This window comes from Peromyscus leucopus, chromosome 1 (genome assembly GCF_004664715.2).
Source record: "Peromyscus leucopus breed LL Stock chromosome 1, UCI_PerLeu_2.1, whole genome shotgun sequence".
Taxonomy (NCBI): domain Eukaryota; kingdom Metazoa; phylum Chordata; class Mammalia; order Rodentia; family Cricetidae; genus Peromyscus; species Peromyscus leucopus.
In genome coordinates, this window is record NC_051063.1 from 111894754 (window position 1) to 112183111 (window position 288358).

The 288358-nt window shown below is 41.3% G+C and overlaps 4 protein-coding genes, 2 long non-coding RNA genes and 2 pseudogenes across 11 annotated transcripts; 3 read left to right on the forward strand and 5 right to left on the reverse strand.

Moving 5' to 3' along the window:
* Positions 1–6781: 6781 nt before the first annotated feature.
* Positions 6782–67926, reverse strand: LOC114695923 (lysosomal Pro-X carboxypeptidase-like). 2 transcript variants are annotated; one of them, XM_028873413.2, is made up of 9 exons: positions 67437–67729; positions 36812–36952; positions 32912–33013; positions 29570–29751; positions 28395–28552; positions 27069–27238; positions 16698–16862; positions 14392–14579; positions 6782–7502 (listed from the first exon to the last, which is right to left on the reverse strand). In XM_028873413.2, exons 1-9 carry the CDS (start codon positions 67602–67604, stop codon positions 7286–7288), a joined length of 1491 nt encoding a protein of 496 aa, XP_028729246.1. In that variant the 5' UTR covers positions 67605–67729; the 3' UTR covers positions 6782–7285. The 2 variants fall into 2 exon arrangements, with proteins under 2 accessions (XP_028729246.1, XP_037053303.1); XM_037197408.1 differs by lacking the exon at positions 16698–16862 and having other exon boundaries at positions 67437–67926.
* Positions 45931–47204, reverse strand: LOC114695913 (annotated as a pseudogene).
* Positions 67927–75939: 8013 nt separating the features above from the next.
* LOC114695946 (lysosomal Pro-X carboxypeptidase) lies at positions 75940–128214 on the reverse strand. The gene is made up of 9 exons (XM_028873470.2): positions 127928–128214; positions 99299–99439; positions 93820–93921; positions 90938–91119; positions 90414–90571; positions 88807–88976; positions 81811–81975; positions 79522–79709; positions 75940–76966 (listed from the first exon to the last, which is right to left on the reverse strand). Exons 1-9 carry the CDS (start codon positions 128087–128089, stop codon positions 76732–76734), a joined length of 1503 nt encoding a protein of 500 aa, XP_028729303.1. The 5' UTR covers positions 128090–128214; the 3' UTR covers positions 75940–76731.
* A 1033-nt stretch (positions 128215–129247) lies between these two features.
* On the forward strand, positions 129248–150571 carry Ddias (DNA damage induced apoptosis suppressor). The gene is made up of 6 exons (XM_028873469.2): positions 129248–129336; positions 130428–130512; positions 137624–137752; positions 144971–145132; positions 146514–146631; positions 147741–150571. The coding sequence occupies exons 3-6, from the start codon at positions 137640–137642 to the stop codon at positions 150060–150062; spliced, it is 2715 nt and encodes a 904-aa protein (XP_028729302.2). The 5' UTR covers positions 129248–129336; positions 130428–130512; positions 137624–137639; the 3' UTR covers positions 150063–150571.
* On the forward strand, positions 141242–141364 carry LOC114695949 (annotated as a pseudogene).
* A 20035-nt stretch (positions 150572–170606) lies between the features above and the next one.
* Positions 170607–262672, reverse strand: Rab30 (RAB30, member RAS oncogene family). 3 transcript variants are annotated; one of them, XM_028873466.2, is made up of 5 exons: positions 262459–262672; positions 188374–188474; positions 184196–184279; positions 178173–178356; positions 170607–173361 (listed from the first exon to the last, which is right to left on the reverse strand). In XM_028873466.2, exons 2-5 carry the CDS (start codon positions 188464–188466, stop codon positions 173111–173113), a joined length of 612 nt encoding a protein of 203 aa, XP_028729299.1. In that variant the 5' UTR covers positions 188467–188474; positions 262459–262672; the 3' UTR covers positions 170607–173110. The 3 variants fall into 3 exon arrangements, with proteins under 3 accessions (XP_028729299.1, XP_028729300.1, XP_037053306.1); XM_028873467.2 differs by lacking the exon at positions 262459–262672 and adding an exon at positions 218993–219362; XM_037197411.1 differs by lacking the exon at positions 262459–262672 and having other exon boundaries at positions 188374–189813.
* A 181-nt stretch (positions 262673–262853) lies between these two features.
* LOC114695941 lies at positions 262854–275347 on the forward strand. Of its 3 annotated transcripts, none has more exons than XR_005089611.1 (3): positions 262854–265525; positions 271114–272149; positions 275113–275347. It is a non-coding gene; the product is annotated as an uncharacterized LOC114695941 (long non-coding RNA). The 3 variants fall into 3 exon arrangements; XR_005089612.1 differs by lacking the exon at positions 275113–275347 and having other exon boundaries at positions 271114–271301; positions 271974–273105; XR_003734937.2 differs by lacking the exon at positions 275113–275347 and having other exon boundaries at positions 271114–271870; positions 271974–273104.
* Positions 267201–268132, reverse strand: LOC114695942. The gene is made up of 2 exons (XR_003734938.2): positions 268023–268132; positions 267201–267831 (listed from the first exon to the last, which is right to left on the reverse strand). It is a non-coding gene; the product is annotated as an uncharacterized LOC114695942 (long non-coding RNA).
* Positions 275348–288358: the final 13011 nt, after the last annotated feature.

A 288358-nucleotide genomic window follows, 5' to 3' on the forward strand; every position in this document is an offset into this window, starting at 1 on the left:
ATAACTGATGGAGAAAGGAAAACATTCCACGATAAACACAAACTAAAGGTATTCATGAAACTAAGAAAGGTTTACAGAAGATACTTGGAGCAAAACCCACTCAAAAGAAAAATAAATATGAAGTCAAAAGAAAATTTTGAATAATTTAATGATTCACCTGAAGATCTTATGAACCAATCTGGAAATGAATAGCAATATATACTTTCTTGAGGATGTTATTAATGTAGAACACACACACACACACATACACACACCTGTCCCAAGCTTGCTTTCCCCCTCACCTTGGTTAGCTTCTCTGCTCAATATTAAAGTTAGTAAAATATATAGTAGTCAACCCCCTTGACCTCTGGTCATGTTCTGAGTCATGTTTCTTAGGTAGCCATAGTGGTACATGCCTATAATTCCAGCATTTGGGGATGCTGAAGCAAAAGGATCTTGACTATGAAGCCAACCCAAGTTACATAGTGAAATATTATCTCAAAAAGATAAAATTACTATCCCCTGACAAAGAATACCAGGCTGCTAGAATGGGAAAAAGGAAGAGCCAGGACACATGAAAGATATACCTGAAAATCCAACTTCCAGGGTCCTGAAAATGTAATTCCCTTTGTACATCCATGGTGATCAAAAGCAAAAGATCACAGAGCTGGGAAATATGTCAGCTATAAAATCTTTTCTTCTCTCACTCTGAAATAGATTACGTCAATGGAAATTTTTGGCAACCCTATGGAGCCGTGTCTGCAAAGCCCATAATAAATGTGGGTGACTAGGACATTATAAGACATGATTCCTGCCCTCAGAGAATTGGAATTTCCCTAAAAGCAACTAATAACACTTAGAAAAATATGACAATGTATGGTGTGTATACTAAATTAGAAGTTATACTGTTCCATTGAAGGTGCTGGCGATGAAGACAGACAGTTCCCACAATGATAGATTCTGCTTCTTGCTGACACACCAATTGTGAACCTGGTTCTGTTAGTCATAAGAATTGACTCTCCTTAGGAAAACTGAGAACGACTTCACTAGAGGAGAAGTCCAACTGAGGTGTGCTTTTAAAGAGGCACAGAAATTTCTGGAGGGAAATGCTGAAGGATAATGTTGGGAAAGGAATTCTAAGTAGAAGAGCAGTAGTATTTGAGAAGGGCGAAAAGTTTGGTATGGCTGAAGTATAGGGCATTTCTCATGAGATGAAAATTAGCAGTAGGAATGGGCACTGAATTCTAAGAAGTAGATCCCAACTTAGACAAAAGGTATACTAGATCTCAAGTAAAGAATTGGATCAGTGCAGTCAAAAGGAATATTTGGTTTGGAAAATGTTCTCGCTTCATCGAGAGAATGGTATAGTGCCAGCTCTGAAGTATGTTCCTCAAACACTTGTTCCTTGAGCCCAGGCTTGGCTGACTTACCATGGTTCCTCAGCCCTGGCTGACTTCTGGTCTATAGTCTTGAAAGCAGGCTCTACTTGTTTATCTCAGTACTGCATACGACTCAACCTGACAATACTGAACTCATGATCATCGCCCTGTCCAATCCAGTCTGCATCTCATGCTCCCTCCCAAGAGTATGGAGACACCTATTCAAGTCTACAAAGGAGACATCATCATCCTTGATACTTACCCAACTCATATCTCAGATTGAACCCACCACTAAACCCCGTGGTCTTAGCTTCTTGTAAGTTGCTGTGATAAAAAATACTCTGAGAAAAGCAACTTAAGGGATAACAGGTTTGTTCAGGTTCACAGTTCAGTTTCTAGTTCATCACATTGGGAGACTTACAGCAGCAGGAGCTTGAAGGAGCTGGTCACATCACAGGTACAGTCAAATAGAGAGCTACTGATGAATGCACGCATGCTAGTGCTTGGCTCAATTTCTCCTCTCCAGGATATCCTATTAAGGGAATAGCCCCCACACTAATATAATCAGATAATACCCCAAAGGCATGGCCAGAGGCCCACCTTCCCGGAGGCAAGTCTTGATATTGCCAACAATATCACACCTATTAACCCATCACATCCAGTAACTTTCCTTATTAAACCTCTCTCAAGTCATCCACATCTAAGATACATGTCACTACTCAAGCCACCATCCATGGACAACTGCAGTAGTGGTCTAGGCCATTGCTTTGCCCCCCTACAATTCATACTCTACAGCTAGAGTGATATTTTTCCAACGGAAATCAGTTCCTGTCATTCCCGCGTGAAGGCTCCTTTGCAGTTTCTCATCTCTTATATCTTTGTCAGGATCTGTTTGTGTGAGTACTCCCCAGGCTCATCTCTGTCTTGATTTAGGTCATGTCCTTCATGGTTGTCCACAGTACCATTGTAGCAGACATCTTTCACTTCATTCAATATGCTATGCTCAGAGCTTTTGCACAAGCCATTCTCTCCACCCACTTTCTGGGGATGGCTCCCATTCTTCATCGAGATGACAGCTAACACACTACATCTCAGAAAGGCATTTTTATCCGCTTGCACATTCAGATTCCTAGCTAAACATCCTGAACAAACAGCCAGTACTCTGCAGCACTAACAAACATACCAATACATTGCACTGCTTACCAATTGTGTCTTTATCCCACTGGAATGTAAAATTAGAACAGATAGTGTGTTTTCTTTGTCACCTCTAATTTTCTAAGCTCTAGAACAATGTTTCATGCCTAGTAGGTGCTCCGTTAGATAGGCACTGCAAAAATTGAAGACACTCAATGGTAGAGCACCGTCTAGCACCACACACGCTCTAGAATGGAGCCTCAGCATGAGGTGGGGAGGGAAATGAAAGAGAAAGAAAACTATTTGGGACCATCATTTTACACAATCACAATGTGTATTTGCATGTGACAAATAACTATTTAAATTTTAATTAAGATATGCTGGCCTATGGATCTTTCTACTATATATGATGCTGGCATCTTGTCAGACATCTGTCTTCCAAGCAGACATCATGAGATTGAGTTGCCTGACCTGTTTCTACAACCATGTTTTCAAGATCCTGCCCTTCCCTAGCTTCCTGAGATATGAGAACTTGTGAGACACTGGGGACTCCACTCTGAGAAGTCATCCTGGGCCTGTTGTGAGCAGAAAGAGGAAGCTGGCTGACGGAAGGACCATTGCAGGACTTGCAGCCTGAAGCAGGGCTCCCACCCTCAGACAGGCCAGATACAGAGACAGGTGAAGATGAACAGAAAGGGCATGCCCTGTCTGAAGAGACTAGAATCCAGGATGCTTTTCAATAGCACTTGTCAAAGCATGATGTTCCCAAATCACTTGGCAACCAGCTAGAGAGTTAATTTCCTGAGATTTACCCCAGAATGATCTATAAGCTCTAGGATGGGGCTCAGCATTGGCACTTACATAAACTCACTTGAAAATTCAGTCTTATGACAAAATTATAAACATTTCAAAAACAAAGCTGCCCTTCTGACTGGCACCTGGTTGTCTTGGTTGGAAGCCAGAGATGTAGAATGAGCCATCTTGACTTAAAGACTTGGCAGGCTCCAGATCTATTCCATCATGATGCTTAGTGACCACAGCCCTGGGAGAGATTTTGGTATGGTTTCAATAAGTTCCCCTTTGTTTCAGATGATGGTTTACTTAGACTTTGGTTCTTAAGTCCAAAGACTAAGCTACAACAGTAACATGAAGCATAATAAATTTGGAATCAACTCCAAGTTGTACCAAAGAATAAGTTATGAGACTGTAGACAAGCCCCTTCCAATGGAGTTGATGGGTTCGGCTGGATCCCTGAGGTATGTTCATTCTCTAGCATGCTGGTCTGGAAACTGGCTGCTCTAGAGACTCCCCTGGCTCTACAGAATGCTAAAGAAGTTTTTAAAATTTCTTTGTGAAGGGTGTGTGTGTGTGTGTGAATGCTTGAGTGGGCACACAGATTCCTATGGAGGCCAGATGAGGGCATTTGATCCCCTGAAGCTGAAGTTATAGGCAGTTGTAAGCTGCCTGATACAACTGATGGAAGGAATCTTGGTCCCGAAAAACATCAAGTACCTTTAATTGCTGGGCTTTCTTTTCAGCACCTAAATTTCTTTAATGCATCCATTGCCTCTAGATTAACAAAAGCAGAAAAGAAAAGGAAAAAAACTTATATTCTGTGTCTCTCTTTCCTGTCTGATGAATTCAGAGATCTAGTGGAAGGACACTTTAAACAAGCTTTCCCCTTTCCCTTACAAGACTCCCAGTATGTTGCCAGGCTGTTCTTGAACCTATAGCTTCAAGCTAGCATCCTGCACCAACCATCCAAGCACCCAGAGCTACAGGTACAACCACTGTGAGTACCAGTAAGCTGCCAGGCAATGTCCATTAGTGTAGTAGTGGTATGACTACTTGGAGAGCAACCAGCAATTTTCTGATTGAAATGGAGACCTGTTCCACAGCAGTGAATTTACAACTGGCACTATAAACTCAGTAAAAGGCCCCTGGCTGGGGAGAACATAGGCCCTAGTGGGAAAGCCGCTACTGTTGCTTTGCTAAATTGACATTATGTGCCCATAAAATTGCCTTCTAGATGTTTCTGTTTATGCCTATGAATTAGTGGTGCTGAGAGCTTTGGTTAGAGGAGTTTCTTTCTGCAGTTGTTGCAGAGACTCATAACTGATCTAAACGCTGAGCATAAACAACTCTTGAAAGGTCAGCCCTAAATAGGACATCTATATCACCCCTCCCAAGGTTCATGGAACATCAATGAAGGACGGGGTAAAGAATGTACGGGCCAGAAGAAGTGGAGTGATGTGCAATGCTGCGTCGCAGGCATGACATGACAGCTACACTCTTGAACCTTCAGTAGCTGTCATTACCTGAACCAATCATGTACAAGACTGGGCCTATCATGGAGGGGGAAGAGGTTCATAAGGCCTCAGCCCTCCTAGTAGATCCGTTGACAATTAATGGTAGCTGGAATTTCTTCCATGATGTAGCCGGTGGTACATTGCTTATGCTCTTGTAAAAAAAAAAAAATCCTCTTACTTATTCACTTATGCTCCTATAAGCGACCCTAGTGAAACACATTGGTTCACAATTTAAAACAAAGGGAAAAAAAGATGTGAAAGTAGAAGGGAGAGGGTCAGCAGTAGAAGGGAGAGGGTCAGCAAGAATGGGAGGGAGAAGACAAGAGAGGGACATTGCAGGAAATGTCACAGTGTCATAACTCAGTATAACCTATGATTAGAATATGCTTTAAAACTTTTTCAAAAAATAAAAAGATTAAAGAAAAACTAAAAATAAATAATAAGATAAATAATAAATAAAAAGAAAATAAAAAGAAACATATTAAGCATTCCAAAAATTAAGTTTTGAGTTTTGGATTTAGTTTTTATTTGTTTTGGGGGGTTGTTTTGTTTTTTTGCTTGGTTGGTTGATTTTTTTGCGTCAACTTTGTTTTTTGGCTGGCCTGAAAGTGACTATGTAGGCAAGGCTTCACTTAAACTTGCAAGTGTCCTCCTGTCTCTGTCTCCTGAATGCTGGGATTGAATGTGTCTGCCTGGCCACTTTGAATAAGATTTGATATTCTCATTTATTTTCAACTTAAATAAAAACTTAGTACAGTATACTCAGGTTAACTTTATACAAAGTATAAATCATACTGGCCAAGAAAAAAAATCTTTCTTTTCAAGTTTTGTTTCTTCAGAAAGATATAATACCTCTGAATAATCAACGTTAAATGAAATCTCAAAGCACTTTATGGATGCTAAATAAGGAAAAATACATCAAGGAGAATGGGCTAACATCCTAAAATAAGAATGCCTGGGATTAAAGTCCCAAGCCTGAGACATACAACTTCTTAGTGGACAAAGAATAAAAACTTGTGTTGTCTTGACTTTGATGGCTACCCCATAGACTGTTTTCTGATGCCAAAACAAAGTGCTAACCAAATTGCTTCGATAGAATGAAATGCCATGACCGCTCATGGGAATGAAAACTGAAAACTTCCAAAGCAAGACCAAGATTTTGCTGTATGCCAGGAAAATAGGGAAACAGCTCAGTCTCCCAATCAAAACTTGGTTCTTGAAATGAACAATCTCAAGTACACTTTAAAAAACCTTAGATGTTCCCAAACACAGGTTTTTAAAAAAAAAGGTTAATGAGAAAATAAAAAGAAGTTGGGAAGAAAAGCTCATTCAGCACAGAGGAGACTGTTAGTCTCTATGTCCCTGAAATGCGTGGATTCAACTGTATTTCCTATTTGAGAAAACCCTTTGGAAGAAAGGTCTCAGTGTGAGAACCGCTTGAAAGTTCCAACCCCTTGGAAATGGGAAGGGTCCGTCCGTCATTTATTAATGTCAAATATGCCGCCTGCATGAATTACTCTGCTTGTCGTCTGGAAGCCATACAGGAAAGTCCCCACGCACCTGCTGCTTGTATCAGTAACAACTATCAGAAGATAAAATATTTAAAAAATAAAAATAAAAAAAAACAGAACTACATTCTGATCTTTGAATAGCTTACTCAGCAAATTTAAAAGTCTTTTTACTTAAGTATCATCAGTGACCACGATGTAGAGCCTGTTCGAATTTCAAGTAAAAGACCAAACAGAGCGATTTTCCAAAGTTGGCATAATTTAACTAAATCACCACAAAACTGACCTTAGAAACAAAGAGAAACCGAGCAGGAGAAGGCCGGATTTCTCCTGGCTGCAGCACGGTGGCAGATATCCCAGAACTAAGGAAGGCTGCCAAGGGGGAAAGAGAAAAAGAAAGGACTTCCCGAAAGCAGCCAGCCCAGGCACACTGCCTTCCCAACAGCTGGACGAGATGGGAGCAACACACAGGTAGGTCTGCCTTGTTCTTTATTGCAGTTCAAAGGCAGTCATGGAGCTCACAGGAAGCGGCCCTTTCCTGGACTGGCATCACACAGCCCACCAGCCGCAGCTGCAGCGTTTTTAATCCAGCTTCTGCTTTTTCTTTTGTGGCAGGAATGGGGGCTTACAATGGGCCAGAGAGACTTCACTCTCAAAACCGAGGAGACATCCCCGCTTGGGAGAAAAGTGGCTCTCCCTCTGGTGAAAGACAGTCAGGAACCATGCCAGTTCTGATGGCATCAGAGCTGCCAGGATGGCGTTCTTCCTGGAGATGGCACAAAGGCAGTGAGGACGGAGCAGTCACCTGGGTGGGATGGCTGCGCCCACTCCTGTCACGGTCTTCTGTCTCGACCTTGGCCCAACAAATACAATGACAAATGAGGGAAAGTAATTACATATAAAAAAATCAAAGTGAATGGATATGTGGGTGGAGCGAACATAAAAGAAGAAAGTAAAAGTGATTTTGAAAAGTTGCTCAAGGCTGCTTTCTGTAATTGCCATAGAAATCTGAGACCCATTGCTTCATGTGTCTGAGTTCCACAGAGCGGGCCAACTGCAAGGATGGTGGGTCCGTCTCAGTGCTGGGTCGCAAGTCTAAATGGTGGGCCCCATCTGGGATGTTGACTGCCACCAGGGTATCAGAGAGATCTTCGGTAACTCCACCTCCTGACCATGGGTCCAGGTCACCATTGCTGAAGTGAGGGAAACAAGAAAAATTAAGGTTGTCAGTTCTCTATGACCGCATTCAAATACAATATGAGAAACATTCTTTGTGCATAAGCCTGAAAATATGAACAAGTTGGGAGGTTTGGTCTGAGGATCTACTTGGTCACATTAAAGAGTTTCTTGGTGCTTGATGCTTCCTATTATTTCAACAAAACACATTTATTTGTTATAAATGCAAAAGAAAAGAGGGCAACATGAGACTAGTGGGATTTTGGACGCCTTTTTTTTTTTAAAGGAATGTGTTAATAGCAGGTTTGATGGAAGTACTTGTGGTACTCATTGGATGTTTTGGTTTTAGTTCTCAGTGTGCTTCATTCTTGTAAACAATTGCTTAAAACATAAGTGCTCACAACAACAAAAAGCAGTAATAGGCATAAGGTGTGATTGTGAGGAACGGACCACAGGACCCTGAAAGTCTCGTAAACACATGCGGTCTTATTTTTCTTTGAGTGCCACAGTCCCACGAACTGTTTGAAAGCTGGCAGGAAACATGTCTATGTGGACTGAATACTGTGTCATAAGTATGCCAAATATGTTTCCTGAAAGCTTGAAATCTGTTTTCAAACTTTTGTGTCAAATTGACATACAAGGCTATATACTTTTTGCTGTTTATGGGATTGTTTTGCCAGAGTACTGAAATGCATAGAAGTGCTTGCTTTCAATTTGAGCTTGCTATAATTTCAGTTTCCATCAGAACACTGTTGTAATTTGGAAACCGTATTGATTGGTAAGTTAGTTTTCACCTTGAAGATGTATGTTTAACTCATTTGAATGAGTGGTTAAATCTGTTAAAAATGTTAAATCTATAAGCCAGTTTCCATCATCAAGTCCTGGTACAAATTTTTTTGATAGCATAAACGATTTGATAATGCCTCATCAGTTATGAAATCTACTCAATATTTGCTCATGACTTAGCTATCTTGCTTCTGAAAAGTAAATGACAGCACCATAGTTAGCATTAACACTTTTAAGGAATTCCTGCAGTTGGCAATTGAATCCTTTGGCCCTTAGGAAATTCAGCATCTTAACAATGACTTGCATGATGCTCTCCATTTTAATGCTTTGTATGTTAATAAACTCACCATCAGAAAATGGTTCGGAAGTGTTGTCGTTAAATATGCTACCACATAAATGCTTTTACTATAGTATCCATTTTAGTTGTAACATCTTTAAATTGTGCTTAGCCCTCCTATATAAATTAGCAATCAGTAATGTGCAGCTCACATATACCTATAGGCCAATCTGATCAAAGTAATTCTTCCGCTGGGGTTCCCTCTTCTTAGGGGAGTAGATTTGTGTCAACTTAGCAGTTGATGTATCCCATCACAGGAGCTATGCTGGGATTCACAAAATAATAATAGCCAAGAGAATGTATTTATTTTTACTAGGAAAATACAAAGCAAAGTTCAGGCCTTTCCCCATCTCAGCTGCTGATTCAGCCCAAAGTAGAAGGCCTATATGAAGCATGACAAAGATACATGAGGTGTGGCTGGAGTGCTCAAATAACCATCACAAACAAGTAAGAGTATTTACCTGCCTCCTAAAAATATTAAACACCTATCTTTGGCAATGGTCCATTCAAATACTATAGATTATCACTGATTTTCTACTGCCAAGATACTGCAAGCATATGTACCACCTGACTGTGCCAATGGCATGTTTAACATGGACATCTATTTACACATCTCAAGTATACCAGGTCCAAAGTGAGTTTATATTCCTCAACTCCTCACCAGCCCCTCCCTTCATTTTCTTAGTCCCCATTAATGGCAACTTTTGTAGTTGCTCAGGTCAAGGGTTTGCTGTCATCCTCTAGTCTTCATGTGACACCCAATCTGTCACCAGACCTGTCAGCTATATCTTAAAATATATCCAGAATCTGACTCCTTCTCACATGACTCCCACACCACAATCCAAGTCTCCATTATCTCTACCATGAACTACTGACAGGACCCAATCCTCCACCTCTATCTACATCATTAACCTCCTTCCTGGCTTACCTTTCTTTCTCTTTAGCAAATTTGCTGAAACTGCCTTGTTTTATCACCTGTCAAACCAGGACTCCACCGGGTTAAGGATTTGGGGTTCTTCTATCGCTCTATCTCTGGTTTTTAGAACCAGGTGTGGTTCACAGTAGGAGCCAAACAAACACTTAAGGAAATTAGGTATCAGATTATCTGTGCTTCATACCGGATGTCCCCCATGGAGATCTGTGAGTAAAGGTTTGAAGGTTCATGAACACATACCCTCTTCAGCACTTTCTGACATAGAAGAACAGAGTCCACATAAATGACCGATACAAACACACATCTGAGCTTTCAACTGTGTGCGGAAGCAGGAAGAACATCAATGTTATATTTCAAATCCTTACTAAGCTACCTAACTTCCAGGAGCCTCAATTCCTAGGCATACTACAGAAAAGAAATGTTTTCAAAACTCTCTCTCACACAGATGTTATGGGGTCAAATTTTAATAATGCATGTGGAAATAAGACACCAACTATAACATACCACACAAATGTCCAGTTCTTGTGAGTATTATCACATACTGTAAGCATAGGAAGTGATAATACCTCCAGGGGGGAAGCAAATCATGAAAATGCATTCAAAAGTGTTTCTCATAAAAAGTTAGTCAGAATACTAAGTCCATCAGCCTTTTATAGATAAAGGCACTGCACAAATTGAATTAGAAAATAAACATTGAGGCATGTTAAATGTAAACATGTTTGAAATACAGCTTTAAATTCCCTTTTCCATTGTTTGAAATACAACTCTAAATTCCCCTTTCCATCATATACTTCTCTTAAAAAAATGCTTTATTGTAACCTACTAATATCATTCTTGGAGGAGAAAAACTTATACCAAAAACACACTTTTTTGGTTTTGTTCAAAATAAAGGTTGGCTTCTCTTGAGAGAACCAACAGCCTTCGTCTTTGCTCCAGTTTGACAGGCTCAACCCAGACAGGAAATGCTCCAGTATTTGCAAAACAAAGAAGTCCCTGCAGCCACATGAGGAACAAACTGCATCTGATTTAAAGGTCATCTGAAGCACCTGGTGACTTAGCAACAGTGTTTGGAGTTGCTGAGAGACCCAGCCTGCACATGGACTTGAATTTCTCAGTTCAGACACATGAAAGCTACACTAGTCATGGGAAATCTAAATCTATATATTGTTTTCCGGGGAGACTCTAGATACCTGGGTAAAATCCCCAACAACCAGCCTCACTTAATCACTGGCAATAGTTAATTTGCCTGGGAAATGATATTAGTTAACCAGTTCTTCATGGGGTCCCTTCTGAAATTATACTTAAATGATTGAGAATCATCATTGGAGAAATAATCTATGAGTTTTAGAAAACACAAATCTGCCCAAGAAAACCACTGTGCACTGAAAAGAATTGCCAAAGCAGGACTGTAACAGCTACTATTTATCAAGTCCTCAGCTGCTCACCAAATGCTTACTGAAAACCTATCTGTGTCGTGCTCATTGACACAGCAGGCTCAGTAGACAATACAGACAAACCTCTGTCGTCATTGTGCTTACTTCTGAAACAATCTATTTCTTCTCTAAATAACGGGGTTAGATAATCATTAGTATTTCTCAATTTCATAAATTAGCAATTTGCCCAAAGCCATGTATTTAATTATAGAAAGAACAAAAAGACACCCAAGCTGAACCTGATTCTATAATTACAAATCTTAGCTGGAAAATCTCCAATCCAACAATTTCATATTGAACCTTCCCGCCAAAGCAGCCCACATACTCGTGTGTGTGTGTGTGTGTGTGTGTGTGTGTGTGTGTGTGTGTGTGTAATTGTATGTGTGTGTCTGTATATCTCTGTGTGTGTCTGTGCTTCTGTGTGTCTATGTGTGTGTGTGTCTGTACGTGTCTATGTTCTGGGCTGGATAGGAATAACATACAGATATAAAGTTCAGGGGAGAAAACAGACTTCATTTCACTTTCTATGTACATGGATTTTCCAGGTTTGAGTCTGAGAGCATAGTATTCTGCTGGGTTAACATTTCTCTGCCGCCTAAGCCTCCTGAGTAGTAGGGACAAAAGGCCACCGGGTCTAGCTTGGGCTAACTCATTTAAACATGACAGCAACTCTGTGAGGTGTCACTGCCTGTCCTCTTCTTCACACGGCAAAACTGAGCATCAGACAGCACGAGTCATCTCACTGGAGACAAGCTCCTTTTGCATCTGTGCAGCTCTCTTAGAAAATTCCTTCCCTACACTGAGCTACTACGACCCGCTGACTTCTGCTCTCATCCGGAAATGTCTCTTACAAACTCTGTCCCCACTTCTAGCAAAAATGAAGACAATGCTCATGACGATTATGAATACTACAAACAGATTACTAAAAGAATTATTTGAGGTGGTTGAATCCAATAAGAAAAGAGACGGTATTTGACCAAAACTCTTATATTAAACATCCAAACAAAGGATAAAGATTACACTTAATCAAATTTGATCTTCAGCTTTATTTGTTATAAGGTCTTTACCTTACAACCTTAAAGTCCTGGATGTTAGAAGAACCATATGGACAGTCCCTGAAGATAATCTCCAAGGGGGAAACAAAGAACTGATGAAGTACTTCCCCCTCTGCTAGAACAGAGATGAGCCTAGAGACTCTGTGCTCCTCATTCATGAGTCAGAACTTAACTTGTGGAGACAAGCACGAAGATTAGTGATAAGGGACAGGTCCTTTGGGGAAGTGATTGACTTACATGGGGATTATCATCAAAAGACTGAAACAAACCAGATGTGGTGACACACTCCTTTAGCCCCAGCACTTGGGGGGCAGAGGCAGGTGTTTATCTATGAGTTCCAGGCCAGCCTGGTCTACATTTCGAGTTCCAGGACAGCCAGGGATACATAGTGAAACGCTGTCTCAAGTAAAAAAAACAAAGCTAGAAAAACTAGTCTAGGTCCCTTTCCACTCTTCTACCTTTTGCTGAACAAGACTACAGCCTTCAAGGTGTCATCTTGGAGACAGACACCATTCCTTCACTAGACACAGAACTTGTCAGAACCTTCATTTTAGATTTCCTGGCTGACACAATCGTGAGAAATAAGTTTATGCTATTTATAAATTGCCAAGTCTTAGATATTTTCTAACAGCAGAACTAATGATAAAGTCAGACCCAAAGACTCATACAGATGCCTTTCTCAGTGTTCATAGTCTTTCCATTCTCCCTAATTTCAAACACTAAATCTGGCAGAATGTAAGTGGATTCATCTGTCCAACCACCACTTTACATTGCTGAACTGAATAATATAGTTATGAAGAGTCCAACTGAGACTAAGGAACACAGTTTAAAGAAATTAAACTAAAAGAAGCTGTCTGTTTTCTGTCAGTGTCTTGGCTTTTATTTGGAAACAGGTATCTGTTGGGTTAGAAAATAGAGTGAGTCTGATAGTTAGAGGCATATATTAATCAAGACTGGCAGCAACCTTCAGCACTTCTCTGTGGTGATATTTTATTTGTGCTGAAATGTGGTGATATTTGTGCTGAAATGTGGTGATATTTTTATTTGTGCTTTAATAAATAAAGCTTGCCTGAAGATCAGAAAAAAAAGTCAGCCACAACACAGAAGTCATGTAATGTTAGCATACACCCTTAATCCTTTACCTGGCAGACAGGGATCTGTCTGGATCTCTGTGAGTTCAAGCGCACACTAGGGAACAGAGCCAAGTGTGGTGACACACATGGTTAATCCTAGTACCAACCATAGAGTTCTGGAGGCCTGTACACACAGGAAGTGACAGAGCTGGCCAGGAAGAGGAAGTGATGTAGCTAGACAGAGAGCAAATCAGATGGCAGAACAGGAAGGTATATAAGCTTGAGTAGACAGGAAGTTGCTCCTTTTTGGAAGCTGCAGAGTTGGTGAGGTGAAGTTAGCTTGTGGTTTGTCCTATTCCTCTGATCTTTCTCTCAGGCCTTAACCCAAATTTCTGGCTCTATGTTTTTTATTTAATAAGACCATTTAGAAATTCGTCTACACTTCTCTTTGCCAGAAACTACTGTGTGTACACAGAGGATCCAATCTGACTCCTTTAAGAGAGAGTATAAGAAAAAAGATGCTTGCAAATTTAACCACAGCTCTAGTGAAGATGTATGTGTTGGTGTCCACAGATTCACACAACTGCTTTTCTTGGTGCTAGCGATGACACATGGCCTCTTGCATAATAGACAAGTACTTTTACTAGTGAGTTATATCCCCAGCCCTTGGTGAATGTTTTAATTAGCCAGCTGCCGGCTAAATAGCAGACAACCTAGCCAGACATGAAACATGTGACATCACAGTCAGGTATGCTTGGAGCCAACTCAGTTCATTCTGGTGTGAACCAGTATCAAATGTGTCACATCTTGAAAGCATTGACAAAGAAGAACAAGTGGGTTTGTAGGCATCCAGGCCAAGGAAGAAATCTTCCTTTACAACTACCTGGTTGGGCTTCTGTAAGTGTCTCAATTCAGTGATTCTGAGTATCTTCCTGACTAAAAGGATGGCTATCACAACTACTTCTCAAAGTAGTTGTGAGGATTCTGGGTAATTTGTTTAAAGTGCCTCATGTCTTACAGTACTTGGAAGGAAAAGAGTGGGCACTTCAAAAGTGTCGGTTGAACCAATATTGAATATTCATGCTATAATTACTAACAATAATGACACAACCTGAGAACAAAAGATAACGTTTTGTTTCATGATGGAGAGATTTTAATAGAAGCCTAATGAGGTCACTGTTGTGTTCTATGTTGTTTTATTACCCCACACTTTCCTAATTCTATTCTCTCAGCCATTCTGCAAGGGTCCCCAACAACCAAACTTCCTCTTGGGACCAACAGAACTCACCTGAAAATGATGTTTGAATGTGAACGGATGTCTTTGCCTCCATATAAGGTAGTGACCCAGGAAGGCCGTGGCCTCACACCCCACTGTTTATAACAATCATCAGAATACTTGTCTAAGTCCCATGAACGGGCTTCAAACATGTCATCAACACCATTCGTGCAAAAAGGCAGGATTATTTCTGTGCAGGTCTAAAAGCAATCCAGGAAAGGAAATGAAGAGATGAATTATTCAAGACCATTCAGCTGCTGAGTAGTAAAATAAGTAGCATCATCATCAGTAAGTAGCAAAGCTAGTGTCTAAACTTGTAATCGAGCTTCAGCCCTCCCCACCCCACCCCCTTTACATCCCTGCCACACAACACTTTTATTTCCCCGTAGAAAGACATGGCTGACAAACACTGGGCAGAGCCAGGGGAACCCTGCAGAAGAGGGAGAGAAAGGATTGTAGGGACCAGAGGGATTGAACCTCAGATGCCATGAGAACATAGCCCATAGAGCCAGGGGGTATATGGGGCTCATAGAGGCTCACAGAAACTGAAGAGATAGACTCTGTATGGGTCAGAGCTAGATCCTCTTCATATACCTTATGGTTGTGGAGCTTGATGGTCCTATGGGACTCTCAACAATGGGAGTAGGTGTTGTCTCTGACTCTTTTGCCTATGCTTGGGACCCTTTTCCTGCTGGGGATGTCTTCCTGTGTGCTGTGAATGTATTGCTCTGATTGATTGATAAATAAAATGCTGATTGGCCAGTAGCCAGGCAGGAAGTATAGTATAGGTGGGATAAGCAGAGAGGAGAATTCTTGGAAGTGGAAGTCTGAGTCAGGAGACACTGCCAGCCACCATTGCCATAAGAAGCAAGATGTAAGGTAAGCCACAAGCCATGTGGCAAGGTATAGATTTATAGAAATGGGTTAATTTAAGATATAAAAACTACAGGAAAGGCGCAAAGCTACACAGAGAAACCCTGTCTCGAAAAACCATAAAAAAAAAAAAAAAAAGATATAAAAACTAGATAGTAAGAAGCCTGCCACGGCCGTACAGTTTATAAGTAATATAAGTCTCTGTGTGTTTACTTGGGTCTGAGCAGCTGCAGGAGCTGGGTGGACACAGGAAAACTCCAGTTACATTTTCCTCCTACTGGATTGCCATGTCCAGCCATGATATGAGAGTTTGTGCCCAGTCTTACTGTACCTTGTTAGGCTATGTTCAGGGATATCTCTGGGAGGCCTGCTCTTTTTGTTGTTGTTGTTGTTGTTGTTGTTGTTGTTGTTATTGTTGTTGTTTTGAAGGAAAATAGAGGAGTTGATTCTGGGGAGAAGAGAAGTGGGGGGAAGGACTAGGAGGAATAAAGAGAGGGGAAACTGGTCCAGATGTAAAGTATGAGAGAAGAATAAAACTTTAAAAAAAAAAAAAGGGAAGAAAGAAAGACATGGCTGAAAGGTCACAGAAGAATCTGTATTCCTTTCTTGGCAAGGGGCATTCTTTCATATCTATGGTCATATTTAACCCTAAAGACAACCTTAGGAGGAAAGTGTCATCACCATTATTTGCTGTTGGATGGCTTTCTGTATACTGTGAATATGTGTTGCTACCATTGGTTATAAAGAAGCTTCTCTGGCCTATGGCAAGACAGGTTAGAGCCAGGCAGGCAATCCAAACAAAGAGACAGGAAGAAAAAAGGCAGAGTCAGGGATACGCTAAGAGCCGCCAGGGGAACAAGATGTAATAGAACACAGGTAAAACCACAAGACATGTGGCGATACATAGATTAATAGAAATAGGTTAGTTTAAGATGAAAGAGCTAGTTAATAATAAGCCTGAGCCATAGACTAAACAGTTTGTAACTAATATAAGTCTGAGTGTATTTATTTGGGACTGAGCGGCTGTGGGACGCAGTAAAGTTTCTGATTGCAATCATTAGTCATACTGTGCAGATAAAAGAATGCAGGTGCAGAGAGAGTGGAGTTAGACTTCACTCTGTCACACGTCCATACGATGCCCCCTTTCCAGGACTTGCCAAGGTCTATTTTAGTGTCAGTGCATCTATCTTTCTCACTATTTGATGGTAAGATCATGTTATTTATGTCTTTATCTTTGAAACTGAAGAGAGCCTGATTAATGATAAGCACTCAGCGTGATTGGTGAGTGAGTGAATGAACAAATGAACTTATTGGTAGTCTTACAGTGTAATGCAACAGCATGTAGACTTGAATGCAGGATAGGTGATAAACTCTTGTCTGATTGCTATTGTAGCACAACTGTATCAGCAAAAAGAAAGACTGCCTCAGGAGCCATACATGCTTACCTGATAGCCCCAAACCCGGGATCCTAAATTGCCAATTGTTGTTTCAGAAATATTATTGCATCTGGTCTGGCCTGAATAATTATAATATACATTCAGAGCTTGGTAAATGTTCTGCACCAGCAGGGAATCCGACATATAGGGATTTGTCAGATACTGGCACACTTCCTATCATTTTGGAGAGATAAACAGAGGAAGAGTCAGATATGAATATAAAATTAAAGTATAATAACACAAAGAAGAAGTACAATTATAATTGATCATAAAGCTCTCTTAAACATCTAACCCAGCTAGGCATGGTTACATATGCCTGTAATACCAGCACACTGGAGGCAGAGACAGGGGTATGGCAAGAATGAAGCCAGCCTAGGCTCCATAGCGACTGCCAGAACAATCAAAAACAAATCTAACTGTGTTGCTTAATTTTTTCTGTCTCTTGAGTATAATTTTCCCTGCACTGCAGAAATAATGTAGGCATTCACATGTTATGCAAAGCCCTATCTACTTCCCACTCCAGCTTAATCTATACAACCATTGCTCCAAGTTCAGGAAAGCCATCCACCATACTCTTTCCTCCCCTACTCATCCTCAAATCTCTTTCCTCACTCTTTAACTCTATGAATACTGGCCAACTCATCCTTTACAATACTCAGTTCGAATGTTTCCCCCTCCCTGAGATTGTCCTTATCTGTGTTTCCAGGTCTGAAAAAGCCAAACTGCTCCCCCTTCTCAGTACTCTGCTCTACTCGGGTTCTATTTTTATCACAACCCTCAAAATGCTGTTTGTACTCATTTGATTCTACAGTGTTTCCCACAGTGCTTAGCAAGTTCTCAGATAACTATTTGCCGAATGAAGCACTGTTTTGTTTCATTTTTAAATTAGCATCCAAAGAATTGGGTTTCATTTTGGCATTTCAAACAAAAATTGTCTCCTCCCCACTCATCCACCCTCTTGTTCTCTCTTTGTCTGTATACTCCCACCAGCCGCCTTTGCATTTTCATAGCGGGGCTATGTTTTTATGAAAAATTTGCAAGCTTTCTTGTGGAAAAAATGTTCCTAGTTCCAATGTCTGTGGTATGACCAGATACCTAACATGCAACCACCCAGCTTACAAATGTCCCTGTAACCAGCCTATAACAAGTGTCTGAATTCTAGCTCTGAAGATCTCAGGAAATACTCTGTGTTAGGAGTCAAAATGAGGACAGCCCAGAAGATGAATGGGAAACTTTCTGAGGCACAGAAATATTTCATATCTTCATAGCAGACTGACTTACATATCAAATACTACACATAAAGTTGTGGTTTCTGCTATATGTAGATCTTTATTCCCCTCAAAAAAGAAGAATCATGATTTAAAACTTGAAGGGGGAACACTGGAAGCAGAAGGATAGAAGCAAGAATGGAAGACAGAGAGATGGAGGGGAAAAGAGGGAGAGAAATCAGCCAAAATTAACCATGTATGAAAATGTCATAATGAAGTCTGTTCCCCTATATGTTAAACTAATTTTTTTTAAAAAAGCATCATAAACCAGGCTCATGCATAATATTGCACACCTCTAATCCTAGCACTTGGGCAGCAGAGGCAATTGAATCTCTATGAGTTAAAGGCCAGCCTGATGTACAAAGTGAGTTCCAGGACAGCCAGAGCTACATAGTGAAAACCTGTCTCCAAAAAATTATTATTATTATTATTATTATTATTATTATTAAATGCATCATAAACTAATATTGAACTCAATAATACAAAACTTTCATTATTTAGGGGAAGATGTCTATAGTTTACCTTGAAATCTATAAAATAAGATGGATAAAAAGATTGATAGATGAAGAATATGCATGTGGTAAGTCAAATATACTTAATTATTATTTATAAAATTAAGAGGTAAGGGCTAGAGATGTAGCTCATTGGTAGAGTACTTCCCTAGCATGTTCAAGGTAAGTTTATGAGTGTTCACTATCAAATGTTTTTCAACTTTTCTGTATATTTGAAATATTTTATAATAAAATGTTAGGGGACATTCACAAGCAATGGAATCATAGCTGAATCATAACAACAGCTACTGCTTATTAAGCCTTGAGTTTATAACCAATACATCATCTCACCTTCGAAATTGCTTACCCTACCAGATAGATTATTGTTCACTACTTTGCCTAGAAGAAACTGACTGTAAAGTCAAATCACTTTATTCCATTTCACCAGCTAGCAAAAGGTAAAGCTGAAATTTATTCCTACAGCTCTCTACTTCTGAAATAGATATGCTTTCCACTGCACTATATTCATAGGAAAATGCTTCCTCATGAAAATAGAAACCGTTTCAATGACAAAGCCACTACTCCCAATCGTACCCTGTCAACACTTTGATGTGACTGCAGTGAACTGTTCTCTTGCCACTTCATATGGAAAAAACATAAAATAGGCAAATCTGACCAAAAGAAGAGATTAGTTCAGAGAAGGAGGCAGGAAAGAAGAAGCCCTGTTCTGCCTCAAAGAGAGGTCCTGGATGGAGGATGAAGCCTGGGCTAGAGACATACCCCTAGTCAAGAAAGAAGGACATGTCCAGCCCCCATCACCATGCTACCTAGGACCAGAGTCCAACATGGCCTTTCTGAAAAGGGGGAATTTGAAAACAGAGTAGAAACAAATTGTAGGGAAAATTTTGTGCCTCTCCTTTGTTCTCCCCCCTACCCCCGTGTGGTGTGTGTGTGTGTGTGTGTGTGTGTGTGTGTGTGTGTGTGTGTGTGCAAGCACATGCTTGTGTGTTCCAGTGTGGAGACCAAAGGTCCATCTCAGTTTTCATACTTAAAAACGCTGTTCACTTTCTTGGAGACAGAGTCCTATTGGTCTGGAGCTCATCAGTTAGGCTAAACTATCCTAGGGATCCTCCTGCCTCTGCTTCCCCAGCCCTGGGATTATAAGCAAAAAGACAAGCCATCATACCCAGCATTTTTACATGGTTTATGGGGATCAAACTCAGGTCTTCATGCTTATAAAACAATTCACTTTGCCAAACAAGCCATTGCCTCAGCCCATTCATAACAATTTTTTTACGGACTATTAACTGGTACTTTGTGTTCTTAAATAACTTCAAGAAGTCATATATTAGCAAATATAAAGAGCTCTCCCTTCTTTCATGGTGTGTGTGTGTGTGTGTGTGCATGTGTGTGTGTATGTGTGTGTATTCACACGTGTAAGTCACACATCTATGTGGGAGTATGTATGTGTGTAGGTACATGAGGAGACTGAAGGTTGAGTTGACATCAAGAGTCTTCCTAAGTCCCTCTTCATCTAATTTTTAAGGCAGAGTTTCTCAGTTGAACCCAGACAGCACAATTTTGGCCAGTCTAGGTAATCAGCCTGCTCCAGAAGTCCCTTGCCTCCTACTCTGAGTGCTGGGATGACTTGCAGGCCATGGCATCCACCCAGCTTTTCGTGTGGGTTCTGGGGATCTGAGCAGCAGTCCTTAAGCTTGGATAGGCAAATGCTTTACTCACTGAGGCATCTCACCAGCCAGTAAGTAGCTTTCTTGACTGTGAGACTTCTCAGCCTTTAACATATTCAATTGAAAAAAAAAAATGGCTTTCCAAAAGGAAGAGGGCATATGCATAAACGCTAAAAACAAGTTTTAGAAATTCTGAAGATGAGAAAAATCCCAAATACGATATCCTTATAAATATACCTTTAAAAAATAACTATGAGAGCTGGGTGTAACAGCACACAGGAGGCAGAGTCAGATAGATCTTTGTGAGTTTGAGACCAGCCTGGTCTACAGAGTGAGTTCCAGCAAAGCCATAGCGACACAGTGAGAACCTGACCCAAAAAAACTATGAGGTCAAGTATGACAGCTTAGTGGGTAAAGCTACTTACTATAAAATGTGAGTTTAATCTGAAGGACCCACATGGTAGAAGGAGAGAACCGACTCCCACGAGTTGACTTCCGGATGCATGACATAGTATTTACATCCACAGACACACCACACACACATACATATGCAGATAGATAGATAGATAGATAGATAGATAGATAGATAGATAGATAGATAGATAGATAGAAATTTTTTATTGGAAAAGGTGACTGTGAGGTCATAAGTATCCACCGTGTCCATGTTCAAGATGTACATAAAGAAACAGAACTGATCTAAACTGGAAGTACAACCTTGTTGTTGCACCTAAAGCCATAGGGAACACCAGCAGCAGCAAAAAGTCAAAACAGTGATTTATTATTCCAAAAACTCTTTAATTATTCATGGTAAACCAACAGTTACCTAACATTTAAAAACATGACTTTTCTCAGAAAGCAGTCTTAAGACCTACAGCAGTTAGAAATGTACAAAACGGCCCGGAAGCCACGAGCCAATCACGGAATGTACTGGACTCTATCCATCACCAACTGCAGAGCCCCACTCCTTTCTGAATCTGACGCCCTCGGCAGACTCAGTTCTTTCCAGGGCCAGCATGGAATTACAGAGTAGATTCAGAGGGAAACACTCTGTTCAAGCAGTGAGCTGGATGAGGCCAGCGGATGATGCAAACGAGGCAAGAGAAAAGAGGGGCTGATGTACAAATACCTAAAACTCTTGGAAGGCACAGTAGCAAGTGGGGATGACTCACATGCTGGCATTAGACACCCCCGCCCCTTAGAGCAGGAACACTGGGCCTCTGTTGAGGAAAGAAAAGGAGTCCCCATGAATAGCATCTCTGCAAAGAGCAGTTCTTGTCTCCTAAAAGACACAAGCGTGGCTGGAGGCTGGCACCAGACAACAATACATGGGTTTCTGCAGCTCCACAACATCACGGGCAGAGACGTGGCCTCTGCTGGTGGAAATTCCACAACCTGATTAGGGGGAGTCCTGGGCCCACTGCTCTTCTGAGGGCAGATCCTTCTGGGAGGACAAGGTCCAGTTCTGACCAACCCTTCAGAAGGACACTCACCAATGTAAAACAATTCATAGAGGAGTGGTGAGGCTGGGGAGCTGAGAAAAGGATAAAGCCTTGAGGTTGCTTATTTCAAACACTGTGACTTTTTTTTTTTTTTTTTTTTTTTGGTTTTTCAAGCCAGGGTTTCTCTGTATAACAGTCTTGGCTGTTCTGGAACTCTCTTTGTAGACCAAGCTAACCTTGAACTCACAGAAACCCACTTGCCTCTGCCTCCTGAGTGCTGGAGTTAAAGGTGTGCATCATCACCACCCAGCACATTGTGACCTTTTATTATTACAAATAAACCTGCATATCTCTATGGCTGAATCTTTACCCTTGATGACTTCAGGATAACTTCTTATGGGAATTACTGGTTCAAAGGAGACAAACATTGTAAGGCCTCTACTAAATCCTGACAAGCTGCGTTTATGTAAAAGAAGTGCAAAGCATAGTCTCCTTGTATACTATTTAGAATACCAAAGCTTCAAAAAGCACTACTGTAATAAGAGACACCCTCTTCACTAATTCACAGCTACTCAAGGGTACGGTGATTCAAAGGAGATAGCCACACACTTTTTAATCAGCTGTGCAATGTGCGTAAAACATATAAATATTGAGTTGAAGGCGAACCATAGGAAACGGTCACCTCTGAGTCAAACATCAGCAACTTTGGCACAACCTCATGTAATACTTCCACTCAAACCTGATAATTTGCAAATATTGGCCACCTGATTAGGGCAAGCACTTTCACCGTTAGTTGTTCACGGAGGGGGCTGTGATTTAATAGATAGCAGGAAGGAAGCCCACGACATCACAACAGACACTTCTTCGTGAAGTCTTAGCATACGAGTATTCCCTGCATCGTGCTACTCATTTTGTGTGTTGTTAGTTTAGTTTGGTGTGTGTGTGTGCCTGTGGGTCTGTCTGTCTCTGTGTGTGCCTGTGTGTGTGTGTGAGAAAGAGTGTGTATATGTCTGGGTTTGAGTGTGTGTGTGTGTGTGTGTGTGTGTGTGTGTGTGTGTGTTTGTATGTGTGTGAGAGACAGACAGACAGAGAATATAGTTCGCCAAGTTGCTCACACTGACTTCAAACTTGCAATCCTCTTGCTTCAGTCTCCCAAGTAGCTAGGATTACAAGCCTGTGTCCCAAGGCCCGGCATTCACATTTATCTCCGTAAACCCATGCCTTTTCATTGTTTGGTTGTCTTTATATGTTCCTAGTTTATTTGGCTTTTATAAAAATTTAGAGTCATTTTGTTGCAGTATAAATGTAAATATATTTGCAATAGTTTAAAAGAAACTAAAATGGTAGATTAACAGGAGACTCAGCCTCAGCCACTCGAATCAAATAGACTTAATTTACTGTCTGTTTCCTAGTGAAAACAAACACTCAAGAAATACTTTTTAAAAAAAAATTAGGAGACTGGAAAGGTGGCTCAACAGTTAAGAGCACATGTTGCTCTTGCAGAGGACCTGGGTTTGGTTCCCAGCACCCATGTGGCTGTTCACAACTGTCTATAACTCCAGTTCCTAAAGATCCGATGCGCTCTCCTGAACTCCATGGGTATCAGGTATGCACACGGGGCACAGGCACACATTCAGGCAAAACACCCACACACATAAAAAATAAATCTAAGAAAGAATTTCTTAAGAACATTGGAAGTCCATTTTAATAATTCTAGTTTTAAAAAATACAGAAATAGTGTGGAAGCCAGGCATGGGGCATAAGCTACAGCCTCGGCACTAGGGAGGCTGGAACCAGGGGATCACAAGTTCCAGGCTTGCCTAGGCTGCAAAGCTAGAGTTTGCTGCGAGAATAAAAGAGATGGGGAAAGCAGAACATTCATGCAACGTTACACTGATCAGAGCTGCACTCCAGTGTGGTCTGCCCTTCTTGCCAACACATGGTTGAGAAAGCGAGGATAATGGTTTGCTCAAAAGTCTTAGGTGCCTGTACCTAGGAGGCTAGGCATCAGAATAAAAGAAAGGGGGATGGGGGGGCTAAGACACAATTCTTAAAAAGGAAGAAGATGGGCGTTAAAAAAAAAAAAAGATCAATCTTCTCTGCAGAGTATGGTCCCTCCATTAGAAGAAGGATTAAACCGATACATTCAGCTTTTAGACCAGATTTTCTTTCTCTGAGGCTTCAACACCCCCCTCACACGGCCTCAGATAATCACATTAGTTTTGTCAGTAAAAGCTCTCTTTTCATAGAATGCATCTAAACCGCTTAAGCCACCCAGAGAGGGTGCATACATTATCAAACACCAAGACAAACGGAAGAGATTTTCCCTTTTATGTCTTACTATTTCACTGTGTAGATCCGCATGCTCAGAAGGCTAGGCTGAAAATGCTAAAAATGTTTGATTGCCTAGCATCTAAAAGAAAGAACACAAAATTTAAGGGACTTCAGCCTTCTTAAAAGTACTTTTAACACTAAGAGGAGGCCTAGAGGTTTTTAATGGGGCCTGAACCGTCAAATGACAGAGGGTTTTCTATTTCCTTTTTCTCTTCCTCCCTGTGTTCTGCCCGCCAAGTCCATGATTATTTCTGCATGACTGTGGCAGCTTCTGTGACCAGTAAACAAAAGCAAAGAGGGACAATGTGCAGAGACAAATTAGAGAGAATGATAGCTGAATTGACGTGGAAAACAGCATTTAGTCACTGCCCAAGGACACTCCAGATATGTCTGTGGTACAGACAGAATTGGAAATAGCCTGCTGTCTTTCACAACCCAACTGGTATCTCGTTCGCTCGGCTAAGCCCGAGATACAGGCTACTCCGAACAGGTCTGCTGTTTGTCACCCCTTTAAAAGAGGAGGAAGTGCATCAGAAAGAGGCGGAGTTCTGGCTAAATGGAGGCGGCCAAGTGAAAGAGCAGTCCCCAGCTGGGTAGTGTTGCGGGGATTAGAGGGTTGAGAGGACAGATAGGGTCAAGAAAGGAGACGCAGAATGAGCAGAGAACAGAAAAGCAATCTGAAGCTCAGTTTAGGAGCGAGGTGCAGTGAAAAAGAATCTGTGAAAATTCAATGGGCGGCTGACGGTGGGAAGGGAAGGAGAAGCAGGCAATGGGAGGCTCTCGAACCAACTGTAAGACAAGTGGGTTTTGGAGTTTTTTGTCTTCTTTTCATTTTTTTTGAAGGGGGTGTGGTCCAGAAAAAAAAAAACTGTAAGTGTATTCTAAGCAATCAAGAATTTCTCAATCTCAAGCTAGAAATGTTGTTCAGTGGTAGCACCCTTGCATACATGTATAAAGCCCTGGGTTCTATTCTTCAAAACCCTCTCACAAAATGAATTTCTTAATATAATAAAAAAATAAAGAAAAAAATAGAATAATTTTGGCAAGAAATTATTAAAGAGGACGTCAAGAATTGATCTCGGGTTTAAAAAAAACAATGACTATGGGCAAAAAAAAAGTTATTTTACAAAATAAAATAAGCTTTAAAATGAACACTAAAAAAGCTATATCCCTATGGTTCTTTCTAGATTATGAGTCAGCCAACTAACCTATAGGCCAAATGCAGCCAGCTACCTGCATTTATAAACAAAGCATTACTGGCCATTCTTACTCATTTACGGATTGCCCATGGCTGCTCTCATGCTTCAGCTGCAAAACTAACTGACAGAAATCCTAAGGCCCATCACACCTAAAACATAGTTCTGTGTAGCTAAGTCTGCCAATCTCTGTTTAGAGTAGGACCTAAACATTCATTTGTTCTTCAAGCGGGAGTGATGATGTATGTGTCGCTTTTACACTGTATACCAATAGAATACAAAGAGGTAAGCCTGACATTTAAATCCAGGTTGAACTATAAGACGTCTTTCTTAAAAGATGTCAGCTCTTTTTAATAACCTTGTGCTTAGGTGTAGGGGTGCATGCCTGTAATCCCAGCACTTAGAAGTTGAGGCAAGAGGTCATGAGTTTGAGGCCAAACTGTGCTACATAGACAGTTCTAGACCACTCTAAGCTACAAAGTGAGCTTTCTGTCAAAATAATAATTTGTCTCAAAATAATAATAATAACTTTGTGTTATCAACACCCAGCTTAATTCAATACATGTTAGTTTCCTGTTATGTATAAGTTTTTACTTTATACATAAAGAGAAATAACTCTGAGAACAAGTGAAATTATTTTATCTTAATTCCAATTTTAAGTAAGGTATAGTTTTAGTATTCCAGTGGGACAATTGAAGAACTTTTGAAACTTGGCTCTTGTATAACTAATTAGATTTTCATTTCCAGCACCCATTCTAGCATAGAGTCAAAAGCATCCTCAAAACATAACCATCTTTTGCTTTTTAAAACTCTTGTTCTTAACAAGGCATTACTTAAAGAACATATACAACAAATGATGTGGACAGCAAAAGAATCTTTAAAATATAAAAAGAACTTAAGTTTATATAAATTGTTTATGGTAGTTTGAATGTAATTGCCCCCCATAAGCTCATAGGGAGTGGCACTATTAGGAGGTGTGACTTTGTTGGAGTAGGTATGGCCTTGGAGGAAGTATGCCACTGTGAAGGCGGGCTTTGAGGTCTCCTATATGCTCGAGCCACACCCAGTGTCTCAGTTCTCTTCCTGTTGCCTTCATATCAAGATGTAGAACTCTCAGCTCCTTCTCTAGCACCCTGTCTGCCTGCACATTGCCATGCCCCACCATGATGATAATGGACTAAACCTCTGAACTGTAAACAAGCCATCCCAATTAAATGTTTTCCTTTATAAGCATTGCTATGGTCATGGTGTCTCTTCACAGCAATGGAACCCCTAACTAAGATGGTGTTCATGCACTTGTAGAACCTATAAATCAATGTCTTTACACTTCTCAGGTCCATATTATTTGGATCTTATCATAAGCATTTGTAACCATTGATATCTTTTTGTTTCCTGAGGCAGACAAGCAAAGGCAGGGCAACTCAAGGAGGAAGAGGACCTTGTCCAGGATGCTGGTGAGTAAGCAGCAGCCTAAGGTCATGTCCTCCCATTGGCACTTAGAAGGTACCCTTCCCACTCTGGTATTCAGCATAGTGATTACTCTTCACAGTGTGTAGCATTTAGAATGTTTAGCAGCTCACTGAATAATCTTAGCACTTCAATAAAGTGGTCATTTATCAAGTTTCCACCATGTGTTGCACATATCCAGACATAATACATAGATCACAAAATTGGATGAGCTACATATACAAAGTACAGCCTGGGATATGGTAATTATTCCATTAACACCAAGCACTGGTCTTACACAGTACTGATGTATCTTTATCTCCAATTCTCAGAAAAGGAAGCTAAGGCTAAGAAAGGTAGTCTAAAATGTCCAAGATAACATAATCAGAAAATGGCTGAACTCAGGATTCCAGCCCCAAATTGCTAGCTCCACGGAGCCCCTGGATCATCAATATGTTTTTCTCCTGATGAAAGCCACAAAGTAGTTTATAAATGAGCACAGGGTATTGTCCTGTTACCTTGACAGGCCAAGAAGGCAAAGGCTTTAAAAAGTTGGCCGGGTACGGGTAGTTCACCATGGCCAGGTTCACCCAGGTCTCAGAGAGCCAGTCTTTTAGGCGCTGGATGTCCTCAGAGTTTAGGTTGCTGCACAGGTGAAAGGCTCTGGTAAGCCACGGTAGACCACTGCCTGTAGACAGAATGACATTAGGTGAAGGGCTCTGGTAAGCTATGATAGACCACTGCCTGTAGACAGAATGACATTAGGTGAAGGGTTCTGGTAAGCCACGGTAGACCACTGCCTGTAGACAGAATGACATTAGGTGAAGGGCTCTGGGGAGCCACGGTAGACCACTGCCTGTAGACGGAATGACATTAGGTAAAGGGCTCTAGGGAGCCATGGTAGACCACTGCCTGTAGACAGAATGACATTGCTAGAAGCTGAAAAATGCTAGTCAACGTAAGTCTTCACAGATCTCTTGTTCTTTACTTTGCATTACAGAAAATACAATTGTCTATGCCATTTCACCAAGAATTTTTGTACCACTCAGCAAAATGCTTTAACACAATCTGATAACTCCATGACAGACAAACTAAACTTCATCATGGGGTTTACCAAAATTAGTATTCTTTATTACTTCTCATTTTAATTAAAAATATTTAATATTTTTATTTAAAATAAATAGGAATACTATAGAACAATTGGATGAATAAACAACCACATAAAACAAATGGATGCTGCTAACGTAGAGCATCGAACAAAAGATACCAGGCCGAAACCCCCCACATATATACGTTGTACAATTCCAATTACTGAAAAATTCAAGAACAAGTAAAATCACCCTAAGATGAAGAAGGCATTAGGATCCTGATGGCCTATGCAAGGATGCTGGTGTAACTAAGAATGCCATCGAATTTCTGAGAGCCTGATAATGTTCTCTATTGATCTAGATGATAATTACATCAAGCAATTCATCAGCCCATGAATTTTGATTTCTCTTATTTTTAAGATTTATAATGTGCTTTAATAAAATGTGTGCATTTTAAAAAGTGGGTTCAGGAGCTGGAAAAAAAATGCCCCAGTAGTTAAGAGCACTAGCTGCTTTTCCAGAGGACCAAGGTTCAAATTCCCAGCACTCACATGGTGTGTTACAACAATTTGTAACTCCAGTACCTTGGTGGACATCAGGCTCACACATAGTACACAGATATACATGCAGGCAGAAAAACCATATACATAAAATACTTTTTAATTAAATGGAAGTATTGAACAAGTGAAGTTCGATTTTTAAAAACACACACACACACATACACAATGTAAATCCATTCTTTTAGGTAAAGCTTACCCGTATTGGAGAGTCGGTTAATGGCACCCCAAGACCTGAGGATGCTCTCTGAACATTTCGTACCACCTTTCTTAAAATCTTCAGTTACGATCTTCATAAACACACCACAGGGCGTCAACTCTTCAAACTGCCAGATAGGGGCAGAAGCTGCAAGAGCTCTGAACGATCAGAGAAATGACAGGAGGGAAGAAGAAAATGGGACTCAGCAAAGTTCTAAAACAACAAGCTCAAGCCAGACATCATCCTAGCGTGGAGAGGGGAGGCGGCCTGGGAGCCCATCCCTAACTGACAATGGACGGTTGCTAGGACAGGGAGCGTCAGTTATCTTTAACGGTGTGGCCAGTGGTAGGTCAGCCACCCTCCAGTAGAAGGCTACATATCCAAAAGTATGTGGGTAGCTCAAGTGGGACTTGATGGGTGTAGAGGAGGAGCAGGGAGGAAGAGGAGGAGGAAGAGGAGAACACAAGTTTTATAAGTCAGGGAAGAAGGGATGAATCAAGAAGGGGTTGGAAGAGGGTTATACAGGAAGGGTTATACAATGATGAAAATACATTGTATAAAAGATTCAAAAACTAATAAAAAACTGCAAAAAAACAAATAAAATATTTTATAATTATTTTATATTTTATTCACAGTTAAAAAATAATTTTAGAAAATAAAATAGAAGGCCGGGCGTTGATGGCGCACGCCTTTAATCCCAGCACTCGGGAGGCAGAGCCAGGCAGATCGCTGTGAGTTCGAGGCCAGCCTGGGCTACCAAGTGAGCTCCAGGAAAAGCGCAAAGCTACACAGAGAAACCCTGTCTCGAAAAACCAAAAAAAAAAAAATAAAATAAAATAGAAACTGAGCCTTAATAAGATGATTAGAGAAATAACACAGCTGTTAATGAGATGGGATCCAGAAACATCTATACAACAGCATGGAACATACTTCACCCAGAATAAATCTCTAAGTTTGTCTTGATCACTAAGAAGTGCTATGGAGCCAGGCGTGGTGGTGCACAACTTTAATCCCAGCACTCAGGAGGCAGAGGCAGGTGGATATCTGTGAGTTCGAGGCCAACCTGATCTACAAACTGAGTTCCAGGACAGTCAGGGCTGTTACATAGAGAAACACTATCTGGGGGGGGGAGGGGCTGGGGGGGAGGTACTCTAGTCCAGCCCAAATGCACTTACCCCACTACTAAATGAGGATATTTCATCCTGAACCAGGCTGCAAGCACACCGCCATAAGAGCCCCCGATGGCAATGACAGGTTGACCATCGGCTCCTGGGACAGTTCTTTTCAAGTGTCTAATTAACTCTGCAAAATCAGCCAGAGCTTGTTCTGATGTCAGAAAATTCAAGTGCTTGGAGTCCTGAGGGTTGGGAGGATGAACACAGATGTAAATGTGGACACAGTTGCAGCACAAGCACAGCTTATGTCCAGAACAGAACTTGAGTCATGGAAGCTTTTCTCCAAACAGAATTTCTAGAAAGTTGAGTCAAAATGCCCAGTCAAATCACAGGGTGTTGTGATTTCAACAACTCATGAAAAGTGAAGTTTGTAGAACATAATACATTTTGCATTAAGTGGACTCTCTCTCTCTCTCTCTCTCTCTCTCTCTCTCTCTCTCTCTCTCTCTCTCTCTCTCTCTGTGTGTGTGTGTGTGTGTGTGTGTGTGTGTGTGTGTAAGTTTACTGAAAAATGCAGTACATAAAGCAAGACCAAACACATCTCCAAACACTACTTTCCAGCGGCAGATGTAACTTGACCTGTTTAACTAAGGATTTTTACCACACAAAATCTGCTGCCATGGTGCTGATTTTGTAGGGAAATTTAAACAACTATTTGATGTGGTTTATAATTTTTATTTACATTCATAAGGTTCCTTCATTTTCTTTCTCACAAACATAAAACAATTGAGGTACATTTACAAAAACAACCAGCCTGTGGCTGAGTGAGATGTGCAGAAATTTCCCGTGAGCACCAAGGGGAACTGTCAAGTCATAGCTCTTGGTCTGCTTGCATACATGGCAGTGGCCCTGCCACCATATGCTCAATGTCCCCTGGAATACACAAGGTTGGCCTGGAGGGAGAACATGGGCACCCAGGGCATTCCTGCAGGTAGCCTTCCCAAGCCAGCAAGCAGCCTGAAGCACAGGTCTTGTTTTGTGGGTGGATGTCAATGATCTTATGAGGCTTGAAGGATAACTTTGTTTCTGAAGTAAAAAATAAGGTTGCTGAAGAACTGTCACTGTGTCTGAGATACTTTTTAAAATTGCTGCCAAGTGTCTGACACTGAGAATATAACTCTCCTTCATGCTGGTGTTCATCAGCTCTACAGGACGGAGTCTGTTTCTCTTCAACACACACACACACACACACACACACACACACACACACACACACACACGGGAAATGAAACAATTGCCAAATTCCAGAATCTGTCAGCAGCCAGTAGAAAGGAGTAAGTGGCCTGAAAGGACCTGAGAGCTCAGTCTACCTGTCAGACAAAGGCAGCAGAGAGGAGATGGGAGCTGGCAGCCCAGCTGAGGAGAGTCCAGGCCCCAGGTTGGAGCTCCTCTGCTATGGAAGCCACCACAGTGATCCAGACAGTGAAGAGTACTCAGGACACTGACAGACATGTCCCCCCCCCTTCTCCACCCTTTACCCCAGAGTTTCTCCTCAGTGGGCCCCATAGCTCCTTCAGCAGGACCGCTGGCCATGGAGAAGTGAACCCACCGTATGTGTTTCCTTGAAGGAGTTTAAGTACTAACTTGCCACCTCCCTGACAAGGCAGCCCTGGCTTGACCCTACCCTGGAAGTGTCACCATTTCAAACACCACAACACAGCCTGGAGGAACACAGTTTGTTCCTCCGACAAGACAACATGCCCTCCACCAGAGCCTGTCACACATTCTGTGTTCTCCTTTCCAAATGTCATTTACACCAGATGCTGTTTACTCAAGGCCTTGTTAAGGCTGTAGAAATAATAGAAACCTTTAGCAATAAATGTGATGGAATACGAGACCAAGTTTAATATGAGGCTGTTGTCTTTGTATTTCAAGTCTTGATACATTTAAGCTGTCCGAGATTTAGTTGAAGATGAACAAAGTCCTGCAGATAACTGAGAAAAGGATTCTGAGTCAAAACAAGCTCTCTCCTCCTTACCAGAAAGATTCTACGTTTGCTACAGCAACAGCTGGAACAAGCTCAGCGGCCAGTCACAGACAGCTGTAAGAACTAGAAGGGAAACAATGCATCTCAGGCACGAGGAGAAAAGCCCATGCAAGACATTCGTCACCAAGAAAAAAAAAAGAAAAGAAAACCCACTCAGCAAATTCCACGACAGTTCTGCTCTCTGTGTGGGTCCATTTCCCTCTGCAATGTGAAATAATACTGAACGCAGAAGGCTAATGGGTATTTTAAAAATACATCTGTAAATTTTTCACACTCCTTCCTTTCAAAGATGCAGCCCAATTTTCCCTTTTTATGCTTGCACTAGACCTACTGACCAGGTTCTAGTCGACAAAAATGTGGAAAACGTGATGCTCCATGACTACCTAGGTCAGGGCATCAGAAATGGCTGCAGCATTGAGAGAAGTCAGCTGCTGTGTCATAAACTCAAGCAGGCACTTGAGCAATGTAGGAGTAGAGAGAGGGACAGAAGCCTCTCACCGGGTATCCACACCAGTTTACCGCTCCTCTGATGAACTCCTGTGAGTAGAGTCCCAAGAGTGGCCAGTGTAAGCAGAAAAGCAGAACTAGATCATGTTGGAGAGTGGAGATCTAATAAAAGGTTGCTTGATAAAAGTCCGGAGAGGGGACCCTGAAGGTCTGGGTCACCAGAAGCATTCTAGACAACTATCAAGTCTCCCAGGCCAAGGGTCTTAAACCCTAGGACAAGAGCTGTTACTCTAACTGCTGCCAAAAGCCAAGGGTCCCAGTACCCAAGGTCTGCATGGCGACTGTAACCCATGGGGCTTAGGGTCCCAAAACCCAAAGCTGGCCAGGGACTGTCACAGTGGAGTTCCCACTTGCCACTGCTCCTGCCTGGATTCTGCCATAACTGGTTGCTCTTGGACATTGAAGGAAAAGAAGATCTGCCAAAAAACCAGAATTCTTTCCCACCCACAAGTACTCTCCAGGTGAGCAAAAGAACCTTCTGGGACTGGTGACAGTTCACATACCTGTAGTCCCTGTACTTGGCAGGCTGACAAAGAAGAGTCACGAATACAAGGCTAACATGAGCTATATATATAATGCCATTCTGTCTCAAAACAGTAAAGAGGAGGAGAAAGAAAAAATGAAAAGCATGGACAGTGCTGGGGATGCAGTTGTGTTGGAAGGATGGCTGCCTATCAAGTATGAAGGCCTAGGCTCAAGCCCAGAACCACATAAAACCAGACATGCTGTCCACTGCGTACCTGCAATCTTAGCACTTGAAGGTGAAGGTAGGACACACTTGGATACATGAGACTCTGTCCTATCCACCTCCTAAAAAGGACAACCTTTAAAAAAAAATGTGTACTTACCTTGAATGAATCCTCACCAAAGGGAAGGGACTCCCCATAGTATCGATGTTCAGCAAACACCAACAAAGCTTTCAGCTTCTCGGCCACATCCCACATGAACCCCTGGAAAGAGTTCACAAATCCAGGAGTCAAGTTAGGGTGTAAAAAGTATCACATTGAACTTTTACAGATCATACAAAATAGATATTAAACCACACCAGAAAGAGTTTTCTGGGGGAGGGGGGGAATGTGCAATTTATGTGTGTTGCACAGATATGTGATCCTTATTGCACTTTTGAACATCACACCACACTATCTTAGAGTGAAACCAATGAAAATGGGTTCCATAGCCAAGTGTGGCAGCACCAGGAGGAGAGAGAGAGAAAGACAGAGGAACCCCCAGCCCCTCGCACAAAGCCAACCTGTACAACATAGTAACTTCCAAATTAGCCTGAGCTCACGAGCATGAGCCTGTCTCAAACGAGAAATAAATGAAGAGCAAAAACTAGGCTTTCATTGTCCATGCACAACAAATGTGACCTTTTTTTCTGATACTCACCCCAAACTCCCTCAGGGTTTTAAACTTATATATTAGGAAATTAGCTAACAGTAGTTGTTATTAATTCCTGCTTACAATGTGTCAGATACTGTTCTAACCACTACATGTAATAATTCACCTAACTAGCACAATAAACAAGAATCAAGCACTGTGGTTTTACAGACAAGGACACTGAGAGCCAAGGCTCAGTGTTCACACAGGTGGCAGAGCCAAGACTGAATACAGGCTGTAATGCAGAGCAGTCACCAAAGGCCACTAGACTCCCTTACTCCCCCCACACTGATGGCTTCTCACTAATCATCTGCCTCTTTCTCTTTGACTGGATGGTGACCTCTGAATCCTTCCTAAGGAAGCATCCCAAACAGACAGGTCAGTGGATTAGACATTTATCATGGATTAAAGCCATGGCATTCCTGATGAATGCTGTTGGTGTTTAACAAGTTACTATTCCCTAACAAGGCATAGGAACCTCAAAATGGCTTTGGCTGTTTGGAGCAGTCTCTAAGGAATTAAAAGAGCTACCTGTGGGGATAATGGACATGTTAGCCTGATACCTGGGCTTTTCAAGACCCCACTTCTCTTTCACAGAGCTGCTCACTCCAGCCACATATCCCAGCAGTCACACCCAGCTCAGCACATCCTCCTCTGCATGCCCTAGCCCAGCAGAGCTGTCCATCTCCCCTCAACACCAGAGTGCTGCAAAGAACTCTTCTACCTGCTGCAACAGGAACTCACATGTATGTCTTACAGCACCAGACTATGAGTGTCTTAAGAGCTGACCTCAGGTTTTGGCAGGAAGCAACTTAACCGAACAGATGCATGGTACAATTAGCAATTATTTGCTTGCATCCATTTCAAGGGTATTTTTACTTTTCAAAAGAGGACTAAGTAACGTGTTAACATGTATTAACACTGTAGGTGGACTTTCTTTTCTGCCACCAGCCCCAAACAGACACAGAGACGTCTTACTCATTGTGAAAGCTGGGCCTTAGCTTAGGCTTTTCCCACTAGCTCTTACAAGTTATATTAACAGACTTTTATTAATCTGTGTTTTACCATGTGGCTTTTTCCTTTCTTTAATTCTGTATGTTTGACTCCTCTGTGTCTGTTGGCATCTCCTCTGCACCTCGACTATCTCCTCCTACTTCCTCTCTCTGCCCGGAAGTCCCTCCTATCCCTCCTGCCTAGCTCTTGCTCATTCAGCTCTTTATTAAACCAATCACAGCAATATATCTTCACGCAGTATACAAACATCTCACAGCATAACACTATATTTCTACAGGTGCCTTAATTTTATTTAATTTTCAAAACAACACTAGGAAATAGATATTTTATTATACCCATTTAACAGATGGGAAGAGTGAACTGTAGAGTTAAAAGCTTACCCAAATTCAAACAACCAACTAACAAAATGAGAATTGAAACCTCTGCATCTGGCTAACATCTTTACTACTATACAGTCTCTCGGGAAATCTGCACACAGAGGTGAACATACAATTGTGATGTTTTAGTTGCAAAGGAAGCTGTCTAGGACCAGGGAGGGTGAGGAGCTGCCCTTTTGAGATCTCTTTCTGGTCACCTCTCCGGAACTGCTCTTACACCGAGTGTCTCTTCATTCCTGCCCTTCTAATGACAGAGTTTGCCCCGTGCGCGCGCGCGCGCCTTAACTCCCACTGCGGAGCCTGCACAGCAGTGGGGTCTGCTGGAGGCAGGACCAGCTCTCTGCCTAGATTAAAGAGCAGGAGAAGTTGCCCTGTGGCTCTGGCACAAAAGGGAAGCCACATCTAAAGAAGAGAAAAGAGATGAGGCAGTCCTGGTTTCTCACAGAGTAACAGCGGGAACCTGAGGGGCCATGAGACTTGATTCCAGCTGTCACTGACTCAGGTCCTGGATCTCCTTTCTTCTGCTTTCTACATATTTAGACTCTTAACACTTGTAAGAGAGGGGGGGGGGTCACAAACGAGGAATTCGGGAGCTATGAGTGAATTCAAAATTCCAACCGAAGGAAGTCAGAAACACACTCGAAAACACACATCTTTATTTCAACTGAGCTCACCGAGCAAGCGTTTTCTGCAGGTTCCTGAATACAGGCACCATGGCAGATACTTCCGTTCTGGATAATATGATATTTTCTACTTTACCACAATTGAGCCTGTATTTTTGATAGAAATTTGACATTTTCCACTCACAGGCTCCTGACATGCCAAGAAGGAGGATGTCATCTTTTCGTGTGCTCTAATTTAAGTTTTATTAATGGATTTAAGTATAATTAAAGGTAACCAGAAACACAGGCATGGAAGCAAGTTAATGGTCCTACTATGTTAATACTTATGAGTATAAAAGAAGTGAACAAACAGGAAGATCTACTAAAATACACCACCAGCTTCACCTCTGCCCTCCCTACATGGTGGTGAAACTTGCATCTTCTTACATTTACTTACACTTTTGCTTTTGTTTTGTTCATTTATAACAAAGATATACTGGGCACCTACTACATGCTTAATATAATACTAAACTCCAAACGCACAATGCCAAATAAGTGTGTGAAAAGTCCAGCCCTTATATTTATCTAGTAAAGGCCTTAATCAAAACACACAATATGTGCTGGGCATGGTGGTGCACACCTTTAATCCCAGCACTCAGGAGACAGAGACAGGTGGGTCTCTATGAGTTCTAGGCCAGCCCGGTCTAAATAATGAGTTCCAGAACAGCCAGGACTGTATAGAGAGACCTGTCTTAAATCCCTACACCAAAAAGAAAGAAAGAAAGAAAGAAAGAAAGAAAGAAAGAAAGAAAGAAAGAAAGAAAGAAAGAAAGAAAGAAATTCAAAAGCCTCTATATACAATAAATTGAGATTTTTTTAATTAAAATTCAGTTTTCTAAAAATAGAATTTTGTTCTTTTCACTTACAATTCCACTAAGCAAAACATGGAGTCCTCTTGAATATCTATATTTATTCTTTGTAGACTTGTTTATTGGCATAAATTTGTTATTTTTTGAATTATTAGTGAGTTTTTCTTTCTTTTTTATAGCTTTATAATTAAGAACAATAATAATAACCAGGACCTGGTAGTACAGGCCTGTAATCCCAGCTACTTGTAAGACTAAGGCAAGAGGATTGCAAATTTATGTAGTGCCTGGATTATAGTGAGTTCAAAGCCAGCCTGGATGGCTTAGTCAGACCATGTCTCAAAATTAAAAATGAAAGAAGCCTTGGGATACAGCTCAGTGGTAGGACGCTTCCTCTGCATGTGCAAGGCCCTGGGTTCAATTCCCAATGATCTCAGAAAACATTCTCCAGCTCATCATAGTAAAAGGCAAATTGTTTAGGTGACCTTCACAAAAGTGCACATACCACGTACCGTATGATTTGAAAACCAGGTAATATCCCCTTCATTGCCAGTGTAGAAAAGTATTACACCATCATATGTCTTCCAGTATTTATCAGATATTAGGTACCGCTGCTTAAAAGTTTTTGTATTATAAAATCCAAAATGATCAATCTACATTAAAAACAAAACAGACAAGACATATCTCAAAGAAAGTAATTAGATTAGCATAAAAATTGATTAAAATCAACCTGGATCATAAAATAACCAAAAGAAACTTTAAACTTCACTTGGTTTTATCAGTAGTTAACTATTATGGTAACTATTTTTACACTTATATAGTGTGCAACATCTTTTAAAATGTGTATACATTGTGGAATAGCAAAATGATCTAATTACATAAGCATTACTTTACATCCTTATTACTTTTTTTGGTGAGAACACTTAGAATCTATTCTCTTAGCAGTATTGAATAAATTCCATTATTGTTCAAAGTAAAGAAAGCCTATACCATCTGAATATTCATTACCTAAATTTTCAGTATCAAAATCAAGACCTAGTAAACGACTGAGAGGGTCTAAAAACATTGCCACTGTCCCCCCAATAGACATCCCAAGTGGCAGGATTTTCATTCCTATTACTATCCCCACCCCCACCCCCCCACACCCCCACCCCCGCTCAAAAAAAGAAGATTCAATAAAAGAAACAAGAGCTTGTTAGTGAAGTGAGTGGTTGACATTTGGGATGAGAAAATTACAAGACCAGTCGACAAATCTTGCTGTCAAAAAAAGAAACCCCACTCAAAAATTAGTAAAGTTACATGAATGGATATAGAAGTAAATTACAAAAAACTATCACTGGCTGATATTTTAATACAATGAACATGAAACAAATAGAGCATAAAGGAAATATAAAATGGAGTTGATTTAAATATTGAACTCATGGAAATCCATTAAAGTATAAGAACATTTTTTTTTTTTTTTGGTTTTTTCGAGACAGGGTTTCTCTGTGTAGCTTTGCGCCTTTCCTGGAACTCGCTTTGGAGACCAGGCTGGCCTCGAACTCACAGAGATCCACCTGGCTCTGCCTCCCAAGTGCTGGGATTAAAGGCGTGTGCCACCACCGCCCGGCTAAGAACATTTTTAAAGAGTGCCTGCTTAAGATGCCTATTAAATCAATCCCTTGCTTAAAGTTGGGAATTAACAGTAAAGAATCGAGACGTGTACTAAAGAGTACCAAACAGTCCTGCTGATAAAGAAAAACTGCCTAACCAAGTATCAGCTGGTGCAAAATGAATTATTAAGTTGGAAAAATCATTGTTCTGCAACGTTACTGATTAGAGCAAGAGCTATTAATTGGCATTGAAAATATTTAAAAATATAGCAGAAAAATTAACTTTTGTATGGTGTCACAATGATATCACAGACATCACTATTTTGTTACAAGAAGAAAGTACAATAAAACATTGGGCCATTATCATCTTAATCTAATGGTCAATATTGAAATCACAAATGGCAGAGCAGGCAAGGGACATGTGACTTCTTGTGTGTGCAATATAAAGCACATATCACCCATGATACGTTGTCAAATTTTACATTTATTTACTGAATCCAGACTTTAGCTCTAATGCCAGGCTCCAGGAAGCACTGGGAGTAGCATGTTGAGTTGAATGCACACTGAAGAGGCAGTTGGGAGTCTAAAGGTGGGGTATCTTACAAAGCACACATGTACACGAAACGTTAGCATCTCTAGTTCTCATCTAACTGCATACTTCGTGACTTCTAAACGATCTCTATGCAATCTGAAAATGACTGGCCACCTCTCAGAAGACTAAGTTTACAGAGACTGAGCATATAATAATGACATCCATCCCTATATAGAGACTCTGTCCGTTGCATATGTCAATTTACTCAACCACTCATCCAACAAGGATGTGCTGAACTATCTAGGCCTAGTGCTGAGCTTTTTTTATTATTTAATTTAAAGTTTTTAAACAAATATAACAAAATAAAACATTAAATAAAGAAATAAGAGAGAGCAAGAGAAACAGAAGAAAACATGCAAGTGACTCCACATGCTACCACTCAGTGCAGGGCTTCTCCTCTTGAGGGCCCAGCAAGCACCATCCGCACCACCTAGGAACCTGAAAGAAGTGTTTTGTCTCCAGCTGAATCCCAGACCTCCTAAATCTGAAATTCTAGGGGCACAGCCCAGTAATCCATGCTCTTCGGGTGATTCTGGTGCAGCTAAAGTTTTAAAAGCCACTGAGCTAGAATAAACACTGACATGAGAGTTGGGTGTGCTACTGCTTCTCTTGAACTTGATCTCAGACATGAGCATCTTGGGCTAAATGAGTGTCTAGTGTTAAATGATTTGAGTTACCATCCAAACAGCTCCTAGAAGCAAAGCAACTGGGCCATTTGAGGTTCACCAACAACCACAATCTATTTCAACAAGGGTGCATAGACAGGCTGTGTCAGGGGTAAAGAAAGGAAACTTGGGACTCTCTGAGACTTCTATAGGATTCTCAAAGATCAATTTGCCATTTTTCACCTCTCCCACTGACTTTCAGACTTAGCCATCGTATGAGCTATTCCTCCTACCTTTTAAAAACAGCTCACAAAGAGTCCCAGTTAAAGACTTCAAATTTGGAAGCATGGGTGTTTATATGCTATGGAAAAAAAAGTGAGGAAAGTTCTTGCCAGAGGAAAATCTCCCATCTAGAATCTCAAAGGCCTCAGGAACTTAGGGAGCAGAGACAGCCTAATTCCCCTCTTAGGCCTCACCCAGGCACTCCAGCCACTCCAGCTCCACACCATCAGCTTCAACTGCTGCGACTTGGAGGGGAAAGAGGAAGGAATGTATGTGCCTTGGTAGAAGGCAAGCAAGTTGGGAGAATTAACAGACGTGAGCTTAAGTCTCTGCTGGCTCTCTCATGGCATATACTCATCCTTGCTTTCAAGAATGAAGCCTTCAGCTGGGTGTTGGAATGGGATTCTTTTGTGAGCTGTTTTTAAAGGGTAAGTGGAATATCTCTTAAGATAGCTAGGTCTGAAAGTCAGTGGGAGAAGTGAAAAATCACTGTGGCAAAATGATTTTTGAGAAGCACTGGTTGAGCTCCAGGAGTCTTGCTAAAGGAAGGGAGGAGGGATCATATGAGTCAGGGGAGGTCATGAAGGGGAAATCCACAGAGACAGCTGACCTGAGCTCATGGGAGCTCATGGACTCTGGACCAACAGTTAGGCTTCCATGCGACCGACCTAGGCCCTCTGCATGTGTGTGACAGTTGTGTAGCTTGATCTCTTTGAAAGGCTCCCAGCAGTAAGATCAGGACCTGTCCCTGGCATTTAGATGGCTTTTGGGAACCTGTTCCTCATGCTGGATTACCTTGTCCAGCCTTGACACAAGGGGAGGAGCTCGGTCCTACCTCAACTTGATGTGCCATGCTTTGCTCAAGCCCATGGGAGGCCTGCCCCTTTCTGAATGGAGACAGAGGAGGAGTGGAAGGGGATGGGAGAAGGGGAAGCAGAAGGAGGGGAATCTGGACGGGGTCGGGGGGTGGAGAACTTCAGTCGGAATGTAAAATAAATGAAAAAAAAATATTTAAATAAAATATTTTTAAAACAATCTTTGAGAAGCCTACAGAAGTCTCAGAGAGCCAGGCATATCACTGAACCCCTAAGCCCAGCACCTTCCTATATAAAATTAGGATAACAGTACATCCTTCAAAGAATTGCTGGAGGGCAGAGAAAGTGCACTGAAAGTACCAAGTTCCTACTGTATAAGTGCCTAGTAAATGTGCCCTCTCTCCATCCCATGTCGCGCTGACTCTAGGAGCCAGTACTCAAGACAGCATGAAGCTCTTCAGAGAATTATGGGACTTACTCTTTCTTTTTTTGGTTTTTCGAGACAGGGTTTCTCTGTGTAGCTTTGCGCCTTTCCTGGAACTCACTTGGTAGCCCAGGCTGGCCTCGAACTCACAGAGATCCGCCTGGCTCTGCCTCCCGAGTGCTGGGATTAAAGGCGTGCGCCACCACCGCCCGGCTGGGACTTACTCTTACAATATCAAAAGTTCCTACTTTGTAATGCACCTGGGTATTGGAGAGCTGGAAACAGGGTATGAAATGTCCTTTGAATTCCCAGCATCCTCCTGGCTCCTTCCCATCATCAGGAACATCAACTGCAGCTACAGAACTGAGTTTTCAGTACCAAGTGGTCACACACACACACACACACACACACACACACACACACACACACACACACACACACACACACACACACACGGGACAGTGCGCCCTCTGCTGTCCAAACTGAGATCCACATGTCACTTTGAGAAACAACACCATGAAAGGACCACAGAAGCAATCTGACCAGCACTGCTCTAAGCAAGCTGAGCTCAAAGGGCTCAAAAGCCTCGGCCAGGGTCACCAGAGATGGAACTTCGAATCACTTCTACAACTTGCCTTAGGGACATAGCAGGTTATATGCCTGAAAGCCTCGCAGGCATGACCTGGAAGAGGAAGCACATTTCGGGTCACTCACAGCAGTTCTTTCTAAAATACAGGAAAAAAGAAAAACTCAGAAGATGCTGCCTGCTTCACCGTGTGGAAAGGTGGCAAGGATCTGAGAACAGGGAGGGCAAGAGGGAACGAGGTCATCCTCTAAATAAAATCTACCATAGCAAAGATATGTTAGGATTTTTAACTGCCGGAGAATAAAGCATACATCCAGAAATAGTATTAATTCTATTAAGCACAGTTGGGTGAGAATTTGGGGGCAGCCAGGATAGGAAAGAATACAGAGCACCTGCCTCATGCTATCAATCACCTGGCCGTCTCCAGTCAGAGTCGGCATTTTGGTGTCCCCAATGCTAGAACAGGACCGGCGAGCAATGCCACATGACTTCTCATTTATTTACACTTTAAGTCTCTTAAGAACTTGCTTCAATGCTTTACCATTGTTCTCCTGCACAAAATGGATGTGGGAGCTTTAGGGATCAAATATTTACAGGGAAAACAATACCCCAGATGATCATGTGATGGGCATCTGGGAATTAACAAGACTGTCCAAAAGGAAAATTACTCCATGCCTTTCCCTTCTCTTCACCAACAACCCCAGAGATCTCATATTCACTGCTTGCTTGGTTGGTTGTATTTGAGTTTTGAGAACTGAACCTGGGGCCTCAGTCATGATGAGCAGAAGCTCTCCAATAAGCTGCATAGCCAAACTGTCTCCATTTTGACAAAGAAAGGGGGGGGGGATTCCTTCCTCCAACTGAAGTCATCTGTCTGCAACCATGCCTTATTTTCCCACACATCCTTTTGCCCTGACTAATCAGGATACAGAATAGTCATCTCTCCCTTCAGTGCTAATCTTGAGGAGACTCACAGAAACACTTGTTGAAAGAGAAATTGACAACATGAGGCAGGAAGAATGTAAGTAATATAGAAGAGTCCATTGTTGAGAAAAGGTGACACTTCATCCTCCTATATCTTAAATAGATAACTTGAAAGGCAAGATGGAGAGAGCTACAATAGTGCCCATCAAAGACAGATATTGTATTAATAAGCATAAGGTGAATACAGTTTCAAATGACTGCTTCCTCCATATTTCTAAGAATGTGATTCTCGTTAATATTGAATTTCTCATACATTCATAAATATGCTATAACTTAGTAACTAGTGACTGAGAAAATAGGAGATGTGATTGTGAATTCAATAGTAGTAGCACATTTGAGGTTGTTTGCTGGTAGAAAAAATGGACTTGAACACTCTCCAATAACTCTCAAGTTATTGAAGTGCACAGAACTTCCCTCTAACCAAAGACTGGGATCTGGAAGAGGAGTCTCACTCTAAACTGACAAAATAATATGAAGGCAAATTGTTCTCTTCTCTGCTAATAAAACAGAGTTTCCTACCCTCAGGGCACCTAAGACATTGCAACAAGCAAAATAGTGTGTTTGGTCACACAACAGTTAACAGTTTCATCAGAAAAGGATTCTGGCTAAATAACTCAGACAATCAATGAATTTCCATGGCTTCAAGAAGCTTTGAACCTCTGAAACTCTGAAGTAAGTGCAGCTGTGAGAGAATACATAAATGGCAGTGACTTTTATACCATCAGAGGGCACCATTGTATAAGCTGTAAAGGGGGAAAGACTACTGAATTTGGTTTGCTTTAATTTTATGATTCATAAAATTTCCACAATATTTTATGAAGTTTTTATTAGCATACATATATAATATAAAGTGATGGTATCCTGGTTATTAGCATACATACACTGTATAAAATGATGATATCCTGGAGAGAGAGAAAAAACTTGACACAACCTAGAGTTACCTGGGAAGAGAAAATTTGATTGAGAAAATGCTTCATCAGATTGCCTGTAGGCAAGTCTGTTGGGCATTTTCTTGATTGATGATTGATGTAGGAGGGCCCAATACACTTGGGCAGTACCATCCCTGGGCAGCTGGTCCCGGATGGTATAAGAAAACAGGCTGAGCAAGCCAGTAACCATCGTTCCTCCAAGGCTTCTGCTCCAGCTCCTGCCTCCAGGCTCCTGCCTCAGCTCCCTTAATGGAATAGTAAGCCAAATAAACCCTTTCCATCGCAAGTTTCCTTTGGTCATGGTCTTTATCACAGAGATGATACTAAACCAAGACAGGTGGATTTCACTCATTTTGACTATATTCACACCTTTCCACCATTCCCTCCTGCTATTCCTGTTCCTTTTCCTAAATAATCCCACTCTCTTTGTATGTATTCTCTATATCTAGACTCCACATATTGGGGGGGGGAATATATAATATTTGTCTTTCTCCATCTGGCTTGTTTCACTTAATGTGGCAATTTCCAGTTCCATCTACTTTCAGCAAATGACATAATTTTGTACTTTTTTTTTACATACAAGGAATAAATATACTTCTTTGTGTACATGGAGCTTTATGAAATAAAAGCTCCATTCTGGATATATAGCACATTTTCTTCATCCAGTTATCTTTAATAGCCAAGTAGGCTGATTGCATAACTTGGCTGTTTTGCACAGGATGTACAGGGATCTGTAGCATGACAGCTTATATTTCTTTGGGTGTGTTCCCAGGAATAGTATGGCTAGATCATACAGTAGCTCCTTATTTAGTTACTTTAGGGGCCATGATGTATTTTCCACAGTAGCTATACTAATTCTCATCCCTCCCAGAATTGTGTAGCCCCACAGTTGTGAACAGTTGCTGTTGGTGGTGGTTTTGTTGATTCCTATTGGGATGAGATGGGATCTCAATGCAGTTTTGACTTGTGTTTCCCTGGTAACTTAGATGTTTGGTTACTTGTTTCTTTATTGCTGTATAAATGTAATATTTCCTCTCAACCATGACTTGTATGCCTGATTCCCTTTCTTATGTTTGACCTGATCTATTGGTGATGCATTCCATTGTGGTTTCTAATTCTTCTGCTTTTTTTTTTCTTTAAACAAATTCCCATAGAGTCAATTTTAATGGAAGAGATACATCTCCATAAAATTTTAACATGATACTTAGAAAACATGGAAATACTTTTAAATCTTCTAAATACATTGTAATACTGTTATTACTAAAAAAGAATTTAGTAATTCTAAATCAGTATTTTCTTCCGTGAAACATGACTGAACTTTCTAGCAAGTAGACATGGAAAAGCAATATTCAGTCTCAAGTGGCCAACATTCCAGTTCTCACTAATAAAATTCTTCTGTTAGAGATGATGTGTGTCTAGTCCAACAATAAAACCTAAAGAGAAAAACAAAACAAATAAACAAAAGACACAAGAACCTCAGAGAAGACTCACTCATTATTTGAAATTTCCTGGATTCATTTTTAAAAACTTAAAAGTTTACTTTAAGTCAGTTAACTTCTTAACTCCTAAGATGGAGTATTTTAGCCAAAAATTTTTACTTTCTACAAAATGCCAGTTTCCATGCACTTTACTGCTGAGAGCGTTGTTGCTCTCTCCTCCCTCCCTGATTGCCTCCCCTCTTTCAAGAAAGTGATTTTTTTTTTTTATCTTTAAAAACGTTTGCTTGAAACACTAATTTGGCCCAGGCCACACTCTCAGCCACCACTGTCAATGTAGAGACCTGGGTCTCCCTCAATGACTTATTCTCCAGGGACTGCCTGATGCTTCTGCCCTTAAAAATCACAAGAGGAAAACAGGCGGGCACACAGGTTCAGCAGTTTTTAATAGCACCTGACAGGGCTCCCTCATTTTAGCCTCATCAGTTCTGCCCAGAGACCCGAGGGCAGCACTTGGTTCCTGGTCCAGTTTTACAGCTGTGCCTACGCTGCCTGAGACCTGACGCTGCCTCACCCATCTCTCGGCTGTTCTGTTTCCCACTCCTCACAAGCATGCGATACTATACTTGTCCCTCAGTGTTTTACAAATTGGTAACTTTTATCTTTGTAAACTGTGCTCTCTTCTCCCTGCAGTGTCCCGTGTACAAGCTGTGAGTGGTACCTCTTACCTATCATAACACTTACATACCTGCCCTTGGGAAACTTCACCTTAGTCTTCTAAGAATCTATCATCAATAGTCAAGAAAGCAGTCACCTTCCTCAGAACCCCGTAGTGGACCACATGGTCTTGTCAATATGGCTTCACATTAATTAGGCTGTAACACAGGACCAATCTCTTCTTTCCTTTATGATCCACATGAGCGGATTACAGTTTTTAGAGCCTAGACTAGTTTTCCACATGTTTACACATTTTATTCTAATATTTTTTAAAAACCAAAAGGATATACACATTTGCATTTATCCCTTTCCTTTAAATACGGTTTCACCTCCATCCTCTAAGCTCTGCTCTCCACACTGTTCTCCATATGATCTCCATACCGATGCTGGGAGAGCATCAGAGTGCTGGCTTCACCTGGGACTCCAGCTGGGCTGACTCTCCAGTTAGCCGTGTAATTTCTTCTAGGACATTTGTAACAGACACGATATATACAGGATGACTTCAGTTTGGTTCCCCCCCCCCACCTTGGCTGGGTTTTTTTTTCCCTTTTTTAAATAAGTATGTTTCCAAGTTCTCATATTTTATTTTCTTTGAATATATTGCACAACATTTTATTATTAGAAAACATTTTATGTTTTAGGCAAAAAGTTTTTCTCCACTCAGAAGGTACTAATGTGTATTATTTTCTAAAAGAGGTAAATGGTTGTCTGTGTGGCCATCTTCAAAGAGGACAGAATGGACAGGCTGGTAGGATCCAAGTCTGAAATGACAGCAAATTATTTCCACTACAAATTTTCCAATTCCATGTAACATGCCTATTGTTGAAAAGATTCCTCCAATAATACCACACAGAGGCTTACAAAAAAAACCCTGCCAGAAAGGCATGTGTTCCTCAGTGACTGTCACCATGAGAGAAGTGAGATCATGTTTCATAAATATTCCAGAGACTCCGTGGCTGCCTGCAGTGTGGTTAATGATTCGTTCCCTTTCTGTCACAGAGAACTGATGGGTGTCTGTTGGAATCTTGTATGTGTGTCGCTGTGTTGGCACAACTGTAATGAAATATTGGAACATCTTGTTGTGATCTACAGCAGTTTTTTAGTTGCATCCAAAGGATTAATAATTCCTGGAACAAGCTCTCCAAAAGACAAATGGTCTACTCTGTGAGAAAAATTGTAAGTTGCCCACAGTTAGGTGAAAATTCCCTGCTACTTTATTGACATATAGATGACTGTGGATTCTGCACGCATCTGGAGTCAGTGATGAATCATCTTCCCCTGGTGGCACTTTTGAATGTCATATCTTGAAGGGAATGCTCTTCTTGCAACCTACTCTGAATCAACTGCAGCATCCTCTGTCACTCTCTCTGCTGTGGTGAAAGGTCAAACACTGCTGGTTCCTAGGCTAGACCATCTACAAATGCAAACATGGTCTCTGCTAAATTCAGTACATCTGCTCCAATATACTGATACTTCATGGCAGCAGTAATGTCTATGTTGATTCTCAACTTGCTATAAAAATCCTTGTCTACTTCATATTCATGCTTTGTCTATGTCTTTTTTTATTTAAAATTTTTGTTATTCATCCTACATACCAACCACAGATCCCCTTTCATCCCTCTTCCCTCTCCCCGAAACCCCACCAACCCACCCCCCACCCCCTCCTCCAAAAGGGCAAGGCCTCCATCCATGTATCTTGATACACTGAGAATTCCATTGTTGTTAATAAAGCCATAGAGGTAAATGCTATCTATTAGAGAAACTCTTCCCACACTGGCTGATGTCTCCACTTAGCTATTGGGAACCTTGGGAAAGGCATCTATCTTTTTCACCAAAACTTAAAGTGGTTTTTTTTCTGATTCAGTCACCTCATTTTCAGAAAAACCTTCCTCTTCCTTCATATAGTCTTGCTTGCTAGTGCTACGGCCCCAGCCAACCTCCATGTTTCACAGAAGCCTCCATCGCTCCATGGTTTCTGTTTCTAATCCCTTGCTTGTTCATCCCTTCATCCCAGAATCCCAGTGCCTTGCAGAATTTTCCTACATGCTTTTTAATTTTTCACTGGTGTTGCTGACCCTCTCATTTATTCTGACTTTCTAATGTTGGTCAGGAATTTCCTTATTGCATTCAATAGGGTAAGTCCTCTGTGACATTGTGGGCCATTTTTAAAACATCTTTTTACATTCTTTGTCGGGTATTTTAACTATTTAACTTTTTGTTTTGAATATTCAGGAACTGTGAGCATTTGGAGATGTCCTATTGGCTTCCTTCTTTACGCTTTTTGTGTTTCCACCTTGTGATTTTTGCAAATGTTAGGATACTGTCATTCGGGGTTTTTCTCTTTTCCCCATCCCTGTTCATCTGTTCCGTCTTGTCTTATGTGAGTCTTCTTAGGAAACAGTCTCCTTCTCTTGGACTTAGTTACAATCATTACCCACCACTTAGAGGACAGAAATAGACAGCAGTAACAAAAACAAAGATTTGATTTGACAGCAAATCAGAGCTGAAGCTGCATAGCTTTTGATGCCTGATAAAGTGAATTTCAAACAAAAACTAGAAGAGATACAGAAGGGTCATGACACCTTTAGGGAATAACTCACCAAGAATATATTTAACAATTGTAAATACATATGCACAAAATATTGAAGTTTCCAACTTCATAAAACAAACACTAATGAGTATATAATAGATAGGTCCTTATAAATAATGGTGACTTGAATAATCCTCTTCATCTCTATATAAGACTTCAAACTAAAACTCAATAGAGATTTCAGAGTTACACAACACCATAGATCAATGGACATAACGGATATCTATAGAAGATTTTACCCAACATATACAGAATGTATATTCTCAGCAGCCCATGGAAACTTCTTTAAAACAGCCAACAATAAAGGCTCCAGAACAAGCCTTAATGACACACACCTTTAATCCCAGCACTCAGAAGGCAGAGGCAGGCGGATCTCTGAGTTCCAGGCCAGCCTGGTCTACAGAGCAAATTCCAGAACAGCCAAGGCTACACAGAGAGATCTTGTCTCAAAAACACAAAACAACCATTATAAAATGAACTAAAATAAATTTTTCTATCCTACCAGATAATAGTGGGACAAAACTGGAAACCAACAGCCAGATAAACCAGCACACAAGTACTTGAAGACTGAACAAAACACTTTTAAAAGGTAGCCTCTCAGATCATGGAGGTTGGCTTTCCACTGGGTGTGCAGCTGAGAATGGCCTTGAATTGCTGATCTTCCTCTCTCCGTCTCTCAAGTGCAGGGATTTTATAAGCATGTGTCATCATACCTGGAAACAACACACTCTCAAACCGGTCCAATAAAGAAATCGGGAGCAAATTAAAAATCCCTAGAATCAACTGAAAATCGGAAGCACAACTTCTCAGAAAGTCTGGGATACACCTAACAGTTCTGTGGGGAACTTTTACAGCTATAAGTCCTTAAAGATCAGATATATAGCAAGTAATTCACCTGACGATGTATCTCAAGGTCTTAGGGGAACGAGAACAAGGCAAATGCAAAATCAATGTGCAGCAAGACATTAAAGATCAGATCTGAAAGTAATGCAATCGGGGGGGGGGTAAAGTATAGAATTAATTAAACGAAAAGTTGGCTACTTGGCAGAGGTCATGTCAGAGGAGCTGCAGTCACAACGGAGCTTATGGAGTATATTAGCACGGCTAGGGTGAGTGTGGCCAGGAGAGGCAAAGCCCCAGGGGTCAGGGGCAGGGGATCCCTCCAGAAGGCCTCTTGCTTCTGCTGGGCCTTCTCCTGCTTGCTCTTATCATGCTCCTAACTGTATTTGGTATGGTGTGATTGTCAGAACCCCACTATATCTGGTATAGGGTGATTGCTTCACGGAAAAATCCCACTCCTCACTGGGCAATTTACTTGCAGATCATAATAAAGATGATTTTTACAAGAGCAAGGATGCGAAGTTGCATCAAGGATTTAGTTGAACTTCCTGAGTCGGCCTAAAAGACACAGGGGGTGAGCGCTCGTAGTGAAGATGATTAGGGAAATGGTTAATGGTTTAGGTTGCTCTGCCAATCGCTCCAATGAGAGCTACAGAAAAGAAATGATTAAAAGACGCCCTCCATTTTACTAGATATGAGACTTGCTGAGGTTGAAAAATGAAAACAAGGAAGTTTCACACATCATAGACCCAGGAATTCTGCCAGTGGAAAAACAGGCTGATGACCAAGGAAGGCAATTATGTCCCTACACTCAAGGTTAGGACTAAGTTCCTTGGTCATATAGTTTACAGAATTAATCACAGGTTTCGGTGTGCACTCTAAAAAAACAAAGTTGTAAAAGGAAATTAAATGACCCTATTGTGCGTAAAGGGAAAAAAATAGGTGGTTAGCTAGACTACGTGAGTAAGGTTTTGTGGAGTAGAATGTAGATAAGAATTTTCTACACTGTAACCACAAACTGCTGCCTGCCGGTATAAAGGAACTGGCTGAAATACACTTGGCTTGCTTAAAGCCTTGTTAATCAATAATAAAAGAATCACTGCTTTGGGGTAAAGATGTTATTGTTGGAGAAATAATACAAAGGAAAATGTTTAACTACAAGTGGGCATCTAAGAAAAATATGTGACTTGTGATCATAGCGTGATTCCTTCTTGTGTAAAGATTTTAATTTGTTTTTGGAAAATACACAACTTGTGGTTGTGATGTGATCTTTTCTTGCGTAGAAATTTCTGCTGAGGTAGTATAAGAAGGATAAGAGGAAAATAAAGACAAGGAATAAGTTTTGCTCCCTCAGATAAGTCCCTTGTGTGTTCAGTCACCAATTCTACATCCTCTCTCCAGTTTCTCTGACCCACTTGAGCTGGACTCCAGCAGCTACTTGAATAAAACCCAACAAACCCTGAACAAACTAACCAAAATGAAAGGCAAAATACCCAAATTAATAATATTCAAACTTAAAAAGTGATGTTATGGGCCGGGTGGTGGTGCCGCACACCTTTAATCCCAGCACTTGGGAGGCAGAGTCAGGCAGATCCCTGTGAGTTCAGATCTCTGTGAGTTCGAGGCCAGCCTGGGCTACAGAGTGAGTTCCAGGAAAGGCACAAAGTTACACAGAGAAACCCTGTCTCAAAAAATATATTTTTTTAAAGAAAACTCTAAAATCCATAAGAAATGAGTAAAGTTAGCCACAAAGACCTACCAAAATGAAATCAGGAATATAAACAACCTAACAGACCCATAACAAGCAATAAAACTGAAAAGTCAATAACAAAAGTCTTCCACAGAGAAGAGACCAGAATATAATGGATTCCCTCCCCAAACTCTATCAAACCTTTGAGAACATACCACAGCATGTTAAAAGCTATATACAACAAACCTATAGCCAGCATTATATTACTTGGAGAAAACTGGGGAACACTTGCTTTGAAACCAAGAATTTGACAAGAGTCCCCCACTCTCCCCTGTTCGATATAATGCTAAGTCTTAACCCAAGAAATAACATGGATATAATAAGAAAAGAAAATAAATCAAATGATCTTTACTTGCAGATGGCAAGATAGATAGATAGATAGATAGATAGATAGATAGATAGATAGATAGATGAATACCTAAAGATTCAAACAGAAAACTCTTCAGTATGACAAATACTTTCAGCAAAGCAGGAGGCTATGAAATCAGCAAGCAAAAATCAGCTGCCTTTTTCTGTAACAGGAGCAAATTTGCCAAGAAGAAACTAAAATAGGGAAGGGGGGTTCTTTATAATGACTTCTAAAAGTATGAAATAAAATATCCAGGAATAAACCTAACCAAGGAGGTGGGAGAACTCAACACTGAAAAGCTTAGAATGCTGAAAGAACTCGAAGATGAGAACCTGAGATGGATCAGAAGGAAAGGGACATGCCACCAAGCCCGATTATCTGATTTAAATTTCCCAACCCCACACAGTGGAAGGCTCCTCAAAAGCTGTCATCTGATCTCCAAGAATGAGTGTGCGCACACACACACACACACACACACACACACACACACACACAAAAGAAAATTTAAATGCAAAACAAACAGAAACTTAAGAAAACACCAAAAGATGCAAAGACATCGCACTGCTCATGAACTGATAGAATATTGTGAAATACCTATGTTACACTATAAAGTGATATACTGATCCAATGAAATTCCCACCAAAATTCCAATTACATTTTTCACAGAACTAGAAAAAAATGGAATCCTAAAATTCATATGGAAGCACAAAACACCCTGGCTAGTCAACCCAAATGCAAAGAGCAATGCTGAAGTTTTCACAATACCTGATCGCAAATTTCACTGCAGCCACACTAAAAACTACATGGTACTGGCACATAGATGAATGAACTATAAAAGAAGACCCCAGAAATTAACTCTGCACAAAAATCAATCAAAATGAATAAAAGATCTTAATGTAAAGCCTGAGACTTTGAAATCACCAGAGGGAAACATTTCAACATGCAAGAGTAGGCAAGAAATTCAGAAACAGACTCCAGCACCATGGGAAATAATCCCCAAAACTGGCAAATTGGATTGTATTAAATTAAAAACCTGTGCAGCAAAAGAAAAAAATCACCAATGAAAAGATAGCCTACATAATGAGGAGAAATATTTGCCAACTGTATAGCGAAGCACTGGTTGATACCTGGAATATATAAGTAACTGCAAAAATTAAACACCAAAACCAAAACACCGAAATCCAATTAACAAATGAGCCAGGTCTCAAGAGAAGAAACACAAAAGGCATGTGTTTGAGTAAGTGTTTGAGTATGTCTCCAACATCATAGCCAGCAGGAAAATGAAACTCTATCTCATCCCAGTCACAATGGCTACCATTAAAAAGGCAAATGCTGGCAAATATGTGGGAAGGTGGAACCCAGCACAGTGCTGGGGACATTATAAACTGGTGCAACCATTGTGGAAATCTTGAGAAATGAGTAAGCAGAAGAAATAACAGGAATATAAATATGGAAATCAGTATGGAGTTCCCTCAAAAACCCAGAATAGAACTATCATATGACCCATCTGTACCACCCCTAGACATATACCTAACAGACTCTAAATCAACATTTGACAGAGATACTTACACATTAGTTTCTATTGTTATACTAGTTACCATAGTTAATAAATGGAACCCTCATAGATAAATATCCATGAACAAGCTAGTGGAGAGGAAATGTATTCTACAGAATAGAATTTTTAGAAAGGTGTATTTAATTTTATTTATGTGGTGTGTGTGTGTGTGTGTGTGTGTGTGTGTGTGTGTGTGTGTGTGTGTGTCTACAGAAGCCAGAAAGAGGACATTGGACCTCCTGGAGCTGGAGTTACAGACAGTTATGAGCCACCTAACGCTAGTGCTGACAACTGAACTCTGATCCTCGGCAAGAATGTCAAGTGCTCTTAACCACTGAACCATCTCTTCAGTGCCCAGAATAGAATTTTTTAGAATAAAATCATGACATTTGCAAGAAAATAGATGGAACTGGAAATCACTAATGTTAAATGAAATAAATTAGAGTCAGACAAATACCAAATATCACACATTTTATCTAATGTGGAATATATACTTCAATGTATATATGTGTGCTTATTTATATATGTATGTGCATTTACATGTGTGTGTATTTATAGCAAGTATATGTCTGTGTTTGTGTATGTGATATGAAAGTAGAAAAGAGACCATAAAAGGGGGTAAAATATATCTTAAGGGTGGGGAGAATTAAAAGAGAGGATAATGGGATATGGAAACATATGTGAAATGAAAGCAGAACGACTATGTGGGAAGAGGATGTGAAACAGAAAAAGAGCACAGCGGAGCAGGGGAGGGCAGTGGGCAGGTGATGAATAAGAAAAGTGAGATGACACAGGTGTGAAGATGCCACAAGACAGTTGATGGCATGCATGCTACTTTAAAACTGTTTTTAAAGAGTAGTAAATACAAGTCAATGATACTACATCCTAACGTTAAAATGCAAGCCTTCCTTACCCAAAGAGGATCTTTTATAAAGCACCATTTGAGAACCACTGAAATAGAAAACCTACAGTTGTCTCAGAAGCTGCTTTAAAACACATTGATTTGGTGCTAAAGAGATGGCTCAGTAGTTAAGAGCACTTAGTGCTCTTGCAGAGAACCCTGGTTCTGTTCCCAGAACCCATATGGCAGCTCACAACCTCCTGTAACTCCAGTTCCAAGGGTGCCAATACCTCTTTCTGGCCTCCATGGGTTCCTGCATGCACGTGTTGCCCTCTGACCTCCATGAATGTGTTCCTGCTCACACAAGCACACATGTATGCACATAAATATTTTTAAATACAAAACCATATATTGGTTTTATCATTGAAGAACAATTTTAAGAACCCCTGTAGAAAGCAAACTTTACAGAGTCCCCACATGACTAGAAACTCAAAAAGGAAGCAACTGAAGAAAGGCTTAAGCTGTCCTCTTGGGAACTCCAACATGAAATTTTCCATACTGATTCACTGTAAAATGGCCCCCAGGGATTCCTTATCATGATCTGAAAAGCTATAGACCATGCATTGTTTGGAGCACTGTACGTAAGCACTTTAGTAAGGGAAAGGACATCCTCAGCTAAAACCAAAAAGCTCAGAATAATAACAGCAAGTTTAAAAATGCAGCCAAGTGGCTTCCTGAGATTGTTTTCAGGTGCTTTTGGGACCACATGGACATCTTGGATAATAACTGCCTGGAGCTAGTAGGATGTACACACAGAAATGACAGTCAGTGGTCATGTGAATTCACTGGACACATGTTTCTTGAGTGGCCACTGTGGAGCCAGTAGAAAAGGTGCAACAATGAGCAAGCTACATACATGTGGTCCTTGCCTTAGCAGGACTTAGGGTAGAGTGACAGAACACGGGCAACAAAGAAACCAACTCAGCGAATTACCACTGTCCATGTTCCATTCTGACGGAGTTACAGGGGCAGGACTCATTTTGACAGAAAAGTTACAGAATGGCTGCAGGCAAATAGATCTTTCTCAAAGGACGCCAAAGAAAATCCGACTGTTCATACCGAAGGCTGTCCATTGGTATGACTATTCAGTGTCACTTTCTGTGTGAAGCATTTGTTCATTCTTTCTGCTCCCATGTCAAGCTTTGCTCCATTTCAGAGCTGTTTGCCTGTAGGCTTGCACTATGATTACTGACATCTTCTATCAGTGAAACTACTATCAAATCTAAAACACAGGAACCCTATTTAAGTTTAAAACCTGTAGATTTTGGTCTTTTCCTGTTTCCACATGAATTCTAAGATTGTTTCTTCAATTTCCAGGAAGAATTATGTTGAAATTTTGATGGAGATTACATTGAATCTATAGATTGCTTTTGGTAGGATGGCCAGTTTGACAGTCCTACCAATCCATGTGTGGGAGAGGTTGCTACAGCTTGTGGGATCTTCTTTAATTTCTTTATTCAGCATTTAAATTTTTTCATTATGTAAGTCTTGATAAGTTCCTTGACTAAGTATTTCTAGGTATTTTTTTAGGCTATTGTGAATGGGATTGTCTCTCTGGTTTTGTTTGTTATTTGTGTTTTTCCTGTCTGTTTGTCTTTAGTATAGAGAAAGGCTACTGACTTTTTTATCCTGCCATTTTGCAGAAAGTATTTACCAGCTCTAGGAATTTCCTGGTGGAGCTTTTGGGTCTCGTGTGTATAGTTGGAGGGAGTACACACTGATGCAGCCAATGTGGTAATCAGTGTGGCAGTTCCTAAAATAACTAGAAACAAATCTACCACTTGACCCAGCTACATCACTCCTGGGCATATATCCAAAGGAGTCTATTTCCTATAACAGAGACAACATGTTCGTCTATGTTTATATCTGCTCTATCCACAGTATCTAGGGCATGGAAACAGCCTAGATGTCCATCACCTGATGAATGGATGATGAAAATGTGGTACTTAGATAACAGGATTGTATTCATCTATAAAGAAAAATGAAATTTTCAGGTAAATAAATAGAGCTGGAAAACACTATACCCAGTGAGGTAACACAAACCCAGAAAGGCAAACTCCACATGTTCTCACTCATATGTGGATCTTGGTGTTGAATCTTTAGATTTGTGTGTTTAATTTGGAGCACCTCTGGAAACCAGTGATCTAGTAAAGAATGATTCATGAAGAGAGAGGGAAGGAAGACCTTAAGGGAGCAGGGATAGTAGAACACAGATGATACAAAGGGGAGAAAGAACATTGGGGAGTGAAGTTTAGGTGGGGAAAGGAATGGAAACATGGGGCAAAGAAGGATGTGGGTAGACAATTAACACTTAAGTTACCTGAAAAAGCCATATGGAAACCTATTTTATAATTGTGTGTGTGTATGTGTGTGTGTGTGTGTGTGTAAGAGGGAAGGGGGAGTTTAATTGGACTTTCCATACAGAGTAGATAATCTTCCTCTTGATTTCTCAAGGAAGCTGTCTTAGCCATGGTTACTACTTCTATGGTGAAACTTCATGACAAAAAGCAACTTTAGGAGAAAAGGATTTACTTGGCTTACATATCCTAAATCATAGCCCATTGAGGGAAGCCACTGGCAGGAACTCAAGCCTGACAAGAACCTGGAGGCAAGAGCTGGTGCAGAGGCAATGGTGGAGTGCTTACCGGCTTGCTCCTTCTGGTTTCCTCAGCTGGCTTTAAAATATATATTAAATATTAAATTTATATTAAATATAAATATATATTAAAATATATATATTTAAAACTAGGTTGTTCCCACCCACAATGGACTGAACCCTCCCCACATCAATTACTAATGAAGAAAATGCCCTACAGGCTTGCCTGCCTACAGCTGGATCTTATGGAGGCATTTTCTCAATTGAGGTTCCTTCCTCTCAGATGACTTTAACTTGTGTCGAGTTGACATAAAACTAGCCAGGACAGAAGCTGTGGCTGGAAGAGGTGATAACAAGGCAACAAAATTAGTTTTGGACAAGGAACACAGGTGATGAATGTGGGTAAGAACAGCAAAAAAGGAGACATGGTCTGCCAGCTGCCAGCTAAGAGGCAGAAATGAGAGCAAGCTCTAAGGACTGGGTGATGCCCATCTGGGACCCTGCCCACTTCTTCTCTTCTCACCTTCTGCAATTTGCCCCTCTCACTTCCTATTTCAGAACACTTCCACAATAACACATCCCCAAGGCTCTGGGCTTCTGCACACAAACTGCCTGGCTGGAATGCCTTCCTCCCTCACTCATGCCAGAAACATGCTACATCTGTGTTCTCCCCTCCACGAAGCTTTGCAGGACACGCCAGGCAATGGAGTGCTCCCTCTCTGATCCTGTCACAGTTCTCAGCAGAGTCCACCACACCGCCCTGCCGCTGTTTCAGTCCAGTACCTTGCAAAGTGCTCAGTGTAGCAGAAAAGCCCCCTGTTGAAATGCGGATGGTGCCAATTTCTTGCTATTAACAACTTCCAGAGAGCTTTGTCATATCTCTGAATCTGAGCTGCCCCACCCATAGAGGAGCACTGAAACTTTCCTACAGGATGACAAAATCTCAAGTAGTGTGCTTAGAAGTCCCTGCCAACAGCAAAGGCTCAAAGTTTATCATGTTGTAAGGAAATGTTTGTGATGATGACAGTAGCTATCAGAAAGTTCATAATGTGGTATTAATAAAACACACAAAAATATATCACAACTGTATGTCTTTGTTTACTTTTGGCATGCAACCCTGGAGAACCTGAAAAGTACTTTGATGATAGATTTTTTCCACAGATACAATTCTGTTCTCGTTACAATAATGAAATGATGCATCGAAGCCTTTAATAAGGGAGCACACACAAGGGAAGAATTGCCCTAAATAATACAAACAAGACCTTTACCATAAAGACTTACTTCATTTACATAATAAGTCAATGGAAAACAAAGTGCACATTCTGAAGTGAACAGACATGGGGACTATAATTGGTCTGCCATTTCTACTTATTCCAGGGCCTCTCCTCCCCTTAAAACTACAGTCCTGGCAACCCACAACAAGAAGATAATTACTACCCTCTGCAAGTGGTAACGTTTGCCTCGCATGGCCTCAGACCTCACAGTTCATCCTTTTGGAATGGTTGCTTCTAGTCACCCACAACATGCACGACATGGACGAAAGCTAAACTTGAGATGTCTGGCTTGTTGCAGCCTGTGTCATTCTTTGTATGGCATTGGGGGATGGGGACAATGTGTCATGTTCCTACCTGTGTATGCAAGTGCATGCGATTGGGCACACGTAAAGGCTAGAGGAGTATTTTGATTGACCTGCTCAATCTCTCACTCTTAGTCCCTTGAGACAGGGTCTCTCACTGAACCTGTGGCTATGATAGAGGCCAGTAAGAGAGCCTCCTGTTTCTGCCACTCCCCTTACAAGCACTAGGGTTACACGAGGCCCGGCCCAGCTTTTCCCGTGAGTGCTGGAACCAGAGCTCACTCAGGTCCTCATGCTTGCAAGCAGGGGTTTCCCCTCACTGAGCCTTCTCTGCAGTCCATTGCTTCACTCTAGGTATCATTTAGAAACACCATGCTCATCAGAAAACCTCAGCAGGCCCTACAGTTATACAAGCACACAACAGGAAAGCAAGATGGGGAATAAATAAGACCCCAGGAAAGCTGGAGGAGAAGTAAATGTATGGGGTTTTTTCCCTCTTGCCCTGATGAAAAACGGTCTTCTGCAAGGGGTAATTTTGTAAGCAAGGGGAAATCTGCAAACCATTGAGAAATAGCCAGGACTCTTCTTCCCTCAGTAGGGAGTTGTTTCCACCATGGAATTTTCCCTCCTGACTCTCAACGCTGTATATGTCCTTTCGGATACTTTATACTCATCCTACTTCTAGGCCTTTCCTGGTTAATGTGAGGAAAACACTCATCTTTGTAAGGCCTGTGTAACTCAGATGTTTGATAAGATGGAGGTTGTTATCCAGTCATGAGTTATAAAGTCGATCCAATGAATCGTAGCACTTTTTCTCCTATTCTGTCTCTCTGTCTCTGTCTGTCTGTCTGTCTCTCTCTCTCTCTCTCTCTCCCCCTCATTTCAGTGATACTGCCTCTATGTATCTCAGGCCCACGCTGGCCTGGAACTCATGAAGAAGCCCAGGTTGCCTTCCAACCAGCCATCCTGCTGCCTGAGCCACCCCAGTATTCTAACTACAGGTCGGCACCACCATGTCCACCTGGACTTCAGCACTTTAATTTCAAACAAAACTACATATGACTGAGCAAACAAGCTAAAGAATCTGAAACTATTTCTACCAAAAAAAAAAAAAAAATCTAAGCGGCTTGAGGAATTCTGCTGCTGCGAGGGTAATAATTCTGCTAGGAGAAAAAGAACCTGGTATGAAGTCATAGTCGGAGACAGCATTACAGCTGAGGCAGTCCCCCAGAGCCGAGCGCCATTCGCAGATCACTGGATGCTACAGACAGTAAGCACTACGGGAGGGAGGGGCAAGACAGCTTTTGTCATTCCATGTCCGTTGACAAAAATCCCCGTCATTAAAGGGACTTCCAAAGTAGGGACCAGGAGGCCTGGGCTGGAAGTGAGCTCAAGAGAAGCCGGGGCTGAACCTAGGGCTGAATCTAGAACAGAGAGACTGAAGAGGCCATTGGAATAATTTGACCTGGAATTGGAATAATTTGACCTGGAATGATATAGTGAACGGTAGCAAAACTGGGAAATGTAAAGGAAGATGTAAAATATGAAGTAACCGTGGTCTAAATGATTGGATTTGTGTGTGTGTGTGTGTGTGTGTGTGTGTGTGTGTGTGTGTGTGTGTGTGTGAAGATGAATCAGATAATTCCAACATTTCCAAAGCAGAGTAAGTTGGAAGTTTGTGCCAATAACTGTAAAGAAGAAAAAAACAAAAACAAACAAACAAACAAACAAAAAACCAGGCGTCTTATCCAGGAGGGTTAGGTGACAGTACTAATATTTGTTATTATTTTAACCTGTTCTGGATATCTACTGTTCTGGTTTCCTTTTCTGTTGCTGTGATAAACACCATGCCCAAAAGCAATTAGCTGAGGAAAGAGTTTTCATCCTACACTTCTAGGTCACAGTCCATTGTTGAAAGAATTAGGGCAAGAGATCACGGCAGAAACATGAAGATAAGACCTTGAAACAGAAACTGTGGAAGAATGCTGCTTCCTGGCTCACAACCAGATTTGTGCTTAGTAAGCTTTCTTAGAGAGCCCAGAACTGTCTGCCTATGGATGGGACCACCCACAGTGGGCTAGAGGTTCCCACATCAGTCAGCAATCAAGACAATTCCTCAAAGACATGGATACAGACCAAACTGATGTAGGCATTCCTTCAATTGAGGTTCACTCTAGGCTGAATCAAATTGACAATAAAAACTAATCAGGACAACAATGTTAGAGGAATATCAAGGAACATAAGCAATATCCTACTTTTTTTTTTTTTTTTTTTTTTTTTTTTTTTTGGTTTTTTTCGAGACAGGGTTTCTCTGTGTAGCTTTGCGCCTTTCCTGGAGCTCACTTGGTAGCCCAGGCTGGCCTCGAACTCACAAAGATCCGCCTGCCTCTGCCTCCCAAGTGCTGGGATTAAAGGCGTGCGCCACCACGCCCGGCTGCAATATCCTACTTTTAAAGTGCTGACTACTTGGGGGAACCAAAACAATTCTTCATTAAGATCTTAAAATATTGAAAGACTTCTGTACCAGTTGGCAAATAACTATGTGAGCACCTTGAATTTTGTACATATACACTACACTTACACACACACACACACACACACACACACACACACACACACATTTTCACTCATGTGCACACACACACAGTCACAGAAAAGTACTCAGTAAACATGAGTTCCTTCCTTTTTAATGAGCAGTCACATTTTAGACATTAGATCATATAAACAGTCAAACAAAAATCCTCCTAGTCTCTATTGTCCATCTACACAGCTTGGTATCATTTAAGGTCAGTTGTCCAAGGGGAAGAAAGGAAGCCCATCAGCATCAAGGACAAGAGAGCTGTCACCCTGCATTTCCGTTTTGTGTCCTATGAGCTGCTCCTTTAGAGGAAGAAGCCATCAATGTCAGGAAGTGGCAGAGGTTTCCGAGTGTTTAAAAGGACAGTGTCTGCAGCGTGACCCTGCTCCAGACTACTTAGAAATAAAAATTGACCAAGAATAACAAGCGCTTCCTTACTTTCCTACCTGATGAGTCAGAGTCATTGTCTGGCTTGTAGTTCCTTGTTTAAACTGGGTTATTAAATCACAGTGTAGCTGACCAAACTTACTGAGTGTAGACAAATATAAAATGTTTTTTTATCATATGTGGACTCCTTTGGAAAATTTCCATAAAGTGGCACTTGTATCATGGCTCAAACACACACACACACACACACACACACACACACACACACACACATACACACACATACACACACACACACACACACACACCACACACATACCACACACACACACACACACACGAGGTTGGGGATCAGTTCCTGTGATACTTAACTAAAACTTAATGCTATTGCCTTTTAAATTTTTTATTTTCAAGACCACAAGTATTCTATGATATAGTGGAAAGAGAAAAGAATTAGAATACCAACCTGATCCTAATTGTCTTCCCACCATGTATTAGCTATTTGAATTTGAACTACTTTCTTTGTGGTTTTGGGCTTGTTTTCCCATATGCATGATAAAAAAATAACTATGTGATGAGTAAGGGGTCTTGTAGTAACTAAACCAGTAATATACATGTGCAGAGGCTTAGCTAGAGTCTATAGGAAGGAGAATCTTGATGGAATACTAACATATTTTGTAAAGTGTCATTGGCATAAACTTTCTAAGTTTGAAATAATTGGCAAACATATGCATAAACACACACAGATTGTTAGTGTCCAATTTGTCACTTAAGAGTAAGAAATTATAATGTAAAACTTTAGCAGTTAGTTCTGAGTGTTCACCGTAAAATCATGAACTTGCAATTCAAATTAAAAACCAAATGCAGCTATTTTGGAAGTGACTTCCATTAATAAGGTAGTATCTTGGTGGCAAATTAGAGCCTCTTACACATTAACTATGATGTAGCCTAGCATGTGATCTGCCTTTTCTTTTGGCTTTTGACCTAGTGATCAGTCATCAGTGCTGACATGTAAAATACACCGTTAGGACATGTTCCTTATTGCATAAATTATGGCTCTTTGAGTAAATTTAATTGCAGGCCTAAGAGAAAGGTCATCAATAGAAATCAATAATGAGAAGAAGGAGAAGGGTAATTATCAGTATCCTCTACTAAGCAGCTCCTTACAAGGTGCATTTTAGTGGACATTGGGCCACTAAGGCAAAAGTTGGAAAAGGGAACCCAAACAGGAACAGAAAGCAGAACTGAAAAATGTACATATCAAAATACCCCAGCCCACTGATGCGCTCACCCCACAACTAAGGAAGGAGATGTGGAAGGCCTGCAGGAGTGACTGCCACACCAACTCCAGTGTCATCGTGTGACATGAACAATTATGTCTATAATAGTGAACGGGAGATACGTGTCCCACGGAACTAAGCTCCTTGGAGGTCCCTGGCATAGTGCCCGTCTTATGCCTCCTTCTCAAAGAAGACGTACTTCACAGATCATGAGCTCCCTGGGCTATGGGTTCTGTATAACTGCTTTTCTGATAATGTTCTAATTAATCTATGAAGCATAGCCAAAATTAATGAATGCTTGGGTTGTGAACTATGGAGGAAAGGGGAAGCTAGACATGGATCTTAATTAAATATAGCAGAATGAGCTATTTTTTAAGACCCCAAGCCGCTAGATAAAGAAAGTATCAGGCAATTCTAGGGAATGAACACTCACCCACTAGGAATCCTTTAGGAATCCCAACTAAAGTGATTTATGGTAGAAAACGTTATCTCATAGGAGGCAGATGGTGGGCCCCTCTGTTGAGGGAGTTCAGCATGGGAAACTTAAGGACTACAGCAAAACCCCTTCCCCTTACAGGCGAAAAAGTACAGGAGTCCATATTCCAGCAGGTAAAAAGGTTTCATATTAGAAGAGATATGTGGTGGAAGAACTGAAGAAAGACTTAGGGAGGATCTGCAGCATCCAAATTGGCTAAGTAGGCCATGAGAACCAGAAAAGCAGAAATGTATAATAAACTAGAAAACTGCTGGGATAAGATAAGGGACACAGCTGCAACCACGAGAAGTCTACACAAGTCTAGGGACTGTACTAAGTTTAGAAACCACAGACTGCTCTTTGGGTCATAAAGTTCTTGTGGGTGAAGGGATATGTCTAGCGCTGATTAATAATTGTGTGCTTGCTGTTTTTTAAAAGATGATATAATTGAATTATTTCGAAGCTCTTGTTGTTCCTTGTATGACTTGATAGTTTTCTTTTCTGTATATAAACTACTGATTTACAAAAGTAAAATTGCAGCAGATTCAAACCACTTCTGAGTGTGTTGTCTGTCTGTCATTCGCTGAATCCTTGCCTTCCTGACTACCCAAGCCCTGGTTCTCCTACAGTCGTGGTACCCCAGGTGGGCCAGTCCATGGCAAGTGGCCATGAGTCCCACACTGGAACAAGACCCAGACTAACAGAAATGCTCACCAGCAGTTAAGAGGAATAGCTGGGTGCAGATGACTGCCCACTAGTTCACAAAAGAGGCCTAATCACTGCAGTCCGGAGTGAGGTCAATATGAAAGGCATAACTATGTGGAGCGTGGTTTTAGGATACTGAGGCAGTGGGGGAAATGAGTCTTCACTGTTAAGTTCCTTTAAATTCCTTCCATATTCCAGGGATAGTGTATGCTTTCAAGTGTTACCACATGAAAACCTGACAATTTTGGTAGGTGTGATTGTTCATTTTATCTGTCAGTGTAGATGAGTTATGGTAAGCAGATATTTGGTCAAACATGATTTTGGATATTTCTCTGATGGTATTATTGTGTTTTGTTTTTGTGTGGATGAGATTAGCATATAAATCAGTGTTCTTTGATTCTTCCCAAAACCCTCCCCAGTTGAGTAGGCCTCATCAGATCCATCTTTAAGGCATGACTGGAAGAAAGACCTCTCCTCAGCCTGCCTGTGAAACTCCCCTGCTAACAGTGAAGTCAGGACTCATTCTAGCCTGAGGACTTGGAGTGGAACTGAAGGCAGCAAGGAGTGAGACATTGTAATCACAAGCCATGCACTGCTGGGAGCCCTTTGTGACTGACATCACAGGAACCCAGAGGTGAAACATGATCTTAATTAGTTTTAACAATAAAAACCCGGAGTCAGATATCAGAGTGAAAGCTGAAAGATCTGAGAAGCAGAGCAGCCAGCCACTAGAGTTCTTACCGCTATGAAATCTCAGACCAAATAGGGCATCTTGTCTCAACGAATCCTCAGAATGAAAAGGGGCAAGATCCTGTCTCTACCCACTTTACATTCTTGTCTCCATCTCCCTAATGCTGGGATTAAAGGTGTAAGCCTCCACCTCTTGGATCTCTGTTTCTCTTTTAGACTGGTTCAATCTCATGTAGCCCAGGATGGCCTTGAACTCCTGATCTTCCTGCTTCCTCCTCCCAAATGCTGGAATTAAAGGTATGTGCCATTACTGCCTGGCCTCTATGGTTAACTAGTGGCTAGCTCTTACCTCTGATCTCCAGGAAAACTTTATTTGTCAGAACACAAACAAAATATCATACAATGTAGAGGACTGATATGCCCAGACAGCCTGTCACATCCTTTCTCAGCTCTCCTGATTCCCTTTCTTCAAGTAGAAGAAATCAAATATTCCTACTAAGTCAACATTTGAAGATTTTGAAAACTGAATAAAAAGAAATAACCCAGAATAGAAGCTGGGCATAGTAGTACATGTTCATGATCTAGCACTCAGCAAGAGGATCAGGAGTTTGAGGTCATCCTCGGCTTACATGTTAAGTTTGAGGCCAGCCTGGAATACATGAGGCCTGGTCTCAAAAGATCAAAAAAAAATTAATAAAAAATACTAAAAGAAATTACATTTTTAATTGGAAAAGTGTTGCATTAGTAGAAAAATAGAGAATTGTTTGTATCAGTTAAATGGTGGTAGCCAGATCTAAACAGAGAATTCTCAACAGAAGAATCTCAAATGGCTGAAAAACATTTAAGGAATTGCTCAGTATCCTTATGCAAATCAAAACGACCCTGAGATACCACCTTAGACCTGTCAGAATGGCTAAGATCAAACTCACTGATGACAGCTTATATTGGAGAGGATGTGGAGAAAGGGGAACACTCCTCTACTGGGAATGCAAACTGGTACAGCCACTTTGGAAATCAGTATGGCTACTTCTCAGAAAATTGGGAATCAATCTATCTCAAGACCTAGCAATACCACTCTTGGGCATATACCCAAGGAATGCTCAATCACACCACAAGGACACTTGCTCAACTACATTCATAGCAGTGTTATTTGTAATAGCCAGAACCTGGAAACAACCTAGATGCCCCTCAACTGAAGAATGGATAAAGAAAATGTGGTACATATACACAATGGAATACTACTCAGCAGAGAAAAACAATGACATCATGAGGTTTGCAGGCAAATGGATGGAACTAGAAAATGTCATCCTGAGTGAGGTAACTCAGACTCGGAAAGACAAACATTGTATGTACCCACTCATAAGTGGATACTAGATGTAAAGCAAAGGATAACCAGACTGCAACCCACAGCTCCAGAGAAGCTAGCTAACAAGGAGGACCCTAAGAGGGACACGTGGATTGCCTTGGGAAGGTGAAATAGATGAGATCTCCAGGAATAAAATGGGGGTGGGGGGCAATAAAGGGAAGGGAGTAGGGGATGAGAACATGAGGGAACAAGATGGTCTAGCTGGGGGAGGGACAGAGTGGGAGAGCAATGAAAGAGATATCTTGATAGAGGGAGACATTATGGGGTTAGGGAGAAACTTGGTGCTAGGGAAATTCCCAGGAATCCAATCTGAAGACAGCCCCAGATTAGACTACTAGCAATAGTGGAGAGGATGCTTGAACTGGTTTACCCTAGTAATCAGATTGGTGAATACCCTAACTGTCATCATAGAGCCTTCATCCAGTAACTGATGGAAGCAGATGCTGAGATCTACAGCCAAACACCGAATAGGTAAAAAGATAACATAAATGTATTTCATGTGCTCTATTTAAAAGATTTACATAGAGTTAATTTTCAACTCCATAGCAGTTCTACTTAAAAATATAAAGACCAGAAATAGACAACTAATATAAGTATGCAGTAAATATATGTATACAAGTTTTTTCTTTAAAAATGTAATAAACCTCAATTATAGTTAGTTTAAGAATATTTACTCTGTGATAATATATAAACAGATTTTGCAAACCACCAAAAATGGAAACTGATATAGTATTAAATTATATTTCTAAAGAATGAAGTTTCTGACAAAGGAAATTATAATGAAGAAATATAAGTAGATATAGATTCTACCTTTTCATTCTCCTCTTATAGTGTCTTTTCATCATTCTCAAAGGGATTTTAGAGATTATCTGTTCCAACAGTCTTCTCTCAGTTTGACCTTTAGTAATAGGATGATGAACAGACAACCCCATGCCCATAAACTGAATAAATGCAGAATGTTCCTGATGAAAAGAGGTCAGAGAGAGAGGGGGTTCTGGGTCTCCTAACATTCACCACTTACCCGCTGTTTTCCCCTGGGGCTGGTTCCCCCAAAGAGTCCTTCATTTACTCAGCGATGTATAAAACACACCAGTGTTTTACAAAGGCAGAAACTATGCCTGCTTAAAGGATTGAAGCAGTTGCTCCAGGAAAGGACTTCCATTTCTTGGTACCATTAGTAAAATTAAAAAATTTCCTCTCCTTCATCAGTCCAAAGTTTTTGATTAAAAAATCATTTCCCACAAATCATTCTAGAAAACCATGGCATGCCTCCATCCCACATTCCAGCTCAAACTTAACACAGGTCTGTAACCATTCATTGGTAAATGCCTATTTAAGCTATCTAAACCTCTCTGGTTAGAAACGCATCAGCTCTTATGTAACCAATATTACCCACCACAACATGGAGGAAATCAAATCAAAAATGATGCTCAGTAGCTAACTGTAAGCTGTACAAGGTTACAGAGTTAGCAGGGTGGATTCTTGATCTGACTCTTCAAGAGCACTCTTTCTTTCTCTTTAATTTATTTATTTGTACTTTATAGATATTTTATGTACATTGGTGTTTTGCCTGCATGTATGTCTGGGTGAGAGTGTAGAATCCCCTGGAACAGGAGTGATAGACAGTTGTGAACTGCCATGTGGGTGCTGGGAATTGAACCTGGGTCCTCTGGAAGAGCAGCCAGTGCTCCTAACCGCTGAGCCATGCTGCCACATGGCACTCTTTCTAATCCCAGTATCTTCCACATGCACGCCTGTCTCTATTCTGACTCCTAGAAATGCAGAATTGTTAGGACTCCTTCTCATAGGACCTGAGGTCCTCTTCCATTCAGACTTGTGGGGTAATATTCCATGCCTGAAGCCAAGCACAAAGCATCCATAAAGCTTTTCATGAAACTCTGAACTCAGGTTATAGGCCAGAGACCTGAACTCATCCACCTCAGATCTAGGCTCAGACCTTTCAAGCCCCACTCTGAGCCCAGGCTGCCCGTGTTCAGCATTAGAAGGAAACAGATACTGTCAAACACTTACTAAATGGCACATGATACAAAGATGACAGGCCGGCACTCAAGATGTGATTAATATTCTGCATTATCTCAAAGGTAAAGGCATTAGAATTCATGTTTGGGGATGCCACAGTGCAAAGGATGATTGGCATGGTAAGCTAGGAGCCAGGGCTAGCACCCAGCAATTTGAATTTGGAGAAAGTAAAGGGAGTTCAGGTTGAGGTCCTTTGCCGGGCGCAGGGTTAGTGGTGGCCAGCCAGCTACAGATGAGCAAAAATCTAAAGTATTAGGGGCCTGTCCTCCAGAACTGGGAAAGAATACATTTCCGTTGGTGGGGGAGGGGCGGTATTAAGTAAGTGGTCATGGGAGGAGAAATTTGAATGCCGGGCTTCTGTAAACCTTGAGCGAAAGACTGAACAGGTCCTAGGCATTAAGAAGTCTGGGTTTCAGGGTGGGCTCTGGTGTCTGGCCTCTGAGAACAGCCGATCCAGTACTTGGATTGTGGGACCTTGAGCTCCCAACCCCTATTACCTTCTGATCGAAGTAATAAATTGAGTAGTTATTGGCCTCCTCAGGTTGGAATGTGGGGAAGATTTGCAAATTTAGGCTGGCGAGGGCCCTTAGGGCTGGATTGACGGCTGTGGTGGCCACAGGTGCCAGGAAAGGCAGGAGCAGAAGCCGGAAAGCCAGGCCGCCCATGGCTCAGGCTGGCCAGCAGGGCGGGTGGCAGGGCGAGAGGGCCACCGGCAGTAGCGCGCGCCTGCCCAGTCCACAGCTACAGGCTGCAGACTCTCTTGAGAAACCCAAAATCAGGCAGCTTGGTTCCCTCTCACACCATCTATCCTCTTCCCAGTCCACCTTCTTTTGGCCATACTCCAAGTCAGCCCTTGTGCTGCCAGGGCTCCGCCCCATCGTTAGCTATGGCTTCCGGTAGCCTACTGCTCCTTCAGGTCAGGCTTTAAGGCTGCTTCATTGTCACCGCCAAGCTGCTAGCGCCGCCTTACCCCCATTGCAGCATCTCTGCTCTCAACAAATCCTACATAATCACACCAATAAAGACTCCAGGGCGCCGGGCGGTGGTGGCGCACGCCTTTAATCCCAGCACTCGGGAGGCAGAGCCAGGCGGATCTCTGTGAGTTCGAGGCCAGCCTGGGCTACCAAGTGAGCTCCAGGAAAGGCGCAAAGCTATGCAGAGAAACCCTGTCTCGAAAAACCAAAAAAAAAAAGACTCCAGGGCAATTTACTGGCAATCATCACCAGGCGTGGTAGCATAATGGGACTTCCCTCACTCAACCACCGCAGCAAGCGTGTGCACCATGTATAATTGTCATTTCTATTCACAAAAGAGGAAGTAAGCTAAGAGAAGTGAAAGAGACTCAGGGTTGCTGCTCTCAGGTAGCAGGAACTGGAGCAAGGCTGAACAGATTGCTCTGCTCTCCTGCAGGCTGTTCCCGCTCTGTGCCTCCCTTATGCCCGCCTAACCTGTTCCATGGTACTCTGCTCTCCAGTCACCCCATCCTCCTCATTGCCCGCACAACTCATCCCTTCTGATGTAGCTGGGTCTTCCATGCAGACCCTGCCAGGCCTCTATCTTCCTTCTTCCGCCAGAGATGGCAGATCCCACCATCAACAGTGCCCCCTCCTTCCTTCCTGATGGCACATGCTTCTACACCAACCCTCAATCCCTCAACCCCTCCTGTCCAAGAGGGTTCTTACCCTTTCTGGCCTCTTCCCTGAGTCCTTCACTCTAGCCTATCACCTGGTCCAGAGTTACATTTCACAGATGGAACAGCCATTCCACCAATCGGGGAAGAGCATCCTCAGATCCTGTGTCTGTGTCAATTTGACAGAAAAAGGTCAAGGCACCCTTCTCTGCTACCCTGTCACCCTCAGCAAGCACCTCATCGTGTTTTTTTTTTTTGAGGGTACACTCAAACCTTCCCTTGTCAAGAATCTGAACCATTTATCATGTTGCCTGAATTGGGCCACTGTGGTTTCCCATTGACCTTAGTCACAGGACATCATGACACCATGAGATACAGTTAAAGATGTCCTATACTACAGACATTCTTACCTCCATCGGTAGAGAAGCAGCCCAATTTCCTCTTTACAGTCTGAACCACCACTCCTAACAATACTGTAACTCCTTTATTAGCGTGTTGATTCAAAAGCACCAGGAGCTCACAGTATCCAAAGGGTGGTGGTCTTAGTTTTCAGGTCAATGAAATCTTGGTTGTGCCTCCTGGTAGAAGCACACACCCTCCCCATCTCTGAAAACAATATTTCTAGGCCATGAGAACATAAGGTAACAGGAATAAGAAACAGAAATTTAGCTAGTTGGTAATTATTTTCACCTCTTCATTCCTATTTTCACTCCTTGGTTTCTAGATGCACACATCCTGGCTATGGGGAAAATAGTACAATATATCAAATTCCAATCCAAAGAATACACTACCTTCTGGAGAACCTTCCCCAGTCCTCTAGATTACTGGCATCCAATTGGCACTGTGATTGTCATTATGAAATCATTCCACTGTTCTATCAAGACAGTTGCTTCAGAGCTGTAAGGAATATGGTAAGATCAGTGGATTCCATGAGCATGAGACCACTGCTACACTTCTTTGGCTATGAAGTCCATTCCTTAGTCAAAATCAATGCTGCACAGAACACCATAATAGAGGTTAAAGCAGTCTGTATACCCCATGGGTAGCAATTTTGACAGAAGCATTATGTGTAGGAAAGGCACGTTTATACCCAGAATAAGTATCTATTCCATTCAAGATAAAGCATTGTTCTTTCCATGATGGAAGCGGTCCTATGCCACCAGGTCATTGACTGGTCACCTTAAGGATTGGTGCCTTCTTTGACAGATCTGGCACTCAGCAGCATTGATAGCCAGACTATCCTTGGTGAATGGAAATCCATGTCGTCAAGCCCATTCATAACTTCTACCTCTGCCACCATGACCATTTTGTTTATGGGCCCATTAAACAATGACAGGGACAACTGGGCAAAGAATTTACTACCTTCTATGCACAGAAAGGGTCATCCGATATACTTGATTATTGGAGTCCTCTCCTGGCTGTCGGTGAACATTTAACAAGGGACACAAGTGTCTTCACATCTGCTGCTCACTATGAGATATCTAGTTATGGACCTCCTCCTCAGATGTCTTTCTCACCAGTTTTTCAGTCATGTTGTTTCCAAGTCCCCAACCAACCAGTCAAGTCAGTAATCATATATCTGCCCATACTTCCTTCTAAACAAAGTGTGTGACTATTTGTACTACCCAAACTAAGAGGCTTCCTGGATATTCTAATACCCAAGGAAAGATATGGAGAATAAGATATGTGTGAAAGAAGGAAAAGAATGTACTGGATAAAGGGAACCATGTATTCAAACGTGCCAGCAAGATCATCACTATTGGGAAAACAGTGTGTGCTGCTCTCCTCGGGGATAGCTGGAGGGTGAGACGGGAGTGATCCAAGAGCTTTCTCTGCATTTTCCTTTCTCATTATGCTATGTTACATGCACAGGCTTGTTAGTAGAGTGTGGCATCTGTAAACGAAAGGTTGAAATGTGTTGGTGGGCACCATGGAAGGCAGGTGCCAGCATGTCTATGAACACTGAATGATTGCAATAACACAAAGCTCAAAAAAGTCCCCTTCCCATGTCACCAGAGCCATCCCATTGACCTAACAAGCAGTCTCCTCAAAAGGGCTATTATTACTCACCTCTTAGACATGGGAGGAGAAGAAGAGGGAGTAGAGAAAGATGAGGAAGAGAAGGAGGAGGAAGAGAAGGAAAAAGAAAGAAGAGAGAGGGATAAAGGAAGAAGGAAGTGGAGGAGGAGAAAGGAAGGAAGAAAGAGAGAGAAAGAGAGGAGAGGAGAAGGAGGAGGAGGAGGAGGAGGAGGAGGAGGAGGAGGAGGAGAAGAAGAAGAAGAAGAAGAAGAAGAAGAAGAAGAAGAAGAAGAAGAAGAAGAAGAAGAAGAAGAAGAAGAAGTCATCACAAGAGTCACGACCTGAATAGAAATGAGACAAATGAGTATCAGTGCAGCAGGAGGGGGCAGCAATAAAGCGAGCAGGCCTGAGGGAAGCTGGTAACCTGCTGAATTCCCAGGTCATGGAGTAATTTACTGGTTGGTCCTAGACCACTCCATAATTATCCTCACAGCCCCCATGCTGATGTGAAGCCTCCTGTGTGTTATTAATACTGGCAGCAAGCAGCAGGGAATGGTGGGAGCAGAGGAGAGCAAACTAAGTTCTCAGGCTTCTGAAAGAATGTGAAAGCCCCTGCCAGGGCCCTCTGAGAAAAGCCACATTGGGAAAACAGAGCATCTTCCATCTCCAGCTCTTGGCACAGCCATCATATGAACCCCGTGGAGAGTCTCCAATGGATGATGGGTAGCTTGGGTGAAATAAAAAATGAAAAATAAAAGAAACAGAATCTGAGCCCCAGAGTTTGACCAATTTGTGTCAAAAACTTCTTCCCTGACCTACCTAAGAACTGATTGAAATATTTTGAGACCTCCCCAGAAGAAGTCAATGGAGCAATGTAAAATACCTATCTTTGGTATGGTATGCCAACTGGATTTCACTGTCCAGAAGTGAGGCCAGGGAAACAGTTCAGAGGCTTCTCATCCCTCCTAGTCAACCACAGACTCCATCCCACATTGCCTGGTTAATCTCACTCTGTTCCAGTTGCCCCTCCTCCTGCCTGCCCTGCCCTTCCCATTGTCAGCCTGATGAAAACAAGAACCAGCCCCAGCCTTCTGGGCCTTCCTTATGTAGCCAATGGGAACTAAGGAATAGACAAGGAGAGACATCTCCGAGTTCTACCTCCTAGGCAAGCCTGCCTTCCGGTTTGGCCTCAACTGAAACACACAATACCCAACCCCACTGAAGAAACCTGCCATGTCTGACAGTTCCTGGAGCCTGAGCAAAGGACTCTGTTCCCACTTCCTGGAATTACTAGTTACATTTCCCCCCCTTTCAACTCACCACTTTCTCTAAATGCATCTCAAGACAATTGTGTCATTCTCATTTAATGATCATGTCAACTCTATCATTCATCTAAAATGCACAAGTATTCCTGGGCTGTTGTCTAGTTACACTGCTTTATAATCTTGATAGTGACATTCGCAAGTACTCAGCCTGATTTCCTCTTGAAAATTTGTGCCTGTTGTATCCTAAAAGGTCCTATCCTCAAAGGGTTAGAATCTACAATTGAGAGAGTATTCTGTGATTCTGCACCATAAAGGTGGCAACCATTCCAATCCAACCTTGCCAGTCACATTATTGAAAATAAGCTGTTAATCAGATTATTAATTCAACACTTTATTGACTTCTTCCACAAAGGTCAGTGAGGGAGATTATAACTTGTGCATGCTTTTTTCATCGCTATAAAGACAACCTACAAAAGCAACAAAGGAAAGGAGGGAGGGAGAGAGGGATGAAGGGGGAGGAAGGAATAAAGTACGGAGAAAGGGTAGGTTTGCTTTGGCTCAGTTTGAGGGTACAGCCTATCATGGTGGGGGAGTCAGGGCAGCAGAGGTAAGGCCACTGATCACATTGCCTACACAGGCAGAAAGCTGAGAGACTAGTATTTATGCTCAGCTGGCATTTTGCTTTTTATTCAGCTCCAGGACCCCAGGCCCATGGAATAGTGGCACCCACATTCAGAATGTGCCTTGCCTCTTCAGTTAAAGCTTTCTGGAAATACCTTCATGGACATACCCAGAGTTGTGTTTCCATGATGAGTCTAAATCCAATCAAGTTGACAGTGCTATTAAGCATCACAACCTCACCCCAGATGTCCATGCAGCTGATCTGAAATTGTTCCACGCCACTCCCCACACAAGCGCTTCTCTGACAATGCAATTTAATTTTGCTGTTCCTTCCTGGAATGCCTTTCTTCCTGAGTGCTCATTGCACTTCCCAGGCTACCCTGGAACCTACCTGTGGTCACCTCCTCTAAGAATTCTTTCTTAACTTGGGATGCACAATGGGCAAGTTAGACTAAGGTCACAGGGACTGAATATCTTGGTCCAACTCTTACTAGCTATGACCCTGTGCTTGAGCAGCAGCATCTGTGAAATGGGATGAAGAGTTCCTACCTGTCATGGCTGCAGACTGAATGAGGAAACTCAAGCAAAGCATCCTGTTCCACCACTCCTGGGAAACAATAAGCACTATTCTAACACTTGGCTATTATTGGTAATGACCCAAAGTATACCAATCACTTGCAATATGCATTTTTTAAGATGTATTTTATACCTCCTTACCTCCTCCTTACAAGACTGTAACCCTGTTAAATTTCAGGTATTCAAGTCTGTTTCCCAGATCTGTGCATTTTGCTCAGCATAAATGTACTCAAAAAAAAAATTGTTGTATTAAATTACACATCTAGAAAGGAGGTATATTTCTAGAAGAAGAATTTGAAATTTTAAATGAAAGAAAATGAAAACCAAAGCACACATGTCACATATGAATGCCATAGATGAACCATTATGCTTTCATGTTTATTCCCCATTTTAATTCTCAAAAGTATCTCCTGGGACAGGTTTTATCTCTAGCTTGTGAACGAGAGAGCCGATGTTTAACGGTGACCGACTCATGGAGCAATTTGACAAGTTCACATCTCTGTCACTTTTTCCCTTCTCATGCTCCCCTTCCTCACCTGCCCTAACAGGGAGTAAGTAGCTAAGTCTTTCTTCCAACTCAGGTGTGAGAATTTAAATGTCCGCAAACGCTCTGTCACCCCCTACCGAGAAGAGTGCTCTCCAAGATGCCATTTGTCATGGTAACCACAGTCCTCACTTCCAGGGAAGCCCAGGAAAAGCCCACCCTGTACCACGTGCTCTGCTGGTGGTCCTCAGAAGAGACAGGTATCTGCCGGTGGGTGCTTTGGGCATCTCCAGGCTTCCCCTGTGTATTTGTGCAGCTGAGGAGGTGAAACATAAGGCTATCAAAAGCCGCAAACAGCCCCTTCCTCTGGAGACAGACATTTACTAGAAGAAAGAAGGGTCAATAGCTTCCCAGAGCATTGTTCAGCCACATGAGAGAGGGGATTAAGCAGATACATTCAGCTATTCTAACAGATTTTCTTTAAGCCTTGAATAGGCCTCTCACACTCAGATAATCACATTAATTTTAGCATTAAAAGATTCCTTTTATAGAAGTACCTAAACCGCTTAAGCCACCCAGTGAGGGTGCATATTTTATCAAGCACCAAGACAAAAAAAAATTGTATTCTCACGTTTCCCTCATTCAGAGAGAGGGAAAGGGGAGAAGGAGGAGAGAGGAGAGAGAGAAGAGGAGAGAAGAGAGAGCAAGGTAGAAATGACTTTGCAAATGGCCATTGGCTACATAGCCAGTCCCTGGGCAATCAGAGCTGGAAGGCTGACTGAAAACTCCCTCAGTGGGAGGGCCCATAAACAAGAGCAGAAAGTAATACAGAGGCTGAGGTGGAAGGGTAAGGAGTGGGTGGAAATGGGGGCGGTGCCTTTCTGCTGCAGGAAACTCGAATTTGGAAACAAGGAAAAGTAAAACTGTTCAACATGGAATTATACAACTGCTACTTACTAGCTCTGTGGCCAGGGTTATAATCTCTTGGCTCTATAGACACCCTAAAGAAGTTCTCTAAATGTATTTATTCCAACTGAATCTAGGTAATTCAGGTAGCAAAAGATTAAAAAAGTCACTCCAATTCTATGCAATTCCCGTTTCCTATGTGTTAAAGTAGTGACATTATTAATTTTGGTTTGTTTGCTTCTATAGAGGGGTCTCATTTTGTTGTCTATTGTGGTTTTGAACTCCTAAACAAAAGCTAACTTCCTGCCTGAGCTTCTTGAGTACCGGGGGTTACAGGTGGATCTGTCACGCCTAGGATTAAGATTTAATAGGGTTTATTTTATATTCTGATTCTCTTTCAATTTTTTCAAAATTCAACTTACGAACATAAAGGGGAGTTTAATATAGGTCGAGGCTGTTGTTATATATACAAAGTGTACAGAAGTAGAACCAAATTGTACTTGCATAAAATGTTTTGCAATTTATTTCTTCAGAAATTGCTACTTTAACTTCTCCTAACAGCTAAGATAACATTAAGTGTCAAAGTATCTTAAAGCTTCCAAGTTAGTAAAAAGATTTTGTGGGAAAAAGCCTAAAATCCTAAAATAAAAGAAATAATGTTCTCCATTAAACCTTGTCTGAGCACAACCATGAGTTGAACAAGGAGGACACCAAAGTGGATGGGAAAATCCCACAAGGCCTCATCCATGCAAAGAACTACAGACAAGTAAAGAAAGCTGAGAGATGGAGAAATAGTCTTCCCCAGGGAAAAACTTATCTGTTGGTTACTCCATACAAAATGGTCAGCCCCGAAAACATTCATATATAAGTAACATTGTACAGATTGTGCAGGTTGCATTTGGGAATATACATATATGTATATATATGTATATAATAATTAATTTTTTTAAAAAAGAGGCCATGATTTTAAAAGAAAGCAAGGAGGGGGATATGGGAGGGTTTGGGGGGGGAAGGAAAAGGAGAAATGTTGTAATTGTATTATAATCTCAAAAATAAAAGAAGGAATAATAAAATAAAACCTTGTTGAAGATCTGGGAATAGTTTTTAAAAAGCAAGAAAATAATAAGAAATTAGGTGGAAGGGATCTTTCTGCATAGAAGAAACAGTCTCTCTGTGTCCCTGAAATGTGTGGATTCAACTGTATTTCCTATTCTCGAAGATCCCTTTGGAAGAAAAGTCTCAGTGTGTGAACCGCTTGAAAGTTCCAACCCGTTGGAAATGGGAAGGGTCCGCCCATCATTTATTAATGTCAAATATGCCGCCTGCATGAATTACTCTGCTTGTCGTCTGGAAGCCATACAGGAAAGTCCCCACCCCCACCCCCACCCCGCACCTGCTGCTTGGTGTCCTGCCTCTTAGGGCTCTAAAGATACCAATAACAGTAACTAGAACATAAAATTCCTTTACAAAATAAACAGAAGTACATTCTACTTTCTCAATAGCTTATTTGTCAATTTTTAGAGGATTTTTTATTAACAGAATTTGTTGTTTTAAAGTAAAAAGCAGCACAGTTCCTAAATTGACAGAATTTAGCCAGATCACCACAAAACTGACCTTAGAAACAAAGAGAAACCGAGCAGGAGAAGGCCAGATTTCTCCTGGCTGCAGCACGGTGGCAGATATCCCAGAACTAAGGAAGGCTGCCAAGGGGGAAAGAGAAAAAGAAAGGACTTCCCGAAAGCAGCCAGCCCAGGCACACTGCCTTCCCAACAGCTGGACGAGATGGGAGCAACACACAGGTAGGTCTGCCTTGTTCTTTATTGCAGTTCAAAGGCAGTCATGGAGCTCACAGGAAGCGGCCCTTTCCTGGACTGGCATCACACAGCCCACCAGCCGCAGCTGCAGCGTTTTTAATCCAGCTTCTGCTTTTCCTTTTGTGGCAGGAATGGGGGCTTACAATGGGCCAGAGAGACTTCACTCTCAAAACCGAGGAGACATCCCTGCTTGGGAGAAAAGTGGCTCTCCTTCTGGTGAAAGACAGTCAGGAACCATGCCAGTTCTGATGGCATCAGAGATGCCAGCATGGCGTTCTTCCTGGAGATGGCACAAAGGCAGTGAGGATGGAGCAGTCACCTGGGTGGGATGGCTGCACCCACCCCTGTCACGGTCTTCTGTCTCGATCTTGGCCCAACAAATACAATGACAAATGAGGGAAAGTAATTACATATAAAAAAAAAATCAAAGTGAATGGGTATGTGAGTTTAGTGAACATAAAAGAAGAAAGTAAAAAATTATTCCTTAGAAGTTTCTCGGGGCTGCCATTTGGCATTTCTGTAGAAATCTTCGATCCATGTCTTCATGTATTTAACTTCCAGTAAGCGAGATGACAGCACGGCGGAAGGATCAAAGGCAGTGTTGCCTCGAAGATCTAAATGATGGGCCGCTTGGGGGATGTAGACGGCCACCAGCGTATCTGAAATGTCTTTCTTTACTCCACCACCTGACCACGGGTCTAAGTCACCATTGCTGCAGATGAGGGGAAGAAGAAAAATTAATAGACCTTAATATTCTTTCTACCTTTTGGATCTCATGAGCATCACTCATTTGATCACACTATCACTTTCAAGGTTTCATGTATATGTACATCTTAATTTCCTCTGAGTATACCTGAGTATAGAATTTCTAAGATATGCGATACCACTTAACTTCTTCATGAACTGCCAAAAAATTTTCCAAAGTAGCTTCCCTATTTTATGCTACCATTAGCAACATAGGAGTTGGATTTTTTTTTCATTGTGGATTTAGGGTGGGATTAGAGGAGAACTTTACCACTACATGTCAGTCTTTACTGTAGTCTTGATTTTCACACACACACACACCCAACTGATAGTGGTCATCTTTTCATGTGTTGTTAGGCCACCTGTATATATATATCATTTGGGAAATTTTCTATTAAGATGATCACTTTTTTCCCCTTGTGGTCCTAATAACTCCCCTTTCCTTGCCTACACTGCCCAATCTCCATTGTGTAGACTTCACAGGTACCATGTATCCCAAGTAGCTCACAGGGTTTATAGCTAGGTATGACTGGTGATGGCTTTCATCCTCTAGTGGCTTGTATGGCACCTTCCAGCATTATGAAGGCTAGCCAGTAGGGATGAAGCTTCCAGGTCCATACAGCTTGATTTTGCCATGTTCTATTACTCAAGTATGTGGTATCTTACCATCAAGTTCTGGAGGGTAACCAAGAGCGATGGCAATAGCCTGTTAATGTTTGGGGGTCTGTGGGACCTCGCCAACAACTCCAAAATAATTAACTAATTCCTGGCACTGGGCTTTTTATTAATTATTTAGACTTTGATGTCTAACGGGGGCATTGTTGCCCAAATACAGGGAAACTCTTAATTATTGTGTGTGTGTGTGTGTGTGTGTGTGTGTGTGTGTGTGCGCGCGCGCGTGCGCGCGTGCGCGCGCGCGCTTTTATAGTAGTAAGTTTCTACATAGCTTTTTTGAAAAGTCTTTAGTGTTTTTTTTAATCTCATCCCATACTTACCTCCTCTACCCTACCCTTATGCCCTTGCGTGTGAGCATGCACATTGGTGCAATTGCATGCCTTTAGCTGTGAGTAGCAGTGAGAAGAACAATGAACCAAGTCAGCAAATACAAGTTTCATATCCTCACTACCTGCATAATTTTCATGAGAACCTCAATTCTCATGTGTACTATAGAAAAGGAAAAAAATTTACAAAAATTGAGAGGCCCAAACTAAGTCATATATGTGGCACAAACTATATATACTACATATAGCACCAAGTATAAAACACTACAAACACCAAATTGTTATAATTACTATTGTGTTATACAAGGATGAGAAACATTAATGTCACCAAGGGATAAAATAATAATAAAAATAGACGTGAAGTATTTCTCAGAAATTTAGTCAAAGCATTAATTCAATCAACATGTGTATATGAGTGTTGTGGTAAGTACATGTGTGTAACATGTGTGTGGGGGGGAGCATGAGCCTGTGTGTGCAGAGGCCAGAAGTCAATGTTAGGTGTCTTCTTCTGTACCTCTCCTTACTCTTTTGAGACAGGCTCTCTCATTGAACCTGAAGCTCCCTATTTTGGCTAGACTGGCTAACCAGAGATGTGTCCTATACCAACCCACCCACCACAACTAGGGTAATGGGCGTGCATAAAACACCATGCCCAGTTTTATGTAGTGCCGAGGATCTGAATTCAGATCCTCTCACTTGTACAGGAAATATTTTCCACATTGAACTCTCTCTCAACCCCATCAACCAATGCTTTTTAGGCAAATGTATAAAATAAATATTCAGGTATATTGACTATATCTGTATTTGAAATACGATTTTAAATTCCCTGTCCTATTATTATATACTTAGACTTTTTTTTAAAAAAAAAAAAGTAGTATTTTAATTGCAAGTTAATGTAGAATTATAGGGAAACAATTACTCTAAGTATATACTTTTGTTTGTTTGACTACAAATAAAGCAAAGAGGAAAACTCCCATGCCCAACAGAAGTCATAATACTCCTCTTTAGGACAAATGTTCACATAAACTACACAGAAGATGCATTCTCTTAAATATACAAATTTCTCCTTTTTTCATTTTCCAATTAATAAGCTCAACCCAGACAGGAAATGCTCTATATACCTGGGTAAAATCCCCAGCCTCACTTAATTACTGGCAATAGTTAATTTGCCTGGGAAATGATGTTAGTTAACCAGTTCTTCATGGGGTCCCTTCTGAATTTATACTTAAATAACTGAGAATCATCACTGGAGAAATAATCTATGAGTTTTAGAAAATACAAATCCACCCAAGAAAACCACTGTGCACTGAAAAGAATTGCCAAAGCAGGACTATAATAGCTACTATTTATCAAGTCCTCAGCTACTCACCAAATGCTTACTGACTGCCTATCTGTGTCTGGTGCTCAGTAACAAAGTGGAATGGCATCACTATTGTGTTCTATGTTACTTTATTACCTAGCATTTTCCTAGTTGTATTTTCTCAGCCATTCTGCAAGTGTCTCCATCAGCCAACAAGCTCACCTGAAAATGATGTTCGTGTGTGAACTGATGTTTTTGCCACCATACAAGGTAGTTATCCAGTGAGGCTGTGGTTTCACACCCCACTGCTGAAAGCATTCATTGGAAAATTTCTCCAAGTCCCACAGATAAGGTTCAAACATGTCATCGACACCATTGGTACAAAAAGGCATGACCATTTCTGTGCAGGACTGAAAAGGAAGGCAAGAAAGGAAACAAATGGAAAATGTGGTGAAATGAGAATAAATGATGCAAATGTGTTCAGCTACTATGTCATAGAACTAGGGTATGAACTTGCAATCAAGCCCCCACCCCCACTCCACCCCACCCCCAACTTCCCTGCCACACAACCCCTTATTTCTCATAGAAAGACATGGCTGAGAATTCACAGAAGTTAGTACAGAAGTTAGTACTGTTTTCTTCCTTCCTTCCTTCCTTCCTTCCTTCCTTCCTTCCTCCCTTCCTTCCTTCCTTCCTTCCTCCCTTTCTTTGTTTCTTCTTCAAAGAGCCTTCTTTCATGACTTTGATCATAGTTAACCCTCAGGACAACCCTGGCAGTCTTACTGTGCAGGTGACAGAATGGAGACTCAGAGTCTTTCATACAGCCACACAGTGCCTCCTTTCCAGGACTTGTCTAGGTCTATTACAGTGTTAATTTATCTGTCTTTCTCATCAGGCTGCATTTTATGGTAAAATCATAGAAATTATTTATTTTTATATATTTGAAACATAAGAGATTGTGATCAATGATCATTCATTATATATTTGCTGATGATGGAAGGAAGGAAAGAAGGAAGGAAAAAAGGAAGGAGAAGGAGGGAGAGGGTCATGCTGCAATTTCATAGTGGCCAGACATGGTTGCAAGTTAGGTAGCAAAATGAGTGGTAGTATATTATGCTGAGTTGTTAGTAGCAATGGCTTTACCAGAGGCTGTGGGAGTATACAGCAGGTGACAACTAGTATTCAACAGGTCGAACCACCGGATAAATAACTCTCTGATGGGGAGCCCCACTTGGCAAGGCCGTGGGTCACTGACTGTAAATGACCAGTTGCTCCTGTCTGTAATTTCTCTCATGTGCCACTACATTTTTTCCTTAAGAATTGCTTTGGGTATTTTTCCTACTGCCTGTGCGTTTATCTCAAGAAAATATTCCATCTTTGGGTACACATAGGTGTGGATGGTCAGGAATATGATTTCTGCTTAAGCTGTATAATTCTGATGAATAGAAATACCAGAATATTTTTCATAACTGACATAGGAAAGTAACAGTATTCTCAGTCACAAGGAAAGTCAATTTTAGACTTCAGAACAAATTCAAAGCAAACTGGCTGCCTCTGGAGAGGAATACATAGGACAAATCCCCAGGTGTTTGCTGGATTGCTGAATCAAAGTCAGACTTGAAGCAACTTTGGTAGATATTACCCTCTTCAGTAATGGACTTTCTGCACATACTCCCAACCCCAAGGTTCAGCCAACTAACTGTTATTGTTAAGTCCTAAATTTCAATGGCACTTTCTGTCTGGGAAAGAGCTACATGCACAGTCAAGTGTTACTCACTCACTGGCTGGTCATTGTGACCTCCCTAGCCTGAGAACAACTGGGTGACTTATATGTTATGAGAATGGGTCAGACCCTGAAAATGCAACATATAATTGCCCAGAATCTGGCTGTTAGAGGGTAGTGAGTATGAGAGTGAGGTGTGTGTATGTGTATGTGCTGAAAGAGAGGTGTAGCTGAATGTGAAGAAAAAGGTGAGAGAGTGAATGAGTGAGAGAGTGAATGAGTAAAGAGTGAATGAATGATGCAGTAATATATGAAGGAATGTAACAGAGTAGAGAGAAGAAATGTGTGTAGAAGAGAGATATGGAGCTATATAAAAAAAGAGATGTAACTGTATATATGGTGTGCAGAAGAGAGATGTATTATATAAAGAGAGATATATAGCTGTATGTCAAGAACATAGCTATATGGAGATGAAGAACTTTTCAGAAAGATTTTGAGATGTTTATGTGTAAAGAGAGATATATAGCTGTATGTAAAGAGATGTAGCTGTGTGGAGACAGACTTTCAGAGAGAAGATTTTTTAAGATGAAGTAAAAGAGAAAGCTACCATCAGAAAGTGAGTGCTTTCTCATTTACCCCTCAGATAGAAAAGGTTTAGCCCTTGCTGCATTCGTGGATATTTTTGCATACCCTAGTGCTGCCTGGAGGCTGGACCTCCAGTTAGCAATGGCATTCCATGCAATAGTACCAGCAAAAGGCAAAGGATTGGGGAAGTCATGCATGCTCACCTGATAGCTCCAGCCCATGGAGCCTAGTCTGCTAGTAGCTGTTTGTGAGATATTCAGGCATTTTGCTTGGCCTGAATAATTATAATATATATTCAGAGCTTGGAAAATATTCTGCAGGAGCACTGTATCAGATACATTAGAATTTTCCAAATACTGGCACACTACCTAGGAGGAAAACATGGAAGAGTCAGATATGAATAGAAAATTAGTTTAATAACAAAGAAGAACTAGTATCTCAATTTTATCATAAAACATTGATAAACATCTTAATACATCGCTTAACAATTTCTACCTCTGAAGAATAACTCCCTCTCTCAAGGAAAAAAAAAAAAACTTTAACATTTTCCACAGGGTGGCGAAATAAATCGGTCATTTGGATGGTATGCAAATGCACAGATGCAAAGTGCTCCCCATCTCTTCTAGCTCCTTCTTCACTGCCTTTGCTCCAGTGTCCAGTAAAGTCATTCTCCACCACACCACGTGCTTTCCCTCTTTCCACACATCTCTTTTCCCACTCATTAAATCTACCCATGGCTGGCCAATTCATCCTTTCTAACACCCACCGGAACTACCCCTCCTTTCTGAGGTTATCCCTGCATGTGCTTCCCAGCCTGGAAGAGCTAGACCCCTCCCCTCCCTGTGCTTCACTGCACTCTGTACCTGTTTTTATCCCAGCCTCTATAATACTGTCATGCTCGCCTCTGATTTCAGAATGTCTCCCTCAGTGCTTAGCAAAGTCTCTTAATAACTAAATCTTTGCTGAGTGAAGGACTGTATTTTCATAAGAATGCAAAATGTTTGAAAATTTCATTTGCGCACATATGTGTGCATGCATGTGGGCGTACATGTGTAAGTGTAGGTCAAAGGGCAGCCCTGGGTGTCATTCCTTTGCTGTTATCCACCTTGTTTCATTGCCTGGGACTCATCAAGCAGGACCGATTGGCTTGCCATCCAGCACAGGGGGTCACCTGTCTCCTTTTCCTCGACAATGGGATTACAAACATGGCCACCACACACTGCGTTTTTACTTTTTTTTTTTAAGACAGGGTCTCACCACATAACATCCAATATTTCATCTGTTTTTGTAGTTGTTTTTTGTTTGCATTCTCTCTCTTTTTCTGTTGTTGTGTTTATCTTTGTGGTTTTCCTTCTGTTCATTTTCAGTGCAATTGTTACTTCACTGTATTTTTACAGTTTTTGTTATTCCCTTCTTATATTTATCTACCTCTTTTCACTATTGGACAATATTTTTTTCTTTTCCTTAGTTGCTGTCTCTTTTTTGCCGCCATGCTTCCTTCTTCCCTTACTCTCTACTTTCAGTATACTCTAAATTTTACTTTTTGTTTTTGAAAAACATTCTAATTTTTAAAATTTTTGTTTCCCTCCTTATAATTACTTAATTTTGTTTTGTTTAAACTTTTTGTTATTGGAAAACCTCTTCCTGTTTTTCCCCTTTGTTCCCTTCATCCTGTTCTTGTCACGAGGCTCCTGCCCTTTTCTCTTCCCGCCATAACATTTTTCTCCACCACTTCATTTTCCATTCTTTGATTTAACTTTACTTTCCCTCTATTTTTCCCTTTCTCCATTTCTCTCCTTCATCTCACTCGTTTGTCATTTCTGCACTTACCCGAAATGATTTTTCACATTCCACCTCATTCTAAAATAGTTTTGCCATTTTCAGTCTCATGGTCATTAGGAACAAAGTGTATTTCTACATTCCTACATCTTGAATGGTTTGATGTAGCAATACGCATTCTTAACCACAGAGCCATCTCTCTTTTGCCCCCTCCCCATCTTTAGACAGCCTCTCCAAACTAAAAAGTACCAAAGAAGCCTCAGAGTTCAATTACACTACCGATTAGATGGACTTAACATAAATTTATAGAATATTCCATCTAACAAATACAGTGATTTTACCTCCCATGAAATCTTCTCTAAAAGTACCATTTTCTAGGCTTCAGACCTAGAAAATCTTAGTGAATATTAAAGATTCAAAATAATTTCTTACATATTACCAGATCATAGTGCAGTAAAACTAGAAATCAATAGCAAGAGAAACTACACAAATACATGGAGGGAGAACATTATACTTGTGGATGACTAGTAGGTATAAAAGAAATTGGAGAGGAAAGTTCTTAAAATTCTAGAATCAAATGAAAAAGAAAACTCAGCTTAACCAGAACCTTCAGGATACAACTAAGGCAGTTAGTTCTAGGTGGTCCTATTTACAAGAGCTTACGTTTTAAAATCAGAAATATCTCAAATAAATAATGTAATGGCATACCTTAAGGTATTAGAAAAAACAAAAGTATTACAAATCCAAAAGCAGCAGATAGCAAAATATAATAAAGATCAGGGCAGGAATGAATGAAATGGAGACTAAAAAAAAAAAAAAAAAAAAAAAAAAAAAACTCATAGAATCAATCAAGGGTGATTCTTAGAGAATATATATATATACCAGATTGACAGAACACCTAGCCAAACTATATATATATATATATATATATATATATATATATATATATATATATATATATATACCAGATTGACAAAACACCTAGCCAAATTGGACAAAGAAAAGAGAGAGGGTTATTAAGCTAACAAAATTGGAGGTGAAACAAGGCGGTTATTACATATGCCAGTGAAATACAGACAATCATCTGTGGTGGTTTATGTGGTAATACTTTATTTGTGCACCCCAATAAAGCTTATCTGAAGATCAGAGGAAAAAGCAAGCCACTATATTAAACATAGAAGTCAGGTAGCACACGCCTTTAATCCTAGCATATGGAGACAGAGATTCATCCGGATCTCTTTGAGTTCAAGGCTGCACTGGGAACAGAGCCAGATGTGGTGACACATGCCTTTAATCCCAGCGCTAGCTAGTTAACCATAGAAGTCTGGAGGTCTGTACAGACAGACAGGAAGTGATGTACCTGGGCGGAGAGAGGAAGTAAGAGGTCAGGGACAGAAAGGCACATAGGTGTGGGTTTATGGGAAGTAGGTCTCTCTTTGGCTGAGGGTTTCTAGTGGTAAGAACCACTAGTGGCTGTTTTTTTTTCTGCTTCCCTGATCTCTCAGTTTTTATTCCAATATCTGGCTCCAGGTTTTTTATTAATAAGACTGTTTAGCAATTCGTCTTATAGGTTTCTCTTCATTGTCACCTTAATTAGATCTAGAATCACCATGGAAACAAATCTCTGGCTAGGGATAGGAGGTGCTTCCAGAAAGGTTTCACTGAAGAAAGAAGGTCCACTCTAAATACGAGCAGCACCATCCCATAGGATGGGGTCTACACTGAATTAAAAAGGAGAATGAGAGCTTCCTGGTGAAGATGCTGTGTGACCAGCCGCTGCTGTGTCTCCATGATGGATTATATCCCCTTGAATGTTAGGCAAAATACAGCCCTCCTTACTTACATTGCTTCTTGCCAGGGATTTAGTCACAGCATTAAGAAAAGTAACTAGCACACTTCAAAAGAAGAAATCAAATGGCTCGTGCGTGTGTGTGTGTGTGTGTGTGTGTGTGTGTGTGTGTGTGTGTGTCACAAGGAAGGATGGAAAAACAAATACTGAGAGCAAGAGAAATAGTCTTCCACAGGGAAAAGCATACCAATTGGTTATCCAAAATGAAATGGTCAGCCCTGAAAACATTATGTTTATATATTTAGGAACACACACACACACAACAACAACAAGTGAAGAAAAAGAGGCCATGAATTTGAGAGAGCAAAGAGGGATATACATGGGAGAAGTTGAAAAGAGGGAAGGGAAAGAGGGAAATGATATTATAGTCTCAAAAAATAAAATATAAATAATAAAATAATAAAAAATACTGGAAATGTTAATAGTTGTTCAGTCCTGCTGAAGGCATATCAACTTTTTTTTTTTTTTTTTTTTTTTTTTTTTTGGTTTTTTGAGACAGGGTTTCTCTGTGTAGCTTTGAGCCTTTCCTGGGACTCACTTGGTAGTCCAGGCTGGCCTCGAACTCACAGAGATCCACCTGGCTCTGCCTCCCGAGTGCTGGGATTAAAGGCGTGAGCCACCACCGCCCGGTGGCATATCAACTTTTATGGAACTATTTTTGCCAGTGTTCTGTGGATTTAAAACTTTCCAACTAAGCTAAAATAAAACATGCACACTGAAGCAAAGAAAGAGATAGAAGGGACAAAGAGGAGGAAGAAAGAAGAAGAGGGTATGGAGGGAGAGAGAAAGAGAGGAGGAAAAAAAGACAAATGATCAATAAATACTTGAAAAAGTATTGAAGTCCTTAGTCATCAAGAAAATGCTAATTAAAACTGCTTTGAGATTTCATTTCGCCCCAGACAAAATGGCTGTCATCAAGAGACCAAATGACAACAAATGTTGGTGAGGATGTGGGGACAGAGGAACTCATATACTACGGGCAAGAATAGAAACTAATGTAGACACTATGGAAATCAGTAAGGAAGCTACCCAAAATAGGCCTGCAGCTCTATCACTCTTGGCTAAATATCCAAAAGATGCTAAGGCAGTATACCACAAAGATACATGTACATTCCTATTAATTGCTACCCTATTTACAATGTCTAGAAAAATGAACCTGCTTACATGCCCATCAACAGAAGAATGGTAGAGAAAACGTGGCATTTACAAATAATACGCAATTCTATTCAGGAAAAAATGAAATCATGACATTCCAGGAAACTGAATAGAACAGGGAGTCATTTTTTATTTTATATCTTATTTTATGCATATATGTATTTTGCCTGCATGTGTATCTATGCACCACATGCATGTCTGGTATAGGTGTCAGATCCCCTGAAATGGGAGTTACAGACAGTTGTGAGTTGCCATGTAGGTACTGAGAATTGAACCCAGGTCTTCCGGAAAAGCAGTCAGTGCTCTTAACTGCAGAGCCATCTCTCCAGTCCCTGGGAGTCATGTTTAGAGTAATAAACTCAGACAAATGCTGCATGTTTTCTCTCATATATGAAACACAGATGTAAAGGTGTGTGTGTGTGTGTGTGTGTGTGTGTGTGTGTGTGTATGTGTGTGTGTGTGTGTTAAAACCAAAAAAGGGATCATAAGAGGAGAGGCCGAGACCTTAACAAAGGGGAGTGGAACTAGAGAGTCAGAGAATACATATGACATGAAAGCTAAAGGTGTCTGTTTGGGAAAAGGAGAGGAACCAGCAACAGTAGGAGAACAGAGAATGGGAGAAAACAATGGAGGAGGTGGGTAATTTCAAACAAAGAACAATGACCCCTACTATACATGAAAATCTCATAATGAAACCTATTACTTTGTATGTTAATCTAAAAATTCTTTAAAAAAAAAAAAAAAAAGCCAACAATGCTCTTTAAAAGCTGAAAAAAGGCCCAGTGGTCTTTATGCATACTGCAGAAGGGTTTTCTATTTTCCTCTTCTCCTCTTCCTGCGTCCTACATACCAACTCTATAATTATTTCTCCACGGGTATGTAACTTCTGTTAACAGTGGGCAATGTAAACAAATGTGTGAAATTCAAAAGACAAATTAAAAAGTGACAATTGAGCTGACATACACACACACAAAAGATATTTAATTTACCTGTTTTTGTTGAAAACACTGGAAATGAAGTAAATAACTCCAACAGAAAATAGATGCTTCCTATTAATTACAAGGCTTTAATAACGAGGCTGTTAAATTAAAAGTACTCGGGAAGGAGACCAAGTGGCACAGGCTTGTAATCCCAGCTGCTCGGGAGGCCTGCCTGGACAACAGCGTGACTTCAAGACGAGACCATGTCTCCAAACAAGAAGTAGAAAGAGGACCAGTGATACAGCTCAGCATGTGAGAGGTTCTAGGATCAATCGCTATACTGGGGGTGGGAAGCAGAGAGTTGGTACTTCTGAAACCCAGCTCTCACATGACTAATTCTAGTTTCATTTCCAATACCTGCTTTGGAAATACCATCATTTATATCTTCAAATCTTAGCCATGAATTCAGCCAGGCTTTCATTTTCAAACTAAAAGAGACATTCTTTTTTTTTTTTTTTTTTTGGTTTTTCGAGACAGGGTTTCTCTGTGTAGCTTTGCGCCTTTCCTGGAGCTCACTTGGTAGCCCAGGCTGGCCTCAAACTCACAGAGATCCGCCTGCCTCTGCCTCCCGAGTGCTGGGATTAAAGGCGTGAGCCACCAACGCCCGGCCGCTAAAAGAGACATTCTTAACAAAGGAATATTTAGAGACAAGCATCTATAATAAATACTTTTACCATGAAAAGAACTTCAGCATTGTGAAAAATTGAAAAATGAGTGTGATATGTTTTCACACTGGAAAAAGAACATAAAATTACCATAATTTACTACTCCCAAGTATCTCCGAATCTAACATTTTACATAGTCCTCAGCAGAACTCCATGCATTTACAGGGAGTCTTGGAGAAGAAGAGTCCCTTGTTTAGGACCCCAGAGTGGTAAGCAGCAGTTCCAGGCCACTCCCTCACCACCAGCACATGAGAAGATTCCCTTACGTGGTGCTGTTTGGTTTGTGGATCATCATTTATGGTACATGTAGCATTTAGAATGCCTTTAACAGCTCACCAAATCAAAGCACAATGGCAAAATCTACCACTTATTCAGCTAAGTTAATGTATTACATGGATCTAGGCATGATACATATATCACAAAGATGGGCTATATTACATATGCAAAGTACAGCCCAGAATTTGGCACACAGTAGTTATTCCATTAGCACCAACTATTGGCCTTACTTCTTATTCTTATAATGCTGTAACTGGTGAGATTTATTTCCAGTTCTCAAATGAGAAAACTGAGGTGAGAAGACATAGCTAACATGCCTAAGGTCACATAATCAGAGAGCTATAGAACCCAGGATTCGAGCCCACAATCAATAATTTTACAAAGTCCATATGTAATTGGGATTTTTTTCCTGATGTTGAAAGTCAGAGAACGCATATCAAAAAAAGAGAAAAATATTTTATAAAAAAAAAAAAATAGAAGACTCTTTTCTGTTACCTTGATAGGCCAAGCAGGCAAGGGCTGTAAAAAGTTGGCTTCATAAGGGTAGTCCACCATGGCCAGGTTCACCCAGGTCTCAGCCATCCACTCTTTTAAATTTGGGATATCCCCAGAAGTCAAGGGACTGCATAGGTGAAGGGTTTCTGTGAGCCAATTGAGACCACTCTCTGAAGATAGAAGGACACTACAGATCAACCAATCATTTATTCTTTACTTATTTTTATAGAAAACACAAGTTTCTACATGACTTTTCCATGAATTTTTCTGACGTTCAACAAAATATTTTAGGGCAACTAGATAACCCATAGAATTTACCAAAATTAATATTATTCCCAGCTTAAGATACTATTGAAATAAATAAGAATACTAAAAAGAATGCATTAGACTATAATTAAATTAAATAAATAGATGCGCTTAATAATTAGAACAGCGTTTTCAACCTTCCTGATACTATGACCTTTTAATACAGTTCCTCAGACTGCAGTGACCCTCAACCATTAAATTATTTTGTTGCTACTTCATAACTGTAATTTTGCTACCAGTATGAGTCATAATGTAAATAACTGATGTGCAGGACATCTGATATGTGGTCACCAAAAGGGTCACGACCCACAGGTTGAGAACCATTGAATTAAGACTATTGAGCACAAGACAGCAAACAAAAAACAAATAAACAAAACCCCACATACTATGCAACTCTCATTACTAAGATGCAAGAATCAGAAAGTGGGCCTTCGGGTCAAAGTGAGATTGGCTGTGTAGGCGTGAGGAAGTGCTGAGGAGAACAGCAGGGCTTTATGAGGCGCTGGCTTTGTCTTTTCTGGATCTGGATACTACTGATACCAAGCACTTACTTTTAAAATTTTATTCATTCATATATTTTGATTGGTAGGATTCTCTATATGTATAGTGTGTGTGTGTGTGTGTGTGTGTGTGTGTGTGACTATGTGGCAGTGTTAGGCTAGAGAGATCCCTCAGTAGGTAAAGTGCCAGCTAGGCACACCTAAAGGCCTGAGTTTGACTTCCTGTAAGCCATATACAAACCCAGAAGTGGTGGTGATTGCCTGGAACCCCAGTGCAGGTCGGGAGAGGAAAGGACAAGCAGATCCCTGAAGCTCATTGGCCAGCCAGCCTGTTCTATTGACGAGCTTCAGGTTCAGTGAGAGAACTTGTCTCAAAAAGAAAGGGGAGAGGGGCCTTGAAGAAAGGCACCAAAGGCAGCCTCTCACCTCCACACACACACAACAGTGATGACATACCATACAGGCACATACAAAGCAATACACAAACATGCAAACACACACAATAGATAGCACAACAAAGACACATGATTATTTACAAAGTTTCTTTTTAAAGTGACAGTGTTAATTTTCCCCCCGGTGGGCAAGGGTCCAAGACAGGGTCTCTCTATATAGCCCTGGATGTCCTGGAACTCACTCTGTAGACCAGGCTGGCCTCAAACTCACAGAGATCTGCCTGCCTCTGCCTCCCAAGTGCTGAGAATAAAGGCTTGTGCCCCCACTACCTGGTGGCAATATGGGTTTTTAGTAAGTTAAAGGTTAAAGAAAAACAAACTGCAATTCATTCTCTTTGTGAAAGCTTACCTGTTCTTGAGAGTCGGTTAATGGCATTCCAGGATCCATGGATACTCTCAGAACAATGTCGACCACTTTTCCTAAAATCTTCAGTTACAATCTTCATAAACATACCACAGGGAGTCAAATCCTCAAACTGCCAGATAGGGGCAGAAGCTGCAAGAGCTCTGGATGATAAAGGAAGTGAGAGGAGAAAGAGAGAAATACAATCATCCACTCGTTTTTTGTTTGCTTGCTTTGTGTTTTTAAATATGTGTGTGTGCACATGAATGTGTTTGGTGTGTGTGTGTGTGTGTGTGTGTGTGTGTGTGTGTATGTGTGTGAATGTATGTCACGTGTGTACAAGTCCATGTGGAGGTTAGAGAAAAGGGCAGATCACCTGGAATTGGAATTACAGGCACCTGACATGGGTGCTAGGAACCAAACTCATAATACCATTGTTTGTGAGAGAGAAACCAAAAATGTCCATATAACTCAGCATGGAGGATGCTTTACCCAAAATTGTTAGCTGTGTCAAGCATAAATGCACTTACCCAACTACTATGTGAGGATATTTCATCCTGAACCAGGCTGCAAGCATGCCACCATAAGAGCCCCCGATGGCAATGACAGGTTGACCTTCAGCTCCGGGGATTGTTCCTTTCAAGTGTCTGATTAACTCTGCAAAATCAGCCAGAGCTTGTTCTGATGTCAGAAAATTCAAGTGTTGGGAATCCTGTATATGTGTATATTTATTTATTTTAAGAACAAAGACAAAGAGAACAGGTATAAATGTGCACATAATGGCAGCCGAGGCACAGCACAGATTCAGAAAAGTTTTCATTACTTGAAATAGATGTCCAGACAATTGAGGTAAAATTCCACATCATCCACATCAAAACAATTCATGAGAAGTAACTAAGTTTGAGAAAGAACATGATATATACTTTCTAATCAAATGTAATTTTATTGCTGTTAAAGTTTTTTTCAAATGCAATCCAAGAAAGCAAGGCCTAGCACACATTTAAACCTAAAGGACAGAGATCTCACAATGACCTACTTAAACATTTAGCCAGTTTGAGTCTCCTACAACAGCGCTGATTTTTGTTGAGAAATGTAAACTCTCTCTCTCTCTCTCTCTCTCTCTCTATATATATATATATATATATATATATATATGTATAAACTATATATATGTATAAACTATATATGTATAAACTATATATATGTATAAACTATATATATATATATGATGCAGTTATTTTTAATTGACAAAGCTCCTTATTTGTAATCAAGATAATACATCTGAGGAAGATTTATAAACGGAACCATCCTAGGGATGAGATCCTAGGCAGGTATTTCCAAGGACCATATAGTGGCATTTGTCAGGCCCAAAATGCCTCCATTTCCCTAAGTGGATGGTGGTCCCCTTGCCCCCAGCAGCTCAGCATCCTCCAGAACAAACAGTGATGGTTTAGAGCAAGGATATAGGCAACCACAGGGTCTGTAAAGGGAGGCTTCTTGAGCCCTTAGCTCCTCCTCACTAGAAAGATTATATATTTGCTACAGCAACAATCGGAAGAAACTCTGCTACCAATCACAGACTCTCCTACTTGACCTTCCTTCTAGGTCTCACTACCCTGACCCCTTAATTAACATAGTACTGGGTCACAAGGTCCCTAGCATTCCTTTTCTCCTGTATGCTTCACCTATTCCACTAACCTTCACCCTCATCCAAAATGGATGAGGCTTCTCTCCTCTCCTCTCTCTCACTGCTATTCTTTACTTCCATTTTATATGGCATTATATATAGTTGAGTACAGCTGTTTTCAATTCTCAACTAGCATGCATAACATCCCACATGCTTTTAACAACTTTTGTGAGCACATAAAAAGAAAAAAAGTATATCAAAAACAGGTGTGGGTCCACTTTGCTAGTAGAGTCTTGATTGTAGCAAGCTACAGAAGGCTAAGACGCAAGGTACAATAACTCGACTGTTTCCCAATGGTTTGGGGGCCTGTTCACTCCACTAGTCACATGTGTTTGTAAGATACTAAACTAAAGAACAAATTTTGTCATCTAGCCCAAAAATTACAACAAACCACTCTGCCATTGACTTAGAGCACATATGCATTTTAACTTATTTTTTACTCATCATAACATAAAAAACTCAGCTAACTGAATATAAAATTTTAAAAGCTCCTTTCGAAACAGCCTAAAATATGGCTATTCCCAAATTATTTTAGATGGTAATTCACAAAAGGATGGTATCACTCTATTGAATGAGATCAAGGACATTAGGTACTACACAAGCATCTTAATGTAACATTTATTGTCATATTTTAATTTAATTGGGAAAACATAATCAGTACATAAGGTCCCTGGTTAATATAATGCTAACTTTAAAAAACTGAGCTTCCTAAGAAAAATATTAGTAACAGGATTTGTGGGAAATTACCATAACTAAAAGGACATGGGTAAAATAAAGTCATCAGTGGAGGAAAAAGTATCCTGGTTCATTGAGTATACAGCAAGACAAAGGCCAAGGCTGGGAGTTCTTGTAAGAAGGGAGAAGCTAATGGGAACACCAAGGGTAATATGACCTTACAGAGCTCATTTATTCTTATCTACTGATTCTATGTTATGAAAAATCCTTTTCATATGTTTATTCCTAAGGCAGGAACAGTAACTTAGTACCTAATTTACAGAACAGAATTACTGAGGTAAAGAAAATGCCCTGCACTGTGTGTAGCAACAGAGTAAGACGGACCTGGCTGAGGCCAGCCTGGATGACCAAACATAAACTAACAGGGATTGTACATGTTCCTTGACAGTAGAGCCCTTACATTTAACATGTTTGGCCTGCTCGGGTCCCCAGAACCACAAGCAAGACAAAACAAAGAAAAAACAACTGACTGGGAGCTGGAGAGACACCTCAGCCTTTAAGAGCACTTACTGCTCTTGCAGAGGACCTGGGTTAGGTTCCCAGCACCCACACGGCGTCTCACAACCGTGTGTAACTGCAGTTCCAGGGGATACAGTGCCTGCCCTCTTCTGAACTTCCCTGGCACCAGGCTCCCACAGGGTGCACAGATGGGCAAAACAGTTATATGCACAGAATAATTCTAAGCTTACAAAAAGTGACAGCAATTAAAAAGGCATGACTTTAAAGGCCTTAGGGTAGGACTGCGGACAGAGCTTGGTGGGAATGTTTGCTCTGCACTCTGCCTTGGGTTTCGTCCTTAGCACAAAAAGGAAAAAAGAAAGAAAAAATTTCATTTCGCCCAAATTCTATATATGAAGGAAAGATAAAGTACAAATTATTGAGTTTTCAGGCAGTTCAAGTTAAAGTGATCTCACACTGTGGGTGTATAAATGTTCCAAACTTAAACAAATAACTACCCAGAAGAGTGCCCAAAGTCTTTAACCTACTTACCTTGAATGTGTCCTCACCAAAGGGAAGGGACTCCCCATAGTATCGGTGTTCAGCAAATATCAGCATAGCTTTCATGTCCTCAGCCACATCCCACATGAATCCCTGGGAAGAGTTCACAAATTCACAAGGAAAATTAGGCCATGAAACATCGCATTGAACCATATGAAATAATGTGAACCATATGCAATGCAAACCATATGATGCAAACCATATGAAATATGAAAATAATGCAAACCATATGAAATAGATGTTAAACCAGACCAGGAAGAGCTCTGAAAAATGTATAATTTATGTGTGTTCCACAGAAAAATCCACAATAGCTGTATCACACTGTACTAGAAAGGAAAAAAATAAGATCAAATTATGCATATACTAAGCACTTCATGTTTTCTTATCCTGAACCTCTGACCCTGAGTCAACACTATATGTCAGTCTTCAAACTCCACTGTGCTTACTATTCTAGGAAGGAGGTGAGATATCTAAGCCCCCCCCAAGACATACACAGACAACATAAAGTAATTAACAGATAAATAAGCATATTAAACTCCCCTGGGAATCTTAATCTTATATATTAGGAAATTAGCTAACAGTAGTTGTTATTATTTCCTGCTTACAATGTGTCAGATACTGTTCTAACCACTACATGTAATAATTCACCTAACTAGCACAATAAACAAGAATCGGGCACTGTGGTTTTACAGACAAGGACACTGAGACCCAAGGCTCAGTGTTCTCACAGGTGGCAGAGCCAAGACTGAATACAGGCTGTAATGCAGAGCAGTCACCAAAGGCCACTAGACTCCCTTACTCCCTCCATGGTGATGGCTTCTCACTAATCATCTGCCTCTTTCTCTTTGACTGGATGGTGACCTCTGAATCCTTCCTAAGGAAGCATTCCAAACAGATAGCATCAGTTGATTAGACAGTTCAGTGGTGTAGAATATTATTTTAAGGTGTGTTATTTTTGTTTGTGTTGCATTTGTTTAACTCTGTGATGCTGTGTTACTGTGCCTGTCTGAAACACCTGATGATCTAATAAAGAGCTGAATGGCCAATACCAAGGCAGGATAGGCGGGGCTGGAAGGCAGAGAGAATGAATAGAAGGAGAAATCTGGGAGGAAGAAGTAGCCGAGAAGGAGCAAGAAAAGAAGGGGCCAGCCACCCATCCAGCCACAGAGTAAAAGTGAAAGTAAGATTACAGAAATAAGCAAAGAAAAAAACCCAGAGCCAAAGAAAATGGGATCATTTAAGATAAGAAAAGCTGGCTAGAAACAAGCCAAGCTAAGGCTGGACATTTATAATTAAGAATAAGCCTCTGAATGGATGAAACTAGAAAGAATCATCCTGAGTGAGGTAACCCAGACCCAGAAAGACAAACATGGTATGTACTCACCCTTAAATGGATATTAGATGCAAAGCAAAGGACAACCAGGCTACAATCCACAACCCCAAAGAAGCTAGGTAAAAAGGAGGACCCTAAGAGGGACATACATAGAGGGCCTCAGGAAGGGAAAATAGTTAAGGTCTCCTGGGTAAACTGGGAGGGGTGAGTAGAGGGGAAGGGATGGGGATGGGAAGAGGAGGGGCTGAGATGGTCGAGTGGAGGGAGAGACAGAGAGAGAGAGCAGTGAAAGAGATATCTTGGTAAAGGAAAACATTAAGGGGTTAGGGAGAAACCTGGTGCTAGGGAAATCCCCAGGAATCCACAAGGATGACACCAGCTAAGACTCCTAGCAATAGTGGAGAAGATGCCTGAACTTACCTTCCCCTATAATCAGATTAGTGGCTACCCTAATTGTCATTATAGAACCTACATCCAGTAACTGATAGAAACAGATGCAGAGATCCACAACCAAGCACTGGGCTGAGCTGTTGTTTGAATCTTAGATGGTCTTTTAATAAAAAAAATCCAGAGCCAGATATCAGGGTGAAAGCTGAAAAATCAGAGAAGCAGAACAGCCAGCCACTAGCTTTTACCTCTACGAAATCCTCAGCCTCAAGAGAGTGAGACCCTGTTTCCTCACACCTTATATACCTTTCTCTGCCCTGCCATATTACTTCCTTGGATTAAAGGCATGTGTGCTTCCCAAGCAAAGGCATGAGATCTCAAGTGCTGGCATTAAAGGTGTGTGCCACCACCGCCTGACCTCTATGTCTAATCTAGTGGCTAGCTTTGTCCTCTGATCCTCAGGCAAGTTTATTAGGGTCCACAATATATCACCACACTGAGCTCCTAGACTTCACTTGAAGAGGGGGGGCAGGGATCACAGGAGCAAGTGAGGTCAAGATCATGATGCAGAAAACCACAGAGACAGCTGACCAAGCTGATGGGAGCTCATGGACTCTGGCCAGTCAGCTGGGGAACATTCATGGGACCAAACTAGGCCCTCTGAATGTGGGTGACAGTTATATGGCTAGATCTGTTTGGGAGCCTCTGGCAGTGGGACCAGGACTTAACCTGGGTGCATGAAATGGCTTTTTGGAACACATTCTCTAGGGTGGGATAACTTGCTTAGCCTTGACACAGCGGGGAGGGGCTTGGTCCTGCCTCAACTTAGTATGCCAGACTTTGTTGACTCTCTAAAGGAGGCCTTACAAGTCTCTAAGGAGTGGAGGGCTGGGGGAAGAAGGGAGGGAGGGAGAACTGAGATTGGTATGTAAAATTAAAAGCTCTAAAAAAAAGTGTATTAATTTTAAAAAAGAAAAAAAAACACATGAAAAAAAAGAATAAGCCTCTTTGGGAGCTGGGTGGCAGGCCCCTCAAAAGAGCAAAAGAGCAAAAATAACCAACATCAGTTTAGCATGGATTAAAGCCATGTCATTCCTGATGAATGCTGTTGGTGTTTAACAAGTTACTACTCCTTAACAAGGCATAGGAACCTCAAAATGGCTTTGGCTGTTTGGAGCAATCTCTAAGGAATTAAAAGAGCTACCTGTGAGAATAATGGACAAGCTAGCCTGATTCTCTTTCACAGAGCTGCTCACTCCAGCCACATATCCCAGGTCCAGCCACACCCAGCTCAGCACATCCTCCTCTGCATGCCCTAGCCCAGCAGAGCTGTCCATCTCCCCTCAACACCAGAGTGCTGCCAAGAACTCTTCTACCTGCTGCAACAGGAGCGCTCTCTCTCTCTCTCTCTCTCTCTCTCTCTCTCTCTCTCTCTCTCTCTCTCTCTCTCTCTCTCTCTCTCTCTCTCTCTCGCGCGCGCGCGCGCGCATACACACCTTACACCAGACTGCAAGTGTCATAATAGTAAGAACAGACCTCTTGTGGAGCTGACCTCAGGCTCTAACAAGAAGCAGCTTAACTAATGATGCAATTAGCGATTATTTGCTTACATCCATTTCAAGGGTAATTTTATCTTTTCAAGAGAGGTCTCCCTATGCCATGTATCAATAATCTGTACCAGCAAATTCCTCAGTCTTCTTTATTATTTGGTCTTCACAACTCTACGAGTTAGGTATTCTTACTATAACCACTGGACAAAGGAGAGAGCGGACGCTGGAGATAAAGCTTGCTCAAGTGAAAGAGCAAACGCGCTCAGAACGGAAACCTCATCAATCCGCCTAGTCTGCACTGCTTCTCAAAACATTCATGTTCAGAAGTGAATGTGAAATTGAAATACGTGAATTTGTAGGAAGATGCCGAGGATGGGGAGGCCTAGGATCTGCCCTTCTAGGATCTGCTTCTGATTCTTAGCTAGGACTGTTCCTCTCCTACATGTCTCTTCCTTTCCACCTGAGAACAAGGACACCCAGCAAGCGTTCAGCGGGGCTGCAAAGCCTGAGGAGCACTGGGGTCTGAAGACTGAACATCTCTCTGCTTGTACTAGCATACAGGAACTGGCCAGGAAAAACTGCCTCTGGGTTTGGCACAGAAGAAGAGTTAAAGAAACGAGGAATGTGTGTGGTACAAACCTTTAATCCTAACTCTCAGAAGGCAGAGGTAGAGGCAGGTAGATCTCTGGGTTCAAGGTCAGCATGGTCTATATAGCATGTTCTACGACAGTCAAGGCTACTTAGAGAGACCCTGCCTCAAACGTAGGAAAATCAAAACAAAAGGTAGTGGGACAAGGCAGTACCATTTACACAAAATAGCCCCAGGAATCTGGACACCTGGTTCCCATGACATCATTTCTCAGGAGCTATTTTATTTTCAGTATATGTAGGTTAGTTTTTTATCTTTTTTTTCTTCTGGTTGTTTGGTTTCCCAGCCTGTGTGTCACTATAGAAGCCAGACCAGGATAGACTCAAATTAACAGTCCTCTACCCGACCCTCCCGAGTGCTATGTAGAGTTGTGCACCCCCATGTCCTGGGGATTCATTCTTGACAGCCTAAAGAAAAGAATCACAGATGACTAATGCAGGAACAGCATAATGAGATTCACGCCTTGCTGTCAACTCAGTTCAGTAAACATTTACCAAGATGGCCTGAGTGTGGTGCCACGCCAGACTCTGACACCAGAGCTGGCACTGTTCCCTACTTGACGGGAGTTCACAGACTGGCTTCTTGGTAGAAATCTGACACTTTCTAGTCACAGCACCGGCATAATGGAAAGGAGACTTTCTTTCTTCTAGGTTCCTTCCAAGTTAAGGTTTGTTAATAGATATATTGTTAAAAAGTGATAGAAAATATAGTTAGTGAAGCAAGCGAATAGATTATACTATTTTAATTCTTACAAATTAAAAACCAGTAGAACAAGAAACTAAATGAAAACACAGCTCCTTTACCTCTACCCTTCCAACTTGACAGTCAAACATTTATAATTTTTTTTTATTTGCACTGGTTGTGTTTCAGTCTTACTTACTAATAGATAAATATTTATTGAACATCTACTATATATACAATACAGTTCTTCACTTTAAAAATACAGTACTTTTAATAAACATACAAAAATTCCTACCCTTATATTTACCTTCTATAGGCCATAGTCAAACCAACTATACACAATAATGTTCCCACGCCTGCTGGCCTTATAATTAAATTTTCCCAAAAAAGCGGTTTTGTCTATTTGTCTGTCTGTCTGTGTGGAGACAGGGCATCATGTAGCTCAGTCTGGCCTTGAACTGTATGGCAGTGCAGGCTGGCTCTGAATTCCTAGCCAATGGCCCTGTCTCACTGACATTTTTCCTTCACTGGTGAACTTTGCCATCTTTCTATCACTATTGAGTTCATTTTATTTTATTTTTTATTACACTTATTTACTTATTTGGCGAGGGCACATGCCATATCACACGTGAGGACGTCAAAAAGGAACCTACAGGAGTTGGTTTTCTCCTTCCATCATGCGGGTCTCAGGGATAAGGTCAGGTCATGAGCCTTTGCCAGCTGAACCATCTCGCTCACTCTTTTTACTTCTAAAGAACATTACAGTTAAAAACGGTCATTCTTGGTCATCTACACTGCTGAACATTTTCTCCCATTTATCACTATGAAAGATACTATTTCAGGAGAAGAATCTCACTCATGTGTACATACCGTATTATTGCAAAACCAGACAATGTCCCCTTCATTACCAGTGTAGAAAAGTATTGATCCACCATCTCTTTTCCAATGTTTATCAGCTTTGAGGTACCGCTGTTTAAAAGTTCTTGTGTCAGAAAATCCAAAGTGGTCAACCTATGATAAAGACAAAACAAACAAGACATATTTCAAGGAAAAGTAATTGAAATTAACATTAAGGTGACTCATTCTTCCATTGAAATCAACCTATACTACAAAAATGATCAAAAGAAAATTTAAAGTTCATTTGGTCTTATCAGTACTATTGTCATTTGAAATTACTTTGCTTATATACTAGGATAAAACAGTATTTGTTAAGGTGGTCAAGATTTTCAGTTAAAAGAAGAGATACTACAAAATCAAGTAGTTAGTTAAAAACATAATAAAGTCAAAATTTAAAATTTTAATTTGATTTATTTTATCTGATTAATTTTAATGGAGAAATAAAAACTGTACATACTTATAGTGTTACAACATGATATTCTGAAATATGTATATATTGTAGAGTGGATAAATTGAACATTAAGTATCACCTACCATACTTACCTTTTTAGGTGGTGGGGACATAATCAAATGTCTTAGTACTTTTCAAATAGTCATCATTCCATTAGTTTTCAAAATGCCTTACTATCTGAATTTTCATCATTCAAACTTTTAACATAAAAATCAAAAACTAATTAGACCACTGAAAATATCTATGAACTGTGTGATTCCAATACTAACTGTGTGATTCCAATACTAACAGACATTCTAAATGTTGAGATTTCAATGTCTAACACGACTTCTAAGAAAAAGAGCCAGCCGGGGGTGGGGGGGGTGAGGGGGGTGGGGGTGGTGGTGGTGGTGGTGGTGGTAGCGCACGCCTTTAATCCCAGCACTCGGGAGGCAGAGGCAGGCGGATCTCTGTGAGTTCGAGGCCAGCCTGGTCTACAAAGCGAGTTCCAGGAAAGGCATAGCTACACAGAGAAACCCTGTCTCGAGAAAAACAAACCAAAACCAAAAAAAAAAAAAAATTTTTTTGCCGGGCGGTGGTGGCGCACGCCTTTAGTCCCAGCACTCGGGAGGCAGAGCCAGGCAGATCTCTGTGAGTTCGAAACCAGCCTGGACTACCAAGTGAGTTCCAGGAAAAGGCACAAAGCTACACAGAGAAATCCTGTCTCGAAAAAACAAAAAAAAAGAAAGAAAGAAAAAAGAAAAAGAGCCAATAAAGGAACTAAGGCTTGTTATTAAAGTGACTGATTGATATTTGGGACAAAGGAATTACAAGATAGGCTTATGCATCCTACTGTACAAAAGAGCAAAGGCATGCTTAAAAACAACAGAGTTGCATTAATGGATGAAGAAGCCAAAGACAAAGAACTATTTATTATTGGCTCACATTTTAATAAGCTTAGCATAAAACAAATTGACCACAAAAAGAATAAAGATTGTAATTTTTTGAAACATTCAATTCATGAGAATCACTAGAATATGTGTTGGGTGGTTTTGTGTGTCAACTTGACACAAGCTGGAGTCATCAGAGGAAGGAGCCTCAGTGGAGGATATGCCTGCTTGAGATCTGCTGTAAGGCATTTTCTTGTTAACTAAAAGTCAGTTAATGCAGAAAGATGACGTAGAGACATAATAGGTCTGCAAAGTTACTGATTCAGGCAAGAGTTATTAATGGCATTTAAAAAGACAACAGAAAACTAATTTTCATATGATGTAACAATGATATTGCAAACAACACTCTTGTCACTGGGACTATCCTCACCTTAATCTAATGATTAATATTGACATCACGGATGGTTAGGCAGGCAAGGCATGTATGCCTTCTCATGCAGACAGCAGAAAGCACATATTGCTTGTGACTCATGCTTGCAAAGAATTTCCATTTTGATCTTAATCCTGACTTTAGATTTACTCCAAAGGAGAATATACAAAGGGTGGCAGAGTAAACGGAAGTCTCTGAAAGGCAGCTGGGCAAATCTGAAGGTGGTACATTTTACAGGGCAATGGATGGCCGGAGGATTGCTTTAGATTAAGTGAGTTTGAAGGAACATAATTACCAGAGAAATTGCCGTCCAGGATTGGATCCTAGTTTGAACAAATAAGATGCAAGTGATAAACCGGAGGGATTGTGTTGATCTTAATATGGACAAAGAATTAAATGATACTAAATACTTGATAGAAGTCACCACATTATTCTGGATGCATAAGAAAATGTTTTTATTTTTTATAGCTGTGCCCTGAAAGATTTGAGAGATAGACTGTAACACTATCATCTTGGAGTTACTCTAGCACGAATAAGCGAAGTGAATGTACGTGAACTGAAGCTTCATCTACGCTGAAAGAAATAACATACTTAGGGTACTTAGACTTTGCAAGATCGCTAAACCATGTCAAAAATAAAAAAAGACAATAAACATTTTGGAACTTTGGATATATTTTTAAAGTTTTATTTTTTTACCTTTTGAAATTGTGAGCTACCGAACCTGGGGCTTATACAGGGACACTTGGCTCAGCCTGGGAGGAGGGGACTGGACCTGCCTGGACTGAATCTACCAGGTTGAACTCAATCCTCGGGGAGTCTTTGCCCTGGAGGAGATGGGAATGGGGGGTGAGCTGGGAGGAAGGCGGGGAGGGGGGGAGGGGGGAGAACAAGGGAATCCGTGGCTGATATGTAAAATTAAATTTAATAAATAAATTTTTTAAAAAAAGAAATTATGAGCTACCACTGAAATATAACTATCAAGTCTCTTAAGATGATAACATTCACATACAACTACAAGAGAAAGCTATACCGGCGCCTTTAGGATGACGGAGGCTAAATATCTCCATGATTTGAAGGGACGATATTAAGAATGCCTGGCCTGGTCTGGAGCACACTAATCCTAAGAGTGGAATACTGAAGATGGGCAAGAGATAATGAATTACAAGAACTATTCTTACAATGTCAACAGCTTTTTTTTTTTTTTTTTTTTTTTTTTTAGGGTTTCCATAAGTGTTAAACCAGAAATGCACCATGAAATGTCCTCTGAATTCCCAGCATCCTCCTGGCTCCTTCCCATCATCAGGAACATCAACTGCAACTACAGAACTGAGTTTTTAGTACCAAGTGCTCTCTCTCTCTCTCTCTCTCTCTCTCTCTCTCTCTCTCTCTCTCTCTCTCTCTCACACACACACACACACACACACACACACACACACACACGCACACACACACACACACACACACACACACACACACACACACACACACACACACACACACACACCCCGGGACAGTGCGCCCTCTGCTGTCCAAACTGAGATCCACATGTCACTTTGAGAAACAACAGCATGAAAGGACCACAGAAGCAATCTGACCAGCGCTGCTCTAAGCAAGCTGAGCTCATGCCATGAAAGCCTCGCAGGCATGACCTGGAAAAGGAAACACATTTCGGGTCACACACAGCAGTTCTTTCTAAAATACAGTAAAAAAGAAAAATTCAGAAGATGCTGCCTGCTTCACCGTGTGGAAATGTGGCAAGGATCTGAGAACAGGGAGGGCAAGATGGAACGAGGTCATCCTCTAAATAAGATCTACCATAGCAAAGATATGTTAGGATTTTTAATTGCTTGAGAATAAAGCATGCATTCAGAAATAGTATTATATATATTAAGCACAGTTGGGTGACAATTTGGGAGCAGTAAGGATAGGAAAGAACACAGAGCACCTACTTCATGCTATCAATCACCTCCGTCAACTGTGGACATTAATGTCTTATTATAGGATGATGACCCTCAGAGAGGTCACATAATTTCTTAAATAACACAATTCTTTTCCCATGCTTTGACAAACACTGCTTCCTAAGCTCTTTGTGGTTTTTTTGTTTGTTTGTTTGTTTGTTTATAACATACAGTTAATTGTAGATAGGGCTGACAACGGGCTTCACCCCTCACCAGGAGCCACTCAAGAATCTTCCTCTAAAATCTGTGGACAGACCATAAGCCATTTACTAAGTTACAGTCCAAAAATACATGGAATATTGGTTCTTTTGCTGACCTTGATGATAATCATTACTGCAGTGCTATGTTTAACTCAATTAGGTCAACTGATTTAAAAAAGAAAACCACACGCTTTCTCAACAGCCTTTCATTTTAGGAACTCGCCATATGGTGGTCTTACTTAGGCACTCAGATACACAATCATAGCTAGCAGAAATTTTATTAAAGATATAAAAGGTATCCTCAGAGATAAACATGACAAAAAAGAAAGAATGAGTCAATACCCCTTGAGGGAGGGCTCTCTTCTGTGCAACCCTAACCCAGATAAGGAAATGAGTACCTCCTCTCTCCACTTCGATGTGTGTGCTGTGGGTGAGTTCAGAGACTGTGGCATTGCCTTCTGTTAGCTTCTCAAATGGGGTGTGACAATGTTCCCAAGCACATTTGATTCCTGACGGGAAGAACATCTTCAAGTAGAAAGGGCACAAGACCTCAAAGAAGGAGCCAAAACTGAGAATGAACAGGGAATACAGGCAGGCCCTGTAAGTGTCGCTGGAGAAGCCTGTGTATCTCGAGTCAGTCCTAAACTGCAAGCTCTGGCATTCCCAGAGCTAGGATAAGAATGGAGAGCAATGCCATGTCTTATGAATGAAAGTGTTGTTGGGTATGACTCTGTTTATTCCCACTTTACTGGGTCAAAGCTATTGAAAACCTGCCGGGCGTTGGTGGCACACGCCTTTAATCCCAGCACTCGGGAGGCAGAGGCAGGCGGATCTCTGTGAGTTCGAGGCCAGCCTGGGCTACCAAGTGAGCTCCAGGAAAGGCGCAAAGCTACACGGAGAAACCCTGTCTCGAAAAACCAAAAAAAAAAAAAAAAAAAAGAAAACCTGCCTAAACACTCTAGGTTTATTTTTCTCTATAGTAGGAAGACAGGAAGCACTGGAGACTGAATGTAACTGAGTTCTAAGGCAACAGCTTTCCTGGATGGGACTGTGACAGCAGAGAGACGATGACAAGAGAGGATGAATCTGACAACCGGGCATTCTTCTTCCTCTGCCTCACTGCTAATCCGAGCTTTGCTTCCACCCTTTATTTTGGTGTTGGAGTTAAACTTAAGACTTCATGCATGCTTAGCACACAGTACAAATATATATCCTAGAGTCCACAAGGATGGATGGTGGGCATTTCCTCAGCTATTCTCCAAATGAAACACCTTTCTATGGAACGGCCTATTCTCAAAAAAAATAAAAAATTGAGATTTATCTTATGGGTCTGAGTATTTGTCTGAATGTATGTCTGTATACCATGTGAGGGCAGTGTCCAGGGAAGCCAGAAGGCATCAGATCCCCAGAACTGGACTTTTAGATCATGGGAGTTGTAAGTAACCATGTTTGGCTGAGATTTGAACCCTGGTCTTCTAGAAGAGCAGTCAGTGCTCTTAACCACTGAACCATCTCCCCAACCCCATGATACCTATTCTTGGCATGCTTTTTTCTATAATAAACAAGAAAGACACAGCAGTCCCTTCCTTCTGTACTATTTTTTATAATATGTTCTTCTTATAACATAGAAATAAAATATTATGGGAAGACAAAAATGTCAAGTAAAAGAAAAACAAAAATAGTGATCCATCGTAGAAGTAGTCCTTTAAAAAAAAAAGAGTAGGATTCAGCTTCTTGTAGTAAACTGTCAGCTTGAAAGGCAGGAGAAGTAGCGTTTTTTGTGTTCCCACCATTTTGGCAATTTAGAATGGCAATAACTACCACAATACCTTCATACAAGACAATACTTTATAAATAATAGCATGTGATTCTAAAGCAATGGCTCATCATGTTTCTAAGAATGAGGTTCCTTTGCTAACAATAAAATTTTGTCTAATAAAAATTAAACTATGAAAGCCGGGCGTTGGTGGCGCACGCCTTTAATCCCAGCACTCGGGAGGCAGAGACAGGCGGATCTCTGTGAGTTCGAGGCCAGCCTGGGCTACCAAGTGAGCTCCAGGAAAGGCGCAAAGCTACACAGAGAAACCCTGTCTCGAAAAACCAAAAAAAAAAAAAAAAAAAAAATTAAACTATGAACTTTTATTTATTTTTTAACTGATGAGGTCATTGTTTATTTTAATGTTTTTACTTTTGTATGTGTGAGAAAGACAAGTCTCGCTACATAGCCCGGGCTAGTCTCAAACTCATGGTCTTCTGTTTTTGCTTCTTGCCTAATGGGATTATAAGTATATGCTACCACATTCAGCTGAAATTTTTCACAGATGTGTTATATTCTGGAATCCAATATCTGAGCAAATATGAGAAGTATTTATAAATTTAATAGTAATATAAATAGCATCTAATACTATTGAGGAAAATGTATTTTCCTGTTTGGCAGGACAATAGATTCAATCACTCTCCAATAGCTCTGAAGTGCCCAGGAACTTCCCTTTGACAAGAAGCCCAAGAGGGGCAATAATTTTCTAAGTTGCCAAAATGTTATGAAAGCTAAATACTTTATGCTCTACTGCTAAGACAGGTGGAGACTTCCTACCCTTCAAATATCTCAAGTATTCCTCTGTATGTGTGTGTGTGTGTGTGCGTGCACGCATGCGTGTGTGCGTGTGTGTGTGTGTGTGTGTATGTGTGTGTGTGTGTGTGTGTGTGTGTGTGTGTGTGTGTGTGTGTGTGATTACACAATGAGTAATGGTTTCATTCAAAGATTCTGGCATCACTTGTTAGCTAAATAGTGCTAGAAGAGCACAGCATGATTGATAATTCACAGGGCCTAAGGAAGCTTAGTACCACTACAACTCTCAGATTAAAATAACACTATACTAATCAAACACATAGTAAAGTAGGAGAGCCCATTAACTTTAAATTAGATCATACACACAGGACAGATGGAAACTTAGACCTCAAGGCCAAACTCTTGGGTAAAGATCTACATGATATAGAGATTCCAATTCTTTCCATCTTTCCCACTTTTCTCCTCCTTCTCTCTCTCTCTCTCTCTCTCTCTCTCTCTCTCTCTCTCTCTCTCTCTCGTCTATTTAAGGACAAAGACAAGGCTGAGCAAAAGCTTGAGAACCTCTTGCCCCAGGCTCCTGAGTGCTGGGATTACAGACATGTACCACCATACCCAAATTTTTCTTGCCTTTCTTAAATACATATTCATATCACTAAAATCTGGCAATTGCTCCCCTTTTAATTTTGTTTCTCATGTTCGTTCGCTCCATGGCTTACACTAGCCTGCTACTTACTATGTAGCCAGGCTGGCCTTGAACTCAGCAATCCTCCTCAGTGTTGGGGTTACAAGGTGTGCCACCACAGCTAGCTCCACCTCCTTCCTTTTTAATGTCAGGAGTCAACGTGTATGTTGGAAGTCAGGATAGGGGTTAACATTGAAAGGGGCAAGTGACTCAAAAGAGGATAAGGAATTCCACGTTAGAATGAGACATGCTTCTGTGGTAAATAAAGTGAACTCATAAATAGATTTTTAAACATTCAAAATTGAGGACGGAAGAGATGGCTAAGTGGTTAGGAGCATTTGTTGCTCTTACAAAGTACCCAGGTTCAATTCCCAGCACCTACATGGTGGCTCACAACCCTCCATAACTCTATTCCAGCATATGTGGCACAATCTTCTGACCTCCAAGTACAGCAGGCACACATGGTGCACATATATCCATTCAGGCAATACGCTCATACCCATAAAATAAATCTTTAAAATTCTTCAAAATTTCACCAAATCATACAGTATTACATCTTCCTTTCATGTAAAATATTTATTTTAGGAAATGGTGCAATCAATACTCACTAAATAAAGACTTGAAGGAAAGAACTTGGTAAGACCCTATTGAGAACTTGGAAAATGTGATGAAGGTGCTAACAAGCGCACCATAACAAGGCTGAGTTCTGTGTACAGGACGCTAGGAGAATTCAGAAGGAGAGAAGCTATCCCACCCATGGAATCATAGAAAGCAGCCTGTAGGATGCATGCCGAACATGAAGCCTAACCAGAATGTTCTCAGATACAGATGAGCAGCTCAAGCAGACAGAACAACAACATGTGCAAACCTGTGAACTGTACAGAGCAAGCTTCGAGGGAAAAGCTGTTGGTGTAAGAAGGATATGGTTTTATGAGGGGAAGAGATAGGAAGTGAGATTAGCTTCTTCAAGCTGCTATCATATTTAGATGGAAATCTTCCAACAAAGAGAACCGTAGCGGAAATCTGAGAGAGTCTCTTAAACTAGTGGTGAGTGGAATAGGATCACTGGAACAGAACTTGAGACAGGGACTTTTCTTTGTCCCTTGTCAAGTCATCAGTGATTAGAATAGCACCTGGAATATAGTTGGTCCATGGATACACAGGGAATACATTAATAGATTGTGTACCTTCATTCAGCAACTGATGTAGAAACAGAGCCAACCCTAGGTCCATGGATAAACACTTTCTTATATAAGCTGCCTTGGTGTCTTTTTACAGCAACAGAAAAGTAACTAAGATAGCCTCCAACAAGGAACTAATCCTACTCACATCTTAAGTTTGGACTTGTAACCTCCAGAAATGAGAGGCTGTTTTCACTTTGAAGCTTATAGTTCTTTGTTCCAAAAGCCAATACTGAAGGTCTTTCCAGGGGGATGGCATTGGAAATGAAGTCTAAAGGAGGCAGCCAAGGAAATAACTTGAAAAGAAGGGAGGAAAATGTAAGGGCCAGAATACATGTAAACCAGAAGAATAGTGCAGAATGATTCTTAGAACTGAATGGGCTACTACACAGAGTTTTGTTTAATTTGAAGGGTAATGGAACTCCACTAAGAGCTTTAGGATTTAGTTCCATTTGTTTTTTAAAAACAAATCTGTCTTGGCTGTGCTGTGGTGTACAGGATATTCAGTCCTTGAGCTCACAAATAAGCACTAAGGAAACCAAGAATGTTAACACTCAGGGTTGTTGTCTCCTCAGTGGAAGGGTTATGTTCCTGTTTCCCACCCAGAGGGCTGGGAGTGGATGTAGTTAATACCCTGATGACTTGTGCTATCTGTCGGGCCAGACCACACTCAAATCCTCCAGGCTATTAAGTTTAACCCAGACTCTCTCTTTCTAGACCTTGATTTTGAACACTGTTTCTCAGTCAATAGAATCCATCCTTAAGGAAGGTGTCAAATTGTACTTTGTAGCATGGTGACCTCTATAATCACCTTGACCACATTAGATTCTCCCCTAGGCCCTTAAACTATAGAACCCATCTTTATGAAAGAGGTCTGTGGTGATATTTTAATTGTGCTGATGTGATTTTATTTGTATGTTAATAAATAAAGTTTGCCTGGAGATCAGAGGTCATAGCGAGCCAGGGACAGCAGTCAGGCGGTGGTAGTCCACGCCCTTAATCCAATCACGTAGCAGGCCGAGTCTCTGTGTGGTCAAGGACACAGCCAAGCGTGGTGACATGAACCTTTAATCCCAGTACCAACCATAGAGACCAGGAGGTCTGTATAGACAGGCAGTGATGAGGAAGTCATGTGGCTGGGTTTACAGCCAATAAGAAAGCAGAACAGGAAAGCAATAAAAACACAAGTCAGACATTAGAAGGTCTCTCTGGGGAAAGCTACTGCTAGTGGTAAGCTAAAGCTAGGTGGTCTTGCTCTGATCTCTTTGGCTTTAACTCTGTATTTGGCTCTGTGTTTCTTATTTAATAAGACTGTTTAGAAATTTGTCTACAGAGGTCACATGTATTTTGCAAAACACTTTCAATTTAGTTACGTCTTAAACTTTACTGTGCACACAGGATTGAGATAATTGGTACCAAGAAACTTTTTTCAAACTTACAATTTTGAACTTAAATGCCTAAAATAAACTGTCCAGTATAAGACTCTAGAAGTCTGAACCAACACCAGTTACTGAGTCATGTTGAACCAGATTTCCTTCTTGCCTCATGAAATTGTCACTCTGCTGGCCCTGGTGTTTGCAGAGACCTCTATACTGTAGATGACCTGGAAGAGACTTTTAAATAAAGGGAGATGAATAAAGAGAACACTACAGAAAGTTCCCAGTGGAAGATGATTGTAGAAATAATAAACTGGGGGAATAGATTAGCCAAATTTCAAATCCTAGTCTATCTTCAATTGCTGCAATAGAAATATTAATTTTCCATTTTCATAAAACATCCTAGAATGAGCACAAGGACCCCTCTGAGGAAAAGGATGCGGTACATGTATCTACAGTGTCTTTTCAGTAGCAATCAACAGAGAGAACATCTCCTAGACAGCAGCTGCTACCAGATCACTCATTCCTAGATGACTGTGCAGAGCCCTGACTGTGGTCATCTAAACACTAAGGGTCCTGCCGCAGTATTTAGAGCCACAAGGCTGCTGGCATGCCCCATCCCTAGTATTTGATAAAGGTAAACAAAGCACATTCTATTTGCATTCTTTTCCACCAAAACTCTTGGAGGCTATTGATAAAAATTGAGGAGCTAAATTGTTCTTTGACTTTTTGGTTCCTGTTCTATGCTGATGAAACACTGGACACCATGGGCCACAGTCTTCACTTGGTTATTTCTGAAGAATTAAGAAACTACCTTTCAGGCCAGTGAGATAGTTCAGCGGGTAAAGACAGCTGCTATCAAGGCTGATCAGATCCTTGAAGATGATCCCATCTCCAGAACCCACATGGTAAAAAGAAAGAACTGATTCCAAAAGTTCTCCTCCAACCCCAGACACACACAAACACACACATATACAGATATGCTCACACACAAGCCAAATTCACAAAATTAATGAATAAAAATATAAAAAAATAGTTTAAATAAAACCGCTTTTCTATAGTGCTACATCAGCAATGTAAAACGACACGCCTTTGCCAGTATTTGTGTTTTCTTAGTGACAGTCATTCTGAGATACAGTCTTCACGTTATTTTGATCTGCATTTCCATAATGACTAAGGAAGTTGAACATATTTTCAGGTATTTATTGGTCATTCATGTTTCTTCTTTTAAGAACTGTGGATCTAGTCATAATAGCTAAAGTATGGAATGGGCCAAGATGCCCAAGACAGAAATAATGAAAATGTAGTGTATATATACATGAAATTTTATTAATCCATGAAGAATGGAATTGCTATTATTTGGGGAAATGAATGATAGGGATCATTTGGTTGTCAGTAGTTCTCAACCAGTGGGTCAGGACCCCTATGGGAGTCAACTGACCCTTTCACAGGAGTTGCCTAAGACCATCAGAAATATCTGGTATTTATATTATGATTTGTAACAATAGCAAAATTACAGTTATGAAATAGCAATCAAAATCATTTTATGGTTGGGGGTCACCACAACATGAGGAACTGTATTAAAGGGTCACAGCATTAGGAAGGTTGAGAACCACTTGGTTAAGTGAAATACATCAGACTCAGATAAATGTTACTTGTTTTCTGTCATAAGCACAGCCTAATTTTCATTCATATATATAATGAAAGAGGGATTGTTTGGGTGAAAGGGAGAATTTAAAAAGAGACTGGAGAATAAAAGGTGATTTGGACAAAAAGAAAGACAAATACTGCCTGTTTTCTCTGAATGCAGACTCTAGACTCAAATATCTACAGAGATAGGTGGGAAGAAAAAAAAAAAGCAAACTGTATGAGGCAGGAAGGGGACCAGTACAGTGATATACTTTATTTTAGTATAGTAACTAACAAAATGAAGGTGGGGGCTATGGAACAAGCACAGTGCTTCCCAGAAAGTTGCTCTACCACTGACCTTTATGTATGTATGTACTATGTCTACGCAGTGAGGTTGAGGTTGGCTATTTATTTATTTATTATTTATATTTAATTTAATTTAATTTATAAGAAACTGCTGCATTACCGAAAGAACATGCAAGAACAATACTATGTCATGATGCTAAAATATGAATCACCCTCGCCCGGGGAGAATCCTCTGCAAATCACACTTGTGACAAACACTAATTTAGAAAACATGCAATACTATCCTTGTAGATGATGTACTTGTTTTAGTACTTGTTGTACTAAAAACCATTATTTGTCACACTGAAAAATGCATGGTTCTTAAAGGACATGGGGGAAAATGAACTTTACAAAGTCCCCACATGAACAGTATCCGCCAAAGGAAGCAACTAAAGAAAGCAATTGTTAAGTTCTTTTCCTCCCGGGGAACTCCAACATCAAATTTTCAATACTGATCCACTATAAAATGACCTCCAGGGACTTCTTATCATCATCTTAAAAATACACTCTACAGACCACTCATTGTTTGGAGCACTGTAAAAAAGATAAAGGAAGGGGAAAGGACATCCTCAGCTAAGCCAAAACTTGGAACAATAACAGCAAGTTCAAAAGGGACCCTGTGGCTTCCTTTGATTACTTTCAGGTGCTTTGGCACTATATCAACATCTTTGATGACAACTGCCCAGAGTTAATAGGATGTACAAACACATGGCCGTCACTGGCTAAACACACTGACAGGACAAGCATTTGTTGCGTCACCACCATGGGGCAATTAGCATAAATGTAAGGGTGAACAGGATGCACATGGTCTTGTGGTCACAGAGCTTAGTGTCTGGTGGCAGATCACAGGAAAGGTGAGCACGCAATCAAAAATACAAGTTTTATTCTGACAGAACATCACAGAGGTCAGTCAAAGGAGGGATGGATAGCCTAGCACTAAAGCCCTGGGTTTGAGCCTCAGCACCCTAATAAAGTAAGCGTGTCTTATAACTATGCTATTACAAACTCCAAGATAGAAAAAACAAAACCTGACTAAAGTACAATAATTAGTCTGTCATTTATACTTAGTAAAGGCATCCCCTCCCTTGAAAACTACAGTGCTGGCAATTCACAATGGGAAGGGAATCACCACCATCTGCAAGTGAGATTTTCCTCCCATGCCTCAGACCTCATGGATGGAGCTCATCATTTTGGAATGACCACTTTTACTCATTTACCTACTTTCTTCTTGTCATGTGCAAGTCAGAAAACCTCAACAAGCCCTGCAGGCAAACAAGCACATGATGGAGACTGGGGGAGAGCAAGAAAAAATAAATCAAAAGCCTGAGGAAAGCTAGAGGATGGAAATGTGTGTTATACCCACCTGCCCTTGTTAAAAACAAAAGGAATGCATCGTCAAGGAAGAAAATCTGTCAACTATTAAGGTAGTGGGAGTATGGCGCAGGAGACACAGCCCTACGTGCCACTCGGCATCCTGAATGGGTCTTTTCAGATCCTTCACCTCTACACAGGGAAGCTAGGATTTATGATTTTGCCATAGAAAAGTTTTATTGGAAGTTTATATTCAGATATTAAAGAAGAAAGGCACCTAGGAAAGAGTTGATACACACCTGAGAAGGGTGTGAGGGTTCAAAGAGAGTCTTGCCATTAAGTGTCTTGCCAATAGCCACACATAGGATTTTCATACAGTATACGTTGCATATGTATCACAGTCACTTCTGTTACCTCTCCTGTCCCATGCTCACTCACACACACGCCCTCCTATTTCCAATTAGTACCCCTTCTACTGTCACACCACATCTCTGGAGAAGGGCATGCACATGCCACAGCTCATGTATGGAAGTCTAAGGACAACTCTGGGCGGTAACCCTCACATTCCATCTTGAGACAGCATGTCTTTGCTATTCAATATTATGTAGACTTGGCTAGCTGGTCCATGAGATTGCAGGGTTTTCCTGTCTCCACCTCCTATCCTGTCATAGAAGTCCTGGGACTACAGAGACACTGCCATCCATACCTGTGTAAGCTTAGGGGATTCAAACTAAAGTCTTCGTGGGCTGCTTATAGGAACATGAGCACCTTCCCAGCAACTACACCACTAAAGGAAACGTTTCTCCCTCCTCTAGAAGCCATGACTACTCAGGAATACTCAGAGAGGGTGGGGCTTCATGAGGTAGTGTGTGGACCCCATCTTGTGCAGGTAATCATAGTTTCTGTGAGTTCAGAAGTCTAACTGCTATGCCATGCCCACCTCCAATCCTTCCTCAGGCTTACATTTTCCCCCCACTCCCTTTTCTGCAAGTTTCCCTGTGTCTAGGAGAAGACAATAGAGATGTCTTGTTTATGGCTAAGCATTCAACAGTCACTTATTCTCAGTCCTCTGAAGAGTTATGTCTCTGCAGTTACTGCTTTCCACTGCAAAAAGAAGAGTTCTCTGAGCAAAGCTGATGGAGCACTGTTCTATAAGCATAAGCATAATTATTTAGGATGCTGATGGCAGCACTGTCCTATAAGCATAAACATAATTATTTAGGATGTAATTTGACAGTTACATCATGTCCATTTAGCAAAACAGCAGCAGTGGCTTCCCCACTAGGGAATATGACCTCCCTAGACAAGGGCTTTTCCCAGGGTTTATAGTAGAAGACATGGAGTCTCTCCTTGGGAACAAACCCATCAGAAAAGCTGCTTTCTCCCATAGCAGACTTGCCACTACTACACTAGTGGATCTGGCCAACTGGTAGTTCTGCACAAAGGGGCCCCAGCTAAGGAAGCTGTGGATGACAATCCTCCCCCAGCAGCCTGCATGGCACCGCTGGCACAATGAATGAAGGCTACATTCTAGTTACATCCAGTTCCAGTTTGTTCTCTCTGTGTCCTATAACCAGTGGCTCCTTCAGCTAGAGGATCGTATAACCTAGTTGTGTGGGCAAGCAGCAGCCATGGCATTTGCCTACAATGTTCTGAAAGCTTAAGAGGCCACCCTGACCAACTAATAGGGAGGCAGCCCACTTCTAACACTGGGATTTTCACTTCATAAAAGTAGCTTCTAAGAGCAGCGTTATACACTTTCCCAGGGTACCTCCATTCAAACTTCTTTTTTTTTTTTTTAAGTTTTAAATTAACTTAGCAAGAGTCAGGATTGCTTTTCATACATCTCAGATTTGGCTAAGCCTCCCTAAATCCCATCCTCTCCTCCCTTCCTTGCCCCCACCTCCCCACTTAAACCTTAGAGTTCTTATTTAAAATTTCTTTGTAAAAATACTGTCACTATGCAAGGAATGTTTACAGTGAACTTTGCTAGTTGTAACAACACCCTTGACTCTGAGCTGGTGAGAAAGTCTACTCAAACCCAAGAGTGGGGGGTTCTTTTTTCTCCTGATGCCCCCTTAATTTTCCTTGTGGATCTTATCTAGGAGATAAATACCAAAGTCTCTTTTCCTCAAATAGAACCATCTTCCTGCAAAGGAAGTTGTTTCTACCATAGAATTTTGTCTCCTCTAAATCGCCATGCTCACACATTTCTTTTCCAATATCTTATGTTCACCCTGTAGCAGACGCATCCCTAGCCTTATTTTTCCATTATGAGAAGCATTTTTCTTTGTATTAATTAGACAGTGTTTATAAAATGGACGCTATGATTCATTAGTGGACTATAAAATCAATTTAGTGAGTCATGGCATCTTTTGAACAAAACTGTATTCCACTGAGCAACCAACCTACAGGTTTTCAAATTATTTTTTTATCTTAATAGAAAGTCCAAGCACATTATGCCCCTGTGAGTATAACTGTATATAAATAACAACTACCTGTTAAACCACATTCTGAGAAATAATTACAGTTCAGACAGTCTCATCAATTACAGCCCATTTAACAGCCAAATGGATACCACAGACAGGAAATTCTAGGGCAGTGTGGGGAAGGAAAGCTCCTTGTAGGAGAAAGTCTTGTAGGAGAATTAAGATTGAAGCAGGGTCCAGTAAGGCTGGACTAGAAGAGAGAAGCTAGTCTGAGGCTGGAAGAACAGAGGTACTGAAGGGCTATTATAATGTAATCTGGAACTACATGGAATAGGAGGTAACCCAGAGTAATGTAAAGAAACAGCATAAACTAGGCTGGAGTGGGGCTTGGTGGCACAGCACTTGCCTAGCATGCAGTAAGGTCCTTAACTGACTGGCGAGCACCACAACAAAGGAAGACATTGACGTGAAGAGGCGGGTATAAATTGGGAAGAAATCATGAAAGGTTTCAGTGATTGGATTTGGGGGATAGGTGTGAAGCTGATGAAATCAACCAGTCCTAACATTAGTGACTAGGCTAAGAGAGACATAAAAAATAGCAGAGTGGTTTTAGAAAGGAGTGTGTCGGGCAGTGGTGGCACATGCCTTTAATTCCAGCACTCAGAAGGCAGAGGCAGACAGATCTCTGTGAGTTAGAGGCCAGCCTAGGCTACAGAGTAAGATCCAGGAAAGGCTTCAAAGCTACACAGAGCACAGAGGAACTCCGTCTCAAAAAAAGAAAGAAAGAAAGAAAGAGAGAGAGAGAGAGAGAGAGAGAGAGAGAGAGAGAGAGAGAGAGAGAGAAAGAAAGAAAGAAAGAAAGAAAGAAAGAAAGAAAGAAAGAAAGAAAGAAAGAAAGAAAGAGTAATAATACTAATATTATAATTGCTATAATCTTTACTAGTCTAGGATACCTCTATCTGGGAAGAATGTTAGGGAATATAAGCATTTAGTCTTAAGGTGCTCAAACTGAAGAACCAAAGCCAATTTTCATCAAGGTCTTATGTGTTTAGATGGAGCTTAAAAGCCACTTGTATTATTATTTCAGTTATCCATGAACTGAGCTAAGGTGGAGAGTCAAGACATCTTAGAAGGCCAAGGAAAGATGTTTCAAAACTTACAATTCAAGCCATGGGATGCATGTCATCACCTAGAGTTGCCTGCACTTGTGAGGTGTGTGTTCAGAAAGATGAGCCTTGGTGCTACAGAACTTCCAGGTCCATAGATAAGTAAGAGTGAGGCAGATGCACTCAGGATCAGAAAGAGGCTTAGTATACATGGACCCCTGTCTTATAAAGAGTGGTCATGCCTTAGAAATTAGAGCACAAACTTGGGCAAACAGATGTCCCCTCTTAGCTGGAACTTCTCATTCTCATGAGAAGACAAAGGTCAAGGGAAAGAAAGGAAGCCTATCAGCACCAAGGACAAGAGAGCTGTCACCCTGCTTTTCCGTAGGTATCATGTCCCATGAGCTGCTCCCTCAGAGGAAGAAGCCATCAATGTCAGGAAGTGGCGGAGGTTTCCGAGTGTTTAAAAGGACAGTGTCTGCAGCGTGACCCTGCTTCAGACTACTTAGAAATAAAAATTGACCAAGAATAACAAGTACTTCCTTACTTTCCTATCTGATGAGTCAGAGTCATTGTCTGGCTTGTAGTTCCTTGTTTAAATTGGGTTATTAAATCACAGTGTAGCTTACTGGGTGTAGACAAATATAAAATGTTTTTTATCATATGTGGACTCCTATGGAAAACTTCCCTAAATGGCACTTGTATCAAAGCACACACACACACACACACACACACACACACACACACACACACACGGGAAAGGAATATGAATTAGTAATAATGGTACTTACTAAAACTTAGTAACTTTTAAAAACATTTTCTCAAAACCACAAATGTTCTACAACATAGTAGGAAGAGAGAGGAATTAGAAAGCACGTGAGTGAATGAAAGACCGTCTGCCCGGACAGAATCTCCACCGTTGTTACATACCCCAGAGCCCCATCTCAGATCTCATTATCTATAACAAAAGGAAGACTGGGGAATGGATTCGGTCACAAGATAATGCCTGTCACTTAGGCTCATTCTAATTCCAAATAGAAACATTTTAGAAGCTACTTTCTGTCTTCAGAATTAGGAGCCCTCCAAATTGTCAACATTCTCTCATATCCCTTTTCAGAGTAAGTGCCTGAATCATACTGAATTACCAGTGGCCATATTCCTGTGATATTCCACTGTGCATGTTAATTGATTTTTATATATTTTCTCCAACTTAATCTGTGTTCTAATGTATTCCAGGGGCCCTTCAGGGAGCAAAGGAAAATTTTTTCTTCTCCTCTCCAGAAAGTATGTCCTAAAGGCAGTACTGCTCAAAGAAAGCTCCGGAGGAAATGTGATATTAACAACCTGTTTTGTTCCTAACTGATGTGTCCGCCTATGAAATGGGATTGGGAAGAAGCATAACATGGGCTTGGTAGAGGCAGGGGAACCTGGAGACTGTTCCTCACCAGTGGTAGCACAGCAACTTGAGTTAGGAATACATGTGAGGGCAAATGAAGATTTATAGGTAATTAGCCTTGTTTTTTAACAAAACCATGCTTCCTTTAGCTCTCTAGTACATTTGCATGGGAGAGAATTAACCACCATGCAAGCATTTTTTTTAAAGTGTGTGTGCACATGCACATGAGCATATACACACATACATGCCTTGACCGTGCCAAGTATAGACTCACCCCTGATATACACCTCCCTGGCAGCAGTGACCTTTAAGAACTCATTTTTCTTCTTTTTTTTTTATTGTATATATTCATACATATGTGCATGCATCCATGTGTGGAAGCCAGAGATCAACCTCATTGTCACTCCTCAAAACCTAACCACCTTGTTTTGAGACAGGGTCTTTCACTGGCCTGGAGTTAGCCAAACAGGCAAGGCTGGCTAACCAGCAAGCCCAAGGGATTCACCTGTCTCCACCTCCCCATGCTGGAAAGACAAGTATACATCATCACCCTCAGGTTTAAAAAACAAAAAAAAAAAAAATAAACCCATGAGTTCCAGGGATCAAACTCAGGTCCTCATGCTTCCAAGGCAAACACTAAACTGACTGAGCTATCTCCCTGGTTTACATTTTTCTTAATGTTTTCATTTTTACCCTATCAACTGCCACAATCTATATACTAAACGAAGAAAAGCAGAGGATTAACTGTTACTTTCTGAATCTCTTTGTAGGTAAGCTAGAAGAAGGATTCAAATATAAGTTTAGCTACAGGTTGCAGACTACTAAGAAGAACACAAAGAAAACAAATAGACCTTTTTATAAAATAAAATTATATTTTAATTTGCTCATCAAGAAGAAACAAACCCTTAGGACATAAATTTACATAACTATCACCATCCCCCATACATAAGCTCTTTCCTACTTCAATGTATATTGATGTGGAGAAGAGGGAAGGCACAGGATACAGATAACAAGATTTGTGAAGACAATAAATGCTAAGTACAATAACACTCGGTGTGCCAGGGAAGAACATGAGTGTGGTCAAGACAACAGTCCAGTTTTTGAAAAGGATTAAGGCAGCAGGTGTGGTGGCATACCCCAGAATCCAAGCACTTTGGATGCAGAGATGGGTGGGTCATAGTTTGAGGCTAGCCTGAACTATGCACTGAGAAGCTGTCTCAACAAGAAAGGGGCAGGGCACTAATAGAAGGATACAAAACAAATACCCTAACATAAGGCAAGAATAAGACACCTGCTACCATGGAAGTATAAGGGGCTGGCCAGCCATACTCTCCAGATTTTGAAATGACTGGCAGTGGCAGTGTCTGTGATGGAACTTAAGACGGATGAATGGATGGGGCTGATAAAGGCAGGAAAGGCTAACCAAGAGACAATGGAAGGTAACAATGTGGGCCAAGGAACAGAGACAGGAAAGGAACGAACACGTGTGGAGAACAGATTAGAAACTGGAGCCACAGAGTGAAAACCCATCAGTGCAACCAGACTCTGTTCTCCCCGATTCCTACCTTGGCCTAAGACAGGGTCTCACTCTGTAGTCCAAGCTGACTTGAACTCATGACAACCCTCCATCCTTCGTCTCCCAAGTGCTAGGATTACAGGCATGAGTCACCAATGAGGCTCAGGGTAGTATTCTTAATATAGCAAACAATAGGGAACCATGGCACATTCTGAGCAGAATGACTTGATTTAGATGACCAAGGGGACCCATAAGAACAACAGTAGAAAGGATCAATAGAAACAACCAATTGGTCTTGTTTTCCAGAAGTCAGGGTGTCACAGCAATGGGGTGGGGGTACACAAATGAAAATAATAGACTACAGATGGAATCCATTCAAGCATTACAAGTGAAAAGATTAAAAGAGAAAGAAGAGCCCAAGATAACTAACACCTTGGGCTCTGAGGGCTTTTTTCTCCTTGGATCCAAAGCCCTTTCTTCAGAGAAACTGTCCAAACACACGGGCATGCTGAACACTGTTGTACTTTGCTTTTCTACTGTTGTACCACACACACACACACACACACACACACACACACACACACACACACCACCCCCTCCACCTATTTGTTTCAAGATAATCATTACAAGTTGTAGTCGTTTTAATTACTTTGTGTGTATAGGTGTTTTGCCTTCATGTATGCCTGTGCATCACATATGTGAAGTACTTTTGAAGGACAGAAGAGGACATTAGATCCCTGAAACAAGGTTAGATGGTTGTGAGCGGCCATGTGGATGCTATGGACTAACTCTGGTCCTCTTAGAGAAGCCAGTATACTTAACCACTGAGCTACTGCTGCAGTCCCTCAGCTGTAATCTTCTTAATATGTGTTTGCTTGTTATATTTTTATTGCCCAGGCAGAAAATGAGCTCCTCAGAAGTCAAACTTCTGTCTCCAAAGCCATGCTTGATGTATATAAACATATCTTCAAAATGTTTTGTAATAATTGGCCCACAGAGAGAAAGTCAGACATACAAGAAACTTCACATAGAAATATCAGGAGGCAGACTGGAATAGTGATTAAAATAGCTAACACTCTGTGGTTCAGTTTCCCCATGAATAAATTAGAGCTATTAGTACCAAGATGTCACACACAGGATCACTTTGAAAATGAATAAGTCTATATATACAGTGCTTGAAACACTGCCTGGTACATAGAAATAGCTCAAATGGTATATATTATTTACTACTGGGATTATTTGTAGGGGGATGGAGATGGGAAGGAGAAAATTAAACTGGGCACAGAAGAGTTGATGTGAGAGACCATCTGGAAAGGGTTTGACAATGGCCTAAAAGCAGGCCAGGGGGAAACCGTGGGAGTAAGTGTATGAGTGTCTTCCTGTAGCAGCTAGAAGGGACTAAAAGCAGACAGATAGATGAGAGAGGTCAAAGGGTTGGAGCAAATGCAAGCTCTGGTCTGATTTCTGTGGTTTTTAACTCCCTTTCAGGCACACCCAAATTCCTCTTGGAAATCTTTCTTGCCATTCCTTTCCCCTCTATTCCTCTTATAATCATATAGAAATGAGGGAGAAAAGGACACATTTTTTTCTCTCTTTTTTATCCTTGTCCCAGCCATAAACAGAAGGCAAGGACGTAAAATACAGAAGAAAAGATACAAAGCAGCCATGGATGCACAATAAAGGCGAAACAAGTGTGGCTATGTCTACCCAGGTCAGTGCCACGATACTAATGGTCCTCAGAGTGCCCAGGCTCCAATGCTATCACATACTGCCTGTCAGCCAAAACAAAGCAAAATTTTGTTATACCTCTTTAAGTAGATTATTAAATGATTCAGATTCATTATAATTTGAAAAATATAGAGAAGTAGAAAGTACAAAATGAGATATCACCTATTGCTGATTTTTCCAGCACTGCTAAAATTACCCTTCACTCTCTGCACAATTGGTTATAAACATACTTGCAAACCTATTGGACCCTGTCAAGTAATGGTGTGGCTCTCTCAGTATCATCCCATTACTGCTCCCTGAGTTGGGGTGGGTTTGCTCTTTGCTTCTAAGTCTCCCTTTTTCCTCCCAACTCCTGCCTTAAAATGCCATCATCGAGCTAGACAATCTTGCCAGCCCTACTTGCACAATCACTAGTGACCCTGCTCACTTCCCCTCTTCCATGACAAGTCACCTCCTTGCTTACTACCATTCCACATAACACCTTTGAAAGGTTTTTCATTTATCTTGTTGCATTTTCTTCCATCTTCCAATCATTTTGTCTTCTACTTGTTCACTACCTCTTCTTCGAGTCCTAGATCTTGTCATTCCCAGTCACACCAATCTCGCAGTACTCTGAGTGTCAGGCATTCAACTTTCCTCTTTCATTACAGTTCACTATTTCTATCATGAGTCCCTAAACCCTTCAACCTCACTACTGTCCTTTACCCCACTCGTTCCCACGCCCCTGCTTACATGGCTTAATTCCCATGGCCAATGACTGTAATCATGCCATGAAATGGTCTTCTATGGCCATGCCCCACTTAGTTATCTAGGCTGGCCAGATAATCAAGTGATCCTCCTGCCCCTGCCACCTGAGTAACAGAAAATGCAAGCACACTTCCCCATACCCAGCTACGAAGAGCAGCTATAAGAAAACACCTCCACTAACTCCTCTGTTCTTTTCCATCCATGACTTGACAGCTTATCTGCATACTAAAACAGGTTCAAATATGTTTCCTGCTCCACCTTTCTTCTGAACTCCTGACTCAAGTTGCAAGTCTAGGAACAAGTTCTTTATCTCCTCCCATTCCCAAACTTATTCTTCCCAAAGCTTTCCCCATCTTAGTAAATGGTAATTCATCTTCCAATCTGTTCGGGTCAAGAAACCATGAAACCATCAATTTCCACTATTTCTCACCCCACATCTAATTCATCAACTATACCTCCCAACTGTATCTTCACAGAAATTCCTGAACTTGAACACTTCTCACACTTCCACTACTACTCTACTAATTCAAGTCAACACTGTAATCTGAATTTTTTTTCAGTAGCCTACTCTTCCTGCTCCACCCGGTTCCCCTCCATAGTCCATTCTTAACACAATAGCAGATCACATCTGTTAAAACATTAGTTAGAACATGTCACTCAGGCTGTAGAGATGGCTCAGTGGTTAAGAGCACTGACTGTTCTTCCAGAGGACTTGGGTTCAAGTCCCAGCACCCACATGGCAGCTCACAATTGTCTCTAACATCCTCACACAGGCATACATGCAGGCAAAATACCAAAGCAAATGAAATATAAGTAAATAAATTAATTTTAAAAAGAATATGTCACTCTTCTGCTACTGATACTCAAAAGGCTTCTCACCTAACTCTTAATAAAGACTCAATTCTTTAAGGTCCTCATGTAGTCTGTCCCCTTTTCTACCTTCCTACCCTGACCCCTACTTCTCCTTCCTTTGCACATGGACCCTAGCCACACTGGCCCTAGAATTGTTCTCACCAGACCCACACTTATCCCTGATTTTGTATACTTGTTCCTCCCTGTGCCTAGAATACTGTACAGAAAGTTCTTCTCCCAGTCACTAGGAAAGTGCCTAGAATAAAACAGGCACCCCCAAAATAATAGATAAATTTGAAGACACGTTTGCTGTGGTTTGGGTATAGTTTGTCCCCTCCAAGGATTTATATGCTGGAAGTTGGGCCATGAGCAAAGATGTTGGTAGTTGGTGAAATCTCTGAGGTGGAGCCTAGTGGGAGGTAATTAGGTCATTTGGGGCACTCCCCTCTTAGAGATTAACTCATGAAATGAGTTTTCCTATGACTTGTTATAAAATAATGGGCTGCCTCCTCTGTATTCTCTGGCTCATCATATATCTCCTATTAGTTCCTGACAGAATATGATGCAGCCACCAAAGTCAGTGGCATACTACAGCTTAAACTGTCATACTCAACACAGTTCTATTATTTATAAAGAACTCCCCTTCAGATACTTTGGTATAGCAGTGGGAAATGGATTAATGCAATAATGTACACTCATTTTTTTGTTTTCATTTATCATTAATGCATGAACATTTTCCTTCATTGTCAGATGTGCATGCCTTAAGACCCTAATTTTTAAGAGCTGATAAGACCCAATTTTACAAATACACCACAAACTAGTTACAATTTCAACTTGAAAAACTAGTTGGTTTACATATGGGATAAACTGGGTGTGTCTTCCTTTGATTTTTCTAAATTTCAAAAGTGTCACTTCTAAAATAAACACTGAAGTGTTCTGTGTCTAAATCCCATAGAGCACAAAATGGGCTAACAGTGAAACCTTAAAGTGAGTTTGTATCTAGTTATGTTTTAATATTAGCTGATAAAACATCAGACATTCAGCAAATAGAAAGAATTACTATTTTAGTCATCTTATTAATAAAAGATCATTCTAACAACCTCCATTACCAAATTTTCCCTCCACAATTTGCCAAAACTCAAACTAGTATAGAAAAAAAAAAATAACCAGAAATGGTTTGGTATTTCTTTTTATATGCCTACATGAGAGAAAATCATTTCAAGAAAAAAAAAAAAAAACATTAATTCCTATGCTACAAGTTTATTAGCTTATAAAACAAGGGTTTTATACAATTTATACAGGATATTTTCCTATTTCAGACCTCAGGGCTACCTTGGGATCCACTAATAAGTGTGACCACCATCCCCCCGCCCCAGCAGCTTCAATTCTAGATAGACAAGTTATGTAACCTTTAAGTTAAATGTGATATTGTTCAGTAGGAAGAATGTGTTTCTCTCTTTTAATGTCTGACAAATTCCGTTTTAAAAATGTAGAAAAAAAAAGACATTAGAAAAAGAATAAAACATCGGTACAAGAATTAAAAATTAGGGATGGATAGATGGCTCAGCAGTTAAGGGCACTGACTGCTTTCCCAAAGGACTGGGGTTCAAATCCCAGCACCCACATGGCAGCTAACAACTGTCTGTAACTCCAAGATCTGACACTCACACAGACTTACCTGCAGACAAAACACCAATGTACATAAAATAAAAGTAAATAAATTTTTTAAAAAAACAAAAAAATTAAAAATCACTTGTAAAATAAATATTATCATGGTAAAAATTGTGATATTTGAATAAACTTATGTGCATAAATTATTTAAAAATACTATAAAATGTATGGTGTTTTCCCATCATTTGTTTTGATTGGAGTGCTTTTATACATTTTATTTCCACATACTTCCACTTTATTTTTCAAAGGTCAGGATCTTTAATGTAGTGTTTCTCATGAGTGCTTCCTCATACCTCACAATGATCTGCTCATAGGCCACCCTTCCAGGAAGGAGCACCCCTCAGACAGAATGGACCTCTGTTTTCCTGTGTCTCCCTTTACCTGAGTGGCACACCATATGTGTTATCATTCAGAGATTTTTTTTTTCATTAATTAAAATGTCCTTGTGGAGTTTAAAAAAAAAAAAATGCAACAGAAAATGTTCAAAGAGATGTTAATGTTTTCCAGAATAACAATTTTAGCTATAAGCAATTATTAAATATATTATTCTGAATGGAAAGAAGTAAATTAAAGCATTAAGCAACAGAAAGATAAAAATAATTATTACTTAGTATTTACTGACTGCCCAGTGATTTACAATGTGCTAGATAGGCACTTTGCACATATCAGCACATTTCATAACAAATCTGTGAGATGTGTAGTATAATTATTACCATTTTGCTAACTGTATAATAGGGGCTACCTCCAATCAATTCATCAATTTACTAAGATAGGGCAAAAACAGAATTCATTCTCAAAGCTGTTTGTCTCTAGAGCCTATGCTCTTAATTATTACCATACTTAACTTCCACCCAGGCCCCCACCCTCCACCATGTAGATCAAAGCCAATCCATCACATCTAAGAGGCCAGCTCCATGACCTCCAAGGTTCCATCCAGAAATGACTCCATCATCAAACACAGTGACAGTTAAGAATTCATACAATACTAGTTATATTCCAGGCCTAAGGGAAAGTCAGCAATAGAAACCAATGAGGGGAAAGAAGAGGGAAAAGATAATTATCAATTTCTTCTTCTACGCAGCTCCTTACGGCTGCATTTTAGTGGACATCAGGCAAAAGTTAGAAAGGGGAACCCAAACAGGAACAGAAAGCAGAACTGAAAAATGTACATATCAAAATACCCCAGCCCACTGATGCGCTCACCCCACAACTAAGGAAGGAGATGTGGAAGGCCTGCAGGAGTGGCATTGAGGCCCACACTGGAACAAGACCCAGTGGTTAAGAATAACTGGGTGCAGAAGACCAGCAGTTTTCAGAAGAGGCATAATCAGAGCACTCCCGAGTTAGGCCAATCTGAAAGGTATAATCAGCCCAATGGCTGAGCAATGCGATGAATAACGAGACAGATAACGTACTCAAGCAGAAATAAGAAGAGATAAGAAATTCAGGGAGATAAAAGCAAAGGCTGGAGAAAGCTCTCCTGGGCCCAGGTAGAATTAAGAAACCTGGCAGAAAGAAGCTGTTCCTTGTGTTGGGATCACGGTGACCTTTGATTCTATTCCTATTTAAACATCTGCCTTGCTGGCTAAGACATCTGTTGCCACCCATAGCTAGAATGACATGTTGTCTTAGAGCTTTGTTCTACTTTTAAGAATACACTTCTATTAAGAAGGCGTAAGCAGGGGGGCGGTAGGCAGATGGTGGCTGTCAGTAAAGAACCTGAGGTCTGACTCTCCCCCATAGCCACACTCGCTAAAAAACTGGGCATGGCTTTGGCCTATAATCCTAGAGCTGGGGAGACCGAAACAAGAGAGTCTCTAGAGCTCATTGGCTAGCTAGCCTGAATTCAGTGAGAAACCTTGCCTCAAAAAGTAGATGGGGAGCACTTAAGGAAGAAAACCCTCTGCAAACATCCACACATATATGCATGTGCACCTGTATACATATCCACATACCCACACTAACATGTACACACACACACACACACACACACACACACACACACACACACAAACACACACAAAAGTACAAATAGGGTGGAGATGTAGTTCAGTTGGTGCTTGCCTAGCATGCCCAAGCCCTGGGTTTAATTCCCAGCACCACATAAACCAGACATGGTAGTGAAAGTGTTTAAAGTATAAACTCTGTACAAGCCTAGAGTATGAAGTTTTACTGAGTAAAGCCAAACATACTTGCCAACTACTGAAAATATAAGTCTTAAATTATCTTAAACAATGGAGGGGATGGGGGAACAGCTCAGTGAGAGCACTTGTGTGAGCATAAGGACCTGAGTTCAGATCAAAGCACCCACATAAAAAGTCAGCCATGGCCTCACACTTGCCTGCAACCCCAATGGGTGAAGACGGGATCATTGGGACTAACTGCCGGCCAAGCTTCCAGGTTCAATAAGAGAACCCGTCTCAAGGGAATGAGGCAGAGGGATAGTGCACAACACCTGACTCCTCCTCCCCGATTCATATGTGCACTAACTAGTGAAACACACACACACACACACACACACACACACACACACACACACACACACACGGAAAAAAGACAAAGGAAAATAAATTAGCATCATTCTATCCCTCTACCCTTTCATTACCCTGACACAATATTCCCAGAGAGATTTTAGAAACCATGTTCTTAAACTTCTTCCTCTAACTTCACTGTTAATAACTGGATGTTGTAAAGAGTTATATATGTGTACCAAAAAAAAATTTCAAAAAGCTCCAGTACAAAGATTAGGGATAGTTCCGTGGTGAAAGGCCCTGAGTTCAATTTTGTTTTTTACAATAAACAAAGAAAAGGGTGTTTATTTTTAAATCCCAGTATAAAGAAAGCAGATAGAAACAGAACACCTCAAGTGTGGGGGGCCAGGGAGAGAGGAAGTCCTAGGGTTCCTAAAACAGCCTTCATTTCAGCTAGACCCAACTAGCCTCCGTAGCAGCTGGCTCCACTAAAAGGTTTTCCTAGGTAAAGTATAAAATGCAGTGGGGCTGACTTCAGCTTCTCAACTACAAATAAGGAAACTATCATAGGAGATGAAAGGAGCCAAAAGACTTCTGCTACCTCTGTTAAAATGGAAATATTGTCTCTGTGTGATAAACCCACACTTAAATTTCTAGGGTTTTTTAAAACTTCAAAAATAAATTGTTCTACAACCCCAATGCGATCCCTCTTCGCCAAATTCCTATTCAAAATTCACATTAGTAACCATGCATCCATAACTGCCAACCTAGGACAGCTACTCCGATAGAGCTATGTTACCTGCGCTCATTTAACCATCACTACGGCTTTCGGGAAGTCAAGAAAGGTGGCTCAGAAACTAACTGTAACCTGGCCAAGATTACAAAATTAGGCCGGGATCTTGCTGTGATTTCTAAAGCCAAGCTCAAACTCTTGCACCCTTTCTAATCTCAGTGCCTTGCCCATTCATGCCTACGACTCCTAGAAATACAGGCTTGTAAGTGTTCCTTGTCATTTCAGAGCACACAGGTACTTTTCCATTCAGTCCAAGAGGGCAATGCCTCATGCTACAGCCAAGTAGAAAGGCATTGGAGCCGCTTAAAACTGTGAACTCAAGTTAGAGACCTGATCCTTGCACTCACCTCAGATCTGAATACAGACCTTCAACCTCTAAAGGGAACATTTCAGCTGAGAAGCGCAGTTTAGTGAAGAAAGCAAGCTGGCGCTTTATAGTACCAGTATTATATAACAGGTACATTAGAATTCATGCTGAGAGAACTAGCAGTCACGGTTAGTATCCATACATTAGAATTCGGGTTCAGAGACCTGGGGTCAAAGTTGTTCTCCATAATTTGGTTTTGGCCAAGGTAAAAAAAAAAAAAAAAAAAAAGTTAAGATTGAGGCATCCTCTGAGAGTTGGTTGTGAAGTGTTAAAAATATGTATCCCGGGAGGAATAAATTTCTCTTGGTCTTTGTTGGGGAACATGGGAATAGTTTTATTGATAAATTTTAAAGTGGGTCTTAAGGCCACCCTCCAGAAAATGTGAACTAAAACCAAAGCAAGTCCTAAGTATTAGAGTTAGAATTTGAAGTGGGAGGCGGTGCTCCATCCAGCTTTACTAGCCAAGCAAGGTTTGGGCGGTTGGTACCTGGGACTTGGAATCCCTACTTCCCAGCCTCCGCTTACCTTCTGTTCAAAGTAAAGAACTGAGTAGCTATAGGCTACAGCAGGGTCGGGTGTGGGGCTGGTTGGCAAGCTCAGGCTGATCGGGGTCTCTGATCTAGACCGGATCGTCGTGGCGGCCCCGAGTGATAGGAAAGGCAGGAGCAGGAGAGCCCGGCAGCCCATGGCTCGGGCTGGCAGCCACAGTCTGGGCAGCTAGAGAAAGAGGGCCACCGACAGAAGCGCGCAGCCTAAGCCCGGCCCAGCTCGTAGCTCCGCCCACTGCGGACTAGCTCCTCCCCGCGGGAAACCCGAAGCCTGGCAGCTCCTGGCCGCACAGGCATCGCCTCTGCCACCCTTAGCCACACGCCCTCCCCCTCCTCCCCGCCTGCCTCCACTGCGGTCACCGTCTACGTCGGCCTTTATCCCGTAGGGCTTTGCCCCATCCTTGTCTATGGCTCCCCAAACCCTATCGCTACTCTAGGTCACGCCATATTCCTGCCTTTATCGTCACCATCACAGTATCCCCGCAACCTCAGCCCCACTGCAACAACCCCGCTCTCGGCAAATCCTACATAATGGCGAAAGAGAGGGGAGGGGGGAGGGGAGGGGAGCGGGGGGTGGGGGAGGGGAAGGGAGGGGAGAGGAGAGAGACTGAATGTATCGACACTCTCCACCAGGCATGACAACACACACGTGACCTCTCACTCCACCAGAACAGCAACCCTGCAGACCGTGTATGTCTGTCATTTCTACTTAGATGAGGACACAAGTAAAAGGACCTGACACTGGGTCTCTCGGGGAGCAGGAAAGGGAAGAAGGTTTGCAGATCTCTCCGCCCTCCTGCAACCTGGTCCGGCTCTTCGCCTCCATAGTGCCCCCAGGGTCCTCGGTTCTCGGGCCACCCCATCCTCCGCATCCCCCGCCCAACCCATCCCTTCTGAGCCCGCTGCGTCGTCGGTGCAGACTGAGCCTCCTCTCAGCCCGAGGAACCCATCGGGCCCCGCCAGGCTGGCCGCGATGGCGGCTCCCTCTCCACCAGCGCCCCCTCCCGTCCAGCCCGCGGCGCCAACCTTCACCCGCTCCCACGCCCTCGGCGTCCGCCTGACGCGAGCGGCCACCCCTTCCCACGCCTCGTGCCCGCCCGGCTTCCCCCGGCACTTCGCCGGAGGAACCACAGCTCCACCGGTCGGGGAAGAACGTCCCTCCCAACCCGTCTCTACCCTCAGCCCGACAAGGAGGGTCGCTGGCCGGGATAAGTGACACGCCCTGCGGAGCCTTTTCTGATTGGCTCTCGAGAAGCCCCGTCAAGGCGGTACTTCCGGCGGAAGGGAAGGCGGGAGATTCGATTGCTGGCGTTCGCTGAGCCGCTGAGTCTGGGCTGCCGGCGTCCTTCCGTGGTTGCCCGGGCTTGTCCCGATCCTTTGCCTCAGGTGAGACGCTGAAGAAAGGTTCTTGAGGGGCTCTAGATGGACAGACTACTAACGAGGCGCTGTGGCCCTGCGCTCCACATGGTTTTATTTCAGGGCCCATCGCCGTAAAGAGCGGATACGAGGTTAGAGGGGCAAGTCATTTTCATGTTCCTTGGAGAGTGTTTGTCAACATTTACCATTGCTTCAGAGCCCCAGAAGCCCAGAGAGTGGAAGGCTCGACTTTCTTCTGGAGATGTAAAACTCTGTCAGCTGGCTACTATACAGAGTAGTGCTTGGTGCTGGGAAAGGTTTTTTTTGTTGTTGTTGTTGTTTTTGTTTTTCTCATTCGAATTGCTTTGATTGCCTAGAGAAAATATTTAACTGAATAATACTCGCAGTCCAGAAATTGAAAGATTTCTAGACTCCTTGATCTCTCGCATCCACTTCTGAAATCCTGCCCTACTCTCCACTGAACACTGCCACGACCATAATCTAACCTGTGAGTGTTGCATAGGTGTGACAGTCGTATTTCCCCTGCTTGTCCATTCCCCACAGGCAAATAGGTGAAAATTTCGACCAACGTACTCTCCATTTAAACTCTTTTCTCCTGTTTTCCCCGATGTTTTAAGTCCAAATTCCTTAACTTAGGTTAGAAGCCCTTTGGCCTTGCCTCTCTAACTTCAGCTCTAGACCTTGCCACACCGACACACACACCTCTCAGTGTGGGAGATCAATCCCAGAATATCACACTCCGTTCATGCCATATGTCACTGAATTATCCCCAACCCCAGGGTTTCTTTTGTGTTCCTCAAAGGCATCAACCCCCCCCCAACTTTTTATTTCCATCCACACCCCAGGCTTGTTCTGACTCTTGTTATTTCTTAGTTTGCAAAACTTTTTTATTTTTATTTTATTTTATTTGAGTTGGGGGTAACAGGATTTCATACCAAAGGCTGGCCTTGAACTCCTAATCATCCAGCCTCTGTCTTCCAAATGCTGGATTTATAGGTATGTGCCTCCAAGGCTGGCTTCCAAAGCCTTCTTAAAAGCTATTTCCTGACCTTGCAAAACTGGATCACAGAGCACTCCCTAATCTTTTATTCATTCTTCAGATAAATTTTTAAGGGCCTCCCACTATGCCAAGAATGACCAGGTATTGGATGACTTCAATTAACAAGACAGATTGCTATCCTAAGGGTAAGTACCTTTTTTTGGATAAAATTAACAAACAGAATAGCAAAATTGGCCGTGGTGAAGTACATCTATAATCTGGCACTCCAGTTTGAAGCCAGCCTGGGCTACAGAAAAAAAAAAAAAAAAATCCTGTCTTTAAAAAGGGGGTAGATAAGCATGGCTCTGGAAGGTCTAAAGAATTGATATTAAGCTGGTGACTATGATGTGGCTTCCGGGGGAAGGGGACAAGAGAGGGAGGAGTCCTAGGTATCTGGCCATAATGGATTTGGGTCTTTTTTTGAGACAGGGTCTCATTATGTATCCTTGGCTAGACTGTAGCTTACTGTGTGGACCAGGCTAGCCTCAAACTCACAGAAATCACTCTGCCTCTGCCTCCGGGTGGGATTAAAGGTGGATACCAACACACTCAGCTTTACTTTTTATTTTTGAGAAAGAACTTGAAGGTGGGTGGGTAGGAAGGTGGGAGAAGGGAAAGAACATGATCAAAATATATTGTATGAAAATTCTAAAAGAATAACTATTAAAAAGAAAAAATAAGCTGGGCAGGAGACAGTGACAGGCAGATCTTTGTGAGTTCGAGGCCAGCCTGAACTACATAGATAGACCCTGTCTCAAAAACAAACAAAAAAAAAGGAGTAAAATATAAAATGGTGGCTGTGATGTGGCATATGAAGGGTGGGATTGGATGAGGGAAGGAAGAGTCTCAGGTATCTGGCCATATGGCTAGTTAGAAGTATTACTATGTACCAAAATTGAGAAGATTTTGTGGCAAAAAAAAAGGTTTAAAAGGATTCAATTTTTTGTTACTTATTAAACTTTGAATTTGTGAGACTTCCAAATATAGTTGGCTCATGTGTAAAAAGTTACATTATGGAAGTCTTTGTATTGTATTGTTGATACACATTGATGAATAAAGCAGGTTGTCTGCCTGATCCACAAATAACTTCCTGATCTGGAACACAAAAGTCCTATTTATTCTCTACCTCAAATGCTCTGAGCTTCTCCATCTCTGTTACAAATATCCCAGAAATGATACCAAAAATAGAAAAGCTGTGTTGAACACCCTGTGAGGCTTTCCATGTAATTTTCAAGAGTATTTTACCTTCTGCTGTAAATTTTGTTTCTGCCTTTTGTACATTTAATTTTCAATATCCTTTAGGAAATCCTTCTGACCGCCTTTTGAAAAGTTAGAAAGTTAGATATTGTATGTGTTTTTGAAGGAGATCATAGGTGTTAAGAAAACTATTCACAGTAATTTCCCCTTCTCTAGTGAGGCCTCTGGGCTGTAAAACAGGAAATCAGAAGTCTACGATTATCTCACAAGGCATAAAAGGTTTTCTTCTAGGTTTGGGGTGATGGTAGTGGTGTGTGTGCTGTTTGTATTTTTGTGTTTAGGTTTGCTCTACCGCTGAGCAATGCCCTGAGTCAACATGAAAAGTGGAAGGAGTGAAAAAAGGGAACTAGTTTACCCCTCCCCTTATATCATTAGAGTGGAGGATTGACTTCCTCCAGGGTGACTGCATGCTTTCAACAGTCTTGAGAAACGTAGCTTATTAAGTATGATGCTGGGCAGACAATCCGAAGGACTGGAAAGACTGGTGGCCTACTTGTCAGAAGAAATGATATCCAGATATGGTTCCACCTGCATCCTAACTTTTTAAAATTTATTTTTCATTATTATTTTTATTCTCTACATATAAGTGTTTCACCTTCATGAAGGCCTGTGCAGTGCATACACTCCTGGTTCCTGTGGCAACCAGAAAGGGGCAGCGAATCTCCTGAGGCTGTCTGTTAACTGTAGATATTAACAGACAGTTGTGAGCTGTCGTGCAGGTGCTAGGAATCAAACCCAGGTCCTCTGGAAGATTAGCCAGTGCTCTTAACCACTGAGCCATCTCGCCTGTACTGCAGCCTGACTTCTCATTAGTCATTTAAATTCTCTGGTTAGATCACATAATAATGTGAAGACTTTGCACAGAAGAATGCATTCAAAAGAAATTATGAACCCAACCAACTGAATTAAAAACCTTAAGATAGGATCCATTATATTTATTTCTTGATAATTTTATATAATTTATTTTGATCATATTCTTTCCACTCTCCCAGCACCTTCCCCAATTCTCTGCCTACCTTACTTTATCTTCTTTCTCTCCCTTAAGAAAAAGAGTCCAACTTGTGTTGGCCTTGCCATGGAGTGTGCTTTATATATTCAGTGGCACTCCACTGAAGAAAAATGACTTCCTCCTCCCAGCGACTATCAGTTGAAAATAGCTTCTTGACTAGGGGTAAGAATTTCCGTTCCATTCTCCTTTTCCATGCTGGGATTTTTATCTGTTTAGAGCCTGTGCAGGTCTTCTGCATGCTGTCCCAGTAAAGTCTGAGAGTAATTTTGCTATCATGAAAGTGGAATACACTTGTTATAATCAATGAATTTATATCCAGTGCTGTTAGCAGCAGCAGGGAAACCTCTCAGCATATCAACCAGCAGCCAGAGGAGTTCGCTTCCTCCTTAGGGACCTCCAGCTAAACCTGATCCTTGACTATGCCTCAGAAGAGAACTTCTGAGGTGAACTGCTTAGGTTTAAGGATGAAAGAAGAGTGTGATTGTGTTAAAACTCAAAAAATCCTACCTAGAAGTAAGTTTATTTTCTGTTTTTAACATTCATATTTGAAGTCTTCAGATCATATATTTACATATGCAACTTTGGCTTATCAATTGCATTGAAGTTTCTGGACTCAGTAAGAAAGACAAACTAGAGGTACTTCTTTCCCTTCTCATGTCCCTTCAGTTTTCCCTTTCTGTCTTACCTCATTGTCATTGACAGAACTATCTCTAGAGTGAAGAGGATGCTCTACATATTAATTCACTCTATGGTCCTTCATTAAGTACCTTTCTTTTTACACTTTATCTTAACATAAAGTTATACCTTTTTTTTCCTTTCTTTCTTTTTTTGGGGTTTTTTTTTTTTTTTTTTTTTTTTTGTCGGGGGAGGGAGTGTTCCAAGACAGTTCTGTATAGCCATGGCTGTCTTGGAACTAACTCTGTAGACCAGGCTGGTCTTGAACTCACAAAGATGTACCTGCCTCTGCCTTGAGTGCTGGACTTAAAGGTGTGCACCACAACACCCAGCTTCCTTGTTACAATTCTTTTTCATAATAAATTAGGAAGTATCTTTGCTATGGTGTGGTTCCCCCATATAGCTTTAAGACAAAGCCTGTGCCTGCCTTCATGGACACTGACCTAGACAATCTCTGGAAGACAAAGGAACAATTAGTTCTCCTCAGTGTACATAACACTTAGACTTTCCCCCTGACTCCTTCCCAATCTTATTTCTGCTTTCATATGTGCGCGATTAGGAAGAGCTGATGTTTCCTTGTGTTATTGCTAAGTTTCCTACCTAGCATTTTTGTTGTGTTTTTCTTATTATAAAAGCTATACATTTAGGGGAGAAATGGCTTAGCTGTTAAGAGATCTTGCTGCTCTTGTAGAGAATCTGGGCTCAATTTTCATCACCCATATCCAGCGGCTCACAATCAACTGTAATCACCTCCAGGAGATCCATGGGCACGTGCACACAGATGCATATACACATAGAGACAAACACATACATATAAATAAAAATAAAATAAATATTCCAAAACTATACACTGAGAAAATATTTTAGATGTGTAAAAATTGTAATGATTTTTTAATGCCATCACTGACAGAAAATACTTTTTTCTAAACAAAATTATATTACCCTAATCCTGTCTCTTCTCTTACCCCACCTTACCTCCAAGCAAAAACCTGATCAGTCTCTATGTTTTCTCATGGTATTGTGTACATACTTACATCACTTGTCACCAGTACGGAGGTTTTTGTTTGTTTGTTTGTTTGTTTTCCATCATTTTCTGTCATCTCTTATACTAGAACATAAATCTGATAACTAGGAAAAGACTGTGTCTGTCTGTCTTTAACTTACATATTGGCATTTAGCAAGTGTACAGTATATTATAGTAAGTAAATATACTGAGCTTATTAAGTTGGAACATGTTTTGCTGACTGATGGAGCTGAAAGAAATGTAATACTGTATCATCATCCTTCCCAACAAAATAGAAAGAAGAAAAAATTAGAGGGAAGCCAGATATGAAGTTGTTCTCGGGTCTATAATGTTTTCCTAATTTTAGTACTTATTCAATCCTGGTACCTTATCAAACATGCATTCACCATAATCCATATCAAGTAGTAGAGATATAAGATAGAAGATATTTATAATGAAGGATACAGGTTATGAAAACAAACGAAAAAACAAACTCTTGGGTGCTTAAAAGGAGCTTCCTCTAGCATTGTCCTTCGTCCAATGAATGAAGTATCTTTTTACCATTTGGGCTTGCCAGGTGAAGCACCAATAGTAAAAATAATGAAAAAAAAATGAACTCTTTCATTTTAATTCTTAATTTACCTTTTATTTTAATTCTTAAATTCTTCTTATAATTCTGACTTGACAGGTAAAGCACCAATAGTGAAAATAATGAAAAAAATGGACTTTTTCATTTTCATTCTTAATTTACCTGTAAATTACAATTGTTTTTTTGTTTTTACATACATATTAGATCCACTAGAGGGCAATAAACCCTTAAATAAAAGGCAACAGTCAACCTTCTTAAAATGTGAGCAATTCATCCTTGCATAATTTATAAATTAATTCTAAAATGTCATGTTTATATTGTTTTTCTTGTATTGGTAAGTTGTATTATCTAGACAGTCCTGGTGGCACAGATCTGTAATCCTACCTGCTCGGAGGCTGAGTCAGGAGAATCACAAATTCCAGCCTTGGGAAACTTACAGGGCCCTCTCACAAAAAGATACTGAAAGTGTAGCCTGGTAGTAAAGTGCTTGCCAAGTGCATGTGAGGTCAGGGTTCAATCCTAGTACTTGGGGGAAAAAATATATAATACAGCACAGTGACTTAGTTAAATTAAAAATCAATCCATCTAAACTTCCTATGTATTAAAATTCATAAAGAATATTTTTGATGGTGGAGGAAACAGTTAATTTGGCTTACAGTTTATAGTCTATCACAGAGGGAGGCCAAGGCAGGAACCTAGAAGCAGGAACTGAAACGGAGACCATGGAGGAACACTGCTTACTATTTGGCTCCCAGATTCCCATTCAGCTGCTTTTCTTAAACAGCACAAGCCTACTTGTCAAGTGATGGTACCACCATGCATAAAGAATCATTTTGAGGCCGGGCGGTGGTGGCGCACGCCTTTAATCCCAGCACTCGGGAGGCAGAGGCAGGTGGATCTTTGTGAGTTCAAGGCCAGCCTGGTCTACAGAGTGAGATCCAGGAAAGGCGTAAAGCTACACAGAGAAACCCTGTCTCAAAAAACCAAAAAAAAAAAAAAAAAAACCATTTTGAATATCCACATAGACTATAGAATTCTATGTTGAACCTCCTGAAAATGGGCCCACAATAATCTTGTACCTTCTCTTGGGCTCTTTTCCTTCTTTTTGTTTGATTTGTTCAATTCTAATACGTTAATTTTTGTTTTATTATATTTTATTATCCTATAGAAGCCTGTTTGTTTTCTAATAAGAGACAAAGGGAATGGATTGGAATGGGAGGGGAGGTAGAGAGGAACTGGGAGGTATAGAAAAAGAGGAAACCGTAATCAGGATGTATTATATGAAGGAAAAAAATCTATTTCCAATAAAAGGGAAAGACTGGTAAAGGAAAAAAAGAAACAAGCAAATAAAAAGAATTAAAAAAAACACACACAGATACACAAAAACAAAATCCATAATAATTCAGAAACCAATATGTATAAGCAAAAGATCAATAAGAAAAAAAATGCCCAAACAAAGAAATATGGTGCCAAAATATCATTGATTTTATTTTGTGTTGTCCATCTACTGCTGGGCATGGGGTCTACCCTTAAGTGTAGTTTATATATCTAATGAGACTTCCATGGGAAAATCTTATTTTCATGGAAATGTCATGGTGATGATACTTGAAAAGGTATGCCTAACTGAATTCCACTGCCAGAATTTGCTGATACCAGTTTCCAAAACAGGTCATACATTTTTACAAATTGATATAACTCTCTGAAACACAGAGTCCTTTATTTGAAAACATTTATTTTATTAGCTTATTAGTATAAGCTAATCCATGAGAAAATTGGTAAGCCCATGTACAATTTAAAGAACTTAAATTGAAGTTAGAAAAGTAGAGAACATTGCTCTTTTATTTGATATGCTTATATAAACAAGGAATGTTAAAAAAAAAAAAACCTGACCTCCTAGACCTTATAATATTTTTATTTGCTAGATGTAAGTCCCTTTTCTATCCACAAACTGTAAAACTACTCAATGAGATCTACTAAAGCAGTTTTCAGCTTCTGTCCAAGTAATTGGAGCTACTCAGGATCACTTTAACCCATGAGTTCAAGACCAGCCTGTACACAATGGGGAGAACCCTCAAAAGCACATTGAAGAGGAAGAAAGAAGTTGGTTTATGGAATATCCTTCCCATTAAAATTGTAAACACAACTAATAATATCTTTTGTAAAAAATGTGGACCCTACTCCTCATACTGGGTTACCTTCCTCAGCCTTAATACATGGGGAGGTGTTTAGTCTTACTGTAACTGTATATGCCATGCTTTCTTGATACTCATGGGAGACCTGACCTTTCCTAAACAGAACTGAGCAGAAGTGGGAACGGAGGGGAGTGGGAAGAGGGACTGGAGGAGAGGAGGGAGCAGAAACTGCAGCCAGGACATAAAATAAATAAATGAATAAATTTATTTAAAAAAAAATGTGAACAAGCTAAATGATGTCTCTTCTGAATTACTAGAATATACTATTCAGAAGTAGTAGTTCAGTTTTTTAGTACCTCATTATAGAGCTTAGGATGTAGCTCAGTAATAGGGTGCTTGAATACCATGTATGTGGCCCTAGATTTAATCTCCCAGTACTTTAAAAAAAAAAAAAAAAAAGCCAGTATATTGACACTGCCTTCATTTTGATAATGAAACAAAAGATAATATTGACTGATTGGTTTTCATAAGAAAAATAATGCACATGCGATTTAACATTTGCATTGAGTCCCATGCTTGTTTTCTTTTATAGGACAAAATATAGACACATGAACAGAAGACGGAAATTCCTTCTTGCCTCAGTGCTTGCTCTCCAAAATTCAAGTTTTATATATCCATCATGTCAAAGGTGCTTCTCTCGTATAGTCCTTGACTCCAAAAGGTAAAATTAAAGACCATATGTGAGGGTGCAGAGACCCACAGAGGTTTCCTAGTGAGATCTTACTCAGGGTCCAAGAATCTGAGCTTGCTTTACCCAGAAGAGCTGCTTTAGGGGATGATTTGACCATGGGCGTGGTTACTAGGTATTTGGAAGGATCTACACTTGGCTGTGGGGTATGCTTTAATCTAGCAGGCTGGGAGGTCTTTTGCCCTGCCCTTTAGCATTGTTATAACAAACCCTTTTGAAGAGGCAGAAAGGGCCATTGGGTATTGACCCAGGTCCTCCCAAAGCTATCCTGTGTTTCTGTCTTTCTCCTGTTCGCTATCTTTCTATCTAATATTTTGTTATCCCTCTCTCCTCCTCACAGGAACCATGGAAAAAGTGGGAGCTGGCCTCCCACATGAGGGGAAATACAAGTAGACACTTTCTATGACTTGGGGGAAGATGCACACTAAATTCACCATACCAGAACATCAGATTTTCTCAGGAATTCTCAGGGTTGGTTCTTCTGTTAATCTTAGAATAGAATTGAGTGCTAATTCAGTTTCTAGGGGAAGTTTTAAGAATGTTTGTTTTTTTCATGGTCCTCACCTCAGATTTATTTTTTTCCCGGGGGGGGGGGGTTGTTGAGACACTCTATAACACTCCTGGCTGTCCTGGAACTCATTTGTAGACCAGGCTGGCCTCTAACTCATTGAGATCTGCTTGCCTCTGCCTCCCAAGTGCTGGGATTAAAGGTGTGCGCCACCACCACCCAGTTTATTTTTTTAATATATATAAGTAAATTTAGTAGCTGACACCATCCTTACTATTACTTATAAAATGATTGGAACCAGATGCATTTCAGATTTCAGAACTTTGGAGATTTAAGAATATTTGCATAAACTTTGTTGGTTGAGTATTCCTAATCTAAATCTGAAAAACAAATGCTCCAAAATGGATGGATGTTTGTTTGTTAGTGAATGGGTCTCTGCAACCCAAGATGGTCTGTTGTGCTAACCCTGGTTTCTTTTTCTTTTTTCTTTCTTTTTTTTTTTTTTGGTTTTTTGAGACAGGGTTTCTCCATGTAGTTTTGGTGCCTGTCCTAGAGCTCGCTCTATAGACCAGGCTGGCCTTGAACTCACAGAGATCCACCTGGCTCTGCCTCCTGAGTGCTGGGATTAAAGGCGTGCGCCACCACCGCCCGGCTTACCCCTGGTTTCAAAGTCTACAACGTTTTTTTGTTTTTTGTTTTTTTGGTTTTTTTGAGACAGGGTTTCTCTGTGTAGCTTTGCGCCTTTCCTGGGACTCACTTGGTAGCCCAGGCTGGCCTCGAACTCACAGAGATCTACCTGGCTCTGCCTCCCGAGTGCTGGGATTAAAGGCGTGAGCCACCACTGCCCGGCAAAGTCTACAACGTTTTAAGTCATGTCAGTGCTCAGAAACTTTCGCAAGTACTCTGAAGTCAGATATTCTCAAATTCTAGTAATCTATTGTACATCAACAATGTTGTTTGGCTACATCTGAATATCATGATAAAATCATTGTAGCTAAGTGTAGTTGAGAGCCCAGGGTATACCACCTATCTCTGTAGACTAGAAGTGAAAAGTTGGCTTTGGAGTTCTTCTGCAACTTTGTGTCTAAATTTAAGATAAAGATGTTAGTAACACCTAATAATATGTAAATAGAATTAGTGAGCTAAAAATTTTCACTAGTCACTGACCAATTTAGAATTGAATGGAGTTTGAGGAGGAATCAGGAACCTTTCTTTAAAACACTATGTAATATCTAGAGTTCATAGAATTGCAGATGGGTGGTAGCAGCTACTCAGAGTATGTTACAGGGCAAGAAATGGAGATTCTGTGAGCCTAAAAATGCTTATTTGTAAAGTAGAATAATGATACCTGCAATGTGGAATAATTATAGAGATAATGCACAGAAATCTAGATATTGCACAGAAATGTAATACGTGATATATATGAGGATTTCTAAAATGCCACCCATTTTTACTGAAAATCTCTTACATGTATACTTTTCCTATTGCAGTATACCATGATGGTTGACAGCATTATTCTATGGAACCAGAATGCCTGAGTTTAATCTTACCACTGCCACTTTTTTGGATGGCAGGGGATTAAGACAAGGTCTTACTCTATGACCCAAGTTGACCTGGAACTCACTGTATATCACAATCTAACCTCAAACTTGTAGCAGCCCTTCTGTCTAAGCATCTCAAATAGGGAGATTATAAACATTAGCTACGATATCATTCCCCAACTCTCAGTTATAGCTGTGTGGTCTTGCACAAGTCACTTAACTAGTTTGGGGCTAAAACTGGAGAAAAACATTAGAATTTTTATAATCAGCTATATAGATACAAAGTATTTTTAAAACTTTGTGGTCTTTTCCAAGTGAGATTGGGTATCACTATATATCCCAGCTGGCCTTGAACTTGTGATCCTCTTGCCTCTGCTTCCCAAGTACTAAGATCACAGGCTTACATTACCATACCCAACAGACCAAGCGTTTATCTTGAAGATAATCTTTCACAAAAATTTGGGTTGAACAATAATACCACTGTTAGCTCTTTAGACTAGTGTTACCAATATATACCACATATAAATATTTACTGTGTGCTAGGAATGATGCTAGAAGATTTGCAGATATTATTTTCCTTTAATACAAGAGATTTTTATGAAGTAGGTGTTATTGTTGATACCAAATTTGAAGACAGCTGAAGCTTAGAAAAGTGAAGTGAAGTAACTTACCCCAAATCACACACCCAGCTAGTTAGGGGCAGAAATAAACATTCAAGGCTAAACAATATGACTAGGGTCTACATTCATACTTGCCATATTACTTCTGAACTAACAGTGCAGTTTATATTCAAATTCCACTTAAAATCCCACAGGAAAAGAGCTCCAGCTGGATCATTTAGATGTATAAAACCCCAAAGCACATGGTCCTTACCTGTGGAAATTTAATCCACTAGAAAGTAACAATGTGCGTAGTCATATTACATTAATACCACAAAACTCAATTCTGATCTTAACCTTTCCTATCTTCACTTCTACTTTCCTTTTTTCTTACTAGAAATCAGCCAACGTAGAAAACAGAAATTCTTCTTTTCCATTGCCCCACTACCTTAGCCAAGTTTGTGATGAGTACCCCCACCGTAGCCTTTGCAGATCCTGTTTTTACCCCAGATCCTCAGCAATGGCAGCCACAGTAGGTTTTTTGTGTCCTATGGAGATAACTTCTTTTTTAACCTCCCTAGTTAAACAGTAGAGATATTTGAAGACTAGCCTGAGGGCTAATGAGATGACTTGGTGACTTGTTCGCTGTGCAAGCATGAGGACCTGAGTTCAGAACCCCACACCATGGTTTTTAAAACGTTGGTGTTTGTCTCTAATGCCAGTGCCAGGGAAGCAGAGGCAGGATGATGCCTGGAGCTTGCTGGTAGGTAGTATTGCTGATTAGTAAGTTCCAGATTCAACAAAAGACTGTTATCTCAAACCAAATAAGGCGTTCCTCCTAGGGATCTAATATGCAATGGCTGCGAACAGCAGTGACCTTGGAGTATATGCAGCCTGTTGCTTATATGGGTTTTCCTAAGGAACCTTGAAGGCAATTTTATGGTGGACAGTCATGTCTCTTATATCAGTGCTTTTCCCAGTCTGACCTCCAGAAAGGTATGTGGAGTGCCTTTGGGAAGCCCTGGGGCACACTGACTAGGGTTCACACTGCCCAGGTCATCATGTATATCCACACCAAGCTGAAGAATAAGGAGCATGTGATTGAGGCCCTTCATGGAGCCAAGTGCAAGTTCCCTGGCCATCAGAAGATCTCGAATGGGGCTACACCAAATTTAATGCAGATGAATTGGAAGGCATAGTAGTTGAGAAAAGGCTGATCGTGATGCCTGTGGGGTTGTTCTATCTCCAGTGTGGTCCTCTGAACAAGTGACAAGCCCTGCACTCCTGAGGATGTAAATTGGAGAGAAGTAGAGGAAGACACCCAGCATCAACCTCTAGCCTTCACAGACGCCTGCACACATACAGACACATAAATTACAATATTCAGAGTCTCATTATATCATGGAAGCACTTTTGGGGAGAGATTGGAGTAGTAATCATAAATATCTCTAAGTGTAGTAGTAGGTAGGTCTCTGAAGACCTCACCTTAGTTTCAGCATTCTCATTCTTTTCTTAGGAATTCAAGTTAGATTTCAGTTGGAAGAGTTCCATGATACAAAGATAAGGCATTAATATAGAAGTTACTTAAGTTTTTTATATAAGTACTTAACTACCAAGTGTGTACATGAACACTCAGCATGACATGTATGTGGTGTATATTATGCCAAAAATTATAAATAAGAGATTTATCCTCATAGGCTATCTCTGCTATATGTGCTAAATATACCCAACTCAAACATGCAAATTGTCTTCTGAGTAACTTAATAGAACAATCTATAGTTCCCTTTAGTCTAAGGATCTGTCTCAACACTCATAAATTCCTTTCCCTGACTAGAAATGAGAATCAGCTGCTTGTGAGGCACTGTTTCTGGGGAGACCTGAACAAATGTCTACTCACCCCAGATAGGGAACTGACAACAGACCGAAGTCCAGCCTGGTGAACCAGTGGGTTTTCCTGGGGTTACTTACAGGAATATGGGTACAGGAGCAGAAATGACTCAGAGACAGCTGCATCGCCAAGGCCCAGCCCAGCATGGATGACTTCACATGATAGCTGGAGACCTGGGGCACATTACACAACCTGTAGGCAGCTCAACAGTTTGGAGAGCATCCTTTCCAGTTGCTCTGAGAGTCTTCTAGGCAGCTCCGCTTGTCTGAGAATGGATCTAGAATTTAAATCAGAGGTCTCTCTTTTGAATATATTGTCTGTACCCTTGCTTTTCCATCAGCTTCACATGGGAGCTTATTAGAAATACAGAATTATCCTATGAGTCTTGTCCTAGGCTTACAGAATCAGAATTTTAATTTTAGCAGGATCCTCAGGTGATTGGTATGCTGTTAAAGTTTTTAAGAGGTGAAGTAAATATTTTCAATATATTTATGTTTTATAAAAGTATACATATATATATATAATATATTATATACATACAGTAAAACAAATAGGCCTGGGCTTTGTCAAGCTATCATTACCATTATAATTGTAATCAATCATATTTTTTAGTTATGATAAAAAATTAAGAACTTCAGGATAGGAAATGACAGTTTCAGATTTGAATCAAAATTCACTGCCACCTTAGGCAAAAATTCAAACCAATTTTCCTATTTTTAAAAAGGGTAAACACAGAATGAATTGATATGTGTTAGAAACTTCCATAAATACAAAATATTGATGCATATTATTTTAAGATTTGCTAGTAATTTTGCACCATACATAAATGCATTATTACTTTAAAACTCTAAAAAATTTATTATGTATATTTGAAACAATTCACTCTACTATACTTTGGGACTAATAAAAATAGGTTTATATTATAGTAAGTCAGTTTTCCTTATTCTATGGCCATCTTATAGCACAGATTAGCAGATTGAATGAGATTATATGAATGGATTCGTACAGATTCATCTTCAGTGTTGCAAAAAGAAGTAATAATTAGCACAAATCTATGATAGTGTTGAATCATTTCAAGAGCTAAGGAGTATAGACTGCACCAATTAGCTCCCTGGCAGCGATCAAATATATGAAGCCACTGTTAACCTGGATGTTTCTGTTTCTGCTCCCCACTGTCTAAGCCAAATTATTGCAACATGGAAAAATAAGACCCTAGTTTCTCCCATTACCATGTTTCATGAAAACTGAAGCTCACAATTCTAAGATATTGCAGACTAGAGCAGGAAAAATACCACCTGGGCCTATAGCTCAATGGTGAAGAATTTGCCCAGCAAGACATGGCAAGAATTCCTGAGGAAAATACAATATAAGCACAGCAATAAGAAGCAGACTAACACATTAGTTTGATAAGATTTGTGCCATAGTTATCACTTGATTTTGTTTTGTCTTTCCTGTGCATTGGATTTTACAGACCCAGTCCTCAGGATTTTAGGCATCTGGTAACTCTTCCATAACCAAGCAGTATATAACAAGAGATTTATACTTGATGTGCATTTTTTTCTTTTTTTCTTTTATTTTACAATACTATTCAGTTCTACATAACAGCCACAGATTCCCTTGTTCTCCCCGTTCCTGCCCCCCTCCCCTTCCCCAAGCCCACCCCCCATTCCCACCACCTCCAGATCAAGGCCACCCCCGAGGACTGAGATCGACCTGATAGACTCAGTCCAGGCAGGTCCAGTCCCCTCCTCCCAGACTGAGCCAAGCGTCCCTGTATAAGTCCCAGGTTTCAAACAGCTATCTCATGCAGCGAGCCCAGGACCTGGTACCACTGCCTAGATGCCTCCCAAACAGATCAAGCCAACTTGATGTGCATTTTTAACTTCCTTTTGGTTACAGTTGCATATTATCCTATTATCTTGACAAGTTAAGTTGTATGCCTTTGATGGCTGGTTTTTATAATCTAATATTCTTAACATATCCTGGTGAATTAAAGTAATTTTTAGGAGTTGGGGAGATCTTGACTCTAGCCCCAGGGCATCCAATACCTCTGTTCTCAGAGGGCACCTGTATACCTGTATACACATACAGATACATACACTTAAAATCTTTTTAAAACTTAAATTTCAGGACATTAAGAAAAATACAAGCAAATTTTAATGACCTTTTATTTTATTGTATTGTATTCTTCAAAACAGGGTCTCTCTGTGTAGCCCAAGCTGTCCTGGAACTAGCTCTGTAGACCAGTCTGGCCTCAAATTCAGAGATCTGCCTGGCTTACAAGTAAATTCTTGGTATATAAATATTTCAAGGTTATTATTTTGTTACATTGTTTCCCATCAGTTTCTTAGCAGTTTGGTATATGTTTCTTTCAGTTTGGTGGTACTAAAATCTATAAAATTCATCAAACTAGCTATAGTAGTGCATGACTATAGTCTCTTCCTAGAGGTAGAGGTCAAGGGTCCCAAGAGTTCAAGGCCAGCCCTAGCTACATAACAGTTGGGGCCAGTTATGTCACACAAGATCCTGTCTCAGGAAAGAGAAAAAAAAAAGTTGTTGATTATAAATAGTTTAAGAAGAATTAAATTTGCTATTGCTATACAAACTATCATCCTAAATTTGGACAACTCTGTGCTGTCTCCCCAACTTTTCTAGGTTTACTTGTCCCAAGTGTGGCTCTACTGGCAAAGCTGAAAGTGCCAGTTACAGATACAGACTTTCCTTAAAAGTGGCAGAATCCAGCAAATTGTACATCATTACTGTGTTTGGAAGCTGCTTAGACACATTTTTTGGACTCACTGCCACTGGTTTGAAGAGGTAAGAGTCTTTAAAGCATTCTTTTACCTGACTGCTCTTCTAGCATGCCAGTAGGGTTTGAAAATACATATGTTAAAGGTATTTGCGTTTGATAAAAAGAAACTCTTTATCTCAGGCCATCAGTTTCCTTAAAAGGTAATCTACTGGAAAAAGAACATTTTGCATAAATACATATGTTTTAATTTGGGGTTACTATTTAAAATAAAAAATTCTCATCTAAGTTAGTCAATTCTTTCAGTCACTTTGCAGATTTATCCCTTGAGTTTGACTATCTTAGTTAGGGTTTCTATTACCATAAAGAGACACCATGACCACAGAAACTCTTTTTTTTTTTTTGTTTTGTTTTGTTTTGTTTTTTCCGAGACAGGGTTTCTCTGTGTAGCTTTGCGCCTTTCCTGGAACTCACTTGGTAGCCCAGGCTGACCTCGAACTCACAGAGAATCGCCTGGCTCTGCCTCCCCAGTGCTGGGATTAAAGGCGTGCGCTACCACCACCCAGCCACAACAACTCTTATAAAGGAAAACATTTAACTGGGGTGGCTTACAGTTCAGAGGCTCAGTCTGTTATCATCATAGCAGGACATGGTGATGGGCAGGCAGACGTGGTGCTGGAGAAGGAGGTGAGAATTATACATCTTGATCCGCAGACAGCAGGAAGTGAACTGACACTGGGTATAGCTTGAGCATAGGAAACCTCAAAAGCCTGCCCTCATGGTGGCACACTTCCTCCAACAAAGCCACACGTCCTAATAATGCAATTCCCTATGAGCTTATGGGAGTCAGTTACAATCAAACTACCACACTGACCTAGTAAGACACAGCTTTGAGACTTTAAGAATCCATATAAGGAAAGAATGATCTGATTGTCAACCATCTTCCCTCTTTCCTTACTCATTTTTCAGAAGAAACATGCTCATGTGATTGTACCTTAGAGCAACTTCAGTTAGGAAAGGGACATTAGAAGGACCACATCTAGAATTGCAAGGAAAGAAAAACACCACCCCTGCCCTGTTGCTTTCACTTTTCCCTAGTGTAGCTTTGGGGTCTGGAGAGTAAGTAAGTGTATACTTTTTTCCCTCAGTACTGTAGATTGAACTTAGGGTACACTTTACACATACTAGTCTCCCGCTAAGCTCCTTCCCCAGACTTTGTAGGCATCTTGTTCACACTGGATAAGCTGGGTTTTTTGTGGGGCTTTAAATGTTTTTTTTTCTCTTTTTATACTATAGGGATCTAGTAGGGACAAAATACCAAGATCATACTTTTTTTCTCTATATGTAACTGACAAGGTTTGTGCCATATTTTAAAATAATTGTGTCTTCTGATTTTACTGCCAAGGTAAAATTTCAAAGTTCGTCACTTTATTTTTTTTTCCCCTAAAGGTACCTTGAGGATTCTAGTGAAATCCCAGAACCCCTGGACAGTGTCAGAACGCAGAGCCTATTGACCACAGCAGTAGAAAATTGTTTTGTTGGACAAAGCTTTGTGTTTGGAGTGACGGTAATTGAGAGCAGCTTCCTTTTGAATGTCCTCTTGATCCCCATTGTAATGAGATGATTGTAATTCTCCAAATTGTTTTTCTAGAAGTTGTGTAGGTATTAGAGCTTGTAGGATCACTTGAAACTACAGAAATAGCTTACACATGATCTATTTTAATATTATAGGTTACAACTCCTATTATAAAAGCCAAAGAAGCCCAATTCAATGTTTTCAGGGCTTTAAAGGGGGGAAATTTATTATGAATTGCAAAAAGTATTAGATACTTGGTTTTGAAAGATTTCTTTTACTCTAAGTTCTGTACAAATTACATAGTAAAATTCTGTGTCTTCTATAAAAGAGAAATAACCTCAAAGACAAATACCTGAATATTGATTAAAAACATTAGAAATATATTAAGGCCTATACGGTGGTACACACCTTTAATCCCATTGCTCAGGAGGAAGAGCCAGATCGATCTCTGAGTTCAAGGCCAGCCTGGTTTACATAGCAAGTTCCAGGCTACACAGAGCTACAAAAAGAATAGATTAAGAAGAATGCTCTTAAATTAAATACATATACATAATAGTAGAAAGAGATAAAATGTACTAACTTTGAAGGAGTAGTAACAAACTATTCTAAACTAAAAAGAACAAATGGAAATTTGATTACACTCTAGATGGGATGTGATAGAGAGAATATAGTACTACCAGATGGGAAAACCCAAAGACAGAAACCAAGAGCTAAGGAACTTTACTTTGTTAAAATATTGTATGGTTTAGTTTTCCTTTTTCTATTCTTTCTTTCACAAATATAATAGTACCAGCATTTATAGGATACTAAGTATTATACAATTTTGTTATTGTTAATCAGTGGGCTTTATTTCATAAATGAGAAAATAAGGCACAGAGGAGTTAAATAATGTATCCAGAACCCCAGCATTCCTAGTAACTGCTGAAACAAGAATTTGAATTTGTGCCCAAGTTCATAGTCTTTGGTATGTGCTATTCTTTTAGGAGTTGGAGTTAAAGAACTTATCATCATATCTCGTTTAACCTTTAAATTTATGTTTTCTCCTTGAGCCAAGAGAAAGCCATTTGGTTCTCATTTAAATTCATTTACTTCTTTCATAGAATTTTGGAGATATATGTGAACATGACTCAGCCAGCAGTAACTTCTTGGAGCCATGCTGTAAGCACAAAGGAGAAGTCAGAACACTAGTAGCTTCCCAGATAGTTCTGCCTGACCCACATGTTACAGGCTTTACTGTCATCGCCTACTTCAATCAGCTTTTGCACAGTTCCAATTTCAGGAAACATCATTGTGACTCTCAGGAGCATAGCAGCAACTCACTCACCTTAGATCACTCAGACAGTGATCTTAGCAGCATACATGGCTCTGTGAAAACATCCTGTTTTCTGGAGTCCTATAGCAGAGATGATCTTTGCAGATTCTGGCAGCCATCACTTGAACTGACTTCTACTGACTCACAAGTAACAGCTAATAATGACTTTTCAGCTTCAGAACAAATCATGGCCAGTGGTACTCCTAACCAAAACAGACAGTACATCTTTTCTGAAGTCACTGGTTCTAAGAACTGCCATGATCCCCTACAGAGTTCACGGAGCCTTGTTTCTTGTATGGACAAGAATAATACAACAGGAAACTTGGGCGGAGAATTTGGTTTACAAGCTAATCATCTGAGTCCAATTTGCCCCAGTTCTCATGAAACTAGGCTGTCTGACTCTAATTTATTCCCTTCACAAATGCAAGAACCCTTTGAAGAAGATAATGAAGAATGCTACAGTGAGGCAGAAATTAAAAATGAATATTCCCAGTATGACATCCCATGTTATCAGCATCGTGACGTAAATACTACCACCATCCTTCAAGAGAGATCTGCATTTGCATTGTCATCACTCAGACATGAGGAAAGAACAAGTACTTTCCAGAACTGTGACTCCTTATTTTGGGATGATCTGCCATTATCTGAAAGCCTGAACAAGTTTCTGGCAGTTGTTGAAAGTGAGATTGCTGTAACTGAAACAGACGCTAAGGCTAGAAAACAGGTTACAGATAATGACATTGATAAATTCCATACAGAGCACAGCAGGTTATCTGTGACTCCCAGGAGAAATACTGGAGCCTTGACTACACTGCCTTTAGGCTCAAGGTCATCACAAGCAATGGGGAAAGAAAACTCTAGTAAAGAGACCTTTTCCAATTGTGAGTCTAATCCAAGTCCTCAAATTCAAAAAGAATCAGAACCCAACAAGACATCCGAGGCTGTCTCTATAGGCAGTAATAGAAGTGATATCTCAGAATATTTTCTGCCAGATACTTGCCTGTCAGCTCTGTTTACATCTTCAAAAGATATGGCAGCATCAGTTACCCAAAAGAGGACTACTGGGATCCTACAACAAAGGAATGAAATTTCACTCAGGCCTAGTACTTCAACAAGTGACTCTTCTTATATTAGTAACAAATATTTTAATGGATGTGGAGAAAAATCACACTCAGAAACAAAAGGAAAATTGACAAGCTTGTGTTCTAAGAAATACAGTGATGTTTCTTATCTTCACAAATTAGAAAATAAGCAGTATTATAGATGGTCAAAGAACCAAGATGACCATTTTACAATATGCCGGAAACTTACATATCCTTTAGAGACTCTTTGCAGTAGTCCAAGAAATACAAATATAGCAAAAGAATTACCTCACAGGCCTATCAATAATAACTTAACACAAAGTTATTCTGCTGATCATGAAGGTAGCTACAATGCTTCTGCTGATCTTTTTGATGGTATTGCTAGAAATAAAGACATTGGAACAGAAATTACCAAAATATCACAGGATGTTTTGTTGCCGTGGGAAGCATCTTGCACAGAAAATTATCCTATAGATGAAAATTGCAGCCGTCCTTCACAAAAACTACCCTTGCAAAGCATATCAATGTCAGGGTATCCAAGAGCAAGTTCTCAGTCAGATTCAGAATGTGATTTTGAAGAAAGCCAAGACTTTGTTCCATGTTCACAGTCAACTCCAGTTGCAGGCTTCCACCAAAGAATTCATGGCTTACATGGAATATTGCCTTCCTTATATTCAAATCTTAAGGCTAACTATAATAAAACAAAAATTTCTCCTGAAAATGGGAAGCGTCAAGCCACCTCATCCTGCCTGAAGAATGTAAAAACACCTAGCCAGAAATCCCAAAGTCCTGTTATATCTAGTTTGACACAACCAGCGATTTTCAACCACTGCCCTACTGCTGAGTACCTTGAAAGTGATATGGATGAATGGGTTCCCCCTACCACCAGAAAAGAATTTCTTTCAGATATTCTTGGATTCAAAGTCATGTGTTTAAGGAAACGCCTTGCTATTCATTCCCCTGACCAAAAAGAGTTACCAAGAAAGAAACTGATGAAAGTCGCACATAAAACCAACATGCTTAATTAAAAGTTAAGGAATATATTTACAGAAAAGGTTGCAAAAAGAGAAGTGTCCTAAGATAACTATAAATGATCAGGCTGAAAACAGGAAAAGTCCATTTTTGTATGTTTTTTCAAAGGTCAAATGTGGCCTTCCATTTTCAGAATACTGCCACTTAGTGTTTGAAACAAAAGTGCTTGGTCACCAAAATTATTTTCACATAAAGTCATATGAACCCAATTCCCAGAAATTTTAAATAAAGGCAAATCTGTTTGGAAATAGTTTTCTTTAATTGACACAGAAAGCAATCCTTGTGTTTTGAACACTTAACAGAAAATCATTACTAGAGAATGGACTGAACTGAGTGCTGTTGGATCTTTCAAGGTTTCTCCATGACTTTTTTCCAGAATACTGTGATTTAGGTAACTGAGCACTTTATCTTGCGTTTGACTGTACTAATCTGTTGATTTTTGTATTTAAAAGTATTTGTTAAAATATAGACATCCAAAAATAAAGCCTTTCTTTATAAGCCAAAATCTCTTTATTAATTGTTAACTAAGATAAGAGCGTAACTGCTGGGCTGAGGTTGTAATACAAGGCTAGCTAAAAGGTCACTAATCTCAATACGTTTTAGTCTGTTGGATAAGACAATGTCAATACTATACAGAAAGTGCAGTGGTGCAAATGTGTTTCTTTTACAGGAAGGTTCAAAGCTGACCGAACCTTTGGTACTTCAGTACCAAGAACATTTTGATTGTTTTTCATTTTTGATTAATATTCTGATCTTGGAATTGTTAAAGGTGAGAATGCTGCTTTGCATAAATGGGTAGTACAAAATGACAGAAGTATTTTTAGGATCATTTCAGAGATGGTTGAAAATTTTATACTAATTCTAAGCTAAAATTAATTTAACAATCTTTGATGGAACTCAAGGCACTGGAGAAATGTGACAGTGGCTAGTATCACTTGCTGCACAATTATGAGGATCAGAATTCAGATCTTATCACCCACATAACAAGCCAGGTTTTCTGCAACACCTATAACTACAGCCCTTGTCTAGCCACTGCACACCACAGGCATGTGGGCAGGCACACGTGCATGTGCATACATCATAGAGATGCACAACAAACACATAAATAAATTTTTCAGAAAAAAATAGAAACTCATGTCTCAGCAGTTTTTAAAATCAAACATTCTACACTAGAATCTAAATATACTTTAATTTGTGATTTACATATTTAGGAATGATTATAGAAAAATATTATGTCTTTGTTTTCCACAATTAGACTTTCTGTAAGAGCAGAAAATTGTTTGTGTAGTGAAAACACTTCAGTCCATAACATACAACACTTGTTGGCATCGCATGTCATAGCATGCATAGCTCAAAGTGCATGTTAATATGTTCAAAACCAATGTGAAGTCACACAGTGAAACAGTCCAACACTGTCAGAGAATCCTTGGATTCCTTGTACGTTACTTTTTTTTTTTTCCAGAAACCTTTTACTGTTACCAAAGGTTTTTTGTTTTTTGTTTTTTTCTTTTTTAACACCCAACATTAAATTGCATGACCATAAATGAGTTTACAACCCATTGTTTAAGAAGCTGGACCTAGAATGTATAATCAGATAATTCAAATCTAATATATTCTATTACAGGAGATAAGCTTAGAGTATTAGTAGACAAAAGAATAATCCCCAGACTCTGGAGTCAGCACTTTGGCTGTCCCTGTGAAACCCTGCAAGCTCCTTGTCTCCTTGCTTTGCCATTTCATGCTGGAGCTGTTCCACATCTTTATTTTCCTCATGTCACCAACAGACTGCTGTTCTCCTTCCCTCTGTTCATATGTAATATTCAGATCACTCTTGTGGTTGTTTGATTGGGATGTCCCCCATAGTCTTGGGTATTTGAACACTTGGTCCCCAGTTGGTGCTGCTGTTTGGGGAGGTATGGCCTTACTAGAAGAAAGGTGTCACTGAGAAGAAGCCTTTGAGATTAAAAAGCCTCTGCCATTTCTAGTTTGCTGTCTAGCATCATTTTTCTAGGTTTCCTTTAATCTTAGGAAATGATGCATAGAATTATGGTAGGAACCTTTCTCTTTGGGCTATTAATCCATTGTGCCTGTCTTCTTTGGATCTTGTACCAAATAATCCCTCCTATAGCATTCATTGTAGAGACCCACAGAGGTTTCCTAGTGAGAACTTACAAGAATCTGAGCTTGCTTTACCCAGCAGGGCTGCATAAGGGGATGATTTGACCACTGGCATGGTTATCAGGTGTTGGGAAGGGTCTGCAGTTGGCTGTGCGGTGTGCTTTGATCTAGCAAGGGGGAGGTCTTTTGCCCCACCCCTTGGCATTGTTATAAAAAGCCCTTTTGAAGACACAGAAGGTGCTTGTGGATTTTGATCCAGGTGGTACCAAAGCTCTCCTGTTTCTGTCTCCTCTCTGCTATCTTTCGATCTAAAAGTTTCTTATCTCTCCTCCTCATAGGAACCCTTTAAAAGGTGGGGAGCTGGCCTTCCACAATTCATGCTTGCACTTTACAATGTAAGCTCTCAGCTTACTTTACTTATTCAGTACTGTTAGTCCTCTGGAACCCTAGGCCCAAATAAACCCTTCTTGATGTTGTCTTTGTCATGATGACTTATCACAGTAATAGAAAAGTAGTTGATATAACTCTCAGCTTGCCGCACCTACATCATTTTTCTAGGCTTCCTTTAATCTTAGGAAATGATACATAGAATCATGGTAGTAACCTTTCTCTGTGGGCTATTAATTCATTGTACCTCTCTTCTTTGGATCTTGTACCAAATAATCCCTCCTATAGTTTACTGTTGTCTCCTTCCTTGAAAGAGAAGAATAGTACAGTTGAATAGCACCTAATTGTATCACCTAGATCCAGCCTAGATCCATTTTCAGCCTTTGGTCTTTTTTATGTGTGTGTGTCTTCATGGCAAGGCCATGACCCAAAGCAGCTTGGAGAGGAAAGAGGTTATTTTGCTTACACTTTCACATTACAGTGCATCAAAGGAAGTCAAGGCAGGAACTGAAGCAGGAACCACAGAGGAATGCTGCTTACTGGCATGCTCAGCCTGCTTTCTTACACAACTTAAGACAATCTACACAGGGTTGGCATATTACTACGCCCCATCTTACCCCCTGTAGGAAGGCCCACCTCCACCAATGGTTAATCAAGGAAGCACACTGTCAGTTGGCTCACCTACAGGCAATCTGAAAGAGGCATTTTCTCAGTTGAGGTTCCTCTTTCCAACATGTCAAGTTGACAAAAGCCAACCAGGACCATGTACATTTGCTTCCTGTGTCCTATTTAGAAAAAGAAGTAGTTTGGTTTTTGCTGAACCATTGAAAGGTAAACTTTAGACAGGACATTTCATACCTAATATCTCTGCATGAGTTGCCTTTAGAGTTTCTTTCTATATTGCCACATATCATCACATGAAAAAAATTACAAATTCTCCAGTATTTTCTAACAACCCTTATTAAATTTTTCCATGTATATTCAAATCATCATATAATAAGGATTTTAGCAGGGTCTGTCCATGATGTTTGGTTGTTGTTTTGGTTTTGTTTGTTTGCTTTTTGTCCTTCCAGTGCCTTAGCTCTTCCTTTCCTAACACTGTCTTTATGAAAAGAAAATGAAAATACTTTGGAAGTGTGTCCTGCATTCTAGATCTGTATGTTTGATTCTTTATATTACATTGTCCCTCTAGTCCCAGTATTTACAGTAAATCAGCTCTAAAGACTTGGTTAGATTCCAACTTTGCACAGAAGTGTTTCATGGTTTATGTTGTGCATTTAAATTCTTGCATCAGGAGACACCATATCAAGTTGCCCCACTATATGATAATAAGGTTCAGTTGCTTGGTTAAGAGAAATGGCTCAGCAGCTTAAGAGCAACTGCTCTTGCAGAGGACCTAAGTTTGGTTCCCAGCACTCACACTGGGCAACTCACCACCACCTATAATTCCAGCTCCAGGAAATCTGATGCTCTCTTCCAGCTTCTGCAGGCACTTGCACTCAAGTGCACACAAGTATAATTTTGAATAAATTTTTTAAAGTAATGCAGTTCACCAGGAACTCTAACCTGGTCGGGAGGTTCATTGGTTCCACTGAGGTCTATGGTGGGATAGATTATTACTAGATGGAAGAGACGGTGGAGGACCTGAATGACTTAGACTGGCATGCAAATTGAGTGTGTAAAAGGCCAAATCAACGAGAGAGAGAGAGAGAGAGAGAGAGAGAGAGAGAGAGAGAGAGAGAGAGAGAGAGAGAGAGAGATGAGAGAAGGGCAAGAGCAATAAACAGGTCTCTCTGGGTTACTCAAAAACAAATTTGGTGATTCACTGATAAGATGATGGACTGGAGGGTGCTTTGTGGGAGCCAGATAATAATAATAATAAAATAGTCACAAAGAGAAACAGGAAAGGATGCAGAAATCTATGGAGGAAGAAAACGATATTAGATCAGCAGACTGAATGCCACCTCATCTGAGCAGTTTGTTTCCTGGTTAGGGGACAGGACCCAGAAGCTGCTACCAAAAAGGTAAGCCATATGAAAGCCAGGCAATCCTTTCTTCCTCACAAGCCCACAGTCCTCAATCTTCAGATCCACTTGTGGGTGTGGGTGAAGCAGTGATCCTCCAGCAAATGGGTGAGCAGAGGAGAGAGATCCCATTTTGTCATGCTGTGTGACTAGGAGTACAGTGGCAAAGACATCTTGAGGTTATTGTATACAATGACCTACCAGGGTTAGGAGCCTCCATTTGACCTATCACAGCTCCTGTGTGCAGGAAGACCCAGATAGGCAATTTTAGACTGCAGGAATCCAGAGATTCGAGCAGTCAGCAGAAAGCTGGTTCATAAGAAGCTGGCACTGTCCTTGGTATTGGGGAAATGATCTCTTCAACTGAAATTACTGTGAAATTTCATACTTCTGATCCTGAGGCCAGCAGTTGAGTAAAACCCTGGAGCCATCTTGTCTGTCATTTGCTGCTATAGAGCCTGAGAAGTCTTGAAATTTCAGGGATATATATAATTTGTTTTTGAACAGCTAAATGAAATTGCATATTGTGTAAGCTAAAGTCAAAGTATACCAGGTACTCTGCCTTGAAGCCTTGGCACATTCTATACTCTGGGCCTACAACACATTCTACATGAGTTATACACTTCTTTCCCTTCCTTCAAGTCTGTTTTCAAGTGGCATGTTATTGTTGAGGCCTTTCTTTGGCCATCCTGTATAAAATAACAACATTGCACCATCACTACCTTGCTTCCATTGTCCTGACTTACTATCTCCATAATAACTATCAACATTTGGCATACTATGTATTTTCTACCCCCTTCCATATGATGCAGATCCTGAATGTAATGGAGTTTTCATTCCTGATATGGCCCCAGTAACTAAAACATGATTTTGCATATAATAAGTGATAGATAAATAAGGCAAGTATTGATTTTGTTGTTACTCTCTACAAGAAACCCAAGATTCAATTGGATTGCTGTCTGCAGCAACAACCCAGAATAAATTTGGGATGTGAGTTGAGTAGGATCGAGATACTGTTTCCCCTTTCTTGCCACCTTGAGTCTGCCTGATTCTACAGTCAAGAGTATGCATTTCTAGCATTCCTGTGGAGTGTCCCATGAGGTACAGATTTCCAACCCTGTATCCTCAGCTGGAACCTCCCCAGTACCTGGTATGTGCCTTATCTGAAGGCCACCACGACTAGCCATACTCTAACCTTCATAAGTCAGCATTGTAAAATAAATGCATAAGATAAGAGAGAAGCTTCCAAGGGAAAGAAAAGAAACCTGAGATTCAAAGAGGTTAATTTGTTCAAAGTATTAGATACTGTTACTGAAAGCCTTTGCCTAGAATGCTATTTTCATCCGGCTTTGTGTGCTCTTCCTACTCCAAAGATTGCTTCAAAGTGTTAGAATGAAGTTAAACAAGCATCAATAAACTGATCTTATGCTCCAACAATATAGATCAAAGTAAGAAAGACTTTCGCTTTGCTTGTTTTTATCTAGATCTGAAAATACAACTATTCTCTGAAAGCTTGAATATACACCAAGTGTGAAACTTGAGACTATCTTGTATTATTAACATGGTTTCCTGAAACTAATAAAAATGAGATTTCAGTTCCTGAAATGAGCTACAGTTCTTGAAATATTCAGTTTTGAGCACCTGGCCAAAAGCACACCATGTTACTGTAAATAATAGATCCGGGTTTCATCCTAAGACTGGATCTGTTTAGGGGTATGTAGCAGGGATCAGGTATTATCTGCCAGTTACCAGAAATAATTACTCCTAATAATTATCCTCAAAGTTTTTAATAAAGTTTTTCAATTTATGAAATACTTGTTTGGAACATTGCTTTGCCCGAATGAGATGCACAATAATTTTAACATGGATAGTTAGGGGATAAGCTACATTTATACCTTTCTCATAGTGACCAATATTGATGTGTTTATGAATGAGCATTTTAGGATTTATGCAGGTGTGCAATTCATCCCATTTAGCTAATGGGAAAAACATTGTGTGAGGAATAGTAACTTTCTAAAAACGCTTGATGGAAAAGTATGATTGGGGGTGTCTTAGGGTTTCTTTTGCTGTGAAGAGACACCATGACTGCAGCAACTCTTATAAAGAAAAACATTTCATTGGGGTGGCTCATTTACAGTTCAGAGTTTTAGTCCATCGTGATCATGGCAGGAAGCAAGGCAGCATGCAGGCAGACATGGTGCTAGAAAAAGAGCTAAAAGTTCTATATCTTGCAGGCAACAGAAATTAGTCTGTATCACTGGGTGTAGCTTGAGCATATATGAGGCCTCAAAGTCCGCCTCCACAGTGACACACTTCCTCCAAACAAGATCACACCTATTCAACAAGACCACACCTGACAGTGCCACTCCCATTGAACTTATGGTGGCTAATTTCTTTTAAACTATCACATTGGGTCAGTGATTTTCTTCTGGCTAGTGGTAATTGTCAAACAGCCCCTGATGTTTAGAACTAGATAACATTAGAATCATGTAAAATTGCCAACATATGACTAGTTTTGACCTGTAGTAACAGCAAGCAATCTTATGTGATTCAACTATTAAGAGAACAATTTAAAGCCATAACATAGGTAAAGTCAGAGCAGAAATTTCTGCAAACACTTCCCTTGTGTATTCTAAACATGCATTCTACTACTGAGGTATATTCCTGTAGGTCCTGGTGCCAGGCAGTGTCAAGGGTGGGCTTACTCTCCTGGCATGGGTTTTAGGCTAGACCAGTCTTTGGTTGGCCACTCCCTCAATCTCTAGGCCACTGTTACCTTAGCATATCCCATAGGCAGGACAGACTGTAGGTTGAAGGCTATGTGATTGGTTTGGTTTCCCACTCCTTCTACTTGAAATCTTGCCTGGTCACAGGAGATGGCCAGTTCAGGCTATATATCTGCTATTGCTAGAAGTCTTAACGGGAGTCATCCTTGTAGATTCCTGGGAGATTCCCTTGCACAAGGTTTTTACCTGACCCTGAAATGCCCCCACATTCCAGTACTCTCTCTCTCCCCTAAACCTGATTGCTCATGTTCCCATTCCCACTTACCCTCAGTCCACTCTTGAAATCTTTTGTATTTCCCCTTCCTAGGGAGATCTGGACATTCCCCCATGAACCCTCCTTGTTACCTAGTCTGTCTGGGTCTGTGGATTGTAGCATAGTTATCCTTTATTTTACAGCTAATGTCCACTTATGAGTGAGTACATACCACGTTTTTCTTTCTCAGTCTGGGTTACCCCACTCAGGATGTTTTTCTAGTTCCATCCAGTTGCCTGGAATCTTGGAGTCATTTTCATTTGTGTTTCCTTGATGACTAAGGATGTTGAACATCTCTTTAAGTGTTTTTTTGGTCATTTGAGATTCTTCTGTTGAGAATTCTCTATTTAGATCTGTAACCCATCTTTTGATGGGATTATTTGGTTTGGTAATATCTAGATTCTTGAGTTCCTTATATATTTTGGAAATCAGCCCTCTGTCAGATGTGGGTTGGTGAAGACCTTTTTCCATTCTGTAGGCTGCTGTTTTGTTCTATTAATGGTGTCTTTTGCCTTACAGAAACTTCTCAGTTTCATGAGGTCCCATTTATTAAGTGTTGATCTTAGTATCTGCACTATTGATGTCCTCTTCAGGAAGAGTTCCTCTGTGCCAATGAGCTCAAGGCTATTTCACACTTTCTCTTCATTCAGGTTCAGTGTATCTGGATTTATGTTGAGGTCTTTGATCCACTTGGACTTGTGTTTTGTGGAGGGTGACAGAAATGGATCTATTTGCATTTTTCTACATGCAGACATCTAGTTAGACCAGCACCATTTGTTGAAGATGCTTTCTTTTTTTTCCATTGTATAATTTTGGCTTCTTTGTCAAAAATCAGGTGTCATAGATGCGTGGACTTATGTCTGGGTCTTCAATTCTATTCCATTGATCCACATGTCTTTTCATACCACTACCATGCAGTTTTTATTACTATAGCTCTGTGGTAGAGCTTGAAATAATGGTAATACCTCCAGAAATTCTTTTATTGTACAGGATTGTTTTAGCTATCCTGAGCTTTTTGTTTTTTCCATAAAAAGTTGAGTATTGTTCTTTCAAGGTGTGTAAAGAATTGTGTTGGGATTTTAATGGGGATTGCATTGAATCTGTAGATTGATTTTGGTAAAATGACCATTTTTACTATATTAATCCTGCTGATCCATGATCATAGGGGATCTTTTCATCTTCTGATACCTTTTCCAATTTCTTTCTTCAAAGGCTTGAAGTTCTTGTCCTGCAGGTCTTTCACTTGCTTGGTTAGAGTTACCCCAAGATATTTGAGATTATTGTAAAGGATGTTGATTCTCTGATTTCATTCTCAGCTTGTTTATCATTTGTATATAGGAGGGCTACCATTTTTTTAAGTTAATCTTATATCCAGCCACTTGACTAAAGGTGCTTATTAGCCGTAAGAGTTCCCTGGTAGTTTTGGGGGTTGCTTATATATAGTATCATATCATCTGCAAATAATGATACTTTTGACTTTGGAGAAGGAGCTGAGGATTCTACATCTTGATCTACAGGCAACAGGAAGTGAACTGTGTGTCATACTGAGCATAGCTTGAGTATAGGAGACCTCAAAGCCCACTCCCACAGTAACACACTTCTTTCAACAAGGCCACACCTACTCCAACAAAGCCATACCTTCTAATAGTTGGCTGGTACTATTTTGAGACTTGTAACCTGTCATTCTATCCCCTTCTTGTCTGTTAAGAGTTTCTGCTGAAAAATCTGCTAGACTCTGATGCAGTTGCGCTTAAGTGTGACTTGTGACTTTTCTCCTGCAGATTTTAAATTTTGAACTGTAATTGACAAATTTGATAACAGTGTGCTGTGGAGGAGATCATTTCTGGCTGTTTGTAGTTGGGGTTACATTTACATAAGCCTCTTGATTTTGGGTGCCTGTGTCATTCTCAAGAAAAGAGAATTTTCTGCTATCATTTCATTAAATATGGTTGCTGTTTAACTATTTTGTTTTATTTCTTGAGACAGATTTGCTGTATAAACCTCAAACTCATGATCTTCAGTTTCTCAGGTACAGAGATTACAGGTGTTTACCACCATGCCCAACATCATTAATGGGTTTGCTATGTGCTTAATCTCTTTTGAGTATACTAACAATATAGGTGTTTAATCTTTAATAGTGTGCCAAAGACCATTAATTCTCTTTTCATTCTTTGTTTCTACTTTTTTCTTTTTCTGAAGCAGGGTCTTACTATGTACCCCTGGCTGACATGGAACTCACTTATGTAGACCATGCTGACTTCAAACTCACAGAGATCCTTCTGCCTTTGGCTTCTGAGTGCTGGGATTAAAGGTTGTGCCACTATGGCCAGCTGTTTCTCCTATTTTTAATTAGTTTTCCAAATGAGCATACAAAGCATTGGGTTTTGTTCTGGTATTTTCATATTTACTTTTTTGGGTTTTGATGGTGGTGGTTTTTTTGTTGTTTTGTTTTGTTTTGTTTTGTTTTGCTTTGTTTGAGACAGGGTCTATCTATGTAGACTTGGCTGTCCTGGAACCATGTAGACCAGGCAGGCCTTGAATTCACAGAGATCCGCCTGCCTTTGGCCTCCCAAGTGCTGAGATTAAAGGCATGTGCCATTGTGCCTGGCTTTGCTTTGTTCTTATCTACATTTCTGTTGCCTTTTTTTCTGAATGGAATATTTTAAAACCTGTCTTCCATGTAGATATTTTGTTTCATTATTTTTTGGGATTTTAAGTTGAATCTTTCATTTGTTCTTTCGAGGCTTTCCTTTCCAAAGTTTCTATTTGGTTCTTTTTCAAAATTTCTTTGCAGAATCTCTCATTCATATCTAAGAAGTATTCCTAGTTCCATCTAACCTTTCATATGAATTCTTTTGGATCACATTTTTTATCAAGCATTCTCCTGAATTATTTGTCAGACTTTTCATCCATTTCAGTTTCTTTGGAATTTGTTGCTAGAGAATGATTTTTAGAAATTTTTTTAATATGATTTGGGTTTCTGCATTTAGATTTGTATGTCTCATGGTTCTTTCAACTGCTTTTACAGTGTGGCTATAATAAGTGGCATTCTCCTAAAGATGTGCGGTTATCAGTTTGTTTTAAACTGTTAGCTTTTTTTCCAGATGGACAGGCACCAAAGTATAGTCTCCTGTAATTTCTTTTTAAAAAAGATTTACCTTAGTACTTTACTTTATGAGCACCATGTGTATGCCTGGTGCCAGAGTAGGCCATTTTGGTCTCGAATCCTCTGGAACTGAACTTACAGACTGTTATGAGGCTCCTTTTGAGTGCCAGGAATGGAACCCAGGTCCTCTGCAAGAACAGTAAATGCTCTTAACTGCTGAGACATCTCTCCAGCCCTTTCCTGTAGTTTCTCCAGGTGTGATTAGTGGATCTGAACAGGATGTGCACTGTTTGGGCTCTGTGGTCCCCGTGAACACACCAGCAGTCAGGCAAAGTGATATGGGATAAACCTCTAAAATCTACATCAGGTGGTAGTGGCATCCTTTGGTGGTGTTGATGTTGGCTGTATTACTGGTAAGGGTCTTTGGCACTGCCTGTACCAAGTAGGAAGGGGCCTAAAGTACTTATAGTGGTCACACCCAGTCCTGAGAACAGTCCACGGTCATTAGAGCATATGGGGCCAGTAGAAGTAGGAACTGTAAAGCAGCAAGAATTGTAGTGTTCTTTGCTGCTACTGTAGAAGTATTAGGAGCTGTACCCTTGCCCCTGCCCCTGCCACACCATGAAACAGGATATGAACCATTGACTAGGGCTTTTCTCCTTTAGAATCTTTGAACGGAAGTACCTCCACATGTGAGCTTAGTATGTCACAGTCACTCCCAAGGAAACTTCCTCTCTGGAAGACAGGGCAGCAGCACAGAGCTAGGGCATTGTTTCCAGCTACCTCAGCATGCCCTTGTCAGTGGGCATCTGTGGAGGCAAAACTTGTGTCTCCTTGTTTCTGACACCCGTGTGCCGAACTGAAAGGAGTGGTTAGTCCAGCATGAGTGACAGACAGGTGTGAATCTACATGGTTTCTCCCATTTCTCATCTCAGAATGCAAGTCTGTTGATCTCGCTATCCTTTTCTTTTTTTCTTTATAGAGGTGTTTCTTTAGCTCAGAGTTCTAGAGGTTCAGGGATAACACCAATACTGCCTGGGGCTTTTATAAAGGCATCATGATGACAAGAGCATATAGAAGCCAGAGAGGGCCTCTCTCTCTCTCTCCTCTCTCTCTCTCTCTCTCTCTCTCTCTCTCTCTCTCTCTCTCTCTCTCTCTCTCCTCTCTCCTCTCTCTCCCTCTCCCTCTCGCTCTCTCTCTCTCCTCTCTCTCTCTCTCCTCTCTCTCTCTCCCCCCCTCTCTCCTCTCTCTTCCCTCTCCCTCTCCCTCTCCCCCCTCTCTCCTCTCTCTCTCTCTCTCTCTCTCTCTCTCTCTCTCTCTCTCTCTCTCTCCTCTCTCTCTCTCCTCTCTCTTCCTCTCTCCTCTCTCTCTCTCTCTCTCTCTCTCTCTCTCTCTCTCTCTCTCTCTCTCTCTCTCTCTCTCTCTCGACAAGGTTTCTCTGTGTAGTGCTGGCTTTCCTGGAACTCATTCTGTAGACCAAGCTGTCCTAGAACTCAGAGATCTACCTGCCTCTGCCTCCCAAATGCTGGGATCAAAAGCGTGCAACACCACCGCCCAACAGAATCTCTCCTTTGATCCTTCCCTTCTCTTGTATTTTGCATCACCCATCCGTACAGTATAGGGTGCTCAATGGATTTTCGTCACAGTCACTTTGTTGAGCCAAGTTTGGTTCTCAACTAGGATACTAGGCACTGAGCTAGTGCCATAGAATATGTGTTTGTTACATCCCAGAAATTGTATATGCAGGGGTTACTGATATTCCTTTTCAAGATAGCTCCTCACTACAGTTCATGGTAGGCTTGCTGAAGAATGATATGAAATCCTTTTCCAAAGCAAAGCTACTAAGTAGATTTCAGGCTTATCCAGTTACACAAGCCTACAAGGGTTGCAAAACTTTGCAGTAGCCATTAATGTAAGTAACCTTGCTGGTGGTTCACTGGAACTTTTTCCCCCCCTTAACCCACCAGAGGGGTGGTAGATGCCTGGATGGTTCTCTTAATATACTATTGTCCCAAGATCCTGAATCTTACAAGGTTCCAGGTATTAGTCTGTTGATTACAGTGATCCTCCATTATCACTCATCTCAAAATGCAGCAATATTTTGTTGCTTTTGTTTTTCTTTACAGTAGAGCTGGTGAGTGTTGAGTGTTCCTAATCAGCTATTGCATTCAATCCAAGTCTTGCATCTGTCATATGAATGTTACAAGACAGAAGGTGAGAGCCAAGTATTGGAGATGTGTAGTCAGAAGGTTTCTCCAGTCTCGCCCGGCCCCAAGGTCCCACAGCTGCTAGTACTGGGGGATGTCTTTCTGTATGCTATAAATATATGTTGCTATGATTGGTTAATAAAGAAGCTGCTCTGGCCTATGGCAAATCAGGTTATGACCAGGCAGGAAATCCAAGACAGAGAGAGGAAGAAGAAAGACTGGGGAGAGATGCTGCTAGCCACCACCAGGAGAAGCAAGATGTGAAAGTAAAGGTAAGCCATGAAGCCACGTGGCAACTTATAGATAAACAGAAGTGGGTTAAGTTATAAGAGCTAGCTAGCGAGAAGCTTAAGCCATAGGCCATACAGTTTGTAAATAATATTAAGCCTCTTTTTTTTTTTAAAGATTTATTTATTTATTATGTATACAATGTTCTGTTTGCATGTATCTCTGCAGGCCAGAAGAGGGAGTCAGATCTCATTACAGATGGTTGTGAGCCACCACGTGGTTGCTGGGAATTGAACTCAGGACCTCTGGAAGAACAGCCAGTGTTCTTAACCTCTGAGCCATCTCTCCAGCCCAATATTAAGCCTCTTAATGATTATTTTATAAACGGTTGAGGGACCTCAGTGCTGGGCAGGACAGGAGAAACCTTCCAGCTACAGACATAAAATGAAGTTTGAGAAAAAGTATGTATCTTTGACTCTTGCTATAGTAGTGGTAAGGGGCAGGGCCAGGTTTGCCTTATACTACATGCTCAATAAATGGTAAATATATAAATGAATGGATGGATGCCTCACTAGTAATTAATAAGTGCTCCCATTTTTAATTGTGTAGCAAACATCTTAAGTGAGATCTCTTCAGAACTATGTAATGTATTTAGCTAGAAGGAAACATAGAGATACCCTTACTTTGAAATTGAAAAATTAAAGGTTGAAAAATATGATTACACTAATGTTATACTGAGAAAAGAATACAGTTAATACTCCTGGTTACCAGTGTATTACCCCATCTAATGCATCATAGGATAAAGCAACTTTCTCATCATTATCAGTAACTAACATGGATGATTTTCACATCCAGAATATGACAGAGTCATATTCTCATTTAGTCTCATTTAGTGTTATAACCCAAAGAAACTTTTAAGGTGATTTACTATAGGCTCTATCATAGAGGAGAAAATACACAGAATGTTCAATGTTGTCAAAGGTTTGCCAGCTAAAAAATCAACACTCAAACTCAGAGGATCTGGAGCCCCACATGCAGGGCACATTTCACATTAGACTGAAGGATATGAGTGTACTGGAAGCTCATTTGGTTTTGACATATTGACATGGCATACACCTCTCCAATTGGGGGCAACAGGAAATGTTTATTTATGTACAAGTACATGGGAAATCAATTTCCATTCAGCTTTTTAAAAAAATCATTACAAATAAAAAGATTTTGTTAAATACATTCATTCTTTACACACAAAATACATCCTTTACACTTTTACTCTCGTTATGAATTACTTCTTAATAATAAAACTTAAACTACAACAGTCAGTAGGCTTGGCGATTTGATGATCTTTTTTTCAAGGAGGAAGATCCAAATGTTGAGATACTTGATAAATAAGAAATCATGCCTTTAAAATGCTCCTTCATTGATTGAATGATCCTACCAGGTTTAATGAATGCCTTCTCCAGTATGATTGGTAGCTGTCTTTAAAGGAATGCTGAGCACTTTGAAATTCTCAGTGATGACAATGTAATTTCTACAAAGACTGAAGGAGTCCTCATAAAATTTGTAACAATATCAAAATGACATCCTCACAGAAAGATTCTCACAAATAAACCTGACAGCTAGGCATTATTCAGGGGTCCTGTTGATCAATTTAAGCAAGATCATAAGTTTCATTCTCCAAGCAGGACTTTAAGATGTTCTATTTAAATAAATACAAATTGCTTGATTTGTTAGTCTAATTGTTTTTGAGATGTGTAAGAAACCATATGACCATGTACAAAAATTACATAAATGTTCTAGCAGCATTACTTATGCTAACCAGAAAGTAGAAACAATCTAAATATCCAAAATGTGATAGTCACAAATAAAATAATACACACACTCACACACAACACACACACACACACACACACACACACACACACACACACATACATATATACACATACACACAATGGAATATTACTTAGCCATAAAAAGAATGTTCTGACTCATGCTACAACACAGCTGAGCCTTGAAAACCTTAACAGAAGCCAGGCACAAGAGGCCACACATTGTATGGTTATATTATATGAAAAGCAAATCCATAGAGACAGAAAACAGATGGACCATTGTCAGATGCAGGGGAAGGAGGAAGTTTGCCTGCTAATGGATACAGAGCCTTTTGGGAATGACATATTCTGAAGTTAGAGAGTAGTGAAATGTACAATACAATGAGTACACTAAAAACACTGCATTTTATACTTCAAAGGGGTGAGTTACTGTGTGTGGATTGTGTGAATGTTTAAAAGACATAATTTAACTTTAAAATATTTTGTTTGGGTTCCTGGTTCTTCCTTGTCCCCTTTTTGAAACTGGATTGAATATTTTTTTTATAAATCTTCTTTCTACACAATGTATTTAACTAATTGTACTTGGGTTACCAGTGGTTTATATTTCTAATGGCCTTTTTGTTAAGTAAAAATAATACATGGACACAAAATATATATTGTACTGTTAATATCTGCATATTGACATTTAAAACCAAGAACTATGCTTATATTAAAGTAGATTATTAGAATTTATATAGTGATATATATGTGGAGTTTACTGAGATCTTATGCATAACACCAGTAGCCATATATTGGGAATTGAGTTTGTAAAATTCACTGGTCAACCTGTTTGCTGAAACTGTATATGTAAAATATCTGTGTTTTAATGGAGAGATTAAGAAAATGAAGAAAATCAAGGATTTTCTAAGTCTTCACAAAGCAGCTTCTGTAAATATTTTAACTAGCTGCTGAGATCTCCAGAATTAAATATTTTGTATTTTATTTCATCCCTATGCTAAAAGTCATGCAATAAAATGTGTGCAATAATATACAGGGCATACTTTTTTAAAATTCTTGTCTTAGTTCTTTATTGAAATTTTTAGCAGAATTTTGTTCTTTTCTGAAAATAGCAATTTTACTCATGCACTAGTTAAGACAGCTTTGTGTGTCTTGTTTACACACCATCAAGGGAGCTCTAACCATCTGGTATGTCTAGACGGACACTCCAATGAGTAGAAGTTAGAAGCCAGCATTCCAATCATTCGAAATGTTTTATGTCAGGGACCTGAAAATCCCAACCAGTCCTTAAAGGATAAAATTACTTTAAAAAATCATTTAGTAAATCAACTGACATTCATTGTCAAATAATCTACAAGAAAGTTCCACTAACATTCTGTAATTGTATAGGACATGAGAATATTTATTCCTAATGATTACATTCCAGAAGCAATATGCTTAGCAGCTTTTTTTCAGAGGGCTTTATCAAGTTTATTATTATTATTATTATTTTACCCAGGCATAACTGTGTAATCTTAAACAAAAGCTATGTGCCATTCACCAACTAATGAATTATTCTAACCAAACAGATTCTTTTCTTACTCTGTATATGAATTTTTGCTCTATTGGGAGATTAGTACCCCAATTTTTTTTCAAAATGTAGCACATACATAGAAAGAAGGATAAAAATATCTTGGAGTATTAGTAATACATTCAAGTGATGTCATATATGGAATTAAATTCTAAAAGCAGACCCTATAACTGGGATTTATGATTCCATTTTTACCTACAGATGGAAAGAAGAGCCACACAACCAGAATTACTCTTTCTTGGTCATTCATTATACATTATTAGTAACAGGAGAAATGCATGAGTAATTGAAGAGCTAATCAATAGTATCATTATCTAAATCTGATCCCAGTAAGAAACTAAGAGTCAACAACTACCCTGATGTTCACCAAGAGGATAACAATAACCACCTTAACATGCTTTTGTGACCTAGTTTTCAAACACAAACAAGGGCGATAGTAGACAGCAAATGTGACCCCTTAAAGATAACAACCAGGGCATGGTCTTCCCATGGAGAATGAGACCAAGAAGAGGTTTTCATTGCACTGTGAGGTATTTCAGTTCTAAGAGAGAGTTTCCTGATAAGGAATTTACAACCCTGGAATCGTCTGTTGAGACAGAATGTCTCCCAAGATGTATGGAAAGAAACAAAGTGAATTAGAGATTTCCTTGTAGAAATAGAATTCTTTTCTTTGTAACAGACTGCCCCAAACCATTTCTTAAAGTCTAGAAATGGAGTCTCCCTTTGTTACCCTAGCTCCCACCTTGGCTTCCCCACTACCTGGGACTAAAGTCACATGTCAGTGCCCCTACTTCCAAAGTCTAGAGTAGGTAGAGAAAAAACAAAAACAAAAAACCCTAATATTTGAGTTCCTCCTATTTGCTGAGCAACATATTTTTAATTTACCTTATCTAATTTTCAGCATATTCCTAACAGGTTCATCTCACAGATGAGAAAACTCCAGTTCAAACTTTGCCCACAGCCTTCACTAACTTTTATATTGTAGGGCTGCACACAGCTAACCTAGTGCCCCACTTTTATGTCTCTCCCTTTATCACCCTCTGGCATTGCCATCGACCAAGAATTTCATTGGAATATGGCTCAGCATCTGCCATTCTGCTTTAAATCGGTGGAAAAGCAAGAAAAATAAAAATAAAAATTAACTCATACACCTGATGAGGCCAAAGAAGAACTGGCAATCAGCCTTTGTCTTCAGATTTCCTCTACAAGGAGTCAGAGAAAGTCCCACCCAAATTAAGTATATTTCTCCCCATACTGATTCAAGCACAATGGTTTGCTTTTGTAAAGACTAAGGAAGAGCCACCTGTCAGACTGGAAAGGGTATACGCTATTTTAAAAATGGAATTTTATAAATTTTAATTAGCCAAAACTGCTTTAAGTGATTTTATTTTCAAGTTAAAGCCCTGTTTTGTTACTTTGTACATAAAGCCAATTGGCCTTCACCCTTTCAAACTCATTTTCCCCCAAATCAAGAAAACCTATCAAATGTCATTTGAGACTTCCTCAAGCAGATCTTAAGGATGGTCTGCCGGTGACCCGCCTTATCCTCCTCTCATGGAACACTGGACTACTGGGGGACTCTTTAATGGAGGATCCTCTTACGCTAAAACACTTCTAAAATCCTGAAGAGAAGACATTGTGTACTAAGCCAAATGGGATGAATAATTTCCATGATTTCACATAGCCCTGGCCTAAATGATACATACCTCTTCCATTTTTAACATGGAAGCCAGTTTGATTTCAACAGGGACTGACAAGGCATTTCTACTTTAGCCTAAGGATACATAGTTTGGCCTAAGGATACATAGTTAACCTTTTCCCTAGACGGTAGTGCATTTATGACAGAAGAAAAAGCCTTTTCTTTTTTAAATGTCATTAGTTGCTGGTCAACATATATTTAGTTGAGCACAAGGAAAGGTACTACAATATAGAAATTTGAGTTACTAGAGCATCTGGTTCAACCCTCAATCAACAAGGTAGGTCATCTCCACATTTTCTTTACAGTTGATATCTACCCTTTGCTTGACAGAAAGGCAGTCGCTATCAGAGGGTTCCAATGTTTTGGGAAATTCTCCCTACCACAGAGCCCAGTCTGCAGCTCTAGGGCTTTAGTGTGGTGGTCTGCATTCTACCTCTTTGAACTGTGAAGCATCTACTAGTTATATTCCTCTCTATGCCACATCCCACAAAAATCCTTCAAATAATCTTTATCTTAAATGTTAAGCTCATTTACACAGCAAGTTATCCCTCTGTTTGTTTTTAATTGCAAAGATCACCAAGATAGCAGTGTGGCTCACATCTATACTCCCAGTAAGACTGAGGCAAGAGAATGTTCAAAGCCAGTCTGAACTACAATGTGATTTCTATGTAGACTAAGATCTGGTCTCAAAATAACAACAACAAAACAAAACAAAAAAGGCAGTGCCTCCCACGAGTAATTATACCAAGAACATCCTGAGATTTAGGAAGGAGATGAAATGCCAGCTACATTATTCAATATTAATGACTGATCTGAAGGGATAATATCAAACTAATATTGCCTGTGTGTACAGTGTAAGGGAAGGCAGTGTTCCTTTCAAACACAGATAAACTCGTGCCACAGGAACAGAAAACCCAGAGGAGAAAATATATCTTCGTTTAGTGTTTAACAGTATTGCTTAGGTGGAACACATTTTGTCAGAAGGAAGAGATGTGAAACATACCTGTCAAGCCCAGGGCTGAGGGAAGAAAGTAAACCATGGCAGCTAAAAATTCTCAAAACAAAACAAAACAAAACCAAAAAACACCCAAACCTGCAACTTCTTCCAGAAGCTAATAGGAAAGCGATCCTTACGTATGCATGGCCATGTGCTACAGAGTGTCCTGTAGGATTAAGACTCAGAAACTTGCCAGGCGGTGGTGGCGCACGCCTTTAATCACAGCACTCGGGAGGCAGAGGCAGGCGGATCTCTGTGAGTTCAAGGTCAGCCTGGTCTCCAAAGTGAGTTCCAGGAAAGGCGCAAAGCTACCCAGAGAAACCCTGTCTCGAAAAACCAAAAAAAAAAAAAAAAAAAAAAAGACTCAGAAACTTTCCCTATCTTTAAGGCCACTGGTATCATACGTGGGGTGTGATGGGGGAACAACTTCAAAATGATTCTCAGCTGATATTTTTTCAGAATCAGTCCTAACTGAAAGTTGATGCTGTGGGATAGCTCAAAGAGCAGACTGGCAAATCCTTGATCTAACACTGGGAGTCAGTCACTAGGGTCCTTCCAAGGAATACTTTCATGAAAAGAAGATAAAGAATCTGCTTCCTCCCTCCATCAAGCCTCATTGCCTTGAATCATGCTAGTCCAAACATCCTGTTTTGGTCAGTGGTCTCTCAGTTTCCCAATCAGAACTTGATGTACTGTTATGCTAATACATTTGTTTCATGTTTAGTTATTGTCTTGCCACTTAGGGAAGATGCTGATATCAAAAAGAACTAAAATATGGGTGAGAAATGAAAGCCAGAAAAAGCCAATGATGTCAACTTACAAGTCTACACAAAAGATAATTGGCTCTATGTAATTAAATATTAATATAATCCAACAGATCTAATAAAAAATACAAAGGAACACAGCTTTGTGTAGGAAAAGGAGAAATCACTAAGTTCTTGAGGATACAGTCTATACAAAGCCATACCAGACAATCATATGATTCCATAGATCTTTTCCCAGCATGACTCTAGAACCTGAACATGTATTTTCATTGGAAGCTACAGAAGATTGCCGTGTATTTAATAATTTTATTTTAAAAAAAGAAAAATATCATTTCACAAATGTAAGAAGATATGGTTTTGTCAGGATAAGCCAAACTATATTACAATAAACCAAATCTTGGGGTTTTTTTTCACCATTAAATAATTTTATGTAAAACTGGCTTATCAGAGCAGATATTGCCCTGCCAATAAGAATTATTAGGCAAAATAATATTTATGTCCTTCCCTAGATTAAGATGACTCTTTCTCAATTACCACTTTAAGGACTTTCGTTTAAAAAAAACAAACAAAAAACATCTTGGCAATGAATCATTTATTAAACTGGTATTTATTGCACTATAATATTGTCAAAGATTGTTCTCAAATTTGAGACACATCACTGGAAAAATATCCAAAACACCTAATCTGAAAGTCACAGAACTGTGGAACGTAAGGGTCCAGCTTCTCAGGTGTCCACACTAACGGCCCAAGGATTGATGACTGTGATCTCCTGAACGTCTCAGAGACCCAGGGGAAGAGGAACTGGAGTAGAGCTCCTGAGCTGCTTCTGAACCTGGAGAGCAGATGGGGGTGCTATACGCTTAAGAAATAAGAATAATGTAACATAACTGTGACCCCAGAAACTGTTATTCTGGAACTAAATTAGTCCATTTTAACAAAGCCCTTAAAGTTCACAAAGCAACATTATTTTTAACCGTGCTGTGAGACAAGGCTGAGTCATCATATGCAGAGGAGATCAGAAGTTTTTGGTAAAGAAAAGTAATAAATCTAAATTTAGGGACATTCTCTCACAGAAGAAAGATAAATTCTTCTGTAACTTTGATTAGTTTATCTTTTGACGCCTTTAGTTGTTGGCTTAATAGAGAAGTCAAGGTAATGATAAATGATTTTGATTTTCGATTCAAGTGATTTTTCTCCCTGTATAAAGGAAAGGCAGTGCAAACTTTTGGCAAGCCTTTCTCTTTCTTATAGAATGAAGGAAAGCATAGAGAGCAAGTTATAATACCAATGATGGGTAATAATACACGCAGTCCCATGTGAGAGATTGGACATTATGGAGTCTGCTAGATAAACGCTAGAAATGTATTACCAATAGCCGGCTGCGTTGACTCACTGCTTTACAATTCAGTAGCTTTCCAAGAGTGTCATGTCAGGTCCAAGATTGTCACCATCAATACCAACAGCGGAATTACACGTCATACCCTCATTCAGTGATTCATCACTCAGTTATGCTATACAGCAAGCCCAGAAACACCTGACGGCACCAACAGCATATACAGATTTAATTGCTGTTGCAATTTGCATTCATGAGCATGAACAAATTAGAAGGTATCAAATCATGGCACTGAAGAAACAGGAACCCATTCAGCAGCACATCTTCCAATCTGAAACCTGTTTTGAAATTGGCTAAGTAAAGGCATTTACACCTCCATTTGAATTGGAGATTTGCAGTAACACATGCATATCAGAATGGAAAGGAAGAAGAGGGAGAGGAAAGGAAAGCTCTGAGGTGAGACCAGGGGAAAGAAAAGATAAAGGTAAAAGAATGCATTGTCATGAATCTGAGATCAACATTAATATAAGATGATAAACGACAACTCGGCTTGCTTCCCAAGCAGGCCTTTCCTAAGTTTCTTGAAGATACAAAAATGGTTTGTGAAACTTTTCATCTGTTGCTATTCTCACTTATCATACTAAAAATGTCTACAAAATCCTAAGCCTTGGTCTAGCCAAGGGTAGTTCCAGAAAGGAAAAGGTGCGTCTTGTTATGAAGGACTGTGCTCTGTCTGGAACCCTGCTCTGTAGTAAGTCCGCATTCCACAGTATTTTGGTCATATCTGCTCTGTTTTCCCATGCTACTCAAAATGTCTTACAACTAATCTTTTTTATTTTAACGCCATCATCCATTGTATTTTTCCCCATTTTTTTTTTCAGACTTTGATTTACTTAAAGGGCAGGAAAGGTGTTTGAAAGAATAGGAGAAAGTTTAGAAATTTCAAGGAGAATATGAAAGAAAAAGGATTCTCATGTCCAAACCCATCCTAGAAAAGGTGGTAATGAAGCGCTGAAAAAGACTGCTGATTCATGGATTTCCCCCATTTTCTTTTTATTTCTAGGTAATACATCTAAGGGTATCAATATCAATGTAGTAAAACGTTTGGTCTGTGAAATACCATAATCATTAGCACCAAAAGGAGTCATGGAGCTGTATATGTTATTAGACAATAATTTTTACTGTTGGTCATGAGAAGAGTTTTTGTTTTTACATCCCAAAGGTTTTGAAAGTGCTTGTGGACAAAAGAAATAACACTTTTCAAAATCTCCATGGGGTTGTCAATAAGTACCACAGAGACAGAACTGGGCCTTTCCAGTTTTGGTTTACCTGGTAGACAAGAAAACCATGGGCACCAGATTACCACTGAAGCCTAGAGAACAGCCCCACATGCACCCGCTGACACACAGGAGGGATTCCTACAGTACACGATCCCCTGCACTGTGTTCAGGAATGCATTTTTACTTGCTTTTTAAAAAACAAAAGCAACATGCTCTGCAGATCATGGAGCGCTTAGTGCAATTTTCTCCTTGCTCCAATGCCAGACTGCAAAAGGCTGAAACCATTATGTGTTCTGCTAATGCTGGCCTGCAGTCGAGGCCCTTGGCCTGCATGCTTTGTAAGCTCTGGAGCCTACAGGAGTCAGAAGGTCCAAGAGCAGGAGCCATAGTCATTGCCAGATTCCCTAGCAACATACGGCCCACCAAGGCAACTACTGATTCCCTTTGATTCTCTTTGCCTCAGCCTTTAGTTGAAATTACAACAAGTCAAATAGCTGATGCTTTTCCCCTCTCCGGGTAAGGGTGAAGATACATTGTTCACCAGTGTATTCTGTCTTGCTTCACTGATGAGTCGGCATGCTAAGTCAAGGAAGAGTTTCTCCACATTATCAGATTCCTTGGCTGAAGTCTCCAGGTAATACATGTCCTGAGCCTCTGAGAATTCCTCTGCCCTCTGTTGGGAGACCTCTCTCCTTTCAGCCAGGTCAATCTTGTTGCCTGTAACAATGGTAAATTAGAGAAAGAAGAGTCACTTGACTTTGTTTAGGCTGGGAAGCATCGAGATTCAATTCCAGAGCTGAAATCAATGGCCAGATTAAACAGATAGACAGGTAAAGCAAAGCAAATGTGACCATGATCACAGGAATGTTTACTGGTGCCATTTGTAATGACAAAGACTGGAAACACCCCCAAACTGCTTGTATAAAGAGCAATGCAGGCTCACAAGTATTCAACCTAGTAAAGAAAACAAGCCAATGAGGAATAGTCTATATAATGTCATGAATCAAGAATACCAGCAAAGAAAGCAAAGCAGAAAAAGTATTATCTGCAACTGCTTAAATGAAAACTTTAAAAATAACCTTTCGCTTATTTTTTAAGAAAATAATAAACCAAGATTGTAATTTAAAAGACAGTGGTTGCAGCCCAGGTAGTGGTGGCACACGTCTTTAATCCAAGCACTCAGGAGACAGAAGCAAGAGGAGCTCTGTGAGTTCGAGGTCAGCCTGGTCTACAAAGTGAGTTCCAAGGCAACCAGAGCTATTACACTGAGAAACTGTGTCTTGAAAAAACAAAATAAGACAATGATTGCCCAGAAAGACAACAGCAGAGCACAGGAGGGGCAGAGAGCAGACCTCTCTGAGCACACTCTGCTTTACAGATTGGACTTTAGAAGCTGACATTTGACAGCGTTAAACAACGCAACTGTGTAATTAGTACAAAATTAACATTTAAAAGCAATCTGTAAACATTAAACATGTTTGTCATATAGTGGCACAGGTAGAGACAACTATTTCAAGGAAACTGAAAACATGATTTAACCCTGCATCCTTAGGTGTATACACTAAGGACAAAAAGGAATTTAAGGGCAAAGTCTTGAACTCATTCAGTAATCATCTTGCAATGGCAGAGCTGGGGTTGGGATTAGGAGGCTGTTACATGTGTATTAAGGGATAAAACAAGTCATTAATTATGCTAATGTCACTTGGAACTGGTATTTTTGACATGAGAAGGATGAAATACAGGCATGAGATTAATGATATTAAGTAAAAATTTTACAGTTTTAAATTATAGATCTAAGTATCTGCATGAATAATTCATGGTATGTTTTATCTTTTAAAAGTTTTCTACTCCTTTTTCTAGGTCAGGTGACAAAAGTCAACTATGCTACCTTATGGTGATATTGTACTCCCCAAAATATTGTGAACCCTAATAAACTTATCTGGGGTCAGAGAACAGAACAGCCACTAGATATAGAGGCCAGAAAATGGTGGCACACACACCTCTAATCCTAGCATTCCAGAGGCAGAGATCCATGAGGATCTCTGTGAGTTCAAAGCCACACTAGAAACAGCCATTTATGGTAACTCATGCCTTTAATCCCAGGAAGTGGTGGCAGAAAACAGAAGGTATAAAAGGTATGAGGACCAGGAACTAGAGCTGGTTAAGCTTTTAGGCTTTTGAGCAGCAGTTCAGCTGAGATCCACTCGGATGAGGACACAGTCCAGTCTGAGGAAACAGGATCAGCTGAGGAATTGCAAGGTGAGAAAGCTGTGACTTGCTCTGCTTCTCTGATCTCCCAGCATTCACCCCAATACCTGGCTTCAGGTTTGATTTTATTAATAAGGCCTTCTAACAATGTGTGCTACACTACCTGGTAACATTGCTTAAATGAGATAATTTATAAATTACTCTGCGTATGAATTATAAATACATAGTAGAATGCCATAACATTGGAAATTCCTGACTGCTGATTCTCCATGATACCTAATGCCAACCTGCCAGCAAGCCAGGTGAACTGTCATGTGTCTTTCTCGGTGAATGTGATTTCATGTGTGGCTTAAGACTGTCCTGTGAGTCGGAACACAACTTGTTGAACCTACTAAGACAACACAATTCATCATATCCATGTATACATGTCAACTTTCAATAGGAAACAGTTTAGAGATGACCTGCATGTAAGGACAACCCAACATTGAGCTGGGGTTCCTAATTATAAACTTCCCATTAGAAAGAAATGCCAACTCCTAAAGACATGGTCACTTCTAGGTCTGGGGCATGAAATGATGTGCCTGAGACTTTGCCATGGCAGAGAGCAGGGAAATTGTCCAAAGGTTCCTGAAATGTCAAAGGGCTTTGGGAGCTCATCTGAAGAGGCTTCTTCCCGTGTCAATGATGGAACAATGGGGACAGGGGTGGTAACTGCATAGGATATGCTGAATGTACACTTCAGTTCAGAAGTCCACAGCATATTAAAGATACAAATGAATTTCAGTGGTTCTATTTGGAAGATCCTAGGAAACCAACTCATTACATTGGAAACCACTAAACAAAGGAAATAAAAGGCTAGTCATGGTGATTCACGTAATTAATCCTGGCACTTGTGAGGCAGTGGCAAGCAATGTCTGTGAGTTTGAGGCCAGCCTGGTGAGTTAGTCCTGGGACATGAAGCATTTGAATGCCCTCAGTTCCGAGCTGTCCTTGTATTCCACAGGAAACCCTTGAGAACTTGGGTCAAAGCATTACTGTTGGGCATTTTAAATAAGGAAAATAAAGGAAGACTTGAAGGGAGATAGGAAGAAGGATCAGCTCCCCCCCCCCCATATGTGGATATTAGTTGTTAAGTCAATAACCAAGATACAATTTATAGAACCACAGAGGTTAGATATAGAGTAAGGGACTAGAGGGGACAAAACGATCTTGTTAGGAAAAAGAAATAGAGCCAGGCAGTAGTGGCACACACCTTTAATCCCAGCACTCGAGAGGCAGAGGCAGGCGGATCTCTGTGAGTTCGAGGCTAGTCTGGTCTACAGAGTGAGATCCAGGACAGGCACCAAAACTACACAGAGAAACCCTGTCTCAAAAAAATGAAAAAAAAAAAAAAGGAAAAAGAAATAAAGTAGATAGTTATGGATGGATGGGATGGAATGGGAGGATCAATTAGTGGGAGGGAAGAAGGGGATGAGGGAAGGAACAAAGGGAGAGACAGATAAAATTAAGGGCCAATTGAAAGATAGTATGGAAAACTAATACAGTATAAGCTTCCTAAAATATATACATATATGAAGGCAAACTAAATGACATCACTGGCCATCCCTTATCACTGAATGAAGCTCCCAGTACTGGAAATGCATTACATCTAATTGAGTTGTTGGCCAAAGGGAACCCATAGGAATCCGCAAACAACCTAGACTTTTGCCAAGATTAGGTTGCTCTCCACAAACTAACAAGGTTCCATTGCTGAAGACAACACCTACACAGCTCATTGAGCATAGAGAAGTTGAGCTGGTGCCTACATTGAGCCTACCCCTACATTCTAGCATCTTTGGCACAGAAAGGTACTCTGTACACTACCAAAAGAGAAATGTAAACACCAAGCCAGCCACAACCCTTTGATCTACAATGCTGTCTTGCCCACAAGATATGCTAGGGCAATAGTGGCACAAAGCTTGTGGAAGCAACCAACCAATATCTGATTTGACTTAAGGCCCATCCTGCGACATGGAATCCACACCCAACACTCCTTGGGTGACCAAGAACCAGAGACTGGACAGCCCAGGGAGGGACCTAGGGTAACACAAAACTCTACCATTCTTTGAAGGAAAAAAAAAACCTAGCAATAAAATGACTCCTAATGCTTTTTGCTACACTCAATGATCAGATCAGTGCCTTGGTCAGCTATCATCAGAGAAGCTTCCTCCTACAGCGATAGGAACAAATACAGAGACCACAGTCAGACATTATGCAGAGAGTGAGAGACCGTGGAACACTCAGCCCTAAATGGTATGTCTCCAACAAATCCCTCCCCTCAGGCCTCAGGGGGACCCTGTGAAAAAGGGAGTGGAAAGAGTGCCAAAGCCAGAGGACATTAAAAAAAACAATGTCCTCTAAATCAGCATGATCGAAGCACATGAGAATTCACAGAGACTGGGGCAGCATGCACAGGGTCTGCACAGATCTGTGTGTGTGTGTGTATGTGTGTGTGTGTGTGTGTGTGTGTGTGTGTGTGTGTGTGTGTGTGTGTACAAACATGCATTTGAAGACCAAAGGTCTAACTTGTTCCTCACCTTGGTTTGGTTTTTGTTTTTTTTTGCTACAGTCTCTCAGTAAGACCTAGGACTGCATGGTTAGGCTAGGCTGGCTGGCCACTGATGCCCAAGGGTCCTCCTGTCTCTGCCTTCTCTGCAATTACAAGCAAGGACCACTGCACCCAGGTTTTTACATGGCTACTAAGGATCTAACTCCAGTACTCATGGCTGTGTAGCAAGTACTTGACCAACTCAGTTATCCCCCAGGCCCCTGTAACTCCATTTTTAATGAGTGCATTTGTCACCATAGGAAACCAAGAGTTATTTTCTGGTTTCTCCCCATTAAATGGCCCCCACCTCCTACAAGACAAACTACAGCATTTCCCGTAGTGGATTCTGAAACACAGGAGGGAGGTCTTAAGTCAGCATAAAGTAAGAAGAGAAAAATTCACCAAAGTATACATTTTAAAAGAAAAACTGCTTCAATATGAATTCTTCATCAACTTGAAAGATTTATTTTACACCAGCAATACCCACCATCTTGTTAACTCTTTCATCCAAATTGACAGGAAAATCAGCAATATTTTTGTTTTAATTTTCTAAATTATCACCATGGGACAGAACTTACTTTATGTCCTCCTCAGTTGTATAACTGAATGTTGGTTATATAACTCAGATAACTAGATAGTATGTTCTTGGAAGGTACCAGCACATAAGCATTACATGACCATAAATTCTCTGATGCATCCGAATCACTCTCCTTCCTCACCAGCCCTTACTTACCCACTAACACAGTGATGACCTTATTGCTGGCATACTGTTCTATCTCTCGCAACCACTCGGGAAGGCAACGGAAGGACTCCTCACAGGTGATGTCATAGGTGAGGATCAAGGCATTGGCGCTGCGGTAATAACTTTGGGTGATTGAACGAAATCTCTCTTGACCCGCAGTGTCCCAGATCTGTAACTGGAGAGGCATAAGACAGGGATCAGCTTGGAAGAGCAGAACACAAACGGCATGGCCTTGCTATAGCTCAGAAACGGGAACATCACCCAAACAATTTCATGGTTGTTTTCTGCCCTGAAAACACTTCTTTCTTTTCACAGTGAAGTGTTTCTGGTTTGGGGAAGGGGCTTATTCTCTTTCCTGTTTTTGTTTGTTTGTTATTTAAGACTTTTTTAATCTTAAAAAAACCTTATTGTACATTTATTATATTCCAAGCTCTATTCTATTCATTTTTTATGTAATAACTTAATCTTCACAATGATCCTATAAGGTAGGTACTGTTATAATACAACACTTCCCTCATCAGGAAACTAAAGTACAGAGAGATCTATAACTTGCTCAATATCTCACAGACAATTTAGCACTCACTATGGACTCTGTGTTCTTGCCAACAGGCTGGACACACACACACACACACACACACACACACACACACACACACACACTGCAATAGAGAGCAGGGGTCATTGGCATTTCAGTCAGCAACCAAGAGAAAGAAAGCACAACCTCCCCAAGTTTTGCAGTTTAAAATTCTAATGAACAGCTGGGCGGTGGTGGCACACACCTCTGATCTCAGTGCTTGGGAGGTAGAGGCAGGCAGATCTCTGTGAGTTCGAGGCCAACCTGGTCTACAAAGTGAGTTCCAGGAGAGGCTCCAAAGCTACACAGAGAACCCCTGTCTTGAAAACAAAATTCTCATGAACACATCAAGACATCCCCACTGTTAATGGAAACAGGAGTGGTGCTATTACACTCCTGCCCCTCCACCCCACACTAAGCCCTATGACCTTAGTCACTTTTGGACTCCACTTGTGTTAAAATAGGGTTTGATAAATCATCTACTGTTTCTAAAGATCACAAGCTCAATAAGAAAGAAGGAAAAATACTTCCCAAATCTCTTCCCCCAACCTCTCTGAGCAGATCACACCACAAATGGGAGACAGAATAGAGTGTTTGGGGAGATAAGGACATCACCATCAGCTTCCCTCCTAACTATAAATCCACAGGTCACAGGTAAGTTAACCTCTTTACTATTTCCTCAGGTAAGGCCTTCTAGAACCTTCTGCCACCAGTCTCCCTTCCAATACTTCCAATCATCCCTCACCCCCCACAGCAATCGACATATCTTAACCACGTACTTGAAATAGTTTGTTTAATGCCTGTCTGGCCTACTCGATCTAAAGATTCATAACAGGAGGAGGCAGGGCCTTGTTGTCCTCACCAAATACAGTACGCCTAGGACAAAAAGCAGATGCTGACATTTTGAACTGGCCATCTCAATTGTTCCTTACCCCTTCCCAGTGAGGTAGGCAAGCTTAATAAAAAAAACTGTTTCTTCCACCCAAGTAACCACAAAGCTGGGAATCAGAGTCCAGGTCTTCTATTCCCACCCTGTTGCTTTTGCCACTGCAAGCTCATTTAAATGTACATTTGCATCCAGCAGGCACTTGGTGTCACCCTGGCCCCACAGCAGTTTTGCTGAAGACACTGAGCAGTAAGCGGTAGCTCCTGCCACGAGCCAGCACACACATTCGCCTTTGACTTGAAGTTGCAGCAGCTCTTTGATGATATAAACTAAAGTCTGTGTGTGCTAAATGCAAACGTACACATGACAGTTTGTGCTGGAACAAAAGCTATTTCTCTTCTCTGCCTCAAAGTAGGGCCGTGGTCCTCTTCTGCCTGGATGTGCCTTAGAACAGCAGGCTATTGTTTTAAAGTCCCATTCAGCCTCTAAAACCCTTTTAACTGGATTAAGACACCGTCAATCGTTAGAAAGCGCTGTATGACTGGAACATCTTGGGAACCACTTTAAGCATCAAAATATTTTCTAAAATTGTGATTGTATGACCTTGCCGAGATATATGCCACCTTCTCATAAAGGACTGCCTGTGTCTAGCCTGGCAGTTGATTATTAAGGATGCTTATATTCCATCATCTATCACTCAAATTAGTTTCATCACCTTTCTCTATAACCCACTGTCTCTTTTCATCCTTTGCAGAGCACTAAGTATAAGATGACTAAAACAAATCCCTGATCTAAGAGATCATCGTAAGAGCCCAACTCCACCACTGATCAGCAATGTCCTCTCAAAGAGGAGCCAAAGAACAGTGTCTCCCAATGTTGGTCTCCCATGTGTCAAGGTGTCACCCACATTGCCGTCATGGGTTTCCTTGCCCACTCTCACCCAGAGCACAGGGCTGCTGCACTGCTCACCTGTTCTCTTACTGCACTGCTATCGCCTGCCCCTCTCATCAGTTTCCTAGGCTGTCCTCTTAAGTAGATCAGTTCTTTGAGGACCAAGGTCATCTCTTTGACTTCGTATCTTTGTTTCCTTCCTAACACAGTATGTAGTGGGCACAGATGAATAATGGTTAACGAGATGAACATAGGATTGTGAAATCACAAAGGAGGAATTGATTAGCTATTCTTAGATTAGTGGGGTTTGAAAGATCAGAGACAAACTGTTATCAGGGCCAGATATCAGTAAGTTCCAAAAGTCAGTGATGCTTCACCTACCATGCTCCTCTGCACAATGCATCTACTATAACACAAGATGGATGGACAGATCACCAAAAGAATGAACATTTAAACCTATGCTCATGAATCTCCTATCTGTGTAACCTATGTGTGATTGGAGATAAAACAACCTCTTATATCAAGTGGTAGTGGTACAAGCCTTTAGTACCAGCATTCAAGAGGGAGAGGCAAGTAGATCTCTGTGAGCTCAAGGCCAGCTTGTTCTACAGAGCGAGATCCAGGACAGCCAAGGCTACACAGAGAATCCCTATCTAGGGAGGGAAAAAACAACAACAACTCTTCTAATCAATGTAAGGTTAAAAAGTAGGCTGATCTTACATTTTTATTTATTACTCATTGATTTGTGATACACTGAAAAATCAGTGGGTAAGATTAGATATCATCATTCTACATCTTTTTTCCTTATGCATAATTTTTCTTTTTTCTTTTTATATCTCATTCTACATGTTGCTTTATAAATAAATCATAGGCAGCTTGAACTGGATTGGCCAACTCCCATTTCTTATTAAATAGTATCAGTCTAAAGAGGTGTTAATGGCAGCAATTGAGCTGTAAATATAAAGATAAGTACGTCGAAAGCCCTGCTCTTGGGAGCCTGTGGTCTTGTGATGGAATCTAATGAAAAAAAAAAGATGGAATTTTAGCCATGTAATAAGCACTTAAAAATGAGGTCAGGGATAGCAAAATGGCTCAGTGAGGAAGGGCCAAGTTTGATCCCCATACCCCACAAGGTAGAAAGAGAGAACTCTTACAAGTTGTTCTTTGGCCTTCACATGCATGCTTTGTGCTCATGTATACACACACACACACACACACACACACACACACACACACACTCAGAGACACAAGTAAATGAAAATAAATATTTAAAAATTGAAGCCATTGTTTTCAAAATAGAATAAATGGAATGCTAAGCTTGGAATTTATGGACGGAAAGGAGCCTGTAACCATGGGACCGTTCCTTATCTTCCCTTGTTCTTGGCCCAAGCTTGGTCCATGGCAGGCACTAACATTTCAGGTCAAACAAATGACCTCACAAGTACATATGCAAATGGGAACTCATATCTAGGAGGGAACCACACGAAAAGGTGGTTTTCCTTTCCTGATTCCTTAGGTTGGCAACTACCTCCTCTAGAATTAAAAAAAAAAAAAACCTACAAAAGGCTCTTCCTGTCAATATCTCTTCACCCTGCTCCTACCTCCTTCCTGTCCCTATACCCTCACTCCTTCTCTTCATTTCAAATAGTTTTTCTGACCTTCTGGTTGGCATTTATGTAGACTTTACACCCACTATCCCAGCTTTCTGTTCACCATTATACTTGGTATGGATGTCTCTATGGTAAGGAACCATTTCAAAGAGTCAGGACATAAGGAGATAAAGAAGGTTCCTGTCTCTCATCAAGAATCTCCTATCAGCCCTTGTTTGTGATGGTATTTAAGAACTGCTGAAAGAATGCCAGGGAGCTTCTCATACCCTTCCCAAGACACTCATAAGATGTGAAGTAACAATCGATTGGGAGAAGAATGCAAATAACACAAACTGAAGTGGGATGCTTAGGCTGAGACTTAGCTACAACTCCAGTACCACTACATCATGCTGCAGATGACTGGGATCTTTCCAGGGGATTTGACTCTGAAGATCTGATCAAGAAGTTTCAGTAACTGAATGATAGTGCTAAACATCAGTATCCTTACCTCCTACCATGTGATTTAGTTTCACTTCACATTTTTAAAATGGTTTTATTTTTAACTATGAGAGAGTATGTGTATGTGTGTGTATGTGTGTGTGTGTGTGTGTGTGTGTGTGTGTGTGTGTGTGTGCGTGTGTGTAGGCACATGTGAAGGTGAGTATGGATGCCTGTGAGTGTAGGCTAGAAGAAAGTATCAGACAGTTGTGAGCAGCCTTACATGGGCTCTGGAAACCAAGCTCAGTCCTATACAAGAGCAGTATGCACTCTCCTCTAAGCCTTCTCTCAGCTTTTCACTTCCTATTTCTTTCCATCACCTCCTTTTCTTGCTGCAAGGTGATGAGCCTATTGTGCCTTCGTTCCCCTCTTATCCCACAGGAGACCCCATGGAGTTAGGAGAGTCTAGGTTAGCAAGTGAGGTTGAGATCCTGCTTGTTTCCCTACCGATATAGCCATAACTAAGTAAATCAATTAATTAAGTAACCGCTGGAGCTTGTATAATAAGGACAATACCATCTACTTCCCAGAGATCATACCAAGAGTTAAACTAACAATGGTAACATATGTAAGAGCATCGATCAGAGACACTGACTTACAATACATACTCAATGAACATACTACCTCCTGTTTCTGGACACACTATACTCCTTCTAAGTACCAGCCATCTAGAAGCCACCAAGTGGAAGACAGAGTAGAGGTCAAAGGTCCTTTCTTGGACCTCTAGAGTTCAAAAACAAAGGTAGAGTGGGAGAAAGGATCATTTTAATAAGTAATTCATGTGACTGAATTACCTACACTACCTACAATGAAATGTGGGGATCAGGAAACATTGTCAAATAGAGCTTTTATTTAGAAGGGAAACATTATTGGTCCAACTTTGAAATCCAAAGAGAAATTCCTACTTTGTTTTCACTTCTGACATGACAGGAAAATGCATTTTCCCCACTGTCTTCGGATAAACATATCATTAATCTGTGAATTTTTTTCTTTCTTTTGAGACAGGTTCTCATGTAACCTAGGCTGGTCCCCAACCTGCTATGTTAAGGATGACATTGAATTTGCAATCACTTCACCTGACTCCTAGGTGGGATTACAGGTATGCACTACCACACCTAGTTTTATGTGGTGCTGGTAGTTTAATCCAGAGCTTCCTGCAAGCTAGGCAAGTGCTCAGCCAGCTGAGCTCCACCCCACTGGATCATTTCCAGTGTGGATGTGAGTGAAGCGATTTAATAAATGTTATGAAAAAACGAATGGTGGGGGAGGGCTGGAGAGATGGCTCAGTGGTTACGGGCATTGTCTGCTCTTCCAGAGGTCCTGAGTTCAATTCCCAACAACTACATGGTGGCTCACAACAATCCATAATGAGATCTGGTGCCCTCTTCTGGCCTGCAGGCATATATGCAGGCAGAACACTATATATATATATATATATATATATATATATATATATATATATATATATATATATGATTAAATAAATCTTCAAAAACAAAAACAAAAAAGGATTGTACTTCATCCCCTAAACTCTTAGAGAATACATCAAAGGTTTACTATAAATTTAGCTTCTTACCTTTACTTTTTCACCATTTATCTCCACTGTCTTAATCATAAAATCAACTCCAATTGTGGCTCCTTGACCTGGGGGGAAAAGACCCTAAGGAAGAAATAATGGCAAGTAACATTTCAGCACATCTTCCAGTTAAGTGCATTCTCCTCACTCCCCACCCCATCCTAATAAGACCGTTTAGAAATTCGTCTCCGCCATCCTTTGACCGAGGTGACTGGCAGAGAGAGTGCTCTGCTTAGTGTCGTGTCTGGAGGGGAAGAGGGAAGGGAAAGGAAAATAGAGAGACTCTGACAGGAACAAACCCAGAAAGAATGACCGGGCAGGAGGCTGGCTGTAAAGGAGAGAATCTTGAAGGTGCAGGCACGAGTGCTGCTTTCAAAACAGAAAACTCACACAAGGGTAAGACTGGGGTGGAATGAGTCACCAGAATGACATCAGGACTGTCAGGATGGGGAAAGAAAAGGTAAGATTGGTTAAAACAAAGAGGGAAGGAAAGTGTGCGGAGCTCTGCTACAGAATGAGAATGAGTGAAAGACACGAAGCTTCTGAGTTCTCCTGGGCCTCAGGACAGTCACCAGCCTGAGGTACAGTGTGCCACACACACAAGTACACACAGTCCAGACAGACACACACAAGTACACACAGTCCAGACGGACACACACACAAGTACACACAGTCCAGATGGACACACACACAAGTACACACAGTCCAGATGGACACACACACAAGTACACACAGTCCAGACAGACACACACACAAATACACACAATCCAGACACACACACAAGTACACACAGTCCAGATGGACACACACACAAGTACACACAGTCCAGACAGACACACACACAAGTGCACACAGTCCAGATGGACACACACACAAGTACACACAGTCCAGATGGACACACACATAAGTACACACAGTCCAGATGGACACACACATAAGTACACACAGTCCAGATGGACACACACACAAGTACACACAGTCCAGATGGACACACACACAAGTACACACAGTCCAGACAGACACACACACAAATACACACAATCCAGACAGACACACACACAAGTACACACAGTCCAGACGGACACACACACAAGTACACACAGTCCAGATGGACACACACACAAGTACACACAGTCCAGATGGACACACACATAAGTACACACAGTCCAGATGGGCACATACACACACAAGTACACACAGTCCAGAGAAAGACACACACACACAAGTACACAGAGTCCAGAGAGACACACACACACAAGTACACACAGTCCAGAGAGACACACACACAAGTACACACAGTTCAGAGAGACACACACACAAGTACACACAGTCCAGACACACACACACACACACACACACAAGTACACACAGTCCAGAGACACACACACACAAGTACACACATGGACACACACACAATTGCACACAGTCCAGATGGGCACACACACACAATGACACAGTCCTGATGGACACACACACAATTACACACAGCCCAGATGGACACACACACAATTACACACAGCCCAGATGGACACACACAATTACACACAATCCAGATGGACACACACACAATTACACAGTCCAGATGGACACACACACAATGACACACAGTCCAGAAGGACACACACACTATGACACACAGTCCAGATGGACACACACACACAATGACACAGTCCAGATGAACACACTCACAATTACACACAGTCCAGATGGACACACACACACAATTACACACAGTCCAGACAGACACACACACAATGACACACAGTCCAGATGGACACATACGCACAATGACACAGTCCAGATGAACACACTCACAATTACACACAGTCCAGATGGACACACACATACAATTACACACAGTCCATGTGGACACACACATAATGACACAGTCCAGACAGCAGAGTGGAAGCAGCATCAGAAGAGGAGGTGCCAGGCAACCCTAGACAACCCACTCCCCCTCTCTAGACATCAAAATCATTGAGTCTGAAGTTGCTCTAAGCATGAAATAGGAGAAAATTGCTTGACCTTAACCTGGAAACATAACAGTTTCGAGATAATAGGGACATTAGCAAGACCACATGTATACTGCAACTTACTTTTTCATATTTCCTGTAAGCTTAGGGAGAGGGTTGGGGCAGCAAGGACTTCCACCAAGAAAAAAATATCTTTACCTAGTCTCCTCCCTCTTCAAAGTGCAGAATGCCAGGAATAAAGCAAAATGGACTTTATTAGCTCTTGCAGCTAAGACTGGGACATCTTTAATTAAATCCATACCCTAACAAGAGAGTTCCTTAATTAAACTTTGAACTCAGAACACTGAGCTTCAAACCAAAAGCAAAAGCATGTCTGAAAATGATAAAAATATAAACATTCATAACTTTATTTACAAATATTGAATAGATTTTCCTGTTTGGCTTGGCTCAGACAGAAGGCTGCCAAGCTTCAGGTTTATAGCTGTTTGCAGACTAACAAATGCCAAAAAAATAAAAAATAAATAAATAAATAAATAAAATAAAACAAATCTTTCCCAAGCCCCCCCCACTGTTCCCCAAACCTTCCTATCTTAAAACCAGCTAAATCCAATTCAACTGCTTACTAAATAATAAATACATATATAATACTGACTATGAAATATGAACTTTAGGGAAAACTGAAAGGATAGAGAGATAAAAAGTAGACAGAAAAGAAAACATGTTTTTTGGCAGAATTACTGGTCAAAAAGAAAAGCACTTCCATTTTTAATGGCAGGGTTTATCTTGTGATTTTCAGGAGAGTGGTCCCAGAGGTTAGAGAACTATGGAGAGATCATTGGGCCAAAGAGCAGGAGACCAGTGTCCCAGCTTTGCCATCGATATGCCTCAACATCATGAGCATGTCACTGGGTCCCTCGGGATCTGTATGAGAGGACTGGATTGAATCATCTCTACATGACCTTTCAGTTAAAAAACACTGTCAAGCAAACTCTAATAAAGCACTAAGGAACAAATCTTTCTATATGGAAAATGTGTGGGTGTGTCCTCCTTACAGAAGCAAGAAAAGTTGCTACGGTTAGGTGGATGTAAAACCAGCTGGAGTTTCCAGTATCTCTCTGATAGTTGACTGAACTCCAGATGCTGGTTGGCTTTTTACTTTTGATTTTGTCAGACCAAGACTTAGAGAACACACGGGTTCCTGTCTGTGGTCATTCAGCAAGGGAAAAACCTTGACATTCCAGCAACTGTGAGCCCTCAAGTTGTTGAGGTTGCCCAGTGTGCCCCTCCAGTTTTCCACAGACTCACAGACTGCCGTGAAAGGGGGCCTGGAGCTCACGGGCCCGTGGTATGCAGTGGGGAGGCCTGGCCAGGGAAGCTGGGCATCGGGATCCAGACTAGCACTTGGGTCGAAAACCTTGAGTCGTACTCTTTCCACAACACCAGGTCATCTTAAGCCTTCAAAGAGCTCATCTCAATGCTCCCAAGGTGCCTGTCACCAAAACAGGCTCTATGCATGATCCAGAAAAGGGCATCACTTGGATTTTTCAGCGGGAAACAAAATCAACTTTAGAGTGATTTTTCACTTTAATTTCCATATAAAAACAAGTATGTAAGCTTGGCCAGTGATTCTCCAGGAGCCAGCCCTGGAGTGGACTTGCACTAAGATCCTATGAGAAAGAATCAAATCAGAAAGCATATTGGGTTCGTTCAAGTTCATCACTGCCCTCAGCTCGTTCCTACCTAAGAGACCCAAGCAGATTGGTTATAAACCAAAAGAGCTCACTTTGTTTTTTGGATGAGAATGGACATAGGCCAGAAAGTTGAGGTTTAATCTGTATTGGGGCTTTTTAAAAATGAATTATTTGGTCTTGGTTTAGTGCCCAGATTAATTTGTTTCCACCTCTAGATGATTATGAACAGGTCTATTTTATAAGCCAAATCTATTTTTGATACTGCGCCCTGAAAACAAAACCACCTGGCCCTTTTTGTCTGAGGAAGCAAGACGAGGTGTGGGAGAAGCCCTCAGCACCGTGCTCCCTCAGGCAATTTAGAAAACCTTTGGCTATAAACTTGAAGGAGCTTTTAAAGGGTGCCTTAAGACCCTGCAGCCCAGGCGTCAGTACTGGGCCCAATCACCCATCCAGCAGATGGTCACTGTTAAGACGGGGCAGACAAACCAACCCAATGGATTCCAGATTCCCTTACCTGAGTGAATCTTCGAACTAGGCACGTCTTTCCCACTCCAGCGTTGCCAATTAAAACAATTTTGAACAGGAAATCATAATCTTCCATACTCATTTACACGGCTGCAAACGAACACAGGCGACAGTGAGAAGGGCCAGGCAGACGTCCCCGGAGCTCAGGCTGCACCAGCCCCTGCTCTCCACAAACAACAGGTCTGACTCATTTGAAGAGCAGCTTAAGGCTCCCCTCTGGTGACGTTGCCAGCGAAAGAGGAACATAGGTGTTTGGTCACAGATGGACTTCATTCTCCCCAGCTACCTCGTGCTGCACCAAGTAAATGACACACATGCCCTTTCACCTGGTAACCTTTATTCCTCCAAGCTGTCAGGTCAGAGGTCTTCAAGAGATAAACTGTGTTTTCTTTTTGTGTGGAAAGCCAGGCTAGCCAGGAGGGCAGACAAGTAGGGAGAGAGGAGAGCCATCCAGAGATTAAGACAGTTGATAGGCTGGGTATGAAGAAAATGATGGCTGCCAGGAGACCAAATGAAAGGAGGAAATTATAAAAGGCCTTCACTCTCATGCAAGTCCTAGGTTCTTGGGGATCATACCAGTGGGTGATCATCTTGCCTTTCCTTGACTGTCCCGTTTCTCTCTCTCTCCTACCAACCACACTGGTGCTAAATGGCCTCCAATGGTACCTGTTTTCTAATTGCAACAAACCGTGGGATGTCCTCTCCTCTACTGGGGATGTCTTCCTGAATTTTCCTTCAAGCCCAGGGCAAGCCTCTTATTTTCTCTGAATCTTTCACTGGCCTTCCTCAAATAGGTGATAAAAATAAAGTGATGACTTTTTAACATTCCTCCATGTCAGACCTTCACTTACTATACATATTTATTTGTTCAAAAGTCTGCCTCATCCTCAAGGAAAGGGACAATATCTTGCAGCTCTATTTCCTTGCCCTAGAACAGAGTTACACTTAGTAAATGTCTACTTTGTAGACAGAAAAAGTTCATTAAAAGGCATATTGTTTAGCTGTAGGCATTTGCTTCTCCAATTGTGCTAAGAAGAATATTGCCACTGTATAACTTAGAGGATCATCAAGATTAAAAACAAACAAGCAAACAAAAGAAAACAAAAAGCAAAACAAAAAGCTTCCCCTAGACCTCGGTATCCTCCAAGGCCCGTTCTTATGAAGCCAATCATAATCTGAGTGCGTCCTGGGCCTTTCCACTACCACCTGGAGCCATCTGCCCTAAGACCAACACGAGAAAGTGTAAATAACAACTAGAAAGTAAGAAACAAGCTCATGCTCCGGAGGCCGAGGCTAGAGGAACTTTGAGTTTGAAGCCAAACTAGGCTACATAAGGAGACCGTATCTCAAACAACAAACAAACAAAATGGTTAAGGAATAATTCTAGCTAACTGCTGAAGATCATTGTGTCTTAAGTAGAACAGGACAAGAGTTCTCTCTCTCTCTCTCTCTCTCTCTCTCTCTCTCTCTCTCTCTCTCTCTCTCTCTCGGAGAAGAAGAAGAAGAAGAAGAAGAAGAAGAAGAAGAAGAAGAAGAAGAAGAAGAAGAAGAAGAAGAAGAAGAAGAAGAAGAAGAAGAAAACATCAAATCCTGAAGAGAAGTGTTCTTAGGAGGTTGAGGGAAGCATCAGGCTTACTCCTCCTAGGAGACCTAAATGTCAGTGACAAAGGATGGCAGGTGGAGAACCCAACGTGCTGAACCTCTCAGTGAGGTGATTTGTGGTCGGTTTCAACAGTCCTTGGAAGATGACTGACAAACAGACATGCAGCAGATGCTCACAGGGCTCTGCCTCATATCACTGGAACTGCGAAGGAAGAACACTTCCCTGTGCGGCATCTGAGCCCATCAACAGTGGCTCCACCGCCTATATGCCTGGCACTATACTTGACCCTTTACGTATATTTCTTCATTTTCAATAGTCCATGGGGCTAATATTGATTAATATTGTATGTAATTTGAACAAACTGAGGTTCAGAGAAACCAAGGTTAGCTCCAAATTCTAACAGCCAGATTTCAAGGCATTAGTGCTCAAAGACACTCTAACTGTAAAAACCAAAGAGACCAAGGTCACCTTCTGGCTGTTGTATTTTCTCAATCTGTGTCGTTGGACAAATGATTTGTCTTCCCCATTGACAAAATGGAGCTCAGAGCCCCTATCTCACTGAATTATGATGGCTAACGAAATCAGAAGTCTTGAGGACAGTACTTGGTGTTGGTAAAGCAAACTCCTTAAGATCATTCACAAGTTTCCCATCATCTACTTTCTGTCTCTATTTCTAGCGTCACATCTCACCACCTCCTTACAACCCTCACAAGGTGCAGTTTTCCCCCAGAGTCCAAAATACTACAGCTCTGCTTTTCTCCTCAAACCTTTCTGCCTAGAACAAGAGCTCATAGCCTCCCATCACCTCCCCCAACCCAGCTAACTTTCACTTCTGCTTCAGATCTCAGCTGAAGCATCACATCCTTTCGCGTGTTTTCCTGACCTGAGGGGGGGGGGCGGCTGGGCCCCTCTGATTTCTACTTTCCTAACGCCTTCTTCCCCTTAGACAACATCAGGCATCATAATTTTACTCCACTGTGTCTATCTGTCTACACTGCCCCACCACCGCTCAGCATCTCAATGCTGCTCACACACCGGAACTCACAACATGCACATACTGTGTCTGTCATCACGATCCTGTCATCAACACCATCATCACCATCTTCTCCACCATTTCCACTATCTCACAATATCAATGACTTAATCTCACAAGGGTCCTAGGAGGCACTGTGGACGTTTTAACTTGTCAGATAAAGATATGGAGGCACAAGAAAAGTTAAGTGAGAAAAATACCATGAAGTACCCCTAGATTTGGTTTTATATTCAGCTGAAACTTGGTAATTATATTGTCAGTGATTTAAAATATTCCTTTGTAGGGGGAGGGGCTGGGAGGAGAGGAGGGAGGGGAAATCGCAGTTGGGATGTGAAATAAGTAAATAAACTAAAAAAAAAAATTCCTTTATCTCCTTCATCTACTGTTCCTGGTGAGACATGTTAATGAATTTTTAAGACAAATATAGTACTTCTTTGTGAATACTTTTTTCTCTAAAAACATTCAAGAATGTCATTTTTCTTTGATGGTCCATAGTATAGCAGATTTAATGTATTCTTAGTTTTGAATTTTTTTAATAAAATAGGTGTGCAAATAATAAAAAAGAAAGCACTGAGCTCGTACAGTTCATAACTAAAGGAGCTGAGAGTCTAAGTCAACCTTGGCTCAGCTGCCCAGTAGTGACTTTCACAAGGTCTGGTGAATAGGAGAGTTCAAGAAAGATGGGATGAGCTGAACAAAGCAGGATGGGCACTTTACACACGACTCTTCCCTTTCTACCCCCCTCTAGTTTCAAATTCAAACCCTTTCTTATTGTATCATGCTACCTAAAGCAGAATCAACGCTAAGCTCTTGATAAATCCTAGGGAGATGGTATACCAGTTAAAAACCTGCCATTCCAACTGAAAGGAAAGCACCACACTGGTGAGCCTAGAACTTGGGAGGTGAAGGCAGGAAGACTCAAGTTCAAGGCCAACCTGGTCCACATTGTGAATTCCAGGCTGGCTAGCCAGAGCTACAAACAGAGACTCTGTCTCAAAAATAAAATTAAAAAGTGAAAAGAAACCTCAGTACTGAGCACAAGATAGCAGGGAGACCTGAAGCTGTGCAGGCCAGGACTCGTCCCTTTCATAAGTCAGAAACTGGAATCGTGGGTCTGGGCTGCATCCTTTTCCTGTGCATAGGTGATTTGATACATTTTTATTTCTAATTTTTGCCAGATGTCTAAGAAACAAAGCAAGAAATCCAGAAAAAGGGGGGAGGGCAAATACAGAGATCTCAGAAAACAGGCTCTTAAAGAAGGTTATCAGTGCCCAAATTATACCTTTGATATGAAGGAAAGAGAGAGGCCCAATTACAATCAGCCTGGGATTGCATGATTACCACCTGGACCAAACTACAAAAGTTAAGATACTCTTTCTATACAAAATTAACTTTAATGCTTTTGTGTATATATGTTTTAATACAGAGTCTCACATATGATGATTATATGATCTACCACTGAGCCACATTCCCACCATGAACATTTTGTTAAATGAAACTCGGTGGCAAACAAGTTTGGTCTTTATAGCTGCAGGCTTTGTGTAGTTAAGACAGGACCATGCACTCCAGGTTACATACTGAGGTGACTGTTCCACTTCTAAGAGAAAACACACTACATCTCTAGGGAAGTCCTTCTGTTTGGGCCATAATGTAAATAGCCCAGGTTTTGTCAATCACTGTGATGAGACAGTATCCCAAGAGGAGGAACCTCAGAAAGATTAACCGAGTTCTAGAGTGACGATAACAGTCACACCTTGTCTACAGAGCAAGTGTGTTACAAGATGTGCTACTGAACAAGCATATTATAGGATTGTCCATTCTGCTAACAACAGTAATAATAGCTGGTGCTTGAGGCTTATTGTGTCCTGGACCTTCTCCTACATGTATTTACTCACAGGATCCTCAAAACAACGCTATGATGTAGGTACTGTTATCACCCAAGGGCCACTGTGACTCAAATCAGAATACTGCCACCTCCTGTCTTGTGATTAACAATGTCACTGTCTGAAGTTCAAGACTTTGTGCCCTTTGAACACAGTGGTCCAGAAAGCCCTTGCCACTAAAGCATCAAATCCCTACTGATAGGTCTACACACTGATTCCAGGCCATCCGCTGCTGTTCACTATGGCCCCCACCCCCAGCACACTCTCTTTGGGAGCTAGACTTAGATCCCCCCAAACACCACTCCCATAACTCATTTGACATTCACCCATATAAGTAAGTACCAGGCAGAGGGGGCCGGGAAATAAATAGGAACACTGAGGTGAACTAGTGAAATCCCAAATACTATAATTACCACAGTAATTCTAAACAAATGGATATGTCTCATCCAGGCAATGAAGTTGAGAGTTGTATAAAGTTTCCTAATCCAGAAAATTGAGATGATACTGAATTCCCTATCAAGTTGCAGAGTAGTAAGTAAAACATGGGAATGTGTCCCTTTGAATATATAATCATTGAATGTGTTTGTGTTAATTCTTCTGACAAGTGCAGACACTACAGACAAAAAGGGAAAGGAACTTATCTATAATCCTTTGCTTCTGGGTACAACAAGTTTATATCTTTATATACACTTTTCTAATCTTTTAATTTACATAGCCTTATGTCTATGTGATGTTTTATTGTCAAATTGTGGATTTAAAAAGCAATGGTATCACAATGTTATAGAAAGGTCTTTGTTGCTGTTTATTTTTCCATCTGAACTCATGGTCTGCCGATGGAGATGGCCACCATGAGAGATGAGAGATGCTCAACACTCGTTCAGTATCATGTGTACTCAAGACCAGAGACAGTGTGTGTTCAAGTGGCCTCAGAGCGACACCACTGAGAAACAGTCAGTGGTGTCACCCAACCTAGGAGCTTTAAATACACTGGTATAATTTTTAAAAACAACAGTAAACAGTCAACATTGTTTAACCCTAGATTTAGCAAACATGACATGAGCTGGGAATTCTTTCCTCATATCAGCCTTCTAACCTCCCCTGCCCCTGGGGTACCAGGAGACATTAGGATGGTCAGTGCTGTTTACAGAATTTGAAATCAGGACTGCCAGGTAGGGTTGCCAGATATGAGAAAAGAGAATGCAGCAGAGAGCCAAGATAGAACTTAAATTTCAATTTCAGATATTAAGAAATATGTTTTATTATTTTCACAAATATAATCTAATGTAAGCCTCCCAACAAATATTGTATGAGACACATGCGAAAACTTTTTGTATGTGGTGACAAGAACGGCACTCAGGGCCCTGCACATCCCAAGAGGAGCTACTTATGTATATGAATATAAGTGTGGCTCAAATGTTATATGGGACATACTTACACTAAAAATGTTGTTTTTCTGAACCTCAAAAGTGACTCAGTATCCTTTATTTTACTACCCAGGAAAGTGTGAATGGGCAGGTCATACTAGAAACAAGCCTGTAGGTACAACATTCCCACCCAGAAGCTGAGGAAGAGATGGCTAGGGCATGATAAACCCGAGATCTCTGGCAGATCCAAAAGGACCAAATACAGAATAATGAAGGTAACGAGTAGAATTTCAAGACAGCATGACTAGGCTGGAGTTCTTTAGAAGCAGGAGGAGATTCTAGCAGAGATCAAACTGGTAGCCAGGCTCTGCAGGTAAGGCCCTCTCTCCTCGACAGCTCCTGAGCAGTGAGGCTGTTCCTCCAACCCCAGCCCTCCAGTGTCAGCCTGGCGAAGGCTGTGCAGGTCCATCACCCTGCTGTCCTTAAGGACAAGGTCAGTGCTTCAACAACTCCCTCTTCCTTGCGTGACCTGCTACTGTGTTCGATGACTATACATTAAACTGAAAGCTTTTGATCCATCTTTCACTCTAACAAGGTTCTGTCCCAGGGAGCTCATTATTGCTTAATTACGAGGCTGCAATTACTAACCATTACCATAATCAGTGCTGCAATCTTGCTTGCTTTACATCAGATGCTAATTTTGTATTATTGCAAGTTAATTATTCTCCTCAGCCAAAGATGTCAGACACCTACCTGTGCTGGGCTACTCCTCTTGCATCAGGATATAAATCCCAACATTTTGTTATGTGGCCCTTTACAGGTTATGAAATATTTTAACATGTGACCTAACAGGGACATCTGTCATCCTCATGATCTAGACTGCATCGTTCATCAGGTTAGGAAACCAGAGGTTAGATAATGGTGTGAGTCACAAGGTAACTACTTCAGTCCTGGAGACTTTGTTTTACCAAAATACAGTATGTTTTCTCAGGTTTCTGGGAATTTAGATCATGATCTTAACACACTGGGTCAGTTTTCTGTATTTTTCCATACAGAATTTTATTTAATCTTTTCAACAGCCCATTAGATAGGTATTATTATTCCCAATATAAAGATAGGAAATCGAAGCTCCAAGAGGTTAATCTGTTAAAAATCATAGAGCTGGGAGATGGCTCAGTGGTTAAGATTACTTTCTGCTCTTCAAGACAACAAAGGTAGATTCTCAGAACCTACCTGCTGGGATGGCAGATCAGGGGAGGCTGAACACAGACAACACAGAACACACAATCAACTGCCTATAATTCTAGTTCCAGGGATCCGATGCCCACTTCTGGCCCTTGCAGGCACCTGCTCATAACTGGCATACCTACACACACACACACACACACACACACACACACACACACACACACATGCGCGCGCAAATTTTTAAAAATCTTAAAACCATATAGCTAATGAGTAAAAGGGCACCTACATTCAACCCAGGCCTTAGCTGTGCATGGTGGTGCATTCTGGTCCCAGCACTCTAAAGACTAGCCAGACGGATGGTTACAAGTCTGAAGCCAGGGTGGTCTACATATTATATTTGTGAGAGTAGTTATATAAACAAACTAAAAGTCCATTTGCACAGAAATGGTTATATAAAGCATGACAACCAGACATCAATGGACCAAATAGCTTCAGACATCTTTCTGTAAAATTTATTAAATGAAGCAAGGTGAGGAAGGGAGAATGGTACATGGAAAAGGGGTAGGGGGTACAGTTCTACATCTGTATATGCCATAAAATATTTTTGGACTGTTATGAAATAAACTGGCAACAGCAGTTGGCCCTGGAGCGGCTGTGAGAGTTAGCTTTCTCTAGACAAGAACATAACCGCCAACTCTTGAATTATACCCTCTTCTCTTCACAAGGAAAAGCAAGACAGTTTTCCTAATACAATGAGAGATGATCCTTTAAAATATCTGCCTGGAGGCTGGGATTATAGCTCCATCGGTGGAGTGCTTGCCTACGCTCAGGAAGGCCTGAGTTCAATCCCTGTCATGGCTAATCTTGGTTGTCAACCTGACTGCATAGAATCAACTAAAATACAAGCTGCTGGGCACTCCTGGAAGGATTTTCTTGATCAGAAGCAGGAAGACCCACCCTCAATGTGGACAGCACCTTCTGGTGGCAGCTGAGTTAAAAGGATAGGAAAGAAGCGTTGCTCTGTGCCTGCTTGCCCTCACTCACTCTTGCTGGCAAGTTCATCTACTCTGATGGCTCAGCACCTCTTCACTGTTATTAGAACCTACTTCTTGGGACTCCAACATCACTGAAGATCAACAGCTCTCCAGGAATCCTCCAGGCCTTCGGTGCCACACTGGCATTGCTGATATATCCAGCTAATGGACTAAGCAACCACCAGACTCCCAGTCTACCAGTTCAGCCTTAGTAGGACTACCTGGATCACATCCTGTAAGCCAATCTAATAAATCCCCTTTAGATAGATAGATAGATAGATAGATAGATAGATAGATAGATAGATAGATAGATAAGGCTGGACAGATGTCTCAGGGGTTAAAAGCACTAGATGCTCTTTCCAAAGGACTGGGGTTCAATTCCCAGCACCCATATGGTGTCTCCCAACCATCCATAACTTCAGTTCTAGGAGATCCTATACCCTATTTAACCTTCCAAGGGCACTGGGCACACATATGGTGCTGTTCCTTTACAGTACCTTGACTAACATAGTCCCCCCGCAACTGCATAAAACTTGTAATCACAACACTTAAGAGGTGGGAGCATGAATATCAGAAGTTCAAGATCATCCTCAGCTAGGGTGACAATCAGCTGGGGGATACATAATACACTTTCACCCAAAATGGGGCAGAAGTAACAAGACGGCTCAGCTTGTCACCATGCCTGAGGACCAGAGTTTGATCTCCAGGACCCACAGGGTAGAAGGAGAAAACAAACTCTACAAGATGTCCTCTGGAATCTCACACACGCGCACACATACACAAACATGTAACAGAAATTTGAAAAAGAACCTGAGAAATGGTTTGGTAAGACTGTTGGTTGTGCAAGCCTGAGGACCCAAGTTCATACAAGCACGAGTGTAAAAAGCCACACCTGCCACTCATGCCTGAAACCAGGCACTATGAGGTAGAGACAGGAGGATCCTCCCTGGGGCTTAAGGTCACCAGACTAGCTTCCAGGACAGTGAGAGACTCTGTCTAGAAGGAAAAGGCTGGTGGCCCCATGTCCCTCTCTAACCTCCACACGTGCAAACACGGGCATGTCTTCCTTTGTCCGCCCTACTCTATCCTTTCATGTGACTGGGCTGTAAGGAGGAAATAAATATATCCCACCTCATCTCTGGAGGTGCCCTTTCCAGCTCGTAGGATGCATCACAGCTGTCCCTGTAAAACTGTGCTGAGTGAGGTACAGCAGCCTCTAAAAGAAAGATTTGAGTTTTTTAGCTAACATCTCTCAAAAGCCAGCATCTACTATAAGAAGCCAAGGCCAGGCCGGGCGGTGGTGGCGGCACACGCCTTTAATCCCAGCACTCGGGAGGCAGAGGCAGGCGGATCTTTGTGAGTTCGAGGCCAGCCTGGGCTACCAAGTGAGTTCCAGGAAAGGCACAAAGCTACACAGAGAAACCCTGTCTCGAAAAACCAAAAAAAAAAAAAAAGCCAAGGCCAGGATCAAACAAGTTTTTTGACACTAAGAAGAGCAAAGCGCTCACACGTTTATACAGTTTAGGGGTTAATCTGGCTACACTCTGCCATGGCATCCACACAAAGAGGCTGGGGGAGCCAGTCATGTCTCTCCGTTTTCTAAAGACAGTACTGGAAAGCAAGGAATGAATCTCCTCGGGCCAGGCTGCACCTAAGTGATGTCATAATGTTCCCAACTCTAAACCAGAGCTACTCACCTACAAAAAAAAGCTATCCAAGTGTAAATCCCTACCAGGCAAGGCAGGGGCATCTACCAGGGCTGCCTGGTGTGGGTCCATGCTATAGATTTGAAGTGGGATGAGGAGAGTTCTAATGCAGACCTCAGAATACAGGCCTGGGGATGTAGCTCAGAAGACAGAGTGCTTACCTGGCACACACCAAAGGAAACCTGGGTTTGATACTCAGTAGCACATAAAACAGGGCATGTGGCGCTCACATCTGTAATCCCAGGACGTAAGAGATGAAGACAGAAGAATCCAAAGTTCAAAAGCAATGTCTTATACATAGCAAGTTTGAGGCCAGCAGAGATTATGTGGAGAGATGGCTCAATGGTTAAGAGCACTGGCTGCTCTTCCAGAGATCCTGAATTCAATTCCCAGCAACCACATGGTGGCTCACAACCATCCATAATGAGATCTGGTGCCCTCATCTGGTCTGCAGGCAGACATATAGGCAGAACACTGTATACACAATAAATAAATATTTTTAAAAAAAAAAGAATTTCAAAAAAAAATTAAAGCCTAATAAAAATGAAAATAAAGCAGGCCAAAAGTTTCCACAACATATTTTCAAAAATAAAAACAAAATATCTTCTTCACATGTTGTATTTTATACTCATTTCTTAGAAATAAGAAGTTGATTTGAAATCAAACACATAAGAAAGATAAAAATTAGTCCACAAAATTGCATTTGACCAGCTGGGCAGTGGTGGTGCACGCCTTTAATCCCAGCACTTGGGAGGCAGAGCCAGGCGGATCTCTCTGAATTCGAGGCCAGCCTGGTCTACAGAGCGAGTTCCAGGGCAGGCTCCAACACTACACAGTGAAACCCTGTCTCGAAAAACCAAAACAAAAAATTGCATTTGACCCGCATTCAAGCAAGCAAACCTTGCAAACCTCTGACTTGTCTCTCAGTTCTCCTTCACCTGCACTGTGAAGGCTGGAGGGGCACCACACTGGGATTTCATTTTCCACCAACAGGCTGGAAGCGGGGGCGGAGAGTGACGCTTAGAAAAAGTCCTTGGGCCCCCAAGTGGTTAACTCAAGAACTCATTTGTTTCCTGCCGTCTGGAGGCAGGTGCTTGATGAGACTTTCATGCACCTGCAAATCCTGGCATTTTGCTTCCTGGGGAAGAGAGAAAAACAGCCCTCCTGCTCATTAATCCTCTCTAAGGCGGGAGCTTCTGTCTGCAAAACATGTTTGCTGAACAGATCTAAAAAAGGTCCTTCCAGCCCCAACTTGCTGTTTCCCGCATTTGTACAGGCAGGCTCCCTCTGTCCTCCATTCCCCAAAGCAACACTATCACCAAAGTCTGGGGTCCGCCCCACAGTCCTCTGGTTTGTGTTCTCCACAGCGAGGCCTGCGTCTAATCTTTTCTCTGCAGAAGCCTTCCTGTGCCAGCTGGATGGCATCCTTACTTCCCTCTTCAGTCTCCTACCTCACCGGCACTGACACACCCTACCCCACACCCATCCCCCACTGCCACACCCTGTCTCACTCCCGCCCCTATCCCCCCACCCACCCCTGCACAGGTAATCACACATGCAGCTAGTCAGTCAGCCTTAGTTCTGAGCCATTACCCAGAATGGGTCCAAGCACTTCCCCCGTGTTCCTCCATCCCAGAGGCCAGAGACCCACCAAAGACAGGTATGTCTCCTCCCTGCTGGAAGACCTGCACTTCAGGCTGGACCCTGTTCTCGGCTATTTAGATTCCCTCTTCACTGGATGCAGGAGCAGCATTTAAAAGAAGTGCCTCCATGCTCTGGGAGACAAATGGATGAGGATAAAACACAGGGATTCCAAGTCTGTCTCCCAAGAACAACTGTTTGCCTAGCATCTAGATGCTTTATACACTGGCCCATTCCATTTGTAGAACAGTCCTCTGGGGAAGGAATTCTTAAACACCATCGCTATCAATAGGTTTAATAGCTGGGGTGGATAAAGAAAATATAATGCATGCACAGTGCATGAGTTTTAGCCTGCCATAAATAAGAATAAAAAGTATGACATTTGCAGGAAAATGAAGAGAACTGGATATGATCATATTAGGCAGAATAAGCCAGACTCAGACAAATATTGCATGCTTGCTCTCACATGTAGAACCTGCATGACATGGGTATACGCATATGTACACACATTTGACATCGAAGTATGAGGGGGACCATTTGGGATGCAGAAGACGATTTGTGGGAGGGGACAGGAGAAGATAACAGAAATGAATATGGTCAAGTAAATGAAGCATTCCATAAAAGGTCATCGTGAAACCCCTCACTTCATACAACATACATATACTAACATTTTTTCTATTATTGTGTGTAAGAGAGAGAGAGAGAGAAAGTGGGAGAGAGAACGCACAGGTGGGCATTAGCTACAGCATGTGTGCAGCTCAGAGGACAACTTTGGGGAGTCAGTTCTTGCCTCCCACGGTTTTGAGGCAGGGCTCCCCTCTTGTTTCTGCATACTTCTTGTGCTACATCCCTCCGGCTATCTAGCTTGAGAGCTTGAGGGAATTTCCCGTCTCCACCTCCCAGCTTTCCGAGGAGTACTGGGATTATACATGCAAATCACATCTGGCTTTTTACATAGGTTCCAGGGACCAAGGTCAGGTTGTCAGGCTTGCCACCATACTGCTTTCACCCACGGAGCCATCTCCCTGGTACCACAAGAAAAAAAATTAAGTTTCTACATCTGTAGAATACTTCTAGATGGCTAAGTGCTTTCTTGTGCACTAATTTATGTTTAATTTATGTGTATCCTGGCAAATTCCTATAGAACAGATAGGGTACAAATTCTCTCATAACACACACACACACACACACACACACACACACACACACACACACACACACACACACAGCTTGCCCTAAGCCATATGTCACCTGCAGATTTTCTGTCAGAAATGTATCTTGAACACCCCCTCTCCTCCACCCTTGTCCTGCCTACACCATTGTGGCTCAGGCCTAAACAGCGCGCATGCAGCAGTCTACAATAGACTTCTAGCCGGGCTCCGGATGACCTATCCACCAAGTATTTTTGCTCAAAGACCCTACTAATTCTCAGCTTTGTAGATGGGTTGAGTTTAAATTCCTTGGGTGAACATAAGAAGTCTCTGACCCACATGTACATCTCTCCAATCGCCACAGAACTCAAGTCCCCATCACACAGGTTTGTCTCAAATACCTGCTGCCCTTGGGCATTCATCCTTGCCTTTCCCCTCCTTAGCCCAGCCTTCCTCTTGCTGAGGAACTCCATCTCCCCAGATGAAGCTCTCAAGTCCTGTATGCAATGTCTCTTTCTCCATATCTCCCCAGCCCTTGTAAAGACAAAGCCCTCTCATCTAGCACATTATAAATATTATCCATTTTTCTTAAACTCAAACCAGAACTCAGTGATCATTACTAAAGAAATGAGAAAAATAAGCTAAAATCAGAAGTATTTTTCCAGGAGTTCTAGACTTCAAGACATCTAGTTAATCAAGAAGCCCAGCAAAGAGCTGCAAGGCACAAAGGTCTGTGTGACCGATGGTGATGGGTAAAAATCACCAAGAGATAAAATCTGAGGAAAATCCTGAGGTTAAAAAAAAAAAAATGTTTTCTGAGAATCTTACCCCAGGAACAAGATGTCTAGGAATCAAAGGCAGAAGTCCAAACCTCCTTTAAGATAATAGATAAATAATTAGCCACTGGCATTTAACCTAGAGAAGTCAAGGATGACATCCAAACATCAACAAACGAGGAACAAGAGCACAGCTCCCCCCAGAACACAGTTTCAATATTCATCAAATGCCTTAACAAGATCCATCCTCTGACCCTGCAATTCTGCTTCTAGGAATGTCCGCAGGGAATGGATCCAAGATCTGCACAAGGATGCACTGATGACAAGTCCATTCCAGCATCACTTGGACGAGGCTCTCAAGATGGAGGCCAGAGTGAACTTATATCCTGCTGTACATAAGTAAATACACTTTCAGAGAGCACAATGATGTAACATGTGTGATGTTTCATATTGACAGGACCTAGGAGCAAAGCCTCTGAGTATGTCTGAGGGAGTATCCAGATTACTTAATTGAGGTGGAAGACCCACCTTGACCACTTAACCAAATTCTGACTACAGAGGCTACTGTGACTGCGGTCTCAGGCTCCTGCTGCCATGACTTCCCCACTGTGGTGGACTGGACCCTCAAACTGTGAGCCAAAATAAGGCCTCCGTTATCTTCAAGTTACTGCTGTCATGTATTACATCACAACACCAGGACAAGTAACTACTACATCATGAAACAGATCCTTGGGGAAAAGCACATTTTAAAAAATCTTTACTTCAGGTTGGTGCTATTGAGTAGCTCAGGAGGCATTATCACGCTTGGAGGCCATTGAAGATAGACTTCCCCTTCACTGTGGGCTTTGGACCCCACCTCCCACTTCCCGGACAACTCTAAAAAGGGAAATATCACAACTTCCCCAAATTTAAGATTTAAATTATGATATGAATGGATAAAGGTTTCAGGGCTTTGATGAAGTCCACTGAGGGAAAGTCCTGGTCAAAAGAACAGAAGGGTGAGCTCTGTCTCTGGCCCTTGATAGAAAAATGGCATTATGATCTACTCCAGAGATGAAAACATTACATGCTATTGTCTCCTCCCTTAAGAGTTAATCCAGCTAAGCTTGTCAATCACCTGCTCAGGAAAGCATTCCTTAGGAAAGCTGATTCGCCTGAGGACAAGGTAAGGAGATGGGAGGAATAATTATCCTCTTAGAGATAACGCACTTAGCCTTCCCAGAGCACCCTCCCTCTCAGCAGCCACTTACAGCCCGCCTGCTTTCTGAGTTCTAACTCAAAAAGTGTAACTTCTTGTTCTTCTTACTTTTCTTTTGGATACTGGCCAAAGCCTTATTGTTTTCCCTGACACTCTGGGCTTTTTCCACTCTTTTTCTGAAATCCCCTTCCCTATTCTGTCATGTAGCTGCTCGTCAACCTCCATTGCCAAACAACTGGCATTCTCGGACCCAGACTCAAAGTTCTCTCTTCCTCTTCTCCATCTCCCTCCTCCTGGCAACTGCCAAGATTTACAGCTTGCCTACCCTGTTTTGTTTGTTTGTTTTCTCCTTTCAAACTTTAATAAAATTGTTCTTGAGCTTTTTTTGAGTCCATTTTTTTTTCTTCTTTTTTCCAAGACAGGGTCTCACCATGTAGCCCTGGCTGTCCTGGAACTCTCTCTAGAACAGGCTGGCCTGGAACTCTTAGACATCTACCTGCCTCTGCCTCCTAAAGTCTGAGATTAAAGGCATATGCTACCACTGCCCAGCCTGAGTTCATTTCTAAACTGCTTTATTACCAATATTAAGAACCCAGAAGGGAACCCTGATTTTCCTGGTAATAGCAAGATTAGGAATAACTTTTTTTTGCTTATGCATTTATATATTTCCCATGTTTTCTTCAGAAGATGCCTCCTTGAATAAATAGGACTTATTTAGAAAAAATGGGCATTATTAAACTATCATTGGACTCAATGGTGGTAAAAGAAACATACTTGTGGGTACACAAGTGCAATGGTAGTGGCCATTCCCATTCACATGGCTCTCTAGAACACCATCTAACCAAAGCCATAGAAGGCACACCTTCCATGCAGGGGCTTCACTGCTGGGAATTCACTTGAAGGGAAGAACTGGACAAATGGAAAATGGTAACTGAACAAAGAAATGCTCATCACCTCTTAGCTAACAGAGTAAAGAACTGGAAGCAATACAGATGTCCAAGGAGAGTTAGCTCATATAGAACCCACACCATCCTATGCAGGGCAGCCATTAGAAATGCCAATTATGAAAACCATGCAGAAATATGAAACAATATGAGCAATAGGAAAGAAATGCACAGAGCTGCATTGTTAGGATGGCAGTTATTTATGTGAACAAGGGAATTCGGAATGTAAAACATACTCTGGATTAAAATTATGGGATTCCAGGCATGTTATGTTTTAAATTTCATCTTCCTTTAAACATCAAATACACATGTTTCTAATGTGAAGAAACAGGAAAATAAATTGGCAATAGGAGCACAATCTGTTTCAGCATACAGCATGCCCCTCCATCTCTTCCTCGTCAGTGGTACACTTAGTCCTATCAGTGGGGAGGCAAAGGCTGATGAACTACTCTGTGAGTTTGAGGCCGGCCTGCTCTACACAAAGAGTTCCAGTCCAGCCAGAGCTACATAGAAAGACTGTCTGTCAGGGAGCTGGAGAGAGCTCAGCAGTTAAAAGCACATGCTGTTCTTACAGAGGACCTGACTGGAAATTGACTTGGTTCCCAGTACCCACATCAGGTGGCTGACAACTGCCTGTAACTCCAGCTCCAGGAGATATGACACCTCCTTCTGGCCAACAAGGGCACACATATGGTGTACACACCCATACACATAAATAAAAATAAAATAAATCTTTAAAAAATATCAAAATAAAACAAAATGAAGTCAATTTTTAAAAGATATTTCATAAAATTATTTCAACTTTTAAAAGAATAGGGAGCTGAACACAAGTCCTAAATGAAAACATCTTGGTGATTTGTTTCAAGGTCTATAAAGAGGCATCATCTAATGTTTGTTTTTAAGCAAAGAACAATAAGTATGCCAGTGTGACAAAACAGATAGATTGTAGTTGGTTGTCTGCCCTTTTAGGGGGCCTGCCACCGAGCTCCCAAATAAATTATACACATGATTATTATATTATACACAGAGGTTTATTCTTAATTATAAATGCCCAGCCTTAGCTTGGCTTGTTTCTTGCCAGATTTTCTTAACTTTAAATTATCCCACCTACCAAAAGGAAAAGTCTCTGGGCTTTTTTCCTTTTCTTACTTCTGTATATCTTACTTTTACTCTTACTCTGTGGCTCACTGTGTGGCTGTGTGGCTGGCCCCTAGCATCCTCTTCTCCTATTCTCTTGCTTTTTCTTTTTTTCCTCCCAGATTTCTCCTTCTCTTTATTCTCTCTGCCTGCCAGCCTCACTTATCCTTTCTCCTACCTTGCTATTGGCCATTTAGCTCTTTATTAGACCATTAAGTGATTGAGACAGGCAAAGTAATACAGCTTCACAGAGTTAAACAAATGCAACATAAAAGAATGCAGCACATCTTTGCATCATTAAACAAATGTTCCACAGCATAAACAAATGTAACACATCTTAAAATACTATTCTCCAGCAATAGATTGCTCCACATGTCTAACACTGTAGAGGACTTCTTAGATCGATGTCAGTATCAGTGAGACAAGAGCAAGAAAGCACTGGTACTAAGGCTGAAGTAGCTGGAGAGCAGAAGGAATTTTACAAGACTCTGAAAGCAGAAAGGATGCCATAGTAAATGTTCAGATCAGAAAGACCTTGAAGGGAACAGATCCAGTTGGTTGTTTGTCCAGAATATTTAACCTCCTGTACATGGCTCATGTCCTTATTCTGTTCTTCCCCTGCTCTGACCTTCACTGAGGCCAAACTCCTCTGCAAGGCAGCAGCTGCAGAGGCTTCTCCCCCATCCCTCCCCACCCCCTTTTCTCTGCATTCAGTCCATGCTCTGCTCTGGGTCCTAGTGAGAGGACTCTGGGTGCAGTTGTTACAGAGGGGATCCATTTCTGCAGAAGTGTGAACCTTCTGTGCTTCCAAACAATGGGTACCCACAACAGAAACCTACTATTCATCAACTGCCTGCCTGTGACACTGCCCTCTGTTCCTATGGAGGAAAGCTGTTTTGTTGGACTGGTTGAGATGTAGTATGTCACCAACAGAGCAACGTCCCTCATGGTCAAGGAGAAACAGAACTTGCCGTTTGCTGTCTGTAATACTGTCTTTAGAAATCAGCCTCTATACAAGATGCAATGTGACTCCACTGCAACCTGCTAATGAACTAATCCTATTCTGTCACTGCAACTTGCAAATCTCTTTCAGGGCTCCCTGCTGCCTTCACAAAGTCATCTGTAGGAGGAAATGCAGTGCCCTGATTGAAAGAGAGAACATTAAATTCAAACTGCCTAAGTCAGGAGCTCATCTCTGTCATGAGTTAGGTGGCCTTAGGCAAATCTCCTATCCTCTTGGTGACTATTCTATTATTCCTCTGTGTGTGTGTGTGTGTGTGTGTGTGTGTGTGTGTGTGTGTGTGTGTGTGTGTACACTTTTGTGTGTACTTTTGTGTGTATGCGTGGGTGTACTCACCTATGCATGCATGTGTGGAGGTCAGAGGTTGAGTTCAGATGTCTTCCTCTGTCATTTCCCACCTTATTTTTTGAGACAAGGATTTTAACTAAACCTGGAGCATGGTGTTTGTCTAGGCTAGTTGGCCAACATGGCCCCAAGATCTGCCTGTCTACCAGCAACCCTCCCTCAAGGCTGGAGTTACAGGAGCACATTATCATGCCCGGCCTCTTCGGCTGGAGATTCAAACTCAGGTCCTCATTTTCACACAACAAGCACTTTATTCACTGAGCCATCCCATCCTGCCCTGGTGCCTAAGTTCCTTTATTTGTAAATAAGCATTATAATAATACCTACCTGTAACTATGCCTACCAAAGAGCCTGGCATTCCAGAAATCCTCAGGCAAAGTACAGAGCTGTGCCATTATCATTATGGCCGGATTTCCAAGCATGTGCCAATTTCCTAGCAGGATATACAAGACCCAGCCCCTGCACAGCGCTCTGGTTTTGTTTCCTGCAATGTCAATGCCATAGCTGTGACTGGGATCACAAGTTGGAGTAGGCTCCTAGAGTCTGGGCCAAAGTGGGCTCATCCCACCACACATTTAGCCATGGGGCATTTTCTGCCTGTTGACTACTAAGGAAGATCTCTGAAGTCCCCTCCTCGGAGCAATTAGTCACCCCTCTTTTGTACCTCCTCCCTGTTCTACAGGAACATGTTCATACATTTCTTGGTTTACTACCCATTTCCTCCACTAGGCCTTATGACAGGGGCCCCTGTGAATTTCTAGTTGTATCTTCATAGCCCAGTACTCCAATAGATGCTAAGTAAATATTTATTCAGAAAACAGAAAAAGAAAAGTTGACCAGTATTCACAAAAGCCAAGGATGCTATTCAAAGAAAGTAACCACCAGGATGAGGATGTCAAACCCTCAGACACCTTGATCCATACAGGCAAACAGACATCCATACAAAAAATAAAAATAAGACGTGACTGAGGACAACACAGATGTTGACCTCAGACCTCTACAGACATGCATGCATATCTACCCACAAAAAGGGCACAAAATCAATCAATAAATACATACATGCATACATACATACACATACACACACACACACACACACACACACACACACATACATATACACACGCATATATACACCTAAAAGAAGTAGCCTTAGATTTGACATGAAAGCTACTGAGTGAGAGAGACAAGGATAGTTCTGGTGGAACATTGGGAAATGATTAGTTGAGGACAAAGAGTAAAGCCAAACCTACAGGCAACTTGGAAATCTGTATCAGAAATGAGACACAGAAAGTTAGAGCTGGCGATAGGGCTATCATATCAATATGCTTTTAATTAAGAAAGGAATTTACTTCGGAAAGTTTAAGAGATAACATTAGGCTGAGCAGTGATTGGCGCACACCTTTAGTCCAATACTAAGGAGGTAGAGGCAGGGAGATAATCAAGTCCCAGGACAGCCAGGGACACAGAGAAACCCTGGAGAGAGAGAGAGAGAGAGACAGAGACAGAGACAGAGACAGAGACAGAGACAGAAAGAGAGGCAGAGAGACAAAGAGAGACAGAATATTAGAAAAGTAGGAGAGTTCTTAGGAACTCCCTGGAGTTGGCTTCTTTTGGATTCCTGGTGAAGAAACACTGGAACGCGTCTACTTGGCACTGAGAATTCGCCATGTCAGAGTAGATTTAATGAGAGTGGAAGGAAGGACAGAGCTACAAATTGCAAAGGCCTTATAGGAAAACTTGAAAGTCGGTAATGTCCCCACGATTAAAAAAATAAAACTAAACTGTTGTCAGAGGAGCTAGGTCTGCTCTGAGCACCCAGTGCATCCCCTTGTGGCCACACCATCACCATCATCTCTAATGCACACAGAGGGTTCTCTGGAAAGATGCCAAGCCCCGGTTCTGAAGATAACCACAACAAAGCTGAGCAAGCCAACAAAAACATACATCCCCTTCTTGCATCTCTGTGAGCAAGCTCTGTTCTTCATTACAGACTGGGTTTGCTTTCAAATGTCATTGATGTTTGCAATATGTCAGGGGTTCCACTAACTGTGGGACCCTTGCTGGTGTTGTTGCCTTTTTATGTTCAGAGTCCAGTTGTTGAGACAATGGAGACATGGGAAAACCACATTTCCGTGTCAGTAGAAAAACTAAGGAATTAACTCTGCAGTGCATCAGAAAGGCTTTTTAATGCCAGTGTACCTTCAACAAGACTAAGATGGAAATGAAAGCACATGACAGTTTAGAATTTTTCTTTGCTAGTTTCCTTAGGTTGCAAATGGCCACACATTCTATTTCATCAGCAGCTCTTTTCATGCATGACCTGCTTATCACATGGCAGCACAATGCTACTCTGCCTAGCTGCATCGTTCTATAGCTTACCATTGCCTGTTCCGGTCTATTCCTGCTTCCAGGGCAATGGAGAGCCATCTCCCTCAGAGTCCTCCTGGCCTCTCCTCTGAAATTTCATCGTAAGACCAGGTTATGTGAACCACACACCTTTAGCTCTTGATCATATCAAATCTTGAAACTATTCTCTGGTTCAAGAGTCAGAGTGGGAGAAAGAGTGCTTCAGGAAATCCAAGACACTTACTGGCCACTGTTAACAGGAGCCAGGAGCCTAGTAGTGGATTCAGATGGACTGGGGTTGGAATTGCAGCTCTATCCCTCTTACTAGCTGAAGGGTCCTGAGCAAGTTACTCTCCGAGGCTTGGCTCCTTCATCTAGAATGTGGAAACAGTATCACCTACCTCAAGACCTGCTATGAAAGTTTAGTGAGGTACTTTGGTAAAACCCCCATCGTGGTACCTGGCACATAGCAAGTGCTCCAGAAACACTAATTCTCTTGGCCCCAATCACTTTGTAAGTGGCAGTTTCTCCAATAAGAAGTTCAGGAAGACAGATCATACTCTGTATGTTGTATTAAACTGCCCATAGTCCCGAGCACATAGCTCAACACATTTGTAGGCCCTTGACGAATCATTTCCTAGTTGGATTTCAAACAAGAAAGATGGCTGTAGATTTGCCTTATATCAAACCAGGTTAAGGCCAGCATTGTGTAAAGCAATAGAAAACACACCTGCTATAGTCCTTTCTTTCTTTTTTTTTTTTTTTTTTTTTGGTTTTTCGAGACAGGGTTTCTCTGTGTAGCTTTGCGCCTTTCCTGGAACATGCTTTGGAGACCAGGCTGGCCGCGAACTCACAGAGATCCGCCTGCCTCTGCCTCCCAGGCGGTGATGGCGCACACCTTTAATCCCAGCACTCAGGCAGCAGAGTCAGGCGGATCTCTGTGAGTTCCAGGCCAGCCTGGTCTACAGAGCAAGATCTAGGACAGGCACCAAAACTACACAGAGAAACCCTGTCTCTGCAAAACAAAACACAACACAACAAAACAAAACAGAAAAAAACTTCTTTAAGCCGGGTGGTGGCACACACCTTTAATCCCAGCACTCGGGGAGGCTATAGTCCTTTCTAAGGACTGGTTAAAAGTCGGCTTCGCTGGCTTCCATTAACTGTTTGTAACCTGGAGTGGGGGCGGGGGGTATGTGCCTTTAATCCTAGCACTTGGAAGGCAGAGGTTTCCAACAGGTAAACTTTTCAACCTGTTTACAACACCCTCTCAAGTTCTCCTGCCTTGCATCTAACTCATACTCCATGGCCAGTGACACCAAGGCACCATGGTAATTCTCACTCTTAAGCTTTCTTTTCAGTTCCTTCAGTCACTGTACTCTTGTTCCTGCTTGCTCAGTTACCACTCCCTCCCCCCTTCCCTCCCTCCCAGGAACAGCCACCTTCCATCCACCATGCATAACTTAGCATCTCCTAGCTGGTTCTCCCATAATACCTAGTGCCTACTCCTAATTCCAACAGTTACTTCAGCATTCATAAATACTTATTTATAGGACTTTCTACTTCATAGAACTTAAAGCTGCTTTGGGGAAAGTGTTAGAAGGCAGATAGATACATACATAGACTCATAGATGACCTAATTCTTTTACTGTGCCAGACACTCTATTTAATATTCTGTGAAGTGGTACAAACACAATCTACTTGAAGATTGGAATTAAGTTGACACACTCAGTGCTTACACAGATCTCGAACACGTTCATTTTAGATTCCCAGTATTCCCAGTATCTCCTGTTCGGGATCAGTCTCCTACATTGACTCCGCATCCTCACTGGGAGTCTGCCTGCTGCCTGTCTACATGCCTGAGAAACGAGGATCCTGAGCTCCCAAGCTCCCTTGGGCTCTACCCCAAGAACATCCCCACCAGTGTCCTCTGCACTTTAGGATGGCTCTCCGAAGTATCCAGTACAGAAGAAAGAAGGAGACAGAACATGACTCAGACATACATGACTTCCCAGAAGGTAGGGGAGGAGGGTGAGATGACTAGGCACCAAAGGCAGTGCCATTCAAAGAGCAAAGGGCTGAATATCCCTGGGGGCAGACTGGAAAGCCTCAGAGACAGTGGCACTGAACTGGACCAAAAAGAATCGACTGGAGTAAAGGAGCTGTTTCTGAGCTGTGCTCCTCCAGAGATGCACATAGATCTACTATTCTCCCCTCCAGGAGATCTGAAGAAAGGAACACCTTGTCACTGTTTAACCCAGCACCCCAAGTTTGCTCCACAGTAGCTCCCTGCACCTTTCCTCCTGAGGGTTATTTCTAACATTTGTGGGGAAGCCCTTTAAGAGACAACATGCTGTTATCCTTTCATGGTTCCATGCTTTCATTTTGAACAGGACCTCACACAGATAATACCCTAACATCAGATTTTTCAAGAATGCATTCAGCAGTTTCCAAAACTCTCTTAATGTTTTGTCCAAAGGGAAAAAGCAGAAGAACACCCTAGGTGTGTATCTGTCAGTGCAGAACGAATGATTTCCTTCTCTAGTGGGAAGCAGAGTGCAGACAGACCCTAGCCTTTGTAGCAGAGGAAGGTGACAACTGCCTGTCTGACTCAGTTCAGCACATCCTTGCTAAGATAACATGCACGAAGCCCTCCCTCCTCCTTCCTTTCCAACCTGCTGACTGGGTTAAAAAATAAGACTTGAACACAGAGAGAATGACGTTTCTATAACAAGCTCACAAAGCACATTGTGCTGTTTAATATTTCCCCGCACGGGAGTGCCTTTAGAAGATAATAAGGGAAGGGCCCATTGTACGCTTGCCTGCCCCACCCCTGGGAGCACAATGCTGAGTTATCCAGTCTGTGAGTCAAGAAATGTGTACTAGGAAGGAAGCATTGTAACCACGATGCAGAGGAGAATAAAACCAAGTCCTGCTCCACAGGCCAATGGGGCAGACAGGCCAGTAAACAAGCCACAGTGCAGAAAGGAAAAGTGCAGGCAGCTGGTTCTCTAAATGGGAGGTGAGCAGAAAAGCCAAAGGGATGAAAAAAATCTAGGACTCTTCATCTGTGCCTCAGAAGAGAGGTATGTGAAACTAAGAAGATTCCCCAGTGTCCTGAAAATACCTGAAAGCCTCCCAGGCAAGCAAATATATGTATATATAAATAAATAAAATCAGGCCGGAGGGTTAAATAGTCTATGTTGAGACAAGATTGCAGAGAAAAAGTAAGGAGCCAACTTCTGGGGAAGCTGGCTCACAGAACTGCATCTAATTTTACATATTCCCGAAACTGTATACGAACTCAGTCAAATGTTCTCCTCTCCCCTCGACTAACAAAACCTTGCAAGTACAGACACAGACAAGGGAAGAGGATGGTGTCCAATCCAGGAAGGTTGGGAGTAGATGAACAAGAAGTGATGATTGGAGAAATCTGAATCCTGAGACATCTGCGGTGAAAGCCAAGACTCGGTTGTTTGAATGCCAGGCCCCTCTGAAAGGCCAGGACAAAGCAGGTCCTTCTCCTCCAAGGAAGCAGCCAGGACGTCAAGAGAGCACAGGGGGAAGTCGCTCAAGGACGTACAGCTCCAGCTTCCTCCTCACCGAGCAAACTCACTCCGTACAAAGGTCTAGCATATTTGCTCCAAATGACTCTGGGGGAGAGGAGACAAGGCTAGCAAGGCAACAGGAATATCCATAACTGACACTGGGAGCACTTGAGCAAAGAGAACACGGTGCCTCCTCTCTACCTTTGACATCATCCGGGTTTCCCACAGTGGGGAGGCAGCATGTTTCAGCCTGGGAGAACCCAGAGAGGTGGGGTAGGAAACAGCACCATGGTTACCGAAGATGCAATGCACAGGCCCTCCTACTCTTCCTCTTGTGTCCCAGCACATGGTCAGGCAGAATCTCACTCTGCAAAGAGAGAGGAAGCAGCCAAGGGAAATCCTGAAGACACTGACGTCGGGGGTCCTCACAAAGAACCCACAGCAATCGCTCTCCAGTTAGACCCAGAGCTAGTAATCTGTATCCGACTTGTGGACTTTCCTGGTCACATTTTGAAATAGCTCTATTGAAACAGAATTCACGTATCACAAGATTGATCCTTTTAAGCATCCAATTCAACATTTGAAAAGTGTATTACAATCAATTTTAGAACACTCTCCTCTCCCTCAGAGAAACTCTATCCCTGTTTGCAGTCACTCTGCGTTCCCCAGTCTCCAATCCTGGGCAGTTACTAATCCATTTTCAGTCTCCATCAGTTTGTCTAGTCCGGTCATTTTGTAGAAATGAAGTCATATTCTATGTGGTCTTTACTGAGCAGCTTCTTCCCCTTACTATAATGTTAAGATCTTGACAGCCTTCCTGCCACTCCCCCCCACACACACACTCCCCCCACACACACACATACTCCCCACCACCACACACACACACTCCCCCCACACACACACATACTCCCCCACCACCACACACACACACTCCCCCCACACACACACATACTCCCCCACCACCACACACACACACTCCCCCCACACACACACATACTCCCCCACTACACACACACACACTCCCCCACTACACACACACACACACTCCCCCACTACACACACACACACACACACTCCCCCACCACACACACACTCCCCCACTACACACACACTCCCCCACCACACACACACACACTCCCCCACTACACACACACACACACACTCCCCCACCACACACACACTCCCCCACTACACACACACTCCCCCACCACACACACACACACTCCCCCACTACACACACACACACTCCCCCACTACACACACACACACTCCCCCACTACACACACACACACACTCCCCCACTACACACACACACACTCCCCCACTACACACACACTCCCCCACTACACACACACACACTCCCCCACTACACACACACACACACTCCCCCACTACACACACACACACTCCCCCACCACACACACACTCCCCCCCCACACACACACTCCCCCACCACACACACACACACTCCCCCACTACACATACATTCCGCACCACCACACACACACACTCTACCACCACACACACACTCCCCACCACACACACACTCCCCCACCACCACATCCACTTCCCCACCCACACACTCCCCCCTATACCCACTCCCCACACCACCACCACACATACTCTCCCCACACACATACAACTCCTGCCCCCGCCACCACACACTCCCGTTCCCACACACACACTCTACCCACCACCACCACAACACACATACTCTTAACCTGGAACAACACAGCTAAGGAATCACATCCAGAGTGACATCTTGAGAAAAGTAACCTGAAAAAAAGATAGATAGATAGATAGATAGATAGATAGATACATACATACATACATACATACATACATACATACACACATGCATACATATATACTAACTACATGGAAAGCAGGGGAAAATACCACTAATGTCCTCATTAATATAACGGAATAAAATGGCTTAGAGACGGCTGGAGAGATGGCTTCGAAGCTAAGAGTACTTGCTGCTCTAGCACAGGCCCTGGGTTTGGTTCCCAGCACCCCTACAGTGGCTCACAAGCATTTGTAATTTTTGTTCTGAGGGATCCAATGCCCTCGTCTGGCCTCTGTGGGCACCAGCCACCCACAGGTGCACATACATACAAGCAGACAAAACACTCATACACATTAAAAAATGTAAAAACTCTATGTCCATGAAACAAAAACAGGACAGTTTAAGAGAAAAAGCTGTGAGGGGGAAAAAAAAAGTTCTTAGAAACTGACAACATAATAGCAGAATTTTTAAAAACTCAATAAAAGTATGAAAAGATAAACATGAGAAAATCCACAAAGCAAAAGTCAAAAGATAAAGATGTGGAAGATAGAGGAGCGACATTATGAACGCTCTGGTAGACTGGTATAATGGGCCTGTAGTTGAATAAAATAAACTCTCAAGAAAGGGAGAGGGGGCAGCTGGAGAGATGGCTCAGAGGTTAAGAGTGCTGGCTGCTCTTCCAGAGGTCCTGAGTTCAATTCCCAGCAACCACATGGTGGCTCACAACCATCTGTAATGAGATCTGGTTCCCTCTTCTGTCGTGCAGGCACACATACAGGCAGAATATTGTATACATAATAAATAAATATTTTTTAAAAAAGGAAAGGGAGAAGGGGAAATGAAAGAAATATCATGAATATCAAGAATAACAATGTTATTCAATAAAAAGTCAAAGAGGTAAAGGATTCGGATTGCCATGTTGAAATGATTCAGCTCACCAACCGCCGTAATGATTTTGTGAAATTTCAGAAAATGTCAGACAAAGAAAAGATTCCTTTCCTAAGTTGTCATCCAGGGAAAAAGCAAATAGGCTCTATACAAAGAATGAGAAATCAGAACCTTCAGACTTCTTTCTCCACAGCAGCAAGAAGATGAAGCAATACCTTTAAAAGGCAAAGAAAAATGACTTCCAACACGCACTGTAATATCTAGGTGTGATGGCTCATCTTCACTGTCAACGTGGCTGGGTTTAGAATCACCATGGAAACACACCTCTGGGACGTCTATAAGGGTACTTCCAGAAAGGTTTAACTGAAGATGGAGGATCCACCCTGAATGTGGGCAACACCATCTACTGAGCTGTGACTCCAGACTGAAAACAAAGAAAGCTGTCTGGACCCCAGAATTCATTTCTCTTTGCTGTCTGACCGCTGACACAGTGGTCAGACACCTGGGGCACCATGCCGTCCCAGTAATGAGAAATTGTAACCTCAGATCCGAAGCCACAATAAATCCTTTCCACCTTAAGTTACCTTTGTTGTGTATGTCAGCTCAGCATCTAGAGGAGTAAGTGCTTCATTAGGCAAAACACAGACAGACCAAGTCTGAGAGCACAGGAAAAGCACCTTCAAGCCCACAGACATTCACTTTCCATTCACTTTCTTCAAAGTTGCTCCCAAGGAGGTCCTTCACCAAGTGATGGACAGGTTTCAGCGACGGAGGTCACCAGTCTGACTACCACACACAGAAGCCAACCAGATGGGAAAGCCATGGTACAGGCATGTTAAAGATGGTCATTACCGCCGGGGTGGTGGCGCATGCCTTTAGTCCCAGCACTCAGGAGGCAGAGGCAGGCCTCTGTGAGTTGGAGGCCAGCCTGGTCTACAGAGTGAGATCCAGGATAGGCACCAAAACTACATGGAGAAACCCTGTCTTGAAAAAAAAACAACAAACAAACAAACAAACAAAACGGTCATTACCAACCACTCCACCACCAGTAAATCCTTTCTTGTCATAGTTCTGTTTTATATGTGTGATTATTAAATTTCAAACGCAAAAGGAGGTCCTTCCTATTCCCATGATCCAGATTCAATAACTGTCAAGAATTTGGCATACTGACTTAATGCACCACATTTATTTTTGTTTATTCCACCTCACAGTACCCAATCTTTATGTATCTCAAAGTCCATTTTTATATCACTTCTCCCTCAAAATACTATTATCACTCCTAAACATAATAGTAACTTATATTTGTCACCTAACAATCCTTGATAAAATTTTCCCAATTTAAAAAAAAAATACCTTTATAGGTTGGGGATTTAGCTCAGTGGTAGAGTACTTGCCTAGCAAGCGCAAGGCCCTTGGTTCAGTCCTCAGCTCCAGAAAAAAAGGAAGAAAAAAAAATACCTTTATACATGTTATGAGCTAAACTGTGTCCTAGGCCCCAAAATTCACACAGGAGCACTAACCAACTCCCAAACCCTCAGAATGTAACTATAATTGGGGTCACGGTTTTGGGTTTATTTGTTTGTTTTTCAAGACACAGTTTCTCTGTGTAACACCCCTGGCTATCCTGGAACTCTGTAGACTAGGCTGGCCTAGAACTCACAGAGACCTGCCTGCCCAAGTGTTGAAGTTAAAGGCACCACCACCACCCCGGCTTGTGCCTTATCCAGCGGGGTCAAGGTATTTAAAGAAGTAATAAAGTTAAAGTGGCCCCGATCTGATTGGTATCCATCCAGAAGAGGTGACTAGGACATAGAAACAGAGGCATTTGCAGGAAAGGACAACAAGAAAGGCTTCCAAGGAAACTAACCTACAAGTGCCTTCGCCTTGGTCTCCCTACTTTCAGAGCTGAGGGAAAAGTTTATGTTTAAGTCATCCAAGCCTGTGGTATTTCGTTATGGCAGTCCCAGCAAGTGAATACATAGTCTATCCCAAACTAAAGCAAGATTCACATACTTCTGCTAGTTATATTTTTTTCTTTTAGATGGGGCCTTGCTAGGCTATCATTGAATTCCTCAGCTCAAGCAATCTTTCTGCCTCAGCCTCCCAAGTACCTGGAGCCACAGATGTGAATTACTGGGTTCAGCTCTGGTTATAATTCTTAAGTCACTGCTTTTTTTTAAAATGTCATTAACTTGTTTCAGAAGCCAAGACAGTTGTCCAATAGAATGCTCTACAATAGAATGTCCTACAAGACATCTGATAGAATGTCCTACATTCTGAATTCATGTGTTCGCTTGCTCAGAGTATCATTTAACCTGCCATCTTTCCCCTTGTTTCCAGTAAATCTAAGCCCTGGCACTTGGCTGGCTTTAGGAGTCAATTGTTAGGTCAGGGCAGTCCCTAGGCATTTCTGCATAGTTTCCTTAACCTCACAAAGACTGCACAGGGAAAACTGCCCGGGTTGTTTCCTGATCTGCTGAGGGAGAGCTGCACACCTCCTCTTTGGTGCCTGCTTGGGTCAGGGATAGGTACTCACTTCAACTTACAGGAGTCTGACTCTGACCTATTTCCTAAGAGCTGGAGGAAGGCCAGGGAGTCACATATAGAAAAGACAGAGCCATCCACTCCGTGACCACATGATAACCCTCTGATACCCCAGCAGTGGATGATCTTATATCCCTCACACTTGCTCTCAATGTTTCACACTTACTTCCTCCTTAGAACCTTTCCTAACCCTTAGGGAGATAAAAGCCAGACTGGCCCAGGGTTTACCTCCATTAGGTTTGTGCTTGCTTCTGTTTTTACAAAATAAAACAGCGTGGATTTAAGTAAGAAATACAAGCATGACTGGTTAAACCACAAAGAAAAGTAAGGGAATGGTGAACGCAAAAGTCAGGAGAATCACTGTTTTGTTTTGTTTTTTTTTGGGGAGGGGGGCAATAACTGTTTCCAGGGAATCAACAATTTCATTTCAATTAACGGAATGATGAAGACATCATTTTGATCTTAGAGCTTAAAGCACTCCTTAGTTTGTGTTATGTCTCAGGTTAACATGGCTTGTCTGTGAGCATTCTCCTACAGCTAGAACAGGAGCTTCTCAGACAGAGTTACAAGAAAGACTGGAAATGGAGTTTATGAGAAGGCAGATGAGCACCCCAGGGATGCTCTTTTGGGGGTATCATCGGGGTATATTTATTCCCAAAATCAACTAAGATGGCTTTCTCGCCATCTATCCATCAAGAATGATTAGAGAAAAATCTTTCCTTCTACTAAATTACCTAGCAATGAAATATCTGACATCCTAAGCTTCTCCCCAGGAAACCCAATAATACGGCTTGATATATTTTTCCAGTAAGAAGACTTCCAGCTTGCCCCCGGGGAATTCGTTTGCCTCAGATTCGTAAATGGCATAAAGCTGGGAGGAAGGCCGAAGAAACGCTTCAGATGACAGAACAGGGACACAGCTCGGTGAGCTCGAGTGACAGGTCAAATCTAGCCCAATTTATAAGAACATTTACCGTTGGTTGAGATATAGGATTGGCGGAGAGCTTTACATAATTTGTTTCCTTTAATCCTGAGAAGCACACGACAAAGTCCAGGCTGGGACTGTAACTGGTACAAGGTCACAGAGCAAGTTAGCTGCAGAATCACAAGTCACCCAGCTCCCGCGGTGCAGGTTTTACTCTCCGGTGAGCTTCTCTCGGCAACCAGAAACTAACACATTAAAAAGCCTGTCACCCTCTGAGAACTGGCCCCAACCCTGGCCCAGACCCCACTGGGCACACAAAGGTATCAGCACTGCCAAAGAATGATCAGGTCAAGCTGATGCCGGCAATGGGACCTCCATTTGCCCTTAAGAGCTGGCTGTAACCCACCCATCCTCACGTCTGCCTTCTTGTGTGTAATTGGATCTCAACAAACTCAAGCTCTACAGTTTGGGGTTCACACACACACACACACTCCACAACAAAGACCCCTGAGCAAAACCCCTCTGCCAGGCTGTTTCCCACCTTCGATTTTCTTTCCTCTTGGGGCCACTGGTATGTGATGGGTGTGAAGCTGAGAGAACAGCACACACAGCTACAGCACGGTCATATCCAATGGAGCAACCTCGAAAGACAGCCCAAGAATTTTAATGAAAACCAGAAAACCCCTGGCTGCAAGGCAGGACTGCAGTCCAAGCCCCAATGCCCCTCCCTCTGCAGCTAAGAATCCCTGAGCCAGCTTCCTCCCGGAGTGCAGAGAAAAAAAAAAATCCATCCTGCATTCAGTACTGCTTTTCCCAGCAGCTGCTTTCTGGGGTTATTTAGGTTAGAGCAAGGCACATGCTGACTGCAACAGGACCCAGGACCCTGAGAAGCACAGGGTGTGGCTGCAGCAGATCGGGGTGCCAACAGATTATGAAACAGTCGGTTTTTTTGTTTTTAAAGGCTCCTCTTCCCTTCTGCCAAAGCCGCCTGCCTGCCCACAGCTGCATACAAAGCTAGTAGAGAATCTTAACGAGCTTAAAGGGAAGGGACCAGATTTCACAAACTTGGAAACCAGAGGGAAAGAAACATGCATCTGGAGCACTTACGGGCATCAGTAGTGCTGACCTCAAGTTCGTGTTCTCTAGGAGGGGGGATTTAAATTGTGTGTGATGGGGGAAAAGGCCAATTCAGGAGGCTGGGTAACTTCTTCAGGGCGGGGACCGAGACTGAAGTTCAGGATGAGTAAAGCCCATCACAGATCCAAACTACAGGCCTTGCTATGCAGCTTGCTTCATAAACCGCTTGCCTGGGATGCATGAAATCCTGGGGAGGATCCTTAAAGGCACATAACCCAGGCATACAGGTGGCACATGCCTGTAATCCTATCGCTTGGGTACAGGCAGGAACTACATCAGTAGTTCAAGGTGAATTTGAGGCCAGCCTACATAACATGAGGAGAGGGGGCGGGGTGGGGGTGGGGGGTGGGGGGGGTGGAATACAAACTAAAGCTTGGCATGCTGGCTCACACCTGTAAATGCCAACATTGGAAGGCTGAAGTAAGAAGACCGCTGTGAGCCTGAAGCCAGTCTGGACTTCATACTGAATTCCAGACCTGACAGAGTTACTGGGTGAGCCCCTATCTCAAAACAAAACTGTAGTGCATGGAAGCCATGGATTTGATCCTCAGCACTGGGAAGAATCAAATTCAACAAAAAGAAGGAGGTGGGGAATGTTCACTAGCTGCACACTGCCCATGTGCGTGGCACCCAAGCTAAGCGCTTTTCCCCAGCATTCTATCATGTGATCCTCAGAACAATTAGATAAGATAGGAGTCCCTTCTATCTCCATTTTCCTATGAAGAAACTACAGCTTTGGTGTTAATTGGTACCAGGATTTTAACCCTAGGCTATCTAATTTCCACCTTAAATACTCTAGCAGCCTACAGAAGGAAACGAGCCTAAGCCATCATGCCAAGCAAGCAAGTCTCACGGAGATTGCTCCTTCCCAATAGCAAATCCACATTCTACACTTACCTTCGGTCCTCCCTGGTACCCTTCAGCAGAATCATAGAGCCAGTGGCCCTGGGAAGGCTGATCACTAAACCTCTACCTTCTCAAGCACATGGCCTCTGCTGAGTGCGTGTGTGGAAGAGGAGGCTGCCACCATTAGCCAGACACCCCCACTTGTGAGAGACAGTTCCTTCCTGCACACTGCTCCACCGACCCACATAACCTTACAGCAGCCTCCACCCAGCTACACACAGGTTCATTTTGTATTCTTAACAGGAGACCATATGCCTCTACCTAGAGCAACTGTGATTCCCCAAGAGAAAAGACTGTCTAGACAGAGCATCCCAATCCATCTTGACAAGAAAGGAGCTACGTGTTGTCCGGTTTGCTCACATAGATCTCGAGGTCTGTGTTCTGTGCTCCAGCCAAAGCTCTGGACTTGACATTTCTGGGTGGTCATTACCCAGTCCAACAGCTCATACACTGAGTTAGAGCTGTCTTTCAAGCCAGGTAAATGTCTCTGGAGGAGGGGGTATAACACCGGAGTATGACATACTCGCTTGTGGGCCATGCACACACAGGCACACCACACACAGTTCCATGAAGCAGACCGGCACTTGAAAGAACTCTTTCATGCACAGTGAGGTTTCATGATGGCTTTGAGGTAGACTGAGCACACATTAGCCAGGCAGCTGGTGACTTAGCCTTGAGAACATTCTGTGAGGCAGATGGGATTGCTACTCAACAAAGGCGGCAACTGAAGCCAGAGAGGTAATATCATTTGCCTAAAGTCACACAGGAAGGGTTAAAGCTCAAGCTCAAACCTGTTTTTTTTTTTTTAGTTTGTTTATTTGATTGGGTTTTTGTTGTTGTTGTTTTTCTCAGTTTTTTTGTTTGTTTGTTTGTTTGGTTGGTTGGTTTTTGGTTTGAGGAGCTTTTGGGGGGGGTTGTTTTGTTTTGCTTTATTTTTGTTTGTTTGTTTTGTTTTGGCAACAGGGTCTTGGCTTACAACTTGTTGCGCAACCAAGACTAGCCTTGAACTCATGATTATCCTGTCTCTACACCTAAGAGTTGGGATTATAGGAATGCCCTCACCACACTCAGTCCTTGTTACATGATTCGAGCTGGCCTTGAACTCAGGATCCTCTTGCCCCAGTTTCCTGCATGCTGGGATTACTGACATGCACTACCACACCCAGCTTCAAATGCGTTTTGAATATGACTTCCACACCCTTCCATTCTGGCAATCAAATGAGAATCAAGGCAAGCCTCTCTGAGGCAGGAGGATTCCAGCTGAGATATGGAAGATGAGGAGTCAGCCACTTAATTTAGGAAGCTGGGAGCAGAAGAAACAGGAAATGCAAGCACTAACTGCAGGACCAGACTGGGGACTGCTGGGGAATGGGAAGAGGCTTAGCACAGAGAAGGTAGATGGTTCAGAGGAGGCAGGCCCTTGTTAACCTTGACAAATAATTATTGTGTTCTAAGGGAAATGGGAAATAAAAAACAAGTTTAAAGGGGAAATGGCATGATGTGATTCATGCTTTAAAGAGTTGATACTGAGCTAAGGCATTCAGTCAGCAAAGCACTGGCTTTGCTGAATTTGATCCCTAGAATCCGGGAAGGGGGGGGGCACCCTGATGATCACATCATTATAAAATCATTATTGTGTATGCTGACTTTAAAAATAAATTAAAAGAATATTAGGGCAGGGGAATTGGCTCAGCAGGTTAAGGAAGGCACTCACCACTAAGCCTGACAACCTGAGTTCCATCCCCAGAGAGCACAGATTTGATCTCCATACCCATCTGCAATGGTGCACACACAAACATACATACACATATAGACACACAAAAAATAAATAAATGTAATGAAAAAACTAAAAGTTTTACTTTAAAAGAATATTAAAATGAGAAAAAATAAAACAAAAAATAGTAATTCTGGCTGCTGTGTGAAGGAGAGACTATATAAAAGAGGCAAGAGTTGGAACAGGGGAGAAAGGATTAGGAGGTTTGGGCCAGGGTGAGGGTAGTAGAGATGAATTTTATATTTGCAGATAGGTGGGACTGAAAAAACTTGCTGGTGCATTGTATGAAAACAATGAAGGATACAAACTCATAGGTCTCTAGCTTGAACAACTAGGTGAATTATTAGTAACTTCCTTGTCCCTGGACAAATACAGGTGAGCTGCTGAGCATGGTATTGCATGCCTTCAATCCCAGTACTCTAGAGGCTGAGGCAGGCAGATCTCTATGAGTTCAAAGCCAGTCTGGTCTACATAGAGAGTTCCAGGCCAGGCCAAGGCTACAAGGTGAGATCCTGTCTCAATAAACAAACAAACCAACCAGAGGTACAGAGATAGCTCAGTGGATAACATATTTGCCACACAAATAGGAAAACCTTAGTTCAGATTCCCAGAACCCATGGAAAGCCAGACAACTATAATCCCAGTGTTCCTATGGTGGGATGGGAGGTGGAGATAGGAGAGATAGGAGAATGCCAAGAAGCTCATGGGCCAGCATACACATGAACACATACACACACACACACACACACACACACACACACACACACACAGAGAGAGAGAGAGAGAGAGAGAGAGAGAGAGAGAGAGAGAGAGAGAGAGATTTAAAAATAGAATCAACTAGATGACCCTTACTTGGATGATTAAAGGGAAGGAGTTAAGAACTGAGGTCAAATCAATCCTAACCTCTTGATTTCTCTGATAAGGGGCAGAAAAATCTCTCAACCTTTTTTTTTTTTTTTAAGCAATATGCTTGGGTTAGACCAAACAGTTTAAATAATATAAGTGTCTGTGTATTTATTTGGGTCTGAGGGGCTGCAGGCCTGGGCAGGACTGGAGATAACTCCAGCAACAGATTTCTGTAGTTTTAAGATAACATTACTCTAGCTCCCCCCCGCCTTTTTTTTCTGGAGCTGAGGACCGAACCCAGGGCCTTGCACTTGCTAAGCAAGCGCTCTACCACTGAGCTAAATCCCCAACCCCTACTCTAGCTTTTATGCCTGGAGTTTCCCGCAACAGTTCCTTGCTACATCTTGCTTCTCAGAAGACATGTGAGGCTATTAGCTGGTTTCCATCATTACAAAAGGAACTCTGGTTCACTTCTACATGTCATTAAGGATCCTGAAAAGTTCTCTGTTATAGGTAGAGGCACAGTTAGGAAATTAGATAGCCCCATAGCTCCAATGTAATAGCTCTATGTCCTCTGGCTAGTTATTAAGAATCATTTCTATCTCCATTGTTCTCTTTGAAATATAGAGAATAGCTGGGCATAGGTGTAGCTCACACCTGTAATCCCTGCACTTGGGAGGTTGGAGGCAAGAAGCATGAGTACAAAGCCAGCCTGAGCTACAGATGAAAACCCTAAACAAATAAGCAGTGGAGAGAAGACAGTTTGGATGCTGAACCACAGCTTGGTTCTGACACTTCTAGTAAAAATGGTACAGACCCTGTGCTCATGTCGACGTGTGCTGTGTGAATTGTTGTAACTAAATTCTTTCAGTCACCAAAGAGTATATCCACTATTGTTATCCCTGTTTTAAAAATAACAAAACTGGGCTGGAGAGATGGCTCAGAGGTTAAGCAATGCCTGTTCTTCCAGAGGTCCTGAGTTCAATTCCCAGCAACCACATGGTGGCTCACAACCATCTATAATGCCTTCCGGTGTCCTCTTCTGGTGTGCAGGCAAACATGCAGGCAAAACACTGTATACATAATAAATCTTTTTTTTTAAAAAATAACCCTGTTTTACAAATAATGAGCTAAGAGGCCATATAACTAGCGATTTGCAAATTATGAAAAAACAAATTTTAAAATGTCGACAGAGTCTGAAAAAAAATAACAAAAAGCCATATGTAGATGATTGTAGATAAACAACCAACTACTGAATTCAATATCTCAATTTACTGGCTAAACATTTAGTTAATATTTCTTGAACACATGGGTGAATAATTGAATAAAAGATTCCAAACAAACACATTGAATTCCTGTCAGGCGGAGTATCAAGATACTAGCATTAAAGAGAATTCATCGCCCAGTGAAATGGCTTAAGGAGTGTTTACTTAAACGCACATGCTGCACAAGCCTGGTAACCTTGGTTTCATCCCCAGAACAGTCTCCTGAAAGTTGTCAACATGTACACCATGACACACACATACCCCCATGTATATTACATTTCAAAAAAGTTTTTTTTTTTTAATAAGGTTTTTGTGTGTGCTGGGGATTTTCTACCACCAAGATATTCTTCAGTCTTGAGACTCAAAGATTCTCTCTCTCTCTCTCTCTCTCTCTTTCTTTCTCTCTCTCTCTTTCTGTGTGTGTGTGTGTGTGTGTGTGTGTGTGAGAGAGAGAGAGAGAGAGAGAGAGAGAGAGAGAGAGAATATGTCACATGTATGTGAGTGCCTCTGGAGGCCAGAAGAGGGTGTCAGATCCCTTGAAGCTGGAGGTATAGATGGTTGTTTATGAACCACACCATCTGGGTGCTGGCAATCAAACTCTGGCCAGTGTCCTCCAGAAGGGCAACAAGTGGTCTTAGCAGCTGGGCCATCTCTCCTGCCATTCAACAACAAGTTTTAATAGGTTTGCAAGATGGTTTAGCAGGCAAAGGTGCTTGCCACAAACTGACAACCTGAATTTGATTCCAGAACCCTCGTGATGAAAGGAAGAGATCCAACACCCATAAGTTGTGTAATACATGTGTGCGCATACATTCACACACACATGAAATCAATACATGTAAAAAAAAACCTATTAAAAATGTTAATAAAGACGCATCACTCATCTGCTATCTTTTTCAGGATTTGAAAGAATAATTCAAGGACTGGAGATATAGATAAGTTGGTAAAGTGTTTGTCTAACTTGCAAGAAGCCCTGGGTTCAATCTCCAGCATTATTTAAACTTGGTGTGGTGGTACACACTGTAATCCTAGCACTGGGCAGGTTGAGACCGGAGGATCTAAAGTTCCTGGTAATCCTCAGCTACACCACAAGTTGGAGGTCAAATTGTGTACACAAGACCATCTCTTAAATAAATAACTCAAGAAAAACTATATATTCCTTCAGTCAGGCTACATTCTTTTATGTCACCATTGAACTCAGTTGGACATACTAGATACAAATGTATGCAACAAATTTATGTTCATATAACTGGAAGAACATTAACCAGATATGTTCAAACACATCTGTCTTAGGATTACTATTACTGTGATGAAACATCATGACCAAAAGCAACTTGGGGAGGAAAGGGTTTATTTCAATCACACTTCTATATAACCATTAATCATCAAAAGCAATGAGGGTAGGAACTCAAGCAGGGCAGGAACCTAGAGGCAGGAGCTGATGCAGAGGCCATAGACAAGTGCTGCTTACTGACTTGCTCCCCACAGCTTCCTCAGTCTGCTTTCTTATAGAACCCAGAACCACCGGCCCAAGGGCAGCCCCACCCACAATGGGCTGGTGTTGGAGAAAATTATTTTAAGGTGTGTTACTTTTGTTTATGTTGCATTTGTTGATCTCTGTGAAGCTGTGTTACTGTGCCTCTCTAAGACACCTGTTGGTCTAATAAAGAACTGAATGGCCACCAGCAAGGCAGAAGAAATGGGGGGCAGGCATGCAGGCCAAGAGAATATATAGAAGGAGAAAACTGGGAGAAGAGATCTAGGAACCAGAGAAGGAGGACTCCAGGGGCCAGCCACCCAGCTACACAGCAAGCCACAGAGTAAGCATAAGATTTATAAAAATAAGAGAACAGGAAAGGCCTAGAGACAAAAGGTAGATGTGATAATTTAAGTTAAGGAAAGATCGCAAGAAACTAAGCCAAGCTAAGGCCGGACATTCATAATTAAGAATAAGCCTCTGTGCTGTGGGATAATGCTTTTGTACACTGGTTTAATAAAACACTGATTGGCCAGTAGCTAGGCAGTAAGTATAGGTGAGATAAGCAGACAAGGAGAATTCTGGGAAGAGGAAGGCTGAGTCAGGAGATGCCAGCTTGCTGTCCAGGGAGCAGCATGTAATGACACACAGGTAAAGCCACGGGACATGTGGTGACATATAGATTAACAGAAATTGGCTGAGTTTAAGTGTAAGAGCTTGTCATTAGTAAGCCTGAGCTAATGGCCAAGCAATTTTAATTAATATAAGCCTCTGTGTGTTCACTTGGGTCTGAGCAGCTGCAGACCAGGTGGGACACAGGAAAACTTCCAACTACACCTCTGTGGGTGATTAGGGAGCTGGGTGGCAAGCCCCCCAAAAGAGCCAAACAATAGGCTAGGATCTCCTCCATAAATTACTAATTAATAAAATGCCCTGTAGGCTTGCCTACCAGCTCGAGCTTAGGGAGGCATTGTCTCAAATGGGGTTCTCTCCTCTTAGATGACTCTACCCTGTGTCAAGTTGACATAAAATTAACCAGTACAATATGTAAATGCAGGACATGGTACCCCAGGATTGCAAAACCTGGCAGACTCCCACTTCAGCCAAATGACACTTAGCATCACCAATAATCTAGACAAATTACTATCATATGCTTTGTCTTGTCATGCAATGGCAAGAACAGCTATTCAGAACACTTGCCCAAAGTGTTTAATTTGCCTATAACCATAAAGAAATTATTAGGCATATTCTGACTGTGAGAAAGCAGGGTTGAAAATTAAAAAAACCCACATACCAAAACAAACCTTTTAGATACTTGTAGGTTTAAAGACATTAAAGATACATAACAACTAAATTTAGTACAATCCTAGCTACACACCAGCCATCAAAATTGAGGCCAACTGAAAACAATCTAACCCTATAGGATCCAACAATTGACTGCAGACCCATGAGGGACCCCAGCCTATCAAGAGATCCTCCTCCTTTACTTTAGAAGAGCCAGCCAACTTACCCTCTGAACTATGAGATTATAAATTGAAGTTGTTTCACCCAAATGTTTCTATAATTTGTTACATAGTAATACCTAGGTGACTGCAGGCAAGAGTTAAATGCAGATGGTATAACAAAACAATGTGGAATCTTTTACATTTCTAGACTATAATAACAGTTTTGTAGATATGTGGAAGGAAAAAGAAAATAAGAGTGATGCCCCCAGTATTAATATGCATTTATAAAGAAAGGCAATGCAGAGACACAGTGGGACAGTAGTACACTCCTGTAATCCTGGTTCTTGGGACCAGGAGTTCAGAGTCATCCTCTACTTTATAGTGAGCTCAAAGCCAGCCTGCACTTCACAAGATCTGTCTCAAAAAACCAAGGGGGGTGTGGTGGTATATTGTGTACCCTAATAAAATTTGTCTGAAGACAGGGAACAGAATAAGCCACTAGATTAAACAAAGAGGCCCCACGGTGGTGGCACACACCTTTAATTCTAGCACTTGGGAGGCAGAGATCCATCTGGATCTCTGTGAGTTAAGAAAAATTCTAAAAAGAAAAAAAAAAGGGAGGAAATGGACATAATAAAATAAAAATAGATTATTGAATCTACTCTGAAAAAAAGATACAGACATAATAGGATAAAAGGGTAGATTATTTAATCTACTCTGAAAAGAAAAAACAGGAATATACATATAAGATTAAAAAGGTAGATGATTGAATCTACTTTTAAAAAGCAACTACTAGAGGCTGGAGAGATGGCTCAGAGGTTAAGAGCACTGACTGCTCTTCCAGAAGTCCTGAGTTCAATTCCCAGCACCCACATGGTGGCTCACAACCATCTGTAATGAGATCTGGCACCCTCTTCTGTGTACATAATAAATAAATAAATATTTTTTAAAAAAACAACTACTAGTTTTAAATATTTACATTGTATTGGATTTTTATATGTTGTATACAAATTTTGTATATTGGTGCAAAGTTGAGATTCATTTTGTTAGAAAATACTATACATACACTTCTAATCTTATTCAAGGTATTATACCTATACAGTTCATTTAACAATGTAATGCAAATTTCTCACCCTTGAAAGTTATTATTATCAACTAATTAGGATATAAAGAAATGCAGGTTAGTAGTTAGTCACCTATTACAATCAAACTTGTAGTCAGGTTAGGTATGTTTTCAAGGTCAAATAAAGATATATCTTAGATAAAGAGGTCATCTTCAAATACTTCAGAGATCTACAGAATATGGCATTTAAGATTTTTTAATAATATAGACTCTTTTTTTTTTTTTATGACTATGAGACATGTCTGCTCCTGGCAGTACCAATCTACTTCAGAGAAGATGACATCTATCAAAGAAACTCCATATAGAATTTACATTCTTTGTGGTAAAAGTTAGACACTGGACAAGAAAGTGCCCTTACCTCAAATGCTGACAGTATGCTGTCCAAATGGACAAGCAGGACACGAAGGACTGCTAAACTTTGCCCAGACAAGGTGGGAAGGCCTTTTAGAAAATCTTGCTTCACAGATGAATCTGTCGGATAAACTAGGCCTGTAGGCCAAAGATGAATGCCCCAATGTTGCAGAGGAACCTTGGGTAACTATCTAGGCAGCCAGCTGTTTCAGTCATTTCTCACATTTTTTGGAAGTCGCTTGTTTGCACTTCCTGCTTACTTAGGTAATATCATTTCCTTCTCGGGTCTTTGAGGGAGTTGAAAATTAGATAGTTATAGTTATAGTTTTCCTTGTTAACAAATTCAGAAAAGAAACTCACTAAAGAGGTATAAAGTGTATAAGTTTGAAAGACATCAAAAAATAATAGTTTGGGGTTTGTAATACAAGATAAACTGTGAATTAGGTACAACATTTTGGACTTACCAAAATAGGATAGATAATGGAGTATTTTCTCTGAATTTGTCAAATATTTATCGACTGGACATTGTTAATGTAATTCTTGACTGTTCATGTTGTATAAACTTATTGTACTTATTGTATATAGCTTTTCTTATATTAGTTATAAGCTTCTTTTATTATTTTAGATAAAAAAAAGGGGAAATGTGTGATATATTGTATACCCTAATAAAATTTGCCTGAAGATCAGAGAGCAGAAAAAGTCAGTAGATTAAACATAGAGGTCAGGCAGTGATGACACACACACCTTTAATCCTAGCACTCAGGAGGCAGAGATCCATTTGGATCTCTGTGAGTTCAAAGCCACCCTGGACTACATGATATTGGCTCAGTCTAAAAGAGAAAACAGAGCCAGGCAGTGGTGGCACACACCTTTAATCCCAGTACTGGGAAGCACACACACACCTTTAATCCCAGGAAGTGATGGCTGGGCAGAGAAAGGTATATAAGGCATGAGGAGACGGAAACTAGAGGCTTTTTCAGCTGAAGCCTTCTCGGCTGAGGAAGCTCTTTCAGCTAGAGGCCTATTGGCTGAGGCTTTTTCAGGCTGAGGAGTCCTAGAGGTAAGAGGTGGTGGCTTTGGCTTGTTCCTTTTGTCTCTCTGATCTTTCAGCATTTACCCCAATATCTGCCTCTGGGTTTTTTATTAAGAACATTTAGGAATTCATGTTACATGAGGGGGAAATAGATGGAAAGATGACAAAGCAAACATAGCAAAAATGTTAAAAATTACTAATATCACCGGCGGTGGTGTCACACGCCTTTAATCCCAGCACTTGGGAGGCAGAGACAGGTGGATCTCTGTGAGTTCAAGGCCAGCCTGGTCTACAGAGCGAGATCCAGGACAGGCACCAAAACTACACAGAGAAACCCTGTCTTGAAAAACCAAAACCAAAAAAAAAAAAAAAAAATTACTAATATCTAAGTGAAGAGGATTTCAACTTCCATATACTAATTTGTTTTGGGGTTTTGTTTGTCTTGTTTTTTTAATAAGAAGTTAAGCAGAGGACTGGGCATATGGCTCAACTGGTAAGTGCACTTGCTGCTCAAGCAAGAAGACCTAAAATCAAATGTCCAGCACCATGTAGAAAACCAGGCGTAGCCACAAGTACCTCTAACCCTGTACTGTGGGGCCAGAAACAGGAGGATCACCAAAACTTGCTGTCCATCTGCTTAGCTCCAGGTTCAGTAAGAGACCCTGTTTCAAAGAAATAATGCAGTGAATGATAGCCCAGGGCACCCAATGCCCCACTCTGGCCTCCACATACATAGGCATGCACACACACAAAGTCAAACAGAAAAAAAGTGCACAGCTATCTCCATGGTGATACTGAATCTTCACTTCCAAAAGCAGGAAACACCAGCAGGAACAGACCATTATCCTTTCTAACCAGCCCTAGCCCCTTTCTTTATTAGTGAAAACTACGATTGCTTCTGAAGAGAGAGGGGAACAGTTACGGTTAGGGAAAGCTGATGGATAGGTAGATAATAGTTTTTATTGTTTTGTGCAAATGAGTGTTTTGCCATGTATGTATTTACGTGCAACTCATGCATCCCTGGTGCTCAAGGAGGTCAGAAGAGGGCATCAGATCCCCTGATACTAAGAATTGAACCTGGGTCCTCTGCAAGAGCAACAAGTGCTCTTAACTGTTGAGCCAACTCCACAGCCCCAACTGACAGTTACACGAAAGATTAGTTAATAATTAAGGAATGTTTAAAGGTAGGAGTTAATAGGAAACAATCAATAAGGTAGTTTTTCTTACTGATATAATCAGAAACAAATTCATGTTGGGTTGGATGAGATATAAAAAGAAAACAAAGCTTTGGCAAGAACAAGGGCAGGTCATCAAGCTATTTTCTATGTTCACACATTTCTCCATTTTGAGGGATATCTCAACCTACAAATGAGCAGAGTATCTCACATTCCACCTCTGCCCTTAAAGTCCCTGAAGTCTTCTTACCAATGGGATATAAATCTGTTTTCCCCACAAACAGTATAATAAAGCTTCCTTTATTTAATTTGGATTATCCTCTAAGTGATATGAAATAATTATTAATACTATATATTAGCTTGTGTGAACAAACCCAGGAGCCTAAATTAAAAGGATACAGAGCTGTGAAGGACCCTGGCTTTATTATGCCATATAGAGAACCTCTGCTTGCAATGAACAGCAAACAAAGTCTGTCATTCTTTACATAAAAACCAGTAAACTACATAGGTGATGATTTTTAGAATAATATCTGTAATCTATTTTTGTTTTTTTTGTTTTTTGTTTTTGTTTTTTGAGACAGGGTTTCTCTGCGTAGCTTTGCGCCTTTCCTGGAGCTCACTTGGTAGCGCAGGCTGGCCTCGAACTCACAGAGATCCGCCTGGCTCTGCCTCCCGAGTGCTGGGATTAAAGGCGTGCGCCACCACCGCCCGGCACTGTAATCTATTTTGAAAAGTCTTTGAGTTAGATGGAGATTAATACATGGACCCGAAACTGAACAAGGCACAAAATAAAATAACAAAATAAAATAAAACACTGCAGAATACTCAATTCATTTTTTAATATTATTTTATTTAAAAGGTTTTTTTTTTCATTTTACATACCAACCACAGTTCCCCTTCTCTCCCCTCCTCCCACTTCCCCCCACTCCACACCTTCTCCCATCCCCCACCCCCACCCCCACAGACTCCTCAGAGAAGGTAAGGCCTCCCATGGGGAGTCAACAAGGTATGGCACATCAAGTTGAGACAGGCTTAAGCCTCCCCCCTCCCCAACCCCTGCCCCACATCAAGGCTGAGAGTGCTCAGTTCTTAATGGAACATATACTGCACCCACTTCTTCCAAGGCTCAGGGATCATTTTGGAAGGGGGAGCAGAAAGATTGCAAGAGCCAGAAGAGGTGGATGACTATAAGCAATAAGTGTTTTCTGGACCCTACAGGGTACCTGCACCTATAAACAGCATGCACAAAACCAGTGCAAGCCCAAGCCAGACCAAATCCTAGCAATGGAGAGGGGAGTTGGGCATGAAGTCCCATCTCCAGCCAAGGGGACAAGTTTTAGTTGTTGGCAGAGAAAAGGGGTGGTGGATTGACTAGGAACGGCCCCTACAGACGCATACATTTGAATGCTTTATCATTAGGGAATAGAGCTAACTGACAGGGATTAGGAGGTGTGGCCTTGTTGGACTGGGTGTGGCTTTGTTGGAGGAAGTGTGTCACTAAGGGGGACTTCGAGGTTTCAAAAGCTCAAGCCAGGCCCCATGTCTCTCTCTTTCTGCTGCCTGCTGATCTGGATGTAGAACTCTCAGATGCTGCTCCAGCACCATGTCTTCTCACCACGATGATAATGGGCTAAACCTCTGAATGCAAGGAAGCCCCTGTTAAATGCTTTCTTTCACGAGTTGCCATGGGCATGATGTCTCCTCACAGTGCTGACTAAGAAAGACAGCCCGTTTTCTCTAAGAGTGGAGCCACTGGAGAGTCAACCATGTTCCAGCAGAAGGCCACATAGCCAAGAATATTTGGGTAACACAAATCAGTCTTGTTGAATTTTTTTAAGGATACAGAAAGTTGAGTGGATGGGGAAGTGGATATGGATCTAGGAAGAGCTGGGGGATGAATATGAACAAAACACATTGTAAGAAATTCTCAAAGAACTAATAAAAATATTGTAACTATTACCATTGTCAGGTGAGGAAAGCATTCAAATTACATAAGAAGCGGAAGAAAAAAGAAAGGCACTGCAGGATCCTGTGCCTTTTGTAAGTGGGTTGCACCTATCTGTCAGAACTAAAGAAATTATGCTGCAAAGTTATTTGTTTTAGGTGTTATTTGGCCTGGGGAAAAATCCATGTCTGATTTTTCTTGCAGAATTCCTTAGTTCTCTGGCCCATGAACCCCAGGATGCCTCAGAATACAGTTGAAACCACAGCTTTCAAATGACTGTGCAAAAGGTAAATCCTCCACCACATGCAGAGAGAACCTCCCAGCTGCCCACACAAACTCCATCAGGTTCAGAGGCACCAGCCAGGCTGTCACGCCTTCAGGGAACTTTTGATGCTCAATAGAGTTCTACTGTGCACATGAACTTTTCTAAGTGCCCAGAGAGCATGCAGCACAGCAGTGCAGACCTGTCATCCTAACACTCCAGTGGCCGAAGCAGGAAGCCTGCAAGTTTGAGGCCAATCTAGTCTATAGAATGAGATCTTATCAAAATAAACACGTAAATAAATATCAGGAACGTGGTAAAGACAACGGCAGAGCCATCAGCCTTCCAGGCCCATGTCTATGTGCTAACCTGTCTGCTTTATGAAAAGAATAGACACCAGAAGACTTGGACACGGGTCTGGCTCACCCACTGAGTTCCTATTTCCTTGTCACCAGGAGTGTCAATCATTGAAAGAAACACAAACTTGTTGGCTCACTGATCTACACATAGCTGTTAAGTAAGCTGTACATGTGAAGGCCAGAATGAGAAAGCACAGATGCAGGAGACATGGCCCCTGCCCACAGGGTAGTACAAACTAATACAGAAGCAGAAGCAGAGTCCACGCAAGTACTTAGTCAATCTGGAGTGAATGTTTGTAAGCACAGGCAGCACTTGGGCCTGGGCCTGAATCCTAACTTTTCAACTAACCAAGTGTATTATCTTTGGCAATTTTTACTTCTCTTCAGATTTAACTTTCTCAGCTACAATACAGGAATGGAAAAATCATACCAATCACATTGAGTTACTGTTGTAATTTAAATAGATAATGTATATATTACTCTGCAAGCTACAGTGAATATTAGATAAATCTTGACTCTTGTTATTAATTATATATGATTCTGATCCTGGAGTTCTACAAAAACGAGACACACAGCATCCCTAGGCCTCGGTGCTCTTTGTGTGTCACAAGAGAGGTGATAGCTTAGTGATCCTAAAATGCCGTCCATGTCTACAAATATTAGAAGACTGCCCAGTCTCACGTGCATGGTTGCAAATGTCTCAATGTCACTGCTCAGGTAAACGGGTAGTAAAGAGCAACTGGCACCCCATTGTTCCCCAGTGGCTGCCTGAATCTTTTTCACTGCACTTCCTTGAACCGCATTACCTCCACATGCATAGATGAGACGTGTTCTCAAAGGGAGAAAGCAGCAGCTGCCGGGGAAGCTGAGCATCTGTCCCATTGCCCCGGGTTGAGGAGTGACTTCTCAAACTTAAGTGTGGGAGGAAGGTAAATGACTGGATTCAGGCAGGAGCTCCCGCAGGTGCTTCAACACTCACTACCCATGTCTACATGCCACTGTCCACTTTGTCTCCTTCCCCACATGCCAACCACTGACCCACAGCCGAGATGCTGTGATGCTTAATTCTGCATCCTCGACCCAAAAACAGAGTACCTAGATAAGGATGGGGTAGACATACAACAATTTACCAACTAAGAATCACATTCTCTCTGGATATATTTGCAAAGTACCTCAGCACAGGCTCCTTTAGATAAGTCCACAATCCCACTCTGTTAGGAACGAACTCTGTGACCTTGGGAAAGGAGGAGGCAGAGATATTCTTCTCAATCATTGGTAAAATATAGAGAGAAATCTATTCAATCGGAGCTCAAACTACAGTTTGTAGGCCATGAGTCGAAGCCTCCACGACTAGCTTGAAATGACCATTTTCATTCGCAAAAAAATTATAAAGACACCATAATATTGGATGCCATATGTGTCCGCTAATGCCCATTATATTTACTTTCTGGCCTTTTACAGAAAAAGCTAGCTAAGCCCTGGATTCAGTCATCTAAGTTCCCTTAAAACCCTGACATATTAGCATGCTAATTCCACCATGTTTCCTTAAATCACAATCCCGTTCTGACCTTCCACACAGAGCTTGCCGAGTCAGAATGATCCTGGAGACACAACAGAAGTTCAGCTGCTATTTGTTTAATTGGCTAAATAGTCTCGGAGGCAACAACCCCAAGAATTAACGGCCCCTCCAAGACAGTCAGTGGGGTCAATGTGAACCAAAAGATTCCTGATAAAGGCTGCGGATATGCCACGTGAGAAGAACAAACCCACAGAGCTATTGACTTCACGGATAACACAGACAACAGTGAGGACCCAGAGCTCGAACAACCAGGATCAAGATTCACCTTGTTCCAACAAATAAAGAAATACATGCAAGCCTCCAGGAACAACCCGCTTTAGGCAAATAACAAAGCTTACAGGCACACAGATCATCTTAATAATCATGGGCCACAGTGAATAAATCCTATCTACAACAAAGCACATAAAATAACGTAGACACAACATTCTGTTTCCATTCCTCCCTGTTGTCGTTAAGAATATACAACGCCAAAACAAGGAATTCAACCATTTATGTCAGGGCAGCGAGCCAAGGAAAGCCTAGGATATATGATCCTATTAACACTAATGGAAGTGTGAGCAAGGTAAAAGAGGAAATAAAGCTCCCTGCCCTGACTCAAGCTACATGCAGTTTTCCATAATAAACAGCCAGCAATTACTCTTTTAATGTGCCTCCTCTGCACACTGATAAATCACCACACAGCATAAATTTTTGCTGATTTCAAAAAACAGCTTATTCTCTTTCTCCTCCTCTATTTGTAAATTTCAACATTCTGAAGAGGGTTAGAGGTGCTTTCCCCCTACCCCTCAATCAAGCTCCTCTTTCTGCAAGTACATTAAGCTTTAACCACAGTCAAAGTGCTATTTAGTAATCACAGAGTTAGTCTAGAACCAACCTGTGCGCCCCCCAACCCCCACCACCACCACTCCCAACCCCTGCATTTCTCCTGTCCTCTAAAGAAGCTTTTTGTGTGGCTGAAGAGGCTGTTCAGAGCACTGGCTGCTCTTCCAGAGGACCAGGGGTTCGATTCTCAGTGCCCACATGGTGGCTCCCACCCATCTGTAACTCCCGTTCCAGGGGATCCAAGGTCTTCTTCTGGTTTCTGTAAGCACCAGGCATACATGTAGTGCACACACATTCACACACAAAATTTAAAGTATTCTTAAAAAAGGAACTCCTCGTGGAGCTCCTCTCCCAGAGGACCAGAGAAATCCTTTCTCCCTCAAGGGCCCCTGTGCCCAAAGACAAGGCAGATTCACAAGCCTTAACCCTGCCCTTTCTCCCCTAGCCACCACAACTGTCAAGTATCCTACTCTGGACATGCTGGCCTGAAAAGTTTGAAAACAAAAATCCCGGCTATCGCAGTGATCCTGTCCAGTCTCCTCATAAGCCAGAAGAGAAAATAGTTGAAACTTACTTTTTGTTTCTGACTCATTAGGTAAGCATGTTCTAATAGCCAGAACACAAAGATCGGACATTGGCCCTCTCTGCGGACCTCTTTCTGACCCTCCACCAAACATATTTATCTCCCAAAGTCTTTTGATTTCTTTTGTGGTTTGTGTAAAATGGGTCCCACCCCATCTGACGTCCTTGCTTGAGGGCTGAGGATCCCACACTCTGAGCCCTGGAGCTCTGGCTTTGGGAGGAGTTATCGTTGATTCCTGATCTCATTTCAAATCACGTCACCCACATGTTCTCCAAAGTGCATTCCCTGCGGCTGGGACACAGCGTGCACGAGTTCTGCACATGGCCCTTCTGGGCTGCCCTTCCCTTATGCCTGCTGGAGCATGTGATCTGCAGAACTCATTGGGGCCAGAAAAAAAAGTCACAGTTAAAAAGAATCTTGTATGTGTGTGTTAGGTTCATGCATGTGTGTATATGACTATATGTATATGTTTGTGCACATGTGTGCCAGGGGTTGCTGTTGTGTGTTTCCTCAATTGTTTCCCCATCTTATTGTTTGAGACAGTTTATGTTCGGTAGTTTTATGTCAACTTGACACAAGCTAATGTCATCTGAGAGAAGGGAACGTCAAGAATGAAAATGCTTCCATAAGATCCATAAGGCAAGCCTGTACAGGATTTTCTTAATTAGTGATTGATACAGGAGGACCCAGTCCATTGTGGGTGGTGCTATCCCTGAACTGGAGGTCCTGGGTTCTGCAAGGAGCAGGTTAAGCTGGGCAGTGGGAGCTCACACCTTTAATCCCAATGCTTGCGGGAGGCAGAGGCAGGATCTCTGAGTTCAAGGCCAGCCTGGTCTACAGAGTGAGTTCCAAGGCAGTCAGGGCTACACAGAGAAAATCCCATCACAACAAATAAATAAATTAATTAATTAAAATAAAAAGAAAGAAAGAAAGCAGCAGGCTGAGCAAGGCAGAGGGAACAAGACAATAAACAGCACTCCTCCATGGCCTCTGCATCAGCTCCTGCCTCTAGGTTCCTGCCCTGTTTGAGTTCCATCCCAACTTCCTTCAGTGATGGACTAGAATGTGGAAATATAAGCCAAACAAACCCTTTCTTCCCCACCTTGCTTTTGGTCATGGTGTTTTATCACAGCAATAGAAACCCTAACTAGGTGAGGGTCTCTCACTGAACGTGGACCACACTATAAGCTACACTGGCAGGCCAGAAAGCCCAGGGATCCTCTTGCTTCTGCCTCCCCAGTACTCAGAAAACTTGCACACAGCCAAGCCTGGCTTCTTACATGGGTACTGGGGAGATGAATTTGGGGCCTCATGTCTGTTTGACAAACACTTAACCAACTGAGCCATCTCTCCAGACCCACAAAATCCTGTTAATAAAATTAATGTTCTTTTTTTCAAAAGCAACCTGCCTCCACAATAAGACAAACCTGATTATTTCCTCACTCTATCTCTATAAAAGATTCATTGATGTTTGTACAAAGAAAGGAGGCATGTGTGACTCTTGGACATGGAGGTCAATAGAAAGTTTGGGGAATTCAAACGGGCTTTGGAGAACATTGCAACCTACCTAGTGATTGTTAGTCAGGTATCTGTAGAAATCATTCCATCTTAACATTCAAAGGAGGCTTCCCCATCTTCTTTATAAGGCACAATCACGTTAACAGTAAACATAGCGTAACCATTCTCGTTCTTCCATTCATACTGGCCCTTCCCTGCTTTGGAGGCCCAGGTACTCTGAAGACAAATAGTAGGAACTATAACCTTCACAGGCTCATTTCTTTACAGAATGGTCTCCCCACATGCAATTTTACTACCTCGTGACTGTCCCTGGGGGATAAGGACCCCCATCTGATTCCTTTGTGAGCCCTGAATGTCCAACAGACAGCCTGGCACATAGCTGATGCCTCAGAGTAGTCGGGTGAAAATGGGAGAGAGGAGATAAGTTAAGGATATGCTTTAGATGCTGCCGCTCTAAAGTCCAATAGTAGATGCTTAGTCCCAGGCTACGGTGTTGCCATAGCCAGAGGCAGGCAGAGCTCTCTGAGTTCAAGGCCAGTCTGGTCTTCGGTCTGCATAGTGACTTCTGGGACAACCCCAACCCCATCTCAAAAAACCATGTTGGAAATCATGGTATCCCCAGACTCAGTGAAGTAAAATTACTTGGTGTGGCTTTGATAAGGGCTGTTGGAAAGGTGACTATAACATTGAACTTACTTTTTCACAAGAGTACAAATAATGGGAGAAGCTGGACCTCATTTGTGGTTAGCTTACTTGACCTTTTCTCACAACGATTCCCTCCTCTCTAAGAGCAAACGGGGCTCCCACGTATTACATTGATCACTTTGTCTTTCTATTGGCCAATTGATGGGTCACATGATCCAAACTAGACCAATCATCACTCTTTCAGATATTCTACTAGGACACAATCAGTGTATAGGTTGGTCCTTTTCTCATAACTACAGTGAGATTTAAAGGAATTGAAAACATAAAATTGCACTCAATTTTCTGCAAGTCTAGAAATAAAGAGACGAAATCAGTGGCCACAACTCCTGCCACACAAGAGAGAAAGAAAGGCAAGGGGCAGAATCTTGACAATTTGGAGAGCCCGGTGTAGTTTAGGTGCCCAAGCAACTCATTTTTTTCCTTCATAGGCAAACAAAGCATGTGTTTTAGCATTCTTTACTGTTCACTGGAACCACACACTGATTATAGTTGGTGTAATGAGAACACAAGAATGGTAACTCTCCCACCCCATTGCTCATTAAAACTTTCCGTAGGGGATCTTCCCCAACTTGGCATTCAGAGGGAAAAAAACCTCAGAATTTGGATACAAGAAAGAAGGAACCTGGCCTCCTGGAACTTTAAGGGCAGCCTAATCAGAACAGAACAACTAGGTTTACCTGGTTAACACAAATCACTAAATTTGGGGGATGTTCAGCATTAACTGCTCTAATATTTCCTGGTCTCAGATGATTCCTAAGACAGTTATGTAATAAATACCTCAATGTCTTTCCTAAAGGGTCCTTCTTTGCTCATGTGAGAGTTAGGCTTCTTTCACTTACAACTTCAAGAGTTCTAACAATCAGGAAGAATAAATAGTAGCCACTGAAACACCAAGGAGATAGAAATAAAAAACAGCTGGGTGGTGGTGGCGCATGCCTTTAATCCCAGCACTTGGGAGGCAGAAGCAGGTAGATCTCCGTGAGTTTGAGGCCAGCCTGGTCTACAGAGTGAGTTCCAGAACAGCCAAAACTACACAGAAAAACCCTGTCTCGAAAAACTAAATATATATCTATCTATACCTATACCTATCTATCTAATATATCTAATATATATAAATATATATATGGCAATCCCCAAATGTCTAGGAACACCTAAATATTTTCTCAGAACAGAGTGACATTTCCAACAAACTGAAGACAACATACAAAGACCTTTTTTCCTGTTTCTAGGAGCTACTAGCTTTAAGCTCACACGCCATAGCAAATTGCTCTTTTCCTCATCCCCTTCATCCTAGAAATGTGCATGAAGTTATGACAGCCCTGACTTGAGGCTTCCCTATTGCTATGCCCTCAGGAACTATCATCTAGAATTCTAGCAAGCATGGTAAAGCTCACTAATCATAAGTAGCCTCTGCTGCTGTTCCAGAACTTACTAGGAAAGAGATCAAGACACGACTCCAAGAATTTGACTTATGAGGCTGTAAACAGTATCGTTTGGATAAGTATAGGAGCCCAAGCAGTGTTTACAATGATGAGTATTCAAGAGTCACCAAAGCTTAAGAGCATTTCTAAAACAATAAATGAGAAGGTTACAAATAAACAGGAGAGTGATGCTAGAAAGCCATGTTGGCCAATGATAGCTGGCAGGACTTGGACCAATGATGATAAGGTTAAGTATGCTATGCAGGGTCTGGAATGGTCTCTCAAGGAGCCAAATTTGGTCTGCAACAAGCATGGTAACATAGTATAATGCATTCTGTGGCTGGTTATTAAGCCCTTTAATACTACATGGTGAGTTTTTTGACTTCCAGAACAACCAAATGAAACTGGGGCTGTCATCAGCGCTCATTTATGGCTAGGAAAACAGGCGCAGACAGGTTGATGCTCACAGCCCGAGAATTTGTGACTTGAGCCAAGTCTTGGCTTCAACCTCCTGAACTCGGATCCTGTCTCTAGTTCACTGCAGCCCACGCTATAGAACACAGGGCACAGGAGAGCCTTCCCAGCACTCAAAATTCATCCACATGTCGGCAGTTGGTTTCAGTGTTTCATAAAGCTACATGTCAGAACTTTCTAGAGGGTTTAAAAGGCCTATGATAGATGTGTGACTTGTCTCCAAAACCAGCTGCGAAAACATTCTCTGACTAGACACCAGGACCACCAAAGATCTTGAAAGAAGAGTCAAAGGATTGAAAGTGCTGAGACTTCCATGTGGTCCAGCCAGAATCTTGTTCAAGGTCTCTGAGGACAAGGAGACAGGGTATCTTAAGAACTAAAAGATAAAGTGGAAATTACCCTTAGAGACAGAGTCAAGATCAAACTATTACATCTACCTGGCCTCAGTGAACATTATCTCCGAAAATTTTTATAAGACAATTCTAGGACACTAATTTGCAAATATTAACTGGGAAAGACAAAAAAAATAATAATGATTTAGTAAGAGCAATTTAGAGCTGGTGATGGATCACCTCAGAAGATAACACAGGAAAATGGAGGCACAATTCCTTCCTTCAGTGAATTAGACAACTTCAAGAGTTGATACCACATGATGATCATTGCTCTCCTAAGCTCCATGGATAAAAGCAGGCTTATGTTTAACACACTTCCTTGAAAGACAAAACAGGGTTTAGGACCTGAAGCAGCACAGAGTAAAAGATGAGCAAAGATTGACAACTTGGCCTTGAGCTACTGCTCAGTCTCTTGTTAGCTGTGGCCTTAATCAAGCCATAACTTCTGTGAGCCTCAGTCTCTATATCTCTAAAGTGATCAACACCTGCCTTACAAGACTGTTGAGAAAATAAAACAAATCTGTGGATGTAAACACAGGGACTGGAGAGCTAGCTCGGTCCCTAAGCACTTGCTGCTCTTGCAAAGACCCAGGTTCAGTTCCCAGCACCCACATCTGGCAGCTCACAACTCCTCGTAACTGCAGTCCCAAGGGATGCAACACCCTCTTCTGGCTTCTACTAGCTCCAGTACAAACTTACATGAACTTGCACACACACACACACACACACACACACACACACACACACACACACACACACACACGGGGGGGGGGGGGGGGAGGGGGAGAAGGAGAGAGAAATAAAATAATAAGAACACTTGTTGCTCTTTCCGAGGACCTGAGGTTCAGAGTTCCCAGCATCCACGTGGGAACTTACAACTGTCTGGAACTCCAGTTCCAGGGGCTCTAGCACCCTCTTCTGTCTCCCATGGGCACAAGACACGCATGTAGTATACTTGCATACATTCAGGCAAAGAACCCATATACATAAAATAAAAATAATAAACCTTGGGAATGGAGAGATGGCTCAGTGGTTAAGAGCACTGGCTGCTCTTGCAGAGGTCCTGAGTTCAATTCCCTGAGTTCAACCATAGTTCACAACCATCTGTAGTGGGGTCTGATGCTCTCTTCTGGCATAAAAGCATACACGCAAATAGAGCACTCATATACATAAAAATAAATAAATACATCTTTAAAAATAATAATAAACCTCTTTTAAAAAATAAGTAAGTAAATCTTTAAAAAAAAATAGTATAACAAAGTCCTGGCTTAGTAGCTACTTAATAAATGTTAGCTACTGACTATACCCCAGCCTCTACTTTACCCTTTTGGTATTAGAATTCCAATATTCAGTAATTCCTAGTACTTTACCAGTCCTCAATATGAAAGGCTTGTTCATTCCACCCAGTATCTTGGTCATCTCATTCGCTTTTATAAAACACAACCATCTGTGACTTTAGTTGTCAACATCTCAAATAACTCGGGGCCCTTGGGCCTCTTACCAATCTGCTCCATGCTTCTCAATTCCTTTTAGAATACTTTAACCATGGGATCCCTCTTCAATTTTATAATCCTTCTCCCATACAAGAGGAACACTTTGTAGATACCTACACTTTGTGTGTGCGTCTGTGTGGTGTGTGGTGTGTGGTGTATGTGTACTTGTGTCTACAGGTCCACCCATACACATGCATATCCAGAGGAAGATGGCAGCGGCCTCCTATCACTTCCCACCTTACTCTCTGAGATAGGGTCTCCCAGGGACCCGGAAGCTCCTGGGATCTGCCTGTCTCCACCCTGAATTCTCTTACCCACTGAGCCATCTCTGCACCCCCGATACTTAGATTTAACTGTCAAATTCAACTAGACTTAACACAAGATAAAAGGGAGTTCAGAGATTACCAAAGCTTATTAAATGGTACTACTCCTATGACCGTGAGAACACTATAAGAAGGGTGAGGTTCTGTGATCTCCCACGCCGTCCTCCTGGTCTGTAGGGCCACTTCTTCAAAACATCTTCCTATCCCAAAACAGGTCTAGTGCCCCTCCTCTGTGTTCCCAGGTCCTGCTATGCACCACTGTTGCCACTCTGACCAAACTAGTATGGTGTGTTTCTTTTGCTGGCCTAAAACTGCATTATAGGCAATGTCCTGCCAAATCTCAATTGCTAGTATCCATAGTAGCTGGTAGTATAGTAGATATTAGTGTTTAGCTAATTAATTAGTGTGATGGAACACAAATATAGTACCCTTCACCATATGGCAGAAATTGATCAGCGAGACCAAGAGAAACTATAAACAATCTGGTCTAATACAGATCATCTGCTCATTGATATGGAAACCAAGTGTCAAAGATGTCAAATAACTCCTCCCAGATACCATTAAAAGCATCGAGAAAATGGCAAGTGATGGCAGTCACCTGCCATTGGGACTGAGTTCAAAGACAGCCATCACCTCACACTTAGCCCAGAGAGAGGCCGTGTAGTTTACTGGATGCATGGGCTCCAGGTATCATTTTGTTTCTGCCATCTACCAGTCATGTGATTTCTAGTAGGTTACTTCATCTGAGTCATAATTTCTCTATCTGTTAACTGGGCTATTAATAACTCCCAAGTTGTTGGGAGTTATTAAATCTGCCAACATACATAAAGTACCTAGCAAAGCAGCAGCACTATGTGCTAAACAAGCGTTTACTGGATGAATCATGAGTGAGTCCTTGTCCAGCACAACACAACTTCATGAACATGGTTTAGACTTTGCTTTTAAGTCTCTGCCAACATGGAAGGTGGCAAGGTTACCTATAATTATAATTATATAATCATATAAATATATAACCAGTCATATAATCGGAGACTGGTTCCTTGGTAGAATTAGATCTTAAAGCCACTCTTTAACTTCACCTCTTACAACCTACTCACAGTTCCCTTCATCCGAGTTGCCCTCCCCACAGTCCTCACATCACAGGAAAATTACCCAGCCTCTACTGCCTAGCCAGATTTGCCCTGTCATAGGGTACAATGGTTTGAATGAGAAATGTCCCCTAGAGACTCAGATAATTGAACACTTGATTCCCAGTTGGATGGACTCTTTGGGGAGGTTAAAAAGGTGCAGCCTTGCAGGAGGAATTACATCACTGGGGGTGGGCAATGAGAGTTTAAAGCCCCACACCACTTCTGGTTCACTCTCTGCTTCACACTTGCAGTAACAGATGTGTGCTCTCAGCCTTTTGTTCTAGCCGCCACAACTGCTACCGACTGATACACTGTCCCTGCCACTAGGTCTTCCACAAGGCAAAGGAAACTCTTTCTTCTATAAGTTGCCTTGGTGTTCTAGCACAGTAACAGAAAAATGGCTAATACACAGGAAGTAGGAAGGCATCTCTAATGTATGTGACCTCATCAGTCCTTCCTTGTTTTAATGGTCATTTTCCACTACACAGTGAAGAGTCCTACAGTATGAATGTCTGTGTCCCCTCCAAAATTCACATTGAAACTGCAGTCTAAATACACACAGTGCTAAGAGTATTCATGACTAAACAGACCACCAGGGAGGCCTATGCTCTCATAAATGCATTAGTGACCTAGCAAGTACTTAAATGGGCTGGAGCCATGGCTCAGTCATTAGGAGCACTTAATTGCTCTTGCAGAGGACCTGAATTCAGTACCCAGCACCCATGCCAGGGAGCTCACAATCACCTGTAACTCCAGCTCTAGGGGATCTGACATTGTCTTCTGGCATCTTTGGGCTACTGAACTCACACATACATATCCAATAGGCAAACACACATAGAGAGAATTTTAAAAATAATAATAAATATTTTTTAAAACCACCTAGAGGGCAAGTTCACCCTCCTGGCATTTGAAGACACAGACATATGTATCATCCTGGAGGTAGAAAGAAGCCACCAGCAGATGCCTGCCAGCACCTTACCTTGCCTTCCAGCCTGAACTGCCCTTAGAAATAAACTTTTATTGGAAGGTGTGGTGACACACATGTGTAATTCCAGCACTTGGAGGCTGAGAGAGAAGGAACGCCATAAGCTCATGACAAACTTGGGCTACAAAGTGAGTTCTGGATCAACATGAGCTATACAACAAGAACCTGTCCCCAAAAGCAAAAAAATAATAATAACTTTTTTTAAGACAGGGTTTCTGTATTTCAGCCTGGCTGTCCCTGAACTTAATCTGTAGTCTAGGCTGGCCTCCAACTCTGAGATCTGCCTGCCTCTGCCTCCCAAGGGCTCGGAATAAAGACATGACCAACACTGCCCAGCAATAATAATTTTTTTAAAAGGAACTTCCCAGCCTCAGTCAATTTGTTATAGCAGATCAAGTTTACTAAGACAATGCATGTTATCTATTTTATTTTAATCATAGAAAGATACACCCAATCTAAAATGTATCATCTTAACAATAATCAATCATTTTGACTAGTAAGAGACAGGTCTAGGACCAAAAATCAAGATGGTCAAATAATTTTAAACATTCCACTGAAGCTCTCGGACATAAAGCTTCCTCTTAAGATTCCTGTCATAATTATATGATATAATTTATGTAGTCACTGCAGTGCTTAGAATATAAAATTTTCAAATGTGTTCAATATTATAAAGTTATAATAAAAATAGCTAATTGTACATTCAACCATTTCTTAGCCATAACTATAAAAGCAAAAAGCAGACAAACTTTTTGTAGGTAACATTCCAAACAAAATTAAATCCTACAGAAATAACACTGGCTCCAGATTGATGTCACTGAATTTGGAATCTTCAGTAACACAGTATAGCTCTAGCCAAGAATGATAGAAGTAGAGACAGACGGAACTCTTATGAGTTCAAGGCCAGACTGGTCTACATAGGAAATTCCAGGCAAGCCAAGGAAGAAACCCTGTTTCAAAAACAAAAACAAACAAACAAACAAACAAAAACATACAAAACTCCAGCTCCAGCAGGTGGGGCTTTCACCACCTCAAAGAGAGCACTTAAAGTACCACACTAGGTAAGAATTGTCCAATATTTTCAAATTTTATTATTTTAATTTTTATTTTATGTGTATGGGCATTTTGCCTGTGTGTGTATTTGTATACCAGGCACATGGCTAGTGCCAGCAGAGACCAAAAGTGGGCATCAGGTGCCCTGAAACTGGAGTGACAGATGGCTGTGAGGTACCATGTGGGTGCTGAGGATGGAACCCAAGTCCTCTGGAACAGTAAGTAGCCAGTACTCTTCACTGTTGAGCCATCTCTCCATCCCCCTCATAAATATTTTTAATCAGGATTATTTGAGGATCTTTGTTTTTGTTTGGGTGCATGAACCAAATCTGTTTTAAATGTATTACATGTATTTATTAAATATATTTGTGTGTGTGTGTGTGTGTGTGTGTGTGTGTGTGTGTGTGTGTGTGTGTAGATAAACATATGCCATAGTGCACATTTAGAAATTAGAGGACAATTTTGGGAGTAGGTTCTCTTCTACCGCATAGGTCCCAGGATGAATGGCAGGCTGGCATGTTGGTAGCAAGTGCCCTTACCCTCTGAACAGTCTCACCAAAACTTAATCATTCATATATTGAGACTTGAAGAAGAAAGATGAAAAGGAAATGCTTATTTCAGATAGACATATTTCTTTCAGTCTTTCTCAAAACCTTAGTTCCCCATCCCATACATAATTCTTCTAGGATAGAGGAATTTCTTCTGAGATTTACTACCTGAATTTTCTGGACTAGTGGCATTCTTCCCAAAGTTAACTCTTAGAAAGCAAAATTACTGAATCTTGACCAGAAAGGCTTACTCAGCTTTCTTTTGTCTGCCAAAACAATTAAAATTTGGCATAGCTAATTAAAATTGCTCTCTAAGACAAAATCAGAAACCTATGTGTGGGTGGGAAAGAGAAAAGGAAGTAAGAGACAGATTCGGAAATGCTAGTGCTGGCCCAAAAGTTGCCCAAATGGCAAAGGTAACCACTTTTCACAACTTTCCTGAGACAATCAGAGTTCCACATAAAACCAACATTAGACTACGATGATTTCTTCTTACAATGGCCACTGATGTGATTTGGTATATGTACTTTCACAAGACTTTTCAGTCAATGAATTTATAAATAAGGGAGAAATTTCCATTAGACCCATGAGTCCAAATTTATGTATTTGTTTTTAATGAATGAATTTTATTTTGACATCAGGTCTCACTATATAGCCCTAGCTAGCCTGGACCTTGTTATGTAGAATAGGCTGGCCTCAACTTCACAGAGCCCAGGTTGCCTCTGCCTCCAGAGTGCACCCCTATTCCTGACATGAATCCCAATTTTGGTTCAAAACAATACCATCACCATATACCATATAAACTTTTTTTTTCTTATCTTTTTTTCACTTTACAAAGCAACCACAGTTCCCTCCTCCTCCCCCTCCTCCCACTCCCCCCTCTCCACCTTCCCATCATCCCACCCTCCATCCACTCCTTAGAGAGGTTAAGGCCTCCCATGGGGAGTCAGCTAAACCTGGCATATCAGGTTGAGGCAGGACCAAGCCCCTCCCCTCTGCATCAAGGCTGAGCAAGGCATCCTTCCATAGGGAATGGGCTCCAAAAAGCCAGTTCATGCACCAGGCATAAATCCTAGTCCCACAAACAGACCAAGCCACACAAATGTCACCCACATTCAGAGGGCCTAGTTTGGTGCCATGCAGGTTTCCCAGCTGTCAGTCCAGAGTCCATGAGCTCCCACCAGCTTGGGTCAGCTATCTCTGTAGATTTCCCATCATGATCTTTACCACCCCCTTGCTCATGTAATCCCTCTTCCCTCTCTTCGACTGGATTCCAAGAGCTCAGCCCAGTGCTTGACTGTGGATCTCTGTATCTGCTTCCATCCATTACTGGATGAAGGTTCTATGATAACAATTAGGGTATTCACCATTATGATTACAGCGGAAGGCTGGTTCGGACACCCTCTCCACTATTGTTAGGAGTCTTAGCTAGGGTCTTCCTTGTGGATTCCTGGGAAAATCCCTAGTGCCAGGTTTCTCCCTAACCCCATAATGGCTCCCTCTATCAAGATATCTCAGCCGGGCGGTGGTGGCGCATGCCTTTAATCCCAGCACTCGGGAGGCAGAGGCAGGCAGATCTCTGAGAGTTCGAGGCCAGCCTGGTCTACAAAGTGACTTCCAGGAAAGGCACAAAGCTACACAGAGAAACCCTGTCTCGAAAAACCAAAAAAAAAAAAAAAAAAAAAAAAAAAGATATCTCTTTCATTGCTCTCCCTCTTCATTCCTCCCAGAACACAACCATCCCGTTCCCTCACATTCTTTCTCATGCTCTATTCTCCCCCTCCCCCAGTTTACCCAGAAGATCTCATCTATTCCCCCTTCCTAGAGCGATCAATGTGTCCCTCTTGTCTTCCTTGTTACCTTGCTTCTCTGGCGCTATGGATTATGGCCTGGTTATCCTTTGCTTTACATCCAATATCCACATACGAGTGAGTACATACTGTGTTTGTCTTTCTGGATCTGGGTTAGTAGGTAAACTTTTTTAAAGATTTACTTTTATTATTTTTAATTATGTGTGGGTTTGTGTGGCCTCCTGGAGCCCAAGTTTTACTGCTGTCTAGAACAGGTACTGGGACAAACGTGGGTCCTTCTCTAACTGTTGGCCCATCTCTCCGGTCCCAAACACAGGTTCACTTTAATTTGACTCCCAAATCTTGTCTAAGAACCACCACTAACCTTGATCACTGGAGGATGTCCAAAAATCCCTCTGGCACTAGGCACCATCCTGAGACCTGAGTCAGGTTTAGTCCTCACAGTCACAGTGAACTCTAAAGAGTGGTGTCTCTCCTCCCTCCAATTTTATCCTTTTGTCTCAAATTAATTTCAATCTTACCAAACAATTTCAAGTCCATTACTAAGAATTTACACATAGCCTCCACCCAAATTACTCAAATGTTAATAATGTTTTACCACATTTTTCTTATCATTCTCTCTGCTATATATCGATACCACGTTATCTCTCAGTATGTAGTATTTCATTAAAAGCCAGGATTATTCCCTCATACTTCCACAGTATAATTATCAAAATCAGGAAATTAATACTGACCTTAAATCTAATCCAGTTTCAACTCTTAATTGATTTTTTTTACCCACTGTACAAATAGCATTCATTATGGCAATATGAATTATATCAGTAGACAAAGAAAAAATTTTCTTTGATCCAAGAACTAATCCAGGACCATGTGTCGCATTTAGTTTCTATTTGTCCTTCAGTATCTTTTACTTCAGAAGATTTCTTTCTTTCACACTCCGCCTTATTTTGTGAGACAGGTCTTTAACTGAACCTGAAGCCCCTGTTTCAGTTACACTGGCTGGGCAGCAAGGTCCAAAGATGTACCTGTCTCTGCCCTTCCAGTGCGTCGGATGACAGGCATCCACAACCACACTCAACTTTCAAGTGGGTGCTGAAGGTCCAAATTCAGGTCCTCATGTTTACACAGCAAGGCCTCTTATCCGGCAGCCATCTCCATAGGCCCTTGAAGTTATACATTTGGGGAAGGATTCCGCAAAGTGGTGGTCTGTTTCTCTCAGAAATATAGTTGCCTCATGATTGATATTGACTTTGGTCAGTTAGTAAAATTGGTATTGCCATCTTTTTCTACAGTTAAGGTTTTTTTTTCCCCTTTACAACTAATGAGCACCTATCTGTGAGGTGATGCTGAGGCAGGCATCCCCTGCCATAGATAATGAGAGCTTTGGAGAAAATGGGACTTGTCCATTGTCATAAAGCTTAAAGATACCAAAACATAAATGCAAAGTCATATGCAAGTTCCCACATTGAGGTCTCTCCTACAGGTCACCAGCCCACCATGGCTAAAGCAGCCTCGTCATGTAGGCTGTGTGGAGGGAGGTTACAAAAGGACCTCATGGCCCACAGAATCCTAGTTTTAAGATCTAACATGGTCACAGTCATTCTCAGAGCTGCTTCTACTGAAGTGTAAGGCATCCTGAGGGTAGCCCTTTAGACACAAGGCCTCTACACTCCGGGCAATGAACGTGGGCATGCTAGTGGAAGGCAAGCCAGGGCACTAAAAAGCCGACCAGGAAACTGTGGATGCATTTGGACACCCAGCTGAAAGGGGAAAGCTGGGCCGTGTCTCTGCCTTGAAACCATCCTCACAGACAGACCTTTCAACTACCTGGCTGAAACTTTTCTTTCTGAGCTCCTAGTTCTTCCAATTTTTTTAATTCCCTTTTAAATTTTTTTTGAATTATTTTTTATGAGTATGGATGTCTTGCCTACATGTAAGTCTACGTACTACGTGCATGCCAGGTACCCACAGAAGCCAAAGAGCTTCAGATCCCCTAGAACGGGAGTTAAATACAATTGTAAACTGCCATATGAGTGCTGGGAATTGAATCCAGGTCCTCTAGAAGAGCAACCAGTGCCCTTACCGCTGAGCCCTCTCCCCAGTCTCTCTTCCTGGGGTTTTTATTTTAGTTTTGGAATAGATATTACATTGTTAACGTACTGACACAGTCCAAAACTCAACATGCTTTATACTCACTAGAATAGATGCAATGATTAAAAAACAGATATTGTAATTCGTTATTTTCTTTTATCTGTTGTAGGTGTATGAGTGTTTTGTATGCACGTATACTTGTGCACCACATACTTAACTGGAGTCCAAATGGACCAGAAGATGGTGTCAAATTCCCTGAAACTGGATTTGCAGACAGTTGTGAGCTACCATGTGGGCGCTGGGAATCAAACCCAGGGCCTCTGGAAGAACAGCAGGTACTCTTAACCACTGAGTCATCTCTCCAGGCCCCAAACTGGAATTCCTTTTTGTTTGTTTTTGTTCTTTGGGTTTGTTTGTTGTTGTTTTTTAAGGCAGAGTTTCTCTGTGTAGCCCTAGGCTGTCTTGGAATTCACTCTGTAGACCAGGCTGGCCTTGAACTCAGAGATCCACCTGCGCCTGCCTTCTGAGGGCTAGGGTTACTCTTACACACTGCTGCTGAGAATTCCAAGGGCTAGAGCTGTCTGGAAAACAACCTGGCAGTTTCTCAAAAGGTCAAACATAGTATTCCCAGTTGACCACCCAATAATTCATTATCAAAACATGTATCTACTCAAAATGTAAATACACGTTGACAGCAGCATTATTCAAAACGGTCAAAAAGTATAAGCAACTCAAATACCCATAATATGATGAATGATACATAAAATGTAGACTGCCCATACAATGGAATACTATTTGATAATAAAAAAAGTTATGCAGCACTGATGAAGCCTTTGATCTATGAACTTTGAAAACATTATGTTAATGGGAGCTGTCGTTCACACAAGACCACACAGGGTATAATTCCCTGATATTAAATGACTGAAGTAGGCAAATTTATAGAGACAGGGAAGAGAATAGAGGTTGCCTTAAAGTGGGCAAGTAGGCTGGGAAAGCAGCAAGTCATTGTTAAGAGGCATGAAGTTCCTTTTGGTGGTGACTAAAAAACCCTAAAGTTGATTGTGGCAAAGATTATACAACTTGACAGACACACTAAAAACATTATATTGTATACTTTAAATGGGCAATTTATGTGATATATGTGAACTACATATCAACAGAGCTACTTTCAAAATCAATACTATATACTTGGTATGGTAGCTCTAGCCTGTAAAATCCCAGCACTTGGAACACTAGATAGAGGAATTACTTTAGGTCTGAGGCCACCCTGGGCTACAAAATGAGTTCCAGACCAGCCTGGGCTATAGCGTAAGACCCTGTCACAAGCAAATATGATACATATCTATCAAGAAATCTCAAAAATAAATTAATTAATTAAATAAGCCAAGTGTGGTAGCCACAACAGCACTTGGGGTGGGGAAGAGGCAGGCAGATCTCTGTAAAGTCTAGCCCAGTCTGGTCTATAGAGCAAGTTCCAAGCCAGCCAGAGCTATGTAGAGAAACCCTGTCTCACAAAACATAACACACACACACACACACACACACACACACACACACACACACACATGCGCGCGCGTGCACATGTGCAAAGAAATCTCAGTATACTTGTATACACATACATTATCCATAATCCACACATTGTCTATTACCTACTTTCTACCAGTAACCATGGTACTTTTTCATAATCTTCCAGGGATTCTTTGTGAAAATTCAAAATATCCTTATCCCTCACAAAATACACTTCATATCGCCTTCTGTCACTTAATATATATCCTCAGAGAGTATCCTAACTCTGTTTGTAGCTTTAAAGCTTTTCCCTCGTGTAAACATGGCCAGTCCCCTGATGTCGCACACTTCCAATCATTTTCTATCAGCAAGATGCTGCAATGATTGCACTCTATCCTTTAAATTCGTTTCAACACGAGACATTCTGATCCTAGACAGTGAGGATGAGCGGAGTAGTAGGGCCCATTGTGGGGTTAGAACAATAGTTACAACTTGACTCACCTGTTAACTGGCTGTGACCAGGTTACTTGTGGCTTCTCAGACTTAGTTTCCCTGCTTTCATGAGCATCTTGCCTCCTTTATCACAAGCTTTTAAGAATAAATAAGATAGGCTCTCCCAGGTTACATCTGAGATCATTTGAGTATCAGAAAGCATAAGGCTGAGAAAGGGAAAGAAGACTGATAACGGATTATAATACATTGGAAGGGATGAGTATGAGTGGTGGTTTTCTGAAGTGGCAGGGAGGGGCTGGAAGCTAACTGAACATATGACAAATGTAGAATGAGGGAATTTAGAAAACATTAGATGAAGGTTGTTGAGAAACAGGATAGCCACATACCCTCAAGATATCCTCCCTACACACACAGGTCATGTAAATATGATGCCCTTTCAGTAGGAAGATCTGACCATTCCTCCTTAACCACAGGCTCAAACCTTGCATCACCAGTGATCTGACAAGCTGACCCTGCACATCCCTAAGATGCAAGGGGGTGGGACTGCAGCATCGCCAATGGAAAAATCTAACCACAAATCCTTAAGCCAAGTTTAATGATGAGAAAATGATCAGACGATTCCAATTCTAGCCTCCAGAACAACAAGCTTAAGACATTCAAAGTTAACACCAAGACAAGAAGACAGATATTGCGCTACACTAAAAATAAACAACCAGAGCCAGGTGGATCTCTGTGAGTTCGAGGCCAGCCTGGGCTACCAAGTGAGCGAGCTCCAGGAAAGGCGCAAAGCTACACAGAGAAACCCTGTCTCGAAAAACCAAAAAAAAAATAAATAAATAAAAAAAAATAAAATAAAAATAAACAACCAAAGGACACAATTATCTGGTATGAAACATACCTGACTAGATTCTGGATCAAACATTTTTTAAGACGAAGATTTTTATTGGGAATGGTTCAGCTGATAAAGTGCTTGCTGAGAAAGCATGAGGACATGAGTTCAGATCCTCAGCACCATGTTTTTAAAAGCCAGGCTTAGCCAGGTGTAGTGGTGCATGCCTTTAGTCCTAGTTCTTGGTGGACAGAAGCAGGTTGGTCTACAGAGTAAATTCCAGGAAATCCTATCTCAAAAAAACAAATAGATAGATGATAGGTAGATAGATAGATAGATAGATAGATAGATAGATAGATAGATAGGTAGGTAGGTAGGTAGGTAGATAAAATAAACAAATAAATAAATGAAAATAAAAAAGATGGGCTCCGAGGCACAAGCAGGAATCCTAGCACTAATGGGGGAGAAAAAGAGGATCCCTGGAACTCATCAGGCAGACAGCCTAAATTAGCTTCAAGGGTTTTTTTTTTGTTTTGTTTTGTTTTTGGTTTTTTTTTCCGGTTTTTCAAGACAGGGTTTCTCTGTGTAGCTTTGCACCTTTCCTGGAACTCACTTGGTAGCCCAGGCTGGCCTCGAACTCACAGAGATCCACCTGGCTCTGCCTCCCAAGTGCTGGGATTAAAGGCGTGCGCCACCACCGCCCGGCTAGCTTCAAGTTTATTAAAAGACTGAGTCTCAAAACTAAGGAGGGGAGAGATTAAGAAAGACATCAGACATTAACCTCCGGCCTCTACACACATATATACACACACATGCAAACACATACGCCACACACACACACACACACACACACACATATATATAAAAAGTTAATAAGAGTCACTAGAATGGCTGAGGAGATTGGAGGTTTCACTATGTAGCTCTGGCTGTCCTGGAACTCACTATGTAGACCAGGCTGGCCTCTAAATTAGATCCACCTACCTCTGCCTCCCATATGCTGGAATTAGAGGTAGGCACCACCGTAACCAGCCTTAAAGTGTGGGTGGTGCACACCTTTAATCTCAGCGCTCCTGGGTCAGTGGCAGGCATATTTCTGTGAGTTCAAGGCCAATTTGGTCTACAAAGTAAGATTGTCTCTCAAAAAAAAAAGCAAAAACAAAAAAAAAAGGTATGGGAGTATTCATAGGGAATACAAATGAATTCTGATAAAAGGAGTATAAAAGATTTTAATTTTTAAAAAATAAATTGGAAAGGAAGACTCAAATAAAACATAACCCTCCTGGTGCCCAGTTAAGGTTATCAGAGTGTGCTTCAGCTGACCCTCCTGTGTCTGGACTGTGACGTGAACACAGTCACCAGCCAGCCAGGTCTGCCTCCGTGAAGCCTAGACTTTCAGTCAGAGAGCAAGGCAAACAGGAGGAGGTTGAAGAAGTGGGAGACTCTGGGCTCCAGAAAACCTACAGAGATTTCATCATCATCATCATCATCATCATCATCATCATCATTTTAGTTAGCTAGGTTAATTCCAAATAGCAGAACAGCATTATCTTTCCCTTGGACACCTTCCCACTCACTGTCTTTATTAAATCTACATTTGCTCTGGGGGGGGGGGGAGTTGTTTAACCTCATAGAGACTTGTTCCCTTATTTACATATAAAAATGGGGCTAAAATCTGCTCCATATGGGCCAATGAGATGGATCAGAAGGAGAAAGTACTTGCTAACCTGAATGAGTTTGATCTCCAGGTCTCTCTCTCTCTCTCTCTCTCTCTCTCTCTCTCTCACACACACACACACACACACACACACACACACACACAATCAATTAATGTAATTTAAACTTCTTTTTCCTTTTCTTTCTTCTTTTTCTTTTTGAGATGAGGTTTTTCTGTGCAGCCCCAGCTGTCCTGGAATTTGCTCTGTTTATCAGGCTGGCTTCAAACTGAGTGCTGGGATTAAAGGCGTACACGACCACACCCGGCAAGTTTTTAAGCATTTTCAATCTGCATAGGATTAAAAGAATGCAGTAGCATGCAGAATACACCTTCATAGTGCATCTCCTTTCAAAGACCCTACAATAGGATCTGAGTCTCATAGAATAAAGTGGAGTGGGAGGAAAGGTCCACCTGTGCTTCTCTATCAGAACACCCAACTCAGGACCTTGTATTTTACTGGTGACAAAATAAAAAAGACTTTATGAGAACAAGAAAAACCTTCTACCTAAAAATGACCTTGGAATCACAGGAAAGGTCAACACGAACCAGTTTAGTCAGAGGTGCCAGCATCTTACAGACAGCATATATTTACGTGCTTATGTGCATGCAAATTAGTCAGTTATTTTACGAACATATCCTAGTGAGGTTTCTGTTGCTGTGATAAAGCACTAACAAAACTCAACTTCCGAGAGGAAAGCCAAGGCAGGAACTTAAACCAGAAACGTGGGGGCAGGAACTGAAGCGGAAATCATGGAGGAACATAGCTCGCTGCCTTGCTTGCTTCCAAGCTCAGGTTCAGCTACCTTTCTCAAACCTTCCAGGACCACTTGCCTTGGGGGGGGTGCCACCCCCAGAGGGCTGGGCCCTTCCACATTAACCAATCAAGGAAATACCCACAAACACGCCCTCTGGTTTTGCTGTGATGCTCTTGAAAACGTTTAACAACAGCACCCGAAGGACACACTAATATCCACACGTTGAACTAAATAATGGGCTCATTACATCCAATAAGGATTTTTGTTTGTTTATTTGTTGTTTTGTTTTTGAGAGAGGGTTTTAAGATTTGTTTTATTTTATGTGTATGACTATTTTGACAGCACGTATGTATGTGTACCACATATAGGCCTAGTGCGGGCAGAGGTCACAAAAGGATGTCAGATCCCCTAAAACTTGAGTTACCATGTGAGTGCTGGGAACTGAACCCAGGTCCACTGCAATGGCAAAAGTATTCTTTTCTTTCGGGTTTTTTGTTTGGTTGGTTTTGGTTTTGGTTTGGTTTTTTTTTTTTGCTTGTTTGTTTTTGTTTTTGTTTTTTGAGACAAGGTTTCTCTGTGTACCTTTGGAGCCTTTCCTGGAACTCTATAGCCCAGGTTGGTCTCGAACTCACAGAACTCACAGAAATCGGCCTGGCTCTGCCTCCCGAGTGCTGGAATTAAAGACATGCGCCGCCACCACCAGGAGGCAAAAGTATTCTTAATTACTGAACCATCTGTTCAGCTCCATGGCAGCTATTTTAAACATTATACTTATTGATAATTTTCAACATTTTATTTTTTGGGTGATGCCTATTTAGTACTCATAGTGACAAATGAGAAATAGTGTAATGAGACCAGCTGAAGTTCACATCATCAGCATTCATTGTTGGATTAGATATCAATGTTTGTCAAAAATTTTAACCTGCATCTGATCATGAGAAAATAATTAAACAAATCCAAATTGTGGAATGCACTATACACAACAATAGGCTTGTGATCTTCAAACATTGTGAATGATTCAGAGAAGAATGAAAGGTAAACATTAATGGAGATTAAAGAAATTAGACAACTTAAAGCAGCCTGTAACCTTTGATTGAAGGCCTAAAAAAAAAAAATCTCATTTTGTGTTTGTTTGTTTGTTTTTTGAGACAAGGTTTCTCTGTGTAGCCCTGCTGTCCTGTAACTCACTCTGCCTCTTAAGTGCTGAGGAAAACAAATCTTATTATAAGGACATTTGAGGAAATGTCATAATTCCTAATGAATGGAAGCTCACATCAGATGGCCATTAAGATCCTTATTGAAGTTGGACAGTGGTGCCGCACACCTTTAATCCCAGAACTGGGAAGGCAGAGGCAGGTGGATCTCTGTGAGGATCTCTGTGAGTGCAAGGCCAGCCTGGTCTACAGATCCAGTTCCAGGACAGCCAAGACAACACAGAGAAACCCTGTCTGAACAACAATTATATCAGGCTTAGTGCTAGATACTTAAAATAGAGAGATAGTTTGGCGGTTAAGAGTATTGCTATTCTCAGTCGGGCGGTGGTGGCGCAAGCCTTTGACACTAGCACTTGGGAGGCAGAGCCAGGTGGATCTTTCTGAGTTCGAGGCCAGCCTGAACTACAGAGAGAGAGATCCAGGACAGGCACCAAAGCCTGTCTCAGAAAAAAACAAAACAAAACCACAAAACAACAACAAAGGAGTATTGCTATTCGCACAGAAGACCCAGGTTCAGTTCCCAGCACCCACATGGTGGTCCATAACAGAGATGTCCTCTGCTGGCCTCAGAGGACACTAAACGTGTGTATGTGCGTTTATACACATAAAATAAATCTTAAAATATTCTCATTTAACCCTCACAACAATCTTACTATGAAACAAAATAAATCTTAAAATATTCTCATTTAACCCTCACAGCAATCTTACTACGAAACAGATTCAAGGAGCACGCACATACTGATAAGAGAAAATGCAGAGATCCACAAATAAACTCTAGCACATGAACACACACATTAACATGTGATTTCATGGGTCCTGTCTTCCTGATAACTTTCAAGGAACCCCTATGTTTTAGGTTTGGTCCCCAGCACTGAAAAAAAAAAATCCCAAGAATCTTTCTTTAAGAATAATCTTGAGGAAGCCTCTAATTTCAAGGTTAGATTCCCATGGGAAGGAACCTGAAAATAAGTTATCTGTGGATCACATAAAATTCCTCTTCACTTGGAAATGTTCATTTGGAGACTGGCCACATTTCTACCACAGCCAAGAAAATACAGAAATTACTTCCTAAGTAATTATAACATTGTGATGTTTTATTTGTCTTTTTCCCCCTCCTGTGCAATAAAATAAAGGGGGGAAGACACATTACAGAATTTTTCATGCAGTTAGATATATCTTTACTACAGAAAAATATTGTCAATAGTTCACTCAATTGAATTTATTTTGTGTATGTGTAACTTTGCTTATCCATAAAATTCACAAAGGCTATTAATTTAGGGAATATTATGGCCATTAGAATGATTTTTGAGAAACTAACTTGAATTTAGGAAGTTGAGTCTTAAAAGAAACCAGAACTGAAATACTTCTGAATTTCCCTAAAAATTTACCCACAAAATATCTCAAAGGCTATAGGTCTCAGAAAATGATCTGCTAATAGCATTTACATTTGACATTTCATGATTATTAATGGCATCTTTCAATATACTGATATTTTTCTTTATTTAGAAAGCATCCTTAGAGACCTAGTTTGGTCCATCCAGTTAACAAACACACAGAGCGGTCGGGCGGTGGTGGTACATGCCTTTAATCCCAGTACTCGGGGCCAGTTCCAGGATAGGCTCCAAAAGCTTCACATAGAAACCCTGGGGGGGGGGGGCTACAACCACGCAGAGCCCCTACTTTGCGCAATACCCGGAAACCTAGAGCCAAAAGCTACCGGCCACATTGTTAATCTCCCACCTCCCAAGAATGAATCCTCCTGCCAGGCTGTGCTGTCCCAGCATCGCTCCACACCCTTCCACATCGCTCCACACCTCTCCATAAGTTCATGTGTCTGTTCTTCTTCCAAGAAATTTCTTGAAAGCAAACACTATCTCACTTGATGATGCATTCCTAGCATGGTGCACAAACATCTGAACATCAGTATACTGTAGCGTGATAAACCCATTTTATAATGAGAAAGCTAAACCTCGAAAATAAAAACGCCATTCCCAATATTATACATTAATTCCCCCACTTCCTGAACAAACACCCCCCAATCAGCTGTCTCTTTCCCTGTAAGTCATCTGGATTGCTTAAAAAGGAAAAAATGCAAGACATATTCTACTTTTTCTTCCTATTCTCACATCTAATCAATCAATACATTAATGCAATTATAATTTTCAAACATGGTGTTTCTCCAGTCTCCACCAATAGTCAAGCATCATCATCCCTCACTCCAGTCTCCACCTCCAGTCTCCACCAAGAGTCAAACATCATCATCTATCACCAAGACTTCAGAAGTGACCTGCTACTCAGTCTCCAGATTCAACTTGGCCAAACACTTGCGAAGTTCACATTGCCCTGAGGATGAAGACCAAAATCATCTTGTGATTCAAAGCTGCCCGGGCTCTGGCCTCTCCCATCTCTTCTGGCCCCTTCATTCTACTCCATCTACTACTCACCCCTCTTCTCTCTGTTTGCTGAATGTGCAGTTCCTTCTGCCAAAACCCCTATTTGCTCCACTCTAAGCAACTCCCATTGCTATCCCAAATTACTTCCTGATCACTCAAGGCCCTTCAAGGACCACTTCCTACAGGAAACTTTCCCTGATTGCTCCAGAAAAGGGAAGAGAGTCATATTGGGTACTCCATCCCATCTTCAACTCATTCACCAGGAAGCACAGGACATCATACTTGTAATAGTTCAATGCAGGGGAAACACTTCTCTTCATTGATGCACCACAGCACTTATCACACAGTAGCTGCTCATTTGATCTTTGCTGTCAGAATAAGTTTCGGGCTTTATCATGGCGGGTTTTAACACCAGGTCAAGCAAACCAAGAAGCTAAGATTAGTGTCCCTTTGCAGATCTACAAACTGAGGCAGAAAGACATGTGCAGCTCTTGAAAGTCACAGGACTGTAGGAATAGAGCCAAATGGAATCCTCCGTCCATCTCATCTCTCCTCTGTATGTCACTAACCCCACCCCACCCCCCACCCCACCCCCACCTGCCCCAGTGAGCGAGGAAGCGTTGCAGGAGAAGGGATTTAGTAATGCAAGGTAGTACAAAAGAAGTCCCATCCATAGGCTGACATCAAATGGTCATCGGACTTTGCATGCCTGAAGAAACACTACAGTTAAGCAAAGAGACACAACTGTCACCACACCCAGCTCCCAGGGAGAGCAGCATAAAACAACAAACTTCTCTCCGCCACAAAGAAGACAAAATGGCAGGAACTCCAACTACCTTCAGAAACACAAATGCCGCTTGGCCACTGGCACTGTTACTAGCATCGTGCCAAGGGACAGACTCTTGCCCCACCACTCACTGGAACAGAGAGGAGAAATAAAAACACTAAATTAATCAGGAACTACTGACGACTACTTCTTTCAGGAGTCATTTATGAATTATCTGTGTAAAGCACTAAAACAAACTGTTAAACCCAGGGCACGTCTTAGCAGGTGTCATGGAAAGTAAAGGCACAAGAGCTCCAGGGCTGCATTTCATTGTCCATGTGCTCCTGGGCCCAGGTTACGACTGTCAGGAAAACCACAACCCCAGCCCTGGATCAGGCTCACCGCTGTCATCCCTCCAAGCACAGACTCCAAGAAAAAGAAATGCCAGAGCCTCTTCAAAGAGGACTCTGAATAACAATTCACACACACACACACACACACACACACACACACACACACACACACAGCCTACATCCTCCAACCCCAGGGTGCCTTGGGGGTGGGCTGAAGGTGTGGGGGGTTGGAAAGAGACTTAGAAAAAGAGATGTGAGACTCTCCCGACACAGGGGAGATCCTGAATCAGAGAAGAAAAGCCATCGTTTATTGCAAATAGACACGGAAAGAAATGAAATTTGGAGAGGTGGGGAACGGGGTGGGCAGAGAAAGAAAGGCATAGAAGAGAAGGGCAGAGTGTCACCACAAGGATGCAGGCAACAGACTGTTGATCTTCTCCCAAATCCAAGCTGCGCCTTGCATGCCAATAAATCACTCTACTTACAAAGCCCTGACAATGGACTGTCCTTTGCTTTCAGTAACACACAGCATTTAACCAAGTGTCACCCAGCTGCAACTCTGGAGACCTGAGCATCTAAATTAAAAATGAATAAAATTGGTTCACAGACGCTAAAACAGACAGTAATGACTCCTCCCCTGCCCCCCCCCCAAAAGCCTGACTCTGCTGTGAAAAGCTTTAGCATTTTAGAGTTAAGCAAATACTCTGGCATTTCTCCTTCTTTTGACATTCCTAAAGGGGGTGTGGTTGACCCTAAGTCCATTCATTTCCAAGGTTGTATATCTCTCAGCTAAGACTGGCCCCATCTGTTCTGGAATCAGCCAGCTGTTTATCTCAAAGGAACACATTTATTGCAGTGTTCATCCCTGTAACTCTTAAAAGAGGAGAGCCAGCATCATACAAGCCAGAATGTTGCCTGCCTTACTGAATGTGTCCGTTCACTGAAAAACAACATTCAAACAAAAAGCACACTAGCATGCTCCCTGGTTTCCCTGCTCAGGCTCACTGTTCTTGGATACCTTTCAGAAATGGACAGTAAAGGGTGGTAGCACGTCTAACTTTTCCTTTCCCTAAAGTGTTAAAAAAAAAAAAAAAAAAAAAAAAAAAAAGGTACCCAGGTTTCCTAATCGATTCCGTCTACAAACCGTTAAGTGTGTGAGTGGAGACCGAGCCTCGGGAAACGGCAGCTCGTCACAGTACCATTGTCAGTGGCAAGAGCCTATTGCGAGGTAATTTAAAACACTCACACAAGCACAAATCTATCAGCTCTACTTTCAAACAATCCTGAATCCCGCAGTCAAAAAAACGGAAAGAAAAAAAAAAGCCGCTTAACAAAAATACTGCTTCTAGCAGCCTGAGAAAACCTTCTCTATACACGTGAAATATTTCTGACTGGCACGGAGTGCACCATTAAAGGACACTGTCACCTCAAGTCCAGCAGGGAAAAAAAAAAAGCGAGACAAACGACACAACCATGCAAACATAAAATAAATCCCTACCAAACTTAAGCGACTCAAGAGAAGCATGCTCATCTTAAAAAATAGTGTGTGTTAGTTCAAGAGACACAAATGTTCCAAAGAAGCACGACCACCTTAAATCACTGTCTCCATTTCTCCCCACACATCACCCTTTCCCACTCAAACCTCAGCACTGGGGCCAGAGAATGACAGGACTGCAGTCCGCCACCTTTGCCCTCCTCCTGTTTTCCAAGTGCACTTCCCAACATCCTCGCCAGCCCAGCCCCCTCTCCCAGCCTCAAAAAGGTTAAAAGGAGTTGAGGCGAGGAAATTGGCAGGCACCAGTCCTCTGGCGGGGGCAGGTTGCTGGAGTTGTTCTTTGCACTGACCCAAATTGCACAGAGCGATTTAGCTCTTAGCAGCGCCAGTGAGAACCTCCCGAATCCATACCCCCATTCCCGGCCCCATCTTCCAAAAGAAAGCCTTGAGCACTAAGCGGGAGGAATAACTTGGGAGAACGATTTGAATAAATCACTTCAACTCACCTGGTTTGGGATTTTTCTCCCCACCCCAGGCATAAACAGAAATGATATGCGAATTAATCACGCACGTAAGGGAAGGTGCTGCGGTGTCCTAAGTCCAAGGACTAGAGTCAGTCCCTGCCCTGGTCCTGCTGCTACTCAGGGCTCAGCTGGAGCGAGCGGCAATAGCGAGCCCAGCAGCAGCAGCAGCAGCAGCAGGGGGGTTGGGGGGTGGAGAGACCGTAGCACAATGAATGCAGTGGGGTTTTGCAATGACATCATCCCTCTGTCCGAGCGGCCCCAATAGCCATGCTCCAGAGCTGTGCATTCTGGGATCTGTAGTCCTCTGAAGTCCGTGAGGGACACAGAGGCTACAGCTAGAACTACAATGCCCAGGATGCTCCGGTCGGAGTGCCCAGAGAGAGACCGGACCAGCCGCCATGTTGAAGCTCAGGAGCTGCTGCGGGCCGAGGCTTCGGCGCTCGTGAAGCTGAGAAGTGGCGTGGTGAGAATGGTGAGTCAGAGGATGTAGGGGTTGATAACCTAGAGCACTGACTGGGACTGGACGGAGACTACACTGGGGATGGGCAGGGCCGTGGGACCGGCGATGGCCTCGCGAGTCGGCGTGAGTTGCACAGGGCCTCACGCCTTTCCCTCAGCTTTTTACCCGGGGACCCAGGAAGTCGCTTCACTTCTGGGCGCGAAGGAAACCTTAGATTGTTCCTAGCGGGACAATCTGGGCAGAAGGTGTCTTTGTTGTGTTCCGGGGGCCGGGGACGGCGGGCCTCGCGCCAGGTTGGACAAGAAGCCGGCTTGCACCCGGTGAGTGGGGCTAAACCTAGGTTAATTTTTTTGTCGTGTTGTCATTTTTCCCCTCTATCCCTCATGCCCTCTTCCTCAGGTGTCTGACCTCCCCCACCCACCGCGCGCGCGCGCGTCCTTCTCTCTCCCCCTCCCTCTGTCCCTCTCTCTCCCCCCCCTCCCTTCCTCCCTCTCCCCCCTCCCCCCATAATAATTTGCAAAGGGCCTCAAAGAAATCATTGGTAGATAACTGAGCGTGAAGGGTTGTATCTTTGTTCCCGAAAATAAGAAAGTCAAGGAGCTACCAAAAGAAGTTAGTACCTAATCTTTCTTACCCACCAGCGAAAGTAAAAGACATTAAAAAGGGACTGCAAGTGAGCAATCTTACTCAGGATAAATGCTGAATGAACTATGCTAAAATACTTCGGATACTCAGAGTTGGTAACCATGCATCACCAACTTACCCTTTCTTCCTTTGTTAGTATATATTAACAAAATAATGCAAAACAATTATTTCGTTGTGACATCTTAATGCAGATAACCTTAGTTAATGCATTAACCAACCCCTTCCATTACCCACTTTGGTACCCAACCAATTAAAGTGCATTCAGTGTCTTCTTTGGCATATTTCAAATGTATGATTACTTCAAGAACTTCTGAGTCCTTTTATTTGTTCAGCATCTCAAATTATCTGTTTCCCTCAGTTGCATAACTAAAGCAGTACTGTGTGTTTGTTTTTCAGATTCTGAAGTTCACTATGGAAAGATGGGAAATTTTGCTTCCTACCTAGGGTCTATGAAGAGTTAAAAATGCTGATAAGCATAACTTGTGTTGTTTATTCTCTTTTGCATTTAAATTTGAAAACTGAGTTCTGCACAGGAGATGTAGCTCGGTGGTGAGGATTCACCTAGCATACTCAAGGCTCTGGTTGGATGCCCAGCACCGGTTTGTTTGCTTCAGTGAAAATACACGCTATGCCTCTCTTAGAAGTTAATAAAATTCAACGGGTAAATATATCTTCCTTTCAAAACACTAAGCACATTGGTTTTTAAATTGCCAAAACACAGTGGGAACAGTCAAAGGTGTATGCAGATGATGGCAGTTAAAAAAAGCTTTCCAAGATTCATCTTACGTTGTGAAAAGAAGCCAGGAGAGTGGCAAAAGCCATTCTTGCATAAATTCAACCATCTAAAAGCATCAGAAATATTGCTGTTCTTCTGCCTGGAATGATGGTAAGTACTAGAAAGGAAACAAAGTGCTTACCATTTCCTTTCTGCCCTTAGGTTTAACTGTAGGGTTTAGGCTAATGAATCTTTATAAGACATTTATATGAGCAATAATCTTAGTTTGAGTTACTGTGGAAGACTGATTTATTGAAAGAAAAATAACAGATTGTTTAGAAATAGTGTGAAAAATGGGACCAATATAATATAATGGATTCTATAATTTGTCATGTTATTGAGTGCTTTGAAGTGTTTTAGCCTTAAATATAATGGATACTCAACCATAAATGTGTGGTAAAAAATAATTGGTATATTTTAGAAAGACTGTACAAGTTAAGTCTTGAATAGGAAAAAAATTTTTCATGTTCTTTAGAAACATAAGGCAAGAAAAGGAAAACATTTTACCAGGGGAAAAATGTATTTTCAGACCTCCTCTTTTTTAAGGAAAATGTTTCCCATAGTGTACATTTCCCTAAGTGGACACAGATGGACATACCATTTGGATTTGGCTACTGTGGGTTTGTTTTTTGTTTGTTTGTTTGTAACAATCTTTTAATTCATTCCAGATAATAAGAAAACTTATTTCTCATATTTTAGACATTCTTAACTTTAATTGACAATAGTTAGGAAACGAAAGTCTCAGGTTAGTACCATAGCTGTGGTATTTGTAACAGTTTGACATAGATTTTGCTTCAGGATTTACTATCTGGCTTAAGGTAAATGCAGCAAATGTCTCAGGGTCAAATTTAAAGTCTAGCTAGGCAGTAGTGGCACACACCTTAATCCCAGCACAGGAGGCAGCTCAAGGCCAGCCTGGTCTAGAGACGAAATTCCAGGATGGCCGGGCTACACAGAGAAACCTTGCCTCTAAACTTAAATAAATAAAAGTCTAAATGACTTCAAATTATTTTACCTAGAAAAGCATCTACCACCTTTTTTCTCTTTTACCATCTTATTTCTCAGATTTTAACAGGTTTGGACAATTAAAGGGACACATAGAACATGTCTTTGCAAGAAGATATGCTGATAAACCTTGTTGGTGAACATAACCATTTCAGGAAATTTAGGTATGCAGAGTTGCTCAACTGTATCCAATTATGTAAGTAGGTATGTGTTCATAGGCTTTTGAGATGCTATCTGCGGGAACTTGGTGTAAAGAGTATTCCTCTTGAATTGTATCTTTTTTTATAAACGGCTTTATTGAAATGAAATTCACATATGCAGTTCACCTATTTAAAGGGTATAGTCCAATGAGTTTTAGTTTGCTCAGAGTTCCAGCCATCAACACATTTATACAAGAAAACTATACAAAACCATGCACTTGTAAGTATGAGGAAATAATTGTGGAAAGATTCGGATCTTTCTCTAAAGAGGTAATATACAAAGCTTATTATTATGAGTAAAGTTGACATACAGTGCTTCAATTACAGTTGAAATACTGCAAGTAAACAGCATGTTCCTTGTATGTAATTCGTGGGTTTTACTGGAAACACTATTGTGGAATAGGTAAGTGACAATTATATGATGCAACACTGTCAGAGTTGAGAAGTCATTGAGGGTGATGCACTGTTTACAATGATTGCTTTTTCTGTATGATTATACTGGGTATTAATTTTAGTCTAATGAGGCTATTTCATTTTCAATGTTCATGTTTGTGTGCCTTTCTAAAATTCTGCTTTTTTTTCCTATTTTTTGCTGCTTTTGAGTTGGTTTCTGAACATTTTTTCCCCAGAAGGCATTGTTTTTCCATGAAGGCTTACTAAATTTGTTATTTTTCATATAAACTGAATTAACAATATAGTAAAAAGTCACCAGATTTCATGGTTTAAGGAATGAATCGTGGAATAGATAAAAGTGCATGCCAAATAAAGATAAGAGGTTTGAATCTGAAAAAAATAAATAATGGCCGGGCAGTGGTGGCGCACGCCTTTAATTCCAGCACTCGGGAGGCAGAGCCAGGTGGATCTCTGTGAGTTCGAGGCCAGCCTAGTCTCCAAAGCGAGTTCCAGGAAAGGCGCAACGCTACACAGAGAAACCCTGTCTTGAAAAACCAAAATAAATAAATAAATAATGGGAGGGACTGGCAGAATTAAAAGGGTTTCTTTAAAGATGTTAGAAGCAACAACCTATTTATTTTTAAAGGTTTATATGTATGGATGTTTTGCTTTCATGTATGTGCTTGCTGCCCATAGAGGTCAGAAGGCATCATATTTCCCTTGGAACTAGAGAAATAGATGGTTCTGAGCCACCATGTGAGTGATGGGAACTGACCCTGATCTGCAAAAATAGCAAGTGCCACTGAACCTTCTCTATCTCACAACTTATTTAATCCCTCTCTTAGAAGATAAAGTCCCATCCTAATTCATTGCACAGTGGTCACCTACTTCCTAAAGGAATCTGAGGACATTGAGCTCCCACTCAGCTGAGAAAACCAGCCAAGGAGACGATCTCTGAAATACTTCTGCAATCATTTTCCTGCATAATGCTTAATGGTTTGGCCATGGGGCCTGATGGCACTAACCTGTAATCCTAGGACCCTGGAGGTAGAAATGGGGAAACTGACTTGGAGCCCAGCCTATACTGCCTAGGGAATTCCAAGCCATCGTGAGTTACATGGTAAATTCCTGTCAAATCACAGACAAAATTTTGTTGAATTCTTTTTCTTTTTTGCGTGAATTCTTTTTATTTTCATAATTGCCATTTTCAGTTCTTGACTGATTATATAACCAAACTTGTGTTTTGTGCATTTTTTGATGCTACTCAAAAAAAAAAAAAAAAAAAGACATAAATAGTGGCCATGAACCTTACTATTGAGTAATTTCATTCTAAACGGTGGTATTTGCTCTTCATGGGTATATCATTAATGCACACCAACTCCAATTGTAATCCTGATAACCACTATTGGAGAAAGTATTAAATGTACAGTGAATGGGGCTGGTCTCTGCCCAGCTACCTTTATGAATGTCTGTCACTGATAGGAGAAATCCATAATGATTGAATTTATTAGTTTACTTAATGTGGGTAGTGTGTGATTGTGTGAACAGGAAAGATGCAAAAGGAGAAAAGCAATTGACAGGCAGCATAAGCCTCTGCAAATGTCTTACATTCATTTCTAACAGTTAGGAATTAAACTTTACATTGCCTGAAGTCATTCTCATCCCATTGCTTAGCGGGTTTTTTTTTTTTCCCTAGAGATTTAACTGGAAGGATAAATACAAACGAAAAAATAAAAAAAACACTAAGAGTTACATAAAATGAAATACTTAAAAGCATCAGAGGTATTACAATGTCCTGGCACTATAGTTCATCCAGTTTGTTTAAATGTAGGTCCATTTAATCTCATGAGATGTATATATTCTGGTATGGGTATAACCTGGGATATTTCTTTTTTTTTTTTTTTTTTTTTTTTTTTTGGTTTTTCGAGACAGGGTTTCTCTGTGTAGCTTTGCGCCTTTCCTGGAACTCACTTGGTAGCCCAGGCTGGCCTCGAACTCACAGAAATCCGCCTGCCTCTGCCTCCCGAGTGCTGGGATTAAAGGCGTGCGCCACCACTGCCCGGCTAACCTGGGATATTTCTAAGGAAAGACAATATGGCTGCAGGTTAAATTACTGTGCTGTTAATTAATACATTTTGAACAACAAAAAAAAAGTTGCAAAGCTCGTCTAGGATTTTATATTCAGACTACTTTCTGTTCCTGGCAATTATAAGACTGAGTCTACCAATCTAATACTTCAGCCACTGGAAATGAGGGAGACACATTAATAAATGTAACTTGCTTTGAATCTGGACACCAAGATTCAAAGAGCCACTTGTCACCCACCATCACCCCTTTCATTTTTCAGAAACAGAATCTCTGTAGCTGTGGGCTGTCCTGGAACTACATAAACCAGGCTAGCCTCCAACTCACAGAGATCCATCTTGGAACCATTTTTTTCTGCTAAGCTAATTGTGGTAACTAATATCTGTGCAGTGGTCTAGGATAAATTTCAAATAACCTAAGTAGAAATAAGTTCTTTTGTTTTGAGACAGGTTCTTTGTACATCCTTGGCTGTCCTGGAACTCACTATGAGCCTTAGACTCAGATCCTCTTGCCTCTACCTCCCTTGTTCTGGTGCTAAAGGCGTGCACCACCAAGCCTGGCACAGAAATAAGCCCCTGTTGACTATCATAGTTGAGGGAAGTAAATTTTTAGAGCTCTGTTAAAATTGGCTTAAAAAGTATTTGACAGGTGGGAAATAATTCTTCTGGTAACACTGGAGATATTAAAATGTGTATGCTCTTTGAGGTCAAACTAAAGTTTGTCAAACCGTTTCTACTATTGTACATCATGGTGGTTAAGTATATTACCTATAATCGTCTATCAGCAGAAAGTTGGCTTTGTCATTTAGTAGGTGTTAGCAATAGAAAGATGAGTCTCAGTTCCATATGACGTTAGCTTATTCATTCTCAGCTTTTACTCATACAAAAGTTATATGCCTACTTCATTGATTTTTCCAAAGAATTAAGGAAATACATGAAAATGCTTAATATTCAAAGGGCAGTATTGTGTGGTGCTTAGGACATGAACTGAGGCAAAAATAACTTGCACTAGGAATTACTAAATGCTAAAATTTACTTAATACTTTTTAAGCATTAAGGTAGATTTTCTGTATCTTAAGTTACAAATCCATGTTCCTTTGGTTTTGACTGTAGTCAGTACTTCATTTAGTGATATCCTACATAATAGACAATTTACACTTAACCAAAAGTTCCATCAAAGATTAAAATAAGGAGAGCGTCTGAGTAATATAAGTAAACCCATTCGGGGAAATGATGTGCAGATACCTAAAGTTGTGCAGGTGGGATGGCCTGCTTAAAGAATGGCTGTATACAGGAACTCCACAGTCCTAAGTGGGGGGGGGGGGAGATATCTTAATGTCTAGACTCTTCATTTCTGTACTGACTATATGGCAATCTAGAGGAATGAGGTTTGAATCAGTCCTTTAAAAATGTATTCAGCACAATATTAAGTCCAGTAATAGGGAGGCAGAGGCAGTCATATCCCCCTGAGTTCAAGCCCAGCAAACAGGGCTACATGATGAGATCCTTTCTCAAAAAACAACAGAAAACACCAATGTAATAACACCAAAGTCAGACTTCTTAGTATAGGTTATCCTAGTTCACTTGAGTTTTCTCCTTTCCCTCCCAGACACTTGTATTGCCACTACAGCTTTGTGAGTGCAAGCAAGTACTACCACTAAGCTATATGTATAAATAGCACTCTTTCTACTTTTTGAGTCACTGACTGAATATCGCAGGCTAGAGTTGAACTTTGAAAATTTTGATTGTAGGCCTAGCTTCTAATTCAGTCTGCTGCAGTCTATAGAGCTCTTCAAAATCAAGACTGTTTACATGCATAAACTACAGTGCATTTGAATTAGGAAGAAAGTAATCAAATAACTAAAAAATTAATCTTTACAGAGAAATAACATGTTTTATTAGCTCCATGATACCTAGCAATGCCTCAGCCAGTGTCCAGCAGACATTTCAAGCTACCTGAAGCAGTGTTATAAGGAAATATCACTTCAGTTGGGATAGTCATGATTACTGCTAATACTATAATTTGTTTACATTAAGTTTCTTAATAAAAAGTGCAAATAGCCGGGTGGTGGTGGCACATGCCTTTAATCCCAACACAAGGGAGGCAGAGCCAGGCGGATCTCGAGGCCAGCCTGGGCTACAGAGTGAGTTCCAGGAAAGGTGCAAAGCTACACAGAGAAACCCTGTCTTGAAAAACCAAAAAAGAAAAAAAATGCAAATAAGCAAGGTGTACTCGCATGCCTTTAATCCCAGCAATGGGGAGGTAGAGGCAGGCAGATACCTGTTGGAGGCCACCCTAATCTATAAAATTGAATTCCAGGAAAGCCAGGACTTTTAAGCAGATAAAAAGCCATGCACTGAAATTTACCAGACAAACGATACATGTGAAGTCTATACATTTAGTAATGTTTTTATTTATTTGAGAATTCAGTACATTTTGATCATATTCTTTCCTCTTCTGCCAGATTCTGATTAATAGAAGTCGCTGAAAGTAGTAACAAGTTTTGAGTCACTGTCCAAAAGCCCTTGATTTAAAACCTTTGTTAAGATTTTTAATAGCATACCTTATATTCATTGATTTCATACATGTAAATAATATAACTTAATTCTAGTAACTATTCTCATTACTGTATCCAAGGCCAATTAAGCCAAATATAGTGGTACCTTGCATTCAAAGGTTCGGGTAGTAAGACAGACACCAGCCTGAGCTATATAGGCCTTATCTCAAAAATAAATAAAATCTCAGCACAGAAAATTTGTCCCTGATCCCAAATAATTCAAAATGCTTATAAAATTAACTTAAGAGGCTGAAGAGATGACTCAGTAGTAAAAAGCAACGGCTGCTCTTCCATAGAACCCAGATTAAATTCCCTGCACCCACATGGTGACTCGCTGTGGGCTCTAAGTCTTGTTCAGGGGATCTGATTCTTTCTTTTAGACTCTGGGCATCAGGCATAAATAATGCACAGACATACAAGCACATAGTAAAAAAGGAAAAAAAAATTAGATGCATGAATTTAAGGAATTGTTCATGATGAAACCTTGATATTAAACTCACCCATTCATTTCTTACAGATCCAATACAGGTGTCTGGAACATGTGGGCGTGGCTGTATCTAGTGGACCTGGTACATGCATACTACAAGCTTGCCAAAAACACGGAGAAAGAAGAGCAATATTAGAGTATATTCAATTCAAGGAGCATCATGGAGACAGTACATGGCAATACTCTGCTCAGTAAATAAGCTCGGAGTTGTTTCTAATGTAAGAATATCTTAGCATCCTAAGGTTATATTCTCAACAGAAAACAAATATTGACATATTTAGCTATGATTTTCAGTACTTGATACAGGAATTACCATAGTTTTGAAATTTAAGCTCAAATCCAGGCCATGCAGGTAACTGAGCAGGTAAACCTGAGTTTGAATCCCAGAACCCACTGTACAAGGACCTCATGAAAGTTGTCCTCTGACCATGTGTCTGCCAACCTGAACTCACGCACATATACATTATACACTAACAATTAAAAACAAGTCTGCCTGGCAGTATCTGTTAACAAGGAAAGGAGGTGAGAATACAACTGATTGGTTCAACCTAAAGTCCACTACTCAATCAGGAGGACACAAAAAGAAAATTGCATTCTTGAGTATTTCCACTCTCTGCATATAACCCAAAGAGGTGCAGCAACAATTGTCAAACAGACCTGGTGACAAAAGGCATACCATCTGCATGGTTTCATAAACAGCAGGACTTGGGAAGTTGGGGGCTTAGAGCTAACTTATAGATACCAAACCCATGTCTCAGAAAATAAATCCTGGTTGCTGGGATTAAAGGTATGTGCCACCATTCCTAGCTTACAACTGCATACATTTTAAAGACTTTTAAATGTATATAAATATTTATGCTGCAATAATTTTCTCTATTTTGCCTTCACAGTGTAATCATCCAACTCTACTCCAAGAAAAATAGTTGCAAAATTTTTGGAGCTTGTGCTTATACCTCACAATTCAACAGTTCTTAATCCCTCCATACACAAATATGTTTTCATATGCTTGTCCTGAAGGAAAAGCAATTTAGGCAGAAACATTCTTTGGACAAGAAAAATAATAAAGGTGAAGAATGATTCCCAAGCCCCTCTGATCCACAAAGGTAGCCCTAGATCAGTGTCTGATTTTCGACTGAAAATAAGTACCAAGCCAGGCAATGGTCATGCATGACTTTAATCCCAGCACTTGGGAGGCAGAGGCAAGCAGATCTCAGTGAGCTTGAGACCAGCCTCGTCTACAGAGCTAGTTCCAGGACAGCCAGGGCTGTTACACAGAGAAATGCTGTCTCAAAAACAAAGTGAGTACCTGACACTAAAGCCTGACCCTGTCAGTACTGATACAATTTGCTGTGAGTGGTCCTTAGTGACAAAAACATGTATATCTATAATGCCCAGTGCTCAGGCCGGTGAGCACATTGTAGTGCACACATGGACACTGTTACTGTAAACTCCAAGAGCTTGGGCTGGAGAGATGGCTTAGAGGTTAAGAACACTGGCTGCTCTTGAGTTCAATTCCCAACAACCACATGGTGGCTCACTCCAAGAACTTGAATGCTGCATTGATACTGATCCTAAGCACATAGAAGAAAGGACATGTGACCAATTATTTCCCTTTCAGAGCAGTTACCTACTTGGGTCATATGGTACAGTAAATACAGTGGATAAGTCACAATCTCAAAATAATGACTTTGAGACACGGTTTTACATTGTAGCCCAGGTTGGCCTCAAACTTGGCGATCCAATCCGTTTGCCCCTGAATTCTAGTAATTTTTTTTTAATGAGCGTTTACATTTTATGTGTATGTAGGCTGGAGGATATGTGTGTAAGTGCTGATGTTGGAGGAGGCCAAAGCTCTCCCTGGAAGTTAAGGTACTATGAGATACCTAACTTGCGTGCTGGAACCCAAACTCCTGCCCACTGCTAGAGCAGCGTTGTTTGTTGTTTTTTTTTTCGAGACAGGGTTTCTCTGTAGCTTTGGAGCCTGTCCTGGAACTCACTGGGTAGCCCAGGCTGGCCTCAAACTCACAGAGATCCACCTGCCTCTGCCTCCCTAGTGCTGGGATTAAAGGCGTGTGCCACCACCGCCCGCCTGCAGCGTTCTTAACCACTGGGCCATCTCTCCAGCTTCTTGAGAGCTACTTTTTTTTTTTTTTAACTTTAGTTCATTCATTGAGTCCATATGATCCTACTTTTTTCCCCCCTGAGCCTGCTCCCACCCAGTCTTTTGAGACAGGACTCAAAAGTTTCCCAGATTAGCCTATAATTTAAAATCCTCTTGTTTCAGCCTTGTAGGAACTGGGATTACAGGCTACCATACCCTGTTCTAAAAATAATTAGAAGCCAGGTGTGGTGGTGTGTGCCTTTAATTCCAGCATCTGGGAGGCAGAAGTGGGTGGATCTCTGAATTCAAGGCCTGGTTGGTCTACATAGAGAATCCCAAGACAGCCAGAGCTATGTAGACGTTTTGTTTTGTTTTTTGAGACAAGGTTTCTCTGTAGCTTTGGAGCCTGTCCTGGACTATCTCTGTAGAGCAGGCTGGCCTCAAACTCACAGATCCACCTGCCTCTGCCTCCCGAGTGCTGGTATTACAGGTGTGCACCACCACCACCCGGCCGGCTTTTTTTTTTTTTTTTTTTTTTTTTTTAAGATATCTAGGAACAAATGTATACTTTTATCACTTGACCAGTAAATTGTAGTCTACTAATCTGAAACTAATAGAGGTAGAAAAGTTGCCTTCAAAATGTATAATACCAACTGGGCAGTGGTGGGCACACACCTTTAATCCAGAGCCAGGCAGATCTCTGACTTGTCTACAGAGCAAGATCCAGGACAGGCACCAAAACTACACAGAGAAACCCTGTCTCGAAAAGAAAAAAGTATAATACCCTCTCCAAATTAATTACAATAGCAGAACAGTTCAAATTTCTAGACCCTCTTTCACTGCAGCATGACTTGTTCACACACTAGCAAGCTGCACTTAGCAGCCAGATAGTGTTGGTACGTGAATATGCCCTTTCCTTCTGTTTGGCATGAACACAGTTATGGTGTGATTGTTTAATTCATATGTTGTTAAATTACAAAACTGATATGTCCCTTAGTTTTGTAATATTTGGCTTGTCACATTTTATAATTTTTGTAAAAATTTTGTACTAGAGGTTTTTGAGATCAGGAAATACTGTAGATTTCCTAATGAAATCCTTTGGTCTGGATTGGAAACTCAGTCCCTGATTCCCAATATAACAGAACCTTGCAACAAGGACAAGTAGGACAGCCTGTGTATTTAGGGGTAGGATGTATGAGGGATTGGAGAGATGGCAGATCAGTCATGAGCACGTGCTCTTGCAAAAGTCCCAGTGCCTGTATCCAATGCCACATAACTGCCTGTAACTACAGTTCCAGGGGATCTGATGCCCTGTCCTTCATGAGCATCTGCATGCATGTGGTGCACATACACTCAGGCATAAATAAAATTTTAAATGGGGGCGGGGAAGAGCTGGAGAAATGGCTCAGAGGTTAAAAGCACTGCTTGCTCTTCCAAAGGTTCTGAGTTCAATTCCCAGCAACCACATGGTGACTCATGACCATCTGTAATGAGATCTGGTGCCCTCTTCTGGCCTGCAGAGAATTTCTGGAGACAACACTGTATATATAATTTAAAAAAAAAAAAAAAAGGCGCTGGGCGTGGTGGTGCACACCTTTAATCCCAGCACTGGGAGGGAGAGGCAGGCTGATCTCTGAGTTCAAGGCCAGCCTGGTCTCCAAAGTGAGTTCCAGGAAAGGTGCAAAGCTACACAGAGAAGCCCTGTCTTGAAAAACAAAACAAATAAATAAATAAAAGCTTGTCACAGCATTGTAAAAAAAAATTTAAATAGGCATTGTTAAAGTTTATGTCATTATCTATTGAATGCCATGACCCTAAAAAAACAATACAGTATCAAGTATATCCTCTAAAGATATGCCTGCAAAATATCTCTAGAATGAGTGAATAAAAAGGAGTTATGCCCTGAACTGAGTTTAATTGGTTTTTAGATTTCTAAAACTGAGTGCCTTGTGATCCTGGTGGCAACAGAGGTCATAAGAGGTTGTTAGATTCTCTGGAACTGGAGTTCTGGATGGTTGTAAGCCCCCAGGTGAGTGCTGGGAACTAAATGGTGGTACGCAAGAGTAACGTGTTCTCTTAACTTCCTAGCTCCAAATTAACTTTTAAATTTTTTTTGGGGGGGTGGGTTTCTCTGTGTAGCTTTGGAGCTTTTCCTGGAACTCACTCTGTAGCCTAGGCTGGCCTTGAACTCACAGAGATCCGCCTTCCTCTGCCTCCCGAGTGCTGGGATTAAAGGCTTGCGCCACCACTGGCTAATTTTTAAAATTTTTAATGAGGTCCGGAGGAATAGTGTAATGATACTATGCTTGTCCAAGGCTCTGGGTTTGATCTTCAAATGGCTACATCCACTGACTGGCCTTTTATTCTCAGAGATCTGCCTGCTTCTGCTTCCCGAGTGCTGGAATTAAAGCATGTGCCACCATGCCCAGTCCCGATCTATGTTCCTATTATCTAATAAGGTTTTCTATCAAAGCCCCAGCAATAGAAAGGATATTGAAGGATCTACCTTTACACATTCTAGCATTAAAGCTCAACTAATTGTGTAAGTAGGCGGTTCTGTGATCAAATTCTACATAATCTTTGCCTCTTACTTGTCCACTTACATTTGTGAACGAAACTGTATTGAGGAGTTGAGGCTGTAGCTCAGTTGGTAGTGTTTGCCTAGTATGCACAAAGCCCTGTATTTGGTCCCACCACTGCAATAAACAGGCATACCTGTAATTCCATCACTCAGGAGGCAAAGGCAGGAGGATCAGAAGTTCAAGGTCTTCCACGCCTATTTAGTGAACTCAGAGGCTAGCCTGAGATTCTGCTCTTTTTTTTTTTTTTTTTTTAAGCTTTGCAATAAAATGTATCACTAAGTTGTAAATTTCCTTTAAAATTGGGGACTAAACCATTTCACATTCCCTTTTGGGCTCAAAATACGTTTTCTGTTTCTTCAGGAAATATTCATTGGGTATCCACTAGGTGTCAGATAATACAAAGATAGAGATTCTGGAGACAATATAAACAGATATCCCATGAGAACTAAACAGCCTTAAAAAGAGATAAAAAATAGATCTGCAGGCCAAAAGAAAGTTGTGTAAGTACTATACTGTCAATGGTAGAACTATTAATTTTATTCTGTGTGATCATCAATATCAAACCAAATGCATGCTGGCCTAGGTTATATAAAAAGCCTTAAGGACTAAAGAAGTCAGGTGACGTGACAGCACTATCAGTAGGAAGTTGAGGATAATAAACTCAAGATAAGCTTCCATGCAGGATGTTAGGAGTATAACCTACAGTCTTCTAAGCCAATCACTTTTTCTTTATTTGGTTCTGTTTTTGTTGCTTGCTTGGGAGCCTGAAGCTCTGACCTCTCTACTGTTAAATTTATCTTAATTCCCATCTGTCTTTCCTAGCTCTTGCTACTAATTTGTCCATTCCCTTATTAATGCAAACTTTAATCTTCAATAGATTTTCTGCTACCAGGGAAGTAAAAAGGAAAATTTTCAAAGATATCTCCCATCAGTGATGAAATCTCTACCACTGCAAAGTTACACAGAGTAGTGCTGCACTGCGCCTGTCCTTGAACAAAATGAGGAGCACTGATGGACTATGGAGCTCCTTTTTCTGTTTTTTGTTTGTTTAATCTTAGTTTTTAAATTGACATTAGGTTTTACCCTCTTGCTATATGGTTCTGTAAATTTTCACAAGCAACAGTTATGAAAACACTACACTCAAGTTCCGGAGCAGCTTCACCCCCACAGCAGTCTCGTGTCACCTCATAATTTTTATAGTTAAAGTCAGTTTTTCAAAAAGCCATGTTTGAACGGTCCATGTATGTTTATCCATTATTTTTATTTTTGTTGGGTTTTTTTTGGGGGGGGGGGTTGGTTGTTTTGTTTTTGTTTTTGTGACTACGTTTCTCTGTGTAGCTTTGAAGCCTTTTGTAGAACTCCCTCTGTAACCCAGGCTGGCCTGGAACTCAGAACCGCCTGCCTCTGCCTCCCAAGTGCTAGGATTAAAGGTGTGTGCCATCACTGCCCAGCTCTATTTTTATCTTTTTAACGTAGCATTTCATTACACCAGTTTCCCATCAACTATCAGACATTAGATCAATGATCTATTTGACAATTCCCATGGGTTGGCAGGCGTCTCTTCCACTTCACCATTTTTGGTTTTGGGTTTTTGGTTTTTTGTCAGACTTAGTTCATTTTTGGCCTGAAGCATCAACTCTTCTGCTTGACCACCTTGAAGCATGTCTTACAATTTTTTAACATCTGTTTCTACTTTGACTGTATCCAACTTATTGCTATTTTGTGTGTTTTCCATAAGCTGCATTTTTAGGGAACTGCTTAAGAACATTAAGAATCTTTGCAACATTGTTAGCTTTTTGTGTGGAATATCCTACACAGCCAATCCCACTAGGACAGCAGTCTTCAGCAAACTCAACATGACCGTGTCTGGAAACCACAGTACCTCAGTCCACTGGACTGTGATTTTTGTTTTGTTTTTTATTTATATATTTATTTTGAGATAGGGTCTCCCTATATAGCTGGAGGTGCTCTGGAGCTCACTATGAGACCAGGCTGGACTCAAACTCACAGAGATTGGCATACCTCTGCCATTTGAGTGTTAGGATTCAAGGTGTGTGCCACCACGCCTGACATTATTTCTTATTTTAAAAATACATCTTTTGGAGTTGGACAATGGCTTCTATGGGCATACAGATAAGGAAAGGGCACACCACTTTATTGCTACTCATCAGCAACTTCATAATTTAAGCTTTAGGGAAATAAAGGATTCAAGAGAGGCAAAGGATGTATGTGTTGGGTCAGAATCTGTTAGATATAGAATGGAGTCAAGAGATTTGGGAAGATAATAGGGCCTGACCATTGGATAGTGTGCATGGAGATAACTATGTGTTTATGTATTGTGTTTTGAGTAATATTAGATCCCCAGATTCTCAGATGAGGAATGAAAAAGATGAGTCCTGAAGAAGAGTAGCCTCTACATCTGTACAGACCCATATTCTAGTGTTGACTCTGCCAGTAACTTCTTTATTGTGTTTGTTTGATTTTGTTTTGAGACCATAATCCTCCTGTCTCAATTTTTAAATGTCTTTAGTAGGTTCAGTCTGGCTTGTAGGTAGTGGTGCACATCTTCAATCCCAGCGCTTGGGGGGCAGGGTCTCTGAATTCAAGGCTAGCCTAGTATACAGAATGAGTTCCAGGACAGCCAGGGCTACACAGAGGAACCCTGTCTTGACAAACAAAGGGGGGTTGGTTTGGTTTGGTTTGTTTCTGATACAAGGTCTTAATGATGTTGGTTTCAAGCTCAGAATCCTGCCTCTGTTCCCGAATGTGCTGTTATAGGCATGTGCCACCAAGCCTGGCTTGTCTTCTAAATTTAACTAAAGAGACATCTGTAGATAAGATCAAAGAAAATCTATCATAATCTTCTCTTCAAATTACATGTGGTTAGATCTTAACAACTGGTCTAAGTTGAATTTAAGTAGGTGCAGTTCTCTGACCCCAGTCTCATTTCCAGAATCTGTGAGTTCAGTGCTCCTTTTAGAGTCTGGGAGTTCTGTGGGACCTACAGCTTGCCAGTGCTCCTCCTAGAGTCTGGGAGTTCTGTGGGACCTACAGCTTGCCAGCATTCTACCTGTCTTCACCTCATCTCTGAAGGTGCTGTTTTTCTGATTTGATTTTTTTTTTATTTTTTAGTCTTTATTCATTTAGTACTTTTTATATACTGGAATGTTGGGCTTTTAACCTACATTATTTAAGGATTTTTACAGTTTGCCATAGTTTATGGGTGTACAACATGGAGATCGCACCATACCTCTCCCATCCTGGATAATGTAGTCTGACAGTACAGACTCATTTCAATGATTATTACAAGAAGTCCTTAAAGAAGGGAAGAAGGTGGAAGGATGCATGTGAGATTAAATTGATATGTGAAAATAATTAACATTTGAGATCTACCATGTGCTAAGTACTTTATACATGGAGTACTTGTATGTTATTATTGTTTGAGACATGCTCTCTCTATGTAACCCTGGCTGGCCTGGACTTGCTCTATAGACCAGACTGGCCTTGAGTTTAAGGGATCAGCCTGCCTTTGCCTCAGTGAGTAATGGGATTAAAGGTCATTATGCCCTAGGGTACTGTGGTACACTCTTTCTGGCACTGAGATAAACAGATTTCACAAATGCAGCCTACATTATATTGAAAACAACAAAACTTCCAAAACAAACTTATACTATAAATCCCTTGAGTTTCTTTTCACTTTGTATCTTTAGACAAAACCTCACTCAGTTGGCCACCGGTCACAAGTCTCCTGAGACAGACCTTGAACTTGTAGCCCTACTGCTTCAGACTCCTGAGAGGCTAAAACTACTAGCCTATGTCACTAGGCCTAGCTAAGTCACTAGAACTGTTCAGAATGTTTGTTTCTGCTGACCTCCCCTTTAAGAGCAAAGACAATGTGAGCCTTTGCACAATGTTGAAAGAATCAGGATTTTTCTAGCGTTCTAAGATAGTACTTTTTAAAGGAGTTTAAGAATATAATAGGCTACAGCGTGTGTGTGTGTGTGTGTGTGTGTGTGTGTGTGTGTGTGTGAGAGAGAGAGAGAGAGAGAGAGAGAGAGAGAGAGAGAGAGAGATTGAGAGAGAGAGATTGAGATTGTCCTATTTTGTTTCTCTCCCTTGCTGCCCACCTCCATTCTCCCTGTTCCCTCTCAGGCTGGTTTCCTTTCTCCTAAAATAGTTCTGCCTTCTGTCTGCATTCATATCACGCGCATTCTATATCATGTCACGAAATTCCATTACTCCCCCCACTTAAGATCTATGCCCTTGACGCCATGATCTCTTAAGCATTTCCTTTTGTTTGAGACAGGATCTCATGTAGTTCAGGCTGGCCTCAGGCTCACTATGTAGCTGAGGTAGTTCTTGAACTCTTGATCTTTCTGGCCTTGCCTCACAAATATTGAGATTACAAGTGCCACGATGCCAAGCTAAATTTCTTTTTCTCCCTCAAGATTTTAAAATGACACCTTTAATCCCAGCACTCGGGAGGCAGAGGCAGGCGGATCTCTGTGAGTTCGAGGCCAGCCTGGTCTACAAAGTGAGTTCCAGGAAAGGTGCAAAGCTACACAAAGAAACCCTGTCTCAAAAAAAAAAAAAAAAAAAAAAAAAAAAAAAAAAAAGATTTTAAAACGTTGCATATCTAAGTGTTTAGCCTCTGTGTATGTATGTATATTACATGCATGCCTGGTGCCCATGGAGGTCAGAAGAGGACATCAGAGCCTCTGGAATGAAATTACAGATGGTTATTAGCCTCTATGTTGGTGTTTCAAAACAGAACTAGAGTCCTCTGTAAGAGCAGCAACTGTTTTCAACTGCTGCACCACCTTCCTAACTCCTCAGGCTGTAGTTCTTAATGATTTGGGTGCATGAAGCTCTTTAGGATTTTATGAACGTTTTGGATCTGTTCAAGATGTTACCCCTGCCCCCTCCCTACATATATATAGAGGGAATTTTCCAAGTCCCCAACCTTCTTCCTCTTAATGACACTACATCTATGTACAAATGCTTGTAGCTCTTCTGGGATGTAGTGAGGATGCATGACTCAGGTTAAAACTCAGTCCTGGAAATGTATGAGTATCCACATAGCCTGGAGGGAGCTCCATTCATCTGCATGATACTATTAAATGTTGCCACACCCTAGTGATACTCTGTGGACTTGAGAAAAGATACACCAGGCATCCTGATGGTTCATAAATAGGCATGCTGTGTTTTTCTCCTGTGAGTAGAAATTGCATCCATTTTGTGTTTAGACTCATGAATGTGTGATGTAACCAAATGGTTAATATTGCCTTTTTTTAACCTTTGAAGTACACAGTATGCAGTTTTACAGATAAAGGAATGAGGATTGCTCTCATAGACAGCATATTTTGGACTTCGTAATAAGTGATTACTCTTGTTTGCTACCCCTCACCCCTCTGAAATTCACTTGGAATCCTTTAGGTCAGCCCCTTTGAAATTTGTTTGGATAAACAATGATGACAAAAAACAATTGTCTTGCCTCATAGTGACATGTGACATAGTGACAAAAATGACATGTAAAACAAGTAGTCTACTTTGAATATAGCATAACCCATAAAGTTGTGAGGGTCAATCTGTGCATGTTTTCTCATACCTGATTGGTGCTCCTCTTGTCAAGGAATCTTCAAGAATATCTACTATAATTTAACCAGAGCAGCTATCTGCTTACTGAAGCTCCAGAAGCATTCGCTCATTTCTTCATGAGCACAAGCCTGCTGGGCAAGTAGGTTTATGATGGAAGGAATGCAGGTTATTTACTATTTTCAAAGTATGGAACAGGGAGTCTGCTCATCAAATGGATTCCTGTTCTGAGCACTTGATATGTGCCAAGGCCTTTTAATTTCCATGTCAACTTTTGGGAAAGAATGGCTCTCTCATTAACACTCTCTAGTCTACAAAGCACAGCTGACGTCTGAATGCTTACTGTGGATAGTGACTGTCCCATGGGCCTTTCATGCATTTCTCATTTGTTTTTCTCATCTGATCTTTCTAAACAGCTCAATAGAGTCTTAATATTGCCCCCCCCCAACTTGTTAATAAGAAAACTAAAATGTAAAGCTATCAGACAGTTTACAAAACAGGATTGGAAAGCTGGGACTTTGAGCCCTGGCTGATTTGACTCCAGAATCTATGATCCACTTCAGTATCCTCAAAACCTACAGCATTGCCATCAATCATCATTTGTAAAGTAAGTGTGGCTGTCAATTCTGGTAGTCAGTTAGGGAAGCATTCAGGGGAATCACTGTGCTCTGGGAGACATGGCGCCTTCCCTCTCAGAAGGATTCTTGTGCTAAGATCAGGTTGGAAGGATATGGCAGGCTAAGGAAGGTGGAGGTGGTGTAGTCAGACCTGTTTAGGAACTGATTACATCTGAGCCTCTGGCCTTTTTGCCTGCCAGCTGACTCAGAGCTGGCAGATGGGCCAGCGCCTGGGCAGGTTGATTTCATGGCTGTATACTTCAAAGGCTCTAATTCCTGGCACTGCTGTACACATTGCTTTTCAGAGAGCACAGTCTTGTGGGGGAGGTAACACTAGAGTCTCTTGGTTTAAAAGCCCTAGGCAGTGTTTGCTCTAAATTCAAATGTGATGGCTTATTTGGGGGTGGTCAATGAAAACCATAGGGCTGAAAGTTGGCCACTTAAACCTTTAATGCTGAGCAGGCAACAAGTTTGTGAGTCCCTGAGTTAAAAAGTCCTGTGTTCCAAGTGTCTTCAGCATCAACTGTAGATCAATTACTAGGACTTGGTTTTCTTATGTATCATTTAAATTTTTGTTTATTTATTGGGGTAGGATCTTGCTGTATAGCATGAATGTACTGTGTCGAACAAGCTGGGCTTAAACTTGGAATAACCCTCCTGTGTTTGTGCTAATATTATAGGTATGTACCACCTTGCCTGGATGAAATAGAATTTTTGTTAGTCCTTCACATGGTTGTGAGTATTAAAGAAAAATGAGTGGAAAGTGCTTACTATAGCACCTGACATAGTAAACAGTCTTTAGTCAATGAAAGAAAGAAAGAAAGAAAGAAAGAAAGAAAGAAAGAAAGAAAGAAGGAAGGAAGGAAGGAAGGAAGGAAGGAAGGAAGGAAGGAAGGAAGGAAGGAAAGAAAGAGGGAAAGAAGGAAAGAGAAAGAAAGAGAAGAAAGGAAGGAAGGAAGGAAGAAAGAAAGATAGGGATGGAGAGATGCTTCAGTGCTAAGAGTGCTTGTTGCTCTTCTGAAGGAACCACTTTGAGTTCCTAGGTCCCATGTTGGGCAGGTCACAACTGTAACTCTAGTTCTGACCTCTGTGGACAACCACACACAGAGACACATGCACATTAAAAAAACAAAAAGAAAGAAAAGAAAAGGAAAGAATTCTCAGTTCTGCTATATTTTGTTCTACATACCATCTTCAATTTATACAGTTTTTTGAGGGAAGCAATCATTTAAAAATGATTGTTAATTTTATGAGATTTAATTTGGTAAGAGCTAGATTTTTTAAAGTCTAAATCTCTTACTAGATTGAGATATATCACTAAATGCTAAAGATGAAAAAAACCCTCCATTTATAATTTTTAACGTGTGTGTGTGTGTGTGTGTGTGTGTGTGTGTGTGTGTAGTTTCATGAGTTGGTTCTTTCCACCAGGTGGGTTGCTAGGCTCACACTCAAATCACTGAGCTTCTAAACAAGGATCATTATCAGATGAGCCATCTCACTGGTCCAAAACGTCCATTCATATTGCACATCAAATGTAAAGAGTGAATGAGAATTCCAGTTGAGATGGTCAAGCAGGTTTGTAATCCCAACTATTTAGGAAGCTGAGGCAGGAGGCTAGAAAGTTCCAGGCCAATCTGGGCAACTTTGCAGGACCATTAAAATCTTTTTTTAAAACACTAGTAATGTAGCTCAGTGGCAGAATGCTTGCTTGGCATGCATAATGCTCTGGGTTCAACTGCCAGCGCTGCGAAGAGCAGAAAAGCAAAGCTGCTACAGAGGATGCAAGCTGAATCCAAGCCAACAGAAGCTCAGTTGTTGTTAAAGACACAAGTTACAATTCCTGCCATACCACACTGGCTTGTCTTGTACACTCCATGTAGAGAGCAGTGGTTTATGCCTCAGCATCTGCAGCTTTATAGTAGGAATAACACCTTTAACAATGACCGGTTCAGATTCTTTTATTGGTGGCAAATGATAAGGGTATAGTATGATTTATTAGGAAATCGAAAAAGTATGATTGTCCTAATAAAAGCAAAACCTGTATTTGTCAGATACTTCAAAAAAATATATATATCCTTAGACTTAATGCCCATTCTGCTATTTACTAGCCATGCAACTTTGGGCAAACAACCTACAGCATGTTGAAGATTAAATGGACGCTTTAAAGAGTCTTGCTCAACATCTTTGCACTTGGAGCAAGGGTTCGATTTTATCGTGCTACACTCCACAGTGAGCTAGTTATAACACCAACTATTTTCACTTCAGACACAAAAAACATGTGCACATCACCCCCTCCACCTAGTTCTCAGGTGTTGCTCCTATCTCCTGCCTACCCTATCTCATAAGGAGTAGCTGCTCCCTGAAGTCTTATCTTTTATAGATTAACTGTACACTAAAGTTGGCTAGGAGTACACAAACCTTCCTGAGCATGCCCTAGTCTCAAGTTATAGGAGAAGGTCACACCTGGAAGGGCACTTGCTAGAAATCCTGACCATAACAAAAGCCAAACACAAGTCACTTAATGAGCACAGAAACTTTGATCATTTATTTATGCTTCCTTTAGATCCAGTGGAGAGCACCTCTCCCCACTTGCTGTGAATTAGATAAGAAGTACGCAGCCCACAGCCCAGAAGCAGCTCCTTCTTAAAACCTTGGCAAACTAAGGCGCCCACCTGTCTGGAACACACATATCTTCCCTTGGAAAGTCATAAAAGATTCTCCCGGGAGGCAAGGATGGTTGTTGAAAGGAGAGAGGCTGCCCTCTCCACCATGCAGCCTTGTTGCTAATAAAGTCCTTTCTCTGCACTCCACCTCTCCTCCTTGATGAGACTGGGTGGCAGTCAACTAAACCTTCTGTGGTTATAATACTAGTGGGTAGAGGCTGAGTAGTTAGTCAAAACATTTCCTGTTCCTCCTAAGCACACAGAAGGGATGCTTACCTGGCTTCTCCTGTAGGTAGGCCAGTCACCTTGCTGATTCTGTTCATTAGTGTGGAAGCAGAAGTGGCCCATGCATGAACCATTAGCTGTTCTCCCTGCTTACACTTCCTTCTGTCATGGGACTCCACAGAGTCCTTGAGTGTGTGTCCCCTCCTTTGCTAACCTCCAGCCCAGTCTGTACTGTGGTGTGACTTCTTTTTCAGACAGTTACTGTCTGACCCACCTGGACTCAGAATCAAATGTTCTGTCCCCAACTTCCAAACGTTGGGACTACAGGCATGCGTAGCTCACAGGTGTTACCTCTTGTGTGAAGTCAGGTGGGGGAGTTGTTTGTTCTATCAGGTAGCTGAGAGCTTCCCAAACAGAAAAATAGCATTTGGAGACAGGTTCTTTCTATCCAGATTTCCATTTGATCCTTAGCATAGCCTCACTGAGAAAGAGATTGAATCATCACCATCTCATACTTGAGGAAGGTAGGTTCTTTAAGGCTAATGGCAGATAAATACCTAGTCATCTCTGGAGCAGGAACCAAAGATAGGCTTTTTATGTTTTTGATAGCAAAGTCAGTGCATTCTCTCCCTTAAAAACATGTTTTAGACAGCTGGAGAGAGAGAGAGCTCAGCAGTTAAGAGTTCTTACTGCTTTGCAGAGGACCTTAATTCAGGTCTCAGCACTCACATCAGCCAGCTCACACCTTCCTGTAACTCCAGCTGCAGAGTACACAGAGGAACTGGCACTCACATGTACCAACTCACGCAAGGCACATCATTTAAAAAAGTAATTTGGGGGCTGGGAGGTGGTGATGCATGCTTTAATTCCAGGACTCAGGAGGCAGAAGCAGGTGATCTCTGAGTTTGAGTCTAGCCTGATCTACAGAGTGGGTTCCAGAACAGTCAGAGCTACATAGAGAAACCCTATCTCAAAAAAAAAAAAAAAATTTAAGTGTGTTTTATGAAAAAAGCCCTGTTCTACTGTAGCCATTAGGCCAAGTACAATGTCTTGTGATCTTGTAAGCATGGGAGAGCTGTGTGAAACTTCTATCCCAAATAATTGAGTTTCTTTAGGGATTGAATTTTCACATCTTCAGAAAAGGGAAGGCATAAAAGACATAAAATGAGTTTTACAGTATTTGTCTCACAAATTGGCAATTATTTCATACAAACAAAACCTCTCCTTCTTTACCTATGAAACTGAAATAATGCACTATCTTGGAAGACTAAATGACTAAAACATGGAAAGGCTTCAGCGCAGTGCCTAGTATGTGCTCAAAAAATGCTAGGCATTGCTTTTGATAGATTACATCACCAAAAGATAATCCTGCTGGCAATACAAGCAAAGTGTCCCCAGGTGTGGGTAGGGAGGCATAAGACCAGACTTATCACACACACACACACACACACACACACACACACACACACACACACACACACACACAGAGGATTTATTAGAGTGGCTTATATAGGCAGTGGTTTAGCTAGTCCATTGATGGCTGTCTAGCAACAACAAGTCCAATAATTCAGCAGTTGTTCAGTTCACAAGGCTGAATGTCTCAGCTGGTCAGCTGGTCTTCAGTATACATAAGAATCCTGAAGAAGTAGGCTCTAGTGATAGCGAAGGAATTAATTTGCCATTGAGAGCAAGCAGGCAAAAAGCAAAAGCTTCCTTCTTCCATGTCCTTTATATAAGCTGTCACTAGAAGGTATGACCCAGATTTAAGATGGATCTTCTTACTCAAAAGATCTGAATTTAGGGTGGGTCTTTCCACTTCCAATTATTCAATAAATAAAAATGCCTCACAGGAGTATCCAGCTGCTTGGTTTTTAGTTAATTCCAGATGTAGTCAAGTTGACAACCAAGAATAGCCATCGTAATGATAAAAACAAAGGAAACTAATTAAGAAGCATAGGGTAATGTAAAAGTGGTCAGGGGCTTAAGAGGTGGCTCAGCAGTTAAGAGTCCATACTGTTCTTACAGAGGACCTGAGTTCAGTTCCCAGCATCCATGTCATGCGGCTCACAGGTGCTTTTTACTCCAGCTCTGGTAGATCTGATGTTTCTGGTCTTCAGGCATCCAGAGAAACATGAACATAACACACACACACACACACACACACACACACACACACACACACAAAATTTAAAATAATTTTTAAAAATTTAGGAAATAAAATTAGCCAGATAAAGCCTTACTGGAAAAAAAAATACATTTAAGTATTTTGATTTACTCAACTACCAAGCCACCACTCCAGCATGGAGGGGTCAAGAACAGGGCGAGATAGAAGAATCTGTAAGATAAGATAACAGTCAAGCACATACCCTGAGGCAGTCCTGGAAATCAAACTCAGGGCCTTGTGCATGTTGGGGAAGCTCCCCACTACTGAGCTACATCCCCAGAACCTAAGCATATGACCTGCATGCTGGAAAAAGTGTCAGGGAAGAGAGATGAGATGAGCAAAATGTCACAAATAATAACTAAGCCGAGGACTGGGATTTGAGTTCCTTATGTGACGTCACTGGGGACTAAAGAAACCAGTTTTGTTCCTGTAAACCTTGTTAGGGGCAGTCCAGGAAAGGGGTGGAGAACAGAAACTGGATACTCACAGTGTGCACAGTAGGGTCAAAGGATTAGCCTGAAGGAACAGGATTTGAAGTGGGAAGTGGCTTCAGGACAAGTCAGTTCAAAACAGTTCATTCAGGAGGCAGAGACAGGCAGACTTCCATGAGTTCAAGGCCAGCCAGGCCTATATGGCAAGTTCTAGGGAAGCCAGCTCTACATAGTAAGATCTTCTTTATAATTTGTTAATTAAAAATAAAAATGAGGGTTGGAGATTTAGCTCAGTGGTAGAGCGCTTGCCTAACAAGTGCAAGGCCCTGGGTTCAGTCCTCAGCTCTCAAAAAAAAAAAAAAAAAAAAAAAAAAAAAGAATGTTCAGACTTACAGAAAGGTTGAGAAATGCTATAATGCCAACATGCATTGTACTTGTACCCGTGCTGATCCTGTACCTCCTTTGTCTTCTCTATACAGAGAATACTTTTTTCAATATCCTTCTTTTCCTTCCTTCTTTCCTTGTTCCCTACCTTCTTTTCTTTTTCTATCCCCCTCCCACCCCATCTCTCCCTTTTCTTTCTTTCTTGACACAGCTTCTCACAGCTTTGGCTGGCCTACAGTTTGCTTTGTAGACCAGGCTAGCCTTGAACTCACAGAAATCCACCTGCCTTTGCCTCCTGAGTGCTGGGATTAAAGGCCCGTGCAACCAAGCCTGGCTAGTGCAGTCTTTTTAAAAGTCCCAACCTCCTAAGTGAGTGCTCAGATTTCCATGTATATCTCCATTCCTGGCCCCCTTTCCTGCTTTTCATTTTTCTGCACTGCCATTTGAACGGGGGTGCTGTGAAGTCTCCTTATGGTCTTAGTATTTCCCAGAGTGTGGGAGCCCGTTCTCAGG

What these genes read in the sequence shown, in the direction of transcription:
- Ddias (XM_028873469.2), top strand. Translation starts at nt 137,640, where the DNA reads ATGAACAGAAGACGGAAATTCCTTCTTGCCTCAGTGCTTGCTCTCCAA. An exon ending in ATAGTCCTTGACTCCAAAAG is followed by an intron (nt 137,753 to 144,970) that starts GTAAAATTAAAG and finishes CAACTTTTCTAG; the next exon opens with GTTTACTTGTCCCAAGTGTG. An exon ending in ACTGCCACTGGTTTGAAGAG is followed by an intron (nt 145,133 to 146,513) that starts GTAAGAGTCTTT and finishes TTTCCCCTAAAG; the next exon opens with GTACCTTGAGGATTCTAGTG.
- LOC114695946 (XM_028873470.2), bottom strand. Translation starts at nt 128,089, where the DNA reads ATGGGCTGCCGGGCTCTCCTGCTCCTGCCTTTCCTATCACTCGGGGCC. An exon ending in TAACCGACTCTCAAGAACAG is followed by an intron (nt 88,977 to 90,413) that starts GTAAGCTTTCAC and finishes TTCTATCTTCAG; the next exon opens with AGAGTGGTCTCAATTGGCTC. An exon ending in CCATGGGCTGGAGCTATCAG is followed by an intron (nt 79,710 to 81,810) that starts GTGAGCATGCAT and finishes CTTCCTTTTCAG; the next exon opens with TCCTGCACAGAAATGGTCAT.
- Rab30 (XM_028873466.2), bottom strand. Translation starts at nt 188,466, where the DNA reads ATGAGTATGGAAGATTATGATTTCCTGTTCAAAATTGTTTTAATTGGC. An exon ending in TAAATGGTGAAAAAGTAAAG is followed by an intron (nt 178,357 to 184,195) that starts GTAAGAAGCTAA and finishes ATGCCTCTCCAG; the next exon opens with TTACAGATCTGGGACACTGC. An exon ending in GGTCATCACTGTGTTAGTGG is followed by an intron (nt 173,362 to 178,172) that starts GTAAGTAAGGGC and finishes CCATTGTTACAG; the next exon opens with GCAACAAGATTGACCTGGCT.
- LOC114695923 (XM_028873413.2), bottom strand. Translation starts at nt 67,604, where the DNA reads ATGGGCGGCCTGGCTTTCCGGCTTCTGCTCCTGCCTTTCCTGGCACCT. An exon ending in TTTATTACTTCGATCAGAAG is followed by an intron (nt 36,953 to 67,436) that starts GTAATAGGGGTT and finishes TTTTTAATGTAG; the next exon opens with ATTGATCATTTTGGATTTTA. An exon ending in TGCCTTCTTGGCCTGTCAAG is followed by an intron (nt 16,863 to 27,068) that starts GTAACAGGACAA and finishes CCAAAATGATAG; the next exon opens with GAAGTGTGCCAGTATCTGAC.